Source organism: Durio zibethinus, chromosome 5 (assembly GCF_047325235.1).
Source record: "Durio zibethinus cultivar Kanyao isolate XHJ-2024 chromosome 5, ASM4732523v1, whole genome shotgun sequence".
Lineage (NCBI taxonomy): Eukaryota > Viridiplantae > Streptophyta > Magnoliopsida > Malvales > Malvaceae > Durio > Durio zibethinus.
The window spans coordinates 34,128,173-34,407,280 of NC_143166.1; the positions used below are offsets into that span (position 1 = coordinate 34,128,173).

Sequence of the window (279,108 nt, forward strand, 5' to 3'; positions counted from 1 at the left end):
TTACATCGATCCTGGATAATTTTCACAATTAAATACCACAGGATAGAGATGTTTTTGGAAAGGACATTTCTTCTTTCTATTTTTCCGCGTCATCCGATAGACAAAACAGGCTGACAAGTGACGACATTGAACAAGTCGAGGAAACTGGAAACGGTAATTTTTTAGATATTCTCAAAACAGGGATGGTTTAAGGTATTTGTTAAGCTGTTAGCTAACAAGAAATAGGATAAGTATAAATGCAACTTAGGTTCCGTTTTAGCCATTGCTGCTGCCATACTTAACCACCACTTGAATCTGCTTGGCTGATCCGAACCTCTCATGTCAGTTCTGTATCAGCGTCACCAGTCATGATCACTCATAGATAACAGTGTCAGCTTTTAGTGGAAACTGGATGAAGTTGTCAAGTTGCAAGCGTTTAGCCAGTTGGCAGTCAATTTCAATACTTGGTAGCCCCCTTGTCAGCAGTTGCCTAACGTAAAATAAATTTTATATAAAGGGCTAGAGCGTAAAGTCATGATCATTCATAAATAATAGTGTCGGATTTTAATGGAAACTGATGCAGTTGTCAGGTTGCAAGTGGATAGCGAGCTTGCAGATATTTTTGTTAGAAAAATGGAGTCCGTAAATGATTTTAGATCAAATAAAGATCAGAGGCTTTAATTTTTTATTTTACAGGTAGCCTAAATTATTTAATAAAAAAGAAGTGAGTTTATTTTAAAAGAATATCAAAAATCAAGTAAAAAAAATAAGTAAAATCAGAAAAAATAGAAAAAAAAAATAATCGAACGAAAGTCGATCTGTGATTCATTGAGTTAAAATTTTATCAAGAAGTTCATAATTCAAAGTTTTACATTTTGAACGGTGATGATTAGATTTGAAGCTCTCTAGAAACAAATCTAAGATGTATTTGTTGAGTCACTTATTTAGTGAGATTTCTCTAATTGTTTCTCTAGTTATTATTTAGCTCTAGTTTTAGCTAGAAAAAAACTTTGTATATCTATTATTTGATAGTGAAGATTTTTTTGATAGTCCGTGATTTTTTTCCTTTACACTAGAGGATTTTTCACGTAAATTTTGGTGTGCTTTATTTTTCTTGCATTTTTTTATTATTGATTATTATATATTGTTTCTGTATTATTGTGATTATTGCTTCAGACGCAATAAGTGGTATCAGAGCGATGGTTATTTTCAGACATCGATACATAAAGCAACTTAGGATAAAAGTAAATTCTATTTAAGATCATGGAGGGTGATCCAGGTTCTATGATAAAATTGACAGCATCGAATTATTCAATTTGAAAGCTTATGATAGAGGATCATCTATATTGCAAAGATTTGTATAAGTCAGTATTAGGTGATTCGACTAAACCAGCATATATGAAAGATAAAAGCTAGAAGAAGCTAAGTAGAAAGACGCTGGCTACAATCAGAAAATGGATTGATATCAGCGTATTCCATCATGTAGCCTATGAGTCAGATGCTCACATTGTTTGAAAAAAATTGACAGCATTGTATGAGAGAAAAATAGGTATGAATAAAGTTATGTTTGTTAAAAAGCTTACAACTTTACAGTACAAAAAATAGATAATCTATTACAAAGCACTTGAGTGATTTTTGAGATATATTTAATCGGATGACTACTATGGAGCTTAAGATGAATGATGAAATGAATGCGTTATTTCTTTTGGGTTTATTATCAGACAGTTAAAATACTCTAGTTGTGACTATTTTTAATTCAGCTCCTGATTATAAGGTGACATTAGAGATGGTAAATGATAGTATTCTTAATGAAGAAGCAAGGTGAAAAGATTTAGCCCTGAAAATCAAGCTCCAGTCACAGAGAACAAGAGTAGAAACATCGACAAAGGTCAAAACTCAAAAGGTCGTGATAAGTCTAAACATAGATCCAAGTCTAGAGGTAAAGTGAAGTGTTTTTATTGTAGTAAGGCAGGTCATATAAAATGAAACTATAAAATCTTGAAGTAAGAGTGAAAAGATGAGAAAGACAAGAGTTCAGATGATCGCAATGTTGTAACAGTGAATTGAGATAGTGATTCAGTTACTTTGATTTGTACACATAGTGATTGTAATCATGTTAGTGATCCCGGCATTGAATGGATAGTTGATACAAGAGCGACATATCATTATGTTCCTAAGAGAGAGTTGTTTATAACTTACAAAGCAGGAGACTTTGGTTGTATCAAGATGGAAAATAACAGAGTGTCGTAGATTATTGAGATTGATGATATTATTGTACAAACTAGTACAGGCTGCATGTTGACTTTAAAGGATGTCAGACATTTCAGATATGAGAATGAACTTTTCTGCTATTAATATCTTTGATAAAGAGGGATATGAAAGTCGATAAAAGAATGGACAGTGAAAGCTTCTCAAAGGATCTATGGTAGTTGTAAAGAGAAAACTATGTTACATAATATATAAGACATTGATGCAATTAAACGATAACCAAGTAAATGCCGTTGAAAATGATGCTTCAACAAACTTGTGGCACAAGAGGCTGGCACACATGAGTGAAAAAAGATTACAGGTTTTGGCAAGACAGTCTCTTATTCCCTTGACCAAAGGTATGTCTCTTGATTCATGTGATTATTATTTATTTGGTAAGCATCATAAAGTTTCTTTTTGTAAAATTTCTCAGAGAAAAAAATAGATTGAAATTAATTTATTCTGACGTATGTGATCCTATTGAGATTGAGTCATTAAGTGGTAGCAAATATTTTGTTACTTTTATTAATGATGCTTCACGTAAGACTTGGGTGTATATGTTGAAATACAAAAGTCAGGTACTGCAGTATTTTTAAAAATTTTATGTCATGGTTAAAAGGATGACAGAGTTACCCTTGAAGTGTATTCGAACTGATAATGGTGGGGAATATATATCTAAAGGCTTTAAAGAATATTGTTTAAAGCATGGGATCAGACATAAGATGACAGAACCTGAAACATCGCAACATAATGGTATAGCTGAAAGAATGAATCGCACCATTATGAAAAAAGTTAGATGTATGTTGAGAATGACAAAATTATTGAAGCCATTCTGGGTTGAAACAGTCAACACAGCTTGTTACTTACTTAACAGGTCACCATCAGTTTCTTTGGGCTTTGACATTCCAAAAAGAATGTGGAAAGAGAAAGATACTTCATACTCTCACTTGAAAGTTTTTAGGTGTAAAACATTTATGCATATGTCAAAAAAATAGAGATCAAAGCTTAACAGTAAAGTCACATAGTGTGTATTTGTAAGATATGATGATGAAGAATTTAGTTACAGGGTATGAGATCCAGTAAAAAAAAAAGATAGTCAGAAACAGAGATGTGATCTTTCATGAAAAAGAAACCATAGCAGATCTTGAAAAAAATGAAAAGACTACACGAGTTACTGTTAAGTGTGATGTTTCAACACCGACAGAAATTTCACAGGAAAGAGTCACAGATGGTGGAAATAAGCAAGAAACAGAACTTCAAGATATGAATGAGCCAACCACAGTTGGTGATGAGCCAGATGTAATTAGTTTTGAATAAGGGGAGCAATTATCTCTGTCTGAGAGTATTGAGCAGGAGGAACTACCTTCGACATCAAGTGATGTAGAGTATCAGCCTAGGAGATCTACTAGAGAGCACAGGTCATCTATCGGGTATCTAAGTTCAGATTTTATTTTAGTTACAAGTGAAGAAAAGCCAAAAAACTTCTAAGATATGTAGGCTACTTCGGATAAAGAGCATTGATTAAAAGCAACGAAAGAAGAGATAGAGTCATTACGAAAGAATGATACTTATGATCTTGTTAAACTTTCAAAAGGGAATAGGCCATTAAAGAATAAATGGGTGTTCAAGTTAAAAAAAGATGGTGATAAACTAGTGAGGTACAAAGTTCGATTGATAGTAAAAGGTTTTTCTCAGAAATTAGGCATTGATTTTAATGAGATCTTTGCTCCAGTTGTAAAGATGAGTTCTATTCGAGTGGTACTGGAATTAGCAGCTAGTTTGAATCTCGAGCTTGAACAACTTGATATTAAAACTGTATTTTTGCATGATGATTTATAGGAGGACATTTATATGAATCAACTTGAGGGTTTTGAAGTGAAAAAAAAAGAGCACTTAGTTTGTAAATTGAAGAAAAGCTTGTAGAGCTTGAAACAAGCTCCACGACAGTGGTATAAGAAGTTTGATTCTTTTATGGTGAGTCATAGCTATAAAAAAATAGCAACGAATCCTTGTGTGTATGTTAAACAATTCCCTAATGGTAACTTCATTATCTTATTATTATATGTTAATGATATGTTGATTATAGGACAAGATGCTAGTATAATTTACAGGTTAAAAGAACAATTGTCTAAGTCTTTTGATATAAAAAATTTAGGTCCAACAAAGTAGATTCTTGGTATGAACATTATTCGAGATAGGAGAGCTAGAAAGCTATGGTTGTCACAAAAAAAAGTATGTTAAACGAGTGCTTGGTAGATTCAACATGCAACATGCTAAATCAATTAGCAGTCCACTTGTCAACCATTTTCATCTAAGTAAGAAATCTTATCCAGTGTCTAAGGAAGAGCAACTAACTATATCTAGTATTCCTTATTCTTCTACAGTCGGTTCTTTAATATATCTTATAATTTGTACAAGACCTGACATTACTCATACAATTGGTGTAGTGAGCAGATTTCTTTCTAATCTGAGAAAAGTTCATTGGGAAGCAGTGAAATAGATTTTTAGATATTTAAGGGGTACCTTAAAAATGTGCTTGACTTATGAAGTTTCACAATCAGTTCTAGAAGGGTTTACTGATGCTGATATGGCAGATGATCTTGATGGTAAAAAATTTACTTCAGGGTATTTGTTCACTTTTACATGAGGAGCTGTATCTTGATAATCTAAGTTGTAAAAGTGTATTGCTTTGTCAACTACAAAGGCTGAGTATATTGCAGCAACCGAAGCATGTAAAAAAATACTTTGGATGAAACGTTTTCTTTTTGAATTGGGGTTGAATAAAAAAGAGTATATGATTTAAGTAAGAATGCCATGTACCATGCTAGAACAAAGCACATTGATGTTAAATATCATTGGTTACGTTCAGTAATTGAAGAACATCAGATGCTGTTGAAAAAAGTCCATACTGATAAGAATATAGCAGATATGTTAACTAAGATACTTCTCAAGAAAAAGCTTGAGCTTTACAGTAACTTGGTCGAAATGAGTTCCCTGACCAAGGTAAGTTTCAAATGAAACTGCTATGGTGATGAATTTCCTCCTAATGGGACTGAAGGGAGAAATTGTTAGAAAAATGGGGTCCAGCCCTATGTAAGTGATTTTGGACCAAGTAAAGGTCATGGGCCTTGATCTTTCATTTTACACAAAGCCCAGCTACTTAATAAAAAAGAGGTGAGGTTGTTTTAAGGGAGTGTCGAAAATCAAAGTAGAAAAAGAAGTAAAACTAGAAAAAGCAGAGAGAAAAAAGAGAAGGAAAAGTTGGTTGAACGGAAGTCGATCCGTGGTCCGATTAAGTTGGAACCTTGTCAGGAGGTTTATGATTAAGAGTTTTACATTCTGAAAGGTGAAGATCGGGTTTGAAGCTCTCTAGAAATAAATTCATGGTATATTTGTTGAGTCACTTATTTGGTGAGATTTTTTCAATTGTTTCTTTAGTTGTTGTTTAGCTCTAATTTTAGCTAGAGAAAAACTTTGTATAACTATTATTTGATAGTAAAAATTTTTCTTGTGATCCGTAATTTTTTTTTTATATTGAAATATTTTTCACGTAAATTTTGATGTGTTTTATTTTTTTTATATTTTTTAATAATTGATTGTTATATATTGATTTTATATTCTTGTGATAATTACTTCAGGCAACAAATTTCAATACTAGCTAACCGCCTTCTCAGCAGCTGCATACACGGAAAAGGAGTTTTATATAAAGGGGTAGAGCATAAAGAATAGTAGCCTCACCACCCCCTTTGATCCCGTTCTTCTTGATCATTAACTCCATATTTGATCTATATTGTTCTTAAATTAATGGCTTATCAGTTTATAGTTGGAGTTGGAGGAGCGATAGCTTCTCTTCTGGGGTTATTTTTCTTGTACTACAAGTCTTTATTAAGAGGACACAAGAAGACAAGAACAGCTTCTATGGAGTTTCCAAAGGAAAACTGTGTGAAGGAAACTGGAAATCGTGAGGTTGTTGGGACTACTGATATTATCATAGTTGGCGCTGGAGTTGCCGGTGCTGCTCTTGCCTATGCTCTTGGAAAGGTCCGAATATTTCTCTCTTTTCCCAGCATAGTTTCATCATCTTAATTTCTTCCTCGAGTTTCCATAAAAATCCTTGAAATTTTTATTAACTATGATAGGATTATGTACACTAACATTCTTTCTGCTTACATGTTGCAGGACGGACGTCGAGTGCGTGTGATCGAGAGGGACTTAAATGCGCCTGACACAATTGCTGGTGAAGGTCTAATGCCAGGGGGCTACCTCAAGTTGATTGAGTTAGGCCTTGAGGGTAAGCAAGAAATAAAACATTGGGACTCTTTTCTTCTTGTTCTTGTCTCTATTTCTTTTTTTACATTGGTTTCTGGCACTGCAGATTGTGTAGATGAGATTGACGCTCAGCGAATTTTGGGTTATGTTCTATACAAGGATGGAAAGGATGCCAAGGTATCTTTTCCTCTGGAAAAGTTTCAGTCCCATGTGGCTGGAAGAAACTTTCATCATGGTCGTTTTGTTCAAAGGTTGCGGGAGAAAGTTGCATCTCTTCACAAGTACTTATCTCCTTCGTTTCAATCATTCTTCAATTTCAACATAGGATGTTCTCAGAACATTTCTTTTGATTTGATTAAATGACTTGTGGCTGCTTACATTTGATCTGAAATTTACAAAATTTCTTGTGGTTTGTAAATTGTTGTACTGCATCTAATTATACCTTTTTCCACAACCTCCAAATTCATGTTCTTGTCATTTGATTATGTAGTGTAAGTCTAGGACAAGGGACAGTAACATCTCTGCTTGAAGAAAATGGGACTGTCAAAGGAGTGCACTACAAAAACAAGAGTGGTCAAGTGTTGACAGCATATGCTCCCCTCACCATTGTATGCGATGGTGGTTTCTCAAATTTGAGACACTCTCTCTGCTATCCTAAGGTGAAAATGCTTTGGAAATCTTTGCTTAATCTTCTTAAATTTTATGCTTTGAGAAAATATAAAGATCTTGATTATTTCTGCAGGTTGATGTCCCCTCGTATTTTGTTGGTTTGATTCTGAACAACTGTAAACTTCCGCATGCAAATTTTGGAGCTCTTATATTAGCAGATCCTTCACCTATCCTATTTTATCCCATTAGCAGCACTGAAATTCGTTGCTTGGTTGATGTACCTAGCCAAAATGTACCTTCAGTTTCCGATGGTGAAATGGCTCATTACTTGAAAACTCTGGTGGCTCCCAAGGTACCTGTGTCTTTCTTTTATCAATTCTATTGTCTTTATATTTATTAATTATAATAGTCACAAGAATTGAAAACTTCCCTTTTCATTTGGGGGATTTGAGAATTGAGATACTATCTGTAATGCAAAAGATGTTTCATGAAATTATTCTAAAATCAAATTGGCTAGTCCTTGTCAATAAATACGCATGCTTTTCTGAAATCAAACATCACTAGCTGTTTTCGCGAACCTGTTCTTATGATTTGCTTTCAATCCGCCTCTCCCGAAAATTTTAACACTGACACTTATTTGGTTGATTCTGCTGGCGAACAATATATATGACTTACACATTTCAGGTTCCTCCTGAACTGCAAACTGCCTTTATCTTTGCAATAGAGAAGAGGAATAACATAAGAACCATGCCAAATAGAATCATGGCTGCAGCTTCATGCCCGACTCCTGGTGCACTTTTGATGGGTGATGCATTCAACATGCGGCATCCTATAACTGGCGGGGGAATGACTGTTGCACTATCTGATGTTGTTGTACTGAGGGATCTTCTAAGACCTTTGCACAATCTATATGATGCATACGCGGTTTGCAAATATCTTGAATCTTTTTATACTTTGAGGAAGGTAAGCTAGATAGATATATTCCTGCCTAATAAATTTGCCATTGATGTTCTATACACATTTTGAAAGTGAATGACAATGGAAAAAACTCCGAATTAAGTAAATGACTAATTAATTAATATAGAAAACAAAAGAATGAGGGCAACTTCACTTAGTTGCATCAGGAACTGAAGAATTTTGCACTAACTGGAGGTTTTGGTCGTGTCTGCAGCCAATGGCGTCTACAATAAATACATTGGCTAACCTCCTACACAAGGTATTCAGTGCCTCATCTGATCCAGCAATGGAGGATATCCAACAGGCATGTTTCGGCTATTTGAGGATTGGAGGCGTATTTACAGATGGACTATCAGCTCTGCTCTCTGGTCTATACCCTCGTCCTTTAAGCTTAGCATTTCATTGCTTTGCCATAGCAATATATGGTGTTGGCCGATTGTTACTACCATTTCCTTCTCCCAAACGCATGTGGACTGGGGCTAAATTGATTTGGGTCGGTATCTCTATTAAACATTTTCTTACAGTGATTTTCCTTTACCAATTCTTATGTGTTACGTCTTCTATATTTGTTGTTGTTTCAGGTTGCATCAGGCATCCTTTTCCCCCTTATAAAGTCTGAAGGAGTGAGACAAATGTTTTTCCCTCTAACTGTGCCAGCATATTACAGAACTCCCCCCCTTTAGGACAAGGATACAAGAGAGATTTCCGACATACATTGAGAGAAAAGTCATTAGAAAATTTCGTGTCTGTTACTAGTTTGCAACTCCTTAAGAAAGTTACAGGAAAGATCTCATATCAACAGAGATCAAACTTTCTGCAATCTTTCTTCAAACCATTACAATGGTAGCTACCTATTTGTTAATAAGAAATCCAGTATGCAAAATCAAGATCCAAGTTAGACAATTAATAATCTTAGTGAATGAATTTTTAGGTCAAATCAGTTCCTGTTTCAATAATGTAGAATCACACCCAAATTTAGTTTCCATGGTTTTGAAAAACCAGGAAACTGCTACAAGCCTACGATGACTATGGCTATAGGCTTTCCAAGTTAGTCTAGACTTATTCTGCTTTGATTGCTCAAAAATATGCAAATCTTGGGGTCAGTTTTGCATGACTCAGAATAAGGTTGCTTCGAACAACCTTTCCATTAACTTATTAAATAAATAAAGGCCAGAGTTCCATAGATAAAACTAATTTTACTTTCACAAGACAAACTCTCCGCATTTCTGGCATTTTCTAAACATGGAATCCAATGAGATATCATGATCAATGTTCCTCAAAGAAAAGAGAACACAAAGCATAAAGCAGCTGGTCTTTCATCTCAGGTCCAAAACCAAGACACGCTAGACCAGTCAAATGCTCTTGATTCAATTGTAAAGCTGCTTGAATCTTCGGCAGGCTTCCAAGACATTCTCTGTGTGACCAAATGCACTGACCCTGATGAAACCTTCACCGCCAGGTCCAAAACCAGTTCCAGGCGTAGTAACAATGTGGGTCTTCTCCAGGATCTCACTAAACACATCCCATGAGTTTCGGCCAGGAAAGTGAACCCACACATATGGTGCATTCTTTCCTCCATACACTTTAAACCCAAGAGAGTTAAATGTCTCTACTATAATTTTGGTATTTTCTTTGTAGAAGCCAATCACCTCTTGCATAGCCTGCAAGGAAACAAAATCCAAAAATCAGAGTGCTGGCATCCAGAAACTCTGATGTATATGAAATTTTCAGAATATTACAAACTTGGTGAAGTGAACCAGAAAACGTTCGGATATGTCCTCTCTTGCACATTTTGACAATAAAGCCAGGCAAGGACACTAACCTCAAGCCCTTCAGGTGAAAGGCAAGCCAAGCCACCAGCTTGGGCAATGTTAGATGCACCATTAAAGCAAGTACAAACAATACGGTTGAAGTCCTTGGCTACAGGAAATCCATCTGAAAATAGAAGCTGTTTTGGAACAACAGTCCAACCAAGACGAACTCCAGTAAACCCAGCATACTTGCTAAAGGAAGCTGTTTCAATTGCGACCTAAGATAATAATAAGTAAATTTACACATCAAGCATACAATTATTTTTTACCACTCTGGATAACAAGCACTAGTTAAAGAAGAAATCATTAACTCCAGAAATACCTCTTTTGCTCCAGGAATTTCAAAGATAGAACGTGGGTTATCCTCTGACATATACATGGCATATGCAGAATCATAGACAATGATAGACCCATTCTCCCTAGCAAACTGAACCAATCGGGTCAATTGCTCTCTTGTTGCAGCAGCACCAGAAGGATTGTTTGGTGAACAGAAAAATATGATATCTGTTCTAGCAACAGTGGACAAATCAGGAAAGAATCCATTCTCTGGTGTACACCTCATGTACTCAATATTTGCATACTTCTCAACATCCTTTTGAAACTGTCCAGTCTGACCCATGATAACACTGGAATCTACATAAGCCTGCATAGAATAGCAAATAATTACAAAGACACAAGAAAGCCATTTTTTTTCTTTTGCAGCTAAGTGCTTTACTCTTCCCCCCACTCCATTATTTGTTTCTTTATCTTTTCTTTTCCATCCATTTCAATCTGAAAATAACCTCTGCATTTATACTTGGAAAACCACCTACCAACAGAATGTGGAAGCAGGTGCTAACACCATCCACCAGTTGGGGACGGCAGAAAAGCCCTTAGCTTTCTTTACTATCTGGTATTTTGGTCATTGTTCCCAGGACCCAACAGAACTAACACACCTAACCTATTAAGTTGTAAAAATCTAAAGGTATCTGAATTAATTTGTCCTAGTTTTAATGGGGTAAAGTGAGTGATAGCATGTTTTAAATAGAGGGAGACTGAAGTAGGTTAATCGGAATTTCACAGACCGACCTCCCTTCCAAATAAACAAACTGAAAATTTGTTGGTTGAAGCTTCATACCACAAAGGACCAGAGCAACCCAACATAATCATTTGACATAAGAAGATGATAAAAATAGATTGAAAAAGATTGACACATTAAAACAACAAAGAAAAGTCGTTCTACTTGATTTGAATATGAATTACCGGGTATGATGGGTCTTGCACTGCCATTGTAACATTAGATCCAAAAACAACCTAGCCCAAAGTGAAAGCAAAACCACCAAGATTAATTCTGATAGACAAGTTAACATACTAAGAATCAATTACTTCAAGCAAAGTAATGCAAATTACTTGCAAAGAAATCTCATAATTAAATCAAACCTGAAGGCGTGATATGTCACATTTAGCACCATCTGAGACAAATAGATCATCTTCCTCAATGCCAAAGTCACTATAAAATACTGAATTAAGTGCTGCTCTCAGTGCCTGCAGACATTAACATTTAGGTTGTGTCTTCAATCATGGTATTTGACATCTAAAATACAATGAAATACCTGTGAATAATAGTAGTGGACTTATTTGTTATCCCAACTCAATCCACTTTGTGCCGTTAGTTTATAGTTAACAAATAAGCATCAGCAATTTGCTACCACCCCACTCCCACCTATTTATGCATCTACTAGTGATAAAATATCTATAAAGAGTCAAAACTACAACATACTTTTTCACCTTGTTCGGCTCCATAACCACTGTAACCCTCCAGTGTAGACAAAGCATGAGATCTCTGTCAAATAGAAAATAATTCAAATGGATATCAGCTTAATCTCTTATATTCATCCATCAATTCAAGCACTACTCAGAAACATAAATGCTTAGTAACAGATTTCCTACAAAGTAGGCTTGAAGAAAATTTGATGATTGCCCAAAAAGTACAAGAATAATGGAATATGTACCTTAGCCATTGCAGAAGTAATAACATCTGGAATAGGTTCTGTAGTATCACCAATTCCAAGGCTTATCACTTGTGCATTTGGGTATTTCAGCAAGTGTGCAGCCCTTCTTCTGGCAACCTATTACATAAACCATTAAAAGAAAGTACTCTCAACAGCACATAAATAAAAGTTTGTAAAACCGACTGCGCAAAATTTGTCTTACTGGAAAAAAACAAAAAAGAAGCATACAGTCAAAACTGAAGCACTTCTGAAACAGGATATGACAAACATAATCTATATCTCAAGGGAAAAAGTTTATGCATAACACCAATAGCAACAAAGACAAGCATTACAAATAATGTGCAACAGACCTCTGGAAACAGGTAACCAGCTTGAAGCTTGGCTATGTTTTCATTGCGAGAAACCTTAGTTTTGTAAGCTTCAAAACAGACAACAACCAGCATAGCACCATTTAGTCATAAAATTCTTGAAATTTAAAAGGATTAATAGAAAGTAGAAATACCATTATCAGCTCAACTTTAAGTTTTCATATTCCCAAAATTTATTGCAATAATGATAAAAAAAAGGCACTAATAAATAGGGGAAAAGAAGAAAAAGAATAAGCACCAGTCCGCTGTTCTTGAGGAGTGGCAACACATTTGAATACATTGATGCCTTTCACTGGAACTGAAACAATATGGGTTCTGCTCATTATCCCAAAAAACAAAACCCAAAAACTCAAAACTGTAAAAACTAAGAACTTTGTTCAATTGAAATAGTAAAAAGAACGAGAATTGACAATTTTTTCTCAACATCCAAACAGAGCCAAGAAATTTGAAAGGAGAAAAAAAAGTACCTTGAATTGAAACTTGTTGCAGCTAAGAAAGCAGAGGAAGATGAAGAAATCATTGAAGTTGATAGACTGTTCATCAGAGACATTATTTTTTTTTTTTGTCAAAATACTGGAAACCAAAAATTGTGATGGCTTTTCTACGGCCAAAGCCAAAGAATAAACCCTAGCCATTTGTCTTCGGCTCAACGTAGTCAAAATAAATTACTTGCAGTCATCTTTTGTCACGTCATGTGGGACCATTACTTTGTCTTGTTATTATCCGACGTGGCATGCACCCAATCCACCCGAAAAAGGACAAACAACATTACGACCTAATTAAAAAGGTAGACTTTACGAAAAAGGCAACGCCGCAATCACCCAACTTTGAAAGAGAGTTAGGATTAGGGTTTTCGATTCCAAAGGGGAAACGGTTTTGCTTCAATTGAATCAATTTCTACTTTGGTATCGCATAGGTTCATCCATTAATTGGGTAATTCTTCTCTTATTCTTTTTTATATGTATTTTTCTGAGCAATCTTATCGTCTATTCTAATGTCGGCTTCGGGGAAATTATATTCCTTTTTACGTATCCTTTTCGAGAAGTTTAATGTGAACTGCTGTTGTGTTCCTTGGGATTTGGGGATATTAAAAAGGGAACAAATTTTGATTTTGTGTGGTTTTTGGTTCATAATTGTTCAAATTTGAGTTCATCAGTTTTCACATTGGTAAATTCATGGTGGATTTTATTAGAAATCATCTTTTTAAAGATTTTCTGTTGGTGATTTTAAAATTATCGATGTGTTTCAACGCAAATTGCATCTGTTAACGTATCTGGTTCTGAATATGTTTTTTGCAGCTTAGATGGATCTGGAAACAGAAAACAGGATAGCTGCTATTCTTTTAAAAGAAGCAGCTGAACTGAGACGACAAGCAGACAGGGAAGCTGTTCATGTTTATCTTCAGCAGCCAAAAGTAAGGGGCCGGCCAAATTCACGGTTCCTTACTGCAACTGTACTCGGTGTACAGCAAGGTTTGTTATTCTGTTTTTCTTCTTTTTGATTCTAGATTTAAGTGCTTTTCAATTGATGGTTGGTCCGCTCCTTCTTTGCTTGCAAAGAAGTTCTCGAGCAAGGTTAGTTTGCTAAGAACACTGGCTGCTTTTATATATTCCAATTTGGAGTGGTGAAAGAAGAACAGAGGGCTTTTAGGTACCTAGAAGGAGTGTTAGAAGATGAAAATGTATCTTATTAGATGGCCTGTGAAGCTAAAGTTGGTACACATGCATCCAAGAAAATAGAAAATAATAAGGAAATAGGTCTGTTACATTGAATTTGGAAGTATCTTTTGCATCCACAATAAGCTCTGTAGATATATGAACAGAATTTTGCAATTGTTATAGATGTTTCTCTTGTAAATTTCGTAGATTTTGTTGCTAACGTGTATGATGTCTATCTGTTTCTTTTCCCCTCTTTTTCAGCAAATAGAGCTGTTGAAGTGAATGAGATGTGGCGAGTTCGACAAAAGGAGCTGGAGCTAAATGATAGGCTAAAAGGAACATCAAAAAACGATAGCAGGCATAACAGGAGTCATGGGGACATTAGCAACCCCTCCAGAAGCAAAAGTAGGAGGCATGAGAGCAATGTTAGTGCTTCATGCTTATCAAGCAAGAGAGTGGCAGAGAGTTATTCAAGGGAAGATGAAGGTCTAAGAGATGAAGCGGTTGAGGAATTTCTTCAGTCAAGGTTTGTACCTCCAACCAGCTGAAATTTTTCTTCCACATTTTTATATGAAAAACTGTTGTGTTGGGGAAGTATTTGTTGTTTGACATGAGTCGCTTTGCACTGTCGCATGTGTTTGCATTTGCAGTCACCCCGTAGTGTATATATGTTATTCTTATTTTAATTAGAAAAAAGTTCACTGGTAAAAATTTATCAGCTGACATGAACCTGTTTTATGATGACAGGGTGAAGCGCGGTCGAGGTTCTATAGGTTCAAGGATGGATGAAACAGGACCTTACCTACCCACAAATTCTGACTCTCTAGAGAAGCTGTCAACAATCCCCATTGCAAGGGAACATCGTGTCGTGTTGGGTCCTGAGAAGCCTTTTTTACTGAAGTCGGATGAATCTTCTGATGAGGAGCTTCATGAGCATAGACGGAAGAAAGAAAAGGGCCACTGTGAGAGCTCAGACAAGAAGCACAGTAGGAAGCAGAAATCTAAAGAAAAATCTAGAGATAAGAAAAAGAAGAGGAAGGATGAGAAAAGGAAACATCGCAAGTGAGTAATCCAAGGGTTTTACTGTAAGTTAGTTTTGTCAATCTATGTGCTACTAATAATTTATCAGTTGTAACTTGTAAAGAGGTCGTTTCTGATTCCATGATGAATATATGCTTAAACGCTAATGTTGAGTTTTCCTTGCGTTGATCCTCATTTTCCAGTAAACATAATAATTCGTTTTATACTAGAGGAGATAATAATTCACGTATTTATGTAATAATTCGTGTCAAAACATCTATCAAATTTATATGTGATTATTGTTCGGATTATCATGTTTAGACTTAGCAGATGTATTTTATATTGAGTAGAGTAATCTCTTTGAACTTCTGGCATAACACTAGTGTTTCAAATTGATGCAATGCTCCTAAATGCATGAAGTAATATAGGCTAGTTTCTCTTTGCTCAGCAATTCGTTGTTTCCATCTGCAATTACTTACACAAGTTTTAAACATATTTACAAAAATATGGTTTACCTTGTCACTCAACTGCTGATTGCATTTGTATACAACCGGTACAGATTCGAATATGCATGTAATAAGCTCTATCGAACCAAATTTAACTACGTTTCAAAATAGAAATAACAATTTTTTTCATCATTATCTCTTAACATAGAAAAATTTCGCGACAACACAGATGTCATGAGTCCTCATAATAATGATCCGTCTCATCAAAGATCTCCTCCTGGCCAAGGACACATTTAAGGCAAACGAGTAAGAAACTGTTTGACAAAAATGAAATCAGAAGCCTGCTAAACATAGTCAGAGTACCTGTAAAAGCTCTTCAATGACATCTTCCATTGTTATTATGCCAACGGCCTCCTCTTCTTCAGGGAGCTTTGGGAGTGGATTGCCATTTAGATGTAGGATGTCTGAATCAATACCCTTTGTCCACTTCTTGCTCCGAGAACCACCCTTGAAAGAATTACCTGTGGCAGGAAAGCTCTTCCACTTCTTAAGTGACCGCTTACGTCTTAAAGCAATCTCTTGTGGACGTTGGTCGCCATCCATGTCAACTTTCACTTCCGGAAACGGACCTATTTTAAGAGAGGGGAGAGAGAAACAAACTGATAGAGACAAAGAAGAGCAGTAAATCTCAAAATGGCAGCCAGGCATAAACAAAGAATTTGCATCTTAAATATTTTCTATGGTCAGCTAAGTAAAGGTTTAAGTGGAAATTCTAGAGAATATGACGATAAGAGGCCGATACTTACTCCCAGCAGAGTTACTAGAAGGAGGCTGATCTGTCTTGTTGCACCGTCTTACAACGACGGCCATGTGGCTATGACCTTTCTGAAATTCATTTAATATATCATACAATGGCAATGTTTCTTGAACCCTATAACATGTAAACATAAAATATATAGGATCAACCAATGAGTAAAGGGGTAAGCAGTGAATACTTTGCAGAATGATGCAAAAACAAGTTGTCCATTTTTAAAGGGTATCATTTGCCATAAGATACCTTGGAATCCTTCGTATAGTAACACTCTTCACAGGTACTTCATCTTCAGGGTGAATTGTCAATAAATTCTTGACTTTTAAGATTAAAAGATAAATGGTTTAGTGAGTACTCAATTAACACCCATAAAATAAAAAAAAAAAAAAAGAAACACCATAAGGAATTGGAAAAAGTCTAAAAAGTAACATGATTCATGCAACCATTAGCATCATAAACTGGAAAGCTCGACATATCACAGAGCTTTATCCAGTTTCAAAATTTTATTTTAAAACGAATCAATTTGAAGGAGGGAAAGCGGAAAATAAGCACAGAATAACACTCCACAAACTGTAATTAACATTAGTTGTAGCCAAAGAAATATGATTACCAGAATGAGTCCAATTATGTTTGTAGGCTGCTCATAATAAACGGGCACTCTGCTATGTCCTTTCTCCAAAATTAAACTCATCAACTCCCTATCCATAGCAAGCATGTAATGGTAGCTAATCTAATGAAAATTGAAAAAGAGAAGAAAATGCTATCTTTATTAATAATTTACAGAAAATATACCTGTCAAGCTTGGCGTTAATATCAATTGCAAATGTGTCAGATATAGGAGTCATGGCATCTTTAGCTGTTTTCTCGCTGAGCTCAAGCGCTCCAGCGATAATTGTTGTCTCATCATGCGTCAGTTCTCCACCTTTTCCAGCCAAATAGAAGTCCATAAAAGGTTAGTAAATCTAAGAGTTATGACAAAAGAAAGAAGATATGAAAGAAGGCATTTCGATTCAGAAAGCAAAGAGACATCAATAATTTTACGGGGGCAAACTAACAACTGCAACAAATTAATGGCATGGCAGGTGAAATCAATGATCAAAACAAGCATTGATTCAATAAAAACAGCCAAGTTAAAACAACTAAGTTACAGTACAAAGTGATGTACACAACTAAAGGGAACACTAAAATCCTTTTACGCAATGTTTCTCGAAATACTAAGATGCAGTTAAGCACACCTCGTTCCCATGCAAATTTACTAAGGTTTTCAACTCAGCCCTTCGAAAAAGTGCTACATGTCCATGGCCCAGCAGAAAGTCTAACAGCTGAAAATCACATACGATATTTTACAGTCAAGACAGCTATTTGCAGGAATTTACAAGCTTAATTGTCTTTCTCATTGTTAAAAGCGCATTAATGGTGTGTGCTTTTAGCAACATTCATCACCTTGCTTATCGGGTAGGCAACAGGAAAACAGATCCAAACAAGAAGTTGAACGATTGGAGCCACTGTTGCACCAATTGCCAAACCATATCGAGAACAAACAGATTGTGGTATTATCTGCAAATACAATTAAAATGTAATTAGGAAATGCATAGAACTTGCTGCCTTTTAATGCAGCTATATGTAATTTCACTTTCCAAGAGCAAGTCTTAAGCCGGAACAGTTGGAAAACAATTTTTAAAACCAATTGCTGGAACCTTCCGGGAAAAGTTGCTCAGCCAAAATTTTAGCAAACGGTATCTGAGTGACACAAATCAAAAGGGTCAGATCACAAAATGTCATGTTCATGGTTCAACAAGGATGTCTACTTGCGCTGAATTCAAAAGTGCTTCAATTCAAATAATCTAAGGTGGATTCTCACCTCACCAAACAGAAGAATCAAGGTCACCGAAATCAGGATAGCACCCCCAGCTGACACCAGACCATCAAGGAAAATAGGAAGTGCCTGATAAAAGTAACAAAAGTTCCAAAACATTAACATTTTCCAACACATGTAACCGGATCACCTGTTGAAGATGTATCTATAATATATACCTCCATTGCAGCAGCATTGCATATAAGTAGCGTACAAAGCAACAAATGCTGTTTTTGGACAACCGGCAATATCTTTGCGGTTCCAAACAAGAATTAAAGTTGGCACGGGCAGCATTTAATCTGAATATCGAACATGCAGTATATAAAGCAATATCTGACAATAATTTCATTAACCATCACTAAATTATAGGATCACCATTTGGTTTTGTCATGTAATTTGCATGTCTATCCTTCCAAATTTGCTGCATTTCAGGAACAAAGTTTTCTTTGCTATAAAAACCTTATTGATTAAAATCCATAGATTTTGTTCTTTCATTCCCTTGGTTTCTTCAAAAAATATATATTTATGAACCATAAATTTCAAAGAACAAGTTAAATTAGCCAGGAAAACGGATAAATTTACATCAACCTCGGGCAAAAAGTAAAGATTCTATCATTCAATTCATGATTTTAGTTCATTTGTTATCTATCAATCAAATAAAGCAAAGACTTCAAGTAAAGCTAAGGCATCCACACCATTGCCATCACCAACACCATAAAAGATAACACTTTGATCCATTTATTTTCTTTCCTTAATTAAAAAAACAAAAAGAAAAAACGCATTAAACTCGTTTCTAAAAAATAAAAAGAAGAAATAGATTAAATGAAGAAATACCGGCATGTTTACGATCCTTAGGAGTGCCAGACTTGGCAATAACCTCAAGATCAACGAGACTTAACGACATAAGGCCCAAAGTAAGGCCCGACATCAAACCGGCAAACATCACCAACGACACTATTATCACTATGTGAATAAAGAAATCCGTCTCGCAACATCTGTACTCCACCGCCATTCAAGCCAACGTCACAAACCCAGAAAAGAAACAGAAGAAAGCTGCCGATTTGGCGTAAAAAGAGAAGCTTTGAGTTTGGGTCCGGTTGGACAGTGACAAGTATTACTAGCTTATACTTTGTGATTGAATTGGAAACACAAACATATGCGGTTCCAATCTATACGGTTGTGAGTTTTGAGCTTATTGTTTTTCGTGTTCTATGATCATCTATTGTTTGTATTAGCATGCAATTTTTAATCAAAGCTTGTGATTTACCAAGATTTTGTCTTGGAAAAAATAATTTTTTATTTGTCCGTTAGATTTGTTGTCCAAAAACTCTTTTGATTATCTGAAACGATGCCGAAACCCCAACTAATTATTGGTTTATTATCACGATCAGATCACATTATGAAAGAAATCTACACCCCTAACACAACATAAAAATGAAATATAAAAATAATCCGATTTAAAATTATAATAATAAAATATAAAAATAATATAATTTAAAATTATAATAATTATTATATATAAATTTAATAAAATAAAAAATATTTTTTATATTTTTATATTGATATAAATTATAATATATAATTTACGTATAAAAATATAATATAAAAATATAAATTTTAATATTTTATATTATATAAATATACAAATCATCGTATCTTATCTTTTTTATCGTTAATTGTCTCTCAACTTATTATTATAATCAGATAAGACATCATAAAAAATATATCGTTTTCATCGTATTATTATAAATTATTATTCAATAATTTTATATATATTTAAATATAACAAAGAGTAGGATTTTGCGCAACTCCAGCTGTTATCTACTTAAAATTTTTTCATGTAGTTTAACACTAAAATTAAACAGTTGCTTACCCTTCTTCATGTAATTGGATTTTGCTTGCTCTTCTTCACGTGCAAATCACAATTTCGACGAACTGGCTTTCAACTTGTAAAATTAAATTCTATATATTTTAATCTGTTAAGTTTTTTTTTTATTATTGATTTTATATATTTGTGCACTTTTAATTGTTTTTTCTTCTTAATCGTAATGCAATTTGGTAAGTCAAATATTTGTTTGTTGAATATTATCATATTGGGAAAATTCAACACACACAAGTGTAGTACTTACAAATAAAATAACAAGTTTAAATCAAACACAAATATATTTTGTTCGATTTAATTGAAAATGATTTATTTTAAATTTAATTTACTAACAAATAAATTTTTAAAATTATAAAATTTTTAAAATGAGAAAAGTTTTCAAAAACTCTCTACTTAAAACTTAATCCAAAATTCAATTACATTATTTTAATAGTTTATTCTCATAACTATTTTTTTGGTGTCTAACTATATGAGATTATCAAACCAAATCTAAAATATCCTATTTATAGGGTGAAATCATTTATACTTTTATTAAATTCTTGATGTGAGATACAAGACAAACTTAAAAATTCATTAACTTTCAATATGAAATTATGAAATTTAAGATAAATTTTAACATATCATTCATCATCAATAAAATGTACTATTACTTCAATTAATTTTTCAAATAAAATAAATGTTTTATACGTTTAAAATGAGTGTTTAATCATCAATAAAGACTTAACGCAATATTTTATGCTAAAGTATTTATATATATATATAGTGAAAATGGAGAACTCAAAGCGAATTTATGAACAAGAAAAAATATGATCACGATTTGGGACAATATTTATTTTATCTTTTAAACCATAAAATAGCCGTAACAGATTTGAATTTTCGTAGCCGTAACAATTTGATCGTAGAATAGTCACCATTGACTACATACATAGCGGACCAGCCCTATGCGATCAATCTGCAGCAATTACAACTGCATTTGCATGCCTTTTCACTTTCTGTAGGGCGGTTCTTCTTGTAGTGATTACCTAATGTTGTGGTCACAACCAATTCTAATCCATTAGGTTGTTCTTCGCCGACGTCGTTGTCTCCTTGATCTGCAACATCCAAATGCTACGTTTTTTTTTGGACCATATTATTTGGCACCGCTAATTTAACGATCCATACTCAATTTATATTTGCAGTTAAATTATCTTTGAGAGATCCACTTTTAAAAATACCATTGTCAAATCCTGATGCTACAGGCAAATGATCTAAAGAAGAAGGCTTGACCGCTCAAGACAAATGTCAAATTACACTAAACTAAATTAAATATTAAATTTGATAATTTAAAATATAATACGATCATAAGATATAAATATAATATAAAAATAATTTAATTTAAAATTTTAATAATAATTGTATATAATTTTAATAAAATAAAAAAATATATATTTTATTTTTTATATTAATAAAAATGATAACAGATAATTTTTATATAAATTTTAGTATTTTATAACGTCAAATTTGTTAGACACTCACCGACAGTAATCATTATTAGTAGATAAATGTTGGATCGTTTTTAAGGCTTTTAACGGCTTGCAATTGAGACAAAAATGTCTACTTTTGCAATATTGGACAAACATCTTCAAAATTCTACCTGAGATGAGATCAGCCTGAGACCAAGCCAGGTCCATAGCCACATCAAAAAACTTAATTTAATATAGGTGTATTTTAATAAATTTTCTGTAATTTACTAATATTAATCACACTAAAATTTATAAAAATATAAAAAAAATAGTAATTATTTTTTAAAAAAGTCTTATATTTATAATTTATATTTATATATGATTATAAATTTTTTATTTGATATAATTTGATCACTAATAAAAATATTCCATTAACGTGTAAAATGTGATTTATTTTCAAATATATTATCATAAATTAATCTTTAATTTTTATTTATTTGAAAATATTATTTAGTTTCTGGTGAAATTTTTTTCAATAATAAAAAGGAAGCCTTCAAACTTTTAAGTTTATATGTTAAAGTTTCATCAAATGATGATTTTGCTTATTGATTGATTTATTATTAATTTAATTTGTTTATTGATTTTTTTTATATATATTAACTTTTTAATGAAAACATGAAATAATATATTTTATAGTTTTTTAAATTTAGATTTTTGGATTTAAGTATTTAACATAATTTTTTTCAATAAAATAATATATACAGCAAAAGTTAAAATATTATTCCAGTGAACTTTTTATTGACTGCGCCTTGGCTTTGTCACGTACATTATTTTAAAATTACAAGAAGTAAATAAGTTTTTTTTTTCTTAAAAAATAACAACTCATGCGGGCAGACGTAAGCATGATCCGCATGAAACTTGCTGGCCATGTCGTAATCTCGGAGTGGAATCTTATGTTTCACAATTTTTTATATAAGCAGTCCCAATTTAAAAATAAAAAATATTTATAAGTATTTATATTTCTATTTTAAATTTATAAAAAAAAAAATTAAAATAATTATACAAATTAATTAAATTAAATTTTATATTTTATATTTCATAATTTTTATATATAATTATATCAGAATTTCAACATTCAGAACAGATGCATTGGTGCTTACCAAGAAATACAAATATGTGAAATGATCTTATTGTAATCCATCTTAACAGTCTTAAAATTAAAAATCGACATTTGTCTAGTGATTAAGGAAATTTTATGAGAATATAAAAATTTTGATTTCTGAGTTAAGAATTTTCTTTTTAAGGGCTATGTTCCCTTCTAAATCAAGAAAAATAAAATAAAAGCTGATGTATAACATCTTATTATTTAATTATGTGTTTTAAAAAATTAAGGTTTAAAAAAAATGATTACCTAACAAAAACAACATAAACAGTTGTCAATTTTCTAGAAATTTGGAGACCAAAATTTTTTATAGTTATTTACCTTTTATATGATTGATCATATATAGAAAAAAAATTACAGAAAAGATGCAAACATGTTCTAAAATTAGTCTGGCCAGACTTTCGGAAAGTTGCTTTGAACAAATCTGTTTTATTAAACTGTTATGAATTCTTATCTGAATTCGTTGCTTTGAGCAAATTTCGCTTAATATTACCTATTTCCAACTTGTTATAAATAGCCTTCACAAATTTCTCATTCTTCATCAATCACCATTGCCTTTACCTTTGAGAACCCAGCTAGAAACCAAAATGGCTTGGCACAGAATTGCATTAGCAGTTGCTTTAGTCTCATCCTTTGCTTTGCCTTGTTTCGCCCAAAGCTTGAAAAAAGAATTCTTGGATCCTCAAAATGAAGTTCGTGCTGACGTGAACGTTGAGGCATTGACTTGGGATGACCAAGTGGCAGCCTATGCGCAAAACTATGCCGATCAAAGAATTGGGGACTGTGATCTTGTTCATTCTGGGGGTCAATATGGGGAGAACATTGCATGGGGTAGTGGTGACCTTTCGATCGCAGATGCAGTCAAAATGTGGGTTGGTGAGAAGGTCTATTATGATGGCCGCTCAAATAGTTGCGCTTCAGGCCAGATTTGTGCCCATTATACTCAGGTGGTTTGGCGCAACTCGGTCCATGTAGGGTGCGCAAAGGTAAGGTGTGCTAATGGAGGAACTTTCATCACTTGCAACTATGACCCTCCTGGCAACGCCTTCGGGGAGACACCTTTTTAAAACTTCTAACTATCAAATGAGTACCTAGTAATTTTTATCATGTCATTTAAAATACCGTATATAAAATATAATTTTCATATTTTCGTTATCATCATTAACATCATTGTCGCTTTCCGATCACTATCATCACTGCTATCATCTGATTCTGTTCCACTACCTACAACCATCTACACTAATTGCTGGCTGATTACCAGCTATAGCAGATTCAGCAGCAGCCAGAGCCACGGGTGTGAAGATCAGGTACAGCCAGCATCAAATCCTGTCGTATAATATGCAACCAAAAATTACAACAAACTCATAGACCACACAATTTGCACAATCCGAGAAAGAGAGAATCCAACTGCAAAGTTACCATTTCAATAACTTCAGATTCATTCCCATTGAATACTTCAATATCAAATACTTTGAGAATTAATCTACATTTTGAGATGGATTAGAAATTTAAAAAGAGCACATACTGATGAGCAAAATTTGACTAAGAATAAAAAACAAACCTTTGTGTCAAGCTCAAGCCTTTTATTAGCTTCTGCCATGACTCCCAGGAAATCTTTCACTTTTCCCAAAACGGCAACATTCAGAAAGAAGATTTCAGCACTCAGCAGAAGCTTCTAATTCCCAAGAAACAATTTTCTCTAGAGATGTTGGATTTCTGATAGTTTCAGAAATTGGCAATTATGTTTCGTAACCGAAATACCAAAAATAGAACCTCAAGGCTCAAACAATGATCATAATCCCATTTCCACAAATTACATACTATCAGTTTCAGATTCTTTAAACAGCTTTTTATAATTACAAACTTCAGCAGAAATTTCCAGATAAGTACTTCTAACCCAAAAAAAAAAAAAAAAATCAAATCAAATAGCACAAAGATGGGAAATAGTATAACTTGGCTTTTAGGAATAAGAGTGACACTGGGTTTCTTGGTAGGATCAGGTTTATAGGATTCAGATAACCAGTGCCTTGTGCTACAAAAAAGAAGTGCAGATTCTGTTGTACAGGTAAAAATCTCAAAAACAAAACACAGTCAGATGATGAAATTTCAATGGATAGAAATCAAGTTAGCAGAAATTTACATTCGATGAAACAAAAAAAGAAGTATGTTACCTAAGGCGAAGTAGAGGATGCTTGTGCTTCCCATCCGTGTGTTTAGCTGCAGGACAAGACAACCGGTGCCCGAGCTTTGCGGACAGGGGATGGTAAGAAAATTGGCCATATTATTACATTCCAAAATTAAAAAGGAAATTAAAAGGACAAAAATGAAATGACAGCGTTTTCTCCTTCTTCAGTGTACATTTATTTGCTGCAGCCTACGGTAGCTCTCACAAATTATCAAATACATAAAAAAAGAAAAAGAAAAACATTAATTATATTAGTCGTCTCTTACAAACTTCGTTTTCCAACAAAAGGCTTCTTCTTCTCGTACTCTTTTCGCCGGCGAAGAATAAATAAATACTATAATTTTAGCCGGAGATGAATCGTTTCGGTTTCCACCGATCGGTTCAAAATTTCAACAAATTCATCTTCATAAATGATTGTTTATGATCGTTACGTGAATTTGCTTTAATTTTTTTTTTTTTTTTTTTTTTGTGTTTTGAGATATTGTATAAGAATAATAATAATAATTATTATTATAAATAAATTGGAATTTTTTTGATTGATCGATTGGTCGATGGAGGATTGCTCGAGCAGCGATGAGGATTACTACTATTCGTCCGATCGAGACTCCCTCGACGGGCTCGAGAATGAGGACTCGGATTTACAGTGGCCCCCTTCGAAGGGTCCCACTACCAAGGTCAAATTTTGTTTCTCTCTCGTTTGGCTTCTTCGGAATTCAGTTTCTTGTTTTAATTGTCATTGATTCCCAATTCTTGGTTTTTGGTTTTTTTTTTTTTGTTTCAGTGTAGAGCTTGGTGTTTTTGGTCTTTCCCTTATTAAAGAGTGTTTTGGGGTTTGAATTAGTTGTGGATTACCGGTAAATGACTGAGAAAGAAATGTTTTCTTTTATTGTTTCCTTTCTGGGTTTGTGGATTTTGAGGGGATAGAGTAATTTGAAGCAGCTTTGGGGTTCTATTGTGTGGGTGTGGTTTTTGTATGCTCATCAGGGAATTCTTTAATTTCATAGGCAGAGGAGCTGGTGGTCATCGAATTTGATGAATTTTTTCTACCTGATGTTGCTTGTGTTTTGTGCTTTTGTTATACTAAATGGCATTGTGTGTGCATTGAAGCTTTTCCCTCTCAGAACATAGGAAAACTTTAAGCTTTAATCTTCACGGGAAATCGTAGTAAAGAAGAACAAGATGCATAGTTTCTATTAATTCTTATCTTTCTCTTCTTTTTGGTCCCTAGTTATACTTAATTTGAAGAATGGGTATAGTTTTTTTGTGACTCTTTTTGGCACTACGCAGGTTATTACAAAAGAATCACTTTTAGCTGCACAGGTAAAAATTTATTTCCTTTCCCTTTTATTCGGGTTTCCCATGCATTCATGTTTTATTTTATAGGATTGAATTGATTGTTTTGGTTTTTTGGGTAGAGGGAGGATTTACGGAGAGTAATGGACATGCTATCTCTTAGGGAGCACCATGCTCGGACTTTACTAATTCATTACCGATGGGATGTTGAGAAGTTGCTTGTCGTACTTGTGGAGAAGGGAAAAGCAGACTTGTTTTCTGAAGCAGGTGTTTCTGTTGTTGAGAGTGAGGATACAGGAACACCAGTATCATCTTCATCTACAGCAATGTGTGACATACGCATAGAAGAGTTACCTAGTGATAAGATGACAAAAATGGACTGTGGCCATACCTTTTGCAATGACTGTAAGCACCCTTCTTAGTCTGCACTTTTTTTCTTGAAGCATCCCTATGTATGATGTATCACATAACCACGTAACATCAGCATGTACACAATGCTGAAAACTCCTGAAATTGACCCTTAGGTATCAACTTAGAACTCATATGATGACATGTGCACAAAGTTATTGAAGTTGTAACAGCTTGCACGTTTTAGTCTTTTGAGTTGATGTATTTCACTCTTCGTTTTCCAGGTTGGACAGAGCATTTTGTTGTGAAAATAAATGAGGGTCAAAGTAGGCGCATTAGGTGCGTGGCACACAAGTGCATCGCTATTTGTGATGAAGCTGTTGTTAGAAATCTAGTTGGTAAAAAGCATCCTGATCTAGCGGAGAAATTTGATCGTTTTCTTCTTGAGTCATACATCGAAGATAATAGAATGGTTAAATGGTGTCCTAGTACTCCTCATTGTGGGAATGCAATACGCGTTGAGGATGATGAATTTTGTGAGGTAGAGTGTTCTTGTGGTGTACAGTTTTGTTTCAGTTGCTTATCAGAAGCACACTCGCCATGTTCATGTATGATGTGGGGGCTTTGGACCAAGAAGTGCCGAGATGAATCAGAAACGGTCAATTGGATCACTATTCATACAAAGCCTTGTCCAAAGTGTCACAAACCTGTGGAGAAGAATGGTGGATGTAATCTTGTGAGCTGTATCTGTGGACAAGCATTTTGGTGAGGATTTCGTTTTATGTTAATTGCAGTTTGCAAATTTTTTGAAAGCTGTCCTAATGTCATTGTTGTGACAAGTACTTCTCACGAATCAAGTGTTCGATTCTGGCATAACTGTTCATTTCAAATAAAAACTTTTGAACTTGCACAAGCTGCCACCTCAACAAGAGCATAAGTGACTTTTTTTCCCTCTTTTCTGTGTCAATTTATTTATTTTTAATAATATTGGACCAAGTACTGGTATTATTTCGCTTGTTTACATGATTTACATGCTGCGGAATATGAATTACTGGAGATTTTATTTTTTTTATCACATTTTCTCTCTTTTCAACTGATGCAGTTGGCTGTGTGGTGGAGCTACTGGGCGGGACCATACTTGGTCAAGAATTGCTGGTCACAGCTGTGGTCGATACAAAGAAGATCGTGAGAAAAAGACTGAACGAGCAAAGCGAGATCTCTATCGGTATATGCATTATCACAACCGTTATAAAGCTCGTAAAGATTCCTTTAAGCTTGAGAGTAAACTCAAGGAGACTAAACTGGAGAAGGTGTCAATTTCAGCCAGGCATAAACAAAGAATTTGCATCTTAAATATGTTTCTATGGTCAGCTAAGTAAAGGTTTAAGTGGAAATTCTGAGAGAATATGACGATAAGAGGCCGACACTTACTCCCAGCAGAGTTACTAGAAGAAGGCTGATCTGTCTTGTTGCACCGTCTTACAACGACGGCCATGTGGCTATGACCTTTCTGAAATTCATTTAATATATCATACAATGGCAATGTTTCTTGAACCCTATAACATGTAAACATAAAATATATAGGATCAACCAATGAGTAAAGGGGTAAGCAGTGAATACTTTGCAGAATGATGCAAAAACAAGTTATCCATTTTTAGAGAGTATCATTTGCCATAAGATACCTTGAATCCTTCGTATAGTAACACTCTTCACAGGTACTTCATCTTCAGGGTGAATTGTCAATATATTCTTGACCTTTAAAATTAAAAGATAAATGGTTTAGTGAGTACTCAATTAACACCCATAAAATAAAAAAATAAAAAAAAAAGAAACACCATAAGGAATAGGAAAAAGTCTAAAAAGTAACATGATTCATGCAACCATTAGCATCATAAACTGGAAAGCTCGACATATCACAGAGCTTTATCCAGTTTCAAAATTTTATTTTAAAACGAATCAATTTGAAGGAGGGAAAGCGGAAAATAAGCACAGAATAACACTCCACAAACTGTAATTAACATTAGTTGTAGCCAAAGAAATATGATTACCAGAATGAGTCCAATTATGTTTGTAGGCTGCTCATAATAAACGGGCACTCTGCTATGTCCTTTCTCCAAAATTAAACTCATCAACTCCCTATCCATAGCAAGCATGTAATGGTAGCTAATCTAATGAAAATTGAAAAAGAGAAGAAAATGCTATCTTTATTAATAATTTACAGAAAATATACCTGTCAAGCTTGGCGTTAATATCAATTGCAAATGTGTCAGATATAGGAGTCATGGCATCTTTAGCTGTTTTCTCGCTGAGCTCAAGCGCTCCAGCGATAATTGTTGTCTCATCATGCGTCAGTTCTCCACCTTTTCCAGCCAAATAGAAGTCCATAAAAGGTTAGTAAATCTAAGAGTTATGACAAAAGAAAGAAGATATGAAAGAAGGCATTTCGATTCAGAAAGCAAAGAGACATCAATAATTTTACGGGGGCAAACTAACAACTGCAACAAATTAATGGCATGGCAGGTGAAATCAATGATCAAAACAAGCATTGATTCAATAAAAACAGCCAAGTTAAAACAACTAAGTTACAGTACAAAGTGATGTACACAACTAAAGGGAACACTAAAATCCTTTTACGCAATGTTTCTCGAAATACTAAGAGGCAGTTAAGCACACCTCGTTCCCATGCAAATTTACTAAGGTTTTCAACTCAGCCCTTCGAAAAAGTGCTACATGTCCATGGCCCAGCAGAAAGTCTAACAGCTGAAAATCACATAAGATATTTTACAGTCAAGACAGCTATTTGCAGGAATTTACAAGCTTAATTGTCTTTCTCATTGTTAAAAGCGCATTAATGGTGTGTGCTTTTAGCAACATTCATCACCTTGCTTATCGGGTAGGCAACAGGAAAACAGATCCAAACAAGAAGTTGAACGATTGGAGCCACTGTTGCACCAATTGCCAAACCATATCGAGAACAAACAGATTGTGGTATTATCTGCAAATACAATTAAAATGTAATTAGGAAATGCATAGAACTTGCTGCCTTTTAATGCAGCTATATGTAATTTCACTTTCCAAGAGCAAGTCTTAAGCCGGAACAGTTGGAAAACAATTTTTAAAACCAATTGCTGGAACCTTCCGGGAAAAGTTGCTCAGCCAAAATTTTAGCAAACGGTATCTGAGTGACACAAATCAAAAGGGTCAGATCACAAAATGTCATGTTCATGGTTCAACAAGGATGTCTACTTGCGCTGAATTCAAAAGTGCTTCAATTCAAATAATCTAAGGTGGATTCTCACCTCACCAAACAGAAGAATCAAGGTCACCGAAATCAGGATAGCACCCCCAGCTGACACCAGACCATCAAGGAAAATAGGAAGTGCCTGATAAAAGTAACAAAAGTTCCAAAACATTAACATTTTCCAACACATGTAACCGGATCACCTGTTGAAGATGTATCTATAATATATACCTCCATTGCAGCAGCATTGCATATAAGTAGCGTACAAAGCAACAAATGCTGTTTTTGGACAACCGGCAATATCTTTGCGGTTCCAAACAAGAATTAAAGTTGGCACGGGCAGCATTTAATCTGAATATCGAACATGCAGTATATAAAGCAATATCTGACAATAATTTCATTAACCATCACTAAATTATAGGATCACCATTTGGTTTTGTCATGTAATTTGCATGTCTATCCTTCCAAATTTGCTGCATTTCAGGAACAAAGTTTTCTTTGCTATAAAAACCTTATTGATTAAAATCCATAGATTTTGTTCTTTCATTCCCTTGGTTTCTTCAAAAAATATATATTTATGAACCATAAATTTCAAAGAACAAGTTAAATTAGCCAGGAAAACGGATAAATTTACATCAACCTCGGGCAAAAAGTAAAGATTCTATCATTCAATTCATGATTTTAGTTCATTTGTTATCTATCAATCAAATAAAGCAAAGACTTCAAGTAAAGCTAAGGCATCCACACCATTGCCATCACCAACACCATAAAAGATAACACTTTGATCCATTTATTTTCTTTCCTTAATTAAAAAAACAAAAAGAAAAAACGCATTAAACTCGTTTCTAAAAAATAAAAAGAAGAAATAGATTAAATGAAGAAATACCGGCATGTTTACGATCCTTAGGAGTGCCAGACTTGGCAATAACCTCAAGATCAACGAGACTTAACGACATAAGGCCCAAAGTAAGGCCCGACATCAAACCGGCAAACATCACCAACGACACTATTATCACTATGTGAATAAAGAAATCCGTCTCGCAACATCTGTACTCCACCGCCATTCAAGCCAACGTCACAAACCCAGAAAAGAAACAGAAGAAAGCTGCCGATTTGGCGTAAAAAGAGAAGCTTTGAGTTTGGGTCCGGTTGGACAGTGACAAGTATTACTAGCTTATACTTTGTGATTGAATTGGAAACACAAACATATGCGGTTCCAATCTATACGGTTGTGAGTTTTGAGCTTATTGTTTTTCGTGTTCTATGATCATCTATTGTTTGTATTAGCATGCAATTTTTAATCAAAGCTTGTGATTTACCAAGATTTTGTCTTGGAAAAAATAATTTTTTATTTGTCCGTTAGATTTGTTGTCCAAAAACTCTTTTGATTATCTGAAACGATGCCGAAACCCCAACTAATTATTGGTTTATTATCACGATCAGATCACATTATGAAAGAAATCTACACCCCTAACACAACATAAAAATGAAATATAAAAATAATCCGATTTAAAATTATAATAATAAAATATAAAAATAATATAATTTAAAATTATAATAATTATTATATATAAATTTAATAAAATAAAAAATATTTTTTATATTTTTATATTGATATAAATTATAATATATAATTTACGTATAAAAATATAATATAAAAATATAAATTTTAATATTTTATATTATATAAATATACAAATCATCGTATCTTATCTTTTTTATCGTTAATTGTCTCTCAACTTATTATTATAATCAGATAAGACATCATAAAAAATATATCGTTTTCATCGTATTATTATAAATTATTATTCAATAATTTTATATATATTTAAATATAACAAAGAGTAGGATTTTGCGCAACTCCAGCTGTTATCTACTTAAAATTTTTTCATGTAGTTTAACACTAAAATTAAACAGTTGCTTACCCTTCTTCATGTAATTGGATTTTGCTTGCTCTTCTTCACGTGCAAATCACAATTTCGACGAACTGGCTTTCAACTTGTAAAATTAAATTCTATATATTTTAATCTGTTAAGTTTTTTTTTTATTATTGATTTTATATATTTGTGCACTTTTAATTGTTTTTTCTTCTTAATCGTAATGCAATTTGGTAAGTCAAATATTTGTTTGTTGAATATTATCATATTGGGAAAATTCAACACACACAAGTGTAGTACTTACAAATAAAATAACAAGTTTAAATCAAACACAAATATATTTTGTTCGATTTAATTGAAAATGATTTATTTTAAATTTAATTTACTAACAAATAAATTTTTAAAATTATAAAATTTTTAAAATGAGAAAAGTTTTCAAAAACTCTCTACTTAAAACTTAATCCAAAATTCAATTACATTATTTTAATAGTTTATTCTCATAACTATTTTTTTGGTGTCTAACTATATGAGATTATCAAACCAAATCTAAAATATCCTATTTATAGGGTGAAATCATTTATACTTTTATTAAATTCTTGATGTGAGATACAAGACAAACTTAAAAATTCATTAACTTTCAATATGAAATTATGAAATTTAAGATAAATTTTAACATATCATTCATCATCAATAAAATGTACTATTACTTCAATTAATTTTTCAAATAAAATAAATGTTTTATACGTTTAAAATGAGTGTTTAATCATCAATAAAGACTTAACGCAATATTTTATGCTAAAGTATTTATATATATATATAGTGAAAATGGAGAACTCAAAGCGAATTTATGAACAAGAAAAAATATGATCACGATTTGGGACAATATTTATTTTATCTTTTAAACCATAAAATAGCCGTAACAGATTTGAATTTTCGTAGCCGTAACAATTTGATCGTAGAATAGTCACCATTGACTACATACATAGCGGACCAGCCCTATGCGATCAATCTGCAGCAATTACAACTGCATTTGCATGCCTTTTCACTTTCTGTAGGGCGGTTCTTCTTGTAGTGATTACCTAATGTTGTGGTCACAACCAATTCTAATCCATTAGGTTGTTCTTCGCCGACGTCGTTGTCTCCTTGATCTGCAACATCCAAATGCTACGTTTTTTTTTGGACCATATTATTTGGCACCGCTAATTTAACGATCCATACTCAATTTATATTTGCAGTTAAATTATCTTTGAGAGATCCACTTTTAAAAATACCATTGTCAAATCCTGATGCTACAGGCAAATGATCTAAAGAAGAAGGCTTGACCGCTCAAGACAAATGTCAAATTACACTAAACTAAATTAAATATTAAATTTGATAATTTAAAATATAATACGATCATAAGATATAAATATAATATAAAAATAATTTAATTTAAAATTTTAATAATAATTGTATATAATTTTAATAAAATAAAAAAATATATATTTTATTTTTTATATTAATAAAAATGATAACAGATAATTTTTATATAAATTTTAGTATTTTATAACGTCAAATTTGTTAGACACTCACCGACAGTAATCATTATTAGTAGATAAATGTTGGATCGTTTTTAAGGCTTTTAACGGCTTGCAATTGAGACAAAAATGTCTACTTTTGCAATATTGGACAAACATCTTCAAAATTCTACCTGAGATGAGATCAGCCTGAGACCAAGCCAGGTCCATAGCCACATCAAAAAACTTAATTTAATATAGGTGTATTTTAATAAATTTTCTGTAATTTACTAATATTAATCACACTAAAATTTATAAAAATATAAAAAAAATAGTAATTATTTTTTAAAAAAGTCTTATATTTATAATTTATATTTATATATGATTATAAATTTTTTATTTGATATAATTTGATCACTAATAAAAATATTCCATTAACGTGTAAAATGTGATTTATTTTCAAATATATTATCATAAATTAATCTTTAATTTTTATTTATTTGAAAATATTATTTAGTTTCTGGTGAAATTTTTTTCAATAATAAAAAGGAAGCCTTCAAACTTTTAAGTTTATATGTTAAAGTTTCATCAAATGATGATTTTGCTTATTGATTGATTTATTATTAATTTAATTTGTTTATTGATTTTTTTTATATATATTAACTTTTTAATGAAAACATGAAATAATATATTTTATAGTTTTTTAAATTTAGATTTTTGGATTTAAGTATTTAACATAATTTTTTTCAATAAAATAATATATACAGCAAAAGTTAAAATATTATTCCAGTGAACTTTTTATTGACTGCGCCTTGGCTTTGTCACGTACATTATTTTAAAATTACAAGAAGTAAATAAGTTTTTTTTTTCTTAAAAAATAACAACTCATGCGGGCAGACGTAAGCATGATCCGCATGAAACTTGCTGGCCATGTCGTAATCTCGGAGTGGAATCTTATGTTTCACAATTTTTTATATAAGCAGTCCCAATTTAAAAATAAAAAATATTTATAAGTATTTATATTTCTATTTTAAATTTATAAAAAAAAAAATTAAAATAATTATACAAATTAATTAAATTAAATTTTATATTTTATATTTCATAATTTTTATATATAATTATATCAGAATTTCAACATTCAGAACAGATGCATTGGTGCTTACCAAGAAATACAAATATGTGAAATGATCTTATTGTAATCCATCTTAACAGTCTTAAAATTAAAAATCGACATTTGTCTAGTGATTAAGGAAATTTTATGAGAATATAAAAATTTTGATTTCTGAGTTAAGAATTTTCTTTTTAAGGGCTATGTTCCCTTCTAAATCAAGAAAAATAAAATAAAAGCTGATGTATAACATCTTATTATTTAATTATGTGTTTTAAAAAATTAAGGTTTAAAAAAAATGATTACCTAACAAAAACAACATAAACAGTTGTCAATTTTCTAGAAATTTGGAGACCAAAATTTTTTATAGTTATTTACCTTTTATATGATTGATCATATATAGAAAAAAAATTACAGAAAAGATGCAAACATGTTCTAAAATTAGTCTGGCCAGACTTTCGGAAAGTTGCTTTGAACAAATCTGTTTTATTAAACTGTTATGAATTCTTATCTGAATTCGTTGCTTTGAGCAAATTTCGCTTAATATTACCTATTTCCAACTTGTTATAAATAGCCTTCACAAATTTCTCATTCTTCATCAATCACCATTGCCTTTACCTTTGAGAACCCAGCTAGAAACCAAAATGGCTTGGCACAGAATTGCATTAGCAGTTGCTTTAGTCTCATCCTTTGCTTTGCCTTGTTTCGCCCAAAGCTTGAAAAAAGAATTCTTGGATCCTCAAAATGAAGTTCGTGCTGACGTGAACGTTGAGGCATTGACTTGGGATGACCAAGTGGCAGCCTATGCGCAAAACTATGCCGATCAAAGAATTGGGGACTGTGATCTTGTTCATTCTGGGGGTCAATATGGGGAGAACATTGCATGGGGTAGTGGTGACCTTTCGATCGCAGATGCAGTCAAAATGTGGGTTGGTGAGAAGGTCTATTATGATGGCCGCTCAAATAGTTGCGCTTCAGGCCAGATTTGTGCCCATTATACTCAGGTGGTTTGGCGCAACTCGGTCCATGTAGGGTGCGCAAAGGTAAGGTGTGCTAATGGAGGAACTTTCATCACTTGCAACTATGACCCTCCTGGCAACGCCTTCGGGGAGACACCTTTTTAAAACTTCTAACTATCAAATGAGTACCTAGTAATTTTTATCATGTCATTTAAAATACCGTATATAAAATATAATTTTCATATTTTCGTTATCATCATTAACATCATTGTCGCTTTCCGATCACTATCATCACTGCTATCATCTGATTCTGTTCCACTACCTACAACCATCTACACTAATTGCTGGCTGATTACCAGCTATAGCAGATTCAGCAGCAGCCAGAGCCACGGGTGTGAAGATCAGGTACAGCCAGCATCAAATCCTGTCGTATAATATGCAACCAAAAATTACAACAAACTCATAGACCACACAATTTGCACAATCCGAGAAAGAGAGAATCCAACTGCAAAGTTACCATTTCAATAACTTCAGATTCATTCCCATTGAATACTTCAATATCAAATACTTTGAGAATTAATCTACATTTTGAGATGGATTAGAAATTTAAAAAGAGCACATACTGATGAGCAAAATTTGACTAAGAATAAAAAACAAACCTTTGTGTCAAGCTCAAGCCTTTTATTAGCTTCTGCCATGACTCCCAGGAAATCTTTCACTTTTCCCAAAACGGCAACATTCAGAAAGAAGATTTCAGCACTCAGCAGAAGCTTCTAATTCCCAAGAAACAATTTTCTCTAGAGATGTTGGATTTCTGATAGTTTCAGAAATTGGCAATTATGTTTCGTAACCGAAATACCAAAAATAGAACCTCAAGGCTCAAACAATGATCATAATCCCATTTCCACAAATTACATACTATCAGTTTCAGATTCTTTAAACAGCTTTTTATAATTACAAACTTCAGCAGAAATTTCCAGATAAGTACTTCTAACCCAAAAAAAAAAAAAAAAATCAAATCAAATAGCACAAAGATGGGAAATAGTATAACTTGGCTTTTAGGAATAAGAGTGACACTGGGTTTCTTGGTAGGATCAGGTTTATAGGATTCAGATAACCAGTGCCTTGTGCTACAAAAAAGAAGTGCAGATTCTGTTGTACAGGTAAAAATCTCAAAAACAAAACACAGTCAGATGATGAAATTTCAATGGATAGAAATCAAGTTAGCAGAAATTTACATTCGATGAAACAAAAAAAGAAGTATGTTACCTAAGGCGAAGTAGAGGATGCTTGTGCTTCCCATCCGTGTGTTTAGCTGCAGGACAAGACAACCGGTGCCCGAGCTTTGCGGACAGGGGATGGTAAGAAAATTGGCCATATTATTACATTCCAAAATTAAAAAGGAAATTAAAAGGACAAAAATGAAATGACAGCGTTTTCTCCTTCTTCAGTGTACATTTATTTGCTGCAGCCTACGGTAGCTCTCACAAATTATCAAATACATAAAAAAAGAAAAAGAAAAACATTAATTATATTAGTCGTCTCTTACAAACTTCGTTTTCCAACAAAAGGCTTCTTCTTCTCGTACTCTTTTCGCCGGCGAAGAATAAATAAATACTATAATTTTAGCCGGAGATGAATCGTTTCGGTTTCCACCGATCGGTTCAAAATTTCAACAAATTCATCTTCATAAATGATTGTTTATGATCGTTACGTGAATTTGCTTTAATTTTTTTTTTTTTTTTTTTTTTGTGTTTTGAGATATTGTATAAGAATAATAATAATAATTATTATTATAAATAAATTGGAATTTTTTTGATTGATCGATTGGTCGATGGAGGATTGCTCGAGCAGCGATGAGGATTACTACTATTCGTCCGATCGAGACTCCCTCGACGGGCTCGAGAATGAGGACTCGGATTTACAGTGGCCCCCTTCGAAGGGTCCCACTACCAAGGTCAAATTTTGTTTCTCTCTCGTTTGGCTTCTTCGGAATTCAGTTTCTTGTTTTAATTGTCATTGATTCCCAATTCTTGGTTTTTGGTTTTTTTTTTTTTGTTTCAGTGTAGAGCTTGGTGTTTTTGGTCTTTCCCTTATTAAAGAGTGTTTTGGGGTTTGAATTAGTTGTGGATTACCGGTAAATGACTGAGAAAGAAATGTTTTCTTTTATTGTTTCCTTTCTGGGTTTGTGGATTTTGAGGGGATAGAGTAATTTGAAGCAGCTTTGGGGTTCTATTGTGTGGGTGTGGTTTTTGTATGCTCATCAGGGAATTCTTTAATTTCATAGGCAGAGGAGCTGGTGGTCATCGAATTTGATGAATTTTTTCTACCTGATGTTGCTTGTGTTTTGTGCTTTTGTTATACTAAATGGCATTGTGTGTGCATTGAAGCTTTTCCCTCTCAGAACATAGGAAAACTTTAAGCTTTAATCTTCACGGGAAATCGTAGTAAAGAAGAACAAGATGCATAGTTTCTATTAATTCTTATCTTTCTCTTCTTTTTGGTCCCTAGTTATACTTAATTTGAAGAATGGGTATAGTTTTTTTGTGACTCTTTTTGGCACTACGCAGGTTATTACAAAAGAATCACTTTTAGCTGCACAGGTAAAAATTTATTTCCTTTCCCTTTTATTCGGGTTTCCCATGCATTCATGTTTTATTTTATAGGATTGAATTGATTGTTTTGGTTTTTTGGGTAGAGGGAGGATTTACGGAGAGTAATGGACATGCTATCTCTTAGGGAGCACCATGCTCGGACTTTACTAATTCATTACCGATGGGATGTTGAGAAGTTGCTTGTCGTACTTGTGGAGAAGGGAAAAGCAGACTTGTTTTCTGAAGCAGGTGTTTCTGTTGTTGAGAGTGAGGATACAGGAACACCAGTATCATCTTCATCTACAGCAATGTGTGACATACGCATAGAAGAGTTACCTAGTGATAAGATGACAAAAATGGACTGTGGCCATACCTTTTGCAATGACTGTAAGCACCCTTCTTAGTCTGCACTTTTTTTCTTGAAGCATCCCTATGTATGATGTATCACATAACCACGTAACATCAGCATGTACACAATGCTGAAAACTCCTGAAATTGACCCTTAGGTATCAACTTAGAACTCATATGATGACATGTGCACAAAGTTATTGAAGTTGTAACAGCTTGCACGTTTTAGTCTTTTGAGTTGATGTATTTCACTCTTCGTTTTCCAGGTTGGACAGAGCATTTTGTTGTGAAAATAAATGAGGGTCAAAGTAGGCGCATTAGGTGCGTGGCACACAAGTGCATCGCTATTTGTGATGAAGCTGTTGTTAGAAATCTAGTTGGTAAAAAGCATCCTGATCTAGCGGAGAAATTTGATCGTTTTCTTCTTGAGTCATACATCGAAGATAATAGAATGGTTAAATGGTGTCCTAGTACTCCTCATTGTGGGAATGCAATACGCGTTGAGGATGATGAATTTTGTGAGGTAGAGTGTTCTTGTGGTGTACAGTTTTGTTTCAGTTGCTTATCAGAAGCACACTCGCCATGTTCATGTATGATGTGGGGGCTTTGGACCAAGAAGTGCCGAGATGAATCAGAAACGGTCAATTGGATCACTATTCATACAAAGCCTTGTCCAAAGTGTCACAAACCTGTGGAGAAGAATGGTGGATGTAATCTTGTGAGCTGTATCTGTGGACAAGCATTTTGGTGAGGATTTCGTTTTATGTTAATTGCAGTTTGCAAATTTTTTGAAAGCTGTCCTAATGTCATTGTTGTGACAAGTACTTCTCACGAATCAAGTGTTCGATTCTGGCATAACTGTTCATTTCAAATAAAAACTTTTGAACTTGCACAAGCTGCCACCTCAACAAGAGCATAAGTGACTTTTTTTCCCTCTTTTCTGTGTCAATTTATTTATTTTTAATAATATTGGACCAAGTACTGGTATTATTTCGCTTGTTTACATGATTTACATGCTGCGGAATATGAATTACTGGAGATTTTATTTTTTTTATCACATTTTCTCTCTTTTCAACTGATGCAGTTGGCTGTGTGGTGGAGCTACTGGGCGGGACCATACTTGGTCAAGAATTGCTGGTCACAGCTGTGGTCGATACAAAGAAGATCGTGAGAAAAAGACTGAACGAGCAAAGCGAGATCTCTATCGGTATATGCATTATCACAACCGTTATAAAGCTCGTAAAGATTCCTTTAAGCTTGAGAGTAAACTCAAGGAGACTAAACTGGAGAAGGTGTCAATTTCAGCCAGGCATAAACAAAGAATTTGCATCTTAAATATGTTTCTATGGTCAGCTAAGTAAAGGTTTAAGTGGAAATTCTGAGAGAATATGACGATAAGAGGCCGACACTTACTCCCAGCAGAGTTACTAGAAGAAGGCTGATCTGTCTTGTTGCACCGTCTTACAACGACGGCCATGTGGCTATGACCTTTCTGAAATTCATTTAATATATCATACAATGGCAATGTTTCTTGAACCCTATAACATGTAAACATAAAATATATAGGATCAACCAATGAGTAAAGGGGTAAGCAGTGAATACTTTGCAGAATGATGCAAAAACAAGTTATCCATTTTTAGAGAGTATCATTTGCCATAAGATACCTTGAATCCTTCGTATAGTAACACTCTTCACAGGTACTTCATCTTCAGGGTGAATTGTCAATATATTCTTGACCTTTAAAATTAAAAGATAAATGGTTTAGTGAGTACTCAATTAACACCCATAAAATAAAAAAATAAAAAAAAAAGAAACACCATAAGGAATAGGAAAAAGTCTAAAAAGTAACATGATTCATGCAACCATTAGCATCATAAACTGGAAAGCTCGACATATCACAGAGCTTTATCCAGTTTCAAAATTTTATTTTAAAACGAATCAATTTGAAGGAGGGAAAGCGGAAAATAAGCACAGAATAACACTCCACAAACTGTAATTAACATTAGTTGTAGCCAAAGAAATATGATTACCAGAATGAGTCCAATTATGTTTGTAGGCTGCTCATAATAAACGGGCACTCTGCTATGTCCTTTCTCCAAAATTAAACTCATCAACTCCCTATCCATAGCAAGCATGTAATGGTAGCTAATCTAATGAAAATTGAAAAAGAGAAGAAAATGCTATCTTTATTAATAATTTACAGAAAATATACCTGTCAAGCTTGGCGTTAATATCAATTGCAAATGTGTCAGATATAGGAGTCATGGCATCTTTAGCTGTTTTCTCGCTGAGCTCAAGCGCTCCAGCGATAATTGTTGTCTCATCATGCGTCAGTTCTCCACCTTTTCCAGCCAAATAGAAGTCCATAAAAGGTTAGTAAATCTAAGAGTTATGACAAAAGAAAGAAGATATGAAAGAAGGCATTTCGATTCAGAAAGCAAAGAGACATCAATAATTTTACGGGGGCAAACTAACAACTGCAACAAATTAATGGCATGGCAGGTGAAATCAATGATCAAAACAAGCATTGATTCAATAAAAACAGCCAAGTTAAAACAACTAAGTTACAGTACAAAGTGATGTACACAACTAAAGGGAACACTAAAATCCTTTTACGCAATGTTTCTCGAAATACTAAGAGGCAGTTAAGCACACCTCGTTCCCATGCAAATTTACTAAGGTTTTCAACTCAGCCCTTCGAAAAAGTGCTACATGTCCATGGCCCAGCAGAAAGTCTAACAGCTGAAAATCACATAAGATATTTTACAGTCAAGACAGCTATTTGCAGGAATTTACAAGCTTAATTGTCTTTCTCATTGTTAAAAGCGCATTAATGGTGTGTGCTTTTAGCAACATTCATCACCTTGCTTATCGGGTAGGCAACAGGAAAACAGATCCAAACAAGAAGTTGAACGATTGGAGCCACTGTTGCACCAATTGCCAAACCATATCGAGAACAAACAGATTGTGGTATTATCTGCAAATACAATTAAAATGTAATTAGGAAATGCATAGAACTTGCTGCCTTTTAATGCAGCTATATGTAATTTCACTTTCCAAGAGCAAGTCTTAAGCCGGAACAGTTGGAAAACAATTTTTAAAACCAATTGCTGGAACCTTCCGGGAAAAGTTGCTCAGCCAAAATTTTAGCAAACGGTATCTGAGTGACACAAATCAAAAGGGTCAGATCACAAAATGTCATGTTCATGGTTCAACAAGGATGTCTACTTGCGCTGAATTCAAAAGTGCTTCAATTCAAATAATCTAAGGTGGATTCTCACCTCACCAAACAGAAGAATCAAGGTCACCGAAATCAGGATAGCACCCCCAGCTGACACCAGACCATCAAGGAAAATAGGAAGTGCCTGATAAAAGTAACAAAAGTTCCAAAACATTAACATTTTCCAACACATGTAACCGGATCACCTGTTGAAGATGTATCTATAATATATACCTCCATTGCAGCAGCATTGCATATAAGTAGCGTACAAAGCAACAAATGCTGTTTTTGGACAACCGGCAATATCTTTGCGGTTCCAAACAAGAATTAAAGTTGGCACGGGCAGCATTTAATCTGAATATCGAACATGCAGTATATAAAGCAATATCTGACAATAATTTCATTAACCATCACTAAATTATAGGATCACCATTTGGTTTTGTCATGTAATTTGCATGTCTATCCTTCCAAATTTGCTGCATTTCAGGAACAAAGTTTTCTTTGCTATAAAAACCTTATTGATTAAAATCCATAGATTTTGTTCTTTCATTCCCTTGGTTTCTTCAAAAAATATATATTTATGAACCATAAATTTCAAAGAACAAGTTAAATTAGCCAGGAAAACGGATAAATTTACATCAACCTCGGGCAAAAAGTAAAGATTCTATCATTCAATTCATGATTTTAGTTCATTTGTTATCTATCAATCAAATAAAGCAAAGACTTCAAGTAAAGCTAAGGCATCCACACCATTGCCATCACCAACACCATAAAAGATAACACTTTGATCCATTTATTTTCTTTCCTTAATTAAAAAAACAAAAAGAAAAAACGCATTAAACTCGTTTCTAAAAAATAAAAAGAAGAAATAGATTAAATGAAGAAATACCGGCATGTTTACGATCCTTAGGAGTGCCAGACTTGGCAATAACCTCAAGATCAACGAGACTTAACGACATAAGGCCCAAAGTAAGGCCCGACATCAAACCGGCAAACATCACCAACGACACTATTATCACTATGTGAATAAAGAAATCCGTCTCGCAACATCTGTACTCCACCGCCATTCAAGCCAACGTCACAAACCCAGAAAAGAAACAGAAGAAAGCTGCCGATTTGGCGTAAAAAGAGAAGCTTTGAGTTTGGGTCCGGTTGGACAGTGACAAGTATTACTAGCTTATACTTTGTGATTGAATTGGAAACACAAACATATGCGGTTCCAATCTATACGGTTGTGAGTTTTGAGCTTATTGTTTTTCGTGTTCTATGATCATCTATTGTTTGTATTAGCATGCAATTTTTAATCAAAGCTTGTGATTTACCAAGATTTTGTCTTGGAAAAAATAATTTTTTATTTGTCCGTTAGATTTGTTGTCCAAAAACTCTTTTGATTATCTGAAACGATGCCGAAACCCCAACTAATTATTGGTTTATTATCACGATCAGATCACATTATGAAAGAAATCTACACCCCTAACACAACATAAAAATGAAATATAAAAATAATCCGATTTAAAATTATAATAATAAAATATAAAAATAATATAATTTAAAATTATAATAATTATTATATATAAATTTAATAAAATAAAAAATATTTTTTATATTTTTATATTGATATAAATTATAATATATAATTTACGTATAAAAATATAATATAAAAATATAAATTTTAATATTTTATATTATATAAATATACAAATCATCGTATCTTATCTTTTTTATCGTTAATTGTCTCTCAACTTATTATTATAATCAGATAAGACATCATAAAAAATATATCGTTTTCATCGTATTATTATAAATTATTATTCAATAATTTTATATATATTTAAATATAACAAAGAGTAGGATTTTGCGCAACTCCAGCTGTTATCTACTTAAAATTTTTTCATGTAGTTTAACACTAAAATTAAACAGTTGCTTACCCTTCTTCATGTAATTGGATTTTGCTTGCTCTTCTTCACGTGCAAATCACAATTTCGACGAACTGGCTTTCAACTTGTAAAATTAAATTCTATATATTTTAATCTGTTAAGTTTTTTTTTTATTATTGATTTTATATATTTGTGCACTTTTAATTGTTTTTTCTTCTTAATCGTAATGCAATTTGGTAAGTCAAATATTTGTTTGTTGAATATTATCATATTGGGAAAATTCAACACACACAAGTGTAGTACTTACAAATAAAATAACAAGTTTAAATCAAACACAAATATATTTTGTTCGATTTAATTGAAAATGATTTATTTTAAATTTAATTTACTAACAAATAAATTTTTAAAATTATAAAATTTTTAAAATGAGAAAAGTTTTCAAAAACTCTCTACTTAAAACTTAATCCAAAATTCAATTACATTATTTTAATAGTTTATTCTCATAACTATTTTTTTGGTGTCTAACTATATGAGATTATCAAACCAAATCTAAAATATCCTATTTATAGGGTGAAATCATTTATACTTTTATTAAATTCTTGATGTGAGATACAAGACAAACTTAAAAATTCATTAACTTTCAATATGAAATTATGAAATTTAAGATAAATTTTAACATATCATTCATCATCAATAAAATGTACTATTACTTCAATTAATTTTTCAAATAAAATAAATGTTTTATACGTTTAAAATGAGTGTTTAATCATCAATAAAGACTTAACGCAATATTTTATGCTAAAGTATTTATATATATATATAGTGAAAATGGAGAACTCAAAGCGAATTTATGAACAAGAAAAAATATGATCACGATTTGGGACAATATTTATTTTATCTTTTAAACCATAAAATAGCCGTAACAGATTTGAATTTTCGTAGCCGTAACAATTTGATCGTAGAATAGTCACCATTGACTACATACATAGCGGACCAGCCCTATGCGATCAATCTGCAGCAATTACAACTGCATTTGCATGCCTTTTCACTTTCTGTAGGGCGGTTCTTCTTGTAGTGATTACCTAATGTTGTGGTCACAACCAATTCTAATCCATTAGGTTGTTCTTCGCCGACGTCGTTGTCTCCTTGATCTGCAACATCCAAATGCTACGTTTTTTTTTGGACCATATTATTTGGCACCGCTAATTTAACGATCCATACTCAATTTATATTTGCAGTTAAATTATCTTTGAGAGATCCACTTTTAAAAATACCATTGTCAAATCCTGATGCTACAGGCAAATGATCTAAAGAAGAAGGCTTGACCGCTCAAGACAAATGTCAAATTACACTAAACTAAATTAAATATTAAATTTGATAATTTAAAATATAATACGATCATAAGATATAAATATAATATAAAAATAATTTAATTTAAAATTTTAATAATAATTGTATATAATTTTAATAAAATAAAAAAATATATATTTTATTTTTTATATTAATAAAAATGATAACAGATAATTTTTATATAAATTTTAGTATTTTATAACGTCAAATTTGTTAGACACTCACCGACAGTAATCATTATTAGTAGATAAATGTTGGATCGTTTTTAAGGCTTTTAACGGCTTGCAATTGAGACAAAAATGTCTACTTTTGCAATATTGGACAAACATCTTCAAAATTCTACCTGAGATGAGATCAGCCTGAGACCAAGCCAGGTCCATAGCCACATCAAAAAACTTAATTTAATATAGGTGTATTTTAATAAATTTTCTGTAATTTACTAATATTAATCACACTAAAATTTATAAAAATATAAAAAAAATAGTAATTATTTTTTAAAAAAGTCTTATATTTATAATTTATATTTATATATGATTATAAATTTTTTATTTGATATAATTTGATCACTAATAAAAATATTCCATTAACGTGTAAAATGTGATTTATTTTCAAATATATTATCATAAATTAATCTTTAATTTTTATTTATTTGAAAATATTATTTAGTTTCTGGTGAAATTTTTTTCAATAATAAAAAGGAAGCCTTCAAACTTTTAAGTTTATATGTTAAAGTTTCATCAAATGATGATTTTGCTTATTGATTGATTTATTATTAATTTAATTTGTTTATTGATTTTTTTTATATATATTAACTTTTTAATGAAAACATGAAATAATATATTTTATAGTTTTTTAAATTTAGATTTTTGGATTTAAGTATTTAACATAATTTTTTTCAATAAAATAATATATACAGCAAAAGTTAAAATATTATTCCAGTGAACTTTTTATTGACTGCGCCTTGGCTTTGTCACGTACATTATTTTAAAATTACAAGAAGTAAATAAGTTTTTTTTTTCTTAAAAAATAACAACTCATGCGGGCAGACGTAAGCATGATCCGCATGAAACTTGCTGGCCATGTCGTAATCTCGGAGTGGAATCTTATGTTTCACAATTTTTTATATAAGCAGTCCCAATTTAAAAATAAAAAATATTTATAAGTATTTATATTTCTATTTTAAATTTATAAAAAAAAAAATTAAAATAATTATACAAATTAATTAAATTAAATTTTATATTTTATATTTCATAATTTTTATATATAATTATATCAGAATTTCAACATTCAGAACAGATGCATTGGTGCTTACCAAGAAATACAAATATGTGAAATGATCTTATTGTAATCCATCTTAACAGTCTTAAAATTAAAAATCGACATTTGTCTAGTGATTAAGGAAATTTTATGAGAATATAAAAATTTTGATTTCTGAGTTAAGAATTTTCTTTTTAAGGGCTATGTTCCCTTCTAAATCAAGAAAAATAAAATAAAAGCTGATGTATAACATCTTATTATTTAATTATGTGTTTTAAAAAATTAAGGTTTAAAAAAAATGATTACCTAACAAAAACAACATAAACAGTTGTCAATTTTCTAGAAATTTGGAGACCAAAATTTTTTATAGTTATTTACCTTTTATATGATTGATCATATATAGAAAAAAAATTACAGAAAAGATGCAAACATGTTCTAAAATTAGTCTGGCCAGACTTTCGGAAAGTTGCTTTGAACAAATCTGTTTTATTAAACTGTTATGAATTCTTATCTGAATTCGTTGCTTTGAGCAAATTTCGCTTAATATTACCTATTTCCAACTTGTTATAAATAGCCTTCACAAATTTCTCATTCTTCATCAATCACCATTGCCTTTACCTTTGAGAACCCAGCTAGAAACCAAAATGGCTTGGCACAGAATTGCATTAGCAGTTGCTTTAGTCTCATCCTTTGCTTTGCCTTGTTTCGCCCAAAGCTTGAAAAAAGAATTCTTGGATCCTCAAAATGAAGTTCGTGCTGACGTGAACGTTGAGGCATTGACTTGGGATGACCAAGTGGCAGCCTATGCGCAAAACTATGCCGATCAAAGAATTGGGGACTGTGATCTTGTTCATTCTGGGGGTCAATATGGGGAGAACATTGCATGGGGTAGTGGTGACCTTTCGATCGCAGATGCAGTCAAAATGTGGGTTGGTGAGAAGGTCTATTATGATGGCCGCTCAAATAGTTGCGCTTCAGGCCAGATTTGTGCCCATTATACTCAGGTGGTTTGGCGCAACTCGGTCCATGTAGGGTGCGCAAAGGTAAGGTGTGCTAATGGAGGAACTTTCATCACTTGCAACTATGACCCTCCTGGCAACGCCTTCGGGGAGACACCTTTTTAAAACTTCTAACTATCAAATGAGTACCTAGTAATTTTTATCATGTCATTTAAAATACCGTATATAAAATATAATTTTCATATTTTCGTTATCATCATTAACATCATTGTCGCTTTCCGATCACTATCATCACTGCTATCATCTGATTCTGTTCCACTACCTACAACCATCTACACTAATTGCTGGCTGATTACCAGCTATAGCAGATTCAGCAGCAGCCAGAGCCACGGGTGTGAAGATCAGGTACAGCCAGCATCAAATCCTGTCGTATAATATGCAACCAAAAATTACAACAAACTCATAGACCACACAATTTGCACAATCCGAGAAAGAGAGAATCCAACTGCAAAGTTACCATTTCAATAACTTCAGATTCATTCCCATTGAATACTTCAATATCAAATACTTTGAGAATTAATCTACATTTTGAGATGGATTAGAAATTTAAAAAGAGCACATACTGATGAGCAAAATTTGACTAAGAATAAAAAACAAACCTTTGTGTCAAGCTCAAGCCTTTTATTAGCTTCTGCCATGACTCCCAGGAAATCTTTCACTTTTCCCAAAACGGCAACATTCAGAAAGAAGATTTCAGCACTCAGCAGAAGCTTCTAATTCCCAAGAAACAATTTTCTCTAGAGATGTTGGATTTCTGATAGTTTCAGAAATTGGCAATTATGTTTCGTAACCGAAATACCAAAAATAGAACCTCAAGGCTCAAACAATGATCATAATCCCATTTCCACAAATTACATACTATCAGTTTCAGATTCTTTAAACAGCTTTTTATAATTACAAACTTCAGCAGAAATTTCCAGATAAGTACTTCTAACCCAAAAAAAAAAAAAAAAATCAAATCAAATAGCACAAAGATGGGAAATAGTATAACTTGGCTTTTAGGAATAAGAGTGACACTGGGTTTCTTGGTAGGATCAGGTTTATAGGATTCAGATAACCAGTGCCTTGTGCTACAAAAAAGAAGTGCAGATTCTGTTGTACAGGTAAAAATCTCAAAAACAAAACACAGTCAGATGATGAAATTTCAATGGATAGAAATCAAGTTAGCAGAAATTTACATTCGATGAAACAAAAAAAGAAGTATGTTACCTAAGGCGAAGTAGAGGATGCTTGTGCTTCCCATCCGTGTGTTTAGCTGCAGGACAAGACAACCGGTGCCCGAGCTTTGCGGACAGGGGATGGTAAGAAAATTGGCCATATTATTACATTCCAAAATTAAAAAGGAAATTAAAAGGACAAAAATGAAATGACAGCGTTTTCTCCTTCTTCAGTGTACATTTATTTGCTGCAGCCTACGGTAGCTCTCACAAATTATCAAATACATAAAAAAAGAAAAAGAAAAACATTAATTATATTAGTCGTCTCTTACAAACTTCGTTTTCCAACAAAAGGCTTCTTCTTCTCGTACTCTTTTCGCCGGCGAAGAATAAATAAATACTATAATTTTAGCCGGAGATGAATCGTTTCGGTTTCCACCGATCGGTTCAAAATTTCAACAAATTCATCTTCATAAATGATTGTTTATGATCGTTACGTGAATTTGCTTTAATTTTTTTTTTTTTTTTTTTTTTGTGTTTTGAGATATTGTATAAGAATAATAATAATAATTATTATTATAAATAAATTGGAATTTTTTTGATTGATCGATTGGTCGATGGAGGATTGCTCGAGCAGCGATGAGGATTACTACTATTCGTCCGATCGAGACTCCCTCGACGGGCTCGAGAATGAGGACTCGGATTTACAGTGGCCCCCTTCGAAGGGTCCCACTACCAAGGTCAAATTTTGTTTCTCTCTCGTTTGGCTTCTTCGGAATTCAGTTTCTTGTTTTAATTGTCATTGATTCCCAATTCTTGGTTTTTGGTTTTTTTTTTTTTGTTTCAGTGTAGAGCTTGGTGTTTTTGGTCTTTCCCTTATTAAAGAGTGTTTTGGGGTTTGAATTAGTTGTGGATTACCGGTAAATGACTGAGAAAGAAATGTTTTCTTTTATTGTTTCCTTTCTGGGTTTGTGGATTTTGAGGGGATAGAGTAATTTGAAGCAGCTTTGGGGTTCTATTGTGTGGGTGTGGTTTTTGTATGCTCATCAGGGAATTCTTTAATTTCATAGGCAGAGGAGCTGGTGGTCATCGAATTTGATGAATTTTTTCTACCTGATGTTGCTTGTGTTTTGTGCTTTTGTTATACTAAATGGCATTGTGTGTGCATTGAAGCTTTTCCCTCTCAGAACATAGGAAAACTTTAAGCTTTAATCTTCACGGGAAATCGTAGTAAAGAAGAACAAGATGCATAGTTTCTATTAATTCTTATCTTTCTCTTCTTTTTGGTCCCTAGTTATACTTAATTTGAAGAATGGGTATAGTTTTTTTGTGACTCTTTTTGGCACTACGCAGGTTATTACAAAAGAATCACTTTTAGCTGCACAGGTAAAAATTTATTTCCTTTCCCTTTTATTCGGGTTTCCCATGCATTCATGTTTTATTTTATAGGATTGAATTGATTGTTTTGGTTTTTTGGGTAGAGGGAGGATTTACGGAGAGTAATGGACATGCTATCTCTTAGGGAGCACCATGCTCGGACTTTACTAATTCATTACCGATGGGATGTTGAGAAGTTGCTTGTCGTACTTGTGGAGAAGGGAAAAGCAGACTTGTTTTCTGAAGCAGGTGTTTCTGTTGTTGAGAGTGAGGATACAGGAACACCAGTATCATCTTCATCTACAGCAATGTGTGACATACGCATAGAAGAGTTACCTAGTGATAAGATGACAAAAATGGACTGTGGCCATACCTTTTGCAATGACTGTAAGCACCCTTCTTAGTCTGCACTTTTTTTCTTGAAGCATCCCTATGTATGATGTATCACATAACCACGTAACATCAGCATGTACACAATGCTGAAAACTCCTGAAATTGACCCTTAGGTATCAACTTAGAACTCATATGATGACATGTGCACAAAGTTATTGAAGTTGTAACAGCTTGCACGTTTTAGTCTTTTGAGTTGATGTATTTCACTCTTCGTTTTCCAGGTTGGACAGAGCATTTTGTTGTGAAAATAAATGAGGGTCAAAGTAGGCGCATTAGGTGCGTGGCACACAAGTGCATCGCTATTTGTGATGAAGCTGTTGTTAGAAATCTAGTTGGTAAAAAGCATCCTGATCTAGCGGAGAAATTTGATCGTTTTCTTCTTGAGTCATACATCGAAGATAATAGAATGGTTAAATGGTGTCCTAGTACTCCTCATTGTGGGAATGCAATACGCGTTGAGGATGATGAATTTTGTGAGGTAGAGTGTTCTTGTGGTGTACAGTTTTGTTTCAGTTGCTTATCAGAAGCACACTCGCCATGTTCATGTATGATGTGGGGGCTTTGGACCAAGAAGTGCCGAGATGAATCAGAAACGGTCAATTGGATCACTATTCATACAAAGCCTTGTCCAAAGTGTCACAAACCTGTGGAGAAGAATGGTGGATGTAATCTTGTGAGCTGTATCTGTGGACAAGCATTTTGGTGAGGATTTCGTTTTATGTTAATTGCAGTTTGCAAATTTTTTGAAAGCTGTCCTAATGTCATTGTTGTGACAAGTACTTCTCACGAATCAAGTGTTCGATTCTGGCATAACTGTTCATTTCAAATAAAAACTTTTGAACTTGCACAAGCTGCCACCTCAACAAGAGCATAAGTGACTTTTTTTCCCTCTTTTCTGTGTCAATTTATTTATTTTTAATAATATTGGACCAAGTACTGGTATTATTTCGCTTGTTTACATGATTTACATGCTGCGGAATATGAATTACTGGAGATTTTATTTTTTTTATCACATTTTCTCTCTTTTCAACTGATGCAGTTGGCTGTGTGGTGGAGCTACTGGGCGGGACCATACTTGGTCAAGAATTGCTGGTCACAGCTGTGGTCGATACAAAGAAGATCGTGAGAAAAAGACTGAACGAGCAAAGCGAGATCTCTATCGGTATATGCATTATCACAACCGTTATAAAGCTCGTAAAGATTCCTTTAAGCTTGAGAGTAAACTCAAGGAGACTAAACTGGAGAAGGTGTCAATTTCAGCCAGGCATAAACAAAGAATTTGCATCTTAAATATGTTTCTATGGTCAGCTAAGTAAAGGTTTAAGTGGAAATTCTGAGAGAATATGACGATAAGAGGCCGACACTTACTCCCAGCAGAGTTACTAGAAGAAGGCTGATCTGTCTTGTTGCACCGTCTTACAACGACGGCCATGTGGCTATGACCTTTCTGAAATTCATTTAATATATCATACAATGGCAATGTTTCTTGAACCCTATAACATGTAAACATAAAATATATAGGATCAACCAATGAGTAAAGGGGTAAGCAGTGAATACTTTGCAGAATGATGCAAAAACAAGTTATCCATTTTTAGAGAGTATCATTTGCCATAAGATACCTTGAATCCTTCGTATAGTAACACTCTTCACAGGTACTTCATCTTCAGGGTGAATTGTCAATATATTCTTGACCTTTAAAATTAAAAGATAAATGGTTTAGTGAGTACTCAATTAACACCCATAAAATAAAAAAATAAAAAAAAAAGAAACACCATAAGGAATAGGAAAAAGTCTAAAAAGTAACATGATTCATGCAACCATTAGCATCATAAACTGGAAAGCTCGACATATCACAGAGCTTTATCCAGTTTCAAAATTTTATTTTAAAACGAATCAATTTGAAGGAGGGAAAGCGGAAAATAAGCACAGAATAACACTCCACAAACTGTAATTAACATTAGTTGTAGCCAAAGAAATATGATTACCAGAATGAGTCCAATTATGTTTGTAGGCTGCTCATAATAAACGGGCACTCTGCTATGTCCTTTCTCCAAAATTAAACTCATCAACTCCCTATCCATAGCAAGCATGTAATGGTAGCTAATCTAATGAAAATTGAAAAAGAGAAGAAAATGCTATCTTTATTAATAATTTACAGAAAATATACCTGTCAAGCTTGGCGTTAATATCAATTGCAAATGTGTCAGATATAGGAGTCATGGCATCTTTAGCTGTTTTCTCGCTGAGCTCAAGCGCTCCAGCGATAATTGTTGTCTCATCATGCGTCAGTTCTCCACCTTTTCCAGCCAAATAGAAGTCCATAAAAGGTTAGTAAATCTAAGAGTTATGACAAAAGAAAGAAGATATGAAAGAAGGCATTTCGATTCAGAAAGCAAAGAGACATCAATAATTTTACGGGGGCAAACTAACAACTGCAACAAATTAATGGCATGGCAGGTGAAATCAATGATCAAAACAAGCATTGATTCAATAAAAACAGCCAAGTTAAAACAACTAAGTTACAGTACAAAGTGATGTACACAACTAAAGGGAACACTAAAATCCTTTTACGCAATGTTTCTCGAAATACTAAGAGGCAGTTAAGCACACCTCGTTCCCATGCAAATTTACTAAGGTTTTCAACTCAGCCCTTCGAAAAAGTGCTACATGTCCATGGCCCAGCAGAAAGTCTAACAGCTGAAAATCACATAAGATATTTTACAGTCAAGACAGCTATTTGCAGGAATTTACAAGCTTAATTGTCTTTCTCATTGTTAAAAGCGCATTAATGGTGTGTGCTTTTAGCAACATTCATCACCTTGCTTATCGGGTAGGCAACAGGAAAACAGATCCAAACAAGAAGTTGAACGATTGGAGCCACTGTTGCACCAATTGCCAAACCATATCGAGAACAAACAGATTGTGGTATTATCTGCAAATACAATTAAAATGTAATTAGGAAATGCATAGAACTTGCTGCCTTTTAATGCAGCTATATGTAATTTCACTTTCCAAGAGCAAGTCTTAAGCCGGAACAGTTGGAAAACAATTTTTAAAACCAATTGCTGGAACCTTCCGGGAAAAGTTGCTCAGCCAAAATTTTAGCAAACGGTATCTGAGTGACACAAATCAAAAGGGTCAGATCACAAAATGTCATGTTCATGGTTCAACAAGGATGTCTACTTGCGCTGAATTCAAAAGTGCTTCAATTCAAATAATCTAAGGTGGATTCTCACCTCACCAAACAGAAGAATCAAGGTCACCGAAATCAGGATAGCACCCCCAGCTGACACCAGACCATCAAGGAAAATAGGAAGTGCCTGATAAAAGTAACAAAAGTTCCAAAACATTAACATTTTCCAACACATGTAACCGGATCACCTGTTGAAGATGTATCTATAATATATACCTCCATTGCAGCAGCATTGCATATAAGTAGCGTACAAAGCAACAAATGCTGTTTTTGGACAACCGGCAATATCTTTGCGGTTCCAAACAAGAATTAAAGTTGGCACGGGCAGCATTTAATCTGAATATCGAACATGCAGTATATAAAGCAATATCTGACAATAATTTCATTAACCATCACTAAATTATAGGATCACCATTTGGTTTTGTCATGTAATTTGCATGTCTATCCTTCCAAATTTGCTGCATTTCAGGAACAAAGTTTTCTTTGCTATAAAAACCTTATTGATTAAAATCCATAGATTTTGTTCTTTCATTCCCTTGGTTTCTTCAAAAAATATATATTTATGAACCATAAATTTCAAAGAACAAGTTAAATTAGCCAGGAAAACGGATAAATTTACATCAACCTCGGGCAAAAAGTAAAGATTCTATCATTCAATTCATGATTTTAGTTCATTTGTTATCTATCAATCAAATAAAGCAAAGACTTCAAGTAAAGCTAAGGCATCCACACCATTGCCATCACCAACACCATAAAAGATAACACTTTGATCCATTTATTTTCTTTCCTTAATTAAAAAAACAAAAAGAAAAAACGCATTAAACTCGTTTCTAAAAAATAAAAAGAAGAAATAGATTAAATGAAGAAATACCGGCATGTTTACGATCCTTAGGAGTGCCAGACTTGGCAATAACCTCAAGATCAACGAGACTTAACGACATAAGGCCCAAAGTAAGGCCCGACATCAAACCGGCAAACATCACCAACGACACTATTATCACTATGTGAATAAAGAAATCCGTCTCGCAACATCTGTACTCCACCGCCATTCAAGCCAACGTCACAAACCCAGAAAAGAAACAGAAGAAAGCTGCCGATTTGGCGTAAAAAGAGAAGCTTTGAGTTTGGGTCCGGTTGGACAGTGACAAGTATTACTAGCTTATACTTTGTGATTGAATTGGAAACACAAACATATGCGGTTCCAATCTATACGGTTGTGAGTTTTGAGCTTATTGTTTTTCGTGTTCTATGATCATCTATTGTTTGTATTAGCATGCAATTTTTAATCAAAGCTTGTGATTTACCAAGATTTTGTCTTGGAAAAAATAATTTTTTATTTGTCCGTTAGATTTGTTGTCCAAAAACTCTTTTGATTATCTGAAACGATGCCGAAACCCCAACTAATTATTGGTTTATTATCACGATCAGATCACATTATGAAAGAAATCTACACCCCTAACACAACATAAAAATGAAATATAAAAATAATCCGATTTAAAATTATAATAATAAAATATAAAAATAATATAATTTAAAATTATAATAATTATTATATATAAATTTAATAAAATAAAAAATATTTTTTATATTTTTATATTGATATAAATTATAATATATAATTTACGTATAAAAATATAATATAAAAATATAAATTTTAATATTTTATATTATATAAATATACAAATCATCGTATCTTATCTTTTTTATCGTTAATTGTCTCTCAACTTATTATTATAATCAGATAAGACATCATAAAAAATATATCGTTTTCATCGTATTATTATAAATTATTATTCAATAATTTTATATATATTTAAATATAACAAAGAGTAGGATTTTGCGCAACTCCAGCTGTTATCTACTTAAAATTTTTTCATGTAGTTTAACACTAAAATTAAACAGTTGCTTACCCTTCTTCATGTAATTGGATTTTGCTTGCTCTTCTTCACGTGCAAATCACAATTTCGACGAACTGGCTTTCAACTTGTAAAATTAAATTCTATATATTTTAATCTGTTAAGTTTTTTTTTTATTATTGATTTTATATATTTGTGCACTTTTAATTGTTTTTTCTTCTTAATCGTAATGCAATTTGGTAAGTCAAATATTTGTTTGTTGAATATTATCATATTGGGAAAATTCAACACACACAAGTGTAGTACTTACAAATAAAATAACAAGTTTAAATCAAACACAAATATATTTTGTTCGATTTAATTGAAAATGATTTATTTTAAATTTAATTTACTAACAAATAAATTTTTAAAATTATAAAATTTTTAAAATGAGAAAAGTTTTCAAAAACTCTCTACTTAAAACTTAATCCAAAATTCAATTACATTATTTTAATAGTTTATTCTCATAACTATTTTTTTGGTGTCTAACTATATGAGATTATCAAACCAAATCTAAAATATCCTATTTATAGGGTGAAATCATTTATACTTTTATTAAATTCTTGATGTGAGATACAAGACAAACTTAAAAATTCATTAACTTTCAATATGAAATTATGAAATTTAAGATAAATTTTAACATATCATTCATCATCAATAAAATGTACTATTACTTCAATTAATTTTTCAAATAAAATAAATGTTTTATACGTTTAAAATGAGTGTTTAATCATCAATAAAGACTTAACGCAATATTTTATGCTAAAGTATTTATATATATATATAGTGAAAATGGAGAACTCAAAGCGAATTTATGAACAAGAAAAAATATGATCACGATTTGGGACAATATTTATTTTATCTTTTAAACCATAAAATAGCCGTAACAGATTTGAATTTTCGTAGCCGTAACAATTTGATCGTAGAATAGTCACCATTGACTACATACATAGCGGACCAGCCCTATGCGATCAATCTGCAGCAATTACAACTGCATTTGCATGCCTTTTCACTTTCTGTAGGGCGGTTCTTCTTGTAGTGATTACCTAATGTTGTGGTCACAACCAATTCTAATCCATTAGGTTGTTCTTCGCCGACGTCGTTGTCTCCTTGATCTGCAACATCCAAATGCTACGTTTTTTTTTGGACCATATTATTTGGCACCGCTAATTTAACGATCCATACTCAATTTATATTTGCAGTTAAATTATCTTTGAGAGATCCACTTTTAAAAATACCATTGTCAAATCCTGATGCTACAGGCAAATGATCTAAAGAAGAAGGCTTGACCGCTCAAGACAAATGTCAAATTACACTAAACTAAATTAAATATTAAATTTGATAATTTAAAATATAATACGATCATAAGATATAAATATAATATAAAAATAATTTAATTTAAAATTTTAATAATAATTGTATATAATTTTAATAAAATAAAAAAATATATATTTTATTTTTTATATTAATAAAAATGATAACATATAATTTTTATATAAATTTTAGTATTTTATAACGTCAAATTTGTTAGACACTCACCGACAGTAATCATTATTAGTAGATAAATGTTGGATCGTTTTTAAGGCTTTTAACGGCTTGCAATTGAGACAAAAATGTCTACTTTTGCAATATTGGACAAACATCTTCAAAATTCTACCTGAGATGAGATCAGCCTGAGACCAAGCCAGGTCCATAGCCACATCAAAAAACTTAATTTAATATAGGTGTATTTTAATAAATTTTCTGTAATTTACTAATATTAATCACACTAAAATTTATAAAAATATAAAAAAAATAGTAATTATTTTTTAAAAAAGTCTTATATTTATAATTTATATTTATATATGATTATAAATTTTTTATTTGATATAATTTGATCACTAATAAAAATATTCCATTAACGTGTAAAATGTGATTTATTTTCAAATATATTATCATAAATTAATCTTTAATTTTTATTTATTTGAAAATATTATTTAGTTTCTGGTGAAATTTTTTTCAATAATAAAAAGGAAGCCTTCAAACTTTTAAGTTTATATGTTAAAGTTTCATCAAATGATGATTTTGCTTATTGATTGATTTATTATTAATTTAATTTGTTTATTGATTTTTTTTATATATATTAACTTTTTAATGAAAACATGAAATAATATATTTTATAGTTTTTTAAATTTAGATTTTTGGATTTAAGTATTTAACATAATTTTTTTCAATAAAATAATATATACAGCAAAAGTTAAAATATTATTCCAGTGAACTTTTTATTGACTGCGCCTTGGCTTTGTCACGTACATTATTTTAAAATTACAAGAAGTAAATAAGTTTTTTTTTTCTTAAAAAATAACAACTCATGCGGGCAGACGTAAGCATGATCCGCATGAAACTTGCTGGCCATGTCGTAATCTCGGAGTGGAATCTTATGTTTCACAATTTTTTATATAAGCAGTCCCAATTTAAAAATAAAAAATATTTATAAGTATTTATATTTCTATTTTAAATTTATAAAAAAAAAAATTAAAATAATTATACAAATTAATTAAATTAAATTTTATATTTTATATTTCATAATTTTTATATATAATTATATCAGAATTTCAACATTCAGAACAGATGCATTGGTGCTTACCAAGAAATACAAATATGTGAAATGATCTTATTGTAATCCATCTTAACAATCTTAAAATTAAAAATCGACATTTGTCTAGTGATTAAGGAAATTTTATGAGAATATAAAAATTTTGATTTCTGAGTTAAGAATTTTCTTTTTAAGGGCTATGTTCCCTTCTAAATCAAGAAAAATAAAATAAAAGCTGATGTATAACATCTTATTATTTAATTATGTGTTTTAAAAAATTAAGGTTTAAAAAAAATGATTACCTAACAAAAACAACATAAACAGTTGTCAATTTTCTAGAAATTTGGAGACCAAAATTTTTTATAGTTATTTACCTTTTATATGATTGATCATATATAAAAAAAAAATTACAGAAAAGATGCAAACATGTTCTAAAATTAGTCTGGCCAGACTTTCGGAAAGTTGCTTTGAACAAATCTGTTTTATTAAACTGTTATGAATTCTTATCTGAATTCGTTGCTTTGAGCAAATTTCGCTTAATATTACCTATTTCCAACTTGTTATAAATAGCCTTCACAAATTTCTCATTCTTCATCAATCACCATTGCCTTTACCTTTGAGAACCCAGCTAGAAACCAAAATGGCTTGGCACAGAATTGCATTAGCAGTTGCTTTAGTCTCATCCTTTGCTTTGCCTTGTTTCGCCCAAAGCTTGAAAAAAGAATTCTTGGATCCTCAAAATGAAGTTCGTGCTGACGTGAACGTTGAGGCATTGACTTGGGATGACCAAGTGGCAGCCTATGCGCAAAACTATGCCGATCAAAGAATTGGGGACTGTGATCTTGTTCATTCTGGGGGTCAATATGGGGAGAACATTGCATGGGGTAGTGGTGACCTTTCGATCGCAGATGCAGTCAAAATGTGGGTTGGTGAGAAGGTCTATTATGATGGCCGCTCAAATAGTTGCGCTTCAGGCCAGATTTGTGCCCATTATACTCAGGTGGTTTGGCGCAACTCGGTCCATGTAGGGTGCGCAAAGGTAAGGTGTGCTAATGGAGGAACTTTCATCACTTGCAACTATGACCCTCCTGGCAACGCCTTCGGGGAGACACCTTTTTAAAACTTCTAACTATCAAATGAGTACCTAGTAATTTTTATCATGTCATTTAAAATACCGTATATAAAATATAATTTTCATATTTTCGTTATCATCATTAACATCATTGTCGCTTTCCGATCACTATCATCACTGCTATCATCTGATTCTGTTCCACTACCTACAACCATCTACACTAATTGCTGGCTGATTACCAGCTATAGCAGATTCAGCAGCAGCCAGAGCCACGGGTGTGAAGATCAGGTACAGCCAGCATCAAATCCTGTCGTATAATATGCAACCAAAAATTACAACAAACTCATAGACCACACAATTTGCACAATCCGAGAAAGAGAGAATCCAACTGCAAAGTTACCATTTCAATAACTTCAGATTCATTCCCATTGAATACTTCAATATCAAATACTTTGAGAATTAATCTACATTTTGAGATGGATTAGAAATTTAAAAAGAGCACATACTGATGAGCAAAATTTGACTAAGAATAAAAAACAAACCTTTGTGTCAAGCTCAAGCCTTTTATTAGCTTCTGCCATGACTCCCAGGAAATCTTTCACTTTTCCCAAAACGGCAACATTCAGAAAGAAGATTTCAGCACTCAGCAGAAGCTTCTAATTCCCAAGAAACAATTTTCTCTAGAGATGTTGGATTTCTGATAGTTTCAGAAATTGGCAATTATGTTTCGTAACCGAAATACCAAAAATAGAACCTCAAGGCTCAAACAATGATCATAATCCCATTTCCACAAATTACATACTATCAGTTTCAGATTCTTTAAACAGCTTTTTATAATTACAAACTTCAGCAGAAATTTCCAGATAAGTACTTCTAACCCAAAAAAAAAAAAAAAAATCAAATCAAATAGCACAAAGATGGGAAATAGTATAACTTGGCTTTTAGGAATAAGAGTGACACTGGGTTTCTTGGTAGGATCAGGTTTATAGGATTCAGATAACCAGTGCCTTGTGCTACAAAAAAGAAGTGCAGATTCTGTTGTACAGGTAAAAATCTCAAAAACAAAACACAGTCAGATGATGAAATTTCAATGGATAGAAATCAAGTTAGCAGAAATTTACATTCGATGAAACAAAAAAAGAAGTATGTTACCTAAGGCGAAGTAGAGGATGCTTGTGCTTCCCATCCGTGTGTTTAGCTGCAGGACAAGACAACCGGTGCCCGAGCTTTGCGGACAGGGGATGGTAAGAAAATTGGCCATATTATTACATTCCAAAATTAAAAAGGAAATTAAAAGGACAAAAATGAAATGACAGCGTTTTCTCCTTCTTCAGTGTACATTTATTTGCTGCAGCCTACGGTAGCTCTCACAAATTATCAAATACATAAAAAAAGAAAAAGAAAAACATTAATTATATTAGTCGTCTCTTACAAACTTCGTTTTCCAACAAAAGGCTTCTTCTTCTCGTACTCTTTTCGCCGGCGAAGAATAAATAAATACTATAATTTTAGCCGGAGATGAATCGTTTCGGTTTCCACCGATCGGTTCAAAATTTCAACAAATTCATCTTCATAAATGATTGTTTATGATCGTTACGTGAATTTGCTTTAATTTTTTTTTTTTTTTTTTTTTTGTGTTTTGAGATATTGTATAAGAATAATAATAATAATTATTATTATAAATAAATTGGAATTTTTTTGATTGATCGATTGGTCGATGGAGGATTGCTCGAGCAGCGATGAGGATTACTACTATTCGTCCGATCGAGACTCCCTCGACGGGCTCGAGAATGAGGACTCGGATTTACAGTGGCCCCCTTCGAAGGGTCCCACTACCAAGGTCAAATTTTGTTTCTCTCTCGTTTGGCTTCTTCGGAATTCAGTTTCTTGTTTTAATTGTCATTGATTCCCAATTCTTGGTTTTTGGTTTTTTTTTTTTTGTTTCAGTGTAGAGCTTGGTGTTTTTGGTCTTTCCCTTATTAAAGAGTGTTTTGGGGTTTGAATTAGTTGTGGATTACCGGTAAATGACTGAGAAAGAAATGTTTTCTTTTATTGTTTCCTTTCTGGGTTTGTGGATTTTGAGGGGATAGAGTAATTTGAAGCAGCTTTGGGGTTCTATTGTGTGGGTGTGGTTTTTGTATGCTCATCAGGGAATTCTTTAATTTCATAGGCAGAGGAGCTGGTGGTCATCGAATTTGATGAATTTTTTCTACCTGATGTTGCTTGTGTTTTGTGCTTTTGTTATACTAAATGGCATTGTGTGTGCATTGAAGCTTTTCCCTCTCAGAACATAGGAAAACTTTAAGCTTTAATCTTCACGGGAAATCGTAGTAAAGAAGAACAAGATGCATAGTTTCTATTAATTCTTATCTTTCTCTTCTTTTTGGTCCCTAGTTATACTTAATTTGAAGAATGGGTATAGTTTTTTTGTGACTCTTTTTGGCACTACGCAGGTTATTACAAAAGAATCACTTTTAGCTGCACAGGTAAAAATTTATTTCCTTTCCCTTTTATTCGGGTTTCCCATGCATTCATGTTTTATTTTATAGGATTGAATTGATTGTTTTGGTTTTTTGGGTAGAGGGAGGATTTACGGAGAGTAATGGACATGCTATCTCTTAGGGAGCACCATGCTCGGACTTTACTAATTCATTACCGATGGGATGTTGAGAAGTTGCTTGTCGTACTTGTGGAGAAGGGAAAAGCAGACTTGTTTTCTGAAGCAGGTGTTTCTGTTGTTGAGAGTGAGGATACAGGAACACCAGTATCATCTTCATCTACAGCAATGTGTGACATACGCATAGAAGAGTTACCTAGTGATAAGATGACAAAAATGGACTGTGGCCATACCTTTTGCAATGACTGTAAGCACCCTTCTTAGTCTGCACTTTTTTTCTTGAAGCATCCCTATGTATGATGTATCACATAACCACGTAACATCAGCATGTACACAATGCTGAAAACTCCTGAAATTGACCCTTAGGTATCAACTTAGAACTCATATGATGACATGTGCACAAAGTTATTGAAGTTGTAACAGCTTGCACGTTTTAGTCTTTTGAGTTGATGTATTTCACTCTTCGTTTTCCAGGTTGGACAGAGCATTTTGTTGTGAAAATAAATGAGGGTCAAAGTAGGCGCATTAGGTGCGTGGCACACAAGTGCATCGCTATTTGTGATGAAGCTGTTGTTAGAAATCTAGTTGGTAAAAAGCATCCTGATCTAGCGGAGAAATTTGATCGTTTTCTTCTTGAGTCATACATCGAAGATAATAGAATGGTTAAATGGTGTCCTAGTACTCCTCATTGTGGGAATGCAATACGCGTTGAGGATGATGAATTTTGTGAGGTAGAGTGTTCTTGTGGTGTACAGTTTTGTTTCAGTTGCTTATCAGAAGCACACTCGCCATGTTCATGTATGATGTGGGGGCTTTGGACCAAGAAGTGCCGAGATGAATCAGAAACGGTCAATTGGATCACTATTCATACAAAGCCTTGTCCAAAGTGTCACAAACCTGTGGAGAAGAATGGTGGATGTAATCTTGTGAGCTGTATCTGTGGACAAGCATTTTGGTGAGGATTTCGTTTTATGTTAATTGCAGTTTGCAAATTTTTTGAAAGCTGTCCTAATGTCATTGTTGTGACAAGTACTTCTCACGAATCAAGTGTTCGATTCTGGCATAACTGTTCATTTCAAATAAAAACTTTTGAACTTGCACAAGCTGCCACCTCAACAAGAGCATAAGTGACTTTTTTTCCCTCTTTTCTGTGTCAATTTATTTATTTTTAATAATATTGGACCAAGTACTGGTATTATTTCGCTTGTTTACATGATTTACATGCTGCGGAATATGAATTACTGGAGATTTTATTTTTTTTATCACATTTTCTCTCTTTTCAACTGATGCAGTTGGCTGTGTGGTGGAGCTACTGGGCGGGACCATACTTGGTCAAGAATTGCTGGTCACAGCTGTGGTCGATACAAAGAAGATCGTGAGAAAAAGACTGAACGAGCAAAGCGAGATCTCTATCGGTATATGCATTATCACAACCGTTATAAAGCTCGTAAAGATTCCTTTAAGCTTGAGAGTAAACTCAAGGAGACTAAACTGGAGAAGGTGTCAATTTCAGCCAGGCATAAACAAAGAATTTGCATCTTAAATATGTTTCTATGGTCAGCTAAGTAAAGGTTTAAGTGGAAATTCTGAGAGAATATGACGATAAGAGGCCGACACTTACTCCCAGCAGAGTTACTAGAAGAAGGCTGATCTGTCTTGTTGCACCGTCTTACAACGACGGCCATGTGGCTATGACCTTTCTGAAATTCATTTAATATATCATACAATGGCAATGTTTCTTGAACCCTATAACATGTAAACATAAAATATATAGGATCAACCAATGAGTAAAGGGGTAAGCAGTGAATACTTTGCAGAATGATGCAAAAACAAGTTATCCATTTTTAGAGAGTATCATTTGCCATAAGATACCTTGAATCCTTCGTATAGTAACACTCTTCACAGGTACTTCATCTTCAGGGTGAATTGTCAATATATTCTTGACCTTTAAAATTAAAAGATAAATGGTTTAGTGAGTACTCAATTAACACCCATAAAATAAAAAAATAAAAAAAAAAGAAACACCATAAGGAATAGGAAAAAGTCTAAAAAGTAACATGATTCATGCAACCATTAGCATCATAAACTGGAAAGCTCGACATATCACAGAGCTTTATCCAGTTTCAAAATTTTATTTTAAAACGAATCAATTTGAAGGAGGGAAAGCGGAAAATAAGCACAGAATAACACTCCACAAACTGTAATTAACATTAGTTGTAGCCAAAGAAATATGATTACCAGAATGAGTCCAATTATGTTTGTAGGCTGCTCATAATAAACGGGCACTCTGCTATGTCCTTTCTCCAAAATTAAACTCATCAACTCCCTATCCATAGCAAGCATGTAATGGTAGCTAATCTAATGAAAATTGAAAAAGAGAAGAAAATGCTATCTTTATTAATAATTTACAGAAAATATACCTGTCAAGCTTGGCGTTAATATCAATTGCAAATGTGTCAGATATAGGAGTCATGGCATCTTTAGCTGTTTTCTCGCTGAGCTCAAGCGCTCCAGCGATAATTGTTGTCTCATCATGCGTCAGTTCTCCACCTTTTCCAGCCAAATAGAAGTCCATAAAAGGTTAGTAAATCTAAGAGTTATGACAAAAGAAAGAAGATATGAAAGAAGGCATTTCGATTCAGAAAGCAAAGAGACATCAATAATTTTACGGGGGCAAACTAACAACTGCAACAAATTAATGGCATGGCAGGTGAAATCAATGATCAAAACAAGCATTGATTCAATAAAAACAGCCAAGTTAAAACAACTAAGTTACAGTACAAAGTGATGTACACAACTAAAGGGAACACTAAAATCCTTTTACGCAATGTTTCTCGAAATACTAAGAGGCAGTTAAGCACACCTCGTTCCCATGCAAATTTACTAAGGTTTTCAACTCAGCCCTTCGAAAAAGTGCTACATGTCCATGGCCCAGCAGAAAGTCTAACAGCTGAAAATCACATAAGATATTTTACAGTCAAGACAGCTATTTGCAGGAATTTACAAGCTTAATTGTCTTTCTCATTGTTAAAAGCGCATTAATGGTGTGTGCTTTTAGCAACATTCATCACCTTGCTTATCGGGTAGGCAACAGGAAAACAGATCCAAACAAGAAGTTGAACGATTGGAGCCACTGTTGCACCAATTGCCAAACCATATCGAGAACAAACAGATTGTGGTATTATCTGCAAATACAATTAAAATGTAATTAGGAAATGCATAGAACTTGCTGCCTTTTAATGCAGCTATATGTAATTTCACTTTCCAAGAGCAAGTCTTAAGCCGGAACAGTTGGAAAACAATTTTTAAAACCAATTGCTGGAACCTTCCGGGAAAAGTTGCTCAGCCAAAATTTTAGCAAACGGTATCTGAGTGACACAAATCAAAAGGGTCAGATCACAAAATGTCATGTTCATGGTTCAACAAGGATGTCTACTTGCGCTGAATTCAAAAGTGCTTCAATTCAAATAATCTAAGGTGGATTCTCACCTCACCAAACAGAAGAATCAAGGTCACCGAAATCAGGATAGCACCCCCAGCTGACACCAGACCATCAAGGAAAATAGGAAGTGCCTGATAAAAGTAACAAAAGTTCCAAAACATTAACATTTTCCAACACATGTAACCGGATCACCTGTTGAAGATGTATCTATAATATATACCTCCATTGCAGCAGCATTGCATATAAGTAGCGTACAAAGCAACAAATGCTGTTTTTGGACAACCGGCAATATCTTTGCGGTTCCAAACAAGAATTAAAGTTGGCACGGGCAGCATTTAATCTGAATATCGAACATGCAGTATATAAAGCAATATCTGACAATAATTTCATTAACCATCACTAAATTATAGGATCACCATTTGGTTTTGTCATGTAATTTGCATGTCTATCCTTCCAAATTTGCTGCATTTCAGGAACAAAGTTTTCTTTGCTATAAAAACCTTATTGATTAAAATCCATAGATTTTGTTCTTTCATTCCCTTGGTTTCTTCAAAAAATATATATTTATGAACCATAAATTTCAAAGAACAAGTTAAATTAGCCAGGAAAACGGATAAATTTACATCAACCTCGGGCAAAAAGTAAAGATTCTATCATTCAATTCATGATTTTAGTTCATTTGTTATCTATCAATCAAATAAAGCAAAGACTTCAAGTAAAGCTAAGGCATCCACACCATTGCCATCACCAACACCATAAAAGATAACACTTTGATCCATTTATTTTCTTTCCTTAATTAAAAAAACAAAAAGAAAAAACGCATTAAACTCGTTTCTAAAAAATAAAAAGAAGAAATAGATTAAATGAAGAAATACCGGCATGTTTACGATCCTTAGGAGTGCCAGACTTGGCAATAACCTCAAGATCAACGAGACTTAACGACATAAGGCCCAAAGTAAGGCCCGACATCAAACCGGCAAACATCACCAACGACACTATTATCACTATGTGAATAAAGAAATCCGTCTCGCAACATCTGTACTCCACCGCCATTCAAGCCAACGTCACAAACCCAGAAAAGAAACAGAAGAAAGCTGCCGATTTGGCGTAAAAAGAGAAGCTTTGAGTTTGGGTCCGGTTGGACAGTGACAAGTATTACTAGCTTATACTTTGTGATTGAATTGGAAACACAAACATATGCGGTTCCAATCTATACGGTTGTGAGTTTTGAGCTTATTGTTTTTCGTGTTCTATGATCATCTATTGTTTGTATTAGCATGCAATTTTTAATCAAAGCTTGTGATTTACCAAGATTTTGTCTTGGAAAAAATAATTTTTTATTTGTCCGTTAGATTTGTTGTCCAAAAACTCTTTTGATTATCTGAAACGATGCCGAAACCCCAACTAATTATTGGTTTATTATCACGATCAGATCACATTATGAAAGAAATCTACACCCCTAACACAACATAAAAATGAAATATAAAAATAATCCGATTTAAAATTATAATAATAAAATATAAAAATAATATAATTTAAAATTATAATAATTATTATATATAAATTTAATAAAATAAAAAATATTTTTTATATTTTTATATTGATATAAATTATAATATATAATTTACGTATAAAAATATAATATAAAAATATAAATTTTAATATTTTATATTATATAAATATACAAATCATCGTATCTTATCTTTTTTATCGTTAATTGTCTCTCAACTTATTATTATAATCAGATAAGACATCATAAAAAATATATCGTTTTCATCGTATTATTATAAATTATTATTCAATAATTTTATATATATTTAAATATAACAAAGAGTAGGATTTTGCGCAACTCCAGCTGTTATCTACTTAAAATTTTTTCATGTAGTTTAACACTAAAATTAAACAGTTGCTTACCCTTCTTCATGTAATTGGATTTTGCTTGCTCTTCTTCACGTGCAAATCACAATTTCGACGAACTGGCTTTCAACTTGTAAAATTAAATTCTATATATTTTAATCTGTTAAGTTTTTTTTTTATTATTGATTTTATATATTTGTGCACTTTTAATTGTTTTTTCTTCTTAATCGTAATGCAATTTGGTAAGTCAAATATTTGTTTGTTGAATATTATCATATTGGGAAAATTCAACACACACAAGTGTAGTACTTACAAATAAAATAACAAGTTTAAATCAAACACAAATATATTTTGTTCGATTTAATTGAAAATGATTTATTTTAAATTTAATTTACTAACAAATAAATTTTTAAAATTATAAAATTTTTAAAATGAGAAAAGTTTTCAAAAACTCTCTACTTAAAACTTAATCCAAAATTCAATTACATTATTTTAATAGTTTATTCTCATAACTATTTTTTTGGTGTCTAACTATATGAGATTATCAAACCAAATCTAAAATATCCTATTTATAGGGTGAAATCATTTATACTTTTATTAAATTCTTGATGTGAGATACAAGACAAACTTAAAAATTCATTAACTTTCAATATGAAATTATGAAATTTAAGATAAATTTTAACATATCATTCATCATCAATAAAATGTACTATTACTTCAATTAATTTTTCAAATAAAATAAATGTTTTATACGTTTAAAATGAGTGTTTAATCATCAATAAAGACTTAACGCAATATTTTATGCTAAAGTATTTATATATATATATATAGTGAAAATGGAGAACTCAAAGCGAATTTATGAACAAGAAAAAATATGATCACGATTTGGGACAATATTTATTTTATCTTTTAAACCATAAAATAGCCGTAACAGATTTGAATTTTCGTAGCCGTAACAATTTGATCGTAGAATAGTCACCATTGACTACATACATAGCGGACCAGCCCTATGCGATCAATCTGCAGCAATTACAACTGCATTTGCATGCCTTTTCACTTTCTGTAGGGCGGTTCTTCTTGTAGTGATTACCTAATGTTGTGGTCACAACCAATTCTAATCCATTAGGTTGTTCTTCGCCGACGTCGTTGTCTCCTTGATCTGCAACATCCAAATGCTACGTTTTTTTTTGGACCATATTATTTGGCACCGCTAATTTAACGATCCATACTCAATTTATATTTGCAGTTAAATTATCTTTGAGAGATCCACTTTTAAAAATACCATTGTCAAATCCTGATGCTACAGGCAAATGATCTAAAGAAGAAGGCTTGACCGCTCAAGACAAATGTCAAATTACACTAAACTAAATTAAATATTAAATTTGATAATTTAAAATATAATACGATCATAAGATATAAATATAATATAAAAATAATTTAATTTAAAATTTTAATAATAATTGTATATAATTTTAATAAAATAAAAAAATATATATTTTATTTTTTATATTAATAAAAATGATAACATATAATTTTTATATAAATTTTAGTATTTTATAACGTCAAATTTGTTAGACACTCACCGACAGTAATCATTATTAGTAGATAAATGTTGGATCGTTTTTAAGGCTTTTAACGGCTTGCAATTGAGACAAAAATGTCTACTTTTGCAATATTGGACAAACATCTTCAAAATTCTACCTGAGATGAGATCAGCCTGAGACCAAGCCAGGTCCATAGCCACATCAAAAAACTTAATTTAATATAGGTGTATTTTAATAAATTTTCTGTAATTTACTAATATTAATCACACTAAAATTTATAAAAATATAAAAAAAATAGTAATTATTTTTTAAAAAAGTCTTATATTTATAATTTATATTTATATATGATTATAAATTTTTTATTTGATATAATTTGATCACTAATAAAAATATTCCATTAACGTGTAAAATGTGATTTATTTTCAAATATATTATCATAAATTAATCTTTAATTTTTATTTATTTGAAAATATTATTTAGTTTCTGGTGAAATTTTTTTCAATAATAAAAAGGAAGCCTTCAAACTTTTAAGTTTATATGTTAAAGTTTCATCAAATGATGATTTTGCTTATTGATTGATTTATTATTAATTTAATTTGTTTATTGATTTTTTTTATATATATTAACTTTTTAATGAAAACATGAAATAATATATTTTATAGTTTTTTAAATTTAGATTTTTGGATTTAAGTATTTAACATAATTTTTTTCAATAAAATAATATATACAGCAAAAGTTAAAATATTATTCCAGTGAACTTTTTATTGACTGCGCCTTGGCTTTGTCACGTACATTATTTTAAAATTACAAGAAGTAAATAAGTTTTTTTTTTCTTAAAAAATAACAACTCATGCGGGCAGACGTAAGCATGATCCGCATGAAACTTGCTGGCCATGTCGTAATCTCGGAGTGGAATCTTATGTTTCACAATTTTTTATATAAGCAGTCCCAATTTAAAAATAAAAAATATTTATAAGTATTTATATTTCTATTTTAAATTTATAAAAAAAAAAAATTAAAATAATTATACAAATTAATTAAATTAAATTTTATATTTTATATTTCATAATTTTTATATATAATTATATCAGAATTTCAACATTCAGAACAGATGCATTGGTGCTTACCAAGAAATACAAATATGTGAAATGATCTTATTGTAATCCATCTTAACAATCTTAAAATTAAAAATCGACATTTGTCTAGTGATTAAGGAAATTTTATGAGAATATAAAAATTTTGATTTCTGAGTTAAGAATTTTCTTTTTAAGGGCTATGTTCCCTTCTAAATCAAGAAAAATAAAATAAAAGCTGATGTATAACATCTTATTATTTAATTATGTGTTTTAAAAAATTAAGGTTTAAAAAAAATGATTACCTAACAAAAACAACATAAACAGTTGTCAATTTTCTAGAAATTTGGAGACCAAAATTTTTTATAGTTATTTACCTTTTATATGATTGATCATATATAAAAAAAAAATTACAGAAAAGATGCAAACATGTTCTAAAATTAGTCTGGCCAGACTTTCGGAAAGTTGCTTTGAACAAATCTGTTTTATTAAACTGTTATGAATTCTTATCTGAATTCGTTGCTTTGAGCAAATTTCGCTTAATATTACCTATTTCCAACTTGTTATAAATAGCCTTCACAAATTTCTCATTCTTCATCAATCACCATTGCCTTTACCTTTGAGAACCCAGCTAGAAACCAAAATGGCTTGGCACAGAATTGCATTAGCAGTTGCTTTAGTCTCATCCTTTGCTTTGCCTTGTTTCGCCCAAAGCTTGAAAAAAGAATTCTTGGATCCTCAAAATGAAGTTCGTGCTGACGTGAACGTTGAGGCATTGACTTGGGATGACCAAGTGGCAGCCTATGCGCAAAACTATGCCGATCAAAGAATTGGGGACTGTGATCTTGTTCATTCTGGGGGTCAATATGGGGAGAACATTGCATGGGGTAGTGGTGACCTTTCGATCGCAGATGCAGTCAAAATGTGGGTTGGTGAGAAGGTCTATTATGATGGCCGCTCAAATAGTTGCGCTTCAGGCCAGATTTGTGCCCATTATACTCAGGTGGTTTGGCGCAACTCGGTCCATGTAGGGTGCGCAAAGGTAAGGTGTGCTAATGGAGGAACTTTCATCACTTGCAACTATGACCCTCCTGGCAACGCCTTCGGGGAGACACCTTTTTAAAACTTCTAACTATCAAATGAGTACCTAGTAATTTTTATCATGTCATTTAAAATACCGTATATAAAATATAATTTTCATATTTTCGTTATCATCATTAACATCATTGTCGCTTTCCGATCACTATCATCACTGCTATCATCTGATTCTGTTCCACTACCTACAACCATCTACACTAATTGCTGGCTGATTACCAGCTATAGCAGATTCAGCAGCAGCCAGAGCCACGGGTGTGAAGATCAGGTACAGCCAGCATCAAATCCTGTCGTATAATATGCAACCAAAAATTACAACAAACTCATAGACCACACAATTTGCACAATCCGAGAAAGAGAGAATCCAACTGCAAAGTTACCATTTCAATAACTTCAGATTCATTCCCATTGAATACTTCAATATCAAATACTTTGAGAATTAATCTACATTTTGAGATGGATTAGAAATTTAAAAAGAGCACATACTGATGAGCAAAATTTGACTAAGAATAAAAAACAAACCTTTGTGTCAAGCTCAAGCCTTTTATTAGCTTCTGCCATGACTCCCAGGAAATCTTTCACTTTTCCCAAAACGGCAACATTCAGAAAGAAGATTTCAGCACTCAGCAGAAGCTTCTAATTCCCAAGAAACAATTTTCTCTAGAGATGTTGGATTTCTGATAGTTTCAGAAATTGGCAATTATGTTTCGTAACCGAAATACCAAAAATAGAACCTCAAGGCTCAAACAATGATCATAATCCCATTTCCACAAATTACATACTATCAGTTTCAGATTCTTTAAACAGCTTTTTATAATTACAAACTTCAGCAGAAATTTCCAGATAAGTACTTCTAACCCAAAAAAAAAAAAAAAAATCAAATCAAATAGCACAAAGATGGGAAATAGTATAACTTGGCTTTTAGGAATAAGAGTGACACTGGGTTTCTTGGTAGGATCAGGTTTATAGGATTCAGATAACCAGTGCCTTGTGCTACAAAAAAGAAGTGCAGATTCTGTTGTACAGGTAAAAATCTCAAAAACAAAACACAGTCAGATGATGAAATTTCAATGGATAGAAATCAAGTTAGCAGAAATTTACATTCGATGAAACAAAAAAAGAAGTATGTTACCTAAGGCGAAGTAGAGGATGCTTGTGCTTCCCATCCGTGTGTTTAGCTGCAGGACAAGACAACCGGTGCCCGAGCTTTGCGGACAGGGGATGGTAAGAAAATTGGCCATATTATTACATTCCAAAATTAAAAAGGAAATTAAAAGGACAAAAATGAAATGACAGCGTTTTCTCCTTCTTCAGTGTACATTTATTTGCTGCAGCCTACGGTAGCTCTCACAAATTATCAAATACATAAAAAAAGAAAAAGAAAAACATTAATTATATTAGTCGTCTCTTACAAACTTCGTTTTCCAACAAAAGGCTTCTTCTTCTCGTACTCTTTTCGCCGGCGAAGAATAAATAAATACTATAATTTTAGCCGGAGATGAATCGTTTCGGTTTCCACCGATCGGTTCAAAATTTCAACAAATTCATCTTCATAAATGATTGTTTATGATCGTTACGTGAATTTGCTTTAATTTTTTTTTTTTTTTTTTTTTTTGTGTTTTGAGATATTGTATAAGAATAATAATAATAATTATTATTATAAATAAATTGGAATTTTTTTGATTGATCGATTGGTCGATGGAGGATTGCTCGAGCAGCGATGAGGATTACTACTATTCGTCCGATCGAGACTCCCTCGACGGGCTCGAGAATGAGGACTCGGATTTACAGTGGCCCCCTTCGAAGGGTCCCACTACCAAGGTCAAATTTTGTTTCTCTCTCGTTTGGCTTCTTCGGAATTCAGTTTCTTGTTTTAATTGTCATTGATTCCCAATTCTTGGTTTTTGGTTTTTTTTTTTTTGTTTCAGTGTAGAGCTTGGTGTTTTTGGTCTTTCCCTTATTAAAGAGTGTTTTGGGGTTTGAATTAGTTGTGGATTACCGGTAAATGACTGAGAAAGAAATGTTTTCTTTTATTGTTTCCTTTCTGGGTTTGTGGATTTTGAGGGGATAGAGTAATTTGAAGCAGCTTTGGGGTTCTATTGTGTGGGTGTGGTTTTTGTATGCTCATCAGGGAATTCTTTAATTTCATAGGCAGAGGAGCTGGTGGTCATCGAATTTGATGAATTTTTTCTACCTGATGTTGCTTGTGTTTTGTGCTTTTGTTATACTAAATGGCATTGTGTGTGCATTGAAGCTTTTCCCTCTCAGAACATAGGAAAACTTTAAGCTTTAATCTTCACGGGAAATCGTAGTAAAGAAGAACAAGATGCATAGTTTCTATTAATTCTTATCTTTCTCTTCTTTTTGGTCCCTAGTTATACTTAATTTGAAGAATGGGTATAGTTTTTTTGTGACTCTTTTTGGCACTACGCAGGTTATTACAAAAGAATCACTTTTAGCTGCACAGGTAAAAATTTATTTCCTTTCCCTTTTATTCGGGTTTCCCATGCATTCATGTTTTATTTTATAGGATTGAATTGATTGTTTTGGTTTTTTGGGTAGAGGGAGGATTTACGGAGAGTAATGGACATGCTATCTCTTAGGGAGCACCATGCTCGGACTTTACTAATTCATTACCGATGGGATGTTGAGAAGTTGCTTGTCGTACTTGTGGAGAAGGGAAAAGCAGACTTGTTTTCTGAAGCAGGTGTTTCTGTTGTTGAGAGTGAGGATACAGGAACACCAGTATCATCTTCATCTACAGCAATGTGTGACATACGCATAGAAGAGTTACCTAGTGATAAGATGACAAAAATGGACTGTGGCCATACCTTTTGCAATGACTGTAAGCACCCTTCTTAGTCTGCACTTTTTTTCTTGAAGCATCCCTATGTATGATGTATCACATAACCACGTAACATCAGCATGTACACAATGCTGAAAACTCCTGAAATTGACCCTTAGGTATCAACTTAGAACTCATATGATGACATGTGCACAAAGTTATTGAAGTTGTAACAGCTTGCACGTTTTAGTCTTTTGAGTTGATGTATTTCACTCTTCGTTTTCCAGGTTGGACAGAGCATTTTGTTGTGAAAATAAATGAGGGTCAAAGTAGGCGCATTAGGTGCGTGGCACACAAGTGCATCGCTATTTGTGATGAAGCTGTTGTTAGAAATCTAGTTGGTAAAAAGCATCCTGATCTAGCGGAGAAATTTGATCGTTTTCTTCTTGAGTCATACATCGAAGATAATAGAATGGTTAAATGGTGTCCTAGTACTCCTCATTGTGGGAATGCAATACGCGTTGAGGATGATGAATTTTGTGAGGTAGAGTGTTCTTGTGGTGTACAGTTTTGTTTCAGTTGCTTATCAGAAGCACACTCGCCATGTTCATGTATGATGTGGGGGCTTTGGACCAAGAAGTGCCGAGATGAATCAGAAACGGTCAATTGGATCACTATTCATACAAAGCCTTGTCCAAAGTGTCACAAACCTGTGGAGAAGAATGGTGGATGTAATCTTGTGAGCTGTATCTGTGGACAAGCATTTTGGTGAGGATTTCGTTTTATGTTAATTGCAGTTTGCAAATTTTTTGAAAGCTGTCCTAATGTCATTGTTGTGACAAGTACTTCTCACGAATCAAGTGTTCGATTCTGGCATAACTGTTCATTTCAAATAAAAACTTTTGAACTTGCACAAGCTGCCACCTCAACAAGAGCATAAGTGACTTTTTTTCCCTCTTTTCTGTGTCAATTTATTTATTTTTAATAATATTGGACCAAGTACTGGTATTATTTCGCTTGTTTACATGATTTACATGCTGCGGAATATGAATTACTGGAGATTTTATTTTTTTTATCACATTTTCTCTCTTTTCAACTGATGCAGTTGGCTGTGTGGTGGAGCTACTGGGCGGGACCATACTTGGTCAAGAATTGCTGGTCACAGCTGTGGTCGATACAAAGAAGATCGTGAGAAAAAGACTGAACGAGCAAAGCGAGATCTCTATCGGTATATGCATTATCACAACCGTTATAAAGCTCGTAAAGATTCCTTTAAGCTTGAGAGTAAACTCAAGGAGACTAAACTGGAGAAGGTGTCAATTTCAGCCAGGCATAAACAAAGAATTTGCATCTTAAATATGTTTCTATGGTCAGCTAAGTAAAGGTTTAAGTGGAAATTCTGAGAGAATATGACGATAAGAGGCCGACACTTACTCCCAGCAGAGTTACTAGAAGAAGGCTGATCTGTCTTGTTGCACCGTCTTACAACGACGGCCATGTGGCTATGACCTTTCTGAAATTCATTTAATATATCATACAATGGCAATGTTTCTTGAACCCTATAACATGTAAACATAAAATATATAGGATCAACCAATGAGTAAAGGGGTAAGCAGTGAATACTTTGCAGAATGATGCAAAAACAAGTTATCCATTTTTAGAGAGTATCATTTGCCATAAGATACCTTGAATCCTTCGTATAGTAACACTCTTCACAGGTACTTCATCTTCAGGGTGAATTGTCAATATATTCTTGACCTTTAAAATTAAAAGATAAATGGTTTAGTGAGTACTCAATTAACACCCATAAAATAAAAAAATAAAAAAAAAAGAAACACCATAAGGAATAGGAAAAAGTCTAAAAAGTAACATGATTCATGCAACCATTAGCATCATAAACTGGAAAGCTCGACATATCACAGAGCTTTATCCAGTTTCAAAATTTTATTTTAAAACGAATCAATTTGAAGGAGGGAAAGCGGAAAATAAGCACAGAATAACACTCCACAAACTGTAATTAACATTAGTTGTAGCCAAAGAAATATGATTACCAGAATGAGTCCAATTATGTTTGTAGGCTGCTCATAATAAACGGGCACTCTGCTATGTCCTTTCTCCAAAATTAAACTCATCAACTCCCTATCCATAGCAAGCATGTAATGGTAGCTAATCTAATGAAAATTGAAAAAGAGAAGAAAATGCTATCTTTATTAATAATTTACAGAAAATATACCTGTCAAGCTTGGCGTTAATATCAATTGCAAATGTGTCAGATATAGGAGTCATGGCATCTTTAGCTGTTTTCTCGCTGAGCTCAAGCGCTCCAGCGATAATTGTTGTCTCATCATGCGTCAGTTCTCCACCTTTTCCAGCCAAATAGAAGTCCATAAAAGGTTAGTAAATCTAAGAGTTATGACAAAAGAAAGAAGATATGAAAGAAGGCATTTCGATTCAGAAAGCAAAGAGACATCAATAATTTTACGGGGGCAAACTAACAACTGCAACAAATTAATGGCATGGCAGGTGAAATCAATGATCAAAACAAGCATTGATTCAATAAAAACAGCCAAGTTAAAACAACTAAGTTACAGTACAAAGTGATGTACACAACTAAAGGGAACACTAAAATCCTTTTACGCAATGTTTCTCGAAATACTAAGAGGCAGTTAAGCACACCTCGTTCCCATGCAAATTTACTAAGGTTTTCAACTCAGCCCTTCGAAAAAGTGCTACATGTCCATGGCCCAGCAGAAAGTCTAACAGCTGAAAATCACATAAGATATTTTACAGTCAAGACAGCTATTTGCAGGAATTTACAAGCTTAATTGTCTTTCTCATTGTTAAAAGCGCATTAATGGTGTGTGCTTTTAGCAACATTCATCACCTTGCTTATCGGGTAGGCAACAGGAAAACAGATCCAAACAAGAAGTTGAACGATTGGAGCCACTGTTGCACCAATTGCCAAACCATATCGAGAACAAACAGATTGTGGTATTATCTGCAAATACAATTAAAATGTAATTAGGAAATGCATAGAACTTGCTGCCTTTTAATGCAGCTATATGTAATTTCACTTTCCAAGAGCAAGTCTTAAGCCGGAACAGTTGGAAAACAATTTTTAAAACCAATTGCTGGAACCTTCCGGGAAAAGTTGCTCAGCCAAAATTTTAGCAAACGGTATCTGAGTGACACAAATCAAAAGGGTCAGATCACAAAATGTCATGTTCATGGTTCAACAAGGATGTCTACTTGCGCTGAATTCAAAAGTGCTTCAATTCAAATAATCTAAGGTGGATTCTCACCTCACCAAACAGAAGAATCAAGGTCACCGAAATCAGGATAGCACCCCCAGCTGACACCAGACCATCAAGGAAAATAGGAAGTGCCTGATAAAAGTAACAAAAGTTCCAAAACATTAACATTTTCCAACACATGTAACCGGATCACCTGTTGAAGATGTATCTATAATATATACCTCCATTGCAGCAGCATTGCATATAAGTAGCGTACAAAGCAACAAATGCTGTTTTTGGACAACCGGCAATATCTTTGCGGTTCCAAACAAGAATTAAAGTTGGCACGGGCAGCATTTAATCTGAATATCGAACATGCAGTATATAAAGCAATATCTGACAATAATTTCATTAACCATCACTAAATTATAGGATCACCATTTGGTTTTGTCATGTAATTTGCATGTCTATCCTTCCAAATTTGCTGCATTTCAGGAACAAAGTTTTCTTTGCTATAAAAACCTTATTGATTAAAATCCATAGATTTTGTTCTTTCATTCCCTTGGTTTCTTCAAAAAATATATATTTATGAACCATAAATTTCAAAGAACAAGTTAAATTAGCCAGGAAAACGGATAAATTTACATCAACCTCGGGCAAAAAGTAAAGATTCTATCATTCAATTCATGATTTTAGTTCATTTGTTATCTATCAATCAAATAAAGCAAAGACTTCAAGTAAAGCTAAGGCATCCACACCATTGCCATCACCAACACCATAAAAGATAACACTTTGATCCATTTATTTTCTTTCCTTAATTAAAAAAACAAAAAGAAAAAACGCATTAAACTCGTTTCTAAAAAATAAAAAGAAGAAATAGATTAAATGAAGAAATACCGGCATGTTTACGATCCTTAGGAGTGCCAGACTTGGCAATAACCTCAAGATCAACGAGACTTAACGACATAAGGCCCAAAGTAAGGCCCGACATCAAACCGGCAAACATCACCAACGACACTATTATCACTATGTGAATAAAGAAATCCGTCTCGCAACATCTGTACTCCACCGCCATTCAAGCCAACGTCACAAACCCAGAAAAGAAACAGAAGAAAGCTGCCGATTTGGCGTAAAAAGAGAAGCTTTGAGTTTGGGTCCGGTTGGACAGTGACAAGTATTACTAGCTTATACTTTGTGATTGAATTGGAAACACAAACATATGCGGTTCCAATCTATACGGTTGTGAGTTTTGAGCTTATTGTTTTTCGTGTTCTATGATCATCTATTGTTTGTATTAGCATGCAATTTTTAATCAAAGCTTGTGATTTACCAAGATTTTGTCTTGGAAAAAATAATTTTTTATTTGTCCGTTAGATTTGTTGTCCAAAAACTCTTTTGATTATCTGAAACGATGCCGAAACCCCAACTAATTATTGGTTTATTATCACGATCAGATCACATTATGAAAGAAATCTACACCCCTAACACAACATAAAAATGAAATATAAAAATAATCCGATTTAAAATTATAATAATAAAATATAAAAATAATATAATTTAAAATTATAATAATTATTATATATAAATTTAATAAAATAAAAAATATTTTTTATATTTTTATATTGATATAAATTATAATATATAATTTACGTATAAAAATATAATATAAAAATATAAATTTTAATATTTTATATTATATAAATATACAAATCATCGTATCTTATCTTTTTTATCGTTAATTGTCTCTCAACTTATTATTATAATCAGATAAGACATCATAAAAAATATATCGTTTTCATCGTATTATTATAAATTATTATTCAATAATTTTATATATATTTAAATATAACAAAGAGTAGGATTTTGCGCAACTCCAGCTGTTATCTACTTAAAATTTTTTCATGTAGTTTAACACTAAAATTAAACAGTTGCTTACCCTTCTTCATGTAATTGGATTTTGCTTGCTCTTCTTCACGTGCAAATCACAATTTCGACGAACTGGCTTTCAACTTGTAAAATTAAATTCTATATATTTTAATCTGTTAAGTTTTTTTTTTATTATTGATTTTATATATTTGTGCACTTTTAATTGTTTTTTCTTCTTAATCGTAATGCAATTTGGTAAGTCAAATATTTGTTTGTTGAATATTATCATATTGGGAAAATTCAACACACACAAGTGTAGTACTTACAAATAAAATAACAAGTTTAAATCAAACACAAATATATTTTGTTCGATTTAATTGAAAATGATTTATTTTAAATTTAATTTACTAACAAATAAATTTTTAAAATTATAAAATTTTTAAAATGAGAAAAGTTTTCAAAAACTCTCTACTTAAAACTTAATCCAAAATTCAATTACATTATTTTAATAGTTTATTCTCATAACTATTTTTTTGGTGTCTAACTATATGAGATTATCAAACCAAATCTAAAATATCCTATTTATAGGGTGAAATCATTTATACTTTTATTAAATTCTTGATGTGAGATACAAGACAAACTTAAAAATTCATTAACTTTCAATATGAAATTATGAAATTTAAGATAAATTTTAACATATCATTCATCATCAATAAAATGTACTATTACTTCAATTAATTTTTCAAATAAAATAAATGTTTTATACGTTTAAAATGAGTGTTTAATCATCAATAAAGACTTAACGCAATATTTTATGCTAAAGTATTTATATATATATATAGTGAAAATGGAGAACTCAAAGCGAATTTATGAACAAGAAAAAATATGATCACGATTTGGGACAATATTTATTTTATCTTTTAAACCATAAAATAGCCGTAACAGATTTGAATTTTCGTAGCCGTAACAATTTGATCGTAGAATAGTCACCATTGACTACATACATAGCGGACCAGCCCTATGCGATCAATCTGCAGCAATTACAACTGCATTTGCATGCCTTTTCACTTTCTGTAGGGCGGTTCTTCTTGTAGTGATTACCTAATGTTGTGGTCACAACCAATTCTAATCCATTAGGTTGTTCTTCGCCGACGTCGTTGTCTCCTTGATCTGCAACATCCAAATGCTACGTTTTTTTTTGGACCATATTATTTGGCACCGCTAATTTAACGATCCATACTCAATTTATATTTGCAGTTAAATTATCTTTGAGAGATCCACTTTTAAAAATACCATTGTCAAATCCTGATGCTACAGGCAAATGATCTAAAGAAGAAGGCTTGACCGCTCAAGACAAATGTCAAATTACACTAAACTAAATTAAATATTAAATTTGATAATTTAAAATATAATACGATCATAAGATATAAATATAATATAAAAATAATTTAATTTAAAATTTTACTAATAATTGTATATAATTTTAATAAAATAAAAAAATATATATTTTATTTTTTATATTAATAAAAATGATAACATATAATTTTTATATAAATTTTAGTATTTTATAACGTCAAATTTGTTAGACACTCACCGACAGTAATCATTATTAGTAGATAAATGTTGGATCGTTTTTAAGGCTTTTAACGGCTTGCAATTGAGACAAAAATGTCTACTTTTGCAATATTGGACAAACATCTTCAAAATTCTACCTGAGATGAGATCAGCCTGAGACCAAGCCAGGTCCATAGCCACATCAAAAAACTTAATTTAATATAGGTGTATTTTAATAAATTTTCTGTAATTTACTAATATTAATCACACTAAAATTTATAAAAATATAAAAAAAATAGTAATTATTTTTTAAAAAAGTCTTATATTTATAATTTATATTTATATATGATTATAAATTTTTTATTTGATATAATTTGATCACTAATAAAAATATTCCATTAACGTGTAAAATGTGATTTATTTTCAAATATATTATCATAAATTAATCTTTAATTTTTATTTATTTGAAAATATTATTTAGTTTCTGGTGAAATTTTTTTCAATAATAAAAAGGAAGCCTTCAAACTTTTAAGTTTATATGTTAAAGTTTCATCAAATGATGATTTTGCTTATTGATTGATTTATTATTAATTTAATTTGTTTATTGATTTTTTTTATATATATTAACTTTTTAATGAAAACATGAAATTATATATTTTATAGTTTTTTAAATTTAGATTTTTGGATTTAAGTATTTAACATAATTTTTTTCAATAAAATAATATATACAGCAAAAGTTAAAATATTATTCCAGTGAACTTTTTATTGACTGCGCCTTGGCTTTGTCACGTACATTATTTTAAAATTACAAGAAGTAAATAAGTTTTTTTTTTCTTAAAAAATAACAACTCATGCGGGCAGACGTAAGCATGATCCGCATGAAACTTGCTGGCCATGTCGTAATCTCGGAGTGGAATCTTATGTTTCACAATTTTTTATATAAGCAGTCCCAATTTAAAAATAAAAAATATTTATAAGTATTTATATTTCTATTTTAAATTTATAAAAAAAAAAAATTAAAATAATTATACAAATTAATTAAATTAAATTTTATATTTTATATTTCATAATTTTTATATATAATTATATCAGAATTTCAACATTCAGAACAGATGCATTGGTGCTTACCAAGAAATACAAATATGTGAAATGATCTTATTGTAATCCATCTTAACAGTCTTAAAATTAAAAATCGACATTTGTCTAGTGATTAAGGAAATTTTATGAGAATATAAAAATTTTGATTTCTGAGTTAAGAATTTTCGCTATGTTCCCTTCTAAATCAAGAAAAATAAAATAAAAGCTGATGTATAACATCTTATTATTTAATTATGTGTTTTAAAAAATTAAGGTTTAAAAAAAATGATTACCTAACAAAAACAACATAAACAGTTGTCAATTTTCTAGAAATTTGGAGACCAAAATTTTTTATAGTTATTTACCTTTTATATGATTGATCATATATAGAAAAAAAATTACAGAAAAGATGCAAACATGTTCTAAAATTAGTCTGGCCAGACTTTCGGAAAGTTGCTTTGAACAAATCTGTTTTATTAAACTGTTATGAATTCTTATCTGAATTCGTTGCTTTGAGCAAATTTCGCTTAATATTACCTATTTCCAACTTGTTATAAATAGCCTTCACAAATTTCTCATTCTTCATCAATCACCATTGCCTTTACCTTTGAGAACCCAGCTAGAAACCAAAATGGCTTGGCACAGAATTGCATTAGCAGTTGCTTTAGTCTCATCCTTTGCTTTGCCTTGTTTCGCCCAAAGCTTGAAAAAAGAATTCTTGGATCCTCAAAATGAAGTTCGTGCTGACGTGAACGTTGAGGCATTGACTTGGGATGACCAAGTGGCAGCCTATGCGCAAAACTATGCCGATCAAAGAATTGGGGACTGTGATCTTGTTCATTCTGGGGGTCAATATGGGGAGAACATTGCATGGGGTAGTGGTGACCTTTCGATCGCAGATGCAGTCAAAATGTGGGTTGGTGAGAAGGTCTATTATGATGGCCGCTCAAATAGTTGCGCTTCAGGCCAGATTTGTGCCCATTATACTCAGGTGGTTTGGCGCAACTCGGTCCATGTAGGGTGCGCAAAGGTAAGGTGTGCTAATGGAGGAACTTTCATCACTTGCAACTATGACCCTCCTGGCAACGCCTTCGGGGAGACACCTTTTTAAAACTTCTAACTATCAAATGAGTACCTAGTAATTTTTATCATGTCATTTAAAATACCGTATATAAAATATAATTTTCATATTTTCGTTATCATCATTAACATCATTGTCGCTTTCCGATCACTATCATCACTGCTATCATCTGATTCTGTTCCACTACCTACAACCATCTACACTAATTGCTGGCTGATTACCAGCTATAGCAGATTCAGCAGCAGCCAGAGCCACGGGTGTGAAGATCAGGTACAGCCAGCATCAAATCCTGTCGTATAATATGCAACCAAAAATTACAACAAACTCATAGACCACACAATTTGCACAATCCGAGAAAGAGAGAATCCAACTGCAAAGTTACCATTTCAATAACTTCAGATTCATTCCCATTGAATACTTCAATATCAAATACTTTGAGAATTAATCTACATTTTGAGATGGATTAGAAATTTAAAAAGAGCACATACTGATGAGCAAAATTTGACTAAGAATAAAAAACAAACCTTTGTGTCAAGCTCAAGCCTTTTATTAGCTTCTGCCATGACTCCCAGGAAATCTTTCACTTTTCCCAAAACGGCAACATTCAGAAAGAAGATTTCAGCACTCAGCAGAAGCTTCTAATTCCCAAGAAACAATTTTCTCTAGAGATGTTGGATTTCTGATAGTTTCAGAAATTGGCAATTATGTTTCGTAACCGAAATACCAAAAATAGAACCTCAAGGCTCAAACAATGATCATAATCCCATTTCCACAAATTACATACTATCAGTTTCAGATTCTTTAAACAGCTTTTTATAATTACAAACTTCAGCAGAAATTTCCAGATAAGTACTTCTAACCCAAAAAAAAAAAAAAAAATCAAATCAAATAGCACAAAGATGGGAAATAGTATAACTTGGCTTTTAGGAATAAGAGTGACACTGGGTTTCTTGGTAGGATCAGGTTTATAGGATTCAGATAACCAGTGCCTTGTGCTACAAAAAAGAAGTGCAGATTCTGTTGTACAGGTAAAAATCTCAAAAACAAAACACAGTCAGATGATGAAATTTCAATGGATAGAAATCAAGTTAGCAGAAATTTACATTCGATGAAACAAAAAAAGAAGTATGTTACCTAAGGCGAAGTAGAGGATGCTTGTGCTTCCCATCCGTGTGTTTAGCTGCAGGACAAGACAACCGGTGCCCGAGCTTTGCGGACAGGGGATGGTAAGAAAATTGGCCATATTATTACATTCCAAAATTAAAAAGGAAATTAAAAGGACAAAAATGAAATGACAGCGTTTTCTCCTTCTTCAGTGTACATTTATTTGCTGCAGCCTACGGTAGCTCTCACAAATTATCAAATACATAAAAAAAGAAAAAGAAAAACATTAATTATATTAGTCGTCTCTTACAAACTTCGTTTTCCAACAAAAGGCTTCTTCTTCTCGTACTCTTTTCGCCGGCGAAGAATAAATAAATACTATAATTTTAGCCGGAGATGAATCGTTTCGGTTTCCACCGATCGGTTCAAAATTTCAACAAATTCATCTTCATAAATGATTGTTTATGATCGTTACGTGAATTTGCTTTAATTTTTTTTTTTTTTTTTTTTTTGTGTTTTGAGATATTGTATAAGAATAATAATAATAATTATTATTATAAATAAATTGGAATTTTTTTGATTGATCGATTGGTCGATGGAGGATTGCTCGAGCAGCGATGAGGATTACTACTATTCGTCCGATCGAGACTCCCTCGACGGGCTCGAGAATGAGGACTCGGATTTACAGTGGCCCCCTTCGAAGGGTCCCACTACCAAGGTCAAATTTTGTTTCTCTCTCGTTTGGCTTCTTCGGAATTCAGTTTCTTGTTTTAATTGTCATTGATTCCCAATTCTTGGTTTTTGGTTTTTTTTTTTTTGTTTCAGTGTAGAGCTTGGTGTTTTTGGTCTTTCCCTTATTAAAGAGTGTTTTGGGGTTTGAATTAGTTGTGGATTACCGGTAAATGACTGAGAAAGAAATGTTTTCTTTTATTGTTTCCTTTCTGGGTTTGTGGATTTTGAGGGGATAGAGTAATTTGAAGCAGCTTTGGGGTTCTATTGTGTGGGTGTGGTTTTTGTATGCTCATCAGGGAATTCTTTAATTTCATAGGCAGAGGAGCTGGTGGTCATCGAATTTGATGAATTTTTTCTACCTGATGTTGCTTGTGTTTTGTGCTTTTGTTATACTAAATGGCATTGTGTGTGCATTGAAGCTTTTCCCTCTCAGAACATAGGAAAACTTTAAGCTTTAATCTTCACGGGAAATCGTAGTAAAGAAGAACAAGATGCATAGTTTCTATTAATTCTTATCTTTCTCTTCTTTTTGGTCCCTAGTTATACTTAATTTGAAGAATGGGTATAGTTTTTTTGTGACTCTTTTTGGCACTACGCAGGTTATTACAAAAGAATCACTTTTAGCTGCACAGGTAAAAATTTATTTCCTTTCCCTTTTATTCGGGTTTCCCATGCATTCATGTTTTATTTTATAGGATTGAATTGATTGTTTTGGTTTTTTGGGTAGAGGGAGGATTTACGGAGAGTAATGGACATGCTATCTCTTAGGGAGCACCATGCTCGGACTTTACTAATTCATTACCGATGGGATGTTGAGAAGTTGCTTGTCGTACTTGTGGAGAAGGGAAAAGCAGACTTGTTTTCTGAAGCAGGTGTTTCTGTTGTTGAGAGTGAGGATACAGGAACACCAGTATCATCTTCATCTACAGCAATGTGTGACATACGCATAGAAGAGTTACCTAGTGATAAGATGACAAAAATGGACTGTGGCCATACCTTTTGCAATGACTGTAAGCACCCTTCTTAGTCTGCACTTTTTTTCTTGAAGCATCCCTATGTATGATGTATCACATAACCACGTAACATCAGCATGTACACAATGCTGAAAACTCCTGAAATTGACCCTTAGGTATCAACTTAGAACTCATATGATGACATGTGCACAAAGTTATTGAAGTTGTAACAGCTTGCACGTTTTAGTCTTTTGAGTTGATGTATTTCACTCTTCGTTTTCCAGGTTGGACAGAGCATTTTGTTGTGAAAATAAATGAGGGTCAAAGTAGGCGCATTAGGTGCGTGGCACACAAGTGCATCGCTATTTGTGATGAAGCTGTTGTTAGAAATCTAGTTGGTAAAAAGCATCCTGATCTAGCGGAGAAATTTGATCGTTTTCTTCTTGAGTCATACATCGAAGATAATAGAATGGTTAAATGGTGTCCTAGTACTCCTCATTGTGGGAATGCAATACGCGTTGAGGATGATGAATTTTGTGAGGTAGAGTGTTCTTGTGGTGTACAGTTTTGTTTCAGTTGCTTATCAGAAGCACACTCGCCATGTTCATGTATGATGTGGGGGCTTTGGACCAAGAAGTGCCGAGATGAATCAGAAACGGTCAATTGGATCACTATTCATACAAAGCCTTGTCCAAAGTGTCACAAACCTGTGGAGAAGAATGGTGGATGTAATCTTGTGAGCTGTATCTGTGGACAAGCATTTTGGTGAGGATTTCGTTTTATGTTAATTGCAGTTTGCAAATTTTTTGAAAGCTGTCCTAATGTCATTGTTGTGACAAGTACTTCTCACGAATCAAGTGTTCGATTCTGGCATAACTGTTCATTTCAAATAAAAACTTTTGAACTTGCACAAGCTGCCACCTCAACAAGAGCATAAGTGACTTTTTTTCCCTCTTTTCTGTGTCAATTTATTTATTTTTAATAATATTGGACCAAGTACTGGTATTATTTCGCTTGTTTACATGATTTACATGCTGCGGAATATGAATTACTGGAGATTTTATTTTTTTTATCACATTTTCTCTCTTTTCAACTGATGCAGTTGGCTGTGTGGTGGAGCTACTGGGCGGGACCATACTTGGTCAAGAATTGCTGGTCACAGCTGTGGTCGATACAAAGAAGATCGTGAGAAAAAGACTGAACGAGCAAAGCGAGATCTCTATCGGTATATGCATTATCACAACCGTTATAAAGCTCGTAAAGATTCCTTTAAGCTTGAGAGTAAACTCAAGGAGACTAAACTGGAGAAGGTGTCAATTTCAGCCAGGCATAAACAAAGAATTTGCATCTTAAATATGTTTCTATGGTCAGCTAAGTAAAGGTTTAAGTGGAAATTCTGAGAGAATATGACGATAAGAGGCCGACACTTACTCCCAGCAGAGTTACTAGAAGAAGGCTGATCTGTCTTGTTGCACCGTCTTACAACGACGGCCATGTGGCTATGACCTTTCTGAAATTCATTTAATATATCATACAATGGCAATGTTTCTTGAACCCTATAACATGTAAACATAAAATATATAGGATCAACCAATGAGTAAAGGGGTAAGCAGTGAATACTTTGCAGAATGATGCAAAAACAAGTTATCCATTTTTAGAGAGTATCATTTGCCATAAGATACCTTGAATCCTTCGTATAGTAACACTCTTCACAGGTACTTCATCTTCAGGGTGAATTGTCAATATATTCTTGACCTTTAAAATTAAAAGATAAATGGTTTAGTGAGTACTCAATTAACACCCATAAAATAAAAAAATAAAAAAAAAAGAAACACCATAAGGAATAGGAAAAAGTCTAAAAAGTAACATGATTCATGCAACCATTAGCATCATAAACTGGAAAGCTCGACATATCACAGAGCTTTATCCAGTTTCAAAATTTTATTTTAAAACGAATCAATTTGAAGGAGGGAAAGCGGAAAATAAGCACAGAATAACACTCCACAAACTGTAATTAACATTAGTTGTAGCCAAAGAAATATGATTACCAGAATGAGTCCAATTATGTTTGTAGGCTGCTCATAATAAACGGGCACTCTGCTATGTCCTTTCTCCAAAATTAAACTCATCAACTCCCTATCCATAGCAAGCATGTAATGGTAGCTAATCTAATGAAAATTGAAAAAGAGAAGAAAATGCTATCTTTATTAATAATTTACAGAAAATATACCTGTCAAGCTTGGCGTTAATATCAATTGCAAATGTGTCAGATATAGGAGTCATGGCATCTTTAGCTGTTTTCTCGCTGAGCTCAAGCGCTCCAGCGATAATTGTTGTCTCATCATGCGTCAGTTCTCCACCTTTTCCAGCCAAATAGAAGTCCATAAAAGGTTAGTAAATCTAAGAGTTATGACAAAAGAAAGAAGATATGAAAGAAGGCATTTCGATTCAGAAAGCAAAGAGACATCAATAATTTTACGGGGGCAAACTAACAACTGCAACAAATTAATGGCATGGCAGGTGAAATCAATGATCAAAACAAGCATTGATTCAATAAAAACAGCCAAGTTAAAACAACTAAGTTACAGTACAAAGTGATGTACACAACTAAAGGGAACACTAAAATCCTTTTACGCAATGTTTCTCGAAATACTAAGAGGCAGTTAAGCACACCTCGTTCCCATGCAAATTTACTAAGGTTTTCAACTCAGCCCTTCGAAAAAGTGCTACATGTCCATGGCCCAGCAGAAAGTCTAACAGCTGAAAATCACATAAGATATTTTACAGTCAAGACAGCTATTTGCAGGAATTTACAAGCTTAATTGTCTTTCTCATTGTTAAAAGCGCATTAATGGTGTGTGCTTTTAGCAACATTCATCACCTTGCTTATCGGGTAGGCAACAGGAAAACAGATCCAAACAAGAAGTTGAACGATTGGAGCCACTGTTGCACCAATTGCCAAACCATATCGAGAACAAACAGATTGTGGTATTATCTGCAAATACAATTAAAATGTAATTAGGAAATGCATAGAACTTGCTGCCTTTTAATGCAGCTATATGTAATTTCACTTTCCAAGAGCAAGTCTTAAGCCGGAACAGTTGGAAAACAATTTTTAAAACCAATTGCTGGAACCTTCCGGGAAAAGTTGCTCAGCCAAAATTTTAGCAAACGGTATCTGAGTGACACAAATCAAAAGGGTCAGATCACAAAATGTCATGTTCATGGTTCAACAAGGATGTCTACTTGCGCTGAATTCAAAAGTGCTTCAATTCAAATAATCTAAGGTGGATTCTCACCTCACCAAACAGAAGAATCAAGGTCACCGAAATCAGGATAGCACCCCCAGCTGACACCAGACCATCAAGGAAAATAGGAAGTGCCTGATAAAAGTAACAAAAGTTCCAAAACATTAACATTTTCCAACACATGTAACCGGATCACCTGTTGAAGATGTATCTATAATATATACCTCCATTGCAGCAGCATTGCATATAAGTAGCGTACAAAGCAACAAATGCTGTTTTTGGACAACCGGCAATATCTTTGCGGTTCCAAACAAGAATTAAAGTTGGCACGGGCAGCATTTAATCTGAATATCGAACATGCAGTATATAAAGCAATATCTGACAATAATTTCATTAACCATCACTAAATTATAGGATCACCATTTGGTTTTGTCATGTAATTTGCATGTCTATCCTTCCAAATTTGCTGCATTTCAGGAACAAAGTTTTCTTTGCTATAAAAACCTTATTGATTAAAATCCATAGATTTTGTTCTTTCATTCCCTTGGTTTCTTCAAAAAATATATATTTATGAACCATAAATTTCAAAGAACAAGTTAAATTAGCCAGGAAAACGGATAAATTTACATCAACCTCGGGCAAAAAGTAAAGATTCTATCATTCAATTCATGATTTTAGTTCATTTGTTATCTATCAATCAAATAAAGCAAAGACTTCAAGTAAAGCTAAGGCATCCACACCATTGCCATCACCAACACCATAAAAGATAACACTTTGATCCATTTATTTTCTTTCCTTAATTAAAAAAACAAAAAGAAAAAACGCATTAAACTCGTTTCTAAAAAATAAAAAGAAGAAATAGATTAAATGAAGAAATACCGGCATGTTTACGATCCTTAGGAGTGCCAGACTTGGCAATAACCTCAAGATCAACGAGACTTAACGACATAAGGCCCAAAGTAAGGCCCGACATCAAACCGGCAAACATCACCAACGACACTATTATCACTATGTGAATAAAGAAATCCGTCTCGCAACATCTGTACTCCACCGCCATTCAAGCCAACGTCACAAACCCAGAAAAGAAACAGAAGAAAGCTGCCGATTTGGCGTAAAAAGAGAAGCTTTGAGTTTGGGTCCGGTTGGACAGTGACAAGTATTACTAGCTTATACTTTGTGATTGAATTGGAAACACAAACATATGCGGTTCCAATCTATACGGTTGTGAGTTTTGAGCTTATTGTTTTTCGTGTTCTATGATCATCTATTGTTTGTATTAGCATGCAATTTTTAATCAAAGCTTGTGATTTACCAAGATTTTGTCTTGGAAAAAATAATTTTTTATTTGTCCGTTAGATTTGTTGTCCAAAAACTCTTTTGATTATCTGAAACGATGCCGAAACCCCAACTAATTATTGGTTTATTATCACGATCAGATCACATTATGAAAGAAATCTACACCCCTAACACAACATAAAAATGAAATATAAAAATAATCCGATTTAAAATTATAATAATAAAATATAAAAATAATATAATTTAAAATTATAATAATTATTATATATAAATTTAATAAAATAAAAAATATTTTTTATATTTTTATATTGATATAAATTATAATATATAATTTACGTATAAAAATATAATATAAAAATATAAATTTTAATATTTTATATTATATAAATATACAAATCATCGTATCTTATCTTTTTTATCGTTAATTGTCTCTCAACTTATTATTATAATCAGATAAGACATCATAAAAAATATATCGTTTTCATCGTATTATTATAAATTATTATTCAATAATTTTATATATATTTAAATATAACAAAGAGTAGGATTTTGCGCAACTCCAGCTGTTATCTACTTAAAATTTTTTCATGTAGTTTAACACTAAAATTAAACAGTTGCTTACCCTTCTTCATGTAATTGGATTTTGCTTGCTCTTCTTCACGTGCAAATCACAATTTCGACGAACTGGCTTTCAACTTGTAAAATTAAATTCTATATATTTTAATCTGTTAAGTTTTTTTTTTATTATTGATTTTATATATTTGTGCACTTTTAATTGTTTTTTCTTCTTAATCGTAATGCAATTTGGTAAGTCAAATATTTGTTTGTTGAATATTATCATATTGGGAAAATTCAACACACACAAGTGTAGTACTTACAAATAAAATAACAAGTTTAAATCAAACACAAATATATTTTGTTCGATTTAATTGAAAATGATTTATTTTAAATTTAATTTACTAACAAATAAATTTTTAAAATTATAAAATTTTTAAAATGAGAAAAGTTTTCAAAAACTCTCTACTTAAAACTTAATCCAAAATTCAATTACATTATTTTAATAGTTTATTCTCATAACTATTTTTTTGGTGTCTAACTATATGAGATTATCAAACCAAATCTAAAATATCCTATTTATAGGGTGAAATCATTTATACTTTTATTAAATTCTTGATGTGAGATACAAGACAAACTTAAAAATTCATTAACTTTCAATATGAAATTATGAAATTTAAGATAAATTTTAACATATCATTCATCATCAATAAAATGTACTATTACTTCAATTAATTTTTCAAATAAAATAAATGTTTTATACGTTTAAAATGAGTGTTTAATCATCAATAAAGACTTAACGCAATATTTTATGCTAAAGTATTTATATATATATATATAGTGAAAATGGAGAACTCAAAGCGAATTTATGAACAAGAAAAAATATGATCACGATTTGGGACAATATTTATTTTATCTTTTAAACCATAAAATAGCCGTAACAGATTTGAATTTTCGTAGCCGTAACAATTTGATCGTAGAATAGTCACCATTGACTACATACATAGCGGACCAGCCCTATGCGATCAATCTGCAGCAATTACAACTGCATTTGCATGCCTTTTCACTTTCTGTAGGGCGGTTCTTCTTGTAGTGATTACCTAATGTTGTGGTCACAACCAATTCTAATCCATTAGGTTGTTCTTCGCCGACGTCGTTGTCTCCTTGATCTGCAACATCCAAATGCTACGTTTTTTTTTGGACCATATTATTTGGCACCGCTAATTTAACGATCCATACTCAATTTATATTTGCAGTTAAATTATCTTTGAGAGATCCACTTTTAAAAATACCATTGTCAAATCCTGATGCTACAGGCAAATGATCTAAAGAAGAAGGCTTGACCGCTCAAGACAAATGTCAAATTACACTAAACTAAATTAAATATTAAATTTGATAATTTAAAATATAATACGATCATAAGATATAAATATAATATAAAAATAATTTAATTTAAAATTTTACTAATAATTGTATATAATTTTAATAAAATAAAAAAATATATATTTTATTTTTTATATTAATAAAAATGATAACATATAATTTTTATATAAATTTTAGTATTTTATAACGTCAAATTTGTTAGACACTCACCGACAGTAATCATTATTAGTAGATAAATGTTGGATCGTTTTTAAGGCTTTTAACGGCTTGCAATTGAGACAAAAATGTCTACTTTTGCAATATTGGACAAACATCTTCAAAATTCTACCTGAGATGAGATCAGCCTGAGACCAAGCCAGGTCCATAGCCACATCAAAAAACTTAATTTAATATAGGTGTATTTTAATAAATTTTCTGTAATTTACTAATATTAATCACACTAAAATTTATAAAAATATAAAAAAAATAGTAATTATTTTTTAAAAAAGTCTTATATTTATAATTTATATTTATATATGATTATAAATTTTTTATTTGATATAATTTGATCACTAATAAAAATATTCCATTAACGTGTAAAATGTGATTTATTTTCAAATATATTATCATAAATTAATCTTTAATTTTTATTTATTTGAAAATATTATTTAGTTTCTGGTGAAATTTTTTTCAATAATAAAAAGGAAGCCTTCAAACTTTTAAGTTTATATGTTAAAGTTTCATCAAATGATGATTTTGCTTATTGATTGATTTATTATTAATTTAATTTGTTTATTGATTTTTTTTATATATATTAACTTTTTAATGAAAACATGAAATTATATATTTTATAGTTTTTTAAATTTAGATTTTTGGATTTAAGTATTTAACATAATTTTTTTCAATAAAATAATATATACAGCAAAAGTTAAAATATTATTCCAGTGAACTTTTTATTGACTGCGCCTTGGCTTTGTCACGTACATTATTTTAAAATTACAAGAAGTAAATAAGTTTTTTTTTTCTTAAAAAATAACAACTCATGCGGGCAGACGTAAGCATGATCCGCATGAAACTTGCTGGCCATGTCGTAATCTCGGAGTGGAATCTTATGTTTCACAATTTTTTATATAAGCAGTCCCAATTTAAAAATAAAAAATATTTATAAGTATTTATATTTCTATTTTAAATTTATAAAAAAAAAAAATTAAAATAATTATACAAATTAATTAAATTAAATTTTATATTTTATATTTCATAATTTTTATATATAATTATATCAGAATTTCAACATTCAGAACAGATGCATTGGTGCTTACCAAGAAATACAAATATGTGAAATGATCTTATTGTAATCCATCTTAACAGTCTTAAAATTAAAAATCGACATTTGTCTAGTGATTAAGGAAATTTTATGAGAATATAAAAATTTTGATTTCTGAGTTAAGAATTTTCGCTATGTTCCCTTCTAAATCAAGAAAAATAAAATAAAAGCTGATGTATAACATCTTATTATTTAATTATGTGTTTTAAAAAATTAAGGTTTAAAAAAAATGATTACCTAACAAAAACAACATAAACAGTTGTCAATTTTCTAGAAATTTGGAGACCAAAATTTTTTATAGTTATTTACCTTTTATATGATTGATCATATATAGAAAAAAAATTACAGAAAAGATGCAAACATGTTCTAAAATTAGTCTGGCCAGACTTTCGGAAAGTTGCTTTGAACAAATCTGTTTTATTAAACTGTTATGAATTCTTATCTGAATTCGTTGCTTTGAGCAAATTTCGCTTAATATTACCTATTTCCAACTTGTTATAAATAGCCTTCACAAATTTCTCATTCTTCATCAATCACCATTGCCTTTACCTTTGAGAACCCAGCTAGAAACCAAAATGGCTTGGCACAGAATTGCATTAGCAGTTGCTTTAGTCTCATCCTTTGCTTTGCCTTGTTTCGCCCAAAGCTTGAAAAAAGAATTCTTGGATCCTCAAAATGAAGTTCGTGCTGACGTGAACGTTGAGGCATTGACTTGGGATGACCAAGTGGCAGCCTATGCGCAAAACTATGCCGATCAAAGAATTGGGGACTGTGATCTTGTTCATTCTGGGGGTCAATATGGGGAGAACATTGCATGGGGTAGTGGTGACCTTTCGATCGCAGATGCAGTCAAAATGTGGGTTGGTGAGAAGGTCTATTATGATGGCCGCTCAAATAGTTGCGCTTCAGGCCAGATTTGTGCCCATTATACTCAGGTGGTTTGGCGCAACTCGGTCCATGTAGGGTGCGCAAAGGTAAGGTGTGCTAATGGAGGAACTTTCATCACTTGCAACTATGACCCTCCTGGCAACGCCTTCGGGGAGACACCTTTTTAAAACTTCTAACTATCAAATGAGTACCTAGTAATTTTTATCATGTCATTTAAAATACCGTATATAAAATATAATTTTCATATTTTCGTTATCATCATTAACATCATTGTCGCTTTCCGATCACTATCATCACTGCTATCATCTGATTCTGTTCCACTACCTACAACCATCTACACTAATTGCTGGCTGATTACCAGCTATAGCAGATTCAGCAGCAGCCAGAGCCACGGGTGTGAAGATCAGGTACAGCCAGCATCAAATCCTGTCGTATAATATGCAACCAAAAATTACAACAAACTCATAGACCACACAATTTGCACAATCCGAGAAAGAGAGAATCCAACTGCAAAGTTACCATTTCAATAACTTCAGATTCATTCCCATTGAATACTTCAATATCAAATACTTTGAGAATTAATCTACATTTTGAGATGGATTAGAAATTTAAAAAGAGCACATACTGATGAGCAAAATTTGACTAAGAATAAAAAACAAACCTTTGTGTCAAGCTCAAGCCTTTTATTAGCTTCTGCCATGACTCCCAGGAAATCTTTCACTTTTCCCAAAACGGCAACATTCAGAAAGAAGATTTCAGCACTCAGCAGAAGCTTCTAATTCCCAAGAAACAATTTTCTCTAGAGATGTTGGATTTCTGATAGTTTCAGAAATTGGCAATTATGTTTCGTAACCGAAATACCAAAAATAGAACCTCAAGGCTCAAACAATGATCATAATCCCATTTCCACAAATTACATACTATCAGTTTCAGATTCTTTAAACAGCTTTTTATAATTACAAACTTCAGCAGAAATTTCCAGATAAGTACTTCTAACCCAAAAAAAAAAAAAAAAATCAAATCAAATAGCACAAAGATGGGAAATAGTATAACTTGGCTTTTAGGAATAAGAGTGACACTGGGTTTCTTGGTAGGATCAGGTTTATAGGATTCAGATAACCAGTGCCTTGTGCTACAAAAAAGAAGTGCAGATTCTGTTGTACAGGTAAAAATCTCAAAAACAAAACACAGTCAGATGATGAAATTTCAATGGATAGAAATCAAGTTAGCAGAAATTTACATTCGATGAAACAAAAAAAGAAGTATGTTACCTAAGGCGAAGTAGAGGATGCTTGTGCTTCCCATCCGTGTGTTTAGCTGCAGGACAAGACAACCGGTGCCCGAGCTTTGCGGACAGGGGATGGTAAGAAAATTGGCCATATTATTACATTCCAAAATTAAAAAGGAAATTAAAAGGACAAAAATGAAATGACAGCGTTTTCTCCTTCTTCAGTGTACATTTATTTGCTGCAGCCTACGGTAGCTCTCACAAATTATCAAATACATAAAAAAAGAAAAAGAAAAACATTAATTATATTAGTCGTCTCTTACAAACTTCGTTTTCCAACAAAAGGCTTCTTCTTCTCGTACTCTTTTCGCCGGCGAAGAATAAATAAATACTATAATTTTAGCCGGAGATGAATCGTTTCGGTTTCCACCGATCGGTTCAAAATTTCAACAAATTCATCTTCATAAATGATTGTTTATGATCGTTACGTGAATTTGCTTTAATTTTTTTTTTTTTTTTTTTTGTGTTTTGAGATATTGTATAAGAATAATAATAATAATTATTATTATAAATAAATTGGAATTTTTTTGATTGATCGATTGGTCGATGGAGGATTGCTCGAGCAGCGATGAGGATTACTACTATTCGTCCGATCGAGACTCCCTCGACGGGCTCGAGAATGAGGACTCGGATTTACAGTGGCCCCCTTCGAAGGGTCCCACTACCAAGGTCAAATTTTGTTTCTCTCTCGTTTGGCTTCTTCGGAATTCAGTTTCTTGTTTTAATTGTCATTGATTCCCAATTCTTGGTTTTTGGTTTTTTTTTTTTTGTTTCAGTGTAGAGCTTGGTGTTTTTGGTCTTTCCCTTATTAAAGAGTGTTTTGGGGTTTGAATTAGTTGTGGATTACCGGTAAATGACTGAGAAAGAAATGTTTTCTTTTATTGTTTCCTTTCTGGGTTTGTGGATTTTGAGGGGATAGAGTAATTTGAAGCAGCTTTGGGGTTCTATTGTGTGGGTGTGGTTTTTGTATGCTCATCAGGGAATTCTTTAATTTCATAGGCAGAGGAGCTGGTGGTCATCGAATTTGATGAATTTTTTCTACCTGATGTTGCTTGTGTTTTGTGCTTTTGTTATACTAAATGGCATTGTGTGTGCATTGAAGCTTTTCCCTCTCAGAACATAGGAAAACTTTAAGCTTTAATCTTCACGGGAAATCGTAGTAAAGAAGAACAAGATGCATAGTTTCTATTAATTCTTATCTTTCTCTTCTTTTTGGTCCCTAGTTATACTTAATTTGAAGAATGGGTATAGTTTTTTTGTGACTCTTTTTGGCACTACGCAGGTTATTACAAAAGAATCACTTTTAGCTGCACAGGTAAAAATTTATTTCCTTTCCCTTTTATTCGGGTTTCCCATGCATTCATGTTTTATTTTATAGGATTGAATTGATTGTTTTGGTTTTTTGGGTAGAGGGAGGATTTACGGAGAGTAATGGACATGCTATCTCTTAGGGAGCACCATGCTCGGACTTTACTAATTCATTACCGATGGGATGTTGAGAAGTTGCTTGTCGTACTTGTGGAGAAGGGAAAAGCAGACTTGTTTTCTGAAGCAGGTGTTTCTGTTGTTGAGAGTGAGGATACAGGAACACCAGTATCATCTTCATCTACAGCAATGTGTGACATACGCATAGAAGAGTTACCTAGTGATAAGATGACAAAAATGGACTGTGGCCATACCTTTTGCAATGACTGTAAGCACCCTTCTTAGTCTGCACTTTTTTTCTTGAAGCATCCCTATGTATGATGTATCACATAACCACGTAACATCAGCATGTACACAATGCTGAAAACTCCTGAAATTGACCCTTAGGTATCAACTTAGAACTCATATGATGACATGTGCACAAAGTTATTGAAGTTGTAACAGCTTGCACGTTTTAGTCTTTTGAGTTGATGTATTTCACTCTTCGTTTTCCAGGTTGGACAGAGCATTTTGTTGTGAAAATAAATGAGGGTCAAAGTAGGCGCATTAGGTGCGTGGCACACAAGTGCATCGCTATTTGTGATGAAGCTGTTGTTAGAAATCTAGTTGGTAAAAAGCATCCTGATCTAGCGGAGAAATTTGATCGTTTTCTTCTTGAGTCATACATCGAAGATAATAGAATGGTTAAATGGTGTCCTAGTACTCCTCATTGTGGGAATGCAATACGCGTTGAGGATGATGAATTTTGTGAGGTAGAGTGTTCTTGTGGTGTACAGTTTTGTTTCAGTTGCTTATCAGAAGCACACTCGCCATGTTCATGTATGATGTGGGGGCTTTGGACCAAGAAGTGCCGAGATGAATCAGAAACGGTCAATTGGATCACTATTCATACAAAGCCTTGTCCAAAGTGTCACAAACCTGTGGAGAAGAATGGTGGATGTAATCTTGTGAGCTGTATCTGTGGACAAGCATTTTGGTGAGGATTTCGTTTTATGTTAATTGCAGTTTGCAAATTTTTTGAAAGCTGTCCTAATGTCATTGTTGTGACAAGTACTTCTCACGAATCAAGTGTTCGATTCTGGCATAACTGTTCATTTCAAATAAAAACTTTTGAACTTGCACAAGCTGCCACCTCAACAAGAGCATAAGTGACTTTTTTTCCCTCTTTTCTGTGTCAATTTATTTATTTTTAATAATATTGGACCAAGTACTGGTATTATTTCGCTTGTTTACATGATTTACATGCTGCGGAATATGAATTACTGGAGATTTTATTTTTTTTATCACATTTTCTCTCTTTTCAACTGATGCAGTTGGCTGTGTGGTGGAGCTACTGGGCGGGACCATACTTGGTCAAGAATTGCTGGTCACAGCTGTGGTCGATACAAAGAAGATCGTGAGAAAAAGACTGAACGAGCAAAGCGAGATCTCTATCGGTATATGCATTATCACAACCGTTATAAAGCTCGTAAAGATTCCTTTAAGCTTGAGAGTAAACTCAAGGAGACTAAACTGGAGAAGGTGTCAATTTCAGCCAGGCATAAACAAAGAATTTGCATCTTAAATATGTTTCTATGGTCAGCTAAGTAAAGGTTTAAGTGGAAATTCTGAGAGAATATGACGATAAGAGGCCGACACTTACTCCCAGCAGAGTTACTAGAAGAAGGCTGATCTGTCTTGTTGCACCGTCTTACAACGACGGCCATGTGGCTATGACCTTTCTGAAATTCATTTAATATATCATACAATGGCAATGTTTCTTGAACCCTATAACATGTAAACATAAAATATATAGGATCAACCAATGAGTAAAGGGGTAAGCAGTGAATACTTTGCAGAATGATGCAAAAACAAGTTATCCATTTTTAGAGAGTATCATTTGCCATAAGATACCTTGAATCCTTCGTATAGTAACACTCTTCACAGGTACTTCATCTTCAGGGTGAATTGTCAATATATTCTTGACCTTTAAAATTAAAAGATAAATGGTTTAGTGAGTACTCAATTAACACCCATAAAATAAAAAAATAAAAAAAAAAGAAACACCATAAGGAATAGGAAAAAGTCTAAAAAGTAACATGATTCATGCAACCATTAGCATCATAAACTGGAAAGCTCGACATATCACAGAGCTTTATCCAGTTTCAAAATTTTATTTTAAAACGAATCAATTTGAAGGAGGGAAAGCGGAAAATAAGCACAGAATAACACTCCACAAACTGTAATTAACATTAGTTGTAGCCAAAGAAATATGATTACCAGAATGAGTCCAATTATGTTTGTAGGCTGCTCATAATAAACGGGCACTCTGCTATGTCCTTTCTCCAAAATTAAACTCATCAACTCCCTATCCATAGCAAGCATGTAATGGTAGCTAATCTAATGAAAATTGAAAAAGAGAAGAAAATGCTATCTTTATTAATAATTTACAGAAAATATACCTGTCAAGCTTGGCGTTAATATCAATTGCAAATGTGTCAGATATAGGAGTCATGGCATCTTTAGCTGTTTTCTCGCTGAGCTCAAGCGCTCCAGCGATAATTGTTGTCTCATCATGCGTCAGTTCTCCACCTTTTCCAGCCAAATAGAAGTCCATAAAAGGTTAGTAAATCTAAGAGTTATGACAAAAGAAAGAAGATATGAAAGAAGGCATTTCGATTCAGAAAGCAAAGAGACATCAATAATTTTACGGGGGCAAACTAACAACTGCAACAAATTAATGGCATGGCAGGTGAAATCAATGATCAAAACAAGCATTGATTCAATAAAAACAGCCAAGTTAAAACAACTAAGTTACAGTACAAAGTGATGTACACAACTAAAGGGAACACTAAAATCCTTTTACGCAATGTTTCTCGAAATACTAAGAGGCAGTTAAGCACACCTCGTTCCCATGCAAATTTACTAAGGTTTTCAACTCAGCCCTTCGAAAAAGTGCTACATGTCCATGGCCCAGCAGAAAGTCTAACAGCTGAAAATCACATAAGATATTTTACAGTCAAGACAGCTATTTGCAGGAATTTACAAGCTTAATTGTCTTTCTCATTGTTAAAAGCGCATTAATGGTGTGTGCTTTTAGCAACATTCATCACCTTGCTTATCGGGTAGGCAACAGGAAAACAGATCCAAACAAGAAGTTGAACGATTGGAGCCACTGTTGCACCAATTGCCAAACCATATCGAGAACAAACAGATTGTGGTATTATCTGCAAATACAATTAAAATGTAATTAGGAAATGCATAGAACTTGCTGCCTTTTAATGCAGCTATATGTAATTTCACTTTCCAAGAGCAAGTCTTAAGCCGGAACAGTTGGAAAACAATTTTTAAAACCAATTGCTGGAACCTTCCGGGAAAAGTTGCTCAGCCAAAATTTTAGCAAACGGTATCTGAGTGACACAAATCAAAAGGGTCAGATCACAAAATGTCATGTTCATGGTTCAACAAGGATGTCTACTTGCGCTGAATTCAAAAGTGCTTCAATTCAAATAATCTAAGGTGGATTCTCACCTCACCAAACAGAAGAATCAAGGTCACCGAAATCAGGATAGCACCCCCAGCTGACACCAGACCATCAAGGAAAATAGGAAGTGCCTGATAAAAGTAACAAAAGTTCCAAAACATTAACATTTTCCAACACATGTAACCGGATCACCTGTTGAAGATGTATCTATAATATATACCTCCATTGCAGCAGCATTGCATATAAGTAGCGTACAAAGCAACAAATGCTGTTTTTGGACAACCGGCAATATCTTTGCGGTTCCAAACAAGAATTAAAGTTGGCACGGGCAGCATTTAATCTGAATATCGAACATGCAGTATATAAAGCAATATCTGACAATAATTTCATTAACCATCACTAAATTATAGGATCACCATTTGGTTTTGTCATGTAATTTGCATGTCTATCCTTCCAAATTTGCTGCATTTCAGGAACAAAGTTTTCTTTGCTATAAAAACCTTATTGATTAAAATCCATAGATTTTGTTCTTTCATTCCCTTGGTTTCTTCAAAAAATATATATTTATGAACCATAAATTTCAAAGAACAAGTTAAATTAGCCAGGAAAACGGATAAATTTACATCAACCTCGGGCAAAAAGTAAAGATTCTATCATTCAATTCATGATTTTAGTTCATTTGTTATCTATCAATCAAATAAAGCAAAGACTTCAAGTAAAGCTAAGGCATCCACACCATTGCCATCACCAACACCATAAAAGATAACACTTTGATCCATTTATTTTCTTTCCTTAATTAAAAAAACAAAAAGAAAAAACGCATTAAACTCGTTTCTAAAAAATAAAAAGAAGAAATAGATTAAATGAAGAAATACCGGCATGTTTACGATCCTTAGGAGTGCCAGACTTGGCAATAACCTCAAGATCAACGAGACTTAACGACATAAGGCCCAAAGTAAGGCCCGACATCAAACCGGCAAACATCACCAACGACACTATTATCACTATGTGAATAAAGAAATCCGTCTCGCAACATCTGTACTCCACCGCCATTCAAGCCAACGTCACAAACCCAGAAAAGAAACAGAAGAAAGCTGCCGATTTGGCGTAAAAAGAGAAGCTTTGAGTTTGGGTCCGGTTGGACAGTGACAAGTATTACTAGCTTATACTTTGTGATTGAATTGGAAACACAAACATATGCGGTTCCAATCTATACGGTTGTGAGTTTTGAGCTTATTGTTTTTCGTGTTCTATGATCATCTATTGTTTGTATTAGCATGCAATTTTTAATCAAAGCTTGTGATTTACCAAGATTTTGTCTTGGAAAAAATAATTTTTTATTTGTCCGTTAGATTTGTTGTCCAAAAACTCTTTTGATTATCTGAAACGATGCCGAAACCCCAACTAATTATTGGTTTATTATCACGATCAGATCACATTATGAAAGAAATCTACACCCCTAACACAACATAAAAATGAAATATAAAAATAATCCGATTTAAAATTATAATAATAAAATATAAAAATAATATAATTTAAAATTATAATAATTATTATATATAAATTTAATAAAATAAAAAATATTTTTTATATTTTTATATTGATATAAATTATAATATATAATTTACGTATAAAAATATAATATAAAAATATAAATTTTAATATTTTATATTATATAAATATACAAATCATCGTATCTTATCTTTTTTATCGTTAATTGTCTCTCAACTTATTATTATAATCAGATAAGACATCATAAAAAATATATCGTTTTCATCGTATTATTATAAATTATTATTCAATAATTTTATATATATTTAAATATAACAAAGAGTAGGATTTTGCGCAACTCCAGCTGTTATCTACTTAAAATTTTTTCATGTAGTTTAACACTAAAATTAAACAGTTGCTTACCCTTCTTCATGTAATTGGATTTTGCTTGCTCTTCTTCACGTGCAAATCACAATTTCGACGAACTGGCTTTCAACTTGTAAAATTAAATTCTATATATTTTAATCTGTTAAGTTTTTTTTTTATTATTGATTTTATATATTTGTGCACTTTTAATTGTTTTTTCTTCTTAATCGTAATGCAATTTGGTAAGTCAAATATTTGTTTGTTGAATATTATCATATTGGGAAAATTCAACACACACAAGTGTAGTACTTACAAATAAAATAACAAGTTTAAATCAAACACAAATATATTTTGTTCGATTTAATTGAAAATGATTTATTTTAAATTTAATTTACTAACAAATAAATTTTTAAAATTATAAAATTTTTAAAATGAGAAAAGTTTTCAAAAACTCTCTACTTAAAACTTAATCCAAAATTCAATTACATTATTTTAATAGTTTATTCTCATAACTATTTTTTTGGTGTCTAACTATATGAGATTATCAAACCAAATCTAAAATATCCTATTTATAGGGTGAAATCATTTATACTTTTATTAAATTCTTGATGTGAGATACAAGACAAACTTAAAAATTCATTAACTTTCAATATGAAATTATGAAATTTAAGATAAATTTTAACATATCATTCATCATCAATAAAATGTACTATTACTTCAATTAATTTTTCAAATAAAATAAATGTTTTATACGTTTAAAATGAGTGTTTAATCATCAATAAAGACTTAACGCAATATTTTATGCTAAAGTATTTATATATATATATAGTGAAAATGGAGAACTCAAAGCGAATTTATGAACAAGAAAAAATATGATCACGATTTGGGACAATATTTATTTTATCTTTTAAACCATAAAATAGCCGTAACAGATTTGAATTTTCGTAGCCGTAACAATTTGATCGTAGAATAGTCACCATTGACTACATACATAGCGGACCAGCCCTATGCGATCAATCTGCAGCAATTACAACTGCATTTGCATGCCTTTTCACTTTCTGTAGGGCGGTTCTTCTTGTAGTGATTACCTAATGTTGTGGTCACAACCAATTCTAATCCATTAGGTTGTTCTTCGCCGACGTCGTTGTCTCCTTGATCTGCAACATCCAAATGCTACGTTTTTTTTTGGACCATATTATTTGGCACCGCTAATTTAACGATCCATACTCAATTTATATTTGCAGTTAAATTATCTTTGAGAGATCCACTTTTAAAAATACCATTGTCAAATCCTGATGCTACAGGCAAATGATCTAAAGAAGAAGGCTTGACCGCTCAAGACAAATGTCAAATTACACTAAACTAAATTAAATATTAAATTTGATAATTTAAAATATAATACGATCATAAGATATAAATATAATATAAAAATAATTTAATTTAAAATTTTAATAATAATTGTATATAATTTTAATAAAATAAAAAAATATATATTTTATTTTTTATATTAATAAAAATGATAACATATAATTTTTATATAAATTTTAGTATTTTATAACGCCAAATTTGTTAGACACTCACCGACAGTAATCATTATTAGTAGATAAATGTTGGATCGTTTTTAAGGCTTTTAACGGCTTGCAATTGAGACAAAAATGTCTACTTTTGCAATATTGGACAAACATCTTCAAAATTCTACCTGAGATGAGATCAGCCTGAGACCAAGCCAGGTCCATAGCCACATCAAAAAACTTAATTTAATATAGGTGTATTTTAATAAATTTTCTGTAATTTACTAATATTAATCACACTAAAATTTATAAAAATATAAAAAAAAATAGTAATTATTTTTTAAAAAAGTCTTATATTTATAATTTATATTTATATATGATTATAAATTTTTTATTTGATATAATTTGATCACTAATAAAAATATTCCATTAACGTGTAAAATGTGATTTATTTTCAAATATATTATCATAAATTAATCTTTAATTTTTATTTATTTGAAAATATTATTTAGTTTCTGGTGAAATTTTTTTCAATAATAAAAAGGAAGCCTTCAAACTTTTAAGTTTATATGTTAAAGTTTCATCAAATGATGATTTTGCTTATTGATTGATTTATTATTAATTTAATTTGTTTATTGATTTTTTTTATATATATTAACTTTTTAATGAAAACATGAAATAATATATTTTATAGTTTTTTAAATTTAGATTTTTGGATTTAAGTATTTAACATAATTTTTTTCAATAAAATAATATATACAGCAAAAGTTAAAATATTATTCCAGTGAACTTTTTATTGACTGCGCCTTGGCTTTGTCACGTACATTATTTTAAAATTACAAGAAGTAAATAAGTTTTTTTTTTCTTAAAAAATAACAACTCATGCGGGCAGACGTAAGCATGATCCGCATGAAACTTGCTGGCCATGTCGTAATCTCGGAGTGGAATCTTATGTTTCACAATTTTTTATATAAGCAGTCCCAATTTAAAAATAAAAAATATTTATAAGTATTTATATTTCTATTTTAAATTTATAAAAAAAAAAATTAAAATAATTATACAAATTAATTAAATTAAATTTTATATTTTATATTTCATAATTTTTATATATAATTATATCAGAATTTCAACATTCAGAACAGATGCATTGGTGCTTACCAAGAAATACAAATATGTGAAATGATCTTATTGTAATCCATCTTAACAGTCTTAAAATTAAAAATCGACATTTGTCTAGTGATTAAGGAAATTTTATGAGAATATAAAAATTTTGATTTCTGAGTTAAGAATTTTCGCTATGTTCCCTTCTAAATCAAGAAAAATAAAATAAAAGCTGATGTATAACATCTTATTATTTAATTATGTGTTTTAAAAAATTAAGGTTTAAAAAAAATGATTACCTAACAAAAACAACATAAACAGTTGTCAATTTTCTAGAAATTTGGAGACCAAAATTTTTTATAGTTATTTACCTTTTATATGATTGATCATATATAGAAAAAAAATTACAGAAAAGATGCAAACATGTTCTAAAATTAGTCTGGCCAGACTTTCGGAAAGTTGCTTTGAACAAATCTGTTTTATTAAACTGTTATGAATTCTTATCTGAATTCGTTGCTTTGAGCAAATTTCGCTTAATATTACCTATTTCCAACTTGTTATAAATAGCCTTCACAAATTTCTCATTCTTCATCAATCACCATTGCCTTTACCTTTGAGAACCCAGCTAGAAACCAAAATGGCTTGGCACAGAATTGCATTAGCAGTTGCTTTAGTCTCATCCTTTGCTTTGCCTTGTTTCGCCCAAAGCTTGAAAAAAGAATTCTTGGATCCTCAAAATGAAGTTCGTGCTGACGTGAACGTTGAGGCATTGACTTGGGATGACCAAGTGGCAGCCTATGCGCAAAACTATGCCGATCAAAGAATTGGGGACTGTGATCTTGTTCATTCTGGGGGTCAATATGGGGAGAACATTGCATGGGGTAGTGGTGACCTTTCGATCGCAGATGCAGTCAAAATGTGGGTTGGTGAGAAGGTCTATTATGATGGCCGCTCAAATAGTTGCGCTTCAGGCCAGATTTGTGCCCATTATACTCAGGTGGTTTGGCGCAACTCGGTCCATGTAGGGTGCGCAAAGGTAAGGTGTGCTAATGGAGGAACTTTCATCACTTGCAACTATGACCCTCCTGGCAACGCCTTCGGGGAGACACCTTTTTAAAACTTCTAACTATCAAATGAGTACCTAGTAATTTTTATCATGTCATTTAAAATACCGTATATAAAATATAATTTTCATATTTTCGTTATCATCATTAACATCATTGTCGCTTTCCGATCACTATCATCACTGCTATCATCTGATTCTGTTCCACTACCTACAACCATCTACACTAATTGCTGGCTGATTACCAGCTATAGCAGATTCAGCAGCAGCCAGAGCCACGGGTGTGAAGATCAGGTACAGCCAGCATCAAATCCTGTCGTATAATATGCAACCAAAAATTACAACAAACTCATAGACCACACAATTTGCACAATCCGAGAAAGAGAGAATCCAACTGCAAAGTTACCATTTCAATAACTTCAGATTCATTCCCATTGAATACTTCAATATCAAATACTTTGAGAATTAATCTACATTTTGAGATGGATTAGAAATTTAAAAAGAGCACATACTGATGAGCAAAATTTGACTAAGAATAAAAAACAAACCTTTGTGTCAAGCTCAAGCCTTTTATTAGCTTCTGCCATGACTCCCAGGAAATCTTTCACTTTTCCCAAAACGGCAACATTCAGAAAGAAGATTTCAGCACTCAGCAGAAGCTTCTAATTCCCAAGAAACAATTTTCTCTAGAGATGTTGGATTTCTGATAGTTTCAGAAATTGGCAATTATGTTTCGTAACCGAAATACCAAAAATAGAACCTCAAGGCTCAAACAATGATCATAATCCCATTTCCACAAATTACATACTATCAGTTTCAGATTCTTTAAACAGCTTTTTATAATTACAAACTTCAGCAGAAATTTCCAGATAAGTACTTCTAACCCAAAAAAAAAAAAAAAAATCAAATCAAATAGCACAAAGATGGGAAATAGTATAACTTGGCTTTTAGGAATAAGAGTGACACTGGGTTTCTTGGTAGGATCAGGTTTATAGGATTCAGATAACCAGTGCCTTGTGCTACAAAAAAGAAGTGCAGATTCTGTTGTACAGGTAAAAATCTCAAAAACAAAACACAGTCAGATGATGAAATTTCAATGGATAGAAATCAAGTTAGCAGAAATTTACATTCGATGAAACAAAAAAAGAAGTATGTTACCTAAGGCGAAGTAGAGGATGCTTGTGCTTCCCATCCGTGTGTTTAGCTGCAGGACAAGACAACCGGTGCCCGAGCTTTGCGGACAGGGGATGGTAAGAAAATTGGCCATATTATTACATTCCAAAATTAAAAAGGAAATTAAAAGGACAAAAATGAAATGACAGCGTTTTCTCCTTCTTCAGTGTACATTTATTTGCTGCAGCCTACGGTAGCTCTCACAAATTATCAAATACATAAAAAAAGAAAAAGAAAAACATTAATTATATTAGTCGTCTCTTACAAACTTCGTTTTCCAACAAAAGGCTTCTTCTTCTCGTACTCTTTTCGCCGGCGAAGAATAAATAAATACTATAATTTTAGCCGGAGATGAATCGTTTCGGTTTCCACCGATCGGTTCAAAATTTCAACAAATTCATCTTCATAAATGATTGTTTATGATCGTTACGTGAATTTGCTTTAATTTTTTTTTTTTTTTTTTTTTTGTGTTTTGAGATATTGTATAAGAATAATAATAATAATTATTATTATAAATAAATTGGAATTTTTTTGATTGATCGATTGGTCGATGGAGGATTGCTCGAGCAGCGATGAGGATTACTACTATTCGTCCGATCGAGACTCCCTCGACGGGCTCGAGAATGAGGACTCGGATTTACAGTGGCCCCCTTCGAAGGGTCCCACTACCAAGGTCAAATTTTGTTTCTCTCTCGTTTGGCTTCTTCGGAATTCAGTTTCTTGTTTTAATTGTCATTGATTCCCAATTCTTGGTTTTTGGTTTTTTTTTTTTTGTTTCAGTGTAGAGCTTGGTGTTTTTGGTCTTTCCCTTATTAAAGAGTGTTTTGGGGTTTGAATTAGTTGTGGATTACCGGTAAATGACTGAGAAAGAAATGTTTTCTTTTATTGTTTCCTTTCTGGGTTTGTGGATTTTGAGGGGATAGAGTAATTTGAAGCAGCTTTGGGGTTCTATTGTGTGGGTGTGGTTTTTGTATGCTCATCAGGGAATTCTTTAATTTCATAGGCAGAGGAGCTGGTGGTCATCGAATTTGATGAATTTTTTCTACCTGATGTTGCTTGTGTTTTGTGCTTTTGTTATACTAAATGGCATTGTGTGTGCATTGAAGCTTTTCCCTCTCAGAACATAGGAAAACTTTAAGCTTTAATCTTCACGGGAAATCGTAGTAAAGAAGAACAAGATGCATAGTTTCTATTAATTCTTATCTTTCTCTTCTTTTTGGTCCCTAGTTATACTTAATTTGAAGAATGGGTATAGTTTTTTTGTGACTCTTTTTGGCACTACGCAGGTTATTACAAAAGAATCACTTTTAGCTGCACAGGTAAAAATTTATTTCCTTTCCCTTTTATTCGGGTTTCCCATGCATTCATGTTTTATTTTATAGGATTGAATTGATTGTTTTGGTTTTTTGGGTAGAGGGAGGATTTACGGAGAGTAATGGACATGCTATCTCTTAGGGAGCACCATGCTCGGACTTTACTAATTCATTACCGATGGGATGTTGAGAAGTTGCTTGTCGTACTTGTGGAGAAGGGAAAAGCAGACTTGTTTTCTGAAGCAGGTGTTTCTGTTGTTGAGAGTGAGGATACAGGAACACCAGTATCATCTTCATCTACAGCAATGTGTGACATACGCATAGAAGAGTTACCTAGTGATAAGATGACAAAAATGGACTGTGGCCATACCTTTTGCAATGACTGTAAGCACCCTTCTTAGTCTGCACTTTTTTTCTTGAAGCATCCCTATGTATGATGTATCACATAACCACGTAACATCAGCATGTACACAATGCTGAAAACTCCTGAAATTGACCCTTAGGTATCAACTTAGAACTCATATGATGACATGTGCACAAAGTTATTGAAGTTGTAACAGCTTGCACGTTTTAGTCTTTTGAGTTGATGTATTTCACTCTTCGTTTTCCAGGTTGGACAGAGCATTTTGTTGTGAAAATAAATGAGGGTCAAAGTAGGCGCATTAGGTGCGTGGCACACAAGTGCATCGCTATTTGTGATGAAGCTGTTGTTAGAAATCTAGTTGGTAAAAAGCATCCTGATCTAGCGGAGAAATTTGATCGTTTTCTTCTTGAGTCATACATCGAAGATAATAGAATGGTTAAATGGTGTCCTAGTACTCCTCATTGTGGGAATGCAATACGCGTTGAGGATGATGAATTTTGTGAGGTAGAGTGTTCTTGTGGTGTACAGTTTTGTTTCAGTTGCTTATCAGAAGCACACTCGCCATGTTCATGTATGATGTGGGGGCTTTGGACCAAGAAGTGCCGAGATGAATCAGAAACGGTCAATTGGATCACTATTCATACAAAGCCTTGTCCAAAGTGTCACAAACCTGTGGAGAAGAATGGTGGATGTAATCTTGTGAGCTGTATCTGTGGACAAGCATTTTGGTGAGGATTTCGTTTTATGTTAATTGCAGTTTGCAAATTTTTTGAAAGCTGTCCTAATGTCATTGTTGTGACAAGTACTTCTCACGAATCAAGTGTTCGATTCTGGCATAACTGTTCATTTCAAATAAAAACTTTTGAACTTGCACAAGCTGCCACCTCAACAAGAGCATAAGTGACTTTTTTTCCCTCTTTTCTGTGTCAATTTATTTATTTTTAATAATATTGGACCAAGTACTGGTATTATTTCGCTTGTTTACATGATTTACATGCTGCGGAATATGAATTACTGGAGATTTTATTTTTTTTATCACATTTTCTCTCTTTTCAACTGATGCAGTTGGCTGTGTGGTGGAGCTACTGGGCGGGACCATACTTGGTCAAGAATTGCTGGTCACAGCTGTGGTCGATACAAAGAAGATCGTGAGAAAAAGACTGAACGAGCAAAGCGAGATCTCTATCGGTATATGCATTATCACAACCGTTATAAAGCTCGTAAAGATTCCTTTAAGCTTGAGAGTAAACTCAAGGAGACTAAACTGGAGAAGGTGTCAATTTCAGCCAGGCATAAACAAAGAATTTGCATCTTAAATATGTTTCTATGGTCAGCTAAGTAAAGGTTTAAGTGGAAATTCTGAGAGAATATGACGATAAGAGGCCGACACTTACTCCCAGCAGAGTTACTAGAAGAAGGCTGATCTGTCTTGTTGCACCGTCTTACAACGACGGCCATGTGGCTATGACCTTTCTGAAATTCATTTAATATATCATACAATGGCAATGTTTCTTGAACCCTATAACATGTAAACATAAAATATATAGGATCAACCAATGAGTAAAGGGGTAAGCAGTGAATACTTTGCAGAATGATGCAAAAACAAGTTATCCATTTTTAGAGAGTATCATTTGCCATAAGATACCTTGAATCCTTCGTATAGTAACACTCTTCACAGGTACTTCATCTTCAGGGTGAATTGTCAATATATTCTTGACCTTTAAAATTAAAAGATAAATGGTTTAGTGAGTACTCAATTAACACCCATAAAATAAAAAAATAAAAAAAAAAGAAACACCATAAGGAATAGGAAAAAGTCTAAAAAGTAACATGATTCATGCAACCATTAGCATCATAAACTGGAAAGCTCGACATATCACAGAGCTTTATCCAGTTTCAAAATTTTATTTTAAAACGAATCAATTTGAAGGAGGGAAAGCGGAAAATAAGCACAGAATAACACTCCACAAACTGTAATTAACATTAGTTGTAGCCAAAGAAATATGATTACCAGAATGAGTCCAATTATGTTTGTAGGCTGCTCATAATAAACGGGCACTCTGCTATGTCCTTTCTCCAAAATTAAACTCATCAACTCCCTATCCATAGCAAGCATGTAATGGTAGCTAATCTAATGAAAATTGAAAAAGAGAAGAAAATGCTATCTTTATTAATAATTTACAGAAAATATACCTGTCAAGCTTGGCGTTAATATCAATTGCAAATGTGTCAGATATAGGAGTCATGGCATCTTTAGCTGTTTTCTCGCTGAGCTCAAGCGCTCCAGCGATAATTGTTGTCTCATCATGCGTCAGTTCTCCACCTTTTCCAGCCAAATAGAAGTCCATAAAAGGTTAGTAAATCTAAGAGTTATGACAAAAGAAAGAAGATATGAAAGAAGGCATTTCGATTCAGAAAGCAAAGAGACATCAATAATTTTACGGGGGCAAACTAACAACTGCAACAAATTAATGGCATGGCAGGTGAAATCAATGATCAAAACAAGCATTGATTCAATAAAAACAGCCAAGTTAAAACAACTAAGTTACAGTACAAAGTGATGTACACAACTAAAGGGAACACTAAAATCCTTTTACGCAATGTTTCTCGAAATACTAAGAGGCAGTTAAGCACACCTCGTTCCCATGCAAATTTACTAAGGTTTTCAACTCAGCCCTTCGAAAAAGTGCTACATGTCCATGGCCCAGCAGAAAGTCTAACAGCTGAAAAACACATAAGATATTTTACAGTCAAGACAGCTATTTGCAGGAATTTACAAGCTTAATTGTCTTTCTCATTGTTAAAAGCGCATTAATGGTGTGTGCTTTTAGCAACATTCATCACCTTGCTTATCGGGTAGGCAACAGGAAAACAGATCCAAACAAGAAGTTGAACGATTGGAGCCACTGTTGCACCAATTGCCAAACCATATCGAGAACAAACAGATTGTGGTATTATCTGCAAATACAATTAAAATGTAATTAGGAAATGCATAGAACTTGCTGCCTTTTAATGCAGCTATATGTAATTTCACTTTCCAAGAGCAAGTCTTAAGCCGGAACAGTTGGAAAACAATTTTTAAAACCAATTGCTGGAACCTTCCGGGAAAAGTTGCTCAGCCAAAATTTTAGCAAACGGTATCTGAGTGACACAAATCAAAAGGGTCAGATCACAAAATGTCATGTTCATGGTTCAACAAGGATGTCTACTTGCGCTGAATTCAAAAGTGCTTCAATTCAAATAATCTAAGGTGGATTCTCACCTCACCAAACAGAAGAATCAAGGTCACCGAAATCAGGATAGCACCCCCAGCTGACACCAGACCATCAAGGAAAATAGGAAGTGCCTGATAAAAGTAACAAAAGTTCCAAAACATTAACATTTTCCAACACATGTAACCGGATCACCTGTTGAAGATGTATCTATAATATATACCTCCATTGCAGCAGCATTGCATATAAGTAGCGTACAAAGCAACAAATGCTGTTTTTGGACAACCGGCAATATCTTTGCGGTTCCAAACAAGAATTAAAGTTGGCACGGGCAGCATTTAATCTGAATATCGAACATGCAGTATATAAAGCAATATCTGACAATAATTTCATTAACCATCACTAAATTATAGGATCACCATTTGGTTTTGTCATGTAATTTGCATGTCTATCCTTCCAAATTTGCTGCATTTCAGGAACAAAGTTTTCTTTGCTATAAAAACCTTATTGATTAAAATCCATAGATTTTGTTCTTTCATTCCCTTGGTTTCTTCAAAAAATATATATTTATGAACCATAAATTTCAAAGAACAAGTTAAATTAGCCAGGAAAACGGATAAATTTACATCAACCTCGGGCAAAAAGTAAAGATTCTATCATTCAATTCATGATTTTAGTTCATTTGTTATCTATCAATCAAATAAAGCAAAGACTTCAAGTAAAGCTAAGGCATCCACACCATTGCCATCACCAACACCATAAAAGATAACACTTTGATCCATTTATTTTCTTTCCTTAATTAAAAAAACAAAAAGAAAAAACGCATTAAACTCGTTTCTAAAAAATAAAAAGAAGAAATAGATTAAATGAAGAAATACCGGCATGTTTACGATCCTTAGGAGTGCCAGACTTGGCAATAACCTCAAGATCAACGAGACTTAACGACATAAGGCCCAAAGTAAGGCCCGACATCAAACCGGCAAACATCACCAACGACACTATTATCACTATGTGAATAAAGAAATCCGTCTCGCAACATCTGTACTCCACCGCCATTCAAGCCAACGTCACAAACCCAGAAAAGAAACAGAAGAAAGCTGCCGATTTGGCGTAAAAAGAGAAGCTTTGAGTTTGGGTCCGGTTGGACAGTGACAAGTATTACTAGCTTATACTTTGTGATTGAATTGGAAACACAAACATATGCGGTTCCAATCTATACGGTTGTGAGTTTTGAGCTTATTGTTTTTCGTGTTCTATGATCATCTATTGTTTGTATTAGCATGCAATTTTTAATCAAAGCTTGTGATTTACCAAGATTTTGTCTTGGAAAAAATAATTTTTTATTTGTCCGTTAGATTTGTTGTCCAAAAACTCTTTTGATTATCTGAAACGATGCCGAAACCCCAACTAATTATTGGTTTATTATCACGATCAGATCACATTATGAAAGAAATCTACACCCCTAACACAACATAAAAATGAAATATAAAAATAATCCGATTTAAAATTATAATAATAAAATATAAAAATAATATAATTTAAAATTATAATAATTATTATATATAAATTTAATAAAATAAAAAATATTTTTTATATTTTTATATTGATATAAATTATAATATATAATTTACGTATAAAAATATAATATAAAAATATAAATTTTAATATTTTATATTATATAAATATACAAATCATCGTATCTTATCTTTTTTATCGTTAATTGTCTCTCAACTTATTATTATAATCAGATAAGACATCATAAAAAATATATCGTTTTCATCGTATTATTATAAATTATTATTCAATAATTTTATATATATTTAAATATAACAAAGAGTAGGATTTTGCGCAACTCCAGCTGTTATCTACTTAAAATTTTTTCATGTAGTTTAACACTAAAATTAAACAGTTGCTTACCCTTCTTCATGTAATTGGATTTTGCTTGCTCTTCTTCACGTGCAAATCACAATTTCGACGAACTGGCTTTCAACTTGTAAAATTAAATTCTATATATTTTAATCTGTTAAGTTTTTTTTTTATTATTGATTTTATATATTTGTGCACTTTTAATTGTTTTTTCTTCTTAATCGTAATGCAATTTGGTAAGTCAAATATTTGTTTGTTGAATATTATCATATTGGGAAAATTCAACACACACAAGTGTAGTACTTACAAATAAAATAACAAGTTTAAATCAAACACAAATATATTTTGTTCGATTTAATTGAAAATGATTTATTTTAAATTTAATTTACTAACAAATAAATTTTTAAAATTATAAAATTTTTAAAATGAGAAAAGTTTTCAAAAACTCTCTACTTAAAACTTAATCCAAAATTCAATTACATTATTTTAATAGTTTATTCTCATAACTATTTTTTTGGTGTCTAACTATATGAGATTATCAAACAAAATCTAAAATATCCTATTTATAGGGTGAAATCATTTATACTTTTATTAAATTCTTGATGTGAGATACAAGACAAACTTAAAAATTCATTAACTTTCAATATGAAATTATGAAATTTAAGATAAATTTTAACATATCATTCATCATCAATAAAATGTACTATTACTTCAATTAATTTTTCAAATAAAATAAATGTTTTATACGTTTAAAATGAGTGTTTAATCATCAATAAAGACTTAACGCAATATTTTATGCTAAAGTATTTATATATATATATAGTGAAAATGGAGAACTCAAAGCGAATTTATGAACAAGAAAAAATATGATCACGATTTGGGACAATATTTATTTTATCTTTTAAACCATAAAATAGCCGTAACAGATTTGAATTTTCGTAGCCGTAACAATTTGATCGTAGAATAGTCACCATTGACTACATACATAGCGGACCAGCCCTATGCGATCAATCTGCAGCAATTACAACTGCATTTGCATGCCTTTTCACTTTCTGTAGGGCGGTTCTTCTTGTAGTGATTACCTAATGTTGTGGTCACAACCAATTCTAATCCATTAGGTTGTTCTTCGCCGACGTCGTTGTCTCCTTGATCTGCAACATCCAAATGCTACGTTTTTTTTTGGACCATATTATTTGGCACCGCTAATTTAACGATCCATACTCAATTTATATTTGCAGTTAAATTATCTTTGAGAGATCCACTTTTAAAAATACCATTGTCAAATCCTGATGCTACAGGCAAATGATCTAAAGAAGAAGGCTTGACCGCTCAAGACAAATGTCAAATTACACTAAACTAAATTAAATATTAAATTTGATAATTTAAAATATAATACGATCATAAGATATAAATATAATATAAAAATAATTTAATTTAAAATTTTAATAATAATTGTATATAATTTTAATAAAATAAAAAAATATATATTTTATTTTTTATATTAATAAAAATGATAACATATAATTTTTATATAAATTTTAGTATTTTATAACGCCAAATTTGTTAGACACTCACCGACAGTAATCATTATTAGTAGATAAATGTTGGATCGTTTTTAAGGCTTTTAACGGCTTGCAATTGAGACAAAAATGTCTACTTTTGCAATATTGGACAAATATCTTCAAAATTCTACCTGAGATGAGATCAGCCTGAGACCAAGCCAGGTCCATAGCCACATCAAAAAACTTAATTTAATATAGGTGTATTTTAATAAATTTTCTGTAATTTACTAATATTAATCACACTAAAATTTATAAAAATATAAAAAAAAATAGTAATTTTTTTTTTAAAAAGTCTTATATTTATAATTTATATTTATATATGATTATAAATTTTTTATTTGATATAATTTGATCACTAATAAAAATATTCCATTAACGTGTAAAATGTGATTTATTTTCAAATATATTATCATAAATTAATCTTTAATTTTTATTTATTTGAAAATATTATTTAGTTTCTGGTGAAATTTTTTTCAATAATAAAAAGGAAGCCTTCAAACTTTTAAGTTTATATGTTAAAGTTTCATCAAATGATGATTTTGCTTATTGATTGATTTATTATTAATTTAATTTGTTTATTGATTTTTTTTATATATATTAACTTTTTAATGAAAACATGAAATAATATATTTTATAGTTTTTTAAATTTAGATTTTTGGATTTAAGTATTTAACATAATTTTTTTCAATAAAATAATATATACAGCAAAAGTTAAAATATTATTCCAGTGAACTTTTTATTGACTGCGCCTTGGCTTTGTCACGTACATTATTTTAAAATTACAAGAAGTAAATAAGTTTTTTTTTTCTTAAAAAATAACAACTCATGCGGGCAGACGTAAGCATGATCCGCATGAAACTTGCTGGCCATGTCGTAATCTCGGAGTGGAATCTTATGTTTCACAATTTTTTATATAAGCAGTCCCAATTTAAAAATAAAAAATATTTATAAGTATTTATATTTCTATTTTAAATTTATAAAAAAAAAAAATTAAAATAATTATACAAATTAATTAAATTAAATTTTATATTTTATATTTCATAATTTTTATATATAATTATATCAGAATTTCAACATTCAGAACAGATGCATTGGTGCTTACCAAGAAATACAAATATGTGAAATGATCTTATTGTAATCCATCTTAACAGTCTTAAAATTAAAAATCGACATTTGTCTAGTGATTAAGGAAATTTTATGAGAATATAAAAATTTTGATTTCTGAGTTAAGAATTTTCTTTTTAAGGGCTATGTTCCCTTCTAAATCAAGAAAAATAAAATAAAAGCTGATGTATAACATCTTATTATTTAATTATGTGTTTTAAAAAATTAAGGTTTAAAAAAAATGATTACCTAACAAAAACAACATAAACAGTTGTCAATTTTCTAGAAATTTGGAGACCAAAATTTTTTATAGTTATTTACCTTTTATATGATTGATCATATATAGAAAAAAAATTACAGAAAAGATGCAAACATGTTCTAAAATTAGTCTGGCCAGACTTTCGGAAAGTTGCTTTGAACAAATCTGTTTTATTAAACTGTTATGAATTCTTATCTGAATTCGTTGCTTTGAGCAAATTTCGCTTAATATTACCTATTTCCAACTTGTTATAAATAGCCTTCACAAATTTCTCATTCTTCATCAATCACCATTGCCTTTACCTTTGAGAACCCAGCTAGAAACCAAAATGGCTTGGCACAGAATTGCATTAGCAGTTGCTTTAGTCTCATCCTTTGCTTTGCCTTGTTTCGCCCAAAGCTTGAAAAAAGAATTCTTGGATCCTCAAAATGAAGTTCGTGCTGACGTGAACGTTGAGGCATTGACTTGGGATGACCAAGTGGCAGCCTATGCGCAAAACTATGCCGATCAAAGAATTGGGGACTGTGATCTTGTTCATTCTGGGGGTCAATATGGGGAGAACATTGCATGGGGTAGTGGTGACCTTTCGATCGCAGATGCAGTCAAAATGTGGGTTGGTGAGAAGGTCTATTATGATGGCCGCTCAAATAGTTGCGCTTCAGGCCAGATTTGTGCCCATTATACTCAGGTGGTTTGGCGCAACTCGGTCCATGTAGGGTGCGCAAAGGTAAGGTGTGCTAATGGAGGAACTTTCATCACTTGCAACTATGACCCTCCTGGCAACGCCTTCGGGGAGACACCTTTTTAAAACTTCTAACTATCAAATGAGTACCTAGTAATTTTTATCATGTCATTTAAAATACCGTATATAAAATATAATTTTCATATTTTCGTTATCATCATTAACATCATTGTCGCTTTCCGATCACTATCATCACTGCTATCATCTGATTCTGTTCCACTACCTACAACCATCTACACTAATTGCTGGCTGATTACCAGCTATAGCAGATTCAGCAGCAGCCAGAGCCACGGGTGTGAAGATCAGGTACAGCCAGCATCAAATCCTGTCGTATAATATGCAACCAAAAATTACAACAAACTCACAGACCACACAATTTGCACAATCCGAGAAAGAGAGAATCCAACTGCAAAGTTACCATTTCAATAACTTCAGATTCATTCCCATTGAATACTTCAATATCAAATACTTTGAGAATTAATCTACATTTTGAGATGGATTAGAAATTTAAAAAGAGCACATACTGATGAGCAAAATTTGACTAAGAATAAAAAACAAACCTTTGTGTCAAGCTCAAGCCTTTTATTAGCTTCTGCCATGACTCCCAGGAAATCTTTCACTTTTCCCAAAACGGCAACATTCAGAAAGAAGATTTCAGCACTCAGCAGAAGCTTCTAATTCCCAAGAAACAATTTTCTCTAGAGATGTTGGATTTCTGATAGTTTCAGAAATTGGCAACTATGTTTCGTAACCGAAATACCAAAAATAGAACCTCAAGGCTCAAACAATGATCATAATCCCATTTCCACAAATTACATACTATCAGTTTCAGATTCTTTAAACAGCTTTGTATAATTACAAACTTCAGCAGAAATTTCCATATAAGTACTTCTAACCAAAAAAAAAAAAAAAATCAAACGGCACAAAGATGGGAAATAGTATAACTTGGCTTTTAGGAATAAGAGTGATACTGGGTTTCTTGGTAGGATCAGGTTTATAGGATTCAGATAATGAGTTCCTTGTATTACAAAAAAGAAGTGCAGATTCTGTTGTACAGGTAAAAACCCCAAAAACAAAACACAGTCAGATGATGAAATTTCAGTGGATAAAAATCAAGTTAGCAGAAATTTACATTCGATGAAACAAAAAAAGAAGCATGTTACCTAAGGCGAAGTAGATGATGCTTGTGCTTCCCATCTGTGTGTTTAGCTGCAGGACAAGACAACCGGTGCCCGAGCGTTGCGGACTGGGGATGGTAAGAAAATTGGCCATATTATTACATTCCAAAATCAAAAACGAAATTAAAAGGACAAAAATGAAACGACAGCGTTTTCTCCTTCTTTAGTGTACATTTATTTGCTGCAGCCTACGGTAGCTCTCACAAATTATCAAATACATAAAAAAAGAAAAAGAAAAACATTAATTATATTAGTAGTCTCTTACAAACTTCGTTTTCCAATAAAAGGCTTCTTCTTCTCGTACTTTTTTCGCCGGCGAAGAATAAATAAATACTATAATTTTAGCCGGAGATGAATCGTTTCGGTTTCCACCGATCGGTTCAAAATTTCAACAAATTCATCTTCATAAATGATTGTTTATGATCGTTACGTGAATTTGCTTTATATATATATATTTTTTTTGTTTTGAGATATTGGATAAGAATAATAATAATTATTATTATTATAAATAAATTGGAATTTTTTTGATTGATCGATTGGTCGATGGAGGATTGCTCGAGCAGCGATGAGGATTACTACTATTCGTCCGATCGAGACTCCCTCGACGGTCTCGAGAATGAGGACTCGGATTTACAGTGGCCCCCTTCGAAGGGTCCCACTACCAAGGTCAAATTTTGTTTCTCTCTCGTTTGGCTTCTTCGGAATTCAGTTTCTTGTTTTAATTGTCATTGATTTCCAATTCTTGGTTTTTGGTTTTTTTTTTTTTTTTTCAGTGTAGAGCTTGGTTTTTTTGGTCTTTCCCTTATTAAAGAGTGTTTTGGGGTTTGAATTAGTTATGGATTACCGGTAAATGACTGAGAAAGAAATGTTTTCTTTTATTGTTTCCTTTCTGGGTTTGTGGATTTTGAGGGGATAGAGTAATTTGAAGCAGCTTTGAGGTTCTATTGTGTGGGTGTGGTTTGTATGCTCATCAGGGAATTCTTTAATTTCATAGGCAGAGGAGCTGGTGGTCATCGAATTTGATGAATTTTTTCTACTTGATGTTGCTTGTGTTTTGTGCTTTTGTTATACTAAATGGCATTGTGTGCATTGAAGCTTTTCCCTCTCAGAACATAGGAAAAATTTAAGCTTTAATCTTCATGGGAAATTGTAGTAAAGAAGAACAAGATGCATAGTTTCTATTAATTCTTATCTTTCTCTTCTTTTTGGTCCCTAGTTATACTTAATTTGAAGAATGGGTATAGTTTTTTGTGACTCTTTTTGGCACTACGCAGGTTATTACAAAAGAATCACTTTTAGCTGCACAGGTAAAAATTTATTTCCTTTCCCTTTTATTCGGGTTTCCCATGCATTCATGTTTTATTTTATAGGATTGAATTGATTGTTTTGGTTTTTTGGGTAGAGGGAGGATTTACGGAGAGTAATGGACATGCTATCTCTTAGGGAGCACCATGCTCGGACTTTACTAATTCATTACCGATGGGATGTTGAGAAGTTGCTTGTCGTACTTGTGGAGAAGGGAAAAGCAGACTTGTTTTCTGAAGCAGGTGTTTCTGTTGTTGAGAGTGAGGATACAGGAACACCAGTATCATCTTCATCTACAGCAATGTGTGACATATGCATAGAAGAGTTACCTGGTGATAAGATGACAAAAATGGACTGTGGCCATACCTTTTGCAATGACTGTAAGCACCCTTCTTAGTCTGCACTTTTTTTCTTGAAGCATCCCTATGTATCACATAACCACGTAACATCAGCATGTACACAATGCTGAAAACTCTTGAAATTGACCCTTAGGTATCAACTCAGAACTCATATGATGACATGTGCACAAATTTATTGAGGTTGTAACAGCTTGCATGTTTTAGTCTTTTGAGTTGATTTATTTCACTCTTCATTTTCCAGGTTGGACAGAGCATTTTGTTGTGAAAATAAATGAGGGTCAAAGTAGGCGCATTAGGTGCATGGCACACAAGTGCATTGCTATTTGTGATGAAGCTGTTGTTAGAAATCTAGTTGGTAAAAAGCATCCTGATCTAGCGGAGAAATTTGATCGTTTTCTTCTTGAGTCATACATTGAAGATAATAGAATGGTTAAATGGTGTCCTAGTACTCCTCATTGTGGGAATGCAATACGCGTTGAGGATGATGAATTTTGTGAGGTAGAGTGTTCTTGTGGTGTACAGTTTTGTTTCAGTTGCTTATCAGAAGCACACTCGCCATGTTCATGTATGATGTGGGGGCTTTGGACCAAGAAGTGCCGAGATGAATCAGAAACGGTCAATTGGATCACTATTCATACAAAGCCTTGTCCAAAGTGTCACAAACCTGTGGAGAAGAATGGTGGATGTAATCTTGTGAGCTGTATCTGTGGACAAGCATTTTGGTGAGGATTTCCTTTTATGTTAATTGCAGTTTGCAAATTTTTTGAAAGCCGTCTTAATGTCATTGTTGTGACAAGTACTTCTCACGAATCAAGTGTTCGATTCTGGCATAAGTGTTCATTTCAAATAAAAACTTTTGAACTTGCACAAGCTGCCACCTCAACAAGAGCATAAGTGACTTATTTTCCCTCTTTTCTGTGTCAATTTATTTATTTTTAATAATATTGGACCAAGTACTGGTATTATTTCGCTTGTTTACATGATTTACACGCTGCAGAATATGAATTACTGGAGATTTTATTTTTTTATCACATTTTCTCTCTTTTCAACTGATGCAGTTGGCTGTGTGGTGGAGCTACTGGGCGGGACCATACTTGGTCAAGAATTGCTGGTCATAGCTGTGGTCGCTACAAAGAAGATCGTGAGAAAAAGACTGAACGAGCAAAGCGAGATCTCTATCGGTATATGCATTATCACAACCGTTATAAAGCTCATACAGATTCCTTTAAGCTTGAGAGTAAACTCAAGGAGACTATACTGGAGAAGGTGTCAATTTCAGAAGAGAGGGAATCGAGGCTAAGAGATTTCACCTGGGTAACTAATGGAATCTGTAGACTGTTTCGATCAAGGCGGGTTCTTTCATATTCATACCCATTTGCCTTTTACATGTTTGGTGAAGAATTATTCAAGGATGAGATGACAAATGAGGAAAGGGAAATAAAACAGCATCTATTTGAGGATCAGCAGCAGCAACTTGAGGCAAATGTTGAGAAACTCTCTAAGTTTTTGGAAGAGCCATTTGATGAATATGCTGATGATAAAGTTATGGAGATACGAATGCAAGTAATCAATCTTTCTGTGATCATTGATACCCTTTGTAAGAAAATGTAAGTATAGTTATTATTATATATAAATTAATGTTTATGAAAGTGTTTTAAACTCTCGTGCTGAGACTATGGGTTGCAGGTACGAGTGCATTGAGAATGACTTATTGGGTTCTCTCCAATGTAATACCCATAATATAGCTCCATATAAATCAAAGGGCATTGAGAAAGCATCAGAGCTTGCCGTCTGTTGGAATAACAAAGCTAGTAGTGCGACTGATAAATGCCTTCCATCCGATTGTGGCACTAGTGGTATGTGCACTTAATCCTTTGGAGATCAACACACACACACACACACACACACGCACACACGCACACACATGCATAGTTTGAAGATTTTTAAAACTCATATATGTTCTAAAGATTTTACTGACACATTGCAATTTAGGCAAACGTGATCGACCTTTCAGCTTTGCGAGTTCGGATGACAGTGATTGTCCACCCGAGAAGCAACCTAAAAAGGAGAGTTATGGAGGTGGGTTCTTTGATCTGAACCTGCCAGCAGAAGTTCTTGACAGGAATTGATCTCTGATAAACTTTTTCTAGGTAAGTACAGTTGTACAGATTTAACTGGAGACCCACATTTTGTCTAATGGGATTTGATCATTTATGGATTGAGCACCACTCAAATGTTTCACTTTCCCTACCTGGGATCTTTTTTGTCTCCACTTTTTGTGCTTCCTTTGTAATTTAATAGAGATATCCTGGAAGAGCTCTGTGAACTGAAAATCCATTTACTGTAAATTCTCATCCTGGGATTCTGAGTGGGGGCAAAGTTCGTCATTTAAGATTTTTTTGAATCTTTGGTAAAAAATGTTTTAGTGACTATGGAGTTTGATTAAAATTTATTTCTTGTAATGCTATTAACAGCAAGTTGGAGGGATCAAAGCATATGTTCGTTATGTGTGTCATTTTATTATCAAAAGATACAGAATAGCCAACGACGCCGGCTCTCCATTCATTTCATTGGCAATGGAAAAACGACGCCGTCGTCACTTGTAACTAAATCAAGTGTCAACCGACTTCTCCACTCTCACAATTCGTAAGGCCCAAGGAAACGAAACTCCCCCTTTCCCGCCAGCAATGATGTCCTCAATATCCATCCCAATCTCCGTCTCCGACGATGACTTCGACAGCCTTGGACCTCCGTCGATGCTTCTGGCTTCAGGCCACCCCAAACCCCGCAAAATCCGAAGCAGAGAAAACATTTTATATACAAGACTATTATGGAAAACAAAACCAACGGCACCAATCGTTTGGGCAACGTTTAGCAAACAGAAGAACGAGATTCTCATCAGAGCTTCCTAATAATCATCAAGAACTGCTGGGGTCTAATCGTACTCTTCCCTCTGTCTCCGGTTTGATCCTCTTTGGTCTCTTGACCCGCCGACTTTCAAGCTGTCGGTTAAACGTTAAGAAAGTAAGTTCGTTTTCTATTTATCTATCTTAAATCTCTGTGTAAGAAAAACTTAATTTATTTGATTTATGACGTCATTTTAAATTTAAATTATAACATATAAATTTATTTTTGATTATAAGTGATTTTTTTAATATAAAAAAATAAATTCCAGATCACTTGTGTGGTAAGAGAAGAAAATAAAAAAGGTAAATTTTTATTTTTAGAAAAGGAAATGAAACCGACTAGTTTCACGTGCGTATCACACGAATAATAGGTACCAGAGCCCACGTAATCTCGTTTTAGAAAAAATAGAGGTTAGAGTTTGCTCTTAGAATAGCTGTGGGGGCTTTGGGTTCATCAGCTCAATTTCTTGGCCTTATGCTTATGAACCCCTAAAAAAAACTACTATAACACAAGGAAATTGAAATGGAAAAGAAAAAATAAAATTAAGTCAAAGGAGTAATTTGGATTTAAGCCGAACTAAATGGACGATGTACGGTAAAAATAGGTTTGATAATTTAAAATATAGTACTATAATATAATATAGATAATATAATTTAAAATTTTAATAATTATTATATATATTTAATAAAATAAAAAATATTTTATATTTTTAATTTTTTATACCCACATAAATCACAATATATAATTTTTACATAAAATTTAATATAAAGAAACAAATTTTAATATTTTATAGATCATTGACACGCAAATCTCCCAATAGTTCCAACCTCATCCATTTGCTGACCAAGAGCTCAGCAGAATCACTTGTGCATCACAGCCCCAAAAGCAATTTCGACACTTCTTCGCTACAAGTCCCATCCTTTGCTCTCTCTCTCTCTCTCTCTCTCTTTACAATTTCCACTCTTATTATTTTCTCTTTTTTTAATTTGTTATTAATTCTGATTATAAACAATAAATAATAAACAAAAGAGGAAAAAAGAAGAAATAAAGGGCGAGAGAGGGAGGGAAAGAAAATGGAAGAAGAGCGAGTAGGGTTAGCATTAGCAAAGGCTACTGAACTGAGATTGAAAATCAGCAATTGCATCCAAAAAGCCGCCGCCGGGAAGCCCTCTTCTCCAAAGGAACAAAGTCCACAAAAACAAGATGAGGAACAAACTGATAAATTGGGTAGCTTTAACGGAGACAAAGTCCCTAATTTTCATCAAAGTCTGACAGAAGCTGTTGAAGAACAAGAAGAGGAAGAAACAGAAAGGCTCTTGAATATTCGAGATGCCCTTGAATCCCTTGAATCCCAGCTGTTTGCTTTGCAGGTTTGTTATTTTAAAAGTCTTTTAACTTTTTCTCTCCCCATTTTGTTAAATATTGTATTTTTTATGTTATAAACCTGAAGCCCTTAAAAAACCCTGATTTTGTTTCATTGTTTTAACATTGTTTTTGGCCTGCTTGCATAGAAATACGCGAAACTAATGGGGAAACTAGAAGAAAATTGCCCATGGGATCCAAATTTCAAGTTCCAATTTGTATGTTATGGAACACAAGTAACAAATCTTTGGGGTTAAAGCTAAGCCTTATTATATTCTTTCTAAAGTAATTAGCTAAGCCTAATTATATCATTTGGAATGCATTTCTACTAGAATCAAATGTAGTCTAAGATACTGGCTGGATTGCCTTGCATTTTGCGTTTCTACCTATATATAGATTTGTGCCAAATGGTCTAGGCTTTTGTCAATTAATTGTGCTTTGATTCTTTGTTTAAGTAATACAAAAAGGAAGGAAGATGGTTGGAGTTGTTTTCTTTTTGGCCTTTTAGATTGCCTAGTTATGGTAAAACTAAACAAACAGCCTCAGAATTGTCAATTTTAGTTTCTGTATCTGATTGAATTGAATCATTTCCACCATATACAACTTTCCCCATTCGTTTTCTTTCAATAGTGGTTGTTTACGATTAGTTGGACCATTTCAACAACACCATCATCATTGGATAGACATCTGCTATTGGGTAACTTTAAGAAAGCCTCCGGAAACTAGGTTATGGAAGTTGCAGCTAGTTTATGAGTACACAGGATTGTGAAAAGCTGTTATTGTTACTATATGGTTATAATGAACTTACTTGCCTCTGGTTTTGGCAATTTTTTTTATGAAGTTACTTGAGACTGGCCATATGTAACAACAACGATTTTTGTGGACTGCTTGAACTTTTAGAAATTAGAAAGAGCTTGAGAAGGCAATTCTCCTGTTAATTAGTTTATCCAGGGTTGGGTGTGAAGAGTTGTCTGGAAAACTCATTGAAGATTAAAGTCATTCTTTTTTACTATGGCTGCATCCTCTGATTTGCGAGTGGAGCAGTTAGTCACATTCGAGAATCAAGACATTTAGACGTAACCCTATGGACATCTTTTGCATGTTGTTCTGGAATGGGGGCAGAGTAACATATTTCTGTATGAAGGTAGTTGAGGAAGAGTTGAACTTCCGAGAATTCAAGGCACCTATTGGTAGTCTTTTGCTTTCTTGCTAACTTATTGGGTGCTATGCCAATTAACTGAAGTGTTTTCATTATGTCGTTGCATGCATGAAAAGGGTATGCCTAGAAAATAGATGTTTGTGTTGACAACATATTTCTTAAAAAATTAACAACGGTAGACATCCTTAGGTTTTGAATGGTACAGAAGTTTAATTTTCTTGACTTAACAGAATCTGCAACATCAGCAACGGTATGAAAAGGAAGTCGCCCTTGCCAAGATTGATTATAGCCGGAGAATACTCTTGCAGAAGCTTGAAGAATATCAAGGGAAGGACTTGGAAGTGATTCTTGAGGCTGCTGCTTTTGTTAGTGAAACAGTGGAGAACAATAATGATCTCCCCCTTCCTCCATATCCAAGTCACCCCCCACGATCCTTGGTTTTGGATAACGGCTATTTGTCACACTTGCAGTCAACATACAAGTCTTTGACAAATGGGCTTACCCCTGGTGACCCAACAAACGACCCAACGATCATGAACGGACATCAGGAGAATAAGAAGCAATACAAATCCAGAAACTTGAGGCAAGGATTGGGCCACTTCATAAGTTCAGCAGTCAAGACGGTGCTTCCCCTTGTTGGTGTAATATACATATTAAGCTTGTCCAATTTTGTGCCAAACCTTGGGAAAGGCACCCCTCTCAAGTTTTTGCCCATGGTTCAGCAACGTGCAACTGAAGAAAAGAATTCTACTGTCCAATGTCCACCTGGGAAAGTCCTGGTGATGGAGGGCGGAGAAGCTCGATGCTTGGTAAAAGAGAGGATTGAAGTACCATTTGAGTCAATTGTTGCCAAGCCAGATATAAATTATGGGTGCGGTTAATTTGATATGACTCCCCATTGTGTGTATAACTCTACTTTTATTTGGTGTAATGAAGTTTTAATTCAGCAGCCTTTGGTTTTTGTGGCTTTTGTGAAATGGGATAGCAATGGGGTGTAAAAATGCGAGAAATTTTCAATTGTAATTTTGCTTTTATGATCAAGCCCGACATTGGCCAACTAGCCGCATGGCATTTTGTTGGGTTATTAATGTGGTTTTTCTCCCTTGCTGTTGATTCATGACGATAATACTTCGACTTCCAAAAGTTATTAAATTGCACTGTACATACTATTAATGTGAAAAAGGACCCACTTCAATTTGATCCAAAATGTTGCAAAAGAAACGACAAATTTTGAAACAAAGAATCACAAGCTGTCAATATGAACTCTTTCTTGGCTCCTGCTTGAAGACACATTTCACATGAAATGATTAATGATGCCAAAACTCATGCTATATAATTATATATATGGCAACTCAATGGTTGAAAGAAAATAGACCAATAATCAGTCGACTAACTTTTAGATCAATTGGTAAGAGATTTCTATTGGTGTTTGAAAATTGCAAATTAGAACGAATTTTTTTGAATCAGCTAACATGAGATATCTGTTGGCTCTTGAAGGTTGTGAATTCGAACAAGTTGATGTATATAATATCTTTTTTCAATCAGGTAAGTTTAAAAAGTGAAGGTTTAGAAATACATTAGAAAATTTAAAAAAAAAAACCCAAATATTGGCCAAAAAAAAACCAAAAATCAGCCTACTAAAGTCCTGGTCAAGATTTGGGTGTTTCTTCCATTTTTTTATTCTCTCCCTCTTCTGCCTTCTTTTGCAGTATAATCGACTTCCATATTAAGAAAACTTTACAGTTGATTGCCTTATAGTGATCGTCTCCTATTTGAATCCTTCTCTTTTCATTTGATAATCCATATGACATAGAATTTCACATGTAACAGAATGGAATTAAGCTGAGTCCAAATATTATATATATATATATATATATATATATGCAGATGTTTCTGAATCTAAAGAAAGATTGCATCAGATATTTTGCTGCTTATAATATTCATGTAAAGTGGTGTTCATGATCAGCAACTGTCAATTTAAAAATAAACAAGCTTATATTATAGAACTGGTGATTTTGTAATAATAATTGAATAAAAGCATTGGTGTAAATTATATATAATAAATTTTGGCATAAATTTTTAACAAACCTTTGAAGTGTTGTCACCATATGGCAACTCTTCCAAGTATCAATACAATAATTTTCTAAATTTGGACTCTAGCAAGTATGAAATGATGCATGCTAAGCGCCATGATGCTTCGTTACAGACTAAGATGGATGACTTTGTGAGAAAAATTCTAGGATTTAGAAGACAATTTTTGGGTTGCCTGACCTTTCAGGGGAATTGATTCCAATGATGTTGAATCCAATGGGAACTCTACAGCATCCTTGAGTTCCAGCTGCAATGAATCTTGTCCCACTTTGATATGAGAATTGCACAAATTTTTGTGACTAGAAAAACTTGTCCAAATGAGATAGGGCTGTACTAGCCTTAATGGCAAGGGAACATAATTCTTGAAGGGAAAGTGTTGCTTGAGATTTAGACAGTGGCATGACAAAATAAATTTGATCCAGTTGAAGTTCTTCATCTTCAGGTACGTGAGGCAGCAATGAGTTTACATCCATTAACTCTGAGTTGCAAAGGAAACAGTTTGGATTCTGGGAGAGAACAAAGCTGGCTATGATGGGTTGCCTGAATTCCTGAAGCCTTCCATCTGGATATAATATTTTGGTCGTGGCTGGTACCCAGCTCAGATTTCCAACCTTTTTCATGCTTTGAGAAGATGCACAAATACCCATTTTTAATAATATTTCCTGTCTAAAGAGAAAAACAGAGCGAGTTGAACTAGGCAGGCTGGGGTGGATCGAAGGACTGTGGCATTAACCTTTATATAGACAGAGAAAAGCAAGCCAACAGTATCTTCATTTTTCTTGAAGATATGGACATTAATTGTCAAGCCCCAAATGATTTTCATTTTCTTCCATGAGTAAAGTCCATTACTCAACTCTGCAATCTGGCTGTCTTGCATGTTTGCCCACAGGATCAACCACAAATGAATAGGAAACCTATAGAATTCAAACTGTATTTATTTCTGGCTCCAAATACTTTAATTTTTCTTCAACATATGATATTTCTTTTAAATCCAATGAATTTACGATATTGTTAGAAGAAAGTTGTGGAAGGAAATTTCAAATACAAATCCATGAAATGGTGTGATGGATGCAAGTCCTTTGCCATACGATGACTGCTCAGATGGTTTCCCACTTGGAGGCATCAAGGTCGCTGCAGGGGAAACTACATATATAGTTTCATCTTTCACATTTCTTTTTCTTTAGGGACCGCGCATTGATGAATCTGTCTCAGTTATTTCACTCTTTTGCTTTGTCCTCTTCTGTTCATTCACATAATTAAAGTGATGGGCCATTTAAACCAATTCCCTATCCTCTCTTTGGCCATTGCTATACCTTTTCATGGCATGCTCTAATATGTTTCCTTCTCAACAAAAACCCAAGGCACAAAGGTTAAAGACAACTAGAAATAAAATAAAACCAAAAATTAATGATAAATATTACATTTAAATTTTAATAACTGTAATTTTTTTCATCATCGTAGTGTGATTTTTAGTTAATAATATGTAATCCGTAATTTTTCAAAATCTATTTCATCATACTTGAAATAACCCTAGTAATATTATTGTTGTTTTGAGTTAAATTTTTCACAAACTTCATTTATATAAAACTCCATTTGAATTAATATTCTTGGGGTTTAGTTTTCCTTCATAATAAAAACTAGCGATTCAGCCGTGGTTTGAGTCTGGTCGAGTATTGGTTTCAAGTCAAAGATTCACAGCCAGCCTTTGAAAATGGAATCTTTGCCAATGTTTGCATCGAAAAGGTTTCTTCTGCGTGTCAAAAGGTTGATTCAGGCAACAAGATTGAGCCAAATCTCTATCAATTAGGGAAATTATAGTTTTTTTTTTTATAGAATTAGGGAAATTATTTAAGTTAAAAGAGTAATTTCCTCATAATTAATATGATCGAAATAACTAAAAAATCATCTTGAAATAAATATGATAATTTATATATTTATGTTATATAAAATATTAATAATTCATGTATTTATATCATATTAATATCACCATTCGTGTCGATAAAAAATATAAAATATATTTTTAATTTTATTAAATTTATTTATAATTTTTATTAAAATTTTAACTCATTTTCGTTTTTTTTATTTGTATCATTTTTATATCTTATTATTTTAAATTTTCATATTTATTTTAAAACCTAGGATTTAAAGTTATCACTTCACTACACATCCTTTTTTTAAATACCTAAATAGCCATATGCACAAATTTGTATTAGCATTTTTCTCTCAACAGGAATGTGGCTGAGTTCAAAATTAAAGCATGCATCTTTTAGGCTAATTGGCTCTTTAATCTTTATCAAGAAACACAACGATAATGGTGCCTGATTTTTTTTTCATATGCTCACCAACTGATTCGCCAGGCTATCTGTTCAAAATTATTGCAATATCTTGGTTCCTTTTTTCAAATACTATAATTTTTTGTTGGCTATAGGCTATAGCTATATTATCCAGTAGCTTGATTTGATTATTAGAGAAATATAGTTCTTCTTCCATGCAGTTCCAAAAAACCTTCTTCTTCATGACAGTGGCATACTTTTTGTTTTTCGAGAATAATTCTTGGGTTGGGCCATTAATTACATAGATGATTAACATTATTTGGATACACAGCAAGATTGATTTTGATAAAATTAAAAATAATAATAATTATTATTATAATTATAATTTAAAAAATTAATAAACAATTTATATTAAATGATGCCGTTGAAATTAATATTTAAATTTAATTAATGATGAAATAAACCAATAAAAAAATCGATTCATGGATTCAATCGGTAAATCGTTCAATCAATAACAAATAAGGGGGCTTTGTTCTTAATCCCAAATTCAAAGTGGTGAAATTAATAATTGCTAGGTTATGACGAAACATAACACAGAAAAAGATGGTATTTTTCTTTTCCCCCGACAACATGTAATGTAGAATACATGATCATTGAGAAGCAAGTTTTTCCTGATCATCTCTCCCAAATTCTTTCGGATGGTATAATATACTACTCCTTAGCTTATATTTAAAAGAATTTCTATCCATTTGTGATTTTTATGATAGTATTTTCAAGTCGAATGCCATAATTTCTATGATTGGCATCACCACGATTACCACACTAACAATTCAAAATGCGTTAAATGAATTGGTATTTAAGTAAATGCAGAAATTTAGAGGAGCAATGGCAAGTAAGGTCGAAAAAAACTGAAAACCATTTTGAAACCATAATTTTTTATTCGATTTTTTTTTTGTTTAATTTAATTCAAATTAAATTTGAATATTATATATATATATATATATATATATATTAAGTTCAATCAAATTTCAAACCAAGATATGAAAAATCCAAAAAAAATAACTGAATCAAACGGAATTATATTTTTTTTTAATTTATATATTTTTTAAATTTTTATAAATAAAACTAATAATTTTATATCAAAATTTATTTAAATATCTTAAAATAATATATAAAAATAATAATAAATAAAATTTATAAATTGAACCAAACCGATAAAATTTAATTTGATTCAAATCTCGAATAAAAATTAGATTCGAAATCAAATTTAAATTTAAATTTTCATAAATTATATAAAATCTAAAAAACCTTAATCAAATCCGATACGATCAGTTATCACGTCTAATGGTAAGCAAGAAGCACCCAAATTTTATCTATTACTAGTATTAGCTGTTGTTTGGGTGCTTGGCTCTTTAGACCTTAGCCTCTGCAAATTTGATCCATTGCTGCAGCATCCAGTGGTAATACTTTCAAAAGTCAAATTCTAAGAGAAAAACAGATAAATGTCGATGAGGCTGTTACAACAGAAAGTCCAGAAAACTAGAGCAGCTGCATATGATATGTTTTTTGGTAGCTGCTATGTCATCAGATCAGATCCCCACCTCATTTTTGTACTTTTCCCGTAGCGAATTTGGCAATTATTTTCCTCACACAAAATGCCAAGATATAAAATAAAATAACGAAATGTGATTACGCAATGGCCTCATACTAAAGCGGAAAAGGAACCTGAAATTTGGATACCCTTTTACATTCCAATCCGATTCTCTCCTTGTAGACCCACTGCACCATGAAAGGACGAAAAATCGGTAACAAACAAGACAACTTTAACAATAATACATCATATAAAAGACAAGTGTCTTCCACTAGCCACTGGCATCACCGTGATTAAGTAACACAATAGGATAAAAGGAGGGATGTGGCTACTATATGATTCCCATATTTACCATACGAATCAATCTGTTTTCCCAACCACTAAATGCAAATTACAAGGCATCAATTTGAGGTGCGCACATGTTCTGATTATCTTATGCAAAGATCACAGAAAAAAAATGAAATAACAGTATCTATTTGAATTGCCACCATAAAAGTTGTCAAATACTGGCAAGGAATCATAAACAAAAGATAGTGCATTGGGTAATTTCCTGACGACATGGCAACTTAAGACAAAGCAACTAATTTGGATAATGATATTATTTGGAACAAAAGAAACTAAATAGTTCTAAAACCCATAAAAAAAAAAAACTATGCAAGTTTAGCAAAATAATCAGTTATTCTAATCTAATTTGCCAAGGGAAAGGCACCAAGGAACAGTATAATGCAAATGGATAGGAAGAATGGCTTTCAGAGCTACTATAACACAATCTACAAGTAACAAGACAGTAATAGCAATTTTCAAGGAAATCAAATGGATTGTTATACTCCAAAAATGTTGTTAATAAAAGAAATCATCCCAAGCAAATGAATCTGCTCCAAACATTTAATAAAAATGAAACTCAGGAAATTAAAAGCCCCCCCCCCCCCCCCATCCTGGAGGGTAGTCCACCTCAAACTCAAAACCCAAGGACAAGGCATCCTCGTTCAGCTTCCTATAAATCTTTTCAAATTAGCTTCCTATAGACAAAGAGGACCTTTACTTTATTACTCTATTAATTTTTTTTTAAGTCTTAATTCCTAATCCATCATCCAATATTTCATTGCCTTCCTGAGTTTAACTATTTACAAAACATTCAGTTACATCAAATTAGCCATGTCCAAAACCTCTCACTCCATTGCTATCACTCAGATTAATAATCTCCCTAAGCATGTCTTGAGCATACAAACACTTACAGCATTTGTTAGACAGTGTTTGGTTGTTGCTTAAACTCAATTTCAGGCACAATTTTTTTTTTTAATAAAAATTGGTATTTAACCCAGATATAATAATTCAGATCTGGGAAAAACCCACATAACAAACAATACCCAGGCCCCAAAATTGGCCTTTGTATAATAGAATAATCGTGACAAAGCTAAAGAGTAAAATAAAGTCGAAGGCTTAAAATTACCTGAAAAGAACGAGAGGAGGTATCTAGAGCTCGAGCTTGAGCTCTTCCTTTTCACCAGAGAGGTAATGAAGAATGTAAGGAGTGACACGAATCACAGCTATCCACACCCCAAACATAGCCACGTGTTCCTTCAACTGCTTCAAGGCCACCGCCTTGTCTGGTTTCCGCATAAACATTCCCTGGAACATCGCTGCTTCTAATTTGATTTTCTGTGCTTTCGATTTGAATCTGGTTCGACGGCAAGAAGCTAAAACCCTAGCTACGTATGGGATTCTGGTATTTTTATGGCTAGATTTTGTAATCAAGGGAAAGAGATGTGGCACGTGCCTCTTGCCCTTGACCAACACCAGCGTGGTCAATGAGTTTCCTCCTCCCTTTTTTTTTTTTGTTATTGGATTAAAATTAAATACAATACATATACACATGAATATGTATTATATACATATAATTAATTTTTTCATGCATTAACTTTTTAACCTAAAAAAAGTCATATTATTCTTTTATTTTTTAAAAATACCATCACATAATTATGTGTATATATATATATAATGTGAATTTATTTACACAAAAACCTTAAAAAAAAAAATCAAACATAAAACGTTGAACTTTTATTATGATTCATTGCTTTATACTCATCTGACTTTTACCAATGGTTAAATGAAAATTTCTAGGTAGAAGGTATATAAGTAGATAATACATAAATAAAGGGAAAAAATGTGTTACTATGTTTGTATATTTGAAAGCCATAATTAATGTTTCTAATTCTCCATTGAAGAAGAAAAGGTGAGAACCATATTGAATAGACAAAATGAAATGAAGCCTTCATGTTTCATCAGGGTGCATAAATAAGCTGAAGTTACTCTCTGCCCGGCACTGCCATTTGTTTTCCCTTTCCTTTCGTTCTCATTAATGAATAAAACCAGATGCTGTGCGATTCATGCTCACATAGCAAGCACATAAGAATCGAGAGATTGATTTTGGATCAAATGCCCATGTTCGCATCCCAACATGAACCTCAAAACACTAAATCCAACCCCAAAGCCGCTCCATAACCAAACCAACTTCAGTTAACATTGTTAGTTCGGAACCCATTCAAATGTAAGAACCCTTCCTTTATCCAAGAATCGCATCAGCATTTATGAGCCTTTTTTCTTATGCAGGCTTAAGACTCAGAGTGAGAAAATAAAGAGAAAGCTCAAAAATCGTGTCCATCTCTCGTCAATTTTCTCATTTAATGCCCTCTCCCTACCCCCCATTAATGCCTCCCTTTTTTCGACTCTCACTTGCCAGAGCCCGAAGCTCTCCTCTCTCTCATACGTTAACTCTTACTTGCATGCTTGTTTTCCATTAATTTCACCGGACCCTCCCTTCCCCTTCGATCTCTCTATGCAACGTTTCACATGTCCCACTGTTTTTTTTTTTTTTTTTTTGAAGAAATAATTTTTTTTTATCTTCTGTTAAACCTATCCGGTGACAGTAATGCATCGGGATCCCCGCACCTGAGCCGACTTGACGAGAAAGCCGTAACACTTGAAGCCGATGATCTTAAAAACATGGGACTCGCCAGTGACTTATTCCTCCTAGACGAGCCGCCGCCGCCACTTCCAGAAAACCTAACACTGGATTCTGACAATGGGAAAAACCCTCTCCGTCGAAAAAATGGCGAAGCTTTCATCCCTCTGTAATACCTAAAAGAGAAAACCCTCGGTGTCGTCATTAAAGACCCAAACGGCGACGCCCTTTTGCTCCAAAACACATTCCCTCCAATCCTGTACCTCCAAGGCGACGCCGTGTGGGGCTCCGTTACCATCCTTTCCGCTGCTAAACTCCTCTCGAAACCAAATGAATAAGACCTTTTCAAAACAAAATTGAACCTTTCCTCACAATTACTATTCCCATTCTCTCGTCTCGGTGACGGCTCTTCGGTTATTTCAGTTATGGTGTTATTTGGAAGAGAATGTAGAGGAGTTTCTGTTAAGGAATCCAAGGTGTTGTTGATTAAAAGAGTGTCGTCGAGGCTGGGACGGATTCTGGCTGCCATTAACGGAGTAAAAGGAGATTCTGTAGCAAAAATTCCAGCTCTACAAAGAGGGCAATTAGCATGTGATTTCAACCAAACGTCGATGCAATCCACGTGGAAGGCGTGGGAGCAAATGGGGAGTGTTCGGATGTATTCATTGTCTTCGAACTCTAACAAACAAACGGCACAGTCTTTGGGGCTGTTATTGGGTTTGGGTTTTGAAGTGTAGAGGGAAAGAGGCAGGGTTTTGATGGAAGAGTCATCGAGGCCAAAAGGAGAAAGATAGAGTTCGAAGGGATCAGAAGGTGGAAGAGAATCGAGGTCAGTCGTGGTGGATGGGAGGTAGCGACGGCGGCGACGACGACGTCGGAAGAAGCGGAGGATTGGAGGGATGAGTCGCTTGGAGATGAGCCGTGAATATGTAACGATTAAAAATGCTGCAGCGACTGCTACCACCATGGCGATCAACGGTGGGCTGAAGTCAACTGGAAGCTTCAAAGGCGGCGGTGATGATGATGATGATGATGAAGTAGATGACGGTGACGACGGCGGCTGTGATGATGATGAAGAGGGAGAGAGGATCGGGCATGGAGATGGGGCCGAGGTGATGAACCCCATGATCGGCAATGGAGGTGTTTCGTAAAGTGGTGGTGGGGTGGGTTGTTTTCTAGAGTTGGCGTTAAGTTCTGGGGGTGTTCTGGAAGGTTGACTCTTGTCTGGTCTCACCCAACGAGTTGTCAAGGGGGGATGGTTGGTAAACGACACGTCGACATTGCTGAATTTAAGGCCATGAAGAGGTTTTATTCTATGCCGGTGAACATATCGTGCAATCGGATTTTCATGCTTTCTCTTGTTGACACGTAAGGAACTACTTTAAACATGGTCCGCTAGTGATTAAGTTAATGGTTCTTATTATCTCGTGGCTTGTGATTATTGGGTGATTGGAGATTAAGGGTCTGTTTTGTAGGGTAAGGTGTTTGACTCCACAAATCAGAAAAAATGACGGTAAAAAAGATTTAATGTGGTGACCCACATGGTGAGGATCCCACTAGAAGGGGAGGACAGGCTAAAAACGTGTGATCCCTTTCATACAATTACATAGCGGCAATTTTTAGTTAGACTTTTAGGTTGGCTTTTTCGGTCAGACTATAATTAATAAATTTATTAATCACACAGTCAGACATTCATTTGGAATTGCCCAAAGAGGCTTATTTAAAAGCATTATGAACAAGGTTGGATTTAGTTAAAATTAGTTTAAATAAATCTGATTAATGATAATATATAAAATTTATATAATAATAATAATATATTAAATATAAATCACTATTTGAAGAATTATGTATAGTATTTGAGTATTAAGTTCGATGATAATAATTATTGATTTCAAATCTATTTTTCATGGAAATAATAAAAAAAATGTATGAATATTTATAAGCTATCACTTGTTATTTTTTATTAATTACAAAATACATGTCTAGAGGGCAAACTAATGTTTCCAATGAAGTGTTTTTTTTTTTTTTTGGGATTCAAATATTGTTGAAGACATTGTTTAATAGTTAAATGCCAAACTAAAGTTTTTGATTTTGAAATTAAAAAGAGTTATGTTAAGGATGTTTGCTAATTTGATGTTCTTAATATTGTTTCATACAGTGCAAAAGCTGAATGAATTTTGAATGTGATTGTTTTCGATTCATATAATAAAAAAAATTTATAATTCAAGAATTTAACAAAGGACTTGAGCTGGGCGGTTTGGACATAAAAGAGTAGGCTTGGTCAAGTCCCTTGGCTTATGGAGGTAGCCCAGTCAATCGCCTAGTCACGTTTTTTTTAAAAAAAAAAAAAATTTTATTGGTCTTGTTTATTGTAAGAACTCAATAAAAATTGAGACAAATTTTTTAAAATTTTAATTTACTTTTAAATTTTTATCTTATTATTTATTTAATTAAAATTATTACTTCTTTTGACTGATATTATTTAACATGTGTTAATTTTGGCAAAATTAAAAAAAAAGTTTGAATTTAATATATTTAATGTTAAAATTTAAAAAAAAAATTATAAAATAAAATTTTTATTATTTTTAATGTCAACAAAATTTTAAATATAATACAAAAAAATAAAAATTTTAAATGTTTTAAAAAATATGACATAATTTTAAAATATCCCAAAATATATATGTATAAACTTTATCTGATCCATAATTTTTAAACACCAATCCTAATAACATAACAATTAATTCAAAAATAAGTGAATCAATTGAGACAAAATTTAATGTCACTAAAGCTGTTCAATCATTTGGACAAAAAGAGTTGTTTAATAATTAGAGCCAAAGGCTGCTAGTTAATTACCATTAGTACTACGAATTCAACATCACTCGCTGCCATTGATTGTAAATATCATAATTTTTCATACACGAAATTAAGATTTTTTAAAATATAAAAACCTTAACAATGTGGATAAAAGTTGGTATTTATAAATACTGATTAAAAATAATTAAATAACTTTTTAAAAAATTACATTTTACGCATAAAAATATATTAATTATATATTTTTATTAAATGTCACCTTAATTAATATTATCTCATTATTAAAATAAAAATTTCGAAACTTAACTATTAATCAAAAGCATTAATCGTCTTCTTATTTAGTAAACAACATTCATCGTGCTTATTTATATTTGATAATTTATATTATTGTATCATGTAAAATATTATATTTATATTATATTTTATACTAAAATTATAATTTATATTAATATAAAAATATAAAATATAATTATTTAATTTTATTAAAATTTTAAATCTTGTTATCTTTATACTTTTTATTTTATCATTGTATTTAATTTCAAATTACCAGATTTACCCCTACCTATTCTCACGACTTGATACCTTTTGCCTATGGTTGGCCAAATCGTTGACGACTGACGACTGCGTGCAAGATTCTTTTCCAACTATTATTTCCTTGTTCTTACTTTTTTTTTTTTTTTTTTTTGTTTATGATTTTTTTTTTGTCAAAATCTACAATTAAAAGTTTTAGCAGTTCATTTCCTCGACATACTGAAGTGGTCCAACATTTCGTTTAATTAGGAAAAACTAAAGTCCCACAGAAACTATAAAGCATCAAAAGAAATACTACTATTAATGATATGTTTAAGCATTACATACTTGCTTTAATTATTATATTTAATAATTATAAAAATTAAAATAAATCGATAAATTTTATATATTGAATTAAAAAATATCATATTATTAATTGAGTGAATCAAATAATATCATTTTATTAATAAATAAAATTTTAAAAAAATTAAATTTTTGTTTACTTATTTTAAGTTTGACATTTATTCATTAATAAAATAATATTATATGATTCATTAAAAAATTATAATTTTTATTCATTAATAATACATCAAATATATACTCGTATATATCTCTTTCTTTTGATTATAGCCAGGCAGCCATGAACATGCAAAAAAAGACTGACATTCAGTAACGCACACCAACCATCATAAATAAGAGGGAAAAAGTTTTGGAATTCCAAAATCCATCCTCGTTGCATGTCATTGGCATCAAGTTTTTTCAAAACATCACCACAAAAATATTCTCAATATGTCTCTTCCAATAAGCTTATCTTGAATTTATTGCAGCTGCTCAACCAACCAGTCTACCTCACCCTCTCTCTTTCCCTTTTTGTGATTAAATTCTCATAAATTCTGTTCTTGGTTCAACCACTTTTTGCAAAACTTAATTTTAAAACACATAGAGATCTTGCAATATTGTTTTCATTAAGCTGAAAATGTCGGACAAACATACTGTAAAGGTTGAAGAATCAAGGCCGGTAACTGAGACAAAGTCGTCCGCCGGGCCGGTTTACAGGTGCATTTATGCTAAAGATGGTCTCTTGGATTTGCCAGAAGGAAGCCATTCTCCATGGGAGTTCTTTAGGTGAGTGCTAACCTATAGAATTTGCTCATTTCTGCAAAAAAGATCGATTTTTCATACCATTTTCATTAAAAAAAAAAAAACCTTTACAATGGATTAGAAAGAGAGTTTGCTTTTGACTTGATTTTGCAAAGGTTTGTTGTACAAAGATACTATTCGACTCTGACCAACTGAATTAATAAATCAGAAATGTTATGAAACGAAAGGATAAAATTTGAATTGTAATATGTTGTTGTATTTCTTGCAGTGATTCTGTTAAAAGGAACCCAAATAGCCGAATGCTGGGTCGAAGACAAACCACAGAGTCTAAGGTAAACTGCAATCTCCCCATCCCGTTTATTGCTAGAGAATGATATAAGCAACATGCTTCAACAGTAACTTAGCGCTCAAAGTTGGTACTGTTTTGTTCTAGTGCCTTGGCCAGTCTCAGGATTACTTAAAGTTCCATTTGTAAGCTAATGAAACTTATTGAACATTCATCTATTAGATAACGATATGTTATAACACTCAACAAAACTGAAAACCAAGTTTTACTTATCAGATTAAAGTTTTTCTTGATAAAATAGTTCAGTTTCCTTGGTATATGCTATCATGCATGGTTTCATTTGGTTTTGCAGCAAGCTGGTCCTTATGTATGGATCACATATCAGGAGGCTTATGATGCCGCTCTTAGAATTGGTTCTGCCATGAGGAGCCGCGGTGTCAATCCTGTAAGCCTATAGCTAATCAGTTAAAACACAATCATTCCTATATAACTTCATTTAGTAATCTGAAGATTGACAAAACACTTCCGGTCATGGTTTTAGGGGGACCGATGTGGTATATATGGATCCAATTGTCCAGAATGGATCATTTCTATGGAGGTATGCCTGGTATCTATTTTGAACCAATTAAGTGACTTATGACCAAGGCTATAACAAATTGTTGAATTGATTGTTCCTGCTTCTTCTAATTGTATTGCCACTATCACAACTTTACAAACTTAGGTAATTTGTTTGTTTTCCCCTCTTTACAGGCTTGTAACAGTCAAGCTGTAACATATGTACCTCTATATGATACTCTTGGTATGACATTTTCTATTTTTTCAGTACATTCTTCATTCTTCAATTCATTTGAGGTGATAAATTTATCTGCTTTTACTTTGTTGCAGGTGCTAATGCAGTGGAGTTCATCATTAACCATGCCGAAGTTTCAATAGCCTTTGTTCAAGAGAATAAGCTCCCTTCCGTAAGTTGTCATTGCAACTGAACCTGGTTATTCTTAGTATATGTTTTATGAATTTTGAGCAGCATTTCATTTTAGTTTGTTCACAATATATTTGTAATTATGCGCAGATTCTATCATGCCTTCCAGCATGTTCTTCTTACTTAAAAAGTAAGTGGAAAATCAATTAGATGTTTTGACATTTAAGATCATTTAATTATTTCTAGAGCAGTAGGTTAACAATTAAAGTATTTATCTTCCTTTTCTAGCTATTGTCAGCTTTGCATGTGTTTCTAGCACACAGAAAAAGGAAGCTGAAGAACTTGGGGTATCTCTCTTTTCTTGGAAGGAGTTCTCTGAGTTGGTAAGACTTTGATCAAAACGATGTTTCACTGGTCAATTCAGTTAGATTTTACACAAAAATTTACCTGATTTCTAATGTTCTGCAGGGTTCATTGGATTGTGAACTTCCTCCAAAACAGAAGACTGGTATCTGCACTATTATGTATACTAGTGGAACAACAGGAGAACCAAAAGGAGTCATTCTCACAAACAGGGCAATCATGACAGAAGTGTTGTCTATAGATCAACTATTAGACATTACAGACAGAGCGGTGAGAAAGCAAACATAAACCTTGTTAGGGAAAAACATGCATGGTAAAAAAAAAATGGAAGAATTAATGTCAAAAACAAAGAAACAAAATTTTTGTATGACATAGAAAGTTAAATTGAATGAAATGGCTCAACTCTTAAAATAGAAAAGATTGTTTGATTTTTTTTTCTTGTTAAGCTTGAAAAAATTTTCAGTTTTGGTGATATAATTTTGCATTACAGTGTTCCGAAGAAGATACATATTTCTCCTTTCTTCCTCTGGCTCATGTATATGATCAGATAATGGAGACTTATTTTATCAAAAGTGGTTCCTCAATAGGATTTTGGCAAGGGGTAAGATTAAAATTGCCATAATTTGTACAATTTTCCGTTGTCTTTTTCTCTTTTTAGTATAAAGGCATCTAGTCCAGCTCTCTTCCTTTACTTCCAGGATATCCGTTATTTGATGGAAGATATCCAGGAACTAAAGCCAACTGTATTTTGTGGGGTTCCAAGAGTATATGACCGCATATACACTGGTACATACGGATAATTATCTTTGCAACGAATATGTAATTTCATACTGTTGATACCAGTTGTTCTGAGCAATATCCATGAAATTTGTGCTTGAAGGTATTGTTAACAAAATTGCATCTGGTGGCGCACTTCGGAATAAATTGTTCCAGTTTGCTTATAACTAGTAAGTTTTATTGCAAAATCCCCTTTGTTGGATTTACTTGATTGTTAGTCTAGTCTGCTGTCCAACTAATGGAAAAGCTACAAACAGCAAATTAAGAAATATGGAGATTGGATTCCGACAAGACAAAGCAGCCCCTCTCTTGGACAAATTGGTCTTCGACAAGGTTTTTCATCCACACATCTTTTCTCTATTCGGATTAAGATTCGTGCTTTACTTGCTAGAAGTAAGTTAATTCTTGTAGGTAAGACAAGCATTGGGAGGCAAAGTTCGTATAATGTTTTCTGGTGCAGCACCTTTGCTTAGGCATGTGGAGGAATTTTTGCGGGTCTCCAGCTGCTCTAATTTATCACAAGGATATGGTCAGAGGAGTTCTTTTCTTTTATTTTTGTCCTACTTCAAATAATTCATATCATTTCAGAATTCATCAAATATGGCAGAAACCACTTAGGAATTTTTAAGTGAAATCAAACGTCAACCAGTTATCATTCACTAACTGTTAGTGGCCAATATGTTTTGGCTATACAAATTCCTCTGATTTTTCTGATGTTTTAACATGATAGGTTTGACTGAGAGCTGTGGTGGGTGTTTTAGTTCCCTCGCCAACGTAATGTCTATGATTGGAACTGTTGGCGTTCCCATAACAACCATTGAAGCAAGGCTTGAGTCAGTGCCAGAGATGGGATATGATGCACTTTGCAGTGTGCCTCGTGGAGAAATATGCCTGAGAGGAAACACCTTGTTCTCAGGTTACTACAAGAGACAAGATCTAACCAATGAAGTTCTTGTTGATGGGTGGTTTCATACAGGTACAAACCTTCCAATTTGCATCAAAGTTATAATATGCAGAGAAAAAAAAATTTCTTGATTACCTGTATTTTTTTTCCTCTTTCTGACTAGCTTAAGAATCATCAGATGAAGTGGAGAAAATCAGAACATTTAGTCTTACTGATATAAACATGTTGAGATTGTGATAGGTGACATTGGCGAATTGCAATCGGATGGAACAATGAAAATCATTGACAGGAAAAAGAATATTTTCAAGCTTTCTCAAGGTGAATATGTTGCTGTGGAGAATGTTGAGAATACATACTCACGTTGCCCCCTTATAGCGTCGGTATGTTGCTTTATACTGCACAAGTGAAATTGCTACTGAACAGAAACAGAACATCTCATTATGTGTTTCCATTAATAGGATTTATCTCTATGCTATAACATTTAAGCATAACACATTCCAAGATTGCCCTAAATGTGGGTTTCTTAAACTTTCCAATGGTCAGATCTGGGTTTATGGGAACAGTTTTGAGTCATTTCTTGTGGCTGTGGTAGTCCCTGAAAGAAAGGCACTGGAGGATTGGGCGATAGAACATAATGAAGCTATTGATTTCAAATCATTGTGTGAAAACCCGAAGGCAAGGAAATACATTTTAGACGAGCTAAATCGCACTGGTCAGAAACATCAAGTATGTAGAAAAATGTCACATTTTTTTCTTCCTAGCTCTGCAATTTAAATAATATGAATTTCTTTTCTCAACCAATACAAAATCTATACTTACACAGCTTAGAGGCTTTGAGATGTTAAAAGCAGTGTTCTTGGAGCCGAATCCCTTTGACATTGAGAGGGATCTGGTAACCCCAACATTTAAACTGAAGAGGCCGCAACTGCTCAAATACTACAAGGTATTCTTTTCTATCCCTTTTTTCCTGTCAAGAACAAATAATTCCTTGGGACCTTATAAAAGAACAAAACACAGTTGATGGTAAAATGTGAAAGTTATATTATTCACATGGAATTGATTTTTATCATATACCAACATCATCTGCAGGATCGAATTGATCAACTGTACAGTGAAGCAAAGGGGCCAAAGGTATAAGAGCAGTTCCGAGAGCAAGAACCCGATACTCAGCTGTGCCATCGATTACCAGTAGTTGCTGAAACTTGTTTCTGTTTATCTGAAAATCTTAATGAAAGAAGAATTCTTAATGTACTTAAAGTGATGTTGAAAATTGATCTCCGCTATATATATATATATATATATATATATATCTATTTACAAGAATAAAATTTGTTGATGAAGTTGGGATGTGCAAGCTTCTTATTTCTATCTGTCATGCATTTATGCAGTGCTTTTAAGTCTGATTTGCATAAGCATAAATAATTGTCATCATATGTATATAAAGCAGCAATGCCAAGACATATTACCACACCAATCCAGCTGTTTCTTATAAAGCTTGAAAAAAGACCAGGAGTCACTACCATCAGATGAATCAAAGCAGAGGGTGTTTCTAGCCAATCTGCAATGGAAGTAATAATTGATCAATACAAATGAAAACATTATATGAAACGATTAACAAAGATGAGAACACGAAATGTTCATTTGACAAACTTCGAATTCAAAGCCTAAGGACACTTGCTTAAGTTAACATACAAGAAAATATCCTCAGTCATCACATTAATAAATGGACTGAGATTAATGGGATTAATAGCTGCAATTACTATAAAAAAAAAAAAAGAAACAGAGTAAACCATTAGAATTCTTGAATTCTTTTAGCTGAAGAACAATTCATTTTATAATACTGTACCCAAAATTAATAATTTATATGTAAATATTTTAAAAATATAGAACATTTTGAAAGAAAACAAGACGATAGGAAGTAGACCTCATATCCAACATCTTCAGCCACATTCTAAACCACGTCTTCAACACTTAACCATGTCATTACACAAGACAGCAGTTTGAGCAGGAGCTGTCAGCTTCAGCCATCAATCTATAGCAAACAATCCAGACTATAAAAGAAAATTGTTATTCCCCAAATACAACAAACCAACACGGACCATCGGATATAACAAAGTTTAAAATAAGATGGAACAGGACAATTTGGTCCAAGAAAGCTTCATTTTCTGTGTTGGTTTCTCTTGCCAGGAGTGTCATGAAGAAGAGCTTGCATTAATAAGGGAAATAACAGAGAGCAGTGTAGAGAACAGGTTCATCACAGATCGTAAGCAAGGATTTTTGAAAGCTTTAGATGGTAGAAGTATCATTATCAAAAAGGAAGTATCATTATCAAAAAGGACTTCGATGTTGAGTTGTTTACCATAAATCTTAGAGCATGTATATATTAATCTTGTAGGATATCAAGGACAGTATAGTTTGACCTTACTGGTACTTAAAATGGTAAAACAAGCAAGCATATATATAGATATATATATATATATATATATTTAACACACAATGTAGATGCACAGATATAAATAGCTTTCATAGGGTTTCTATCGAGGAGAAAACTATTAAATGAATAATTTACAAAAGTATCCAACAACAAAACCATACGGCTTCACAAACAATCATCAAAGCAAACGAGTAACAACAATCTTTGAACAACAATATAGTCTTTAAAACATCAAACAAGTGCAGCCAAAGTTGTTGGACTATAAAAGATTAAACAGAGTAAATGAAACAGAGCATACCTTTCAGTCCCTGAAATATGCATAGTAAAATATTTCACAATAAGAGGACCAATTACAATAACATCCTCGAAATCGCAGCAGAGAAACAAAAACTGGATTTTATAAAAAGAAGAAAAGAAAAGAACAGAAAAGTGAGAGGAAAAAGGAAATCTAATCTAAGCGGGAACAGAAACCCTCGCTTTCTTTTAAAGGCCAAAAAATATGACCGTCGAAGACTGCGCGCCCTTGACCACCGGCGCAAAACTAGGCTTCTTTTTTACCGCCTTTCACCATTAAATGGGCCTCGCTGCAAGAACTAGGCCCAAATGCATCATTTCCATGTTGTTTGGGCCACAATATCTAAGCATCATGCATGGCATATTGCCCCTGCTGAACATGAGTTTCTCAAGGTTCTCTGTCTTGGATTATTCATAGTTTCCCATAACTTTTACTACATTTTTCTACAACAATAATAAAATATTACTATAAGTCCTTCAAATGAGGAATTCTTACAAATGCACAAAGCAAAGAGCAAAGCAAAACCATGTCTTATGGCACAATAATGACAATGAATTTGTATGTCTCAACAAATTAATGGTTACAGGAAAACACAATCCACGAACTGCTGATCTTGAACCTACAGGATGTCTATTGCCAAAGCCCAAGCAGGGTAGACTAGCAGAAGAATTATGCCAATTGTGTTGGATATCCCATGCGCTTTTGTGAAAGAATTCCGAAACCCACCTGATGCCCTGATGTGTTCCTGAAGTAGGTAACAAGCAATGGCAAGGCATATTACCTCACCAACCCAGCTGCTTCTTATAGTGCTTGAGAATAAGCTAGGAGCCACCACTATTATAAGAATCAAAGCAGCGGGCAGTTCCAGCCAATCTGCAGTTTCAGTATTAAGTAATAACTGGTTATCCACAAATTTCGAATATCATCATAGTTGTCCAACAGAAGTACTCAGACATTCAATCAAATTGAACACGGGGAAGCAAATAGTTTGGCGAGCAAATGACAAGGTGACCAACCATTTTATCGGATAATCGTTCAAATATGATAAGACAAAAGAAAGATCCTAGTGAGTTGATACATGATAGTATCAAGCTCAAGCATGACCAAGTAATAGAGGGATTAGATCAATATTATACCTGGGAAACGTCTAGGGAAGAACAAGCGCAAAACAACTGCAACAAAAGCAATCCATTTTCCGACCTCTCCACTGCATGACCAAACAATTTATTAAAATGGAAAAGAAGAAGGAATAACTGAGCTAAACGAATAAGTGTAGCTCACAGCATGGACTTACCTGAAGATGCTGAACAATATGGAAGGAAGACTCAAGAAGATATATGGGATTAATAGTGCTGTAAGAATATTTGTTTTCCAATTTGTTCGGTCCAAGATCAATAAATAACTGCATTAATTAAGCACAAGCAATATTGACAGAGTAAACCATTAGAATACTTGAACTGGTTGAGAGGATAATGATTTGAGACCGCTACTATATTGGTATGCGGCCATTCCTCAATGAAGTGTAAGGGTGGTGTTAGGAAACAAGGAACTTTTTAGGCAAAAGAAAGAACTCGCGAGAAACAGTCAAACAGAATCATGAAAATAGATAGATAAATCAGAAAAAAAAATAGCAAAAAATTACCGAGCGGGAATCTTAAAAAGCTTATACACGTAAACGTTTCAAAATGAAAACTAAAAAGCCTTAAGGTTTCAATCCAGTTCAACAATTATAGTCTCGAGCTGTCACATCTGGAAAATCCCTTCACTCATAACAAAATTCAACATTCGGTCGACTGATTGGTTTGGATCACCATGAGACTAACAGCAGAAAATAAAAACAAAGAAGAAAAAAAAACCTACTAGATATCTAGGATTAATTAATTAAGAGCAGTGAAAATTGAAAATGAACATACGAAGATTGAAGAAAGAAAGAGATAAAGAGTGTGGCATACATTGCAGCAAAGGAAGCGATCCATTCAAGAAATGAAGTCCCAAGTCCCAAAGAACCCAACTTGATGGCATGATTAGCAAGCTTTTTAGCAGCAAAGACTAGCTCTTTGAAATCAGAACTGATCAGATCACTTGCTTCTTGCTCAGTCTTCATTGCCAAATAAGTCTTCTTTCCCATCATTATTAACCCTCTTCTCTTCAGCCTCTTGCTCACCAAATAGTTAGTAGAGACACTGGAAACGATGAAAAGGATAAGGAGAAAGAAAAACAAGTAAACAAAGAAGCGAAGCTTCCAAGTTATAATGCTAAGGAGACAACTAAGGAGTGGACAACACAAACAAACCAACCATTTGACCGTCTGGTTTTAGACTTTTAGAGTTTGGAGTAGAGAAGCCTAGAAAGTAATAACCAATGGCCAGCCTCCGAGTGTTAGCTCAGTTTGGCAGGTTTTCAAAATAGGTGCCACGTGGAAGAAGATGTTGAGCTAAGAAAGTGTTTGGCAGTTGTACTTTGATTATGTGTCCCCTTCCATCTCTTTTGTGGGAAAATTAAAAAACGACAGACGCCAATTATGTTATGTTTAAAGTTTAAACCATAACATAATTTTGCCACGTCTTGAAGATTTTATTTGAGGGGCCCATCTAATCACTATTTACACGTCGGCAACTCAACTTGCATTATAATTCTCCTATTCTCATCTCATTATACGTGAGATTTTGGAAACGAAAAATCTATACTTTATTTATGACTATTGCAGCAGTTTTTTAATGGATTGAATAAGAATATTAAAATAACTAGATTTTTAACCCGTGTCATGCATGGAATTTTTTTAATTATTTTTAATAATTAAAAAAATTTTATTAACCTTAATTTTTTATATTACTTTAGTAAATAAATATACAAATATTTATTGATTTATTATGTATAATCATACATTCATAAATATTAAGGTACAATTAAATAAGAGTTTATATATATTGTAATATTTTTTCAAAGTCAAAGTTTTTGTAAAATTTCAAAGAATTATAGAAATTTTTTCTTTTTCATACAAATTATTTTTTCAATTCATTTATTAAATAATGAAAATTTTGCTACTTATTTTTTTATTTGATCAAAAAAGCAAAGTTTAATTTTAAATAATCAAGATTTTTATTATTGGTTTATATGTTTTTTTGTAGTGTTAAAATGTTGTTATCTATGTTTTTTTATTCTTCACGTGATGTTGGTACAATTTCTTTAGAGTTTATATTCTTTTTGTGCCTTTTTTGTACTCTTAATTGTGATTTAATATTTATAACCATCTCACTACTTTTAATAAAATTTTTCTTCGACGTATTAAAAAAAAAAATCAAGATTAATAATTGTTTATATGTTGATATGAATATATAAAAAATATATCATTTGATTAAATTGTAAAAAACATTTATATTAGCAAAATATTCTTAAATTATTAAATCTTATAAAGCTAAACCAAAAATAAAATATCAAATAAAAATAATAATAATAATAATAATATGATTGAACTATAAAACATAATTATTAATTTGTCCATAACCATTTGCTTTTTATTAGTTCTTATTTTTTTACATATATACTTTAACATACATAGTTGTTTTTTTATTAGAACATAAACTAAATATACAAATTGAAAATTATAAATAATTTAGATTTTTTGTACTTATGCATAGCAAATATCTAGTTTAACTATATGTATATATATATACATATGAACCGATTTATTTTAGAATAAATCAAATCTAAATGCATATATTATATAATGCAAATAAAACCAAATAATAAGTTTAAAGAACTAAACAAATAGAGGAAAATAATAAAAAAAAGAAATATAATATAAAAAAAAGTGATGAACTCTACCTATTACTTAATTGGAACCCAACCAAACATGCGCTCATTTTATTTTCATTATTGATATCTAAACAAAAATTAATAGTATAAAATAAAATCTAACACCATCACAAACTTATTTTTAAAATTAAAAAATAAAAATAAAAGAATAATAAAAAGCAAAAAATAAATTTACTTATTCATGAGTATGATGTGGTTATTATTTTTTATAGTTTTTGTTAATTTCTGTCAAAATTCATAAATCATAATCATCAAATAAACAAAAAGATTGCATTTTTTAATTTCTAATTCTAATAATAATAAACAAAATAATATTAGTTAGAAGGTGATGCACTCACTTTATAAGTTTTTTTTTTTTATTTTGAAAATTTGATTTCAGCAAATAAAATTTTATTAAGCTCTCTCTCTCTCTCTCTCTCACACACACACACACACATATATGTAGAGTTATGATTAAATTTAAAAAGAAAAAAATAAATTATGATTTAATATATTTAAATTCAAAATTTATGCAAATTTTATAATTTTTGATAAAGTTTTATTTGATTTTAAATAGTTACCCAAAAATATTAAATTTATATAATTTATTAAATAAAATTATTTGACAACTGAACAAAGTTTATTAAACCTATATGTATTTCAAATTATGATTAAATTAGAAAAATATAATTTATAATTTAATATATTTAAATTTAAAATTTATGTAAAATTCTTAATATCTTATATATTTTGATTTAACAATATACAAATTGAGAACATATATATAATTTAAATATTTTATACTTATGCATAATAAGTATCCAATTTAACTATATATATATACACACACATATGAATCAACTTTTTTAGAATAAATCAAATCTAAATGTATATATCATATAATGTAAATAAAACCAAATAAAAGGTTGGAAAAAACAAACAAATAGAGGAAAAAATGACAAAAAAACAATAATAAGAAAAAAAAAAAAACTATACCTATTACCTAATTGAAACCAATTTAAATGTGTGCTCATTTTCCTTTCATTATTGAAATTTTAAAAAATATCAATATTATAAAAACAAAGAAAAAAAACAATCCAACATTATCACAAACTTATTTTTAAAACTAAAAAAATAATAATAAAAGAAATAAAAGAAAAATTAAGGTACAAAATGAATTTATTTGTTCATAAGTATAATATGATTATTATTCTTTCTAATTTTTACCCATTTTGTCAAAGCACATAAACCATAATCATCAAATAACATTTTTTTTTATTATTTAATTTCTAATTCTAACAATAACGAATAATATCCCATTGGTCAGGGATGACAATCTCATTTTATGGACTTTTTATTTTTATTTTAAAATTTTGATTTCAACAAATAAAAATTTATTAAGCTTACACATACACATACAATATATATATATATATATATATATATAAAGCTATGATTAAATTTAAAAAGAAAAGATAAATTATAATTTCATATATTTAAATTCCAAATTTATGTAAATTTTTCAAGTTTTGATAAAAGTTTATTTGAATTTAAATAGTTATCCAAAAATATTTAATTTATATAAGTTATTAAATAAAATTATTTGAAAGCAAATAAAAGTTTATTAAGCCTATATATATTTAAAATTATGATTAAATTAAAAAAGAAAGATAATTTATAATTTAATATATTTGAATTTAATATTTATGTAAAATTTTTAATATTTTATAGATTTTGATTTGAATTTAAATAATTATTCAAATATATTAAATTTACATAATTATCCAAACATATTAAATTTAAATAGTTTATTAAATAAAGTTACTTGATAAATAATATAATATAAATATCATCTTACGTGTCATAAAAAAAAACTATCTACATAAACGTTCATATCAACACATCTTATCCAATAACTTCGTGTCTTATAATATATATATATATATATATGTTAGATTAATGAGAAAAAAAAAAAAACTGACTGTTTTAACGCATTTCTGAACAAAAGTTTTAACATAATATAATTGCTCAAGCAATTTTTCTTGACTGCTTCCATCAGTGCCAATACATGCTACTTTTCTGCTAACAAAGCCAAACGTTTCAACGATAGTTACTATAGATGGTCAGATCTAAAGTCTAAAAGATAGACATATCTGGTGGTGGTCCATATACAGTTTGCCATGAGAAAGGGATAACCCAACTTCCACTCTCAGTACCTGAAAACATTACAACACTTTTGAGTGCTTTAAATTTTTAATGCATTTGTTGACAGACCAAACAAACGATAGCAATGAAAAATATGGTTTTGGTTAAAAAGCTCTTTAGCACCCATATAAATTAGTCTCTTACAATTAAACAAGTTTGGAGACTAGCGCATTTGAATCATAACAGGGAGTAATATTGTAGATGATAATGCAAAAGCCATGGTCAAATCCCCTCCCCCCCCCCCATAAGACCTTCACTTATGAAGCAAACATCACAGCAATAACAGAAAAATGTATTATTTTGAAAAAAAAAAATGATAAAAACAAAACAATTATATAGTCTTCCAGCATTATGATCATCGAAATGACTGAGGAAACAGGGGTCTGTATCCATTAGCAGGTGCATATGATTGGAAAATACTTTGATAAATGCATAAAATAATGTTGCATTGCTGAACTGTAAACCTTCAAGAGAACCATATTCTTACTATGTGCTGCATTTGAAGAAGTTCTTAATAACAAAAACACTAACAAGTGTGAAAAAAACATACATTTGTAAGTGTCGAATTGTTTAGAAAATGGGCATGATCAAGGGTAGAAGGCACTATTCAACAATACAATTCTGGTCTAGTTCCCCTTTCCTATTGATCTTGGGATAGGTCATACGCATCAAAAGATGTCAAAGAGTAGCTGTTGCAGGCAATAATATTGATATCTCAAGTATAAATGAAACTTACCATGAAAAGCATGGGGATTTAGACCCAAAAGTTTGCATGCTGCCTCAGCCAAATGAAAAGCATCCTGTATATTATCCCCTTCTGAACAGTAGCATAATAAGCATGTGACCTTCAATCCTTTGGCCTATATAGAAAATTACAAAGTAAGCCACAGAAAAATACAGGGGTCATCATACACAGAAATTTTGGCATAGTACTTCATTATCAAGTGGCTAATGTAAAGTTAAAAAAAAAGGAAAAAGAAAAACTGCTGCGAAAGGGAGACTCACCCAACATTCATTACTAAATGGTTATGCACTTAAACGAAGAAGAATACCTTCAAACAAGAAAAAAGTGCAGCAAAAGGCAAACTTGGGTAGTAATCTTCCTCTTCCAGCTCATCTTCAAAAGGCAAATTGCTTTCCAGCTTGGTATTTCCTTCGGGTAAGGTGCTAAGATACTTCCAACATCTCTGAGCAGGATTGTATTCTTGCAGCTTTTCCCATCCAAGTTGTTCACAGTGATCATCTCTTCCATCAGGATTGGTGCTGGATACGTAGTATATCTGCATACCACTGAAACCAAAGCCAAATGATCAGTATTGATAAAATGCTGAATTGCTTGTAAACATCCATCTGCCAAGGTAATTTCCCAGAAAAGAAGTAAATCAATAATCTATATTTCCAAAGATTCACAAGTCAAAAGACTTGCTGTCCCCAAAGCAGGGTTCCATTGAAACTGGAAATAATGATGTTGACTAAATAAAGAACTTAAAGGTATATTAATACTAGTTGAAGAAAAATTACAGCTTGAAATACCTTGACATGTCAATTTTCTGCCACTTTCCAAAATCCAAGCTGGAAAGCAGAACAACATGCTTTTTTCCACTTGCAGCAGCAAAATTTGCCAAGTGTTTGGCAAATTCAACCATCATCCCCTTTATAAATGACCATTTAAAAGAACAAACAATTCTATTAATATTCAAATTTTGTTATAGCATTAAAAATAAAGAAAAATAAACTAATGATGGGGAAAACATGCGTGCAACCATATCCCTAATTGAAACGGGAAAACAAAAAAAATTCAAAACAAGATCACAAAATATACAGTTAGTTCATTAATGAATTTCAAATGGCGCGGTAGATCCCTCAGTCAGGACAACCATGAAAAGCCCATCCTTGCACTCTATGTAGAAGTTAGTCAAATATGTACTAACTACACATTCAAAGTCCAAGGAAAAAAACATCGAGTTGTCATTCTTTGCTTCAAGAAGGCAATTACAAATTATAAAATCCTTTAGCATAAAAAATATAACAGTAATCCAATGACTGTCTAAATTCTGAAAAAAATCTTATTTGGATTCCTTGTTTAAGAGTCTTTAATTATTTAGTTATACACATCTGCTTCCTATAATGACCATATGACAAAAAAGAATTACAACCAGTCTACAAGTACCTTGCTAATGCGAAAACTGGCAAGAAAGATGAACGATAGTAGAAGTTGCTAAACAAACCTTGACTTGAATAATGAAGTTATATTCTCTTTAAATCCCACTGTGCATATATCCAGTGACCAAAATGATCCAATACTTTCTAGAGATGGGAGAAAATGGAGGTTTGCAACAAATGGCTATTCTCCTTCTAGCTCATTTTAAGCAGTAAAACTAGCTTGTGAAATCCTCAAAATCCTATATTGGTTAGTCAGAGAAGCTTTAATTCAAAAGCATCAAGATTATTATACTTAAACACGAAAAAATTCATTGCACATTCTCCAAAAGAAAACGAGTAACTTCTCCAGACGATAGGGATAACTAAAACAAAGATTACCTATGGCCCTGATCGATTACAAGTACTCAAACATCATAAAGGTCGTGCCAGCACTTCAATGCACGGGAAAATATAATCAAATCAGTAAAACTATAACTGAAGAAATACCTTGACCACCGGAGACCGCTGTTGGAGAAGAGTGAGTCGACTAGAAGACGATTGGTAAGCTGCAAAATTAAGAAGAACAAAAATTGAGTTCAAATACATTACTGTAAACCTAATAAAACAAAGAATTTGAAGACAATGTGAGTAAAGAGAGCACCTTCGAGAGGGAGAGCAAGCTCGCCGCAAGGAATTGGTCCATAAGCATCATTTCCAACGCAGGGAAGCACAAAGGGATCGTCTAAGTATCCAATTCTCTCTGCTTTCATTGATGATACTAGCAAATCCACTGCTAGCTGCCCCACGTTCCCAATCGACAACGCAGGCTAAGACAAAAATTAATTTTCTATTAAAAACAAAATCAAGAATTATAGTATAAGTATATAACCCTAAGCGATGGCATTATAAAAGGGGGAAAAGGGAAAAAGGTGAGCGAACCAGAAGCAAAGTAGAGCATTCTTCGTGCGTTTGTTTGCCTTGTTCGATAACAAATTCCATTTCCACGAGAAAAAATTAGGGTCCTTCGTTTGAATTAAGAAGGTTAATTGAAGCAGCTCTCTTCTCACGCTTGAAGAATGGAGACTTGATTGATTGAAAGCTTTGATCTTCCTCGGCTACTCCGTGCAGTTCGTGTTACTTTTTTCGAACTTGAAGAACAAGATAGCTTTGTGGGCTAAGGGGTCATGGCAGCAGAGCCTTTTTTTGGGCAACTGATTTAGGATTTTGGTGAAGAAGGCCAACCCAAGGTTGCAAAATTGGGTTGTGTTGTGCATTAAAGGGGCCATCAATCGACAGCTAGCCCAAATCAAAATACCACTATTGGACTTACCATAATTTCATTCATTATTTTTAAGATATTAGGTGAAGATATTATTTACTGAGCTCCTTTTTATACATGTATAATTTTTAATTTCGTAAACAGTTTCATTTATTTTTATTTTTATTTATTCTTTAAAAATAAAAAATTTAAACTCTATTATTAATGAATGAACGTGATTTCTTTTAAAGACACTCATTAACTAATAATTAGTTTCCAATAAAAATTAAAATTTAATAATTTAAAATATAATACGATAATATAAATATGATAAAAAATAATATTAAAATAATATAATTTAAAAATTTAATAATAATTATATATAAATTTAATAAAATTAAAAAAATTATAATTTTATATTTATATGAATTATAATAATAATTTTTATATAAAATATAATATTTTATATAGTGCAGAAAATTAATAAATAAAAAAATTACCGTGATTTGCACAAAAATTAACATGTCAATTCACTTCATCATTTACCCAGTAAAAAAAAAGGACCTCAAACTCAATCAATGGGAGAAACACGCACTGATCTCTTTCAATGTTGTCACTCTCAAATGTCACTTAACACATACTGTTTTTTTATTTGAGTTTTGTTTTGTTTTGTTTTTTTTTTTGTACTTAATATATGTCAAAATTCGAATCAAATCTTTATTTAAAAAAAAAAAAAAAGTAAAAAGGCGTACAATGACCCATTCCATGCTTCAATTTAGAAAATTTTATTTATTTATTTATTTTTTCAACATAAGCTTAGTCGTCAAAAGTTTGTGTTTTTACGATTTCTAATTTTAGACTCTAAAAAAGTTTTTTATTCATAGAATATTTCCTAATTAAACAAAATTGTTGTATCTATTTTTCCATTAATCTGAAAGACGAAATACATTTTAAAAAATCAATTTCGATATTTTTTTATCATAATTTTTTATTACAGGTTTGAGCCTTCTTTCGTCTAATTTTTAAATAATTTTTTTTAATTAAATATTCAAAAAATCATTTAACTTAAATCCTATAAACCCTCTAATTTCACAAATCTAACTAATGTATTAAACTAATACATAATCGAAATTAAACAAAGTTATTTAATTAATTAGTTTTAATTTTCTGTTTAGTATTAAACAAAATTATTACCATTTTGTTTGGCAATTTTAAGTGTGAATCACGTGAGAAATTAAGTTTCTTTTGTCAGCAAAGGCCATCTCAACAACCTCATCATTTACCAAGTCAAAGAAAGACCAAATTTTACGTGTAAAAACTGTAAAAAGAATTTGATATTTTATTTTCTTCTATTTTTTTTTAAATCTTCAAATTCCGTACCATCATCGTCAAATAAATTTTTTTTTAACCATACATTCAAATATAAAACAATTAATCGATTTTTAAATCAAAATAAAATATATCCATAATTTAAAATATCTTAAAATTCAAAATTTTCATATTAAGGAAATGATTTTTATCCATTAATTCAATCCCAAATTGATATTAAACAAAACAGAATTTAGAATTGGAGTCGTTTTTTTCTTTAAATTCAAACATATTGGTGAAAAGGTTGTTTTTACGATCATTATAAAAGGTTTCTCATTATTTCCTCAATTACTTGTTATCCAAACATAATGTTAGATAACGTATTCCAAAATTGCGTAGTTAGCCTCCAGTTTTGGTTTGGTCGTTTTCCACTTGACCCCCTTTTTATTGACCGAAACATGCAGTGAACAGTGATACAGTTCATTTTTTTGAACACCCTTTTGAACGACCGACCATTTTACGTAAGAAGGAGCCCTTCAATTTCCATCTTCTTTCCTTACCATCCGTGTTTCCTAGCAGCTTCTTCTTCAGCGTGTTGACGTGGAAAAACAATGAAAATATTTATGACGAATGGGTCTACTCAGTCATCTCTCCAGTCTCTATCGTTTACTGGTAAGAGAAGAAGACTCAGCATTTTCGTTCTTCTTTATTGTTGGCAACCATTTTCATTCTCATTTTGCTTGGAAATTTCCCAGCTTCACTGCTCTGTTCCGATCCCTGGTAGATTTCCAATCTTTCTCTTTCAGACCTCACAGAAAAAAAGATGGTCTTTTTGAGCATGGTTTAGGTGATGAAAGGAAAAAAAACTAGCTTTATTTGATTGTTTGAAGTGGTTATTAAAGAATTGTTCTTCTTGGTGGTTGATGGGTTTTGACGTTTGATTCTTTTGTTTGTTGGTGGTTATACTTCATGGATTTTCTATGTTGGCTGTTTTGCTCCGTGGGATTTTGAGGTTTTTTGGTTTGTTTCATGGGTTGTTGAGATAGTTATGTTTCTCGGGTTTATGGAATTGATATTTGTGGCTTAATTTTTGGAATTGAGATTTGAAAGAAGCGATGGCTGGCCTCCTAAGAAAAATTCTTCCTGTTGAGAAATCAGCTCCTAAAAATGATGATGGCGATGATGATAATAACATTGAATACTCATTTGCTGTTGAGTACCATGGTCCTCCGGTCACTTTTGATATCCCCAAAATAGTTCCGGTGGACGTTGACCAACTCCCAACTGCTGCCACAGTTTCATCTTCCTTTGTTCTGAATGATTTTTCATTGCCCGTTATCCAACCGATTGTAAAGACAAAACTAGTGAACCAAAATTTGTCCAAAGATAACAAATTTGGTTCTGAACCTGGCTCAGATCGAAAATCCATTGATCGTCCTGGTTTGTTCAATGAATCATCAGTTCAAGTTGATAGCTTGGATTCATTAGGTGAGAGAATTGATGGTGGGTGCAGAACGAATTTATGTGATAGAATAGGAAGTTCTGGCGTTCTGGAAATTTCTGATGTTCATGGTAGTTTGGGTAAATCATCAGGAGGGCTGCCAGAGCTAGATGATCGTGAGGGAGGTTTAGGCTATATGGATCCTCCTGACTCAGATACAACAGAGTCAGTTTTAAGCTCACCTGCACTTTCATCATCCGAGGTCTTTTCTCAAAAAGGGGAAGATGGTAACAATGAGACTCCTTGCCATGTCAAAAGACCATCTGTTGTAACTTTCCGTGATCCCGAATCATGTGACATGCTTCAGGAAGAGTCCAGCTATTCCGAGATAGAAAGCATCCCTGCTGCACAACCGATTGCAAGGAACGGGAAAAAGGGTTCATGTTATAAGTGCTTAAAGGGAAACAGGTTTACAGAAAAGGAGATTTGCATTGTTTGTAATGCTAAGTATTGTTATAAGTGTGTACTGAGAGCAATGGGGTCGATGCCAGAGGGAAGAAAATGTGTTACTTGTATAGGTAAGAAGATAAATGAGTCAAGGAGGGGAAGTCTAGGAATATGTTCTCGGATGCTCAAGAAGCTGCTCACTGAGTTGGAAGTTCAACAGGCAATGAGATCTGAGAGGACGTGCGAGGCTAATCAGCTACCACCTGAGTTGGTTGTTGTGAATGGAGAGCCACTGAGTCAACATGAGTTGCATGTTTTGCAGACCTGCCAAAACCCTCCAAAAAAGCTTAAACCAGGATCCTATTGGTATGATAAATTATCTGGATTCTGGGGAAAGGTAATAACCAAACTTTGCTCTTGACTTTCCTTTTTTTTTTAAAAAAAAAAATGGAAGTAATCTAGCTCCCATTATGTTCCATTAAAATTGAATTACTGCTCTGTCAAAAATCAGGAAGGACACGGGCCTTGCCAGATTATTACTGCCCAGCTAAATGTTGGAGGTCACATGAAGGCTAATGCTAGCAATGGAAAAGCAAAAATACTCATAAATAATCGAGAGATTACTAAAAAGGAGCTATGGATGCTGCAGGTTGTTCTGCTTTACGTGATTGAGTTCTTTTAAATTATGATTTTTAAGACATGTAAGTTCAATGCTATGCTGTTAAATATTTGCAGTTGGCAGGAGTTCATTGTGAAGGAAAACCTAGCTTTTGGCTAAGTGCGGATGGATCCTACCAGGAAGAGGGTCAGAAGAATGTAAAGGGGCCTATATGGGACAAGGTATATTTGCATAGGGATATGCATACTGCATACGCCTAATTTATTTCACCTTATATCATGTACTAGTAATAACATGGATGTACATTATTCTCAGATGGGAGTTAAGCTTTTTTGCACTCTTTTGTCTATGCCGCTTCCTCTTGATACTGTGAATCCTTCTGGAGAAGATGTCAACCCGAGAACCATAGAGCAGCAAGTGCTTCATAAAATTCTTCTAGTTGGCTATCAAAAGTCTGGCACAAGTACAATATATAAGCAGGTAACATACCAATAGAGGCAACTCATTTCAATACGCCATCCTGTTGTCCTTCATCAGCTTAGATGGAGATCTTGGATCTTGAGCTGACTTACCATTGGGCTTTCTCCACCAAAATTGCTGTCTCATTAGTTCAGCCATGAATAGATGCCTTTGACTACAATCTAAAATTTTTAAAGGATTGAGGAGGTTGAACAAGAGTGATAGAATTATTACAGTAACCTTTGAATTATTTCTATATCTTAAGCCATTACAAATTCATAATATTCATTTGGTGATCAAGATTGCAAATGAATCCTCATTAATGTTTATAGGCACACAGTTACCTTCAATTATAATTTAAAATATTATTGATATTTATGAATACTAAACTTTGGTTGCATGACACTAGAAATTCAGAATGGGCTGTCTAAATGAAACATTAAATTTGTTACTTGCTTATTTCAGGCCAAGATTGTGTATAAAATTCCTTTCTCTGAATTTGAGTGCCAAAATATCAAATTGATGATCCAAAGCAATTTGTATGGCTATCTAGCTATATTGCTTGAGGGGCGAGAACGGTTTGAAGAAGAAATATTACTACAGAACAGAAAAGGAAAAATTGTTGAGGGATCTGGTTCTTCAGGTACAATAATAGTGATTTGTTCTGTACGCACTTTCACCAGGTTTTTTTTTTTTTTTTATTCTCTGCGAATTTTCTTAGTGATTAAAATTATAATTCTAACCCTTTTTGACAGTACAGCTTATTCTTTATAGGCACATTTTCAAGTAATCTTTTTGTACTCTTCCCCCTTGAATACTTTAAATCAGTTGTGATAAGCCTCAAAGGTAGCAAGATGTTTTGTAAAAGCCGTGGCTGACTGGGCTTTAAGTATTTACTTTTAGGCTTTCCCACTTTTACTATATATAAAGTACAAGAATGTTGGTGTACTTAATAGACAAATTTACCACTGAAAGGGAAGTTTTTCATTGAAATCTGTTGTATCCAAATGGCCTTAATTATATTACTTCTACTTTTTCTTTTCTTTTTTCCTTTTAAGAGTGTAGTAGTAGCTCTGTTCTTTCTGTTTAGATATATATTCTCACACTTTTGCAATTCATTAACTGATTGAATTTCCAATTCCAATAGCTTTCCTGTAATATATTTGGCTAGAGGAAACTTGCATTTGGCATAGAATAATTGACTTTGTTGTGGAATAGAGTTTGAGGTTCATTGTTGACAACAGGCAGTGCTAGCCAGATTGATGGTAAAACAAAATATTCCATTTCCCTCAGACTGAAAGCTTTCTCAGATTGGCTTGTCCAAGTGATGGTGTCTGGTAATTTGGAAGTCATGTTCCCAGCTGCTACTCGTGAATATGCACCATTTATTAGGGAGTTGTGGAATGATGCAGCCTTTCAGGCCACATATAACCGGAGGCATGAACTAGAAATGTTGCCCAGAGTTGCTACTTATTTTCTAGAACGGGTAAGCCCACTCTATGGGGTTTTAGTTTGATAGCAATATGTGTCATTAAGGTGAATCGTTGGTTTGCTCCAAGTTCCAATCTCCCCTTTTCCGTTCAACTTTTTTCTTTTTTTTTGGTTGTGCCTTTTGGTCTTTAATATCTGCTTGTCTAATTTGTTTACTGATGTTTTCCTGCTTAGCAATTCCATATATAGTGTATAAATTGTATAACATTCATAGTATTAGTTTGCAGCATACTTCAAGTTTGCTGTCACTGCCACTGAGAATTTTCTTTATTCTACCAACTTAAAATTTTTTTATAATTAGACTAAAGTGGGCAGCTGAAATTGCTAGTTTCTTAATTAAATCATTGAAGCTTGGAGAAGAAAGTGCAGGATCTGGCAACACTTTCACTTCTATGACTAATATCTCTTCACTTTATTACATTCAAATTTCTTAGCAACTCTAATGGTTTAAAATTATCTTCTTCTTAGGCTGTTGAGATCTCAAGGACAGATTATGAGCCCTCTGAAATGGATATCTTGTATGCTGAGGGAATTACATCATCGAATGGACTTTCTTCCATGGAATTCTCTTTCCCCACAAGAGAACGAGAAATCTCTATTGATGGTTATCAGCATGATCCATCAGCAAAGTTAGTTCTATTCTATTCTATGCTTAAATTGTTAACTTTTATTGGCTACAAATGCCTTAAATGTTTAGATGCTTCTGGTGAGTTTAGTTCCTAGTAATTCTCATCTTGGAATAAAGATAAACTTTTAGGTGATATTGATGACTGTTAAGCTGCAATACAAACCACTTTCAACCAAATTACGGTTCATTGCATCTAACACATCCTTAAAGGTCACATTTATGAATTTTGGTGAGACAAGCGGAGCCTTATACTTGGTCAACAATAGCACAAATTATGTTTCCCTGTTTGTACATTTCATAGCATTCCTTGGGGCTGAAGGGTGCATCATTGGAAGATTTCATATTCTTCTTCAATGAATTTAAGCAGTCCATTTTTCTGTTGTGTCAAATATAAATAATCTCTCATACAGGCAAAAGTAGGAATCCTCTATAGGGATTTGGGGCTTTTCTTAGTTAGAAAATAAAAATGAAAACAAAAGAATGTTCTTTATCTTTATCTTCATCTTCATCTTCATGGTGATGAAAGAAGCAAGAAAGGTTTCTTTCATATGCCTCAAGGAATTGAAATCAAATCTTACTAATATTAGAGTTTTTATTCACAATAATAAATAGATTTGACCATGTGTTAGTATATATTTATCTTGCTTAGCATTTCTTGCTCTGAATCTGCAGGTTCCAACTTATTAGACTGCATCCCAGTAGCCTTGGGGAGAACTGCAAGTGGGTGGAAATGTTTGAAGACGTTGATATAGTCCTGTTTTGTGTCTCCTTGACCGACTATGATGAGTTTTCATTAGACAGTAATGGAGTTCTCACAAACAAAATGTTGATGAGCAAGCAACTGTTTGAAAGAATAGTCACTCATCGAACCTTTGAGCAAAAGGACTTCCTTCTAATACTCAACAAAGCTGACCTGCTCGAAGAAAAGATTGAGCAGGTTCCTCTGACTCGATGTGAATGGTTCCATGACTTCAATCCAGTTATCAGCCATAATCAGTGTAACAGCAACAACAGCAATAATAGAAATAATCACAATTCACTAGCACAGCGTGCCTTCCACTACATCGCTGTGAAGTTCAAGAGATTGTTCACTTCTCTTACTGATCGTAAGTTGTATGTTTCAATGGTTACCGGCTTGGAGCAGGAATCTGTTGATGAAGCTCTAAGATACGCCAGGGACATTCTTAAGTGGGATGAAAATGAAAACAGCTTTGTTAACAACGAGTTGTCATCTACGGATATTGAGGCAAGTTCAACCACATGACCCCTTTTTTTACTTCAAAAGGAAAATAGAAAAAAACCCAGTACTTGAAAACAGGAGATGTATGAAATTATGAAACTCACATTCTTAGAGCTGAAACTAATTTTTTTCTGATACAGCAGATTCCTTTATTTATTTATTTACTTTTTTAGTTCTAAACCATAGAATTCAACTGTGAAGCGGTATATATTTTGTTTTTGAGAAAGAAGTATCTTCAAGCACTTTTTCTTTCATCTATATTTACTGGATTCACAAGATACATACAACTAGATATTAATCTATTCATAACATCTTTAATGGCAACTAATTGTCTGCAACATGATCAGAATTGGCATGGATTTGAAGAAAACTGTCGTTTGATATTTTATCTGGTATATATAGTTTCAAAATAGCAATCCAAGATGCTAATTTAGTTGGAGATCGAAAACAATCAAGTTCCACATCAATGAAAAATGAAAAGAAATTAAAGTACAAATTTGCTGAAGTTTCTAAAATTCTCACTTGGCCTCTTCCAAAGATGCTTCAATTCGAAGAAGCACAAATCCCACAGCAACTCCAATGAGAACAAGGTCATTCATGATTGCTGCAATCCTACATATATCACCAACTTCACTGCAGGTTGAAGAGAGGGCACCACCTCCCCTACCTTTCCCCTTTGATGGAGCTTGCAGTGAGCTCACAACCTTTGCAAAAGATTGCTCAGTGCATACTGGTTGCCCTAGTGAGACCAGATTGTTATGAGCTTTTAGCCCACTAAAAGAATTCAATCCTGTAATATAATTTACTTTAACTCTAGTTCTCCTCCCGGGATTGCCAACAATGGCAGCAGCAAATGAGGGTGGAGAGAATGTAGCTGAGGCTGTTGTCGTTCCTATATTGCTATACAAGAAATGGAAGCTTTAGAACTTATGAAACAAAAATTGAAGAGAACAAACTTGGGCTTGATTTGTATCAGAGACAGATGATGAATAAGGTGCAGTAAGGATGGATGGCTGGCTAGCAGCAGATTAGATGAGCTTATGATCAAGGGAGAAAAGCTTTAAAATGCTGGCCAGGAGAAACTTGAGATGCAGGGTATGCCAATAAAGACTGGCCACCAATTTAAAGGCCAAGACACTACAAAAGACCCTTAACTTTTGCCTACCCACAATCCCCAAAACAATTGCTCTTGTAAGTTTCTTCTTTTTAGCTTGTATATCCATCAGATCAATTTTATTCCATAATTCAGACTTTATCCAAACAAGAGTTCTGTCAACGTATAGCTTCGGATAGTGTAATTTTTCAACTTATCCATTTCCAATCCAATTTGAGTACGTTTACTTGGGTACGGACATAAAATGTGGGTTTTGTGATGGTATATCAACCCAACCCAAAGTTTTTCAAAATGAACTACAAAAGCCTGCAAGTAAAAAGTTACGAAGCTCTATATATCAGTCTTTTACCAAGTGAGCTTTCAGCTTATAGACCAAACTCTGAAGTGTGGGCCTACCGTGATAATTAAACAGTTAAACTAAAAGCATCTTCATGTCTGATTATGTTTGCTTTTGGTTTTGCTTCTTCATATTATGCTTCTGGGACTTGGCATGTTTCCTGTGACGGACAATGTGAACTTGTATGAACTTCTTTTCTTGTCCCTTTTCGAGCAGAAATTCACATATACAAGCGTCACGCTCATGATTCACTTTGTTTCGATTGAAGAAACTTCTCCATCCCGTTATGCATGACCATCCTTCCATTTAACAACCTTCCTAATACTTTCCCGCGTGTATGCGTCAACAAATGTCATTTCCTCGTCCCCTAGAGTCAGATCATAATCTCTCATTACATCAACTGGAACATACTGAGACCCACAGAAAGAATATAGCCAGAAGTTAGTAGCATTCTTGGCATTGGACACATGTCGGGAAAAATAATATTTGAAATAATGGAGAAGAATCTAAGAACCTAGTATTAGTCAACAAGGATACAATTGTAAAAGGAAACTAATGAATGGTCATGTAAATGGTTTCTACTTTCCTAGTAGCAACATTATCAATCCAAATGCTAATAGCTTTAAGTAATCGTACAACAAATGCAAGGAAAATGTAGTCGGGGGAGCATGGAAGGTCCACAACTGTACTTCCTACAAGGACTTGCTTAACTTAAAATGCGGTCAAAGGGTTTTGAGGTCAAGTTAATTTCTAGCAATTCTTCTATTTGGAATTAAAACATGAAAAAGAAAGTAAAAAATGATTTAGTCATTTAAATGTGTCTCAAGGAAATTTTCCTTCTGACTTATGTATGAGAATAAATTACTAAAAGGAAGATAAAATAGTAAATATTGTTTATCTAACTATACCCAACAGTAAAAAAATTTCACCACTTATCAGCCAGAAGCTTTACATATATTCAGGACAGCCACAATTATTTTTCTGCACTTCTGGTTTTATTGATTTATCAAGCAGTGTACTGTCATATTCATATAAAATCCTCCGACCAATTTTTATTCTCAGTTTAGTAACCCAAAAAAAAGGTTGTTATGTCAAACATGGTGGACTAACTGAAGTTTGATTCGAGAATGGAAAACAAAAGAACAAAAATAACCACTGTAGTCTAAAGGGAAAAAAAAGGCTATAATCAAGAAACTAGCTACAAAATCAGATCACAAATTCCTTGAGCAGCCAAGAGAGTAGGAGCAAATTCAGCTTTTTATTATATGATAAGAAGAACAAGAATAAAAGTAACATACCAATTCGTTCTTCCTCCTTAGCCTTATCCTAATAAGGATTCAAATGTTGCACATATTTTTCTGGATAAAGCTCCTCCTCTTCAACCTCCATAGAGGTAGTTCCTTCATCGTTCATAGCAGCAAATTCCTCATGCAGCCCAAGTAAACAAAAGGGTAATGTTTTAGCATATAAAAAACATGCATCATTATATGAGTGAATGAATGGTTTGCACAATTTCACATACATGCACAGATGCACTCGCATACAAAAAAAAGTCACCTTCGTTTCTTTTATTGTTCATTTTTTGGCCTCTTCTTTTGTTTAAACTATCCAATACTTCTTCATTTTCCTCCTCTTCCACCAACTCCTGCTCTTTATCTTCTCCTTCTTCCTGATAGTCCTCATCATCCTTTTCTTCTTCCTCCAACTCCAGCTCACTATCTTTTCTTTCTTCCTGAAAGTCATCATAATCATTTTCTTCTTCTGCTTCTTCCTCCAACTCCATCTCACTATCTTCTCCTTCTTCCTGAAATTCTTCATCATCATCATCATCATCATAATCATCATCTTCCTGCTTATCCAACACTAGATGTGAAACACTCTTCTCACATCGATCTAATCCGAATACTTTCACATCAAACACAAAACATCCAAAATAACTGAAAAATAAAATATCTTTATCCTTTACGGAGTTTTCATCAATGAATTTTCTCCAACCCTTCTTAAAAAAATCTGGCCATTGCATTCATTCACCTCCACCTCCACATGCCAGTATTGCCCTTTACAATTTCTAAAGGTGACTGTCACAGGCATCAGTTCGTATGAACACACAACAGCAGTAGATGGGGAACTACAGTTACAAAATGAAGCTAGATATCAGACATATATCAATTAAACTAAAAACTGCATAACATTTCCTTCTCTTTCTTTTTTTTTACTTATCACTACTATGTGCTATAAGACATACACAAAAATAAGTTCGGGAAAAGCAACCACTATTACCTTCTGACATGGCTTGCAAAATAGAATCCAATAGACAATTGTAACACATATACACTATATTTCATCACATTGCTGAAACCCTAAGTTTATCACAAATTCAACATTACCGGCACATTGTTAGTTAGTCACCACTACTACTATGTAACATACGAGTACCATATCATAGCAATTCCAAACCCATCAAAGCACATTCTCTATAAACGAAAAGAACTGAAAATTTTACCACAATCCTACCAGCTAAAATTGCAGTCAGCTTTACCAAAAGCTTAAATACCAGTTATGTATTAGAGTGGGCCAAATTATTTAGGCTTGTTAAAAGTTTTCTTAGTGGATCAAACAATTTTAAAAATTAAAGATAACCACTTGGTAGATTTAATTTTTAAATCTTTTATTTATTTATTTGTTTTTTTGAAAAATTATTAATTCTAAATAAACATGTTTAAACAGAAAAAAATATGATGGTCTTAATAAACATATCTAAAAACAAAAACATAATTGTTTAAATAAAATTTATTTAAACAAGAAAATATAACTATACAGAATGTAATTACTTTTTGAATTAACTTAATTGATGACTATTTATTTATTATAAATAAATCTTTTTACCTAATCAGTTTTACTACTTTTTATTTAGATAGTTTTTTAAGATTTTGTTGTATCCTATAAATATAATTACCTTTAAAATAGTGTTATTCACGTCTCAAAGTCATGTTTTTTTTCTTTTTTATTATTTCTATTTTTTTTAATTTTCTAACTAGAGCAAATGCCCTCAATAAATTAGTAGCTAGCTTGTTATGTTTTTCACCTAAGTATTTCTTGTGTTTTAAGTGATGTTATATTATATATGTTAAGTATTAGGTTTTTTAATGATCTTATATTCAAATTGGCTTTTTTAACTTATTGTCAATTAATTTTAAATTCTATTATTCTTGACTGTTATTCTTTGTATTGTAGATTTTTTCATGTTAAAAATTTTTTGTTCTTTATACTGTTAAATAGTGTTATTTTACATCTATTAAGTATAATTTTTTGGCCAAGTTGTAATTATATGTTAAAGTTGAATGTTTTAATATATATTACCAATAGTTCAAAAAATTGAAAGCCTCAATTAGCTTAGATACTTTTCATCTTCTTCTTTTGAAGTCTTGCCACAATTTCATGAAAAATTTTTTATGTATCTCCCTATTGTATTACAATAATCAATAAATTTTGTTTATTTACGTTTGAACAAAAAAAAAAGACTAAATAAATGAAAAATCCCCCTTGATTTATATAATATAACTTTCATTCTTTCTAAAAGGGATAACACCCCCATTTAACCTCTGTATTATTGTAATTTTTTTAATGTGGTATTTAAATTAAAAATTTTTAATCACATACTTATTTTGTGTATCAAATTATCTCAAAATCTTAATATCGTTAAATAATGTTAATGTGATACTTATATGTTGATGTAGATGATATGTAATTATCATGTAACAGTGATATGACTATCACATGTTATTTTAAAAAGTTAAAAATAAAAATTTTTTTCAAAATTTTATTTTATTTTTTAAAAACAGCACGTGATAGTCACATCTTAGATCATATGCAGTCACGTGTCATCCACGTCAATATTTAAATACTATATCAATATTATCTAATGATATTAAAAGGTTAGGATAATTTTACACACAAAAATAAAATTTAAGTATCTGATTAGAATTTTTTTTAAATGCCATATTACAAAAATACAATAATTTAGAGGTAAAATAAGGTATTATTTTTTTTTCTAAAACATGATACACATTATAAAATTAATTTATCAAAAAAGTGAAAGCTATTTGTTATATCACAAAGCAAAGCAGAAGTTATGATTGAGAAATAGTAGTATGAATTATATGAATCCTAGAAATTTGAGATTTGAATTGTCAATAGTTAGACGTGGGTAAGGTTTTAACTATAAAAAAATAAATAAAAAGAAAGAATTATAGTCAGTCATGTGCTGAGCATTGTTCAAATTAGGGGTGATAATAGTTTGAATCAAATTTTGTTTGATTTTTTTATATATTGCATAATATTATAAACATTTAAAATTTGATTTAAATCTGAATCGAATCTTCATTTAATTTGAATTGAATCGAACTAAATTTTATATGTTTAGTTTGATTTATCATTTTTTAATTTTTAGATATTATTTTAATATATTTAAATAAATTTTGATATAAAATTATTATTTTTATTTTATAAAAATAAAAAATATATATATAAAAATAAAAAAATATACACTTTATTTTTTACCTCTCGATTTAAAATTCAATTTGAACTTAATATATATAATTAATATTTAATCTTAATTTAAATCAAAATTTTTAAAAAAATTAATTCAATCCAAATCGAATATTATAATTTTAAATTAATTTTTAAATTTTTTGATTTTTTTCTCTCACATCCAAACTCGAGCCAAATTCAGATGTAGCCATTGTTCGTGTTCCTTTCCTAAAGACTAGTGTATGCGCACAAATGAGATCCCAACCCGCGACGTTTCCAATGACTCAAAAACAAGATTGACAATGATGTTCTTCCCTTCAAACTTCAGGCCGAACTTCAAGCCGCACCTTCAGGGGAATATCAAGCTTCACACTCTAGAATATTTTATGTTAATTTGATTGTCGCAATTTGAGATGTTTTATTAAAGTAAGGGACGTTCGATTGTTTTTTTTTTCTTCAAAAACAAATCTCTTTTTGTAACTACGTTAAAAATTATAATATGAGAGTAGACTCACAAGACTTATAACGTCACACATTAAATGAAAATTTGTAAGTAGAGTTTATTAAATTTTTTATTAAAAATAATTACAATTAAAATTAAAAATTAAAATATAAAAATATAAAAATATAAAAATTTTGTTATATAAATTATGCATACAAAATTTTAAAATATTTTTTAGATAATCATTTTAATAAAAATATTGACAGATTTTTTATGTTAAATAACTATTAATTAAATTTAAATTATAAACAATATTTTTACTATTTTTTTATGTATTATTAATCTTTACATTAAATTTTATTAATTTTATATTTTAAATTTTTTATTAAAATTTTTATTAAATAGATGCACTAATGCTTCTTTTGGATGCAAACGCGCCCTCCGGTTGACTGCAATTGTTATAAAATTTTGTATCATTTAAAGCCTTTAAATCCAAACAAAAAAATTCAGTGCGTTCATCACCGGAGGTTAGGGGTTCCGGTCACCCACCACGCTTGTTTTATGTTTCTGGTTTTCTTTTTTCTTTTTCAATAAATTAGTTAGCAACTTCACATTTTTTTTTAATTTTTATTTTTATTTAAAAATTATAAAGTAATTTTATTAATTTAATATAAAATAAATTTTATTATATAATAAATTAATAAATAAATTTAAATGATTTATTAACAAAACTATTATTTAATATAAAATAATTTAATTTTTAATATTTATTAATTTTATAACTTTTAAATAATTTAAAATTTTTATAACATATAATTTTTAATTAATATCATTAATAATAATTTTTTTCACTATAATTTTAATTTATTTTATTATCATTATTACTTTTACATTCAAACACATTTTAATATTAATTTTAATTTTATTATTATAATAAATAATCTCACCTCTTCTACTTTTTTTTAATCCCCTAATCAATCATGTGGGAATCCGCCTTCGGCACCCAAAGTAAAAAAAAAAAATGATGGTATTTGTAACCCTAGTTATCGCTTTATATATACAATTAAAGTAACCATGGTAACCTAGCAAAAGAACATGTCGTAATTACGTGCTCAAAGTATGCAAACTATATCTATATAAATGCATAATAAGGTCCTTGTGGCTGATAATATTAGTGCTAAAAACTCTCAAAATTTTCTTTATTTTCTCTCTCTCTCTCTCTCTCTCTCAAATCTAGTAGTTAAAATTGCCAAAACATTTAGCTCGCTCCCATGGCACTAATCTGTGACACGCCCCTTAAGAGTTCCATGAAGGGTGGCTGGATGATTAGCAATGGCGCAAGTCTCCTTCCCTCTTCTGATGCATGTTTGAGAGTTAAGGATAGAAGCACTAGAGAAGTGTGGGAATTCGAGTACAAGGTTTCGGGTAGAGTTATGCCGATGATTGAAGGAAAGAAATGGAAGCAATTTATTCAGAGCTATGAAAATAAAGATGTTGGTAGCATAGCCCTTTACACAAATGGTGAAGGGTCTGAAGCTGATTACAAAATTGAAGTGAAAATGTGAAATAGAGATTAAACAACATTGCTGTTGCTGTACTTTCTGCTCCTTTATAGGAATAGTACAGTAGTGAAATATATAGTAACTATAGCCAACCTCTCTCTCATATGCATCATTTAGATAAATATTTTTAGGATAAATTTTTAATTTGCTTTTCTCTTTTATTACCTTATGATAAAGCAGCATTATCAAGTGGCACCAGTTTGCTTCTCTTTTTTTTTTTTAAAAAAAAATGTTCTTGTATTTTTAAAGCTTGGTAATTTATTCATAACATTTCTAGCTAATTGAAATAATATAATGCTTCTATAATTATATTTTCGATTGAATATCATGTAACAATTTTTTTTCCGAGCATGCATGGTCATCAAAGCCTTACACTTTTTTTTTATTAGTAAGCCTCACAAATTTGAATCAAGTGTATATATATATATATATATATATATACATTTTTTTGTGCAATTTGCAAATAATATTTCGGACTTTAAATTTAAAGTACCAAGTAATTTTAATGGTTAGGAAAAATATATTGAATTAAAATTTTAAAGATGGTGCTAATCATCTTATAATAATACAAAATTAACATATATAATGTTGAATTTAAAACTTTTAAATCTTAAACTTTAAGTCTTTAAATTAACGTTAGCCTTAATTCATAGCCCTTAGGATCGTTTGCACCACTTGAATTGTACAAGTCAGGCCAAATTTGTAAGTTTCGTTAATGATTTTTTCATTGGAAGATAAAATATGTTCCTCGATAACACAGGGGTTACGAATCTGGGCTAGTCCCCCAATCGTTTCCAGCACTCTCTCTCAAAATAGTTAGAGGTAATCATGCAAGCCCACGTGCCAGGGGTTACGAATCTGGGCTAGTCCCCCAATCGTTTCCAGCACTCTCTCTCAAAATAGTTAGAGTTAATCATGCAAGCCCACGTGCCAGGGGTTACGAATCTGGGCTAGTCCCCCAATCGTTTCCAGCACTCTCTCTCAAAATAGTTAGAGGTAATCACGCCAGCACTCTCTCTCAAAACAGTTAGAGGTAATCACGCAAGCCCACGTGCCAGGGGGTTACGAATCTGGGCTAGTCCCCCAATCGTTTCCAGCACTCTCTCAAAATAGTTAGAGGTAATCACGCAAGCCCACGTGCCAGGGGGTTACGAATCTGGGCTAGTCCCCCAATCGTTTCCAGTTGCGTCTGACCAAGGAATAAAATAAAGGCCCTACATATTAAAAACGCGTGGGGCTGATTTTGTAATAAAAAAGGGCGTGTGACGTAGAAAACGAAAGAAAATAAGTAAGAAAAGACAGAGAGAAAAAAAAAAGGGAATTGGTTGAAAGAAAATAAGAACGGTATCGGTTCGAGGTGGATGGATTTTTGCTCGTACTAAATTTAATTTAATTTTATATTTATAATATTTAAATTTTATTTGAGTAATTTTTTATTTTTTATATTTATATTTAAATTTGATTTGATATTATATAAAATTATATATGATTTAATTAAATTTAAAATTAATAAAATATAATTTTTTAAATATAAAATATTAATTTTTAATATAAATATAAAATTAAATAATTACTTAAAAAATAATTATATATATTGGTTTGGGTAGTGAGGTAGGTTTGCTTAAAACATAATATCAACTCCGACTTTGTTTTTTTAATCATCCTATTTGATTTGATCTCAGATTAATTTATTTATCACGGTTTATATTCTTATGAAGTATTGTCTGTTTTGATCTTTTTGAACTTACAGTTTTATCTTATAAAAAATATCTCGAAATGAGGGAGTGGTGTAAACTTTTATATTCCATTACTAACTTTAGTACGTAATTGATGTGAAATTTAAAACTCCTCTTTATATTAGTGACATCTTTCCTCACTCTAATGATGATCCACCGTCGTCGATAACACATTGTTAGTGCCTTTAGAGTTGATTTTGATATTACTTGTCACTTGTTGAGACTTAAGCTTCAAGTTTGTAAGGCTTCAGGACCCGAACATATATTCATCTAACATCTCAAATCAACCTACTTATCACGATTTACATTTTTGTGAGATATTGTCTATTCTAATCCTTTTGATCTCACCATTTTATCTTACAAAAAATATCTCATAATGAGAGAATGATGTGAATTTTTATATTTCATGACTAATTTTAATATATAATCGATACGAGATTTAAAACTTTTTATTAGGTCTGTAACACGTACGCCTAATTTATTTCCCCTTATATCATGTATTAGTAATAACATGTATGTACGTTATTCTCAGATGGGAGTTAAGCTTTTTTGCTCTGTTGTCTTTGCCGCTTCCTCTTGATACTGTGAATCCTGCTGGAGAGGACGTCGACCAGCGAATTGTAAAGCAGCAAGTGCTTCATAAAATTCTTCTAGTTGGCTATCAAAAGTCTGGCACAAGTACAATATATAAGCAGGTAACATACCAATAGAGGCAACTCATTTCAATACGCCTTCCTGTTGTCCTTCAGTAGCTTAGGTGGAGATCTTCGATCTTGAGCTGACTTACCATTGGTCTCTCGTTAGTTCAGCCATGAATAGATGCCTTTGACTACAATCTAGAATTTTTACAGGATTGAGGAGGTTGAACAAGAGTGATAGAATTATTACACTAACCTTTGAATTATTTCTATATCTTAAGCCATTACAAATTCATAATATTCATTTGGTGATCAAGATTGTAAATGAATCCTCATTAATGCTTCTAGGCACACAGTTACCTTCAATTAAAATTTAAAATATTATTGATATTTATGAATACTAAACTTTGGTTTTATAACACTATAAATTCAAAATGGGCTATCTAAATGAAGCATTAAATTTGTTATTGGTTTATTTCAGGTCAAGATTGTGTATAAAATTCCTTTCTCTGATATGAGCGCCAAAATATCAAATTGATGATCCAAAGCAATTTGTGTGGCTATCTTGCTATATTGCTTGAGGGGCAAGAACGGTTTGAAGAAGAAATATTACTACGGAGCAGAAACGGGAAAATTGCTGAGGGACCTGGTTCTTCAGGTACAATAATAGTGATTTATTCTGTACGCATTTTCACCAGGTTTTTTTTCTTTATTCTCTGAGAATTTTCTTTGCGATTAAAATTATAATTCTAACCCTTTTTGACAGTACAGCTTATTCTTTATAGACACATTTTCAAGAAATCTTTTTATACCTTTCCCCCTTGAATACTTAAATCAGTTGTGATAAGCCTCAAAGGTTTTGTAAAAGCCTTGGCTGACTGGGCTTTAAGTATTTACTTTTAGGCCTTCCCACTTTTACTATATATAAAGCACAAGAATGTTAGTGTACTTGATAGACAAATTTACCACAGAAAGGGAAGTTTTTCATTGAAATCTGTTGTATCCAAATGGCCTTAATTATATTACTTCTACTTTTTCTTTTCTTTTTTCCTTTTAAAAGTGTAGTAGTAGCTCTTTTCTTGCTGTTTAGATATATATTCTCACACTTTTGCAATTCATTAACTGATTGAATTTCCCCTTCCAATAGCTTTCCTGTAATATATTTGGCTAAAGGAAACTTGCATTTGGCATAGAATAATTGACTTTATTGTGGAATAGAGTTTGAGCTTCATTGTTGACAACAGGCAGTGCTAGCCAGATTGATGGTAAAACAAAATATTCCATTTCCCCTAGACTGAAAGTTTTCTCAGATTGGCTTGTCCAAGTGATGGTGTCTGGTAATTTGGAAGTCATGTTCCCAGCTGCTACTCGTGAATATGCACCATTTATTAGGGAGCTGTGGAATGATGCAGCCTTTCAGGCCACATATAACCGAAGGCATGAACTAAAAATGCTGCCCAAAGTTGCTACTTATTTTCTAGAACGGGTAAGCCCACTCTATGGGGTTTTAGTTTGATAGCAATATGTGTCATTGAGGTGAATCGTTGGTTTGTTCCAAGTTCCAATCTCCTTTTTTCCTTTCAACTTTTTTCTTTTTTTTTTTTGGTTGTGCTTTTTGGTCATTAAAATCTGCTTGTCTAATTTATTTATTGATGTTTTCCTGCTTAGCAATTCCATATATAGTGTATAAATTGTATAACATTCATAGTATTAGTTTGCAGCATATTTCAAGTTTGCTGTCACTGCCACTGAGCATTTCCTTTATTCTACCAACTTAAAACTTTTTTTACAATTAAACTAAAGTAGGCAGCTGAAATTTCTGGTTTCTTAATTAAATCATTGAAGCTTGAAGAAGTACAGTGCAGGATCTGGCAATACTTTCACTTCTATGACTAATATGTCTTCACTTTATTGCATTCAAATTTCTTAGCAACTCTAATGGTTTAAAATTATCTTCTTCTCAGGCTGTTGAGATCTCAAGCACAGATTATGATCCCTCTGAAATGGATATCTTGTATGCTGAGGGAATTACATCATCGAATGGACTTTCTTCCATGGAATTCTCTTTCCCCACAAGAGAACGAGAAATCTCTATTGATGGTTATCAGCATGATCCATCAGCAAAGTTAGTTCTATTCTATTCTATGCTTAAATTTGTTTACTTTTATTGGCTACAAATGCCTTTAGTGTTGCGCCTGAAGCAATAATCACAACAATACAGAAGCAATAGACAACAATCAATAATCAAATACGCAGGAAAAATAAAGCACACCAAGATTTACGTGGAAAACCCTCCAGTGTAGAGGGAAAAAACCACGGGCCGCCAGAAAAATCTTCACTATCAAATAATAGTTATACAAAGTTCTTCTCTAGCTAAAACTAGAGCTAATCAACCACTAGAGAAACAATTGGAGAAATCTCACCAAATAAGTGACTCAACAAATACACCCTGGATCTGTTCCTAGGGAGCTTCAAACCCGATCTTCACCGTTCAGAATGTAAAACTCTGAATCATAAACCTCCTGACAAGGTTCCAACTCAATCGGACCACGGATCGACTTCCGTTCAACCAACTCTCCCTTCTCCTTTTTCTCTCTCTGCTTTTCCTGGCTTTTCTTCTTTCTCTGCTTGGTTTTTTAACACACACAAAACAACCCCACCTCTTTTTTATTAAGTAGCTAGGGCTCTGTGTAAAATAAAAGATCAAGGCCCATGGCCTTTACTTGGTCCAAAACCACTTACATGGGACTGGACCCCATTTTCCTAACAATCTCCCCCTCCAGCCCCATTAGGAGGAGATTCATCACCATAGCAGTTTCATTTGGAACTTACCTTGGCCAGAGAACTCATTCCGGCCAAGTTACTACAAAGCTCAAGCTTTTCCCTGGGAAGTATCTTAGTCAACATATCTGCTACATTTTTATCAGTATGGACTTTCTTCAATAGCATCTGCTGTTCTTCAATCACTGAACGTAACCAATGATATCTAACATCAATGTGCTTTGTTCTAGCATGGTACATGGTATTCTTACTCAAATCTAAAGCACTCTGGCTATCACAAAATACCACATACTCTTTCTGATTCAACCCTAATTCAAGAAGAAAACGTTTCATCCAAAGCATTTCTTTACATGCTTCAGTTGCTGCAATATACTCAGCCTCTGTAGTTGACAAAGCAACACACTTCTGCAACTTAGACTGCCAAGATACAGCTCCTCCTGCAAAAGTAAACAAATACCCTGAAGTAGATTTCCTACCATCAAGATCGCCTGCCATGTCAGCATCAGTAAACCCTTCTAGAACTGGTTGTGAAACTCCATAAGTCAAGCACATTTTTGAGGTACCCCTTAAATATCTAAAAATCCATTTCACTGCTTCCCAGTGAACTTTTCCTGGATTAGAAAGAAATCTGCTCACTACACCAACTGCATGAGCAATGTCAGGCCTTGTACAAACCATAAGATACATTAAAGAACCGACTGCAGAAGAATAAGGAATACTAGACATAGCTAGTTGCTCTTCCTTAGACACTGGACAAGATTTCTTACTTAGGTGAAAATGGTTGGCAAGTGAACTGCTAACTGATTTAGCATGTTGCATGTTGAATCTACCAAGCACTCGTTCAACATACTTTTCCTGTGACAACCACAGCTTTCCAGCTCTCCTATCCCGGATAATGTCCATACCAAGAATCTGCTTTGCTGGACCTAAATCTTTCATATCAAAAGACTTAGACAATTGTTCTTTCAACCTGCAAACCATACTAGCATCTTGTCCTACAATCAACATATCATCAACATATAATAATAGGATAATGAAGTTACCATTAGGGAATTGTTTAACATACACACAAGAATCCGCTGCTATTCTTTTATAGCTATGACTCACCATAAAAGAATCAAACTTCTTGTACCACTGTCGTGGAGCTTGTTTCAAGCCATACAAGCTTTTCTTCAATTTGCAAACTAAGTGTTCTTTCCCTTTCACTTCAAAACCCTCAGGCTGATTCATATAAATGTCCTCCTGCAAATCACCATGCAAAAATGCAGTTTTAACATCAAGTTGCTCAAGTTCAAGATTCAAACTAGCTGTCAATCCCAGTACCACTCGAATAGAACTCATTTTTACAACTGGAGCAAAAATCTCATCAAAATCGATGCCTGGTTTATGAGAAAAACCTTTTACTACTAATCGAGCTTTGTACCTCACTAGTTTGTCACCATCCTTTTTCAACTTGAACACCCATTTATTCTTTAATGGCCTCTTTCCTGTTGGAAGTTTAACAAGATCATAAGTACCATTCTTTCGCAATGACTCCATCTCTTCTTTCATTGCTTTTAACCAGTGCTCTCTATCCGAAGTAGCCTGCATATCTTGAAAGCTTTTTGGCTCCCCTTCACTGGTAACTAAAATAAAATCTGAACTTGAATACCTGGTAGATGGCCTGCGCTCTCTAGTAGATCTCCTGGGCTGAAACTCTACATCACTTGATGCCGAAGGTAGCTCCCCCTGCTCAACACTCTCAGGTAGAGAGGATTGCTCCCCCTGCTCAAAACTAATAGCATCTGGCTCATCACCAACTGTAGCTGGCTCATCCATATCCCCAAGTTCTGTTTCTGGCTCATTTTCACCATCTGTGGCTCTTTCCTGTGAAATCCCTGTCGGTGTTGAAACATCACACTCAACAGTAACTCGTGTAGTCTTCTCATTTTTCTCAAGATCTGCTATGGTTTCTTTTTCATGAAAAACCACATCTCTGCTTCTGACTGTCTTTCTCTTTACTGGATCCCATACCCTGTAGCCAAATTCTTCATCACCATATCCTACAAACACACACTGTGTAGCTTTACTGTCAAGCTTTGATCTCTGCTCTTTCGGCACATGCATGAATGCTTTACACCCAAAAATTTTCAAGTGAGAGTATGAAGCATCTTTTCCTGTCCACACTCTTTCTGGAATGTCAAAGCCCAAAGGAACTGATGGTGACCTGTTAAGTAAATAACAAGCTGTGTTGACTGCTTCACCCCGGAATGGCTTTGGTAATTTTGCCATCCTCAACATACATCTGACTTTTTTCACAATGGTGCGATTCATTCTTTCAGCTATACCATTATGCTGAGGTGTTCCAGGTTCTGTCCTCTCATGCCTGATCCCATGCTTTGAGCAATACTCTTCAAAGCTTTTAGATGTGTATTCCCCACCATTATCAGTTCGAATACACTTCAAGGGTAACCCTGTCATCCTTTCAACCATGGCATGAAATTTTTGAAAATACTGCAGTACCTGACTTTTATATTTCAACATATACACCCAAGTCTTACGTGAAGCATCATCAATAAAAGTAACAAAATATCTGCTACCACCTAATGACTCAACCTCAATGAGACCACATACGTCAGAATAAATTAATTCCAATCTATTTTCTTTTCTCTGAGAACTTTTACGAAAAGAAACTCTATGATGCTTACCAAACAAACAATAATCACATGAATCGAGAGACATACCTTTGGTCAAGGGAATGAGAGAGTGCCTTGCCAAAACCTGTAACCCTTTTTCACTCATGTGTGCCAGCCTCCTGTGCCACAAGTTTGCTGAAGCATCATTTTCAACGGTATTTATCTGGTTACCGTTCAATTGCATCCATGTCTTATACATTGTGCAGCATAGTTTTCCCCTTGCAACAACCATAGATCCTTTGAGAAGCTTCCACTGTCCATTCTTTTGTCGGCTTTCATATCCCTCCTTATCAAGGACATTAATAGCAAGCAAGTTCATTCTCATATCTGGAATGTGTCTGACATCCCTCAAAGTCAACATGCAGCCTGTACTAGTTTGTACAACAATATTACCAATCCCAACAATCTGCGACACACTCTTGTTTCCCATCTTGGTACAACCAAAGTCTCCTGCTTTGTAAGTTGTAAACAACTCTCTCTTAGGAACACAATGATATGCCGCTCCTGTGTCAACTATCCACTCAATACCGGGATCACTAACATGATTGCAATCACCATGTGTACAAATCAAAGTAACTGAATCACTATCTGAATTCACTGCTGCAACATTGCCATCATCTGAACTCTTGCCTTTCTCATCTTTTCGCTCTTGCTTTAAGATTCTACAGTTTCGTTTTATATGACCCGCCTTACCACAATGGAAACACTTCACTTTACCTCTAGACTTGGATCTATGTTTAGACTTACCACGGCCTTTTGAGTCCTGACCTTTGTCGATGTTTCTACCCCTGTTCTCTGTGACCAGAGCTTGATTCCCAGGGTCTACATCTTTTCGCCTCGCTTCTTCATTAAGCATACTGTCCTTTACCATCTCCAATGTCACCTTATAATCAGGAGCTGAATTAAGAACAGTCACAACTAGAGTATTCCAGCTGTCTAGCAATGAACCCAAAAGAAATAATGCCTTCATTTCATCATCCATCTTAAGTTCCATAGTAGTCATCCGATTAAATATATCTTGAAAATCACTCAAGTGCTCTGTAACAGATCGTCCATCCCTGTACTGTAAAGTTGCAATCTTTTTAACAAGCATAACTTTATTCATACCTGTTTTTCTCTCATACAATGCTGCCAATTTTTCCCAAACAATGTGAGCATCTGACTCCTGCGCTACATGATGGAACACGCTGATATCAACCCATTTTCTGATTGTAGCCAGCGTCTTTCTACCTAGCTTCTTCCAGCTTTCATCTTTCATATCTGCTGGTTTAGCCGAATCACCCAATACTGGCTCATACAAATCTTTACAGTATAGATGATCCTCCATCATAGGCTTCCAAATTGAATAATTCGATGCTGTCAATTTTATCATGGAACCTGTATCACCCTCCATGATCTCAAACAGAATTTACTTCTATCCTGGGTTGCTTCTGTATCGATGTTTCAAAATAACCCTCGCTCTGATACCACTTGTTGCGCCTGAAGCAATATTCACAACAATACAGAAGCAATAGACAACAATCAATAATCAAATACGCAGGAAAAATAAAGCACACCAAGATTTACGTGGAAAACCCTCCAGTGTAGAGGGAAAAAACCACGGGCCGCCAGAAAAATCTTCACTATCAAATAATAGTTATACAAAGTTCTTCTCTAGCTAAAACTAGAGCTAATCAACCACTAGAGAAACAATTGGAGAAATCTCACCAAATAAGTGACTCAACAAATACACCCTGGATCTGTTCCTAGGGAGCTTCAAACCCGATCTTCACCGTTCAGAATGTAAAACTCTGAATCATAAACCTCCTGACAAGGTTCCAACTCAATCGGACCACGGATCGACTTCCGTTCAACCAAATGCCTTTAGATGCCTCTGGTGAGTTTAGTTCCTAGTAATTCTCATCTTGGAGTAGAAAGATCAAGTTTTAGGTGATATTGATGACCGTTAAGCTGCAATACAAACCACATTCAACCAAATTACAGTTCATTGCATCTAACACATCCTTAAAGGCCACATTTATGAATTTTGGTGAGAAAAGCGGAGCCTTATACTTGGTCAAAAATAGCACAAATTTTGTTTCCCTGCTCGTACATTTCATAGCATTCCTTGGGGCTGAAGGGTGCATCATTGGAAGATTTCATGTTCTTCTTCAACGAATTTAAGCTGTCGATTTTTCTGTTGTGTCAAATATAAATAATCTCTCATACAGGCAAAAGTAGGAATCCTCTATAGGGATTCGGGGCTTTTCTTTTAGTTAGAGAATAAAAATGAAAACAAAAGAATGTTCTTTATCTTTATCTTCATCTTCATGGTGATGAAAGAAGCAAGAAATGTTTCTTTCATATGCTTCAAGGAATTGAAATCTAATCTTACTAATATTAGAGTTTTTATTCACAATAATAAATAGATTTGACCATGTGTTAGTATATATTTATCTTGCTTAGCATTTCTTACTCTGAATCTGCAGGTTCCAACTTATTAGACTTCATCCCAGTAGCCTTGGGGAGGACCGCAAGTGGGTGAAAATGTTTGAAGACGTTGATATTGTCCTATTTTTCTGTCTCCTTGACCGACTATGATGAGTTTTCATTAGACAGTAATGGAGTTCTCACAAATAAAATGTTGGTGAGCAAGCAACTGTTTGAAAGAATAGTCACTCATCGAACCTTTGAGCAAAAGGACTTCCTTCTAATACTCAACAAAGCTAAAAGATTGAGCAGGTTCCCCTGATTCGATTTGAATGGTTCCATGACTTCAATCCAGTTATCAGCCATAATCACCATAACAGCAACAACAGCAATAATAGAAATAATCACAATTCACTAGGACAGCTTGCCTTCCACTATATCGCTGTGAAGTTCAAGAGATTGTTCACTTCTCTTACTGATCGTAAGTTGTACGTTTCAATGGTTACCGGCTTGGAGCAGGAATCTGTTGATGAAGCTCTAAGATACACCAGGGACATTCTTAAGTGGGATGAAAATGAAAATAGCTTTGTTAATAACGAGTTGTCGTCTACGGATATTGAGGCAAGTTCAACCACGACCCCTTTTTTTTCTTCAAAATGAAAATAGAAAAAACCCAGTACTTGAAAACAGGAGATGTATGAAAGTATGAAACTCAGATTCTTGGAGCTGAAACAAGTTTTTTTTTTTTTTGCTGATACAGCAGATTCCTTTATTTTTTTAATACTAAATCATAGAATTCAACTGTGAAGCCGTATATATTTTGTTTTTGAGAAAGAAGTATTCCCAAGTACTTTTTCTTTCATCTATATTTACTAGATTCACAAGACACATACAACTTGAAATTAATCAATTCATAACATCTTTAATGGCAACTACTTTGTCTGCAACATGATCAGAATTGGCATGGATTTAAAGAAAATTGTCGTTTGATATTTTATCTGATATATATAGTTTCAAAATAGCAATCCAAGATGCTAATTTAGTTAGAAATCGAAAACAATCAAGTTCCACATCAATGAAAAATGAAAAGCAATTAAAGTACAAGTTTGCTAAAGTTCCTAAAATTCTCACTTGGCCTCTTCCAAAGATGCCTCAATTCGAAGAAGAACAAATCCCACAGCAACTCCAATGAGAACAAGGCCATTCATGATTGCAGCAATCCTAAATATCTCACCAACTGCACTGCAGGTTGAAGAGAGGACACCACCTCCCTTACCTTACCCCTTTGATGGAGCTTTCAGTGAGCTCATAACCTTTGCAAAAGATTGCTCAGTGCATACAGGTTGCCCTAGCGAGACCACATTGTTATGAGCTTTTAGCACACTAAAAGAATTCAATCCTGTAAGATAATTTACTTTAACGCTAGTTCTCCTCTTGGGATTGCCAACAGTGGCAGCAGCCAATGTGGGTGGAGATAATGTAGCTGAGGCTGTAGCCATTGCTATATTGCTATACAAGAAATGGAAGCTTTAGAACTTATGAACCAAAAGTTGACGAGAATAAACTTGGGCTTGATTTGCATTAGAGACAGATGATGAATAAGTTGCGGTAAGCATGAGTGGCTGGCAAGCAGATTAGATGAGCTTATGATCTAGGGAGAAAAGCTTTAAATGCTGGCCAGGAGAAACTTGAGATGCAGGGGATGCCAATGAAGACTGGCCACTAATCTAAAGACCCTTAACTTCGGCCTACCCACAATCCCCAAAACAATTGCTCTTATAAGTTTCTTCTTTTTAGCTCCAATATCTACCATATCAATTTTGTTCCATAATTCGGAATTTATCCAAATTAGAGTTTGGTCAAAGCGTATTTACCCATTTCCAATCCAATTTGAGTACGTTTACTTGGGTACGTACATAAAATATGGGTTTGATGAGTGATGGTATATCAACCCAAACCAAAGGTTTTCAAAATGAACTACAAAAGCCTGCAAGGAAAAAGTTACGAAGCTCTATATATCAGAGTCTTTTGCCAAATGAGCTTTCAGCTTATACGCCAAACTCTGAAGTGTTGGCTTGCCGTGATAATTAAACAGTTAAACTAAAAGCATCTTCATGTCTGATTTATGTTTACTTTTGGTTTTGCTTCTTCCTGCTAGGCTTCTGGGACTTGGCATGTTTCCTGTGACGGACACTGTGAACTTGTAGGAACTTCTTTTCTTGTCCCTTTTCAAGCAGAAATTCACGTACACAAGCGTCACGCTGATGACCCACTTTGTTTCGATTGCAGAAACTTCTCCATCCCGTTATGCATGTTCGACCATCCTTCCATTTAACAACCTTCCCAATACTTTCCCGCTTGTGTGGGTCAACAAACGTAATTTCCTCCTTGTCCTTTAGTGTCAGATCATAATCGCTCATTAAATCGAATGAAACATACTGAGACACACAAAGAATATAGCCAGAAGTAAGTAGCATTCTTGGCATTGGACACATGATATCGGAAAAATAAAATTTGACATAATGGAGAAGAATCTAAGAACCTAGTAGTAATCAATCCAATGCTAATCGCTTTAAGTAAACGTACAACAAATGCAAGGAAAATGTAGCCGGCGCAGAATGGAAGGTCCACAACTGTACATCCTACAAGGACTTGCTCAACTTAAAATGCGGTCAAAGGGTTTTGAGGTCAAGTTAATTTCTAGCAATTCCTCTATTGGAATTGAAAACATGAAAAAGAATGTAATCGACAATAGAGTCATTTAAATGTGTCTCAAGGAAATTTGCTTTCTGCCTTATGTATGAGAATAAATGACTAAAAGCAAGATAAAACAGAAAATATTGTTTATCTAACTATATGCAACAGTAAAAAAATTTCAACACTTATCAGGCAGAAGCTTTACATATATTCAGGACAGCTACAATTTACTTTTCTGCACTTCTGGTTTTATTGATTCTTCAAGTAGTGTACCGTCATATTCATATGAAATCCTCCAACCAGCTTTTATTCTCCGTTTAGTAACCCAAAAATAAAAAGGATTGTTCTCACCTTGTCATTGATGGCAGTAGTTATGTCTAACATGGTGGAGTAACTGAAGTTTGATTCGAGTATAAACGCCAACCCATAATAAAAACAAAAGAACAAAAATAACCACTGTAGTCTAATGGGAAAACGAAAAAAGGCTATAATCAAGTAACTTGCTACAAAATCAGAGCACAAATTCCTTGAGCAGCTGAGAGAGTAGGAGGAAATTCAGCTTTTTATTATATGATAAGGAGAAGAAGAATAAAAGATCCTACCAATTCGTTCTTCCTCCTTAGCCTTATCCTCGCCACAAAATAAGGATTCAAATTTTGGACATACTTTTCTGCAAAAAGCTCCTCATCTTCAACCTCCATAGAGGTAGTTCCTTCATCATTCATAGCAGCAAATTCCTCATGTGATACTAGTAAACAAAAGGGTTATGTTTTAGCACATAACAAACATGCATCATTATGAGTGAATGAATGGTTTGCACAATTTAGCATACACACACAGATGCACTCGCATACAAAAAATGTAGTCACCTTCGTTTCTTTTATTGTTCATTTTCTGGCCTCTTCTTTTATTTAAACTATCCAATACTTCTTCATTTTCCTCCTCTTCCACCAACTCCAGCTCACTGTCTTCTCCTTCTTTCTGATAGTCATCATCATTTTCTTCTTCCTCCAACTCCAGCTCACTATCTTCTCCTTCTTCCTGATAGTCCTCATCATTTTCTTCTTCCTCCAACTCCAGCTCACTATCTTCTCCTTCCTGAAAGTCATCATAATCATTTTCTTCTTCTGCTTCTTCCTCCAGCTCCATCTCACTATCTTCTCCTTCTTCCTGAAATTCTTCATCGTCGTCATCATCATCATAATCATCATCAGCTAGAACAATTCCCATTTCCTGCTCATCATAATCATCGTAAGCTAGAACAACTCCCATTTCCTGCTCATCCAACACTAGATGTGAAACACTCTTCTCACATCGATCTAATCCGAATACATTCACATCAAACACGAAACATCCAAAATAACTGAAAACTAAAATATCTTTATCCTTTATGGAATTTTCATCAATGAATTTTCTCTAACCCTTCTTAAAAAACATCTTGCCATCGCATTCATCCACCTCCACATGCCAGCATTGCCCTTTACAATTTCTAAAGGTGACTGTCACAGGCATCAGTTCTTATGATCACACAACAGCCGCAGATGGGATGAGCTACAGTTACAAAATGAAGCTAGATGTCAGGCATAAATCAAACTAAAAACTGTATAACATTTCCTTGCCTTCTTTTTTACTTATCACTACTGTGTGCTATAAGACACACCCACAAAAATAAGTTCGGGAAAACCAACCACTATTATCTTCTGACATGACTTACAAAATAGAATCCGATACACAATTGTAACACATATCCACTATATTTCGTCACATTGCTGAGCCCCTACGTTTATTACACATTCAACATTAGCGGTACATTATCAGTTAGTCACCACTAGTACTATGTAAAGGAGTAACATATCATAGCAATTCCAAACCCATCAAAGCAAATACCCTCTAAACGAAAAGAACTGAAAAAAAAAAAAAAAATGCCCTTTACTACAATCCTACCAGCTAAAATTGCAGTCAGCTTCAAACAACAAATTGATAATACGTATATATTTGACCCATGAACCAAAAGTGGTAAAACTTCAACCTTTTGAAGATGCACGAGTCAAATGCATAATGAAACAACCAAAACCCAGAAAATGTTCAAAGAAAGCAAGAAACTAAAGGTAAAGCTTGAAACAAAAAAACCAGATGACAATATTGGAAAGTCAACACTTTCCAATGGACAAAAACTAAAACTTTGAGAGGTTGCCATTCTTTGGAAGCTGTGTTTCAAGAGGTAAACCTTGAAGAAGTTCTTAGCTTGAAAATTGGACATTATTTCTCCACTGGAAGAGACAATACTAGGTAAACTCTGTTACACGAACTCGGCAGTTCAAGGTACCAATTTGGTGTTGAACATACGGACTCGGCTACTTCACATAAGCCAATCCAAAGACAACAAAAAAGAAAAAGGTAAAGATCATAGATGATGCCAGGAGCTTGCTGGTCCAACGGAGATTGTTGTGACTTGCAGTTGGATGAAACCCAAATCCTTCAGATTTGTCGTAGAAGAAACAGCTATGGGTCATGTGATTCTTCGATCAAAGTTTTGGGCACTCTGTTCAGTGTCTTTTGGGTATGTATGTGAGCTTCTTTAACTATGGGTCAGTAGAGGCCTAATTAATATGTATTAATTGGGCTTATCTACTTCCTAATAGACTATCCTATGGGCCGAAGCGAGATCCTAACCTTTAAACCGTTTTCAAACCACCCGTTTGTCCCTAAACAAACACAAAGGTAAACGATGGGCCTTTGAACGTCATTGAACACATGATATTTGGGTGCTTGACTTGACATGATCAATAGTGAAGTATGTATTTTTTAATTAACCAAACATTCTTAATAAATAAAAAAGAGATAAAACTTAAATCAAGTCTTTACGAAATTTTTTTAAAATATAATTTAATAAAAATTTTGATAAAAATATAAATTAATAAATTAGTAAAACTTAAGGTGAAAATCAATAATGTATGACAAAATATTTAAAATATTTTTTATAATTAAAATTTGATTCATATTTATTTATTGATAAAAATACTTTTAAGATTTTTATTAAAAATATCTATCTAACAAATAAATCAAATTTATTAAAAAATTTTCAAATATTATAAACTTTATCTATATATATAATAAAAAATTTTAAACTATTGATTTTGATTTCAAATTTTTATTTAATCATTTTGAATATAAATTTTCGTAAACTTTATAAAAAAAAAACCTTTTATCAAAATATTTTTCAAAAAAGAAATCGGAAATGAAAGAATCATATGCTTATAGAAATCGATTGTATTTTAACCAACAGATTATAGAAATTGTAAAAATTGAAATGTTGGCGATACAATCTTTACGTTTGATTTTTGAAAGACCAACTAAAAGGTTAATATTATATATATATATAATATTTTATTTGAGTTAAGTTATTTAACTAACACAAGACATAAATGTAAGTAATATATTAATAAAAAATCATAAATTTATAAATTTTATTAATTTACAAATAAAAGTATAAGAAAATAAAATACACTGAATAAATAATCACATCTAAAGTTGTAAGCGACATTATTTTAAGGAAATTTAAAAATTGAATCTGAATTAAATATTTTAATAATTTCTCTTTTCAAATTGACAGCCAATTAGTGGGTCAAAGAAAAATAACTTAAAATTTTTTGTTTATTAATGAAATTATAAATTAAAATTTAAAAGGTTAAATTAAGTTTTTTTTAATTCACGGTATTATAACTTAATATTTGTGAGAAATCAATTAATTTTAAACATTTGTGAATAATGATTAGGGGATAAAATAAATAGATAAATTTTAATATATTTTAATTTTTTAATATTTAATAAATATAATATATAAATATAAGACTGTAAAAGAAAGTTTTCAAAATCTCGGAGGCTAACTTGCCCACCGCCCCTGTGTACTACTGTGACTTGGCCCTCCATTGTTGGACTCACCCATTGCCCTTGGATACAACTGTCCCCTGGGCCCCCTGATTTGACTTACCCATCGCCCCTCGATGCAACTGTCCCTTATGCCCCCTGATTTAACTTACCCATCGCCCCTCGATACAACTGTCACTTGGTGGATAATATGAAAGCACGGTAGACAAGGAGTTCCAATAGTCTTGGCCATATTTAGTCTAGTGATTATTTTGTTAAATATTCATTTATAAAATAAAATAAAATAATTATTTAAGATATTTTTATATAAAATAATTTTTTATTTTTTATAATAAAAATATTTTTATATAATAAAAGAAATTATGATTATTGTATAAAAATTAATATACATAAATATTTTTAAATAAACAAATGAATTTAAATATAAAATATTTTAAAAATAAAAAATTTTCTAATATCATATTTAAAAAAAAAAAATTTTTAAATCTTGAATTTCGAAAATCAAACGTCCCCTTAACGTTAATTTGAGTTAGCCTACGCACGCAACAATGTATTGCTGGGCATTCTAAATGTGTAAATAATTCAACTGCTTTTCAACGAACACCGCTTGTCATTGTGAATTTGTTCATGATCCCACCAGACTCTGACTTTTTTACGGCTGTTATGCGACAGGGCGGATCAAAGTATTAACACTTTCTCATACTTTGTCCTGTTCTTTTTGAATTTACTAATCTATCAACACTCCTGTCTTTTCTTTCTGCTTTAATTACGTCCTCCACCTCCGAATCTTTTTCTCTTTCTGTAGTCCCTACCACTGATTCTTCAACAGTCTTGACATTTTTTCCGGCTTTGTCATGCATCACTGAATTTTTTTTTATTCGAAATAAATAAATTATTTAATTTTTAAATTAAAATAAAATATATCATATATGATAATTTAAAATAAATAATTATAAATTATATATTCAAAATAATTTTAATAAATAATTATTAATAAAAATAAAATTCAATATTTTTTTATAAAAAAAATCTTTAATCGATTAAACTAACACTAAATATTTCTATCTATACATGTAAGGAGAAATACCTGGTCCGACCAACTATGTCGATTACTTTCATAATCAATTAATATATTGCCAAAATAGTCAGCCACATCACAATCGTTTGGAGCAGCACACAGCCATAGCAAAAAGCTTTCATAAGAGTTAAAACAGCCTTGACTTTTCACCGAGTTTATCCTTATTTCGACCGCCATTCGATACTAATTTTTTTATATATAGCCCCAACAAATTCTCTTCTCCGTGCCCTTCATAGGTGAAGAAACCTCTCTTCTCCATAACTATGTCAAAAATAGAAGTATTTAGCAAGTCGCTTAGGCAAGCGGATATTGAGAACCAGTTGATCGTTCCCATCGCCTCTTTACAGCATTTAGGATTTGTGAATGGTCAAGAAAGTCATTATGTGGACTTATCAGTGAAAGATTCAACTGAAGTAGTGTGGAAGTTTCGTTGCTCAACTCGCTTGACTGGTAAGTATCGAAAACCTTATCTATCTTCGGGCTGGCGCAATTTTGTTCAGATGAAAGGACTTCGAATCGATGATAGGATTTATTTCTACAAAGAGGAGAATGAAGTTATTCAGTACAGAATTAGAGTTGAGAGATACATGTTTCACTTGATGGGAGAACCTATTTGGGTTGATGTAGTGTAAGTGCCACTGTTTGTTGTCTTCTCCCTATCTTACTACAATAAATGTTTGTTATAAAAGATCGTGTTTTTTCTTCTTTTTTTTTTTTTTTTGTTCTTTTACAATATTATGTCATTTTAGTAAGGTAAGGGGTTTCTTTTATGTTCTTTTACAATAAATGTTTAACAGGTGTGTTTAAAGTTGTTTGTTGTCTTCTCCCTATCTTACTACAATAAATGTTTGTTATAAAAGATCGCGTTTTTTCTTCTTTTTTTTTTTTTTTGTTCTTTTACAATATTATGTCATTTTAGTAAGGTAAGGGGTTTCTTTTATGTTCTTTTACAATAAATGTTTAACAGGTGTGTTTAAAGTTATATTTTGAAATTTCTATTTTTAAGTCTTCATTACCGTTTCAGAATTATTGCGGAGAGTATGATCTGTGATTTTTTTTTGTCTTTTTTTTCTAGTGTTTTTGGGTAAATTTTGTCTTTGTGGTTTAAATGAATGTGGATTTTTTTTTTCTTGTAACAATTAACAATAGCTAATAGCCAACCATTCAAGCCGGTACCTTTGTTGGATTATTAATTCACAAATATTCAAGCCGGTACATTTGTTGCATTTGGGGAATTGAAGGAGAGGCAGCTTGGACTGCTCTGGGCAGGGGCTCCACCACCATTTCTAACAATTGGACCATAACCGCCCATTAGAAATTCACCATGCGGCCAACTAGTAAACTTTTTTTCATTACTAATCACATGAATTAATTCTATATTTCCACAACTACAGAGTAGATCCCTTACACTAACAGAACAAATTCAATGTTTCAATGAATTAAGTAACTCAATTTATTTTTCACTTCAGAAACTTGTTATTTTTAATAAATTAGAATAACTTGAATCTTAATAACTCGAATATGAAATTTAATAGCTCCAAACCTCAAAAATTGAATTTACCACAGTACAAAATGAAGAGGACTTTGTAAAAATTAAAACAAGGAAAAGACGCTCAAATGCCATCCGAATCCAAATCACGTTCCATTTCCCAACCATAGCCACACGGGCCCCGCTTCATCTGCGTTCCTTTCCCGTAACCGTATCCACCAACCTGGCCCAATCTTGACCGTTGATATCACTTCTCTAGCCTATTTGTAACATCCATGCCTCTTCGCACATCCCTCACCACATCCCACTCTCCCCTTTTCTATCATCCCTTCGTTCCTCATCAAATGGTGTGTTATTTATCTTTACTTTTTCTCTTTTAGCCATGAATCTTTTAGTTGAGAAAACCTCTAGCCGCCGTGAGTACAAGGTCAAGGACATGTCTCCGGCTGACTTCGGTAATCTCGAGATTGAGTTGGCCGGAGTCAACAAGCCCGGTCTTATGGCTTGTAGACCCGAGTTCGGCCCACGTCGCCGCCGCCATAGCTCGTGACTCAGCTGCTATGTTCGCTTGGAAAGGTGAGACTCTCCAGGAATACTGGTGGTGTACTAAGAGAGCCCTTGATTGGGGTCCCTCTGGTGGACCTGATCTAATCGTTGATCATGGTGGGGATGCTACTTTATTGATCCATGAAGGTGTTAAAGCCGAGGAGGTTTATGAGAAAACTGGGCATTTCCCAGATCCGGCTTCTACTGATAACGCTGAGTTTCAGATTATTTGACGATAATTAGAGATGGGTTGCTAACAGATCGCAAGAAGTATACGAAGATGAGGGAGAGATTGGTTGGTGTTTCTGAGCAAACTACAACTGTAGTTAAGAGTCTTTATCAGTTGCAAGCTGATGGAACCTTGTTGTTCCCTGCTATTAATGTCAATTACTGTCAGCAAGAGCAAGGTATATTTCTTTCAGTCATTACTGCTACTTCAGTTTTTAACTTTTTCTACATTCTGGATCTGGTTTTTTTTTTTATGCAGATCTAATTAAAATGATTTCAAAAAGACATGTCTTATTTTGTAAATTTCTTCGAATCTGGTGTTTGCAGATCTAATAAGATCTTGATTAGATATTGGTTGAAGACAGATCCCAAGAAGTATACGAAGATTAAAGAGAGATTGGTTGGTGTTTTTGACGAAACTACAACTGGAGTTAAGAGGCTCTATCAGATGCAAGCTAATGGAACCTTGTTGTTCCCTTTTATTAATGTCGATGACTGTCACCAAGAGCAAGGTATATTTCTTTTAGTCATTGTTGCTGCTTCAGTTTTCAGCTTTTTTTACATCATGGATCTGGGGCTTTTTTTTTTTTTTTTATAATACAGATCTAATAAAAATGATTTCAAAAAGACAGGTCTTATTTTGTAAATTTCTCTGAATCTGGTGTTTGCTTGCTCTTTTTTTTTACTGTCGGTAGTATTTTGTTTTGATTTGTAAATTTGGTTGCTTGTGAACTTGTTCTTAGATCTTGATTATAAGATTTGCTGCATTGCAAAATGCTAACAGTCTCTTTGTTTAATTGAATTGTGGTTTTAATTGTCATTTCTGTATTATGATCTAATTGCTACTATGATTTGATCTTTTGAAACAGTTTGGTAACTTGTACGGGTGCCGTCAATCTCTTCCTGATGGTTTGATGACTGCCACCGATGTGATGATTGCCGGCAGGATTGCTGTTTTCTGTGGTTATGGTGATGTTGGCAAGGGCTGTGCTGCTGCCTTGAAGCAATCTGGCGCTCGTGTCATTGTGACTGAGATTGATCCCATCTGTGCCCTTCAGGTTCTTATCGAAGGACTTCAGATTCTGACTGTTGAGGATGTTGTCTCTGAGGCTGATATCTTTGTCACCGCAACTGACAATTTTTCTCCAAACTTAAGCAATTAATAGAAGAACTAATTTTCTCTACCAATTTAGTTTTGTTTTATTTTTATAAAGAATTAATTACACTTTTAATATCTAAACTTTGAAAAAAATATACAAAATAATATCTAAAGAAATAAAGTGTAATTAAAAGCAAGCCATTAATAGAAGAGCAAACTCTTTCTACCATTTTCTGGCAAAAGAAAAAAAAATCTCTTAACATTTAATTCTGTTTTACTTTTATAAATAATTTCACTTTGGCGGAAACCAACAAAAAGATTTACCATGTTTTGTTTTGAAATGGACAAATATGTTTACTAATAGTAGTATTTGGTAAGTAAAATTTTTAATAGTGACTTTTTTGGTGCTTTGTTTTTTTATTGCATCCTACCTGTTTGAGTGTTTTACCAACCAACTTTGCTACTAGCTAGATGTAAATGCTACGGCCAACCTTATCTATTTTCGGATTGGCTCAATTTTGTCCGCACGAAAGTCCTTAAAATCAATGATAGGATTCATTTCTACCTGGGGGAGAATGAAGCTGCCAAAGCTCAATACAGATTTAAAGTTGAGAGAAACATGATCCCCTGATGGGAGAAGCTATTTGGGTTGACGTAAAGCAAGTGCCTCCAATAAATTAGCAGCTTATTATGTTATTACTATGTTTTTTGCTTAAGTATTTGTTGGGTTAAAAGTAATGTTATTTCACATACGTTAAATATTAAGTTCTTTAATGATTTTATATTTAAGTTGATTTCCTTCATCTATTATCAATTAATATTAAATTTTGTTATATCATTCTTGACTGAACTCTTGTATTGTAAATCTTTTCAAATTAAAAAATTGTTTGTTGTTTTTACTTTTAAATAGTGTTATTTTACATCTTTAATATAATTTTTTTAATTATATATTTTTTTTTCAAGTTGCAATTATATGTTCAAGTTCAATGTTTTAATATATATTACCAATAGTTCAATAAATTGAAAGCCTTAATTGGCTCAGATGGTTTTTCATCTTTTGAAGTCTTGCCACAATTTTCATGAAAAACTTTTAATGTGTATCTTCCTATAGTATTACAATAATCAATAAAATTTGTTTCTTTAAGTTTGAGCAAAAAAAAAAAAAAAAGATAAAATAAATGAAAAACCCACCCTGATTTATATAATATATCTTTCATTCTTTGTAAAACAAGATACACATTATAAAATTAATTTGTCCGAAAGGTCAAAGCCATTTGTTAGATCGAAAGCAGCAGTTATGATTGAGAAATAGTATCATGAATGATCATGAGCCTGAAGTTTGAGATTCGAATTGTCAGCAGTAAGAAGTGGCTACAGTTTTAACTATAAAAAATAAAATAAATAAATAAAATGAAAGAATTATTAGCAGTCAAGGGCCGAACATTGTCCAAAAGACTCGAACCAAATTGAGATGTAGCCATTTTTTCTGTTAAAAACTTTAATAATTTATGATATAAAATAATCTATTTCATATAATTTTATTTTATTTTATATTTAAATTTATTTTTATATTTCAGTTAATTTAGTTTTTGAATAATATTAATAAAAATTAAAAAAATTAAATTATTTTTATTAATTAATTCGTTAATCGAATTGAATCGATTAAATCAAATTGATTCAGTTCAAATCTAATTACGTCAGCCTCTAGCTCGTCCATGAAAATGAACGGTGCTAATGTTGACTTGATTGCCGCAATTTAAGCTGCTTAGTCACAAGATCAATCGCTTGCGTAGTCAAGACAGCGTGAAGCAATCGCGGGTATGCCTGCATGCAGGGTACATGTACAAGCAAATGAAGGGTCTGACGATAACTATAAAATTGTAATAAGATAGAGATTAAACTACACTGCTATTGCTGGAAGTAGTCCGTTAGACAAAGAATTTGCTTGCTCGTTTCTATTTTTAAGTAATTTTAAGTACTGCTATTAATTTCAATCTTTACATATCTCATGAATTGATACTTTGAAAATTAAATAAATTTTATTGAAATTTTTTTTTTTTAAGTTTCATGGTTTATTTTGTCTTTTATAATTTTTTTCTTCACTATGATTATTATTTTAATTTTTTTATTTATTTCTTTAATTTAATTTAATTTTAGTTTGTATAAGAGGAAATGTGCTACGAATTAATTAAGAAGCTATTCATAACATTTCTAAGCTAATTGCAATATTATAATGTTACTATAATTATATTTACAATTGAATATCATGAGATCACATGTTATGCGAGAGCTTATAAACGGCTGAAAATTGTTGTGTGAGTAGGCCCAACTGAATTCAAAACAATGTTGAAAGATTAGACTTTAGGTAATCCCTATAGTGAAAGCTTGGCGAGTCAATTTCTTAATTTTCTAAGTTTATAGACAAGTTCTTCAGATAACTCAATTTTTATAGCATATTAAATGAAGAAGGTTAACCACTGCTACAATAAATTATAAAGCTTGTCCATTCATAATTGTATTTATTGCTTCTCTTTTGTATATAAAAATAATATTTTTGTTAAAAAAAAAAAAAAGTCATAAGGGAAAGAGTTGCAGGTTCTAAATTTTAGATTTTTTACATATTATTTTTTTAAAAAATAATTATATGACTTAATTAAATTTAATAACAAACAAAAATTTTAATTCAAGCTCGAAATACAATGAATTGAAACTCTCCATAATTATCAAACGACCCTAGCTACCAATGGAAGTTCCAAAGCAACATATCTAACTGAAAAATATATAGTTTCTATTTACAATTTAATGTAAAACAATAACAATTATTTCTTCGAAAAATGCATCCTTCGAACTGATGCCAAACAAGTACCATCTATCAGCCTCATCGTCATGATAAAGAAAATTTTGAAGAAAAATGTTAAAAGGACCATAAAACGTCGGGGCTTGACAAACACACACATATAATTCTTGGGGTGAACCAGTGGCCCGTATTCGGTGTTCCTCATAGTTCATATATGGTTTTGCCAAACCCAAATTGGTTATGGGACTCAGGATATGAAACCCATCCAATGGTGGGTTGATATTCGACGAGTAGGCTTGAGTTAGATATAGGCTTCAGGCTTGTAATCAGAAACTGGACAGGAGGCTGTGGCCTTGCAACCCAGACAATCAAAATTGTAAGGCTCAAACATAACTGGCACCTTTTAGATATGTGATCAAAAGTAATTCAAACTAGAGACTTGATTTTATAGCAGTCCAGGGCTCCAGGCCCCATAATATAATTCGGTCCTCGTTCATGACGTACTTAGTGAATAAACCCTTAAGGGACACGGCTGCATCCACAAGCCATATAAGCTTTTCCCTTGCGAGCACCCGATATGGCTATTGCGCTCCTTCGTGCATGCATAAATACAAGACATCTTTGTCGTGCATGTAGTATGGATTGAAGGTGTCGTGGACATGTTTCACGATTGCTAACCCTGGGAGAAGTTTCTTCAACACTTCCATTCTCTCATTTAATTAACTTAAAATTTGATATCCGACCCTGATTGGCATAGCACAATCGAAACAAGCTAGATTTCCATGTTATATGTTCTAGGAGAAGCATTTGAATCTACCAGCTACATGGCCTCGATTCAACCAAATTTGAGGTTGCATGGCTGCAGCTTAGTAAAACAAGAAGGGTAAATTTTAGAATGTCTTTAATTAAACTCTAGAGGAAAGTGGGATACAGGTTTTCGTTTGTCGTTTGTTTCAGAGATGATGTGATAATCACACAAAAAGATGTGTATACAAAGTATAATGCAGAAAGATCCAACGCAAAAGATAACATCTTACTTACCATTACTTATTTCAGGACACGTCTGAACTTAACCATACAAACCTGTCAATCATCCAGCTTAATCACCTTCCAACTGGCGATTCCCATGATGCAATTCTCATCAAATCTAAGAGCCGTTTCACTTGCTTAGCTATCACATAACCCGTGCTGATTATCACCTCTCTCACTGTCTCAGACAATCACAAATGGAAGGAGAAACAAGCAAGGGTTAGATCAAAGTTGCAGTCACCTTTACCACATGGAAGGAGAAACGCTGAAAAAATGGTGCCCTTCACCACAATCCTACCAGCTAAAATTGCTGTCAGCTTTTCCAAAAGCTTAAATACAACAAATCGATAATACGTATATATTACACCCATGAAGCAGAAGTGGTAAAACTTCAACCTTTTGGAGATGCACAAGTCAAGTGCATAATGAAACAAGCAAAACCCAGAAATGTTAAAAGAAAGCAAGAAACTAAACAAGGTAATAAAGCTTAAAAAAAATAAAAAACAGATGACAATATTGGAAAGTCAATACTTTCCAATAGGCAAAATCTACAACTTTGAGAGAGTTACCGTTCTTTGGAAGCTGTGTTCCAAGAGGTAAACCTTTAAGAAGTTCTTAGCTGGAAAATTGGACGTTATTTCTCCACAGGAAGAGACAATACTAGGTAAGCTCTTTTACACGAACTCGGCAGTTTAAGGTACCAATTCGGTGTTGAACATACGGACTCGGCAACTTCACATGAGTCGATCCAAAGATAACAAAAAAAAAAAAGTAAAGATCAGAGATGAAGCCAGGACACTGCTGGTCCAAGGGAGATTGTTGTCTTGCTGGAGGACTTGCGGTTGGATGAAACCCAAATCCTGTAGATAAAACAGCTTATCGATCATGTGATTCTTCGATCAAAGTTTTGGGTTTTACTCCGTTCAGTGTCTTTTGGTATCTATGTGAGCTTCTTTAATTATGGGTCAGTGTAGGCCCAAGTAGTATGTAGAGATTGGGCCTATCTGTTTTCTAAAAGACCAGTCTATGGGCTAAAGCAAGATCTCAACCTTTAAAATGTTTTCGAACCACCCATTTGTCCCTAAAACAAGCACAAGCGCAAACGATGGCCTTTGAACTTCATTGAACACGTGATTTTTGGGTGCTTGACATGATCAATAGTGTATTATGTATTCTTTAATTAACCAAACATCCTTAATAAAAATCAAAAGACAAAACTTAAATCAAGTCTTTTAAGTTTTGTGAAATTTTTTAAAATTACAATTTAATAAAAATTTAAATTAATAGATTAATAGAGTTTAATGTAAAAATTAATAATATATAAAAAAATATTTAAAATATTATTTATAATTAAAATTTGATTGATATTTATTCAATAATAAAAATACTATTAAAATTTTTACTAAAAATATTTATCTAAAAAATAAAACAAAATTTATTAAAAAATTTTCAAATATTGTAAACTTGATATATATATATATATGTAATAAAATTTTTCAATCTATTTATTTTAATTTTTAATTTTAATTTAATTATTTTTTATAAAAATTTTTCATGAGCTTTATAAAAAAAATTCATCAAAATATTTTTCAAAAAATAATTGGGAAATGAAAGAATCATATGTATCCAGAAGTCGATGTTGTCTAACTAACTGGCTATAGATACTGCAGAAACCGAATGTTGGCAGTACAACCGTCAATTGGTGGATAATATGAACTCAGGGAAACAATCATACGTATCTAGAAGCGGAGACGGATTCAAAATTTATATTTAATGAGGATAAATTATTAGGTAATATTTATTTTCAAATTATTATAATTTAAAAGGATTTTTATTAAAATAAATGTCAAATATTTTTAAAAATATTTAAAAATATAAAATAATAAAAATATTTTTAAAAATTTATAAAACATTAAAAAAATTATTTTTATATAAAAATTAGATTTTAAAAAATCACATTTATTTGTCTTAATTATGTCACGTTAAAAAAAATATTAACACTTATATACCTAAACATAAATATAACAATTGAATAAATTAAAGATTTCAATATATATATAAATATATTTATTAAATAAATTAATTACATCATATGATTAATAAATTTATCAAATAAGTTAAATTAAACATAATATGATATAACATGTTCTGTAACCCATTAAAAAATCATTCTAACAATATCAATAAATATAATAAAAAGATAAATTTTATATCTATATTTTGAATCATTAATTTATTTAATTTTTTTATTTTGTTAATATATTCATATATATTTTAATATTATAAAAGATCCATGCTTAATTTTTTTTGTTACATTTAGTAAGGGTAAAAAATAAAAAATAAAAAATAAAGTTTATTTCTAATAATCTTACTTATTATTTTAAAATTTTAATGAAAACAAAATAAAAAAAAATCATTTATATTTAAAATTTTTTATTATAAAAAATACTCAAAATTCAAGATTTTAATGTGTGGCAGATGCCCCACTGCTCTCATTCTAAATCCGTCTCCGAATGACTCAGCGGTGAGTGTGGTCCCTGATGCTGGAAATTTTGCCAATGTCAACAATGTTCTGTTAGTAGATTCTTACGCCCTTTTTGTTATCAGTGGTTCTGCTTTGAAGTACTAAATATTTTTAATTTATTGGTGATTATTTGTTTAAATTATTTTAAATATACTATTTATAGTTATATATTTTAAATTATAAGATATAATATATTTTATTTTAATTTAAAAGATTAAATAATTTATTTATCTAAAATTTTTTTATATAAAAAAAAATCTTAATCAATGTGGGTCCTTTCCACGACGATGCATTTTTAACTTGTCAAACTAGATTACTCGTTATTCAACTAGATTACTCATTATCCAAAGATTTTGTTTTGGTAAGCTTTATCCAAAGATTTTCTCCTAGATAAGGTTGTCAAACTACTAGGTTGGATTTGAAATTAAAAATTAACACAACACAATAAAAAAGTTTTATCCTTTTGAACATTCTAGAGGTTTTCATAATTAGATTTGAATTGAATTAATTGAATTTAATTAATTGGTTAATTAATAAAAATAATTTAAATTTTTTAAATTTTTGATTAATTTAATTTAAAAATTAAATTGATTGAAATATGAAAAATTAAATTAAAATAAATAATATATGATATAAATCATTTTATATCATAAACTGTTAAAGTGTCTTTTGGACAGTGTTACACCCGTGACTGCTAATAATTCTTTCTTTCTATTTTCTTTTTTAATACTTAAAACTGTAACCACTTCTTACCACTGACGGCTTGAATTTTAGGGCTCAATATCATTCATGCTACTGTTTCTCAATCATAACCTATGCTTTGCTTTTCGATGTAAGAAGTAGCTTTCGCTTTATTGATAAATTAATTTTATAATGTGAATCTCGTTTTACAAAAAATGAAATATATATTATATATAAATCTAATAATTTTTGTATTTATATTTTATAAAATATTAAAATTTATGTATTTATATTTTATTTTATATAAAAATTATATATTATAATTCATATTAATATAAAAATATAAAATATATTTTTTATTTTATTAAATTTAAATATAATTATTGTTAAAATTTTAACATTTGTTATTTTTATATTTTATATTTATTTTATATTTATATTATGTTATTGTATCATATTTTAAATTATCAGATTTAATTATATAAATTAAGATGAAATTTTCATTTATTTTGTCTTTATAATTTTTTTTTGCTCAAACTTAAAGAAACAAATTTTATTGATTTTTGTAATACTATAGGGAGATACACATAAAAAGTTTTTTATGAAAATTGTGGCAAGACTTCAAACATTGGTAATATTAAAACATTGAACTTGAACATATAATTACAACTTGTAAAAATATATATAATTAAAAAAATTATATTAAAGATGTAAAATAACACTATTTAAAAGTAAAAACAACAAATAAAATTTTAATTTAAAAAGATTTACAATACAAGAGTTTAGTCAAAAATAATATAATAAAATTTAAACCAATCGATAATAAATAAAAAATAAATTTAAATATAAATAGATGAAAAACATAATCATAACATAACAAGCCGCTAATTTATTTGCTTGGTCCCATCAGGGAACATGTTTCTTTCAATTTTAATTATGGTTGAGCAGATTTCTTTTTTTACAGAGTCAGCAAAACGTTTGCTTCGGTGTAGCAGAAGTCGCTGTACTTTCAACCCTAATGTAGTTGTCAGCACTGTCACTTCATAGATCAGGGACCACGCCCACCAAAAAATATGGACAAAGGCTTTCCCAAAAATTGTTCACTTTTTCGAATGTTTATTCTCACCAAATCACTGCCGTGAATCACCCGGTACATGAATCACCCGACATGAACACAAAGTTGGCTAACAAATTAATGCGATCCACATCAGCCCTAAATCTTTCTATATAAGGAAGTATTACATTGCCTTAACACAATCTCTTCCCCGAGCCTTTCATAATTAAAGAAACTCTCTTCTCCATAACTGTGACAATAATGGAATTGTTTAGCAAGTTGCTTACGGAGACTGACATTGGGAAACAGTTGATCATCCCCACCGCATCTTTAAAGCATTTAAGGTTTGCGAATGGTCGAGAAGCTCATTACGTGGATTTGTTGGTGAAAGATTCAATTGAAGTAGTGTGGATGTTTCGTTGCTCAACTCGCTTGATTGGTAAATATCCAAAACCTTATCTATCTTCAGGTTGGCTCAATTTTGTTCGAATGAAAGGTCTTCGAATCGATGATAGGATTTATTTCTACAAAGAGGAAAATAAAGCTATCGAACCTCAGTTCAGACTTAAAGTTGAGAGATACATTCGCTTGATGGGGCAATCTATGTGGGCTAAGGTAGTTTAAGTGCCACTGTTGTTTTCTCCCTATATTACCTGCATTTACCACATTAATAAATGTTTGCTGAGAGTGGGCCGATGGCTCATCCAACCTGTAAATTAATAAACAAATGCTCTTTCTCTCTACTCTTTTTCTTAGGAAAAATCTTGATGGGCTCATGTGACTTTCGTAGTAGATTACATATATCCACAAAGATTTTGATTATTTTTATTTGAAAAAGGAATTAATTCAAACTCATATCTTTAAACATGAAATATATGAAAATGAAAAAGAAAATGTAGGGATGCAAAAGGTTGATTACCTTGAGCATGATTTTTAAGACCGATACGTGGCCAATCAATCAGCAGCACGTCAAACCTCCCAAAATGTCGTCAACTGATTGGTTCCAACACTTTGACTAAGTTGAGATGAGGGGAGAGGGGAAGTTGGAACCAGTAGCCAATTCCTATTGTTGAGTTATTTTTGTATTATTTTTTATCGTATTTTAAATTAATAAATTTACTAAAATTCGATTTAAAAATAAAAATAACCCTATTAAATCGAACCAATCGAAACTCGCAAACAAGAAGTTTGGATTGAGCACTGCACACGCGTCCTGCTTCATCTTGCGTCCCTTACGCGTAACCCAGATCCACCAACCTCGCCCCAATCTTGACCGTTGATTTCACTTCTCTAGCCGATTTATAACATCCATATCTGTCCTCACATCCCTTGCCACTTCCAACTCTCTGCTTTTCTCTCATCACTTCGTTCCTCTCATCAAATTGAGAGGGTGTTATTTATCTTTACTTTTTATCTTTTAGCCATGGCTCTTTTAGTGGAGAAAACCTCTAGCGGCCATGTCTCAGACTGACTTCGGTCGTCTCGAGATTGAGTTGGCCGGAGTCGAAATGCCCGGTCTCATGGCTTGTAGAGCCGAGTTCGGCCCACGCCGCCGCCGCCATAGCTCGTGACTCACGCTGCTGTGTTCGCCTGGAAAGGTGAGACTCTCCAGGAATACTGGTGGTATACTGAGAGAGCCCTTGATTGGGGTCCCTCTGCTGGACCTGATCTAATCGTTGATGATGGTGGAGATGCTACTTTATTGATCCATGAAGGTGTTAAAGCCGAGGAGGTTATGAGAAAACTGGGCAGCTCCCAGATCCGGCTTCTACTGATAACGCTAAGTTTCAGATTATTTGACGATAATTAGAGATGGGTTGAAAACAGATCCCAAGAAGAATACGAAGATGAAGGAGAGATTGGTTGGTGTTTCTGAGCAAACTACAACAGGAGTTAAGAGGCTTTATCAGTTGCGAGCTAATGGAACCTTCTTGTTCCCTGCTATTAATGTCAATTACTGTCACCAAGAGCAAGGTATTTTTCTTTTAGTCATTATTGCTACTTCAGTTTTCAACTTTTTTTTTTACATCATTGATCTTGGTTTTTTTTTTTTATGCAGATCTAATAAAAATGATTTCAAAAAGACTTGTCTTATTTTGTAAATTTCTTCGAATCTGGTGTTTGCTGATCTATTAAGATCTTGATTAGATATGGGTTGAAGAGAGATAGTATACGCAGATGAAGGAGAGATTGGTTGGTGTTTATGAGGAAACTACAACTGGAGTTAAGAGGCTTTATCAGATGCAAGCTAATGGAACCTTGTTATTCCCTGCTATTAATGTCAATGACCGTCACCAAGAGCAAGGTATATTTCTTTTAGTCATTATTGCTACTTCAGTTTTCAACTTTTTTTTACATCATTGATTTGGGTTTTTTTTTCCCTAATTTTTTTTTTATGTAGATCTAATAAAAATGATTTCAAAAAGACATGTCCTATTTTGTAAATATCTTCGAATCTGGTGTTTGCTTGCACTGTTTTTTACTGTCAGTAGTATTTTGTTTTGATTTGCAAATTTGGTTGCTTGTGAACTTGTTCGTAGATATTTTTTATTATAAGATTTGTTGCATTGCAAACAGTCTCTTTGTTTCATTGAATTGTGGTTTTAATTGTCATTTCTATATTGTGATCTAATTGCTGCTATGATTTTGATCTTTTGAAACAGTTTGGTAACCTGTATAGGTGCCGTCCCTCTCTTCCTGATGGTTTGATGACAGCCACCGATGTGATGATTGCTGGCAAGATTGCTGTTGTCTGTGGTTATGGTGATGTTGGCAAGGGTTGTTTTGCTGCCTCGAAACAAGCTGGCGCTTGTGTCATTGTGACTGAGATTGATACCATCTTGTGCCCTTCAGGCTTTTATGGAATGACTTCAGGTTCTGACTCTTGAGGATGTTGTCTCTGAGGCTGATATCTTTGCCACCACAACTGGTAACAAAGGACATCATCATGGTTGATCACATGAGGAAGATGAAGAACAATGCCATTGTTTGCAACATTGGTCGCTTCGACAATGAACTTGACGTGTTAGGTCTTGAGAACTATCCCGGTGCAAGCGCATCACTATCAAGACTCAAACTGATAGGTGGGTCTTGCCTGAAACCAACTCAGGCATCATTGTTTTTTCTGAGGGGGTCTCATGAACTTGGGCTGTGTCACTGGCCACCCTTGCTTCGTGATGTCCTGCTCATTCGCAAACCTCGTGATTGCCCAGCTTGAGCTGTGAAGGAGAAGGCAACCGGCAAGTATGAGAATATGTTTTGCCCAAGCACCTTTGATGAGAAGTTTGTTGCTCGTCACCTGGGGAAACTCACCAAACTCAACTAGGATCAAGCTGATTATATTAGCGTGCCCTTCGAGTGTCCTTACGAGCCTCCTCGCTACAGGTACTGAGGAGAGAGTTTGACGAGAAAAATAATACATTTCTGATGGATGGATTGTTTCTTTTTTCTACAATTTATTCATAATTTGAGGTTAAATTATTAGGTTTTGATTTTAGTCGGAGTTTTGGGGGTTGGGCTGGGGGGAAGAATAGGATTGGTCTCTTCTTGAAGAAGACCAGATGGGTTTGAATAAGGTGTTGGGGTTGTGTGGTAGATGATATTAATATTGCCATTTATGCTGTCAAGTTTTGCGCTAAAGGTTTTTGGGTTTTATCTTTTGGAGATTTGTTTACTTAGCACTTAAGGAATTTGAGGAAAATTTATTTATTTCTTTTCTTTCGATAGATTTAAACTTAAGCAATTAATGGAAGAACAAATTTTCTAGTTTTGTTTTATTTTTATAAAGAATTAATTACACTTTTAATATCTGAACTTTGAAAAAAATATACAAAATAATATCTAAAGAAATAGTGTAATTAAACTTAACCCATTAATAGAAGAGCGAACTCTTTCTAGCATTTTCTGGCAAAAAAAAAAAAAAACAATTCTCTTAACATTTAATTCTGTTTTACTTTTATAAATGATGTCACTTTGGTGGAAACCAGCAAAAAGTTTATCTGGTTATTTAATTTACCATGTTTTGTTTTGAAATGGATAAATTATGTTTACTAATAGTAGTATTTAGTAGGTGTAATTTTTAATAGTGAATTTTTTGGTGCCTTTTTTTTTTATTGAATCCTACCTGTTTGAGTGTTTTACTTTGCTACTAGCTAGATGTATATGCGCTTAGATATATAGTATAGGAAATTTCTTGGTGGAAAAGTACCTTTTGACATGAGATTAGGTTAGTTTTGGGCCAAAAGGTGTTGGTGGTAGGCTTTTCTTTTTGGATATGAGATATTTCCATGGTTTCGGTTGGTGGCTGGCTCACATATTTTCTCCAATTTTGTTCATAATTCATCTCGCCCTTCGGCCAAATAATGATGTGTGAAACCCATCCAATTATTAAATTTCCCAAATGAAACGTGTCAAATCACATAAAATCTTAACCTCATGGCAAAAGCAAAAATTTGTCATCTGTATATATTATAACTAGTAGATTCATGGATTTATCGCTAAACTTGAAATAAAAGGGAGTCATCATCAATTTTTTTTATTAAGTGTGATTGGTCACCTGATTAAAATTATCATGCAAAACAAAGATTAGATTCGGAAGTCAATTACGTTTGGAGAAAGTTGTAGCATTCCCATAGCACCTATCCAAGGATGGCACCGGTTTTGATTTCGAATTATTCAAGCCTTGAATTATTATCGTCTGCCAAAATTTTATACTTCTCTTTTTTTCTTTTTTTTTTTCCTTTTTTTTTTTTTTACAGTTTATATTTTATGCCTTTTTCTCATTCATATCTATTTTTTTCCTACGATCGGGTAGGGTCGAAACACAGGTCTGCGGGCAGATCCTCGGATCGATGTGCGGATCCTAGCTTAGCAAAACAGTATCATTTTAGAGCCGTATAAAAGGTCATTTTTAGCATTTTTCTTAGAAGTCCTTCTACTCTTTCTCTCTCTAGTCCGAGAAGCTTTGCCTTCTCTCTAGGATCTCTCATCGAAAACTTTAAACGGAGCCAAAAAAACTCACTGGTTTCTAGAAAAGTTATCGAAAAATTCAACAAAAAACTAAAAAATCCACCGATTTTTGAAAAACCAATCAGATCTTGAAAATTTCATCGAAATTTGGTAGGAAACTTCAACTTTTGCCAAAAAATTCAATCAAAAAATTCAAATGTTTTTCAAAAACCTAGAAATCCTAAAAAAATTTCAAAAAAAAAAATCCAAAAAATTCTTAAAAAATTTATGGATCTTCCTAAAACTTCCCAAAACCCTCTATTACCCTGAAATTATTTCTAGAATCCCAGAATCATTCCAGAACTCCAAATTAACCCCTATCCCAATTCTCGAATCCCATAACCCTCTTTCTGCTAGAATTTCTCAAAATTTCCCTGAAGTTTTTTTTTTCTTTCTTTTTTTCCTCCCATTTCGTGTGTCTTTTGTGTCAAAAATTAGTCCAATTTACAGGTGTTCTTGGGGTGAAATTTAAGAAACTAGCAGAATTAATCCCAGGCTTGATTCTTGAGATTACATTATGTTCAAGATTTAATTCTAAGATTTCAGTAGTCCAATTTGATTATGTGTTGATCTCCGAGAATTTTGTGATTCTGATTCATATGTGGATTGATCGCAAATGGAAACTGATGAAGGAAACAAAGAAAAAAAGAAAGAAAGAAAATAATAATAAAACACATCATTTTGGACCAATAGGGGCCTTAATGGGCCTAACCCATATGGGCTTACTAGAAATGGGCCTGATCAGGCCCAATTCTGAAAATAGATTTAGCTAAACCCAAACCAAGATGGACCCAATTAAGCACGGGCTAGAATGGATCCAATGAGGTTTGGACTAGAATAGGCCCAATTGAGCCTAGATCAAAATAGGCCTAATTGGGCCCGAACTAAAATGGGTGCCTACAGCTAGGGGTGTAATCGAACCGAGTCGAGTCGATACAGTGAGAAGCTTGAGCTCGAGCTTTACTCATAACTCGAGACTCGATACTTGACTCGAGCTCGATCGAGTTTTATTTTTCAAGCTCGAGCTTGATTCGTGATTGAATTCGAGCTACTCGAGCTCGCTCGATTAAGTTTGATTAATATGTAAAAATAAACTTGATTCGTATACTCGACAAGAATTTGATTATTTATGCTCGAACTCGAACTCGGACTCGAAATATTTTATTAATTAAAATAATAAAAATATATTTAAATATAAAAGCTCGATTAGGCTCGCGAGCTACTCGAGTTGGATATAAGAATACTCGAATTTGGTTCGATCGATAAGTCGAGCTACTTGAGCTCGAGCTCGACTCGATAATAATCGAATCGAATTTGAGTAGCTTACGAGTACTAATGTATCATTTACACCCCTACTACAGCTACCCATCTTTGCACATCTTTGTTAGCCAATGATGTTGCAAAGACCTAGGCACCCAACATAGACCAAAATTTGAAAGCTGACCTTGACTGATCCAAGGTCAGGAAACCGGAATGAAATTACAAGTTATAATAAAAAGACCAGGGTCGAGCCAAGGTTAAAATAAATGATTAGGATGAAACCACAAATCATGTGACTGAGATAAAATCACGAATCATGTGATCGAGATGAAACCACGAGTCAAAATATGATAAACAAGACCAAGTCGATGTCGAAAATAGATGATCGAGATAAAATCATGAATCATGTGATTCAGATGAAATCACGAGTCAAAATATGATGATCAAGATCGAGTCGAGGTCGAAAATAAAATCACGAATCATGTGACTAAGATGAAACCTCGAATCATATGACCGAGATGAAACCGTGAGTCAAAATATGATGATCAAGATCGAGTCGAGGTAAAAAATAGATGATCGAGATAAAACCACGAATCATGTGATTGGGATGAAACCACGAGTCAAAATATGACGACCAAGATTGAGTCGAAGTTGAAAATAGATAATCGAGATGAAATCATAAATCATGTGATCGAAACGAAACCACAAGTCAAAACATGAAGACCAAGACCAAGTCGAGGTCAAAAATAAATGATCCATGTGATCGGGATAAAATCATGAGTCAAAATATGGCGATCAAGATCGAATCGAGGTCAAAAATGAATGATCGAGAAGAAACTACGAATCATATGATCGGGATAAAATCATGAGTCAAAATATGATGACCAAGATCGAACGAGATCGAAAATAGATGATTAGGATGAAACCACGAATCATGTGACCGGAATGAAACCACAAGTCAAAATATGACGACCAAGATCGAGTCGAGTTCAAAAATAAATGATCAGGATGAAACTACAATCATGTGATCGAAATAAAATCACGAGTCAAAATATGGTGACTAAGATCGAGTCGAGGTTGAAAATAGATGATCGAGATGAAACACGAATCATATGGTTGAGACGAAACCACGAGTCAAAATATGACGATCAAGATCGAGTCGAGGTTAAAAATAGATAATCGGGATGAAACCACGAATCATGTGATCGGGATGAAATCACAAGTTAAAATATAATGATCAAGATCAAGTCGAGGTCAAAAATAAATGATCGAGATGAAACCACAAGTCAAAATATGATGACCAATACTGAGTCGAGGTAAAAAATAAATGATCGGGATGAAACACGAATCATGTGAAATGGTTAGGATTGGGCCAAGGTTAAGAAAGTGAGATAATGCAAATGTATGCCTTATCTAAGATGGAAATGAATCATTAATCGTGGTACTAAGGTTCCTGTATTCTTATTTTAAAAAAGAAGTTATCGGGTATTGTTATGTATGTTTACTGATGAAAAAATTCTCCTTTACATTTGTCATGAAAAGTTATTTTTTTCACCGATCTGAAAGTGCATCTTTAACTAATGAATCATCTTTCATCAATGAAGGCATCAACCTGGAGGTATTTTGACAAAAAAACTCTTGTGTCCACCTATTTGATTAACCAAAGGGAGGCATGAAAGTCTCTTCCTCTCTTTTTTTTTTTTGCATCCCTTGCTTCTATCTTTTTCAACCCTTCAACATAACACACTTTTTATGATTTTGTTCAATTATTAATCATTATCCCAATTCAAAAGTACGGTGATACGAATTATGTATTTCTTCCATTCATGGTAAGGTATAAAGAGAGAGAGCAGTGTATAAGATTTAGAAATTGACAAGATGGCTTTCATTTATATAGGTAATCAGTTACAACTGATAATGGGAAAGAATACATAAGAATGGCTACTTGGGGTGGTAGTGCCATAGGATAAATAATTAGATATCCTTAATAACAAATCTGGGGTCTCCTTCAAGAACTCAATTGAAACTTGACACCCCAACACCTCGAAGCTCTTCAAAATTTATTGTCCCAGATATGCCTTCCTATCCTTCAATTATTTTCCTTTGGGTCCTAACAGCCTTTTCGGGTTTTCAAATTGGACTCATCCCCTTTTGTTCTTTTTTTTTAATTAAGCAAAATACTTTTTTACTGAGTCAGCGTTGATAGGGCTAGGAAGTTCATCTCTATCCATTTTTGATAAGATCAAGGCTCATCAGAAAAAAGCTCTTTTTACCACGTAGGATCCTTCCTAATTTGGGGTCTATTTCCCTCTATCATCATGCTGACTCGATAAAATTCTTTTCAACACCAACTCTCCCTCTTGGAACTGTCGGGGCTTGACTTTTTTGTCATGAGCTCTCATCATTCTTTTTTAGTATAATTGACTATGGCAAAGTGCTGTCAATCTCTTCTCCTCAATAAAGTTTAATTGCTCATGGCGCTCTCGAATCCATTCAGCCTCTTCTAATCTCACTTCTCTTAGGACCCTTAGAGATGGTATTTCTACTTCCACCAATAATACAGCCTCCATTATATAGACCAAGGAAAAAGAGGTTGTTCTTGTAGAGATGTGTACAGAAGTTCGATACGCATGCAGGGCAAAAGGTAATTTCTCGTGCCAATCTTTGTACATTTTAGTCATATTTTTCAAAATTCATTTGATATTCTTATTGGCAGCTTCCACTGTCCCATTTATTTTTGAGCGATATAGAGCTGAGTTATGATGCTTAATCTTGAACGGAGTGCATACTTCTTGCATCATTTTATTGTTTAAATTCTTTTTATTATCGGATATGATTATTTTTAAAAGTCTGTATCTGTAAATTATTTTTTTGATGAATTTATAGACCACCAACCTGATGACCACTGTGAAAAAAGTAGCTTCGACCCATTTGATGAAATAGTAGATCATAACAAAGATGAATCTATTCCCATTCGAAGCCTTAAGTGTGATGGGACCAACGACGTCCACACCCTACATAAAAAATGGCTAAGACGGCGCTATGACATATAAAATATTAGGTGGAGCATGAATCTTGTCAGCGTAAATCTAACACTTATAGCACCTGCAAGCGTAATCGATGCAATCTTTTTCCATTATCAACCAATAGTATCCAGCTCGCATGACTTGTCTTGCCATCATATGTCCATTTGCATGTGCCCCATATACACCATCATGTACTTCTTCGACAATCCTTTTAGCTTCAGACATATTTATATAACGGAGTAACATTTGGTCCTTACATCTTTTATAAAGTTTCTCCATCCAGGAAGAATCTCATGGCCAATCTTCGTAAAATTTTTTTGTCATTTTCTATCGCTTGACTTGGATACTGTTGATTTTTTAAATACTGTATGATATCATAATACCAGGGGTAGCCATCTTTCTCTTCTTCTAGGTTGGTACAATGTACTGGTGTATCCTTGATATCTAACTTGATAGGTTGAATATTTACAATATCGTCGATCTATACCATTATGGTCAGAGTAGCCAAGGCATCTGCATTTGATTTTCTTCCTGAGGTAAATGTTCAAACTGAATTGTCTTGAACTGTTTGCACATCTCGAAGATATATCTATGGTAAAGGACAAGCTTAGAATTTTTTGTCTCCTATTCGCCCTTCAATTGATAAATGACTAGGGTTAAGTCTCTAAACACTTTTAATATTTCAATCTTCTTGTCTAAAGCTGCATGCAGCCCCATGACACAAGCTTCAAATTCAGCAACATTATTGGTGCAATTGAAGTTTAGTCTTGCTATAACAGGATAGTAATGCTTTGTTGGAGATATCAATACTGTTCCAATCCCACGTCTCATGGCATTAGCTACCCTATCGAAATACATTCATCATGTTTTTTTTTCATCATCATCTTTTTTTTATTCTGAAATGGCTATTAGTTTTTCATCAGGGAAGTCAAGCTTCATGGACTCATGGCCACTAGTGGCCCTGTCCGTCAAGAATTCAGCAATAACACTTCTTTTGATGGCTTTTCGGTTTACATATATTATGTCATATTCAAAAAGTATCACTTGCAATCTTGTGATTCTTCCTAATAATGACGGCTTCTCAAAGATATATTTGATGAGATCTAATTTAGCCATGAGTAAAGTTGTATGGTATAACATGTATTGTCGTCCAAGCTAAGGCACAATACATTTTCTTCAAAGACAAATACTTGAACTCATACTTTGTGAATTTTTTGCTTAGGTAATAAATAGTTCTTTTTTTCTTACCGAATTTATCCAATTTGCCCAGCACGCATCCCATTTAGCCTTCATATACCACTAAGTATAAAATTAATGGTTTTCTTGGAATAAGAGGAGCCAATATTGAAAGATTTGATAAGTACTATTTGATTTTATTGAAAGCCTCTTGACACTATTCATTCCTCTCCTGAATTGTTCTTTCAAAAAAGTTTAAAAATGAGATCATATTTAAGAGTGAGTTGAGAGATAAACCAGGATATATAGTTCAATCTACCCAAGAAACCTCAAATCTCCTTTTGCGTACTTGGTGGAGAAAGATTCTGGATAGCCCAAATTTTGTCTGGGTCTACTTCTATCCTTTTTTAACTGACTATAAACCCCAACAACTTTCTTGACCTAGCTTCGAATGTGCATTTGGCTGGATTTAGTTTAAGTTGGAACCTCCGTAACCTTTCAAACAATTTTATGAGGTTAACCATGTGATCTTCTTCTTTTCAAGTTTTGGTAATTATGTCATCCACGTACACTTCAATCTTTTTATGTATCATATCGTGAAAGAGTGTTACCATAACCCTTTGATAAGTTACCCCAGCATTTTTTAGCCCGAAGGGCATAACTTTGTAGCAAAAAGTTTTTCACATGTGATAAAAGTAGTTTTTTTCATGTTATTTGGAGTCATTTTTTCTGATTATACTTAGAGAATCCATCCATGAAAGAAAATGTCAAATATTGGGCTGTATTATCCACCAAAGTATCAATGTGTGGGAGAGGAAAATTATCCTTAAAACTAGCTTTGTTCAAATCCCTTCACACATCCGTACCTTGCCATCCTTTTTGGGAACATGTACGATGTTAGCCACCCATTCAAGATATTTAGCCATTTGTAAAAAGTCTGCATCGAATTATTTTTTAACTTTTTTTTTTATTTTTAACAGCATTTATGGCTTCATTCTTCTTACCTTTTGTTGTATCGGTTTACATTCTGGCCTCAATGGTAACTTATGTTCCTCTATTTCAGTGCTGAATCCAGGCATATCTTGATATAACCAAGAAAAAATATCCATAAATTCTCAAAGCAAAGCTTTTAATTATTGCCAGTCGAGCATCAAAAGTGAAGTGCCAATCTTGACCTCTTTCTTGTCTTCGAGACCACCCAAATTGATCAATTTGACCACTTCTTGATGAGGCTTAATGGATTTATCTTCTTGTTCAATCATTCTCATTAAATTCAAAGATAAAATACATTGCTCAAAATCTTCTTTAGCATCAAAGTCATCGGCATTAATTGAATTCTTTAAGCTAAACCTCATATTGTTGTCATGATTATCTTAGCATTTATTCAGGGACCTAAAAGTTAATATAATAGGAAATATTGGTAAGAGATTTGATAGGAGAATGGAATAGAAGAAATAAACAAAATGCATGCTTCTACTTTTATTGAGATAATGAAAAATAAAAGACCCAAACATGATATTTTATCCTAATGCTCTTGGGCATAAGCAATGTGGTTACATTGAAGGGAAATCAGAGATAGTAAACATTTGAATGACCCTTCAATTTTGTAATTCATAACCCGACAGGCAATGGTAAACCAAAACTCTTTCATTCTGACTTTCACCTTCCACCATGTGAATAGATAACTCAGCAAAAGCCTCTTCTGCATTTTTTCTAGTTTTCGAAAGCATATACCCTTATAGAGTGAAGATCTTATTTAAAGAAAGAAAAACTGCCAATTCGTTCCTTGCCTTATTATTGAGATTTGGTATTCTTTCCTTCTCATAACCCAGTCTAGTTTTACCGCTATTATCCTTAAGCTTTGGGAATTCCCTTATCCCTTGAAGATTCTTGCCCAGACCGAATCCAATACTCCAACCCTTGTTGACCATCTAATTAATCATGATCTGATTGAACTTAAACCCTTCACCTACAGCATTAATGGGCTCAAAGGATCTGTATAAACACTCCAATAATTCTTTTACTGCTTTTACATATGGGGCGTTTATGGGTTGGGTTACCAGTAAATCTTTCTCCCCAGTTATAATCACTAATTGCCCTTCGACATTGAATTTGATCTTCTAATGCAATAAAGAAAAAACAACGCTCGCCTTATGAATCCATGGTCTCTCTAATAAGCAGCTATATTACGAAAAAATATCCATGACTTAAAATTTTATATTGAAAACACATGGGCCAATCTGTATGGGTAGCTCGACATCTCTCAATACTTCTCGTTTGGTCTCATCAAATACTTAGACTACCATTTGACTATCCTGAATGTGAGACATATCAAAGGGTAGTTTGGCTAGAGTGGATATATGCATAACATTAATGATCGACCCATTGTTAACGAGGACTTTGGCTACTATATGGCTCTTGCATTTGACAGTGACATGTAACACCTTATTATTTCTACTGTCTTCTGGTGGGATCTCATCATCACTAAAAGAGATATGATGCGACACTACAAGATTGCTTGCTATATGGTTCACATACTCCACAGAGACATTATGTGCCATATAGGCCTGATTCAATACCTTTAACAAGGTATTATGATGCGGTTCAGAATTCAAGAGAAGTGACAATAGAGAGATTTTGATGGGCATCTTGTTCAATTGCTCTACCACAGAGTACTCACTGTGCTTGACCAACTTCAGGAACTCACAAGCCTCTTTTTTTGGGATAGGTTTTGAAGTATCATTCTCTAAGATTTTTGGTTCAATTTACTTCTCTTTTCCTTTTTCTAACTTGCTCGAAGCTTTTGGAATATAACATCTCCCACTCCTGGTTATGCCTCCCACTCTCATTATGTGGGCTGTTTCAACTTTCGACACATTATTTTGCTGGCTTTGAACCATTACTCCATATTCGTAATATTAAGGTATTGCTTTATTATCTTTATAAGAAAATAGGCATGAAACTTTGAGGGCTACTGGTTTGGGGACAAACTTGTTCCCAGCTGATTGTGGTTTCTCTTTACAGCGTATAACGATAAGTTTTAACACCCACCTATCCATCATAACCACATCGGTGTCCTTTAATTCTTCATATAGCTCTATTTGGCGAGAATTCATTAATTTTTGAACTTCGTCACGAAACTGCTTGCAGGCGTCAATTAAGTGACTTAGTGTTCCGTCATGATATTTTCATATATAAGTTGGGTTGGGTTTTTCCACATGAGCACATAGAGCCATCGGTTGTATCATTTCAGCCTTATGTAAGGCTTTATATAACTGGTCAAATGGCATCTTGAGTTTCTCCACTCTCCTTTTCACATGTCTTTTATCTGTATTTATAGCATTAATCGATGAACTGGGTAAAAAATTCCCACTGACATTGGGTGTAAAATTTCCACTTGCATCAAAACTCACTAGCCCTTTCTTAATCAAACTTTGCACTTTATATTTAAGTGAGACATAATTTTCAGTAGAATGTCCTGCTACTCTTAAATGATAATCGCAATGGGCATTAGAATCATACCACTTGGGGTAAGGTGGTTCAAGTTGTTTTATAGAAACAAGAGCTATCAGGTGATTTTTGTAGAGTTCTTGATGTAGCTCAGTGTAGCTCATGGGTATGGGGTCAAAGGTTGGTCTTTCTCTGGTGCATGATTCTTTGACGTTGCCTGTGGTATTGACTGGATGAACGGGAGACCTTGGAGAAGATAGATAGGATGGTCGAACAGTTGATGTAGAAGTATGACTTCTAAATTACTACCCCTCAAGACTCATAGCTTGAGTCTCACTATTCTTCTTCTTAGGTGCTTTTTTAGAAGACTCACCCTCTTTAAGCTTACCATTCTTAATGACATTTTTGATAATCTCTCCTGAAATCACCATATCTGTGAAATTCTTAATTGTATTTTCAATCATCTTCTCATAATATAAGGACTTTAGAGTGCTTACAAATAGCACTGTGGTCTTTTTATCTATTAAAAATGGTTATACCTGTGCAGCCACATCTCGTCATCTTTAAGCATATTGTTTGAAAGCCTCAACCCTTTTTTTTTCCATTGCTTGTAAAGAAAGACAGTCAGGAGCTATGTCAATGATATGTCGGTATTGGTTAATAAAAGATATGGTCAAATCTTTTTATGTCTTGATGTGAGTCCCGTCTAATTAGACATACAATCTAATCACGAATCCAGTAAGATTATCTTAAAACACATGCATAAACAGCTTTTTATTACTAGTGTATGCAGCCATCTTACGACAGTATATAATGATATACGTGATAGGACATTTGGTACCATCATACTTATCAAATTCAAGAATTTTAAATTTCAGTGGCATTACTACATCGAGTACTAAGCAAAGTCCTATTGCATCCATAGATCCATAGAAATCTATTCCTTCTATGGCCCTTAGTATTTCTTCAAGCTTGTTTATGGTCTGATCAGTTTTAAAATCTTTTAAGGACACAACTGCTGGTGGCTTTTCCTTTTCCTCTGCAGTGGAGAGTTGAATGTGCTCAGTCACTTTCTCAATGAAGACCGGATTGTCAAAACTCTGGATATTCTCATGTCCTGCTGCATAGGTCATTCCTGAGTAACTGAACTTTAGAAAGGCTACCTGTTAGGGTGAAAAAAATGGTATGGTCAGGTTTTGTGGTGGACTAAAGCCTGGAGGGTATGCCAAATTAGTAGCATCCTATGAAGTATCTTCTTTCACTGATTTTTTTTTGTTCATTCTTTCTAGAGCCTTCAAAATTTGGCTTAACTTTCCTTCTAATGCTTCTTAGGCTTTTTTTAACCTCTCGAAACGGTTAGCGTTATCTTGTTCCATCATTCTTGCTTGAGCCCAAGTGTTGTATTGATAAGTAGCTATTCTCGCATTTTAGTACCACAATTAAAGATTCAATGACCATGTTATGATAATGAATGCATGAATGATGTGTGAATGCAAGGAAACAAAAAGAAAAGAAAATATTTGCCCCTTAAAAAAAATCCAAAAAAAAAAAATTTCATTTATTCCATAGAAGTTTGTTTTAGATTAAACTTAATACTATTCCTTTATAGAAGCGCCTAACTTGCTTATATTGGTCCTTAGCTTCCTCAATAAAATCCAACAACTTCTAGCCATGCTCTTCTGTTGGTGTGATCAAGGTTCTCAAAGTTTCAACCTTTTCTACCATTTCATCTGCTTGGACCACGGCCTTGCCTATCTGAACAGTGAGATGTTCTATGTACCTCTATCTTCCTAATCCCTCTCTTTTACTATACCACACCTAATGAGTTAGCTTCTAATGCTTTTCTATAAGAAAGCTGACATGATTTTTTTGTTTTTTTAATTTCAATGTTAGAGTCAAGATGTGGTCTAAAAGCTCTTGCTTCTCCTGCTCAATCTCCATGAAAGCATTTTTTATTTGGTCATGTTCTTTTTTCAGCTCTTCATTTTTGTGAACCAGTTTGGTATTATTTATTTTCTTAGCCTGTACCTGTATACGTAATCTTTTATGCTTATGTTGTAACCTCTTCAACTCTTTTTGGGTATCATTTCGTTCCTTGACAACTTTCTGGGCCTTACTGTACTCTTTAAAAACCTTGTGGACTTGAACTTCTAGTTTTTTTGCTTTGTTTTACTATTGATCCTTTTCTTCCTGTAACTTCGAGACTTTTGTCTTAGTTTCTCTTTCTCCATCTCATGCTCTAGCTCTGAGAGCTTTTTATCAAACTTTTGATCCACTGGTAAAGTATGATCTTGAGGCTCAAATGCAACCTTTTGACTTCTCTTGCCCCTTCAAACCAGATACCCCTAAGTTACTCGATCAGTGAATGGTCTTGGGTTTACCCTCTTATGATTTTTCCAAGCTTTAACCATGCTATCGATCTTTTGAAATGTTTCAAGATCCTCATATAAGCAATCGAACTGACCAAGCTTGTGGGTCATATGAATAAATTGTTCAACCCCGTGTTGTCTCTTTACCATTAAGGGAGCATAACTTGTTAACCCCTATAAACCTAGAAGCGGGACTTCTGTCTTATCTTCACATTGGTATAACATGGGTTCTCTATCCATCCATTGAGCCAACCACTTTATCTGACTAGCCGTGAGTCTCTATAGTAGACATTTCTATTTCTTTTGAGTTTTTACCTCTGGCCAAGTACTCTCGTAGAATTCTCTAATCGAATTTCGAGTGTGGAGATAAAGTTTGGTGAAAGCACTCTTCTTACATTCAAAATGACTTTTTATCCATACATACAATAAAGGTATGCAACCCAAAAAACGTGCTTTATCTATCTACCTATAAAAACTCAAAAATCTGATAGTTTCTGTTAAGATAATCGATGAAAGGGTTATAACCTCATTCAATTTGCTCAAATAAGTCCACCACTTCTATTTCAATGTGCCCTAAGAGCTTGGGGAAGATGACTAATTCGTATATGGCCAAAACAAATGCATTCATCCCCTGGTCATCATCCGGATGTTTGACAGTGAAATCTTAGAGTATCCCCTATAAAATACCTTTATGATCGTCATTTTCTTAAATGTAAGAATCTATGGTCTCTTTTTCTACCCCTAACATCTGACTCAACTTCTTGTGGCTCCCTGATTTGTACTTTTTCTGTAATATATGCACATCCATCAAAGTTGAATATTCCTCAATGGTTGGCACCAAATCAATCTCATTAAAGATAAAGCATCGATAGGAGAGGTCCCAAAACTGTATCATTGCTTTAATTAACGAATAGTCAACTTCTACTGACAAGAGATAAGCTATATGTCCAAATTTTCCATGAAATGTCTCCTACCTTGAAGGGGTCATTCTGCTCTATATGTCTTTCAAACTATTGTGCTTAAGGAGAAAATAGATCTCTTCTGACAGCGTGGAAACATGGTTAGGTGGCAAACAATCCCAATCTTCCAACTGTCTCTTTTCTGATTCGATCTTCACCTCTAGGGGAGAATCACATTTGAACAGCATAGATGAGGCACAAACCTGACATTTTGTGAAATCCATTAGAACTTTTGCTGGAATAGTTTTAGGGTAAGAATACTATGCAATTTGTGAACTTGTTTATGAATTGATGCAAAAAGAAGCAAAAGCAGACAAAAGAGGTTAGTCATAAAGAAACACAAGGAAAACATAGTAGTTAAAAAGACAACATGACCTAAAATTTGGATCATCTATAGAAGGAGGGGAAAACAAGGCTTTATTTATGGTTAGGCTTCTAAAGTCGACTACATGTGCTTTAGGCCATTTCAAAAAAAGTCCCCAAATTGTTCTCTACATCATGGTCCATTATAAACTAGTAAGGCATCCCAATCCTCACCCATCGCAGGTTTCAAGCAAAAAGGGTTCAATCTGAATGGGAGAGTTTCGCAAGCCCATGCAGAGACATGAAATCTCACGAGGGCATAGGTACTTCACTCCGTCCTAAAGGTTAAGCTTGGGTAGAGGGCTTATGTTGTGCACATGTAAGTGAATGACAGATATAAGAACATATATTTAGGCAAAATATAGGTATTGAAGAATAGGGTAGACAAATATAAGCAATGACAAAAAGTAATTTTGAATTATTAGACAAAGCTTGGACAATAAGAAATCTTTTACTGGCTTGACTCTTAATAGTCCTCAGTAGAGTCGTCAAGCTATTATAACTAGTAGATCCGTAGACTCACCACTAGACTTGGAATGAAAGGGAGTCACCACCAATTTTTTTGTTAGGTGTGATTGGCCACTGATTAAAACTAGCCTGCAAAACAGAGGTTAGATTTGCGAGTCGATTACGCTTGAGGAAGGTTGTAGCACTCCTATAGCGCTTATCCAAGGATGGTACTAGTTTTGATTTCGAATTATCCAAGCCTAAATTATTATTGTTTACCAAAATTTTATACTTTTTTTTTCTTTTTTGTTTCCTTTTTTTTATAGTTTATATTTTATGCCTTTTTCTCATTCATATCTATTTTTTTCTGCAATCGGATCGGATCGAAACACGGGTCTATGCACCGATCCTCGGGTCAACGCACAGATCATAGCTTAGCAAAATGGCATCATTTTGGAGTTGTATAAAAGGCTTTTTTTTAGCATTTTTCTCAAAAGCCCATATACTTTTTCTCTCTCTAGTTCGAGAAGCTCTGCCTTCTCTCTATGATCTCCTACCGAAAACTTTAAACGGAGCCGAAAAACTCATCGGTTTCTGAAAAAATTACCAAAAAATTCAATCAAGAATTGAAAAACCCATCAATTTTTGAAAAACCCGTTGGATCCTGGAAATTTCGCCACAATCTGGTCGAAAACTTCAACTTTCACCAAAAAATTAAAATGTTCTTCAGAAACCTAAAAATCCCAAAAAAATTTCGAAAAAAAAAATCTAAAAAATTCTAAAAAAATTCTTAGATCTTCCTAAACCTTCCCAGAACCCTCTACTACCTTGAAATTATTTCCAGAATCCCAGAATCACTCCAGAACTCCAAATCAACCCCTATCCCAATTCTCAAATCCCAAGACCCTCTTTTTACCAGAACTCCCCAAAATTCTCCTGAAGTTTTTTTTTCCTTTCTCTTTTTCCCCCCCTTTCGTGTGTCTTTTGTGTCAAAAATTAGTCCAATTTATAGGTGTTCTCGGGGTCAAATTCAAGAAACTGGCAGAATCAATCCTAAGCTTGATTCCTAAGATTGCATTCTATCCGAGATTTAATTCCAAGATTTTAGCAATCTAATTTGATTTTGTGTTGACCTTTGAGAATTTTGTGATTTTGATTCACATTTGGATCGATCGCAAATGGAAATTGATGAATGAAACAAAGAAAAAAAAGAATAATAATAATAATAATAAAACACATCTTTTTGGACCAACATGGGCCTTGATGGGCCTAACCCACACGGGCTTATCAGAAATGGGCCTGGTTGCGCCCAACTCTGAAAATAGATTTAGCCGAACCCAAACCAAGATGGACCCAGTTAAGCACGGGCTAGAATGGATCCAACGAGATTCGGACTAGAATGGACCCAATCTAGTCCGGACCAAAATGGATGCCTACAGTATAGACAGAATTAAGATGCACAATCCAAATTGGATATAGGAAAATAAAACATAAATTGGCAACGTCCCTATAGTCGAGACCTATGCTTGCTAATTGTCTCATTGTGGCTTATCTCTTCTCCAAATACATTTATTATGCTTTTTGGCTTTGAGTTCAAAGAGAAAAGGTGGAAGCGAAGGGGCCGGGGGAGGGGGGTGGAGCACTTTCAAACCATTGGCCAATTTTCCACGCAAAAACACAGGGGAAAGTGTACCAAATTTTTAGTGGAAAAACCAAGCTTATAAAAGTATTGGCAATTGCAATTTAGATTATGGAGTGAGTTTGGTAATCTTTTGCAGGGCCATTGCCATTTCACTTAGGCTCACATACCAACCCAAAAGCCCTTCGGCCCCTTGCTTTACGAGGTAGTCTATTCTCCATCAAAGAACGAATGGGCTAATAATAAATATGCTGATCTGCTTGTTCTTTGAATTGAATTTGAGATGAGGTTATTCGGCTACCTCAACAACATCCTTCTCTTTAGTAAAATTTTTCCTGTGAAAACGAACTAAGGTGGAGATAATATGGAGGATAAAGGTTCAAACCAACTGTCATCACCCATTAACTTTCAACGTTGAGAGGCTTTAGGGCGCAATACATATACCTCCTTTTTACAGCTTAATATGGTCCCATTATAACTTCATTCGAGGTTTGCCTTTTCTTCGTCTCCGAGGCATAAATCCATGTCCTGTTTCTTTGCTCCTAAATTGTGACTGATGATCAAATAGATGTTTCAGACATGACGGTTTCCTTCCATGACAAAATTATTCATGTCTTTCTGTGATTCTAAACTCAAATTACGTCTCCTGCAATATTATATATATCAATTCGTGTATCCATGTTTTATTTAATTATATCAAAAAATATAAAATACAAAAATTATTATATCATAATTCATATCAATATGTCAAATATATACAATTTTTTTTTATCAAATTTAAATTATATCATTTTCAAATATATTTTTTCATATCATTTTCTTGTCATAAAATTGTCAATTTAATTTTTAGTGCCCCGAATTGACATTGTTGTCAAGGAAGATCTTAGTATAGTAAGTCATGAACAATTTTGTAGTGCAAGCCTAAGTTGTCGGCCTGATAGAGCTTGATTTTGAATTGGCTTTGGTTAGATAAAATAAACTATCGAGGATATAACGAGACCAAGTCCTGAAGAAAACACTGTGCAAGAACCATTGGATTGGCTGCCACATTAGTCTTATGTTGTCGTACCAAACTGTGGGAGGAGCATGAGGGAGAAGAAGCAAGAACATTATTGCTTTTCCTGCGAGATGAAACCACTGAGTGGACGTTGGTCGGGATATTGCTTGACATGAACACTTCGACGCTTAAGGAGGAAGAAGCGAGCATATGAGAGAACCTGATGTAGGTTTATATGATAATCCTATTTATAGAAGGGAGAAGTTCCCTTAAGTTAGATCTACCGGTCCTGCCAACTTTGAAAATTTCGTGTTGTAACAATAAAGACAAATATTCAAAGAAAGATGTTATAAACATTTGGCAGATTCTTTTACATTTCCATCTGGTAAGAAGGCAGGGGACAGATTCTTTTAACATAATAATACCACACCAGGCAGCAGACAAGTAAACAAGGCAGGGGAAGGGGAAGGGGGAGAGTAGTGCAGGCAGTTTGAAAGTTTCTAATATCCTCACTCGGCCTCTTCCAAAGATGCTTCAATTCGAAGACGAACAAATCCCACAGCAACTCTAATGAGAACAGGGCCATTCATGATTGCTGCAATCCTAAATATCTCACCAACTGCATTGCAGGTTGAAGAGAGGGCACCACCTCCCTTACCTTTCCCCTTTGATGGAGCTTTCAGTGAGGTCACAACCTTTGAAAAAGATTGCTCGGTGCATACCGGTTGCCCTAGTGAGACCACATTGTTATGAGCTTTTAGCCCACTAAAAGAATTCAATCCTGTAGTATAATTTACATTAACGCTGGTTCTCCTCCTGGGATTGCCAACAGGGGCAGCAGCCAATGTGGGTAGAGAGAGTGTAGCTGAGGCTGTTGCCATTGGTATAAGAAATGGAAGGTTTAGAAATTATGAACCGAAACTTGAAGAGAATAAAAATGGGCTTAATTTGTATAAGAGACAGATGACGGACAAGGTGCAGTAGGTATGGATGGTTGGCAAGCTGACTAGATGAGCTTATGATCTAGGGAGAAAAGATTGCACAGCTTTAAATGCAGGCCAGGAAAAGTTTGAGATGCAGGGGATGCCAAAGAAGACTGGCCACTAATTTAAAGGCTAAAACACTAAAAAAAGTCGCTAAACTTTTGCCCAACCACAATCCTCAAAACAATTGCTCTTGTAAGTTTCTTCATTTTAGCACCTATATCTACTACATCAATTTTATTCCATAATTCAGAATTTATCCAAATCAGAGTTAGTTCAACGCATAATACTTGGGATAGTGTAATTTTTTAACTTACCCATTTCCAATCCAATTTGAGTACGTTTACTTGGGTAGGTACATAAACTATGGGTTTGATGAGTGATGGTATCTCAACCCAAGCCAAAGGTTTTCAAAATAAACTACAAAAGCCTGCAAGTCAAAAGTTCAAAGTGAACTACAATAGCCTGCAAGTAAAAAGTTACGAAGCTCTATATATCAGTCTTCTGGCAAGTAAGCCTTCAGCTTATAGACCAAACTCTGAAGTGCGGGCCTGCTGGATCCATAGCCGTGATAATTAAACAGTTAAACTAAAAGCATCTTCATGTCAGATTATGTCTACTTTTGGTTTTGTTTCTGCATTCTAGGCTTCTGGGACTTAGCATGTTTCCTGCGATTGACAATGTGAACTTGTATGAACTTCTTTTCTTGTCCCTTTTCAAGCAGAAATTCACATATACAAGCGTCACGCTGAAGATCCACTTTGTTTCGATTGCAGAGACTTCTCCATCCCGTTATGCATGTTCGACCATCCTTCCATTTAACAACCTTCCCAATACTTTCCCGCTTGTATGGGTCAACAAATGTAATTTCCTCCTTGTCCTCTAGAGTCAGATCATAATCTCTCATTACATCAAATGGAACATACTGAGACACACACAAAGAATATAGCCAGAAGTTAGTAGCATTCTTGGCATTGGACACATGATATCAGAAAAATAAAATTTGAAATAATGGAGAAGAATCTAAGAACCTAGTATTAATCAATCCAAATGCAAATAACTTTAAGTAAATGTACAACAAATGCAAGGAAAATGTAGCCAGGGGAGAGTGGAAGGTCCATAACTGTACATTCTACAAGGACTTGTTCAACTTAAAATGCGGTCAAAGCCTTTTGAGGTCAAGTTAATTTCAAGCAGTTCCTCTATTTGGAATCGAAAACATGAAAAAGAATGTAACAGACATATAGTCATTTAAATGAGTCTCAAGGAAATTTTCTTTCTGACTTTCGTATGAGAATAAACGATTAAAAAGAAGATAAAACAGTAAACATTGTTTATCTATCTATAACAACAGTAAAAAATCCACCACTTATCAGCCGGAAGCTTTACATATATTCAGAACAGCTACAATTACTTTTCGGCACTTCTGGTTTTATTGATGCTTCAAGCCGTGTACTATCATACGACAACAACAAGCTTATATATCATAACTCTGGGGTCAGCTAAGCTGTGTACTATCATATTCATAAGAAATCCTCCAACCAATTTTTTATTCTCTGTTTAGTAACCCAAAAAAAAGGTTGTTCTCACCTTGTCATTGATGGAAGTGGTTATGTCTAACATGGTGGACAAACCGAAGTTCAATTTGAGAATAAACACCAACCCATAATAAAAACAAAAGAACAAAAACAACCACTGTAGTCTAATGGAAAAAAAAAGGCTATAATCAAGTAACTAGCTACAAAATCAGAGCACAAATTCCTTGAGCAGCTGAGAGAGTAGGCGCAAATTCAGCTTTTTGTTATATGATAAGAAGAACAAGAATAAAAGAACATACCAATTCGTTCTTCCTCCTTAGCCTTATCCTCGCCACAAAATAAGGATTCAGATGTTGGACATATTTTTCTGGATAAAGCTCCATAGAGGTAGTTCCTTCGTCTTTCATAGCAGCAAATTCCTCATGCGACCCTAGTAAACAAAAGGGTAATGTTTTAGCACATAACAAACATGCATCATTACATGAGTGAATGAATGGTTTGCACAATTTCACATACATGCACAGATGCACTCGCATACAAAAAATAAGTCACCTTCGTTTCTTTTATTGTTCATTTTCTGGCCTCTTCTTTTGTTTAAACTATCCAATACTTCTTCATTTTCCTCCTCTTCCACCAACTCCAGCTCACTATCTTCTCCTTCCTGATAGTCCTCATCATCATTATCTTCTTCTTCCAACTCCAGCCTACCATCTTTCCCTTCTTGCTGAAAGTCATCATAATCATTTTCTTCTTCTGCTTCTTCCTCCAACTCCATCTCACTATCTTCTCCTTCTTCCTGAAATTCTTCATCGTCGTCATCATCATCATGATCATCATCAGCTAGAACAATTCCCATTTCCTGCTCATCCAACACTAGATGTGAAACACTCTTCTCACATCGATCTAATCCGAATACTTTCACATCAAACACAAAACATCCAAAATAATTGAAAACCAAAATATCTTTATCCTTTATGGAGTTTTCATCAATGAATTTTCTCCAACCCTTCTTAAAAAACATCTTGCCATCGCATTCATCCACCTCCACCTCCACATGCCAGCATTGCCCTTTACAATTTCTAAAGGTGACTGTCACAGGCATCAGTTCGTATGAACACACAACAGCAGAAGATGGAATGAGCTACAGTTACAAAATGAAGCTAGATATCAGGCATAATCAATTAAACTAAAAGCTGCATAACATTTCCTGCTCTTCTTTTTCACTTATCACCACTATGTGCCATAAGACATACCCACAAAAATTAAGTTCGGGAAAAGCAACGACTATCACCTTCTGACATGGCTTACAAAATAGAATCCAATAGACAATTGTAACACATATCCACTATATTTCATCACATTGCTAAGCCTCTACGTTTATTACACATTCAACATTACCTGTACATTATCAGTTAGTCACCACTACTACTATGTAACATAGGAGTAACATATCATAGCAATTCCAAACCCATCAAAGCAAATACCTATAAACGAAAAGGACTGAAAAAAAAAAAGCCCTTGACCACAATCCTACCAGCTAAAATTGCAGTCAGTTTTAGCAAAAGCTTAAATACAACAAATTGATAATACGTATATATTTGTCAAATGCATAATGCAACAACCAAAACCCAGAAAATATTCAAAGAAAGCAAGAAACTAAACAAGGTAAAGCTGGAAAAAAAAAAAAAAAAAACAGACGACAATATTTTAAAGTAAATACTTTACAGTGGGCAAAAAGTAAAACTTTGACGGAGTTACCATTCTTTGGAAGCTGTGTTCCAAGAGGTAAACCTTGAAGAAGTTCTTAGCTTGAAAATTGGACATTATTTCTCCACAGGAAGAGATGATGCCAGGAGATTTCTGGTCCAAGGAAGACTGCAGTCTTACTGGAGGACTTGCAGTTGAATTAAAACATATCATTATTGCAATGTCAGAGAAGACAGGAACTGGTAAAGGGATGCACGTGATTCTTCGGTCTAAGTTTTGGGTTTTATTTTGTTCAGTGTCTTTTGGTATATAAGTGAGCATCCAAAACTATGGGTCAGTATAGGCCCAACCAGTATGAAGCAATTGGACTTAACTGTTTCCTAAAAGACTAGTCTATGGGCCTACGGAAGATCCCAACCTCTAAAAACCACCCATTTGTCCCTAAACGAACATGACGGTGACCGACCGGCCTTTGAACTTCATCGAACACATGATATTTGGGCGCTTGACATGATCATTGATCAATAGCGCAGTACGTAGTCTTCAATTAACCGAGCATTGTAAAAAAAGAATTGGTACATCTCAATTCTAGAAGGAAATGAATGAATAATATGTATCCAGAAGTTGGCTTCTATGGGCATCATGTCGGGACCTAACTAGCTCTGGTTATAGATGCTGCAGAAACTGAAATGTGACATACTCTTGTCACTTGGTCAGTCGGCACTGTGAACGAACCAAAGACAAGAATTTTCAATTTTGCCGCCATGTTTCGGTGCTTCGGCCATTTTCAACTCTATTTCTTAGTACTTTCTAAATTGCACATTTTTAATTTAAATTTGAGGCAGCCCATGCTCGCAACAATGTCAAAAATCTTACTTGAGATTGCCCAACTATATATCATGCATTGTCAAGCTTTATCGAATGTCAAAAGAATACAAGTGTTTCATTGTGTCGTATTAATTTTTAATTACAAATTCAAATTAAACTAGTAGTTTGGCAAGCCTAGTTTTTCTATGAGAACATATTTGAAAAATGAGTAATTTAGTTGTAAATTAAGGCTTTATTTGTTTCACAAAAAATGATTTTCGAAAAATAATTTCTAAACAATGTTTTCATTTTTTGAATTGAAAGATATTTTTTATTATTTGGATGAGTTAATAAAAAATATTTTTCATTGTTTGGTTGTTTTTTGAAAAATTTGTGTTTTTTTTTCAAATAATATTAATATAATTATTAAAATATTAAAAATTATTTATTATTAAAATATATTGAAATTATTTATTATTAAATTATTAATATTAAAAAATAATTATATTTTAATAATAATATTTAATATTGAAATATTATATTAATATAAAACATACTTAAAATAAAACTACTTATTATTCTTTATATTATTTATTAATATATTATAATATTATTTATTAATTATATTTAATAATATATTATATTAATAGTATATTATTTACTAATATACTATTATAATATTTATTAATTAAATTAATAATATTTATTATTACATTATTTATTAGTATAATAATATTATTTATTAATATATTACATTAATAGTATATTATTTATTTATATAATATTATTTATTAATATAATATTATTTATAAGTAAAATTATGCTCAAAAATATTAATAAATAATCTACTCATAAATAATTTTTTTCGAAAAATGTCTTCTTTTTTTCAAATTTATAAGATAATTTTTTAAAAAATAACCTTATTTTCTATGATTAAGAAATTATTTTCCATTAACTAACTAATTTTTTGTTAAATAAATACTTAGAAAATACAAAAATTATTTTTTAAAAATCATTTTCTGCGAAACAAATGGACCTTAAATATGTGGCATTTCTAACTAGTTAGTCATACCTTCGTGTAGACATTCCATGCACGCATCATCGTGAAAAGCGACCGAATTTTTGGAACTTAATTAATGCAACTAAACACTGGTAATCCTATGATTGGAGAAACTTTTTGCTTTCATCCTCTTATGATATGCGCATTTTATTCATGATCAGGGACCACACTACCCACCTGAATTTCTTTTTCTACATATATGAGTAAGCGGCTGATTTAGTTGTTTGTTAGTCTTGTTTTTAATAAAAACAGAAAAGAAATAAAGAAATAAAAATATATATTGTGGCTACGGTCAAACTCTGTCACTCACCCAATGGCACTGTCATTGACTGAAAGAGCGAGCAAATCCCAAGTGCTTTGTTGGCAATGGCAGCTGCAATATAAAAACTGGTAATGGTCAGAGCGCCATGGTTCACATTCGTTTCTCATAACTGTCATTGTCGGCTTGTTGTAAAATCCTTCACGTAATTAATTAGTTTTGCTCGTTGGAAAATAAACAATTCAATAGTGACGCACTTCATGTTTGGTTGTGGGAAGACAACAATCCCTGATACTATAAAGGGGTGCAATTAGATTGAGATTTTTTAAATTATAATATTTTATGAGATCTAATTAATATGAATCATTCGATGATATTAATTATTGGATTATTGGCTGGATATATTGTTTGACAATAAATACATGCATGAAACTTTGTTATAATAAAATCAATATTATTTTTTATTTTTTTTAAAAAGATTTTAAAGTCGTATGTTTAGAAAATTAAAATTTTGGGTGATATTAAGATTTATCACTAGGATAAGTAGTGTTACATTTGCTTGGCTTATATTTATTTGTTGTGATGAGGTCATGATCAATGCCTTTTAAATAAAGCAAAGATATATATTATTTATTTCATAATATAAACAAAGCAAATTAGTCATCTTAAGATGAGAAAATATTTAATACAATTTATACATGTTGGCATGAAATTTCAACTAACTAGCAGTAGTTTTAAATTAAAATTTGGGATTGAATTGAATGAAGAGAGTCTCAACTCAAAAAATAAGACAATTGCAATGAGTGATATCTTCTATTCACATGTAGTGCATATCATTATATTAGATTAGGCATAATAATTTTTATAAATTAATGTTAATTAATGTGTAATATTATTTAACATATGATTTTTTAAGAAAAGAACATATATATTTTAATATGCACGTAATAAAAATAATATTCACTATATATGTAATAATGATCCTTAAATTCATTTTGATCTCTTAATTTTTTAATTTATTTCATTTTTGTCTCAAGACCTTTAAATTATGATAATTCAATTGTTTCTATTAGAATGTTCGGTTAAAATAGACGAAGAAAGAAGAAATCACGGAAAAGTATACAACACAAACGGCAATCAAGAAAATAAAATAATACTAAGAGAGTAGGTGCATGACCTTGTTGACTTTTCAGCATGTTGCAGATAACAATTAAAAACCCCAGCTGCGACAATCGAACGAAAAAAAATAGTCGCTTCATTCAATCCCATGATCCCCCAAGCAACGTAGCGAGTGATCACGTTTAGAAAGAAAAATGTCATGGCATCTCGCGTCCAGAATGAAGATAATGATACTAATCAGTTTAGTAGAATCAGCTAACTGTTTAGACAGATCACAGTCTTTTTTGGGGAGAAAATGTTATGCCATTATTATTATATTATTATAGTACACACTAGTACAGCAAGCTCACGCATATATTATTGTCTTCTAGAACAAGTTATGGAACCCCATCTTTTAGTGAAGAAAATTGAACTTATGTCTAGGATTTTCTTTGTCAGATATTTGTCTAGTTCAAAACTTTTCTTTTTTGGATTGCAAAAAGAAGAGTTGCGCGATTTGATGACGGCTTTGTTGTTTGACATAGTTTATCATGCAATGCGTACCAGATTTGCACGAAAACTTAATTTTAAGGTTTTGCTGGTGCATCAAGTTTTCTTGCAATAAATAACAAAGACAAACTAATGTAAATGCACGAAACATTTTGGAAAACATTGGACTTGGAAGAATGTCGGAAGATTTAAGCCTTTGCTCGCGATAATATCATATTTTAAATGTATATTTTTTTCTCTGTTTGCTCAAGTAAGAAAGCTGCTGCTTCACTCTATATAAACACCCCCGTGGTAGAACAAACCTCAAACACAGAGAGCTTGATATCAAAATACAATCTTTTAAGTGCTACGTCTTTTGTGAAGCGATCGAGATGGTGAGGATCTTCGAAAAATATCTTCAACGTTCCGATGTAGCAAATTTGAGGTTTGATCATGGTGGCGGCGCACTCAGTGCCAGTAGAAGCTATTTGGATGTTAAAGATGGATCAGGAGGACAGTGGACATTTGAATGCAAGAGTGAAGGAGGCAACAGATTCTCCATCAGCGGTCCTGGGTGGAGGGACTTTGCCCAAAACAGAAGTGGTTCTATTGTCACCCTTTCCAAAGAGGCGAATGAGGGCTTCTACAGAATTAGAGTGAGGTAATGAGGTTGATGCACCTCTAGAAATCGAGAAACCCTTCAAACGTGGTTTGCTTTTCTCTTTTATTACCTTATATATGAATATTCACTTACTCAAAGTCAGTCACCCAATGGTAATGAGGTTGATACACCTCTAGAAATCAATAGGAACCCTTCAGTTGTAATTTGCTTTTCTCTTATATTACCTTATGAATAAAGCCGCAGTATCCTGTGGCACCAGTTTGTGTAAAAGGAAGTGTGCTAGGAATTAAGAAGCTATTCATAACATTTCTAGCTAATTGCAATATTATAATGTTTCTATAATTATATTTACAATTGAATATCATGCGATAAATTTTATTTTATTTTTTCTGAACATGCATGTTCAAATGCCATAAATAAGTCTTTAAATTACAGTGCCCATAACTTACCTACGTACGATTCAAAACTAACGAAATAATTAATCAAAGTTAAGGTAAGTCTCCATTTTTTTTCATTTTAATCTTAATTATATATGCAACAAAGCTAACTGTCGTCTCTTTTCACCTAATATTTGGAGCAAATGATACTGCACGATCATCCTACCAATCCAAATTAATTAATGGATTGTTGTTATAATGTTTGATGACAAAAGCTGTATGAAACCTTTTACAATGCAAGAAGCGTGAATCAAATTTGGTTGTTTTATTTATTTGCTCTGGCGACAAATTTGAAATTTTTAATATTAAAATCGATTTCTAACAGCTCGCTTGATGATTGATAAGTAGTGTAACATTTGCTTGTTTTATTTATTTGTTTCTGATAAAATCACGATCAATGCCTTTTCAATAAAGCAATGGTATATACTAGTATTTATTTCATAATATAAACAAAGCAAATTAGTCATCTTTGTTTGAGAAAAATATTTAGTATTACTATTTACATGTTTTAGCATGAAATTTCAACTAATTAGCATTAATTTAGAAATAATCTTGTCAATTTGTATCTATCTAAAATTATTTTTTGTCGATTTCTGTTGTATCTTCTTTTATCCTTTAATTTTAGTATAAAATCTTTCTTTTGTTAATTTCTTAATCATAGTTTCTTTTTGTCGTCACATAAATCTTCTATCCATTAATTTTAGTATAAAATCTTTTGTTAATTTCTTAATCATAGTTAAGGTTTTAACTATAAAAAGGAAAAAAAAAAGAATTATCATCGGTCATGTGCCTATCATCAGTCATGTGAATGGGCCCAAATGAGATCCCAACCTTCAATGTTTCCAACGACCAATTCGTTCAAAACCAAGACTCGAAAGTGATGGCTCTTCCCTTCGTACTGTACGTGGCACCGTTAGGGAATATCAAGCTTCCCACTCTACAATATTTGTGACTCAAATTTTCTAACTGTTAAGTACATTAATTTAAGAACTTGTTGGTTTTTTTGTTTAAAAATAAATAAAAAAAGAAAACGTATGTTTGTTTGTTCATAAAAGTGACCGACAATGATGTTGATTTGATTGCCACAATTTGAGATGTTTAGTTAGTATGAGATGTGGGGCTGAATGTTTTCGGTTGTCTTTTTTCTTCAATACAAAGCCATTTCTGTAAGCTTTTAACTAAGTTAAAAGTTATGATGTGAGAAAATCAAAAATCGATTTGAAATTAAATTGATTTTTTTTTATTTAGTTTAGATTAAGTTAGGATATTAAATATGTATAAAATTTGCATTAAAATATAAAAAATAAAAAAAAATAAATTGAATTAAATTATATATTTTTATTAGTTTATATTTATTTAAAATTTTTGCAAAATAAAAATAATTATTTTATATATAAATTTATTTAAATATATTAAAAAAATTATTAAAATAATATAAAAAAATTTAAAAATTGAATCAAACTAAACCGGTAGAATTCGGTTTGGATAAGATTGGTTTCAAGAAAAAGTTGGTTCTAATTTTAAAAATTTATAATACTATACATTATTTAAAAAATTAAACCGAATCCGATCTTATCTAATTCGAATTGAACCGTTATCACTCCTAGAAAGTAAACTCATAATGTCACATCCATTAATTTTTTAGATAAAATTTATGAAGTTTTTTTATTAAAAACTATTAAATAAAATTTAAAATAAAAAATTAAAATCGATATATTAAAAAAATCTTGTTATATAAACCAAGTATGCAAATTTAAAAAATTTTAATAAATTCTGACATATTTTTTTATATAAACATTTTGAGCAAAAATGTTGACAAAATTTTTACTGTTAAATAAAAATTAATTAAATTTGAATTATAAAAAATATTTTAAATACTTTTTTACATATTATCAATATTCACATTAAATTTTATCAATCTATTGATTTGAATTTTTTTTATTAAAAGTTTTATTAAATCATTTCAAAAAAAAATTTCACAAACTAAAAACTACACTTAAAAATTTTCATTTAAGTTTTGTCCAAAATGATAAAGACTTTAATTTGTAAGCCAAGCAAAAAGACCTCTAATTCAGTCAAAGTTATATTTTGATATTATAAATAATAATAATAATAACATAATAAAGTTTTTTAATGCATATGAAAATTTCTGTATAATACAGCTAGAAACAGCTCAAACATAACTTTAGACATGTTTGATTTTTAAGGACACTTTTTCTGTGATTTTCTTATCTTATCAATTTATCATTTTCCAAAATTATAATTCTTTGATTGTGGGGGAAAAAAAACTGATATTTTAACTTATACAAAATATAATGAAGAAAGTCACCACAAAAAAGATTAGTGCCAAAAGCTCTCAAAATCATCTTTCTCTCTCTCTCTCTCTCTCTCTCTCTTAAATCTCCAGTAGTTATCAAGATTAATTATCAAGATGTTCAATAAATTGAAAACCTTAATTGGCTGAGGTACTTTTCATGTTCTTTCTTTTGAAGTCTTACCAAGATTTTCATGAACAACTTTTTATGTGAATCAATAAATTTTGTTGCATTAAGATTGAGCCAAAAAAAAAAAAGCCTGGTTTATGTAATATATCTTTCATTCTTTGTAAAACAGGATACACATTATAAAATTAATTTATCAAACAAAAATGAAAGCTATTTGTTATATTATAGGAAGAGAATATGTGAACTCTTATATCCTAATATCAACTCTAGTGTTCAACCGATGTGGGATCTCTAGCTTTACTCTAGGATCGTAACATCCTATAATTATGTTTAAATAAAAATAATTATTATATAACAAATATTCATAACCGTTTAAATATAAATATATTATTATTCATAAAAGTTATGATTATATTAAAAGTTATAACTATTTATATAAAAATTTATATCTGTTCATTTATTATAAATAAAATTTTTAGTATAATCATTTCTAATATTTTTGCTTGGAAAGTTTGGAGATTTCATTGTACTTTAGAAGCATAATTATCTTTAAAAAAAATAATTTTTGCACTTCAAAATCAAAATTTTTTTTACTATTCTTTTATTTATTTTTCTAACAATAATTATCAAGATGTTAAATAAATTGAAACCCTTAATTGGCTGAGGTACTTTTCATATTTTTTCTTTTGAAGTCTTAGCAAGATTTTCATGAAGAACGTTTTATGCGTCTCTCCCTATGGTATTACAATAATCAATAAAGTTCGTTGCTTTTAAGATTGGACCTAAAAATAAACTAGCCTGATTTATATAATATATCTTTCATTCTTTGTAAAACAAGATACACATTATAAAATTAATTTATCAAACAAAAATGAAAACTATTTGTTATATCAAAACGCAAAGTAGGAGTTATGGTTGAGAAAATGGGTTATGAATTACAAAAAAATTTTAAAAATTGACATTTGAGTTAGTTGTGCATGTGCCATTAGCAAGATTCAAAGTGATGGGTCTTCGAACTGGAAGCAGCACCACAAGGGAATATCAATCTGGTCGCTCTACAATATTTCACGACTCAAAATTTTAGTTGTTAATATTTCTTTTAAAACGAGACGGTGGCTTTGGCATGTAAAAAGATATAATGATTGAAATTTAAATTTTATGTTTGTTAAATTTTTTTAAAATTGTTTGAGTGTTATTGATTTTTATAAAATTTAAGAAAAAAAATTTGATTTTAATGTATTTAGTATTAAATTTTAATTTTTTTTATAAAATTAAAGTTTCATATTTTTTAATATAAAAAATAAAAAAATAATTTTTTAGTATGAAAAATAAGAATTTTAAATATTAAAAAAATAATTTTAGAACATTCTAAAAAAATAAACAAAGAAAATAAAATGGAAGAACTATATTTTAAAATAATTACATAAATTAAATTCTGAACTTTCAACTCTTAATAAATAATTTAAGAACTTGTTTGTTTATGTTGTTTAAAAATAAATAAATAAAAAATGAAACCGAACGTTTGTTTGTTCTTAACGTGAGCGGTGGTGTGTTGACTAGATAGCCGAAATTTGAGAGGTTTAGTTGAAGCATGAGATATAGGGCCCCATCTTTTGGGTTGTCTTTTTTTCTTCAAAATAAAGTCAGGTCATAAGTTTAGGGTTGTTGTGGTGCATCAAGCTTTCCAAAATGCACGAAACATTTTGAAAAACATTCGACGTCGAAGAATGTCGGTAGATTATAATTTCTTTCATTGCGAGACCAAAAAAAAAAATACTGCCATATTTTAAACTTGTACAAAATATAATGAAGAAAGTTGCCAGCTATGAGCTGGCTGTTGATCTCTGGCCAAAAAGAAAAGCTTTTTGGACAGCGGATTTGGTCTTAATTCAGAGAGAATTTTTAATTCCTACAGCCAAACACTCAAGCTATCTCAAACTCTCAGTCTCTCAAGATAGCGAGAAGCAATCGTGCGTATGCTTACGTGCAAGGCACAAGCACAAGCAAAAGAACTTGTCGTGCGTACTCATAATATGCAAACTATATCTATATAAATGCATAAGACCCTTGTCACTGATCATCTACCTTCACTACCAAAAAGATTTGTGCTAAAAGCTCTCAAAATCATCTCTTTCTCTCTCTCTCTCTCTCTCTCTCTCTCTCTCTCTCTCTCTCTCTCTCTCTCTCTCTCTCTCAAATCTCTAATAGTTAAAATTACCAAAACATTTTAGCTCGCTCCCATGGCACGAATTGATGAAACGCACTTCAGCGATACCTTGGAGCGTGGCTGGGGGATTAGGCAAAACAAACATCTCCTTCCCCTTGGGAATGCAACTTTGAATGTTAAAGATGGAAGCACTGGACATGTGAAGGTGTTCGATCTCCAGGTTTCGAGTAGAGCTATGCCGACGATTGAAGGAAACAAATGGAAGGAATTTATTCGGAGCTTTAAAGGGAGACGTGTTGCTAGCTTGACCCTTTACACATATGATGAAGGCCCTGAAGCTAAATACAAAATTGTAACGAAATAGAGATTAAACAACATTGCTGTTGCTGGTAGTAGTTCATACTTGCTGCTTCTTTAAGTATATATAGGAATAGTACAGCTGGATTACTGGTACTAATTCGGCCTAAATAAAATAAAATTGCTAGATAGTCCAGTGGTGAAATATATAGTAACTATAGCCAACCTCTCTCTCTTATGCATCATTTAGATAACTATCTTTAGCCAGGATGAATAAAGCAGCAGTATCAAGTGGCAACAGTTTGTGTAAAGTATGTGTGCTAGGAATTAAGAAGCTATCTGCTTTAATTTGTTACTCTTTTTTTCTTGAAAAAAATAAAAGAAAATGTTCTTGTATCTTTAAAGCTTGTTAATTTATTCATAACATTTCTAGCTAATTGAAATAATATAATGCTTCTATAATTATATTTACAATTGAATATCATGTAATAATTTTTTTTTCCGAGCATGCATGGTCAGAGCCTTAAACTTTTTTTTTTTTTGAATTAATAAGCCTCACAAATTTGAATCAAGTATATATATATATATATATATATATATATTTATATATATATTATTCTTTTGTGCAATTTGCAAATAATATTTCAAGCTTCAAATTGAAAGTAGCAAGTAATTTTAATGGTTAGGAACTATTAAATTAAAATTTTAAATCAAGTTGGTGCTAATCATCTCATAATACGAAATTAACATATATAATGTTGAATTTAAAACCTCCAAATCTCAAACTTTAAGCCTTTAAATTACAGCTAGCCCTAATTCTTAGTCCTCATGATCCCATGCACCGTTAGAAGTCAGACCAAATTTGTAAGTTTCGCTAATAATTTATCATTGAGAGATAAAATGTGCAATCATTTTCTGATTCCTCAATATTCACTGTTTTTTTTTAAATTTACAATCAAGTTGGTATACATTTTTTAATTAATTTATTTCGTTAGACGTATTTAAATTTCTTATTGTTTACTCTGACATATGTTTAGTTAATTAAAACGTTCTATTTTGAAACATAAAATAATAATAATAAAGAAATAGAAATTATATGTTGCGGCTACGGTCAAACTCACTCACTCACCCAAAGCAATGTCATTGAGTGAAAGAGCGAGCAAAACACCCGTGCTTTGCACGCAGCGCACTACAAAACCTTGTAATGGTCAGGCCACCATGGGTCGCTTTTGTTTCTCATAGCCGTCAGGGTCGGCTTATTGCAAAATCCTTCGTTTAACTAATTAATTAATTAAACAATTAATTTTGCTAGTTAAAAACTAAACAATTCAATCGTGACCCACTTCCTTTAATAGAAATGTTTGGTTGTGGGAAGTCAACAATCCCTGATACTATAAAAGGTTGCAATTATATTGAAAATTTTTCAGTTATAATATTTTATGAGATTCAACTATATGAATCATTGGATGATATTAATTATTGTATTGTTGGCCGAATATATTGTTTGACAATATATATATGCATGAAACCTTTTTATAATACAATCAACATTACTTTTAATTTTTTAAAATGATTTTAAAGACACATGTTTAGGAAATTTAAATTTTGGGTGTTATTAAAATTTATCACAAGGATGGATAAGTAGTGTTACATTTGATTGGTTTATATTTATTCGTTGTGATGAGGTAATGATCAATGCCTTTTAAATAAAAGCAAAGATATATATTATTTATTTCATAATATTAACCAAGGAAATTAGTCATCTTAAGATGGAAAAATATTTAATACAGTTTATACATATCGGTATGAAATTTCAACTAACTAGCATTAATTTTAAATCAAAATTTGGGATTGAATTGAACAAGAGTCTCAACTCAAGAAATGAGACAATTGTAATGAATAATATCTTCAAATCACATGTAGTGCATATCATTACATTGGATTTGGCATACTAATTTTTATAAAATTAATGATAATTAATGTGTAATATTATTTGACATATGACTATTTAAGATATGAACATATATATTTTAATATGCATATAATAAAAATAATATTTACTTGAGATGCAATAATGATTTTTTATTTTGATTTTTTAATTTATTTTATTTTAGTCTCAAGACTTTTAAATTATTATAATTCAATCGTGTCCATTAGAATGTTCGGTTCAAATAGACAAAGAAAGAAGAAATCATGGAAAAGTATACAACACAAACGGCAATCAAGAAAACAAAATAATACTAAGAAACAAGTTGCGTGACCTTGTTAACTTTTCAGCATTTTGGCATGTTGCAGATAACAAATAAAAAGTTAAAAACCCCAGGAAGAACAATCGAACCAAAAAAAAAAAATTGTCGCTTCATTCAGACCCATGATCTCTCGAGCAACGTGGCCAGCGATCTCGTTTAGAAAGAAAATTGTCATGGCATCTCGCGTCCAGAATGAAGATAATGATACTAATCCGTTTAGTAGAATCGACAAAGTGTTTAGACTGATCAATCTTTTTTGGAGAGAAAATGATATGCCATTATTATTATATTATTATAGTACATATTAGTACAGCTAGTTCATGCATCTATTATTGTCTTCTAGAACTAGTTATGAAACCCCTATTTTTAATAAAAAAAATTGAACTTGTGTCTAGGATTTCAACGTACGCTCTCTCTCGAATAGCGAGAAGCAATCCTGCTATCCTCACGTGCAAGGCACATGCGAGCAAAAAAAACAAAAGGTCAAACTCACTCAATCGAAGCAATTGAGGGAAAGAGCGAGAAAATCTTGTGGTTGGGCTAGCAACGGTAGAAAATCTCATACTGGTCAGAGTGACAAGGGTCCACTTAGATTCTCGAAACCGAAACAACCGTCATTGCCACAAAGCCTTTCAACTAATTAATTAAACAATTAATTGTGTTCTTTGGAAAACAAACAATTAATCGCGACCCATTCACACTGTAATTTACATAATTAGAAAGAGTTGAAACGTGAAATTCTTTGAGGTACGTCTCTTTTTGGTCTATTTATTACCTACTTACGTACGATTTAAAACTAACAAAATAAATTAATCAAAGTTAAAGTAAGTTTCAAACAAAAAAAATGTTCGTATTCTTAATTTTATATATAATGAAGCTAACTGTTATTTCTTTTCACCTAATATTTAGAGAAAATAATATTATACGATAATCTTAGCTATCCATATTAATTAATGGATTCTTCTTGTAATGTTTGACGCTAAAAACGTGTACGAATTTTTTAATAATGCAAGAAACATACATCAAATTTAGTTGTTTTATTTATTTGTTCTAACGACAAATTTAAAATTTTTAATATTAAAATCGATTCCAACTCATTGATAAATAGTATTACACTTGCTGATTTTATTTATTTGTTTTTGATAAAATCATGATCAATGCCTTTTCAATAAAGCAAAGGTAATTATTAGTATTTATTTCATAATATAAGCAAAGCAAATTAGTCATCTTAGATTGAAAAAATTATTTAATATTGCTATTTACATGTTTTAGTACGAAATTTCAACTAACTACAAAGCTAGTAGTTGTTTTTTAATTAAATCAATTTTGGAATTAAATATAGAAAATCTTAACTCAAGAAATGGGAAGATTGCAATGATTGATGTTTTCAACTTATGTTTAGCATAGGAACAGGTTAGATTTGCAAATAATTCAAACTTTAAAATTGAAAATATCAAGTGATTTTTAATTTTAAGGAATCTATTGGGTGAAAATTCAAATCAAGTTGGTCTTAATCGTCTCAACATTTAAAATAAAATTGTCAATATATATTTGGATTAAAAGTATATCATCCGTAGATAATTTAGGAAAAAGCTTATTAAATCTGTTAAAAAAGAAAGAATGATAAAAAATATTTAGAATTAAAATTTTGAAATGCATTTCGATGCCCAAGTCAATAATTGTATAAGAAGGAAAGAAGATGAACTTATTACCATCATAGACTATGTCATGGAGAAATATAAAGTATAAAATGCAATGGTGGTCCTTCAGTTTGATCCTTTAATTTTTTAATTTATTTCATTTTAATGGCAAGTTCCCTTAATCCTTAATCTTTAGTTTGATCCCTTAATCCTTGATGTTAAGAATGATTTGTAAGATCCCTTAATCTTTAGTTTGATCTTTTAATCCTTGATGTTATGAATGATTTGTAAAACTTATGGGCATAATCTCTTAAAATTTCTTTAGATAAGATTTATGATTCCTCTGAACATGATTGTTGAGGATTTATTTTTTTTTTAAGTTGTTAAGTCTTTGTTTAAAGAAGCTTTTATTTTTCAAAGTTATGAAACCTCTGTTTAGAATAGCATTATTTATTTTTCAAAGTTGTTGAGCATCTGTTTAGAGAAATATTATTTATTTTTCAAAGTTGTTGGGCCTCTATTTAAAAGAGCCTTTATTTTTCAAAGTTGTTAAACTTTTGTTTAGAAGAGCTTTAATTTTTCAAAGTTGTTAAGCCTCTGTTTATAGAAGCCTTTATTTTTTGAAGTCATTAAGTCTCTGCTTAGAGGAGCTTAATTTTATTTTTTAAACTTATTAAACCTCTATTTAGAGGAAGTCTGAGTATGTAAAATAAAATATATCGAGTTGATTGAATTGTTTACACTTTCCAATTGGTTCCTGAAGCTAAACTAAGTTGAGTCGAGCCTCTGAGCCACTTTTCTGTGTCTAAAATCGAGCCTTGTCAAGCCGTTCCAATTGAGCCATTTCATTTTTTTTTATTTTTTTTGTATTTTTTATTTATGTGTTTTTTATTTTTAAGGTTTTTTTACATGATTAAATTTTAGAAAAAATAATAAAAAACTAAAAATAAAATATTTTTAAGAATAAATAATTATTACCTAATGATGAAATTTTTAAAAATTTCAAATAGTAATTTTTTATAAAATTCCTATGTGAGAAATTTTTTTTTCTAAATTTATCCCAAATTTTGGAATAATTTAGATAAAATTTTAATAATAATCATTAATATTTATTTTCAAAAAAAAAAAAGAAAAAATAAATTTTTTGATTGAAAATATTTGACAATTATCTAATGATGAGATTATTAGAATTTTCAAATGGTAAATTTTTTAAAAAATTTCAAAGTGAGAAATTTTTTTAAATTTGTTCCAAATGGTGAAAGAATTTAAATAAAATTTCAATAAAAAATAGTTTTTATATTATTTTATTTTCAAAAAATAAAAATTTCTAAATAGACCCAAATAATGAAAAATTTAAAAATTTTAAAAGAGAAAATATTTCTAATTTGGCTCAAATTACAGAATAATTAGATATATTTTTAATAATAAAAATCAAATAAAATAAAAAAAAATAATTAATTAAACATTTTTTCGACGATAAAGCTTTTTTGAGAAAATAAATGAGGTTCTTAAATACTCTTAAGGTAAGAGAATATTTTAAAGAGTTTCATCAGATTGATGAAAAAATCTTAAAAGTTATTTTTAATATTTAATATAAAAATTAAGACCATTAAAATTAAGACCTTATGATAAATTTAAAATAAATGGTACCATCCTTTGAATGGATATGTAGGGGTGTTATAAACTTTTCTACTTATAACCGAATTTTTGAACCTTATTTTGATTTATAGACTCAAATTTATTCTTTTAGAAATATTTAATCAAGCTTAGGAGCTCTTTAAAAAAATAGATTCCTTACGTAATCAATCACATTTAATTAAAAAATATTAATGATGATTTTTTTTATTATGTCTAATTATAAATTTTCAAATCTATACATTATGACATCAAGCTTCCCACTCTACAATATTTTGTGACTCAAATTTTTTAACTTTTAAGTGCATTAATTTAAGAACTTGGTTTATTTTGTTTAAAAATAAATAAAAAGAAGAAACTGTATGTTTGTTTGTTCATAAAAGTGAGCGGTGATGATTTTGATTTGATTGCCACAATTTGAGATGTGGGCCTGCATCTTTTCGTTGTCTTTTTTCTTCAAAGTAAAGCCCTTTCTGTAAGCTTTTAACTAAATTAAAAGTTATGATGTTAGAGACTGAAAAATTGATTTTTTTTTATTTAGTTTAAATTAAGTTAGGATATTAAATATGTATATAAATTTGGATCAAAATATTAAAAATTGAAAAAAATTAATTTGAATTGAATTATATATTTTTATTAATTTATATATATTTAAAGTTTTTATGAAATAAAAATAATTATTTTATATATAAATTTATTTAAATATATTAAAATATTATTAAAATAATATATAAAAAAATTAAAACAATTGCTCTTGTAAGTTTCTTCATTTTAGCACCTATATCTACTACATCAATTTTATTCCATAATTCAGAATTTATCCAAATCAGAGTTAGGTCAACGCATAATACTTGGGATAGTGTAATTTTTTAACTTACCCATTTCCAATCCAATTTGAGTACGTTTACTTGGGTAGCTACATAAATTATGGGTTTGATGAGAGATGGGTTTGAATTAAATTATTATAATTCAATTGTTTCTATTAGAATGTTCGGTTAAAATAGACGAAGAAAGAAGAAATCACGGAAAAGTATACAACACAAACGGCAATCAAGAAAATAAAATAATAGTAAGAGAGTGGTTGCATGACCTTATTGACTTTTCAGCATGTTGCAGATAACAGTTAAAAACCCCAGCTGCGACAATCGAACGAAAAAAAAAATAGTCGCTTCATTCAAACCCATGATCACCCAAGCAACGTAGCGAGTGATCACGTTTAGAAAGAAAAATGTCAGGGCATCTCGCGTCCAGAATGAAGATAATGATACTAATCAGTTTAGTAGAATCAGCTAACTGTTTAGACAGATCGCAGTCTTTTTTGGGGAGAAAATGTCATGCCATTATTATTATATTATTATAGTACACACTAGTACAGCAAGCTCATGCATATATTATTGTCTTCTAGAACAAGTTATGGAACCCATCTTTTAATGAAAAAAATTGAACTTATGTCTAGGATTTTCTTTGTCAGATGTTTGTCTAGTTCAAAACTTTTCTTTTTTAGATTGCAAAAAGAAAAGTTGCGCGATTTGATGACGACTCTGTTGTTTGACCTAGTTTATCATGCAATGCATGCCAGATATGCACGAAAACTTTTAAGGTTTTGCTGGTGCATCAAGTTTTCTTGCAATAAATAACAAAGACAAACAAATGTACATGCACGAAACATTTTGGAAAACATTGGACTTGGAAGAATATCGGAAGATTTAAGCCTTTGCTCGCGATAATATCCTATTTTAAATGTATATTTTTTTTCTCTGTTTGCTCGAGTAAGAAAAGCTGCTGCTTCACTCTATATAAAGATCCCCATGGTAGAACAAACCTCTCAAACACAGAGTGCTTGATATCAAATTACTATCTTTTAAGTGCTACGCCTTTTGTGAAGCGATCGAGATGGGGCAGATCTTCGAACAACGTCTTCAAAGTTCCGATGTAGCAAAATTGAGGTTTAATCATCGTGACGGCGCACTCCCTTCCGGTAGAAGTGATTTGGATGTTAGAGGTGAAAGAGGACAGTGGGTATTTAATTGCGAGAAGGAAGGAAGCTACACCTTCTCCATCAGCGGTCCTGGGTGGAGGGCCTTTGCCCAAAACAGAAGTGGTTATACTGTCACCCTTTCCAAAGAGGCGAATGAGGACTTCTACAGAATTAGAGTGAGGTAATGAGGTTGATGCAGCTCTAGAAATCGAGAAACCCTTCAAACGTGGTTTGTTTTTCTCTTTTATTACCTTATATATGAATATTCACTTACTCAAAGTCAGTCACCCAATGGTAATAAGGTTGATAAACCTCTAGAAATCAATAGGAACCCTTCAGTTGTAATTTGCTTTTCTCTTATATTACCTTATGAATAAAGCCGCAGTATCCTGTGGCACCAGTTTGTGTGAAAGGAATTGTGCTAGGAATTAAGAAGCTATTCATAACATTTCTAGCTAATTGCAATATTATAATGTTTCTATAATTATATTTACAATTGAATATCATGCGATAAATTTTATTTTATTTTTTCTGAACATGCATGTTCAAATGCCATAAATAAGTCTTTAAATTACAGTGCCCATTAACCTACCTACGTACGATTCAAAACTAACGAAATAATTAATCAAAGTTAAAGTAAGTCTCCATTTTTTTTTCATTTTAATCTTAATTATATATGCAACAAAGCTAACTGTTGTCTCTTTTCACCTAATATTTGGAGCAAATGATAATGCACGATCATCCTACCAATCCAAATTAATTAATGGATTGTTGTTATAATGTTTGATGACAAAACCTGTATGAAACCTTTTACAAAGCAAGAAGCATGAATCAAATTTGGTTGTTTTATTTATTTGTTCTGACGACAAATTTGAAATTTTTAATATTAAAATCGATTTCTAACAGCTCGTTAATGATTGATAAGCAGTGTTACATTTTTTTGTTTTATTTATTTGTTTCTGATAAAATCAAGTTCAATGCCTTTTCAATAAAGCAATGGTATATACTAGTATTTATTTCATAATATAAACAAAGCAAATTAGTCATCTTAGTTTGAGAAAAATATTTAGTATTACTATTTACATGTTTTATCATGAAATTTCAACTAATTAGCATTAATTTAGAAATAATCTTGTCAATTTGTATCTATCTAAAATTGTTTTTTGTCGATTTCTATTGTGTCTTCTTCTATCCATTAATTTTAATATAAAATCTTTCTTTTGTTAATTTCTTAATCATAGTTTCTTTTTGTCGTCACATAAATCCTCTATCCATTAATTTTAGTATTAAATCTTTTGTTAATTTCTTAATCATAGTTAAGGTTTTAACTATAAAAAGAAAAAAAAAAAAGAATTATCATCGGTCATGTGCCTATCATCAGTCATGTGAATGGGCCCAAATGAGATCCCAACCTTCAATGTTTCCAACGACCAATTCGTTCAAAACCAAGACTCGAAAGTGATGGCTCTTCCCTTCGTACTGTACGTGGCACCGTTAGGGAATATCAAGCTTCCCACTCTGCAATATTCTGTGACTCAAATTTTCTAACTTTTTAAGTAGATTAATTTAAGAACTTGGTTTATTTTGTTTAAAAATAAATAAAAAGAAGAAACTGTATGTTTGTTTGTTCATAAAAGTGAGCGGTGATAATGTTGATTTGATTGCCACAATTTGAGATGTGGGGCTGAATCTTTTCGGTTGTTTTTTTCCTTCAAAACAAAGCCCTTTCTGTAAGCTTTTAACTAAGTTAAAAGTTATGATGTGAGAGAATGAAAATTTGATTTGACATTAAATTGATTTTTTTTATTTAATTTAGATTAAGTTAGGATATTAAATATGTATATAAATTTGGATCAAAATATGAAAAATTGAAAAAAATTAATTTGAATTGAATTATATATTTTTATTAGTTCATATATATATTTAAAGCTTTTGCGAACTAAAAATAATTATTTTATATATAAATTTATTTAAATATATTAAAAATATTATTAAAATAATATATAAAAAATTAAAATATTAATAAACTGACTCGAACTAAACCATCAGTTTCAAGAAAAGGTTGGTTCCAATGTTAAAAATTTATAATTATATACATTATTTGAAAAATTAAATCGAATCCGATCTGATTCGATTTATATCGAACCGTTATTATCCATATAAGGTAAACTCAAAATGTCACATCCATTAATTTTTTAGATAAAATTTATGTAGTTTTTTTTATTAAAAACTATTAATAAAATTTAAAATAAAAATTTTAAATTGATATATTAAAAAATTTCGTTATATAAATCAAGTATGCAAATTTAATAAATTTTAATAAATTTTGATATATTTTTTTATAAATATTTTTAATAAAAATGTTGACAAAAATTTTAATGTTAAATAAGTATTAATTAAATTTGAATTATAAATAATATTTTTAATGCTTTTTTACATATTATCAATATTCACATTAAATTTTATCAATCTATTGATTTGAATTTTTTTATTAAAGTTTTTATTAAATCATTTCAGAAAAAATAAATTTCACAAACTAAAAACTTCACTTAAAAATTTTCATTTAAGTTTTGTCCAAAATGATAAAGACTTTAATTTGTAAACCAAGCAAAAAGACCCTTAATTCAGTCAAAATTATATTTTGATATTATAAATAATAATAACATAATAAAGTTTTTAAAATGCATCTGAAAAATTTGATATAATACAGCTAGAAACAGCTCAAACATAACTTTAGACATGTTTGATTTTTAAGAAAACACTCGTTTATGTGATTTTCTTATCTTATCTACTCATCATTTTTCAACATTATAATTTTCTTTCATTGCGCAACAAAAAAAAAATTGATATATTTTAAACTTGTGTAAAATTGTTGGTAATTTAAAATGTAGTGCATCTCACATTTGATAGAAAGATTTGATTATTAATTTATAAAATTAATTTTGATATTAATTTTATTTATATTTTAAATAATTATGTTTAAATAAAAATAATTATTATATGATAAATAATCATAACTGTTTGAATATAAATAGATTATTGTTCATAAAAGTTATGATTATATTAAAAGCATAACTATTTGAATAAAAATTTATATTTGTTCACTCATTATAAATAATATTTTCAGAATAATCATTTTTAATACGTTTACTTGAAAAGTTTTGAGATTTTATTGTATACTAGATGTATAATTACCTTTTAAAAAAATATTTTTTACATCTTAAAATCAAAATTCCTTTTGACTATTCTTTTATTTATTTTTTCTAACAATAATTATCAAGATGTTAAATAAATTGAAAGCCTTAATTGGCTGAGGTACTTTTCATGTTTTTTCTTTTGATGTCTTAGCAAGATTTTCATGAACAACGTTTTATGCGTCTCTCCTTATAGTATTACAATAATCAATAAATTTCGTTGCTTTAAGATTGGGCCTAAAAAATAAACTAGCCTGATTTATATAATATATTTTTCATTCTTTGTAAAACAACATACACATTATAAAATTAATTTATCAAACAAAAATGAAAACTATTTGTTATATCAAAACGCAAAGTAGAAGTTATAGTTGAGAAAATGGGTTATGAATTATAAAAAAATTTTTAAAATTGACATTTGAGTAAGTGGTGCATATGCCATTCGCAAGATTCAAAGTGATGGGTCTTCGAACTGTAAACAGCATCGCAAGAGAATATCAATCTGCTCGCTCTACAATATTTTATGACTCAAAGTTTCAGTTCTTAATATTTATTTTTTAAAACGAGACCGCGGTTTAAGCGTGTAAAAATGTATAATTATTGAAATTTAAATTTGATGTTTGTTAAATTTATTTTTAAATTGTTTGTGTTATTGATTTTCATAAAATTTAAGAAAAAAAATGATTTTAATGTGTTTAGTATTAAATTTTAATTTTTTTAATAAAATTAAAGTCTAATTACTAACAATATTTTTTTTTTCTCTCTCTCTCTCTCAAATCTCTAATAGTTAAAATTACAAAAACATTTTAGCTCGCTCCCATGGCACCAATCTGTGAAACTCCCCTTAACGATTCCGTGAAGCGTAGCTGGAGGATTAGCAAAAAGGTAAGTCTCCTTCCCTCTTCTGATGCACGTCTGAGAGTTAAAGATGGAAGCACTCGCATAGTGTGGGAATTCGAGTACAAGTTTTCGGGTAGGGTTGAGGGGACGATTGAAGGAAAGAATTGGAAGCAATTTATTCAGAACTATGAAAATAGAGATGTTACTAGCATAGCCCTTTACAGATATGATGAAGGGTCTGACGCTGATTACAAAATTGAAGTGGGATAGAGATTAAATAACATTGCTGTTGCTGGTAGTAGTTCATACTTGCTGCTTCTTTAAGTATTTATAGGAATAGTACAGCTGGATTACTGGCACTAATTCGGCCTAAATAAAATAAAATTGCTAGCTAGCCCGGTGGTGAAATATATAGTAACTATAGCCAGCCTCTCTCTCTTATGCATCATTTAGATAAATATTTATAGCCAGGATGTATAAAGTAGCAGTATCAAGTGGCAACAGTTTGTGTAGAAGGATGTGTGCTAGAAATTAAGAAGCCATCTGCTTTAATTTGTTTCTCTTTTTTTCTTAAAAAAAAAAAAGAAAATGTTCTTGTATTTTTAAAGCTTGTTAATTTATTCATAACATTTCTAGCTAATTGAAATAATATAATGCTTCTATAATTATATTTACAATTGAACATCATGTAATAATTTTTTTTTTCCGAACATGCATGGTCAAAGCCTTACACTTTTTTTTTTTTGAATTAATAAGCCTCACAAATTTGAATCAAGTGTGTGTATATATATTATTCTTTTGTGCAATTTGCAAATAATATTTCAAACTTCAAATTGAAAGTAGCAAGTAATTTTAATGGTTAGGAACTATTAAATTAAAATTTTAAATCAAGTTGGTGCTAATCATCTCATAATACGAAATTAACATATATAATGTTGAATTTAAAACCTCCAAATCTCAAACTTTAAGCCTTTAAATTACAGCTAGCCCTAATTCTTAGTCCTCATGATCTCATGCACCGTTAGAAGTCAGACCAAATTTGTAAGTTTCGTTAATGATTTATCATTGAGAGATAAAACGTGTAATCATTTTCTGATTCCTCAATATTCACTGTTTTTTTTTTTTTAATTTACAATCAAGTTGGTATAATTTTTTAATTAATTTATTTCGTAAGACGTATTTAAATTTTTATTGTTTACTCTGACGTATGTTTAGTTAATTAAAACTTTTTATTTTGAAACTTAAAAAAAATATAAAGAAATAAAATTATATATTGCGGCTAAGGTCCAACTCACTCACTCACCCAAAGCAGTGTCATTGAGTGAAAGAGCGAGCAAATCACACGTGCTTTGCACGCAGCCGCACTACAAAACCTTGTAATGGTCAGGCCGCCATGGACCACTTTCGTTTCTCCAAACTGTCAGTGTCTCCTTCACTTAACTAATTAATTAATTAATTAAACAATTAATTTTGCTAGTTAAAAAATAAACAATTCAATCGTGACCCACTTCCTTTAATAGAAATGTTTGGTTGTGGGAAGACAACAATCCCTGATACTAATAATGGGTTGCAATTATATTGAAATTTTTTAAATTATAATATTTTATGAGATTCAACTATATAAATCATTTGATAATATTAATTATTGGATTGTCGGCCGAATATATTGTTTGGCAATAAATACATGCATGAAACCTTTTTATAATGCAATCAACATTACTTTTAATTTTTTAAAATGATTTTAAAGATACATGTTTAGGAAATTTAAATTTTGGGTGTTATTAAAATTTATCACAAGGATGGATAAGTAGTGTCACATTTGCTTGGTTTATTTGTTGTCATGAGGTCATGATCAATGCCTTCTAAATAAAGCAAGGATATATATTATTTATTTCATAATATAAACAAAGCAAATTAGTCATCCTAGGATGGGAAAATATTTAATACGGTTAATACATATTGACATGAAATTTCAACTAGCTAGCATTAATTTCAAATCAAAATTTGAGATTGAATTGAACAAAAAGAGTCTCAACTCAAGACATGAGATAATTGCAATGAGTGATATCTTCAAGTCACATGTAGTGCACATCATTACATTGAATTAGGCATAATAACTTTTACAAATTAATGTTAATTAATGTGTAATATTATTTGACATATAACTTTTTAAGATAAAACATATATATATTTTAGTATGCATATAATAAAAATAATATTCACTCAAGATGCAATAACGATTCTTCATTTTGATTCTTTAATTTTTTAAATTTATTTTATTTTAGTCTCAAGACTTTTAAATTTTTATAATCGTTTCCATTGGAATGTTCGGTTAAAATAGACGAAGAAAGAAGAAATCATGGAAAAGTATACATTACAAACGGCAATCAAGAAAATAAAATAATAGTAAGAAACTAATTGCGTGACCTTGTTGACTTTTCAACATTTTGGCATGTTGTAGATAACAAATAAAAAGTTAAAAACCCCAGCTAGGAGAATCGAACGAAAAAAAAGAAAAAAGTAGTCGCTTCATTCAAACTCATGATCTCTCAAGCAACGTAGCCAGCGATCACGTTTAGAAAGATAATTGTCATGGCATGTCACGACATGTCCGGAATGAAGATAACGATACTAATCAGTTTAGTCATCAGCTGAGTGTTTAGACTGATCAGAGTCTTTTTTGGGGAGAAACTGACATGCCATTAATTTTATTATTATAGTACATACTAGTACAGCTACCTCACGCATAAGTTATTGTCTTCTAGAACAAGTTATGAAACCCCTATTTTTTAATTAAAAAATTGAACTTATATTATGATTTTCTTTGTCAGATGTTTGTCTAGTTCAAAACTTTTCTTTTTTGTATTGAAAAACGAAAAGTTGCGCGATTTGATGACAACTTAATTGTTAGACCTAGTTATCATGCAATACATACCAGATATGCATGAAAACTTTAAGGTTGTGCTGGTGCATCAAGTTTTTTCGCAACGCCTAACACAGACAAATTAGAAATATTTATATGCACGAAACATTTTTGAAAACATTCGACTTCGAATAATGTCGGAAGATTTTAGGCTTTTCTCGCGATATTATCATTTTCTTCAATATTTTTTTTTCTTTTTTTGCTCGATTAAGTAAAGCAGCTTACCTATAAATAAACCCTTCAATGGAGGGACAATCCACTTCACACACAAACAGCTTGAAAAGTGCAATCAGATTACAATCTTTTAAGGGAAAAGTTTGAGAAGCGTTCTATTAAATATTTGGAGAGCTGCAGAAATGGCGAAGATCGAGGAAGTCGAACTTAAAGCTCACCATGAACAAAAGTGGAGCTTTACTGATCGTGGCAGTGCACTCCCTGATCGTTCAAGTGTTTTGACGGTTAAAGTTGGGTCTAAATGGTGGGAATTTCAATGCAGGAGGGAAGGCAAGGAGGTCTCCATCAGCGGTCCTAAGTGGACGGAATTTGCCCAACAAAACCGTCGTTCTACTGTCACCCTTTCCAAAGAGGCGAATGAGGGCTTCTACAGAATTACAGTGAGGTAATGAGGTTGATGCACCTCTAGAAATCGAGAAACCCTTCAGACGTGGTTTGCTTTTCTCTTTTATTACCTTATATATGAATATTCACTCACTCAAAGTCAGTCACCCAATGGTAATGAGGTTGATACACCTCTAGAAATCAATAGGAACCCTTCAGTTGTAATTTGCTTTTCTCTTATATTACCTTATGAATAAAGCCGCAGTATCCTGTGGCACCAGTTTGTGTAAAAGGAAGTGTGCTAGGAATTAAGAAGCTATTCATAACATTTCTAGCTAATTGCAATATTATAATGTTTCTATAATTATATTTACAATTGAATATCATGCGATAAATTTTATTTTATTTTTTGCCCATTTACTACCTACTTACTACGTACGATTCAAAACTAACAAAATAAATTAATCAAAGTTAAAGTAAGTTTCAAAATTTTTTTTTAAGTTAAAGTAAGTTTCAAAAATTTTTTTTATCTTATTCTTAATTTTATATATAATGAAGCTAATTGCTGTTCTTTTCACCTAATATTTGGAGTAAATGATATTGTACGATCATCCTAACTATCCAAATTAATTAATGAATTCTTCTTATCATGTTTGACGACAAAAACGTGCACAAATCTTTTGGTAATGCAAGAAGCATACATCAAATTTAGTTGTTTTATTTATTTGTTATGACGACAAATTTAAAATTTTTATTATTAGAATTGATTCCAACTCATTGATAATTGATAAATAGTATTACACTTGCTTGTTTTATTTATTTGTTTATGATAAAATCATGATCAATGCCTTTTCAATAAAGCAAAGGTAAATATTACTATTTATTTCATAACATAAGCAAAGCAAATTAGTCATCTTAGGTTGAGAAAATTATTTAATAATACTATTTACATGTTTTAGTACGAAATTTCCAACTAACTAACTGCCTAGCTAGTAGATGTTTTTTAATTAAATCAATTTTGGAATTAAATATAGAAAATCTTAACTCAAGAAATGGGAAGATTGCAATGATTGATGTTTTCAACTTATGTTTAGCATAGGAACCGGTTAGATTTGCAAATAATTCAAACTTTAAAATTGAAAGTATCAATTGATTTTTACTTTTAAGGAAACTATTGGGTGAAAAGTCAAATCAAGTTGGTCTTAATCGTCTCAACATTGAAAATAAAATTATCAATATGTTTTTAGATTAGAAGTATATCATCTATAGATAATTTAGAAAAGAGCTCATTCAATTTGTTAAAAAAGAAAGAATGATAAAAAAAATTTTAAAATTAAAATTTTGAAATGCTTTTCGATGCCCAAGTCAATAATTATATAAGAAATAAAGAAGTTGAACTTATTACCATCCTAGACTATGTCATGGAGAAATATAAAGTATAAAATGCAATGGTGGCCCTTCAGTTTGATCCCTTAATCTTTTAATTTATTTCATTTTAATGGCAAGACTTTTAAATCGTTAGAATTGAATCTTTTTCGTTAGAATGTTCTGTTAAAATGGATGAAGAATTGAAGAAGAAAAAATCATGGAAAAAGGTATAAAACAAATGGCAAACAAAAAAATAAAATAATACCAAGAAACTACTTGCGTGACCTTGTTGACTTTTCTACATGTTGCAGATAACAACTTAAAAGTTGAAAACGCCGGCTGGCCGGACAATCGAACCAAAAAAAAAAAAAAAATGGAAGTCAGTCGCTTCATTCAATTTAGTAGAATCAGCTTAATGTTTAGACTGATGACAGCCTTTTTTTCAGAGAAAATGACATGCCGTTTTTATTATATTATTATAGTATATTAAAACGTTTTATATTTGACGTATTATTAATATATAAATTTTATATATTATTAATAAATAAAATAATATTATCTAATTAATAAAATAAATTATATATTATTATTTTATTAAAAAATATATTTTTTTAAAAATATTAATTTTTGTATATTTAATTTAAAAATTAATATTTACTCATTAATAAAATTATATTATCGATTGATTACAGGTGAATAAAAATCTATCCCTTGATAATCTATTAATTATAAACTCATACTAAAACATCTACTACATGAATATATTATTATCTTCTACTAAAATATAAAGAAATAGAAATTATATGTTGCGGCTACGGTCAAACTCACTCACTCACCCAAAGCAATGTCATTGAGTGAAAGAGCGAGCAAAACACACGTGCTTTGCACGCAGCGCACTACAAAACCTTGTAATGATCAGGCCGCCATGGGTCACTTTGGTTTCTCATAACCGTCAGTGTCGGCTTGTTGCAAAATCCTTCACTTAACTAATTAATTAATTAAGCAATTAATTTTGCTATTTAAAAACTAAACACTTCAATCGTGACCCACTTCCTTTAATAGAAATGTTTGGTTGTGGTAAGTCAACAATCCCTGATACTATAAAAGGTTGCAATTATATTGAAAATTTTTCAGTTATAATATTTTATGAATCATTGGATGATATTAATTATTGTATTGTCGGCCGAATATATTGTTTGACAATATATACATGCATGAAACCTTTTTATAACACAATCAACATTACTTTTAATTTTTTAAAATGATTTTAAAGACACATGTTTAGGAAATTTAAATTTTGGGTGTTATTAAATTTTATCACAAGGATGGATAAGTAGTGTTACATTTGATTGGTTTATATTTATTCGTTGTGATGAGGTCATGATCAACGCCTTTTAAATAAAAGCAAAGATATATATTATTTATTTCATAATATTAACCAAGCAAATTAGTCATCTTAGGATGGAAAAATATTTAATACAGTTTATACATATTGGTATGAAATTTCAACTAACTAGCATTAGTTTCAAATCAAAGTTTGGGATTGAATTGAACAAGAGTCTTAACTCAAGAAGTGAGACGATTGTAATGAATAATATCTTCAAATCACATGTAATGCACATCATTACATTGGATTTGGCATACTAAGTTTTATAAATTAATGGTAATTAATGTGTAATATTATTTGACATATGACTATTTAAGATACGAACATATATATTTTAATATGTATATTATTTGAGATGCAATAATGATTTTTTAATTTTTTAATTTATTTTATTTTAGTCTCAAGACTTTTAAATTATTATAATTCAATCGTGTCCATTAGAATGTTCGGTTCAAATAGACAAAGAAAGAAGAAATCATGGATAAGTATACAACACAAACGGCAATCAAGAAAACAAAATAATACTAAGAAACAAGTTGCGTGACCTTGTTAACTTTTCAGCATTTTGGCATGTTGCAGATAACAAATAAAAAGTTAAAAACCCCAGGAAGAACAATCGAACCAAAAAAAAAAAAATTGTCGCTTCATTCAAACCCATGATCTCTCGAGCAACGTGGCCAGCGATCTCGTTTAGAAAGAAAATTGTCATGGCATCTCGCGTCCAGAATGAAGATAATGATACTAATCCGTTTAGTAGAATCGGCAAAGTGTTTAGACTGATCAGTCTTTTTTGGGGAGAAAATGATATGCCATTATTATTATATTATTATAGTACATATTAGTACAGCTAGCTCATGCATCTATTATTGTCTTCTAGAACTAGTTATGAAACCCCTATTTTTAATAAAAAAAATTGAACTTGTGTCTAGGATTTCAACGTACGCTCTCTCTCAAATAGCGAGAAGCAATCCTGCTATCCTCACGTGCAAGGCACATGCGAGCAAAAAAAACAAAAGGTCAAACTCACTCAATCGAAGCCATTGAGGGAAAGAGCGAGAAAATCTTGTGGTTGGGCTAGCAAATGTAGAAAATCTCATACTGGTCAGAGTGACAAGGGTCCACTTAGATTCTCGAAACCGAAACAACCGTCATTGTCACAAAGCCTTTCAATTAATTAATTAAACAATTAATTGTGTTCTTTGGAAAACAAACAATTAATCGCGACCCATTCACACTGTAATTTACATAATTAGAAAGAGTTGAAACGTGAAATTCTTTGAGGTACGTCTCTTTTTGGTCTATTTGTTACCTACTTACGTACGATTTAAAACTAACAAAATAAATTAATCAAAGTTAAAGTAAGTTTCAAAAAAAATTTTTTTTTCGTATTCTTAACTTTATATATAATGAAGCTAACTGTTATTTTTTTTCACCTAATATTTAGAGAAAATAATATTATACGATAATCTTAGCAATTCATATTAATAAATGGATTCTTCTTGTAATGTTTGACGACAAAAACGTGTACGAATCTTTTAATAATGCAAGAAACATACATCAAATTTAGTTGTTTTATTTATTTGTTCTAACGACAAATTTAAAATTTTTAATATTAAAATCGATTCCAGCTCATTGATAAATAGTATTACACTTGTTGGTTTTATTTATTTGTTTTTGATAAAATCATGATGAATGCCTTTTCAATAAAGCAAAGGTAAATATTAGTATTTATTTCATAATATAAGCAAAGCAAATTAGTCATCTTAGATTGAAAAAATTATTTAATATTGCTATTTACATGTTTTAGTACGAAATTTCAACTAACTACAAAGCTAGTAGTTGTTTTTTAATTAAATCAATTTTGGAATTAAATATAGAAAATCTTAACTCACGAAATGGGAAGATTGCAATGATTGATGTTTTCAACTTATGTTTAGCATAGGAACAGGTTAGATTTGCAAATAATTCAAACTTTAAAATTGAAAATATCAAGTGATTTTTAATTTTAAGGAATCTATTGGATGAAAATTCAAATCAAGTTGGTTTTAATCATCTCAACATTTAAAATAAAATTGTCAATATATATTTGGATTAAAAGTATATCATCCGTAGATAATTTAGAAAAAAGCTTATTCAATCTGTTAAAAAAGAAAAAATGATAAAAAATATTTAGAATTAAAATTTTGAAATGCATTTCGATGCCCAAATCAATAATTGTATAAGAAGGAAAGAAGATGAACTTATTACCATCATAGACTATGTCAAGACTTTTAAATTATTATAATTCAATTGTTTCTATTAGAATGTTTGGTTAAAATAGACGAAGAAAGAAGAAATCACGGAAAAGTATACAACACAAACGGCAATCAAGAAAATAAAATAATAGTAAGAGAGTAGTTGCATGACCTTGTTGACTTTTCAGCATGCTGCAGATAACAGTTAAAAACCCCAGCTGCGACAATCGAACGAAAAAAAAATAGTCGCTTCATTCAAACCCATGATCTCCCAAAGCAACGTAGCGAGTGATCACGTTTAGAAAGAAAAATGTCAGGGCATCTCGCGTCCAGAATGAAGATAATGATACTAATCAGTTTAGTAGAATCAGCTAACTTGTTTAGACAGATCACAATTTTTTTTGGGGAGAAAATGTCATGCCATTATTATTATATTATTATAGTACACACTAGTACAGCAAGCTCATGCATATATTATTGTCTTCTAGAACAAGTTATGGAACCCCATCTTTTAGTGAAAAAAATTGAACTTATGTCTAGGATTTTCTTTGTCAGATGTTTATCTAGCTCAAAACTTTTCTTTTTTGGATTGAAAAAAGAAAGGTTGCGCGATTTGATGACGACTCTGTTGTTTGACCTAGTTTATCATGCAATGCATACCAGATATGCACGAAAACTTTTAAGGTTTTGCTGGTGCATCAAGTTTTCTTGCAATAAATAACAAAGACAAACAAATGTACATGCACGAAACATTTTGGAAAACATTGGACTTGAAGAATGTCGGAAGATTTAAGCCTCTGCTCGCGATAATATCCTATTTTAAATGTATATTTTTTTCTCTGTTTGCTCGAGTAAGAAAAATGTCACATCCATTAATTTTTTAGATAAAATTTATGAAGTTTTTTTTATTAAAAACTATTAAATAAAATTTAAAATAAAAATTTAAAATTGATATATTAAAAAATTTCGTTATATAAATCAAGTATGCAAATTTAAAAAATTTTAATAAATTTTGATATATTTTTTTATAAATATTTTTAATAAAAATGTTGACAAAAATTTTAATGTTAAATAAGTATTAATTAAATTTGAATTATAAATAATATTTTTAATGCTTTTTTACATATTATCAATATTCACATTAAATTTTATCAATCTGTTGATTTGAATTTTTTTATTAAAGTTTTTATTAAATCATTTCAGAAAAAAAATTTTCACAAACTAAAAACTTCACTTAAAAATTTTCATTTATGTTTTGTCCAAAATGATAAAGACTTTAATTTGTAAACCAAGCAAAAAGACCCTTAATTCAGTCAAAATTATATTTTGATATTATAAATAATAATAACATAATAAAGTTTTTAAAATGCATCTGAAAAATTTTATATAATACAGCTAGAAACAGCTCAAACATAACTTTAGACATGTTTGATTTTTAAAGACACTTTTTCTGTGATTTTCTTATCTTATCCATTTATCACTTTCCAACATTATAATTCTTTGATTGTGGGAAAAAAAAAACTGATATTTTAACTTATACAAAATATAAAGAAGAAAGTTACCACAAAAAGATTAGTGCCGAAAGCTCTCAAAATTGTCTTTTTTTTTCTCTCTCTCTCAAATCTCTAGTAGTTATAAAGATTAATTATCAAGATGTTCAATAAATTGAAAGCCTTAATTGGCTGAGGTACTTTTCATGTTCTTTCTTTTGAAGTCTTACCAAGATTTTCATGAACAACTTTTTATGTGATCAATAAATTTTGTTGCATTAAGATTGAGCCAAAAAAAAAAAAAAACTAGCCTGATTTATATAATATATCTTTCATTCTTTGTAAAACAAGATACACATTATAAAATTAATTTATCAAACGAAAATGAAAACTATTTGTTAGATCAAAACGCAAAGTAGAAGTTATGGTTGAGAAATTGGGTTGTGAATTATTAAAAAAATTTTAAAATTTGATATTTGAGTAAGTGGTGAATGTGCCATTCGCAAGATTCAAAGTGATGGGTCTTCAAACTGTAAGCAGCACCGCAAGGGAATATCAAGCTGCTCGCTCTACAGTATTTTATGACTCAAGTTTTTAATTGTTTAATTATATATATTTTTTAAAAGGAGACAGCGGTCTAAGCACGTAAAAAGGTATAATTATTGAAATTTGAATTTTATGTTTGTTAAATATTATTCTTTTAAACTGTTTGAATGTAATTGATTTTCATAAAATTTAAGAAAATTTTGATTTTAATGTATTTAGTATTAAATTTTAAATTTTTTTATAAAATTAAAGTGTCATATTTTTAATATAAAAACTTATAAAAATAATTTTAAAGTATAAAAGATAAGAATTTTAAATATTAAAAAATAATTTTATAACATTCTAAAAAAATAAACAAAGAAAAAAATGGTAGAAGTATATGTTAAAGTAATTACATAAATTAAATAAATTAAATTATGAACTTTCAACTCTTAATAATTAAGTACATTAATTTAAGAACTTGTTTGTTTATTTATTTTTAAATAATAATAATAATAATAATTTTTAAAATGGGTTATGAATTATAAAAATTTTTTAAAAATTGACATTTGAGTAAGTGGTGCATATGCCATTCGCAAGATTCAAAGTGATGGGTCTTCGAACTATAAACAGCATCGCAAGGGAATATCAATCTGCTCGCTCTACAATATTTTATGACTCAAAGTTTCAGTTGTTAATATTTATTTTTTAAAATGAGACGGCGGTTTAAGCGTGTAAAAATGAATAATTATTGAAATTTAAATTTGATGTTTGTTAAATTTATTTTTAAATTGTTTGAGTGTTATTGATTTTCATAAAATTTAAGAAAAAAATGATTTTAATGTATTTAGTATTAAATTTTAATTTTTTTAATAAAATTAAAGTTTCATTTTTTTAATATAAAAAAATTATAAAAATAATTTTTTAGTATGAAAAATAAGGATTTTAAATATTAAAAAATAATTTTAGAACATTCTAAAAAAAATCAAAGAAAATAAAATGGAAGAAGTATATTTTAAAATAATTACATAAATTAAATTCTGAACTTTCAACTCTTAATAATTAATTTAAGAACCTGTTTGTTTATGTTGTTTAAAGATAAATAAATAAAAAAGGAAACCGGACGTTTGTTTGTTCGTAAAAGTGAGCGATGGTGTGTTGACTAGATAGCCGAAATTTGAGAGGTTTAGTTGAAGTATGAGATATAAGGCCCCATCTTTTGGGTTGTCTTTTTTTCTCTCTCTCTCTCTCTCTCTCAAATCTCTAATAGTTAAAATTACAAAAACATTTTAGCTCGCTCCCATGGCACCAATCTGTGAAAAGGTCCTCAATGATACCTTGGAGCGTGGCTGGACGATTTTCGGGGGCGCAAGTCTCCTTCGCCTTTCTGATGGACGCTTGAGAGTTAAAGATGGAGAAGAGGTGCGGAAATTCGAGTGCAAGGTTTCGAATTCGAATAAAGATATGACGATTCATGGAAGTAAATGGAAGGAATTTATCCATAAACATAAGGGTGCTCATCACATAGCCCTTTACAAATATGATGAAGGGTCTGACGCTGAATACAATATTGTAGCGAGATAGAGATTAAACAACATTGCTGTTGCTGGTAGTAGTCTATACTTGCTGCTTCTTAAAGTATTTATAGGAATATTACAGCTGGATTACTGGCACTAATTCGGCCTAAATAAAATAAAATTGCTAGCTAGCCCAGTGGTGAAATATATAGTAACTATAGCCAGACTCTCTCTCTTGTGCATCATTTAGATAAATATTTATAGCAAGGATGTATAAAGCAGCAGTATCAAGTGGCAACAGTTTGTGTAAAAGGATGTGTGCTAGAAATTAAGAAGCTATCTGCTTTAATTTGTTTCTCTTTTTTTCTTAAAAAAAAATAAAAGAAAATGTTCTTGTATTTTTAAAGCTTGTTAATTTATTCATAACATTTCTAGCTAATTGCAATAATATAATGCTTCTATAATTATATCTACAACTGAATATCATGTAATAATTTTTATTTCCGAACATGCATGGTCAAAGCCTTACACTTTTTTTTTTTTGAATTAATAAGCCTCACAAATTTGAATCAAGTGTGTGTATATATATTATTCTTTTGTGCAATTTGCAAATAATATTTCAAACTTCAAATTGAAAGTAGCAAGTAATTTTAATGGTTAGGAACTATTAAATTAAAATTTTAAATCAAGTTGGTGCTAATCATCTCATAATACGAAATTAACATATATAATGTTGAATTTAAAACCTCCAAATCTCAAACTTTAAGCCTTTAAATTACAGCTAGCCCTAATTCTTAGTCCTCATGATCCCATGCACCGTTAGAAGTCAGACCAAATTTGTAAGTTTCGTTAATGATTTATCATTGAGAGATAAAATGTGCAATCATTTTCTGATTCCTCAATATTCACTGTTTTTTTTTTTTTTTAATTTACAATCAAGTTGGTATAATTTTTTAATTAATTTATTTCGTAAGACGTATTTAAATTTTTATTGTTTACTCTGACGTATGTTTAGTTAATTAAAACTTTCTATTTTGAAACATAAAAAAAATATAAAGAAATAGAATTATATATTGCGGCTAAGGTCCAACTCACTCACTCACCCAAAGCAGTGTCATTGAGTGAAAGAGCGAGCAAATCACACGTGCCTTGCACGCAGCCGCACTACAAAACCTTGAAATGGTCAGGCCGCCATGGACCACTTTCGTTTCTCCAAACTGTCAGTGTCGGCTTATTGCAAAATCCTTCACTTAACTAATTAATTAATTAATTAAACAATTAATTTTGCTAGTTAAAAAATAAACAATTCAATCGTGACCCACTTCCTTTAATAGAAATGTTTGGTTGTGGGAAGACAACAATCCCTGATAGTAATAATGGGTTGCAATTATATTGAAATTTTTTAAATTATAATATTTTATGAGATTCAACTATATAAATCATTTGATAATATTAATTATTGGATTGTCGGCCGAATATATTGTTTGGCAATAAATACATGCATGAAACCTTTTTATAATGCAATCAACATTACTTTTAATTTTTTAAAATGATTTTAAAGATACATGTTTAGGAAATTTAAATTTTGGGTGTTATTAAAATTTATCACAAGGATGGATAAGTAGTGTCACATTTGCTTGGTTTATTTGTTGTCATGAGGTCATGATCAATGCCTTCTAAATAAAGCAAAGATATATATTATTTATTTCATAATATAAACAAAGCAAATTAGTCATCCTAGGATGGGAAAATATTTAATACGGTTAATACATATTGACATGAAATTTCAACTAGCTAGCATTAATTTCAAATCAAAATTTGAGATTGAATTGAACAAAAAGAGTCTCAACTCAAGACATGAGATAATTGCAATGAGTGATATCTTCAAGTCACATGTAGTGCACATCATTACATTGGATTAGGCATAATAACTTTTACAAATTAATTTTAATTAATGTGTAATATTATTTGACATATGACTTTTTAAGATAGAACATATATATTTTAGTATGCATATAATAAAAATAATATTCACTCAATATGCAATAATAATTCTTCATTTTGATTCTTTAATTTTTTAAATTTATTTTATTTTAGTCTCAAGACTAAATTTTTATAATCGTTTCCATTGGAATGTTCGGTTAAAATAGACGAAGAAAGAAGAAATCATGGAAAAGTATACATTACAAACGGCAATCAAGAAAATAAAATAATAGTAAGAAACTAATTGCGTGACCTTGTTGACTTTTCAACATTTTGGCATGTTGTAGATAACATATAAAAAGTTAAAAACCCCACTTAGGACAATCGAACGAAAAAAAAAAAGAAAGTAGTCGCTTCATTCAAACCCATGATCTCTCAAGCAACGTAGCCAGCGATCACGTTTAGAAAGATAATTGTCATGGCATGTCACGACATGTCCGGAATGAAGATAACGATACTAATCAGTTTAGTCATCAGCTGAGTGTTTAGACTGATCACAGTCTTTTTTGGGGAGAAACTGACATGCCATTAATTTTATTATTATAGTACATACTAGTACAGCTAGCTCACGCATAAGTTATTGTCTTCTAGAACAAGTTATGAAACCCCTATTTTTTAATTAAAAAATTGAACTTATATTATGATTTTCTTTGTCAGATGTTTGTCTAGTTCAAAACTTTTCTTTTTTGTATTGAAAAAACGAAAAGTTGCGCGATTTGATGACAACTTAATTGTTAGACCTAGTTATCATGCAATACATACCAGATATGCATGAAAACTTTAAGGTTGTGCTGGTGCATCAAGTTTTTTCGCAACGCCTAACACAGACAAATTAGAAATATTTATATGCACGAAACATTTTTGAAAACATTCGACTTCGAAGAATGTCGGAAGATTTTAGGCTTTTCTCGCGATATTATCATTTTCTTCAATATTTTTTTTCTTTTTTTGCTCGATTAAGTAAAGCAGCTTACCTATAAATAAACCCTTCAATGGAGGGACAATCCACTTCACACACAAACAGCTTGAAAAGTGCAATCAGATTACAATCTTTTAAGGGAAAAGTTTGAGAAGCGTTCTATTAAATATTTGGAGAGCTGCAGAAATGGCGAAGATCGAGGAAGTCAAACTTCAAGCTCACCATGAAGCAAAGTGGATGTTTACTTATCGTGGCAGTGCACTCCCTGGTAATGCTAGTGCTTTGACGGTTAAAGTTGGGTCTAAATGGTGGGAATTTCAATGCAGGAGGGAAGGCAAGGAGGTCTCCATCAGCGGTCCTAAGTGGACGGAATTTGCCCAACAAAACCGTCGTTCTACTGTCACCCTTTCCAAAGAGGCGAATGAGGGCTTCTACAGAATTACAGTGAGGTAATGAGGTTGATGCACCTCTAGAAATCGAGAAACCCTTCAGACGTGGTTTGCTTTTCTCTTTTATTACCTTATATATGAATATTCACTCACTCAAAGTCAGTCACCCAATGGTAATGAGGTTGATACACCTCTAGAAATCAATAGGAACCCTTCAGTTGTAATTTGCTTTTCTCTTATATTACCTTATGAATAAAGCCGCAGTATCCTGTGGCACCAGTTTGTGTAAAAGGAAGTGTGCTAGGAATTAAGAAGCTATTCATAACATTTCTAGCTAATTGCAATATTATAATGTTTCTATAATTATATTTACAATTGAATATCATGCGATAAATTTTATTTTATTTTTTGCCCATTTACTACCTACTTACTACGTACGATTCAAAACTAACAAAATAAATTAATCAAAGTTAAAGTAAGTTTCAAAATTTTTTTTATCTTATTCTTAATTTATATATAATGAAGCTAATTGCTGTTCTTTTCACCTAATATTTGGAGTAAATGATATTGTACGATCATCCTAACTATCCAAATTAATTAATGAATTCTTCTTATCATGTTTGACGACAAAAACGTGCACAAATCTTTTGATAATGCAAGAAGCATACATCAAATTTAGTTGTTTTATTTATTTGTTATGACGACAAATTTAAAATTTTTATTATTAGAATTGATTCCAACTCATTGATAATTGATAGATAGTATTACACTTGCTTGTTTTATTTATTTGTTTATGATAAAATCATGATCAATGCCTTTTCAATAAAGCAAAGGTAAATATTACTATTTATTTCATAATATAAGCAAAGCAAACTAGTCATCTTAGGTTGAGAAAATTATTTAATATTACTATTTACATGTTTTAGTACGAAATTTCCAACTAACTAACTACCTAGCTAGTAGATGTTTTTTAATTAAATCAATTTTGGAATTAAATATAGAAAATCTTAACTCAAGAAATGGGAAGATTGCAATGATTGATGTTTTCAACTTATGTTTAGCATAGGAACCGGTTAGATTTGCAAATAATTCAAACTTTAAATTTGAAAGTATCAATTGATTTTTACTTTTAAGGAAATCATTGGGTGAAAATTCAAATCAAGTTGATCTTAATCGTCTCAACATTGAAAATAAAATTATCAACATGTTTTTGGATTAGAAGTATATCATCTATAGATAATTTAGAAAAGAGCTCATTCAATTTGTTAAAAAAGAAAGAATGATAAAAAAAATTTTAAAATTAAAATTTTGAAATGCTTTTCGATGCCCAAGTCAATAATTATATAAGAAATAAAGAAGTTGAACTTATTACCATCCTAGACTATGTCATGGAGAAATATAAAGTATAAAATGCAATGGTGGCCCTTCAGTTTAATCCCTTAATCTTTTAATTTATTTCATTTTAATGGCAAGACTTTTAAATCGTTAGAATTGAATCTTTTTCATTAGAATGTTCTGTTAAAATGGATGAAGAATTGAAGAAGAAAAAATCATGGAAAAAGGTATAAAACAAATGGCAAACAAAAAAAAATAAAATAATACCAAGAAACTACTTGCGTAACCTTGTTGACTTTTCTACATGTTGCAGATAACAACTTAAAAGTTAAAAACGCCGGCTGGCCGGACAATCGAACCAAAAAAAAAAAAATGGAAGTCAGTCGCTTCATTCAATTTAGTAGAATCAGCTTAATGTTTAGACTGATCACAGCCTTTTTTTCAGAGAAAATGACATGCCGTTTTTATTATATTATTATAGTATATTCAAACGTTTTATATTTGACGTATTATTAATATATAAATTTCATATATTATTAATAAATAAAATAATATTATCTAATTAATGAAATAAATTATATATTATTATTTTATTAAAAAATATATTTTTTAAAAAATATTAATTTTTGTATATTTAATTTAAAAATTAATATTTACTCATTAATAAAATTATATTATTGATTTATTACAGGTGAATAAAAATCTATCCCTTGATAATCTATTAATTATAAACTCATAATAAAACATCTACTACATGAATATATTATTGTCTTCTACTAAAATATAAAGAAATAGAAATTATATTTTGCGGCTACGGTCAAACTCACTCACTCACCCAAAGCAATGTCATTGAGTGAAAGAGCGAGCAAATCACACGTGCTTTGCACGTAGCTCACTACAAAACGTTGTAATGATCAGGCCGCCATGGGTCGCTTTTGTTTCTCATAACCGTCAGTGTCGGCTTATTGCAAAATCCTTCACTTAACTAATTAATTAATTAAGCAATTAATTTTGCTATTTAAAAACTAAACACTTCAATCGTGCCACTTCCTTTAATAGAAAGGTTTGGTTGTGGGAAGACGACAATCCCTGATACCATAAAGGGTTACGTTGTAATTATATTGAGGTTTTTTAAATTATTATATTTTATAAGATCCAATTAATATGAATTATTCAATGATATTAATTATTTGACTGTCGCCTGGATAGATTGTTTGATAATAAATACATGCATGAAATTTTTTTATAATACAATCAATATTATTTTTAATTTTTCTTGAATGATAAATAAGTAGTGTTACGTTAGCTTGGTTTACATTTATTTGTTGTAATGAGATCATGATCACTGCCTTTCAAATAAAACAAACTAGTCATCTTAGGATGGGAAAATATTTCATAAAATATATACATATAGGTGTAAAATTTCAATTAATTAACAGTAGTTTCAAATCAAAATTTGAGATTAAATTGAATAAAGATAGTATCAAGTCAAGGAATGAGATAATTACAATTAGTGATATCTTCGAGTCACATGTAGTATATATCATTATATTAGATTAAGCATAATAATTTTTAAAAATTAATGTTAATTAATGTATAATATTATTTGACATGTAACTTTTTAAGACAAAAATTTATATATTTTAATTTGCACATAATAAAGATAATATTCACTCGAGATGCAATAACGATCTTTTATTTTGATTTCTTAATTTTTTAATTTATTTCATTTTAGTCGCAAGACTTTTGCATCACTATAATTCAATAGTTTCCCTTAGAATGTTCGGTTAAAATGGACGACGAAAGAAGAAATCATGGAAAAGTACACAACACAAACGACAAAGAAGAAAATAAAATAACACTAATAAAATATTTAAATCCCACATAAATATTATCTAAATATGTTAAGAGGTTAGGGTAATTTCTTATAAAAATAACGTTTAAATATCTTATTAGAATTTTTTATTTAAATACCATAATAAAAAAATAATAATTTAGAAATCAAATAAAGTATTATCTCATTCAAATACAAGATATACATTATAAAATTAATTTCTCGACAAAGAGAAAGCTACTTGTTATATCAAAACATAAAGTAGAGGTTATGATTGAGAAACAGTAGTACGAATTATCATGAATCCTAAAAATTTGAGATTTGAATTGTCAGTAGTAAGTGGTTAAGGTTTTAACTATAAAAAAAAAAAAAAAAATTATCATCAGTCATGTGCCTAACATTGTTCAAACACTCAAACCAAATTCAGACAGGTGAATGGGCCCAAATGAGATCCCAGCCTTCAATGTTTCCAACGACCAATTCGTTCATAACCAAGACTCGACAGTGATGGCTCTTCCCTTCGTACTGTACGTGGCACCGTTAGGGAATATCAAGCTTCCCACTCTACAATATTTTGTGACTCAAATTTTCTAACTGTTAAGTACATTAATTTAAGAATTTGTTGGTTTATTTTGTTTAAAAATAAACAAAAAGAAGAAACCGTATGTTTGTTTGTTCATAAAAGTGACCGACGATGATGTTGATTTGATTGCCACAATTTGAGATGTTTAGTTAGTATGAGATGTGGGACTGAATGTTTTCGGTTGTCTTTTTTCTTCAATACAAAGCCATTTCTGTAAGCTTTTAACTAAGTTAAAAGTTATGATGTGAGAAAATAAAAAATCGATTTGAAATTAAATTGATTTTTTTTTTATTTAGCTTAGATTAAGTTAGGATATTAAATATGTATATAAATTTGTATTAAAATATAAAAAATAAAAAAATTAAATTGAATTAAATTATATATTTTTATTAGTTTATATTTATTTAAAATTTTTGTAAAATAAAAATAATTATTTTATATATAAATTTATTTAAATATATTAAAAAAATCTTATTAAAATAATATATAAAAATTTAAAAAATGATAAACTAAATCAAACTAAATCGGTAAAATTCGGTTTGGATAAGATTGGTTTCAAGAAAAAGTTGGTTCTAATTTTAAAAATTTATAATACTATACATTATTTAAAACATTAAACCGAATCCGATCTTATTTAATTCGAATTGAACCGTTATCACTCCTAGAAAGTAAACTCATAATGTTACATCCATTAATTTTTTAGATAAAATTTATGAAGTTTTTTTATTAAAAACTATTAAATAAAATTTAAAATAAAAAATTAAAATCGATATATTAAAAAATCTTGTTATATAAATCAAGTATGCAAATTTAAAAAAATTTAATAAATTTTGACATATTTTTTTATATAAACATTTTGAGCAAAAATGTTGACAAAATTTTTACTGTTAAATAAATATTAATTAAATTTGAATTATAAAAAATATTTTAAATACTTTTTTACATATTATCAATAATCACATTAAATTTTATCAATCTATTGATTTGAATTTCTTTTATTAAAAGTTTTATTAAATCATTTCAAAAAAAAATTTCACAAACTAAAAACTACACTTAAAAATTTTCATTTAAGTTTTGTCCAAAATGATAAAGACTTTAATTTGTAAGCCAAGCAAAAAGACCTCTAATTCAGTCAAAGTTATATTTTGATATTATAAATAATAATAATAATAACATAATAAAGTTTTTAAATGCATATGAAAAATTCTATATAATACAGCTAGAAACAGCTCAAACATAACTTTAGACATGTTTGATTTTTAAGGATACTTTTTCTGTGATTGTCTTATCTTATCCACTTAGCATTTTCCAACATTATAATTCTTTGATTGTGGGGGAAAAAAAACTGATATTTTAACTTATACAAAATATAATGAAGAAAGTCACCACCAAAAAGATTAGTGCCAAAAGCTCTCAAAATCATCTCTCTCTCTCTCTCTCTCTCTCTCTCTCTCTCTCTCTCTCTCTCTCTCTCTCTCTCTCTCTCAAATCTCTAGTAGTTATCAAGATTAATTATCAAGATGTTCAATAAATTGAAAACCTTAATTGGCTGAGGTACTTTTCATGTTCTTTCTTTTGAAGTCTTACCAAGATTTTCTTGAACAACTTTTTATGTGATCAATAAATTTTGTTGCATTACGATTGAGCCAAAAAAAAAAAAAGCCCGGTTTATGTAATATATCTTTCATTCTTTGTAAAACAAGATACACATTATAAAATTAATTTATCAAACAAAAATGAAAACTATTTGTTATATCAAAACGCAAAGTAGGAGTTATGGTTGAGAAAATGGGTTATAAATTACAAAAAATTTTAAAAAATTGACCTTTGAGTTAGTTGTGCATGTGCCATTAGCAAGATTTAAAGTGATAGGTCTTCGAACTTGAAGCAACACCACAAGGGAATATCAATCTGGTCGCTCTACAATATTGCACAACTAAAAATTTTAGTTGTTAATATTTCTTTTAAAACGGGACGACGGCTTTGGCATGTAAAAAGATATAACGATTGAAATTTAAATTTTATGTTTGTTAAATTTTTTTAAAATTGTTTGAGTGTTATTGATTTTTATAAAATTTAAGAAAAAAAATTTGATTTTAATGTATTTAGTATTAAATTTTAATTTTTTTATAAAATTAAAGTTTCATATTTTTAAATATAAAAAATATAAAAATAATTTTTTAGTATGAAAAATAAGAATTTTAAATATTAAAAAAATAATTTTAGAACATTCTAAAAAAATAAACAAAGAAAATAAAATGGAAGAACTATATTTTAAAATAATTACATAAATTAAATTCTGAACTTTCAACTCTTAATAAATAATTTAAGAACTTGTTTGTTTATGTTGTTTAAAAATAAATAAATAAAAAATGAAACCGAACGTTTGTTTGTTCTTAACGTGAGCGGTGGTGTGTTGACTAGATAGCCGAAATTTGAGAGGTTTAGTTGAAGCATGAGATATAGGGCCCCATCTTTTGGGTTGTCTTTTTTTCTTCAAAATAAAGTCAGTTCATAAGTTTAGGGTTGCTGTGGTGCATCAAGTTTTCCAAAATGCACGAAACATTTTGAAAAACATTCGACGTCGAAGAATGTCGGTAGATTATAATTTCTTTCATTGCGAGACCAAAAAAAAAAAAAAATACTGACATATTTTAAACTTGTGCAAAATATAATGAAGAAAGTTGCCAGCTATGAGCTGGCTGTTGAGCTCTGGCCAAAAAGAAAAGCTTTTTGGACAGCGGATTTGGTCTTAATTCAGAGAGAATTTTTAATTCCTATAGCCAAACACTCAAGCTATCTCAAACTCTCAGTCTCTCAAGATAGCGAGAAGCAATCGTGCGTATGCTTAGGTGCAAGGCACATCCACAAGCAAAAGAACTTGTCGTGCGTGCTCATAGTATGCAAACTATATCTATATAAATGCATAAGACCCTTGTCATTGATCATCTACCTTCACTACCAAAAAGATTGGTGCTAAAAGCTCTCAAAATCATCTTTTTTTTTCTCTCTCTCTCTCTCAAATCTCTAATAGTTAAAATTACAAAAACATTTTAGCTCGCTCCCATGGCACCAATCTGTGAAACTGACTTCAAAAGTTACTTGGAGCGTAGCTGGACGATTTCCAATGGCAAAAGTTTCCTTCGCCTTTCTCATGGACTCTTGAGAGTTAAAGATGGAGAAGAGGGGTGGAATTTCGAGTGCAAGGTTTCGAATTCGAATGGAGATATGACGATTCATGGAAGTAAATGAAAGGAATTTATCCATAAACATAAGGGTGCTGATAAAATAGCCCTTTACAAATATGATGAAGGCTCTGACGCTGACTACAAAATTGAAGTAAGAAGAGATTAAACAACATTGCTGTTGCTGGTAGTAGTTCATACTTGCTGCTTCTTAAAGTATTTATAGGAATAGTACAGCTGGATTACTGGCACTAATTCGGCCTAAATAAAATAAAATTGCTAGCTAGCCCAGTGGTGAAATATATAGTAACTATAGCCAGATTCTCTCTCTTATGCATCATTTAGATAAATATTTATAGCCAGGATGTATAAAGCAGCAGTATCAAGTGGCAACAGTTTGTGTAGAAGGATGTGTGCTAGAAATTAAGAAGCCATCTGCTTTAATTTGTTTCTCTTTTTTTCTTAAAAAAAAAAGAAAATGTTCTTGTATTTTTAAAGCTTGTTAATTTATTCATAACATTTCTAGCTAATTGCAATAATATAATGCTTCTATAATTATATTTACAATTGAATATCATGTAATAATTTTTTTTTCCGAACATGCATGGTCAAAGCCTTACACTTTTTTTTTTTTTGAATTAATAAGCCTCACAAATTTGAATCAAGTGTGTGTATATATATTATTCTTTTGTGCAATTTGCAAATAATATTTCAAACTTCAAATTGAAAGTAGCAAGTAATTTTAATGGTTAGGAACTATTAAATTAAAATTTTAAATCAAGTTGGTGCTAATCATCTCATAATACGAAATTAACATATATAATGTTGAATGTAAAACCTCAAAATCTCAAACTTTAAGCCTTTAAATTACAGCTAGCCCTAATTCTTAGTCCTCATGATCCCATGCACCGTTAGAAGTCAGACCAAATTTGTAAGTTTCGTTAATGATTTATCATTGAGAGATAAAATGTGCAATCATTTTCTGATTCCTCAATATTTACTGTTTTTTTTTTAAATTTACAATCAAGTTGGTATAATTTTTTAATTAATTTATTTCGTAAGATGTATTTAAATTTTTATTGTTTACTCTGACGTATGTTTAGTTAATTAAAACTTTCTATTTTGAAACATAAAAAAAATATAAAGAAATAGAATTATATATTGCGGCTAAGGTCCAACTCACTCACTCACCCAAAGCAGTGTCATTGAGTGAAAGAGCGAGCAAATCACACGTGCCTTGCACGCAGCCGCACTACAAAACCTTGTAATGGTCAGGCCGCCATGGACCACTTTCGTTTCTCCAAACTGTCAGTGTCGGCTTATTGCAAAATCCTTCACTTAACTAATTAATTAATTAATTAAACAATTAATTTTGCTAGTTAAAAAATAAACAATTCAATCGTGACCCACTTCCTTTAATAGAAATGTTTGGTTGTGGGAAGACAACAATCCCTGATACTAATAATGGGTTGCAATTATATTGAAATTTTTTAAATTATAATATTTTATGAGATTCAACTATATAAATCATTCGATAATATTAATTATTGGATTGTCGGCCGAATATATTGTTTGGCAATAAATGCATGCATGAAACCTTTTTATAATGCAATCAACATTACTTTTAATTTTTTAAAATGATTTTAAAGATACATGTTTAGGAATTTTAAATTTTGGGTGTTATTAAAATTTATCACAAGGATGGATAAGTAATGTCACATTTGCTTGGTTTATTTGGTGTCATGAGGTCATGATCAATGCCTTCTAAATAAAGCAAAGATATATATTATTTATTTCATAATATAAACAAAGCAAATTAGTCATCCTAGGATGGGAAAATATTTAATACGGTTAATACATATTGACATGAAATTTCAACTAGCTAACATTAATTTCAAATCAAAATTTGAGATTGAATTGAACAAAAAGAATCTCAACTCAAGACATGAGATAATTGCAATGAGTGATATCTTCAAGTCACATGTAGTGCACATCATTACATTGGATTAGGCATAATAATTTTTACAAATTAATGTTAATTAATGTGTAATATTATTTGACATATAACTTTTTAAGATAAAACATATATATTTTGGTATGCATATAATAAAAATAATATTCACTCAAGATGCAATAACGATTCTTCAATTTGATTCTTTAATTTTTTAAATTTATTTTATTTTAGTCTCAAGACTTTTAAATTTTTATAATCGTTTCCATTGGAATGTTCGGTTAAAATAGACGAAGAAAGAAGAAATCATGGAAAAGTATACATTACAAACGGCAATCAAGAAAATAAAATAATAGTAAGAAACTAATTGCGTGACCTTGTTGACTTTTCAACATTTTGGCATGTTGTAGATAACAAATAAAAAGTTAAAAACCCCAGTTAGGACAATCGAACGAAAAAAAAAAAAAAAGTAGTCGCTTCATTCAAACCCATGATCTCTCAAGCAACGTAGCCAGCGATCACGTTTAGAAAGATAATTGTCATGGCATGTCACGACATGTCCGGAATGAAGATAACGATACTAATCAGTTTAGTCATCAGCTGAGTGTTTAGACTGATCACAGTCTTTTTTGGGGAGAAACTGACATGCCATTAATTTTATTATTATAGTACATACTAGTACAGCTACCTCACGCATAAGTTATTGTCTTCTAGAACAAGTTATGAAAACCCTATTTTGTAATTAAAAAATTGAACTTATATTATGATTTTCTTTGTCAGATGTTTGTCTAGTTCAAAACTTTTCTTTTTTGTATTGAAAAAACGAAAAGTTGCGCGATTTGATGACAACTTAATTGTTAGACCTAGTTATCATGCAATACATACCAGATATGCATGAAAACTTTTTTGAAAACATTCGACTTCGAAGAATGTCGGAAGATTTTAGGCTTTTCTCGCGATATTATCATTTTCTTCAATATTTTTTTTCTTTTTTTGCTCGATTAAGTAAAGCAGCTTACCTATAAATAAACCCTTCAATGGAGGGACAATCCACTTCACACACAAACAGCTTGAAAAGTGCAATCAGATTACAATCTTTTAAGGGAAAAGTTTGAGAAGCGTTCTATTAAATATTTGGAGAGCTGCAGAAATGGCGAAGATCAAGGAAGTCAAACTTCAAGCTCACCATGAAGCATATTGGAAGTTTACTGATCATTGCAGTGCACTCCCTGATGGTCCAAGTGTTTTGAAGGTTAAAGTTGGGTCTAAATTTCCGAAATTTAATTGCACGAAGAAAGGCAACGAGGTCTCCATCACCGGTTCTGAGTGGAGGAATTTTGTTAAACCCAGGGTTACAGCTATAGTCACTCTTTATTCCAAAGAAGAGGGTAACGACTACTACACAATCACAGTGAGGCAGCAAGCTTGATAATCATCCTTCAGTTTTAGACGTCCTAGTTGTTTGCTTTAGGTATTAACGTTTTTTTCTTTGTATCCAGAAAATAAAAGATTTAGCAATGTTCTCTTTCATTTCCTTGCACCTCGGGGCTCCAGGGCTCTTATTTTCTGGTGCAGTATGTTGTGTTGACTAATTTGATCCATTAGACTACTGAATATGTTTCAATGAATTTATCAACATAAATAAAATGTATAATAATACAAATTAAAGGGTGTCGTTATGATAATTGAGATATTAACTTGGCATAAAGGGTTTTAGGGTTTATTTATCTTTTCTGATAATGACAAATAGTCAGTCAAATATGTGGATACAAAATAAACATACGTTCATCTTCCTTCTGTTCATAGACTAAAAAAATCAGACGACACCAAGAACAGAGAAATTTGATGCAAATTTTCATAATTGATTCCAGAGGCTTTTCTAAACTGTTGCTTTAGGATCGCGAACCTTGTCGATAACATGACATCGCATGTTTTGCGAGAGCTGCTGAACTTTGTTGTGTCAGTAGGCCCAACTGAATTCAAAATAATATTCAAAGCTTAGCGAGTCAAACACACAAGGAATCAAATAAATTAAATTTAAAATTTAATATACAAATAAAAAATTTCAAGCTCGAAATCCATATACGGAATTGAAACTCTCCATAATTATCAAACGACCCTAGCTAGCAATCGAAGTTGCAAAGCAACATATCTAACTGAAAAAATGTAGACTTTCTATTTACAATTCAATGTCAAACAATAACTATTATTTCTTCAAAAAATGCATCCTTCAAACTGATGCCAAACAAATACCATATATCAGCCTCATCGTCTTGATAAAGAAAAATTTGAAGAAAAATGTTAAAAAAGGACCATAAAAAGTCTGGGCTTGACAAACACACACATATAGTTGTTAGGGTGAACCAGTGTCCCATATTAGGTATTCCTAGAGTTCATAAATGGTTTTGCCAAACCCGAATTTGTTACCGGACTCAGTTTGCTGGAGAAGAAGCCCATCGAATTGTGGGTTTATATTAGACGAGTGGGCTTGAGTTAGCTATGGGCTTCAGGCTTGTAGTCAGAAACTGGACAGGAGGCTGGGGCCTGGCAACTCAGACAAGTAAAATTGTAAGGCCCAAACATAACTTGCACCTTTTGGATCAGTGATCAAAAGTAATTCAAACTAGTGACTTTATTTTATGGTAGTCCAAGCCCCCATAATATAATTAGGTCCTTGTTCATTACGTACCTAGTGAGTAAACCCTCAAAGGACACTGCTGTATACACGAGCCATATAAGCTTTCCCTTGCAAGAACCCGTTATGGCAACTGCGCTCCTTCGTGCATGTATAAATACAAGACAGCTTTGTCGTGTATGTGGTATGGATTCAAGGAGTCGTGGACATGTTTCACGATTGCTAACCCTGGAAGAAGTTTCATCAACGTTTCTATTCTCTAATTTAATTAACTTAAATTTTGATGTCCGACACCTGATTTGCATAGCATAATCGAAACCAGATTTCCATGTTATATGTTGTAGGAGAAGGATTTGAATCTACTAGCTACAGGGTGTCGATTCAACCAAATTTGAGCTTGCATGGCTGCAGTTTGGTTAAACAAGAAGAGTAAATTTTAGAATGTCTTTAATTTAACTCTAGGAAAGTGGGATACAGGTTTTCTTTTGTCGCTTGTTTCAGACATGATGTGATAATCACACAAAAAGATGTGTTTACAAAGTATAATGCCGAAAGATCCAACGCAAAAGAGAAAACCTTAATTACCATTACTTATTTCAGGACACGTCTGAACTCAAACATACAAACCTGTCAATCATCCATCTTAGCCACCTTCCAACTGGCGATTCCCATGATGCAATTCTCACCAAATTTAAGAGCTGTTTCACTTGCCTACCTATCACACAACCCGTGTTGATTATCACCTCTCTCACTGTCTCAGACAATCACAAACACACGCTCAATTGGAAGGAGAAACAAGCAATGGTGAAATCAAAGTTGAAGCTGCAGTAGAGGTTGAACCCATTTCGGTCCAAAGATGCTGCAGCCTTGTGCCAGATCAGAGTACTGAGAGAATCTGCAGTTGCAAAGAATGCAGGCGCAACCATGCGGCTTCCTTTGGCCAATATGCTTTTGATGGTTGTGGTGAGTTCATTTATTGCAATGACAACCCATACATGTGTGCTGCATGCGGCTGTCATCGTAGCTTCTACTCCTAAGATCCCCCAAACGACTATAACAACGTTACTGCTCAACCTCCGCCACAACCAATGCCGCCTCAAAGACCATTGCCGGGACCCCTGCCTTTAGCATCCCCCAATGGACTCACTGGTGAGACTTCTTTATTCAATAAGGACGGAAATATTGATGCAGGGTCCGAAACACTGAGTGGAACAAAGATTGAATAGGAAAAAAAACACGAAGAAGAGAGCAAAAAGAACTAAGCCTGCGATGGAGCGAAAGAGAAAAATAATGCGGATTGCTGATAAGTTGGGGTGGATGACCCAGAGGCATGATGATGCTGGGGTACAACAGTTTTGCGAGGAATTTGGAATTACCAAGCGAGTGTTCATCGTTTGGCTGAACAACAACAGGCGTCGGAAGGATTCTATGTGATCAGATGAACTTCCAAGCGCGCTTATGCATGCGTCTGAAAATAATATATGAGACGTTCAAATTAGGGTTTTCGGAAAAGAAAACCGGAAGTTCTTAAACGTTGCCCGTAATTTATTTTTGAAAATTTTTAAGTTTTTGGATATTTATTTTCGAAAATCTTTAAGAACTTTTGTAAATCTATTTCGGGAAGGAAGTGTGAAAAACAAAAAGGTAATTAATTAGTTGATATTTAAGTAATTTCATTAAAAATTAAATTTGTAATACAATTTTTACGATGTATTTAAAAAAAGTTGAGTTGGAAATAGATGAGGTAAATGGGCCAAATGGGCCGGCTTGGCACAGCCCAGTGTTTGGTATTATTTTGTAATGGGCCGAATTGGCCCAACACAAAAAAAAAGCCATGCTAAGCACAATCTTTATTAAAAAATATTTAGCACGACACATTTCCATGATCAATATAGATCTTATCGTGCTAACCTACGATCCATCAAATAATTTTTTTAATTTTTTTCACATTAATTTTTTTTTAATTAAGAACTATTTCATTTTCCCTGAGAGAAAACTTCGATGGAATTATGAATACATGAGATGTTAGTAGATCATGAATTATAAAAAAAAAATTTAATTCTTTTTTTTTTAACTTTAGGGTAGATTGGTATCGTTGTCAATTTTTGTTTTTGGTTTTATCATGTTTTATTTTGAAAATTTGAAAACAGAAAATATGTTTTGTTAACTAATATTGTTGTAAGATTTTAAAAACTGAAAATATAAAACATATTTGGCAAGTTGACATGTAATTTTTTTAATTTTGCAATTTATTAATATCGAACATTAAATATATTGTAATAACAATATATAATTGTAATATATTATTTGTAAGGTACAAATTTATTTTTAATTTTGAAATATGACTAAAATTATTTCATTTGTTATTGTATAAAATTCCCCTTAATGTTATGATTTTAAAAATTACATAGTGATTTTTTCATACTTAGGTATATAAATACGATTAATATTTAAATTTGATACAAACACAATTATTATTTAAATTTGATACAGACATAATTAATATTTAAATCGCAGTGGGGAAGCCTTTTTCTAATTCGCCACCATAGCAAATTGCTTGCTGACGCAACCCGCAAGTCGAAAGGATAAAATATGCTTGTGTGAAACAAATAAAAGGTATAAAATGATAAAAGGGGTCAAATATACTCTTGTATAGATTCGAATGATGACTTCATTAAAAGAGTACTGTTCACTTTCCGTGTTTTTCGTAAAACATGTTTCCAAAATGTTCTGCAAATTGTCCAAAACATAAAAATCATGTTTCCTACTATTTTGGAAATTCTGTTGCCAATTTCTAAAATTTGGAAAAAAAAAATCTCTTTACCAAATGGAATTTATGTTTTTTCTTGCAAAATTTTAAAAACAAAAACATAAAACGTGAAATGAAATTGATCCCAAACGACCCCTTAACATTTTGTTGTAAATAAAAAATAATTTCACAATTAAAAGATGTGCTAGAATTTTTATTTTCTTAACTTATTAAAGATCATATTATATTCTAATTAAGATTATCTTATTTTTCTTGTAATTTATTTAAAATTTTAGATTCATATAAAATTTACATAAAATATTAATTAATTTTAGATTTTATCAATAAAATATTATTTTTAAAATATAAATATTTAAATATATAATTATATAAATATATAAATATATAAATAAAATAATTAAAAAATAATTTTTATATAATATCAAGTCAAATCAAATCAAATTTACTTAAAATTTAAACTTAATCTGATTTTGATTTTTTTTAATAATATTCTACCTTATTCGAAATTTATTTTTTTAAAAAAAATTTATTTTTTGAAATCAATCGAATTAAAACTCATCCTAGTTGGGATGCCAACCCATGTACTGTGTGAATTTGTGAGCTTTGAAATGCTCAGTCCAGCGCGACACGAATAAGAGGGTCGTGTCTGACTTGGCATGAGTACTATAGTACAATAATGGGCTGGACCGTGTCATGTCACGGGTCGCCCGTCTATTTTGCCATCCCTAGGTGTAAAGAAGCCCTCTTTTAAACTGTTATCAAGCTTCGAAGCTCCCTTTTAAATTGTAATCGAGCCTAAAAAAATTCATTGATCAAATTGTTTGAATTAGGCTTTAGATTGACACATTTTAATTTTGGTTAATATTGGGTTTTAAATTATACTTTATTTCAGATTTTGAAAAAAGATTATGTTATTTGAATTTGGATGGAGTCTAGAGTCCAAACCAACTATATGATAATTTTCTTTTATTTATTTTATTTTATTTTTTATCTTTAATTTTGTTTGTTTGTTTGTTTGTTTTGTTTTTTATTTTTATTTTTATTTGTAATAACGTTCAATTTCAATTTATTTTGTGAAAAATAAAAGTGCTGGTGAATTTCCGAAGGGTATTTGAATTGGAACGGAATTCTTCTGGTGATGAAGTTATGTTGGCGTAAATCACTTTTGAAGTAAGAACTCCAATGTAAATCTCATTCAAAGTCGGAAGTCTTTTGGATAGTTTCCTTGGGTTTATTGTGGGTTTTCAGATTTCTCCTTTTGTATAGTTTGGATCAGGAGAGAAAGATGAGCTAAGGCAAAAGTGGCAAAAATGAAAGTTGTCGGTGCCTTAGGCGAACAGAGTATGGTGGCCAGCATGGTAGTCAAGCACTAGATTTTGAGCAAACAGAGTGAGGCTTGGCTCGAATCAACAACGGCCCTGTGAGAAAGGAATATATATATATACATATATATAGATTTAAGAAATGAGGAGAATATGTTTAAAGGGGGTTGTCGCCAAATTTACTGGGATTTCTTTCTCAGGATGAGTACATTTACCGGGGTATTCTCTTTTAACTTTATTTATTTCATTTATTTACTATTTTGCTTTGTTTTTGTTCATTCATTTGTTTCTTCGTACGCATATCTAAACTCTTGAAGTTTTAATTGCTTGAAAATAATAATTGAAAGTAGATTTGGAAAATATTTTAAGAAAAAAATTATTTTTTAAAAAATAATTGAAAAATATAAAGATAAATTTTCTTAAAATTTCAATTAATAAAAATCATACCAAATTATTATTAGAGCATTTACCGGTATGGTGGGTTTAAACTTACGCTCGATCAGGAAAGATTCCCTTCTAATATGTTGATTCCAAGCAATATTTCGAACAGTCGTTTTCACCTATCAATTAGGTTCAAAGAATAGAGAACGCAAAGAACACTAGTATTACCATTTGTTTCTGAATCAACGTCCCCTCTCTCTCACTCCAAACTTGACATGCCCTTAATACAAGGGGCTATAGGTTTAAAGCACAATATTTCAATTTTTTAATCCTTCCGAGTACCCTAAACTGTTCTCTATATTCCAAAGCAACGATTTTTCTCCATGTAATCCATACCAAATTCCCCTGGCCACCCAAACTTTCTAGGAAACGACATATTTTTGTACAATATTGAACTGAATATTCATAGTGACCAAATCACACACCAAGGCTTTATTATATCTTTCTTTTTTCTTTTTTTTTTTTAATTTTATTTCTCCCACTTTAAAACCTTAAATCGCGCTAACCGGACGACCTTTTTCTTCTGGCTCCTTGGGCAATTGATCAAACCGACAGAGGTCAGTGGGACAAGCGGTTTTAAAAGCACCACGTGGCGTTGTACTGCACAGTGGAAATGGGCCATACGATTATTCTTATAAACTTACATTTGATATATTATCTGTATAAATTTTATATATTATTAATATTTTAAATAATATTATTTTATTAATAAATAAATATTAATTTTTAAAAATTTTATTTATTAATAAAATAACATTATTTGATTCATTTAATTAATAAAATAATTCAGTGTATAGAATCTAAACTTTATCATCTGCTAGTAATTGTCATTACCTCCTTTGGACGAAAGCCAAAAGTATACCCATTAATTAACATTACCTCCTTTGGACAGAAACCAAAAGGATAACCATTAATTATCATTACCTTCTTTGGACTGAAACCAAAAGCATAGCCATTAATTATCATTACCTCCTTTGGACAGAAACCAAAAGCATAGCCATTAATTATCGTATCCTCCTTTGGACCAGAAACCAAAAGGATAGCCACTTCCGAACAAGTCGTACACTCGTACTAGGAAAAGATCAAAAGAAAAGTTCAGCCGAAACCACGACCCACCCTTTTTCTCTCTTTCACTGGCCGCCCCACTCCATTTTCCAACCTTTTTTCACGGAGTTTCATTGCACTGTTTTTTCATTACGCCCCATAAATACGTAGCCATCACGTGGGTTAGACTGTAATTTTTTCTTTTAAACTCATCAAATTATTAAAAAATTTAATTTTTTAGAAAAATAAAATTTTAAATTTTATTAAATTATTAAAGAATTTAAATTTTAGGTTAAAACTTATAAAATTATTAAAAAATTTAATGATTCTTTTAAACAAATGCATAAAAAATTTTTAAAACAAAATTTTATCAAACCATTAGAAGTGTTTTGAAATAAAATTTTATAAAATTATTCAAAGATTTTATTGATTTTAAAAATAATTAATTTTTAAAAATATATTAATAAATCCACTGAAGTCTTATTAGAGTAAGATATTAGTTTTTATAAATACATCTAAGAGATATGAAGTTTTTTTAAATTGCTATTAATCTATTAGCATAATTTTAAAATTAACTTTTAATATTAAATTTATTTGATAAAATTATAAATACATTTTAAGTTTTGAATAACATAAAATTAATTAGTATCATCTTTTGAATGAATGTCATGAAAGTGCTATAATATTACTCATTCCTAACTATACTTCTAAATTTAGTTTCGTAGATTTGAGTTTATTTTTCAAAAAAGTATTAAATTAAAATTGAAATTTCTCTTTAAAAAGTGATAAATTTATCTAAATGACTAATCATAACTAAAAAATTATTGATAATGACTCTTAAAATTATGTTTAACGAATAAATTTTTGGACTTACATATTATAACATTCATAACTGCAAAGGAAAATGATTCAGGCTCTAGTGCTTCAGACTTTTTCTCCTTCTCTTTCAATCCTTTCAAGGTGTTCTCTAAATTCTCTAGACAAAACAGTTAGACGAGGAAGATCAGGCAGCACAAATCTATAAAGAGGAAAATGTCAACAAAAAAAGTATAATCGTTGCACATGCCTTGCACATGACTGTATAATCCTTGTCGACCGACAACAGTCTTGCACATAACTTCTCTATTGCCTTACAAATTCTCCTAAATAAAGTAAGCAACCAGGCATACTTCAACACCATATAAAAGCAAAATTCAGATTTGCAAAACTCAGCTTTTTCTCTAAAGTCAAAATATAACGCAATTCAACCGCCAATCAAACCGTTTGAAGAGCATTTAATAGTTCCCAAGCAAACATAATCCTTTATATTACGTACTTTGTATTTTGTTTGGACAAATTGATGTCCACACCCTTCAATGGAGGGACAAACCACTTCACACACAAAGAGCTTAAAGAGTGCAATCAGATTACAATCTTTTAAGGGAAAATTTTGTGAAGCATTCTATTATATATTTGGGAGCCTGCAGAAATGGCGGAGATCGTGAAAGTCCAACTTGTAGCTAACCATGAAGCAAGGTTGAGGTTCCATTATCGTGGCAATGCACTACCTGGTGGTTCTAGTGTTTTGAAGGTTACAGATGGGTCACAATAGTGGAACTTTAAATGCACGAGTGAAGAAGGCAACATGTTCTCCATCGGCGGTTCTGAGTGGAGGGATTTTGTTAAACCCAGGGTTACAGCTATAGTCACTCTTTATTGCAAAGAAGAGGGTGAGGACTCCTATAGAATCAAAGTGAGGTAAGGAGCTTGATAATCATCCTCAGTTTTAGACGTCCTAGTTGTTTGCTTCAGGTATTAAGGTTTTTTTCTTTGTTTCCAGCCAATAAAAGATTTAGCAATGTTCTCTTTCATTTCCATGCACCATGGGGGTTTCTGGTGCATTATGTCGTGTTGTCTAATTTGATCCATTAGACTACTAAAAATGTTTCGATGAATTTATCAATATAAATAAAATGTGTAATGTGACAAATCAAAGGTTGCATTGTCCTCTCGATCAAGTGGCTAAGAAGGCTTTATGAAGACATAGAAGTTCTGGTTTTGAGCCAAAACTCCTCCTCTTTTTCTCCTTATAAGGGTTATACCTTTCCCTGAAAAAAAAAAAAAAAGAAAAAGAAAAAGAAAGGGTGTCATTATGACAATTGAGATATTAACTTGGCATAAAGGGTTTTAGGGTTTATTTATCTTCTCTGATAATGTCAAATAGTCAAACACATATGTGGATCCAAAATAAAAAATACGTTCATCTTCCTTCCGTTCATAGACTAAAAAAATAGGACGACACCAACAAGAGAGAA

The 279,108-nt window shown here is 31.9% G+C and overlaps 42 protein-coding genes, 1 long non-coding RNA gene and 10 pseudogenes across 50 annotated transcripts in view; 29 read left to right on the forward strand and 24 right to left on the reverse strand.

The window, feature by feature from the left end:
* The first annotated feature begins 5,938 nt into the window (after window positions 1-5,938).
* On the forward strand, window positions 5,939-8,781 carry LOC111281465 (squalene monooxygenase SE1-like; annotated as a pseudogene). Its single transcript, XR_016342420.1, has 8 exons — window positions 5,939-6,267; window positions 6,406-6,517; window positions 6,602-6,776; window positions 6,986-7,154; window positions 7,238-7,456; window positions 7,789-8,067; window positions 8,276-8,554; window positions 8,643-8,781. The product of XR_016342420.1 is annotated as a squalene monooxygenase SE1-like (transcript).
* A 384-nt stretch (window positions 8,782-9,165) lies between these two features.
* LOC111281466 (LL-diaminopimelate aminotransferase, chloroplastic-like) lies at window positions 9,166-12,877 on the reverse strand. Its single transcript, XM_022869213.2, has 10 exons — window positions 12,699-12,877; window positions 12,470-12,546; window positions 12,214-12,281; window positions 11,864-11,980; window positions 11,632-11,694; window positions 11,292-11,396; window positions 11,115-11,165; window positions 10,195-10,515; window positions 9,884-10,090; window positions 9,166-9,722 (listed from the first exon to the last, which is right to left on the reverse strand). Exons 1-10 carry the CDS (start codon window positions 12,779-12,781, stop codon window positions 9,429-9,431), a joined length of 1,386 nt encoding a protein of 461 aa, XP_022724948.2. The 5' UTR covers window positions 12,782-12,877; the 3' UTR covers window positions 9,166-9,428.
* Window positions 12,878-13,023: 146 nt separating this feature from the next.
* On the forward strand, window positions 13,024-15,088 carry LOC111281467 (uncharacterized). Of its 2 annotated transcripts, none has more exons than XM_022869214.2 (4): window positions 13,024-13,164; window positions 13,530-13,703; window positions 14,151-14,415; window positions 14,637-15,088. In XM_022869214.2, the coding sequence occupies exons 2-4, from the start codon at window positions 13,535-13,537 to the stop codon at window positions 14,953-14,955; spliced, it is 753 nt and encodes a 250-aa protein (XP_022724949.1). In that variant the 5' UTR covers window positions 13,024-13,164; window positions 13,530-13,534; the 3' UTR covers window positions 14,956-15,088. The 2 variants fall into 2 exon arrangements, with proteins under 2 accessions (XP_022724949.1, XP_022724950.1); XM_022869215.2 differs by lacking the exon at window positions 13,024-13,164 and adding an exon at window positions 13,284-13,398.
* Window positions 15,089-15,585: 497 nt separating this feature from the next.
* On the reverse strand, window positions 15,586-16,198 carry LOC149518947 (DUF21 domain-containing protein At4g33700 pseudogene; annotated as a pseudogene).
* LOC149518948 (DUF21 domain-containing protein At2g14520-like) lies at window positions 16,115-19,033 on the reverse strand. The gene is made up of 13 exons (XM_089760423.1): window positions 18,856-19,033; window positions 18,236-18,354; window positions 18,028-18,111; window positions 17,851-17,906; window positions 17,765-17,771; window positions 17,610-17,723; window positions 17,382-17,488; window positions 17,208-17,305; window positions 16,959-17,088; window positions 16,777-16,891; window positions 16,596-16,649; window positions 16,413-16,480; window positions 16,115-16,286 (listed from the first exon to the last, which is right to left on the reverse strand). Exons 1-13 carry the CDS (start codon window positions 19,031-19,033, stop codon window positions 16,115-16,117), a joined length of 1,302 nt encoding a protein of 433 aa, XP_089616549.1.
* Window positions 19,034-22,489: 3,456 nt separating this feature from the next.
* On the forward strand, window positions 22,490-25,244 carry LOC111281752 (pathogenesis-related protein 1C-like). Its single transcript, XM_022869387.2, has one exon. The coding sequence runs from the start codon at window positions 23,095-23,097 to the stop codon at window positions 23,572-23,574; it is 480 nt and encodes a 159-aa protein (XP_022725122.1). The 5' UTR covers window positions 22,490-23,094; the 3' UTR covers window positions 23,575-25,244.
* Window positions 23,617-24,787, reverse strand: LOC149518949 (uncharacterized; annotated as a pseudogene).
* Window positions 25,245-25,550: 306 nt separating the features above from the next.
* Window positions 25,551-27,102, forward strand: LOC149518950 (putative E3 ubiquitin-protein ligase ARI2). Its single transcript, XM_089760424.1, has 4 exons — window positions 25,551-25,593; window positions 25,921-26,012; window positions 26,108-26,390; window positions 26,618-27,102. Exons 1-4 carry the CDS (start codon window positions 25,551-25,553, stop codon window positions 27,100-27,102), a joined length of 903 nt encoding a protein of 300 aa, XP_089616550.1.
* A 342-nt stretch (window positions 27,103-27,444) lies between these two features.
* Window positions 27,445-31,059, reverse strand: LOC111282981 (DUF21 domain-containing protein At2g14520-like). Its single transcript, XM_022871306.2, has 9 exons — window positions 30,464-31,059; window positions 29,806-29,885; window positions 29,633-29,716; window positions 29,215-29,328; window positions 29,008-29,093; window positions 28,564-28,704; window positions 28,382-28,469; window positions 28,017-28,088; window positions 27,445-27,891 (listed from the first exon to the last, which is right to left on the reverse strand). The coding sequence occupies exons 1-9, from the start codon at window positions 30,636-30,638 to the stop codon at window positions 27,580-27,582; spliced, it is 1,152 nt and encodes a 383-aa protein (XP_022727041.2). The 5' UTR covers window positions 30,639-31,059; the 3' UTR covers window positions 27,445-27,579.
* A 3,035-nt stretch (window positions 31,060-34,094) lies between these two features.
* Window positions 34,095-35,461, forward strand: LOC149518951 (pathogenesis-related protein 1C-like). Its single transcript, XM_089761343.1, has one exon. The coding sequence runs from the start codon at window positions 34,700-34,702 to the stop codon at window positions 35,177-35,179; it is 480 nt and encodes a 159-aa protein (XP_089617469.1). The 5' UTR covers window positions 34,095-34,699; the 3' UTR covers window positions 35,180-35,461.
* A 1,246-nt stretch (window positions 35,462-36,707) lies between these two features.
* Window positions 36,708-39,599, forward strand: LOC149518952 (putative E3 ubiquitin-protein ligase ARI2). Its single transcript, XM_089761342.1, has 5 exons — window positions 36,708-36,971; window positions 37,585-37,617; window positions 37,713-37,995; window positions 38,223-38,703; window positions 39,041-39,599. The coding sequence occupies exons 1-5, from the start codon at window positions 36,849-36,851 to the stop codon at window positions 39,315-39,317; spliced, it is 1,197 nt and encodes a 398-aa protein (XP_089617468.1). The 5' UTR covers window positions 36,708-36,848; the 3' UTR covers window positions 39,318-39,599.
* On the reverse strand, window positions 39,322-42,243 carry LOC149518953 (DUF21 domain-containing protein At2g14520-like). The gene is made up of 14 exons (XM_089760425.1): window positions 42,066-42,243; window positions 41,446-41,564; window positions 41,238-41,321; window positions 41,061-41,116; window positions 40,975-40,981; window positions 40,820-40,933; window positions 40,592-40,698; window positions 40,418-40,515; window positions 40,169-40,298; window positions 39,987-40,101; window positions 39,806-39,859; window positions 39,611-39,693; window positions 39,414-39,494; window positions 39,322-39,334 (listed from the first exon to the last, which is right to left on the reverse strand). Exons 1-14 carry the CDS (start codon window positions 42,241-42,243, stop codon window positions 39,322-39,324), a joined length of 1,239 nt encoding a protein of 412 aa, XP_089616551.1.
* Window positions 42,244-45,699: 3,456 nt separating this feature from the next.
* On the forward strand, window positions 45,700-47,066 carry LOC149518954 (pathogenesis-related protein 1C-like). The gene has a single exon (XM_089761345.1). It carries the CDS (start codon window positions 46,305-46,307, stop codon window positions 46,782-46,784), a length of 480 nt encoding a protein of 159 aa, XP_089617471.1. The 5' UTR covers window positions 45,700-46,304; the 3' UTR covers window positions 46,785-47,066.
* Window positions 47,067-48,312: 1,246 nt separating this feature from the next.
* Window positions 48,313-51,204, forward strand: LOC149518955 (putative E3 ubiquitin-protein ligase ARI2). The gene is made up of 5 exons (XM_089761344.1): window positions 48,313-48,576; window positions 49,190-49,222; window positions 49,318-49,600; window positions 49,828-50,308; window positions 50,646-51,204. Exons 1-5 carry the CDS (start codon window positions 48,454-48,456, stop codon window positions 50,920-50,922), a joined length of 1,197 nt encoding a protein of 398 aa, XP_089617470.1. The 5' UTR covers window positions 48,313-48,453; the 3' UTR covers window positions 50,923-51,204.
* Window positions 50,927-53,848, reverse strand: LOC149518956 (DUF21 domain-containing protein At2g14520-like). The gene is made up of 14 exons (XM_089760426.1): window positions 53,671-53,848; window positions 53,051-53,169; window positions 52,843-52,926; window positions 52,666-52,721; window positions 52,580-52,586; window positions 52,425-52,538; window positions 52,197-52,303; window positions 52,023-52,120; window positions 51,774-51,903; window positions 51,592-51,706; window positions 51,411-51,464; window positions 51,216-51,298; window positions 51,019-51,099; window positions 50,927-50,939 (listed from the first exon to the last, which is right to left on the reverse strand). The coding sequence occupies exons 1-14, from the start codon at window positions 53,846-53,848 to the stop codon at window positions 50,927-50,929; spliced, it is 1,239 nt and encodes a 412-aa protein (XP_089616552.1).
* Window positions 53,849-57,721: 3,873 nt separating this feature from the next.
* On the forward strand, window positions 57,722-58,671 carry LOC149518957 (pathogenesis-related protein 1C-like). The gene has a single exon (XM_089761347.1). It carries the CDS (start codon window positions 57,910-57,912, stop codon window positions 58,387-58,389), a length of 480 nt encoding a protein of 159 aa, XP_089617473.1. The 5' UTR covers window positions 57,722-57,909; the 3' UTR covers window positions 58,390-58,671.
* A 1,246-nt stretch (window positions 58,672-59,917) lies between these two features.
* On the forward strand, window positions 59,918-62,809 carry LOC149518958 (putative E3 ubiquitin-protein ligase ARI2). The gene is made up of 5 exons (XM_089761346.1): window positions 59,918-60,181; window positions 60,795-60,827; window positions 60,923-61,205; window positions 61,433-61,913; window positions 62,251-62,809. Exons 1-5 carry the CDS (start codon window positions 60,059-60,061, stop codon window positions 62,525-62,527), a joined length of 1,197 nt encoding a protein of 398 aa, XP_089617472.1. The 5' UTR covers window positions 59,918-60,058; the 3' UTR covers window positions 62,528-62,809.
* On the reverse strand, window positions 62,532-65,453 carry LOC149518959 (DUF21 domain-containing protein At2g14520-like). Its single transcript, XM_089760427.1, has 14 exons — window positions 65,276-65,453; window positions 64,656-64,774; window positions 64,448-64,531; window positions 64,271-64,326; window positions 64,185-64,191; window positions 64,030-64,143; window positions 63,802-63,908; window positions 63,628-63,725; window positions 63,379-63,508; window positions 63,197-63,311; window positions 63,016-63,069; window positions 62,821-62,903; window positions 62,624-62,704; window positions 62,532-62,544 (listed from the first exon to the last, which is right to left on the reverse strand). Exons 1-14 carry the CDS (start codon window positions 65,451-65,453, stop codon window positions 62,532-62,534), a joined length of 1,239 nt encoding a protein of 412 aa, XP_089616553.1.
* Window positions 65,454-69,329: 3,876 nt separating this feature from the next.
* LOC149518960 (pathogenesis-related protein 1C-like) lies at window positions 69,330-70,279 on the forward strand. Its single transcript, XM_089761348.1, has one exon. It carries the CDS (start codon window positions 69,518-69,520, stop codon window positions 69,995-69,997), a length of 480 nt encoding a protein of 159 aa, XP_089617474.1. The 5' UTR covers window positions 69,330-69,517; the 3' UTR covers window positions 69,998-70,279.
* A 1,249-nt stretch (window positions 70,280-71,528) lies between these two features.
* On the forward strand, window positions 71,529-74,418 carry LOC111281750 (putative E3 ubiquitin-protein ligase ARI2). Its single transcript, XM_022869383.2, has 5 exons — window positions 71,529-71,790; window positions 72,404-72,436; window positions 72,532-72,814; window positions 73,042-73,522; window positions 73,860-74,418. Exons 1-5 carry the CDS (start codon window positions 71,668-71,670, stop codon window positions 74,134-74,136), a joined length of 1,197 nt encoding a protein of 398 aa, XP_022725118.2. The 5' UTR covers window positions 71,529-71,667; the 3' UTR covers window positions 74,137-74,418.
* On the reverse strand, window positions 74,141-77,062 carry LOC149518961 (DUF21 domain-containing protein At2g14520-like). Its single transcript, XM_089760428.1, has 14 exons — window positions 76,885-77,062; window positions 76,265-76,383; window positions 76,057-76,140; window positions 75,880-75,935; window positions 75,794-75,800; window positions 75,639-75,752; window positions 75,411-75,517; window positions 75,237-75,334; window positions 74,988-75,117; window positions 74,806-74,920; window positions 74,625-74,678; window positions 74,430-74,512; window positions 74,233-74,313; window positions 74,141-74,153 (listed from the first exon to the last, which is right to left on the reverse strand). Exons 1-14 carry the CDS (start codon window positions 77,060-77,062, stop codon window positions 74,141-74,143), a joined length of 1,239 nt encoding a protein of 412 aa, XP_089616554.1.
* A 3,644-nt stretch (window positions 77,063-80,706) lies between these two features.
* LOC149518962 (pathogenesis-related protein 1C-like) lies at window positions 80,707-81,877 on the forward strand. Its single transcript, XM_089761350.1, has one exon. It carries the CDS (start codon window positions 81,116-81,118, stop codon window positions 81,593-81,595), a length of 480 nt encoding a protein of 159 aa, XP_089617476.1. The 5' UTR covers window positions 80,707-81,115; the 3' UTR covers window positions 81,596-81,877.
* Window positions 81,878-83,123: 1,246 nt separating this feature from the next.
* On the forward strand, window positions 83,124-86,015 carry LOC149518963 (putative E3 ubiquitin-protein ligase ARI2). The gene is made up of 5 exons (XM_089761349.1): window positions 83,124-83,387; window positions 84,001-84,033; window positions 84,129-84,411; window positions 84,639-85,119; window positions 85,457-86,015. Exons 1-5 carry the CDS (start codon window positions 83,265-83,267, stop codon window positions 85,731-85,733), a joined length of 1,197 nt encoding a protein of 398 aa, XP_089617475.1. The 5' UTR covers window positions 83,124-83,264; the 3' UTR covers window positions 85,734-86,015.
* On the reverse strand, window positions 85,738-88,659 carry LOC149518964 (DUF21 domain-containing protein At2g14520-like). The gene is made up of 14 exons (XM_089760429.1): window positions 88,482-88,659; window positions 87,862-87,980; window positions 87,654-87,737; window positions 87,477-87,532; window positions 87,391-87,397; window positions 87,236-87,349; window positions 87,008-87,114; window positions 86,834-86,931; window positions 86,585-86,714; window positions 86,403-86,517; window positions 86,222-86,275; window positions 86,027-86,109; window positions 85,830-85,910; window positions 85,738-85,750 (listed from the first exon to the last, which is right to left on the reverse strand). The coding sequence occupies exons 1-14, from the start codon at window positions 88,657-88,659 to the stop codon at window positions 85,738-85,740; spliced, it is 1,239 nt and encodes a 412-aa protein (XP_089616555.1).
* A 3,646-nt stretch (window positions 88,660-92,305) lies between these two features.
* LOC149518965 (pathogenesis-related protein 1C-like) lies at window positions 92,306-93,476 on the forward strand. Its single transcript, XM_089761352.1, has one exon. The coding sequence runs from the start codon at window positions 92,715-92,717 to the stop codon at window positions 93,192-93,194; it is 480 nt and encodes a 159-aa protein (XP_089617478.1). The 5' UTR covers window positions 92,306-92,714; the 3' UTR covers window positions 93,195-93,476.
* Window positions 93,477-94,723: 1,247 nt separating this feature from the next.
* Window positions 94,724-97,612, forward strand: LOC149518966 (putative E3 ubiquitin-protein ligase ARI2). The gene is made up of 5 exons (XM_089761351.1): window positions 94,724-94,984; window positions 95,598-95,630; window positions 95,726-96,008; window positions 96,236-96,716; window positions 97,054-97,612. Exons 1-5 carry the CDS (start codon window positions 94,862-94,864, stop codon window positions 97,328-97,330), a joined length of 1,197 nt encoding a protein of 398 aa, XP_089617477.1. The 5' UTR covers window positions 94,724-94,861; the 3' UTR covers window positions 97,331-97,612.
* Window positions 97,335-100,256, reverse strand: LOC149518967 (DUF21 domain-containing protein At2g14520-like). The gene is made up of 14 exons (XM_089760430.1): window positions 100,079-100,256; window positions 99,459-99,577; window positions 99,251-99,334; window positions 99,074-99,129; window positions 98,988-98,994; window positions 98,833-98,946; window positions 98,605-98,711; window positions 98,431-98,528; window positions 98,182-98,311; window positions 98,000-98,114; window positions 97,819-97,872; window positions 97,624-97,706; window positions 97,427-97,507; window positions 97,335-97,347 (listed from the first exon to the last, which is right to left on the reverse strand). The coding sequence occupies exons 1-14, from the start codon at window positions 100,254-100,256 to the stop codon at window positions 97,335-97,337; spliced, it is 1,239 nt and encodes a 412-aa protein (XP_089616556.1).
* Window positions 100,257-103,900: 3,644 nt separating this feature from the next.
* LOC149518968 (pathogenesis-related protein 1C-like) lies at window positions 103,901-105,071 on the forward strand. The gene has a single exon (XM_089761354.1). It carries the CDS (start codon window positions 104,310-104,312, stop codon window positions 104,787-104,789), a length of 480 nt encoding a protein of 159 aa, XP_089617480.1. The 5' UTR covers window positions 103,901-104,309; the 3' UTR covers window positions 104,790-105,071.
* A 1,246-nt stretch (window positions 105,072-106,317) lies between these two features.
* On the forward strand, window positions 106,318-109,209 carry LOC149518969 (putative E3 ubiquitin-protein ligase ARI2). Its single transcript, XM_089761353.1, has 5 exons — window positions 106,318-106,581; window positions 107,195-107,227; window positions 107,323-107,605; window positions 107,833-108,313; window positions 108,651-109,209. The coding sequence occupies exons 1-5, from the start codon at window positions 106,459-106,461 to the stop codon at window positions 108,925-108,927; spliced, it is 1,197 nt and encodes a 398-aa protein (XP_089617479.1). The 5' UTR covers window positions 106,318-106,458; the 3' UTR covers window positions 108,928-109,209.
* Window positions 108,932-111,853, reverse strand: LOC149518970 (DUF21 domain-containing protein At2g14520-like). The gene is made up of 14 exons (XM_089760431.1): window positions 111,676-111,853; window positions 111,056-111,174; window positions 110,848-110,931; window positions 110,671-110,726; window positions 110,585-110,591; window positions 110,430-110,543; window positions 110,202-110,308; window positions 110,028-110,125; window positions 109,779-109,908; window positions 109,597-109,711; window positions 109,416-109,469; window positions 109,221-109,303; window positions 109,024-109,104; window positions 108,932-108,944 (listed from the first exon to the last, which is right to left on the reverse strand). Exons 1-14 carry the CDS (start codon window positions 111,851-111,853, stop codon window positions 108,932-108,934), a joined length of 1,239 nt encoding a protein of 412 aa, XP_089616557.1.
* Window positions 111,854-115,326: 3,473 nt separating this feature from the next.
* Window positions 115,327-117,482, forward strand: LOC149518971 (pathogenesis-related protein 1C-like). Its single transcript, XM_089761357.1, has one exon. It carries the CDS (start codon window positions 115,917-115,919, stop codon window positions 116,394-116,396), a length of 480 nt encoding a protein of 159 aa, XP_089617483.1. The 5' UTR covers window positions 115,327-115,916; the 3' UTR covers window positions 116,397-117,482.
* A 245-nt stretch (window positions 117,483-117,727) lies between these two features.
* LOC149518972 (putative E3 ubiquitin-protein ligase ARI2) lies at window positions 117,728-122,314 on the forward strand. The gene is made up of 8 exons (XM_089761356.1): window positions 117,728-118,174; window positions 118,783-118,815; window positions 118,911-119,193; window positions 119,414-119,894; window positions 120,231-120,779; window positions 120,859-121,028; window positions 121,165-121,322; window positions 121,647-122,314. The coding sequence occupies exons 1-7, from the start codon at window positions 118,052-118,054 to the stop codon at window positions 121,299-121,301; spliced, it is 1,776 nt and encodes a 591-aa protein (XP_089617482.1). The 5' UTR covers window positions 117,728-118,051; the 3' UTR covers window positions 121,302-121,322; window positions 121,647-122,314.
* An 828-nt stretch (window positions 122,315-123,142) lies between these two features.
* On the forward strand, window positions 123,143-125,657 carry LOC111281751 (plastid division protein PDV2-like). Its single transcript, XM_022869386.2, has 2 exons — window positions 123,143-123,449; window positions 124,831-125,657. Exons 1-2 carry the CDS (start codon window positions 123,153-123,155, stop codon window positions 125,479-125,481), a joined length of 948 nt encoding a protein of 315 aa, XP_022725121.2. The 5' UTR covers window positions 123,143-123,152; the 3' UTR covers window positions 125,482-125,657.
* A 1,179-nt stretch (window positions 125,658-126,836) lies between these two features.
* LOC149518973 (uncharacterized) lies at window positions 126,837-127,338 on the reverse strand. The gene is made up of 2 exons (XM_089760432.1): window positions 127,030-127,338; window positions 126,837-126,938 (listed from the first exon to the last, which is right to left on the reverse strand). Exons 1-2 carry the CDS (start codon window positions 127,336-127,338, stop codon window positions 126,837-126,839), a joined length of 411 nt encoding a protein of 136 aa, XP_089616558.1.
* A 3,045-nt stretch (window positions 127,339-130,383) lies between these two features.
* Window positions 130,384-132,378, reverse strand: LOC111282455 (mitochondrial import receptor subunit TOM6 homolog pseudogene; annotated as a pseudogene). The gene is made up of 2 exons (XR_016342423.1): window positions 132,006-132,378; window positions 130,384-130,743 (listed from the first exon to the last, which is right to left on the reverse strand). The product of XR_016342423.1 is annotated as a mitochondrial import receptor subunit TOM6 homolog pseudogene (transcript).
* Window positions 132,379-133,310: 932 nt separating this feature from the next.
* On the reverse strand, window positions 133,311-134,894 carry LOC111282693 (RING-H2 finger protein ATL65 pseudogene; annotated as a pseudogene). The gene has a single exon (XR_016342422.1). The product of XR_016342422.1 is annotated as an RING-H2 finger protein ATL65 pseudogene (transcript).
* Window positions 134,895-137,747: 2,853 nt separating this feature from the next.
* On the forward strand, window positions 137,748-142,542 carry LOC111282689 (putative CoA ligase CCL6). 2 transcript variants are annotated; one of them, XM_022870893.2, is made up of 19 exons: window positions 137,751-137,963; window positions 138,208-138,271; window positions 138,578-138,670; window positions 138,767-138,823; window positions 138,976-139,024; window positions 139,111-139,187; window positions 139,295-139,334; window positions 139,433-139,527; window positions 139,613-139,777; window positions 139,998-140,108; window positions 140,206-140,293; window positions 140,388-140,454; window positions 140,542-140,617; window positions 140,696-140,813; window positions 141,015-141,260; window positions 141,429-141,568; window positions 141,732-141,914; window positions 142,012-142,131; window positions 142,278-142,542. In XM_022870893.2, the coding sequence occupies exons 1-19, from the start codon at window positions 137,815-137,817 to the stop codon at window positions 142,323-142,325; spliced, it is 1,986 nt and encodes a 661-aa protein (XP_022726628.2). In that variant the 5' UTR covers window positions 137,751-137,814; the 3' UTR covers window positions 142,326-142,542. The 2 variants fall into 2 exon arrangements, with proteins under 2 accessions (XP_089617484.1, XP_022726628.2); XM_089761358.1 differs by having other exon boundaries at window positions 137,748-137,963; window positions 142,012-142,542.
* On the reverse strand, window positions 141,918-144,056 carry LOC111282690 (uncharacterized). Its single transcript, XR_016342424.1, has 5 exons — window positions 143,921-144,056; window positions 143,113-143,239; window positions 142,655-142,746; window positions 142,263-142,412; window positions 141,918-142,155 (listed from the first exon to the last, which is right to left on the reverse strand). It is a non-coding gene; the product is annotated as an uncharacterized LOC111282690 (long non-coding RNA).
* Window positions 144,057-144,421: 365 nt separating this feature from the next.
* On the reverse strand, window positions 144,422-146,716 carry LOC111282334 (cold-regulated 413 plasma membrane protein 2-like). Its single transcript, XM_022870374.2, has 4 exons — window positions 145,870-146,716; window positions 145,212-145,319; window positions 145,054-145,124; window positions 144,422-144,790 (listed from the first exon to the last, which is right to left on the reverse strand). The coding sequence occupies exons 1-4, from the start codon at window positions 146,046-146,048 to the stop codon at window positions 144,537-144,539; spliced, it is 612 nt and encodes a 203-aa protein (XP_022726109.1). The 5' UTR covers window positions 146,049-146,716; the 3' UTR covers window positions 144,422-144,536.
* Window positions 146,717-149,674: 2,958 nt separating this feature from the next.
* LOC111282094 (uncharacterized) lies at window positions 149,675-153,235 on the reverse strand. The gene is made up of 7 exons (XM_022870041.2): window positions 152,999-153,235; window positions 152,721-152,886; window positions 152,567-152,625; window positions 151,451-151,569; window positions 150,970-151,207; window positions 150,654-150,777; window positions 149,675-149,928 (listed from the first exon to the last, which is right to left on the reverse strand). The coding sequence occupies exons 1-7, from the start codon at window positions 153,056-153,058 to the stop codon at window positions 149,849-149,851; spliced, it is 846 nt and encodes a 281-aa protein (XP_022725776.2). The 5' UTR covers window positions 153,059-153,235; the 3' UTR covers window positions 149,675-149,848.
* Window positions 153,236-155,363: 2,128 nt separating this feature from the next.
* LOC111281745 (extra-large guanine nucleotide-binding protein 1-like) lies at window positions 155,364-161,087 on the forward strand. Its single transcript, XM_089761360.1, has 8 exons — window positions 155,364-156,910; window positions 157,025-157,162; window positions 157,249-157,353; window positions 157,448-157,612; window positions 158,057-158,234; window positions 158,836-159,077; window positions 159,551-159,711; window positions 160,383-161,087. The coding sequence occupies exons 1-8, from the start codon at window positions 155,741-155,743 to the stop codon at window positions 160,972-160,974; spliced, it is 2,751 nt and encodes a 916-aa protein (XP_089617486.1). The 5' UTR covers window positions 155,364-155,740; the 3' UTR covers window positions 160,975-161,087.
* A 222-nt stretch (window positions 161,088-161,309) lies between these two features.
* Window positions 161,310-163,814, reverse strand: LOC149518974 (uncharacterized). Its single transcript, XM_089760433.1, has 3 exons — window positions 163,752-163,814; window positions 162,716-162,811; window positions 161,310-161,870 (listed from the first exon to the last, which is right to left on the reverse strand). The coding sequence occupies exons 1-3, from the start codon at window positions 163,812-163,814 to the stop codon at window positions 161,469-161,471; spliced, it is 561 nt and encodes a 186-aa protein (XP_089616559.1). The 3' UTR covers window positions 161,310-161,468.
* Window positions 163,760-164,485, reverse strand: LOC111281744 (uncharacterized). Its single transcript, XM_089761361.1, has one exon. It carries the CDS (start codon window positions 164,422-164,424, stop codon window positions 163,885-163,887), a length of 540 nt encoding a protein of 179 aa, XP_089617487.1. The 5' UTR covers window positions 164,425-164,485; the 3' UTR covers window positions 163,760-163,884.
* Window positions 164,486-168,644: 4,159 nt separating this feature from the next.
* Window positions 168,645-179,858, forward strand: LOC111281945 (extra-large guanine nucleotide-binding protein 1-like; annotated as a pseudogene). The gene is made up of 6 exons (XR_016342009.1): window positions 168,645-168,934; window positions 171,204-171,366; window positions 171,791-171,967; window positions 172,554-172,795; window positions 173,274-173,434; window positions 179,234-179,858. The product of XR_016342009.1 is annotated as an extra-large guanine nucleotide-binding protein 1-like (transcript).
* A 306-nt stretch (window positions 179,859-180,164) lies between these two features.
* LOC149518975 (uncharacterized) lies at window positions 180,165-180,795 on the reverse strand (annotated as a pseudogene).
* Window positions 180,796-181,087: 292 nt separating this feature from the next.
* On the reverse strand, window positions 181,088-184,362 carry LOC149518976 (uncharacterized). Its single transcript, XM_089761362.1, has 4 exons — window positions 184,099-184,362; window positions 182,741-183,422; window positions 182,474-182,619; window positions 181,088-181,612 (listed from the first exon to the last, which is right to left on the reverse strand). The coding sequence occupies exons 2-4, from the start codon at window positions 183,141-183,143 to the stop codon at window positions 181,304-181,306; spliced, it is 858 nt and encodes a 285-aa protein (XP_089617488.1). The 5' UTR covers window positions 183,144-183,422; window positions 184,099-184,362; the 3' UTR covers window positions 181,088-181,303.
* Window positions 184,363-187,014: 2,652 nt separating this feature from the next.
* On the forward strand, window positions 187,015-187,595 carry LOC149518977 (uncharacterized). The gene has a single exon (XM_089761363.1). The coding sequence runs from the start codon at window positions 187,101-187,103 to the stop codon at window positions 187,467-187,469; it is 369 nt and encodes a 122-aa protein (XP_089617489.1). The 5' UTR covers window positions 187,015-187,100; the 3' UTR covers window positions 187,470-187,595.
* Window positions 187,596-188,618: 1,023 nt separating this feature from the next.
* Window positions 188,619-190,288, forward strand: LOC111283028 (adenosylhomocysteinase-like; annotated as a pseudogene). The gene is made up of 3 exons (XR_016342426.1): window positions 188,619-189,121; window positions 189,449-189,612; window positions 189,970-190,288. The product of XR_016342426.1 is annotated as an adenosylhomocysteinase-like (transcript).
* Window positions 190,289-199,615: 9,327 nt separating this feature from the next.
* LOC111281962 (adenosylhomocysteinase-like) lies at window positions 199,616-201,780 on the forward strand (annotated as a pseudogene).
* A 17,008-nt stretch (window positions 201,781-218,788) lies between these two features.
* On the reverse strand, window positions 218,789-220,143 carry LOC111282902 (uncharacterized). The gene has a single exon (XM_022871187.2). It carries the CDS (start codon window positions 219,856-219,858, stop codon window positions 219,487-219,489), a length of 372 nt encoding a protein of 123 aa, XP_022726922.2. The 5' UTR covers window positions 219,859-220,143; the 3' UTR covers window positions 218,789-219,486.
* Window positions 220,144-220,256: 113 nt separating this feature from the next.
* Window positions 220,257-223,971, reverse strand: LOC111282640 (B3 domain-containing protein REM20-like). The gene is made up of 5 exons (XM_089760434.1): window positions 223,906-223,971; window positions 223,257-223,532; window positions 222,051-222,639; window positions 221,798-221,928; window positions 220,257-220,885 (listed from the first exon to the last, which is right to left on the reverse strand). The coding sequence occupies exons 1-5, from the start codon at window positions 223,969-223,971 to the stop codon at window positions 220,577-220,579; spliced, it is 1,371 nt and encodes a 456-aa protein (XP_089616560.1). The 3' UTR covers window positions 220,257-220,576.
* A 40,867-nt stretch (window positions 223,972-264,838) lies between these two features.
* Window positions 264,839-272,671, forward strand: LOC111281737 (zinc-finger homeodomain protein 5-like; annotated as a pseudogene).
* A 5,611-nt stretch (window positions 272,672-278,282) lies between these two features.
* The window catches only part of LOC149518978 (zinc-finger homeodomain protein 2-like), a 3,321-nt gene continuing 2,495 nt past the window's right edge, over window positions 278,283-279,108 (forward strand). The window contains exon 1 of the mRNA XM_089760435.1: window positions 278,283-278,384. Within this exon, the coding sequence (XP_089616561.1) occupies window positions 278,283-278,384 (102 nt within the window). The remainder of the gene's footprint in view (window positions 278,385-279,108) is intronic.

Bases quoted from the DNA above. Each gene is read 5' to 3' on its own strand.
- LOC111281466 (XM_022869213.2), bottom strand. From the start codon at position 12,781: ATGTCTCTGATGAACAGTCTATCAACTTCAATGATTTCTTCATCTTCC. The intron at 12,282-12,469 runs GTGCTTATTCTT...TCTGTTTTGAAG, and splicing joins TCCTCAAGAACAGCGGACTG to CTTACAAAACTAAGGTTTCT. The intron at 10,516-11,114 runs GTAATTCATATT...TATTCTATGCAG, and splicing joins TGCAAGACCCATCATACCCG to GCTTATGTAGATTCCAGTGT.
- LOC111281467 (XM_022869214.2), top strand. From the start codon at position 13,535: ATGGATCTGGAAACAGAAAACAGGATAGCTGCTATTCTTTTAAAAGAA. The intron at 13,704-14,150 runs GTTTGTTATTCT...CCTCTTTTTCAG, and splicing joins TGTACTCGGTGTACAGCAAG to CAAATAGAGCTGTTGAAGTG. The intron at 14,416-14,636 runs GTTTGTACCTCC...TTATGATGACAG, and splicing joins GAGGAATTTCTTCAGTCAAG to GGTGAAGCGCGGTCGAGGTT.
- LOC149518948 (XM_089760423.1), bottom strand. From the start codon at position 19,033: ATGGCGGTGGAGTACAGATGTTGCGAGACGGATTTCTTTATTCACATA. The intron at 17,306-17,381 runs GTATTTCGAGAA...ACTGTAACTTAG, and splicing joins GTGTGCTTAACTGCATCTTA to TTGTTTTAACTTGGCTGTTT. The intron at 16,287-16,412 runs GTATCTTATGGC...TACATGTTATAG, and splicing joins ACTATACGAAGGATTCCAAG to GGTTCAAGAAACATTGCCAT.
- LOC111281752 (XM_022869387.2), top strand. From the start codon at position 23,095: ATGGCTTGGCACAGAATTGCATTAGCAGTTGCTTTAGTCTCATCCTTT.
- LOC149518950 (XM_089760424.1), top strand. From the start codon at position 25,551: ATGACTGAGAAAGAAATGTTTTCTTTTATTGTTTCCTTTCTGG. The intron at 25,594-25,920 runs GTTTGTGGATTT...TTTGGTCCCTAG, and splicing joins TTTTATTGTTTCCTTTCTGG to TTATACTTAATTTGAAGAAT. The intron at 26,013-26,107 runs GTAAAAATTTAT...TTTTTTGGGTAG, and splicing joins AATCACTTTTAGCTGCACAG to AGGGAGGATTTACGGAGAGT.
- LOC111282981 (XM_022871306.2), bottom strand. From the start codon at position 30,638: ATGGCGGTGGAGTACAGATGTTGCGAGACGGATTTCTTTATTCACATA. The intron at 28,705-29,007 runs GGTGTGCTTAAC...GGACTTCTATTT, and splicing joins GTAAATTTGCATGGGAACGA to GGCTGGAAAAGGTGGAGAAC. The intron at 27,892-28,016 runs GGTATCTTATGG...TTTACATGTTAT, and splicing joins TTACTATACGAAGGATTCAA to AGGGTTCAAGAAACATTGCC.
- LOC149518951 (XM_089761343.1), top strand. From the start codon at position 34,700: ATGGCTTGGCACAGAATTGCATTAGCAGTTGCTTTAGTCTCATCCTTT.
- LOC149518952 (XM_089761342.1), top strand. From the start codon at position 36,849: ATGGAGGATTGCTCGAGCAGCGATGAGGATTACTACTATTCGTCCGAT. The intron at 36,972-37,584 runs GTCAAATTTTGT...GGCACTACGCAG, and splicing joins CGAAGGGTCCCACTACCAAG to GTTATTACAAAAGAATCACT. The intron at 38,704-39,040 runs GTGAGGATTTCG...CAACTGATGCAG, and splicing joins ATCTGTGGACAAGCATTTTG to TTGGCTGTGTGGTGGAGCTA.
- LOC149518953 (XM_089760425.1), bottom strand. From the start codon at position 42,243: ATGGCGGTGGAGTACAGATGTTGCGAGACGGATTTCTTTATTCACATA. The intron at 41,117-41,237 runs GTGAGAATCCAC...TGTGTCACTCAG, and splicing joins TGATTCTTCTGTTTGGTGAG to ATACCGTTTGCTAAAATTTT. The intron at 40,699-40,819 runs GTGATGAATGTT...TGTGATTTTCAG, and splicing joins TTGCCTACCCGATAAGCAAG to CTGTTAGACTTTCTGCTGGG.
- LOC149518954 (XM_089761345.1), top strand. From the start codon at position 46,305: ATGGCTTGGCACAGAATTGCATTAGCAGTTGCTTTAGTCTCATCCTTT.
- LOC149518955 (XM_089761344.1), top strand. From the start codon at position 48,454: ATGGAGGATTGCTCGAGCAGCGATGAGGATTACTACTATTCGTCCGAT. The intron at 49,223-49,317 runs GTAAAAATTTAT...TTTTTTGGGTAG, and splicing joins AATCACTTTTAGCTGCACAG to AGGGAGGATTTACGGAGAGT. The intron at 50,309-50,645 runs GTGAGGATTTCG...CAACTGATGCAG, and splicing joins ATCTGTGGACAAGCATTTTG to TTGGCTGTGTGGTGGAGCTA.
- LOC149518956 (XM_089760426.1), bottom strand. From the start codon at position 53,848: ATGGCGGTGGAGTACAGATGTTGCGAGACGGATTTCTTTATTCACATA. The intron at 52,722-52,842 runs GTGAGAATCCAC...TGTGTCACTCAG, and splicing joins TGATTCTTCTGTTTGGTGAG to ATACCGTTTGCTAAAATTTT. The intron at 51,299-51,410 runs GTTACTTTTTAG...TTAATTTTAAAG, and splicing joins CTAATGGTTGCATGAATCAT to GTCAAGAATATATTGACAAT.
- LOC149518957 (XM_089761347.1), top strand. From the start codon at position 57,910: ATGGCTTGGCACAGAATTGCATTAGCAGTTGCTTTAGTCTCATCCTTT.
- LOC149518958 (XM_089761346.1), top strand. From the start codon at position 60,059: ATGGAGGATTGCTCGAGCAGCGATGAGGATTACTACTATTCGTCCGAT. The intron at 61,206-61,432 runs GTAAGCACCCTT...TTCGTTTTCCAG, and splicing joins CCATACCTTTTGCAATGACT to GTTGGACAGAGCATTTTGTT. The intron at 61,914-62,250 runs GTGAGGATTTCG...CAACTGATGCAG, and splicing joins ATCTGTGGACAAGCATTTTG to TTGGCTGTGTGGTGGAGCTA.
- LOC149518959 (XM_089760427.1), bottom strand. From the start codon at position 65,453: ATGGCGGTGGAGTACAGATGTTGCGAGACGGATTTCTTTATTCACATA. The intron at 64,532-64,655 runs GTACGCTACTTA...TACTTTTATCAG, and splicing joins AAAACAGCATTTGTTGCTTT to GCACTTCCTATTTTCCTTGA. The intron at 63,070-63,196 runs GTAATCATATTT...AACTGGATAAAG, and splicing joins ACATAATTGGACTCATTCTG to CTCTGTGATATGTCGAGCTT.
- LOC149518960 (XM_089761348.1), top strand. From the start codon at position 69,518: ATGGCTTGGCACAGAATTGCATTAGCAGTTGCTTTAGTCTCATCCTTT.
- LOC111281750 (XM_022869383.2), top strand. From the start codon at position 71,668: ATGGAGGATTGCTCGAGCAGCGATGAGGATTACTACTATTCGTCCGAT. The intron at 72,437-72,531 runs GTAAAAATTTAT...TTTTTTGGGTAG, and splicing joins AATCACTTTTAGCTGCACAG to AGGGAGGATTTACGGAGAGT. The intron at 73,523-73,859 runs GTGAGGATTTCG...CAACTGATGCAG, and splicing joins ATCTGTGGACAAGCATTTTG to TTGGCTGTGTGGTGGAGCTA.
- LOC149518961 (XM_089760428.1), bottom strand. From the start codon at position 77,062: ATGGCGGTGGAGTACAGATGTTGCGAGACGGATTTCTTTATTCACATA. The intron at 75,335-75,410 runs GTATTTCGAGAA...ACTGTAACTTAG, and splicing joins GTGTGCTTAACTGCCTCTTA to TTGTTTTAACTTGGCTGTTT. The intron at 74,513-74,624 runs GTTACTTTTTAG...TTAATTTTAAAG, and splicing joins CTAATGGTTGCATGAATCAT to GTCAAGAATATATTGACAAT.
- LOC149518962 (XM_089761350.1), top strand. From the start codon at position 81,116: ATGGCTTGGCACAGAATTGCATTAGCAGTTGCTTTAGTCTCATCCTTT.
- LOC149518963 (XM_089761349.1), top strand. From the start codon at position 83,265: ATGGAGGATTGCTCGAGCAGCGATGAGGATTACTACTATTCGTCCGAT. The intron at 84,034-84,128 runs GTAAAAATTTAT...TTTTTTGGGTAG, and splicing joins AATCACTTTTAGCTGCACAG to AGGGAGGATTTACGGAGAGT. The intron at 84,412-84,638 runs GTAAGCACCCTT...TTCGTTTTCCAG, and splicing joins CCATACCTTTTGCAATGACT to GTTGGACAGAGCATTTTGTT.
- LOC149518964 (XM_089760429.1), bottom strand. From the start codon at position 88,659: ATGGCGGTGGAGTACAGATGTTGCGAGACGGATTTCTTTATTCACATA. The intron at 87,533-87,653 runs GTGAGAATCCAC...TGTGTCACTCAG, and splicing joins TGATTCTTCTGTTTGGTGAG to ATACCGTTTGCTAAAATTTT. The intron at 86,932-87,007 runs GTATTTCGAGAA...ACTGTAACTTAG, and splicing joins GTGTGCTTAACTGCCTCTTA to TTGTTTTAACTTGGCTGTTT.
- LOC149518965 (XM_089761352.1), top strand. From the start codon at position 92,715: ATGGCTTGGCACAGAATTGCATTAGCAGTTGCTTTAGTCTCATCCTTT.
- LOC149518966 (XM_089761351.1), top strand. From the start codon at position 94,862: ATGGAGGATTGCTCGAGCAGCGATGAGGATTACTACTATTCGTCCGAT. The intron at 94,985-95,597 runs GTCAAATTTTGT...GGCACTACGCAG, and splicing joins CGAAGGGTCCCACTACCAAG to GTTATTACAAAAGAATCACT. The intron at 96,009-96,235 runs GTAAGCACCCTT...TTCGTTTTCCAG, and splicing joins CCATACCTTTTGCAATGACT to GTTGGACAGAGCATTTTGTT.
- LOC149518967 (XM_089760430.1), bottom strand. From the start codon at position 100,256: ATGGCGGTGGAGTACAGATGTTGCGAGACGGATTTCTTTATTCACATA. The intron at 99,578-100,078 runs GTATTTCTTCAT...AATTATTGTCAG, and splicing joins TAAGGATCGTAAACATGCCG to ATATTGCTTTATATACTGCA. The intron at 97,508-97,623 runs GCAAATGATACT...TACATGTTATAG, and splicing joins AGGATTCAAGGTATCTTATG to GGTTCAAGAAACATTGCCAT.
- LOC149518968 (XM_089761354.1), top strand. From the start codon at position 104,310: ATGGCTTGGCACAGAATTGCATTAGCAGTTGCTTTAGTCTCATCCTTT.
- LOC149518969 (XM_089761353.1), top strand. From the start codon at position 106,459: ATGGAGGATTGCTCGAGCAGCGATGAGGATTACTACTATTCGTCCGAT. The intron at 106,582-107,194 runs GTCAAATTTTGT...GGCACTACGCAG, and splicing joins CGAAGGGTCCCACTACCAAG to GTTATTACAAAAGAATCACT. The intron at 107,228-107,322 runs GTAAAAATTTAT...TTTTTTGGGTAG, and splicing joins AATCACTTTTAGCTGCACAG to AGGGAGGATTTACGGAGAGT.
- LOC149518970 (XM_089760431.1), bottom strand. From the start codon at position 111,853: ATGGCGGTGGAGTACAGATGTTGCGAGACGGATTTCTTTATTCACATA. The intron at 111,175-111,675 runs GTATTTCTTCAT...AATTATTGTCAG, and splicing joins TAAGGATCGTAAACATGCCG to ATATTGCTTTATATACTGCA. The intron at 109,105-109,220 runs GCAAATGATACT...TACATGTTATAG, and splicing joins AGGATTCAAGGTATCTTATG to GGTTCAAGAAACATTGCCAT.
- LOC149518971 (XM_089761357.1), top strand. From the start codon at position 115,917: ATGGCTTGGCACAGAATTGCATTAGCAGTTGCTTTAGTCTCATCCTTT.
- LOC149518972 (XM_089761356.1), top strand. From the start codon at position 118,052: ATGGAGGATTGCTCGAGCAGCGATGAGGATTACTACTATTCGTCCGAT. The intron at 118,175-118,782 runs GTCAAATTTTGT...GGCACTACGCAG, and splicing joins CGAAGGGTCCCACTACCAAG to GTTATTACAAAAGAATCACT. The intron at 120,780-120,858 runs GTAAGTATAGTT...TATGGGTTGCAG, and splicing joins GATACCCTTTGTAAGAAAAT to GTACGAGTGCATTGAGAATG.
- LOC111281751 (XM_022869386.2), top strand. From the start codon at position 123,153: ATGGAAGAAGAGCGAGTAGGGTTAGCATTAGCAAAGGCTACTGAACTG. The intron at 123,450-124,830 runs GTTTGTTATTTT...TTGACTTAACAG, and splicing joins CCCAGCTGTTTGCTTTGCAG to AATCTGCAACATCAGCAACG.
- LOC149518973 (XM_089760432.1), bottom strand. From the start codon at position 127,338: ATGGGTATTTGTGCATCTTCTCAAAGCATGAAAAAGGTTGGAAATCTG. The intron at 126,939-127,029 runs GCTAGTACAGCC...GATTCATTGCAG, and splicing joins TATGTTCCCTTGCCATTAAG to CTGGAACTCAAGGATGCTGT.
- LOC111282689 (XM_089761358.1), top strand. From the start codon at position 137,815: ATGTCGGACAAACATACTGTAAAGGTTGAAGAATCAAGGCCGGTAACT. The intron at 139,778-139,997 runs GTGAGAAAGCAA...TTTGCATTACAG, and splicing joins TAGACATTACAGACAGAGCG to TGTTCCGAAGAAGATACATA. The intron at 140,294-140,387 runs GTACATACGGAT...TTGTGCTTGAAG, and splicing joins ATATGACCGCATATACACTG to GTATTGTTAACAAAATTGCA.
- LOC111282334 (XM_022870374.2), bottom strand. From the start codon at position 146,048: ATGATGGGAAAGAAGACTTATTTGGCAATGAAGACTGAGCAAGAAGCA. The intron at 145,125-145,211 runs GTAAGTCCATGC...TTGGTCATGCAG, and splicing joins ATATTGTTCAGCATCTTCAG to TGGAGAGGTCGGAAAATGGA. The intron at 144,791-145,053 runs GTATAATATTGA...CTGAAACTGCAG, and splicing joins CTTCCCTAGACGTTTCCCAG to ATTGGCTGGAACTGCCCGCT.
- LOC111282094 (XM_022870041.2), bottom strand. From the start codon at position 153,058: ATGGAATTTGTTATCGAACAAGGCAAACAAACGCACGAAGAATGCTCT. The intron at 151,208-151,450 runs GTATTTCAAGCT...CTTTGGTTTCAG, and splicing joins CAGAAAATTGACATGTCAAG to TGGTATGCAGATATACTACG. The intron at 150,778-150,969 runs GTATTCTTCTTC...TTTTCTATATAG, and splicing joins CACTTTTTTCTTGTTTGAAG to GCCAAAGGATTGAAGGTCAC.
- LOC111281745 (XM_089761360.1), top strand. From the start codon at position 155,741: ATGGCTGGCCTCCTAAGAAAAATTCTTCCTGTTGAGAAATCAGCTCCT. The intron at 157,613-158,056 runs GTAACATACCAA...TGCTTATTTCAG, and splicing joins CAAGTACAATATATAAGCAG to GCCAAGATTGTGTATAAAAT. The intron at 159,712-160,382 runs GTTAGTTCTATT...CTGAATCTGCAG, and splicing joins CAGCATGATCCATCAGCAAA to GTTCCAACTTATTAGACTGC.
- LOC149518974 (XM_089760433.1), bottom strand. From the start codon at position 163,814: ATGAACGATGAAGGAACTACCTCTATGGAGGTTGAAGAGGAGGAGCTT. The intron at 162,812-163,751 runs GTGCAACATTTG...TGTGGGTCTCAG, and splicing joins AGCTTTATCCAGAAAAATAT to TATGTTCCAGTTGATGTAAT. The intron at 161,871-162,715 runs GTTGTTAAATGG...CATAAGTTCTAA, and splicing joins CGCGGGAAAGTATTAGGAAG to AGCTTCCATTTCTTGTATAG.
- LOC111281744 (XM_089761361.1), bottom strand. From the start codon at position 164,424: ATGCAATGGCCAGATTTTTTTAAGAAGGGTTGGAGAAAATTCATTGAT.
- LOC149518976 (XM_089761362.1), bottom strand. From the start codon at position 183,143: ATGGGAGTTGTTCTAGCTTACGATGATTATGATGAGCAGGAAATGGGA. The intron at 182,620-182,740 runs GTGACTACATTT...TTTGTTTACTAG, and splicing joins GAACAATAAAAGAAACGAAG to TATCACATGAGGAATTTGCT. The intron at 181,613-182,473 runs GTAGGATCTTTT...TGTGTGTCTCAG, and splicing joins TAAGGAGGAAGAACGAATTG to TATGTTTCATTCGATTTAAT.
- LOC149518977 (XM_089761363.1), top strand. From the start codon at position 187,101: ATGTCAAAAATAGAAGTATTTAGCAAGTCGCTTAGGCAAGCGGATATT.
- LOC111282902 (XM_022871187.2), bottom strand. From the start codon at position 219,858: ATGGCAACAGCCTCAGCTACACTCTCTCTACCCACATTGGCTGCTGCC.
- LOC111282640 (XM_089760434.1), bottom strand. From the start codon at position 223,971: ATGGCGGCAAAATTGAAAATTCTTGTCTTTGGTTCGTTCACAGTGCCG. The intron at 223,533-223,905 runs GTATGTCACATT...ACTGACCCATAG, and splicing joins CGACTGACCAAGTGACAAGA to TTTTGGATGCTCACTTATAT. The intron at 222,640-223,256 runs GTAACTCCGTCA...TTGTAACTGTAG, and splicing joins AACACAGCTTCCAAAGAATG to CTCATTCCATCTTCTGCTGT.